This window comes from Anopheles marshallii, chromosome 3, assembly GCF_943734725.1.
Source record: "Anopheles marshallii chromosome 3, idAnoMarsDA_429_01, whole genome shotgun sequence".
NCBI lineage: Eukaryota > Metazoa > Arthropoda > Insecta > Diptera > Culicidae > Anopheles > Anopheles marshallii.
The window spans coordinates 23,625,673-23,914,030 of record NC_071327.1 but is presented as its reverse complement, the minus strand read 5'-3'; the positions used below and the strand labels follow the sequence as shown (position 1 = coordinate 23,914,030).

The 288,358-nt window shown below is 43.7% G+C and overlaps 9 protein-coding genes across 9 annotated transcripts; 7 read left to right on the top strand and 2 right to left on the bottom strand.

Annotated features, from left to right (window-relative positions):
• The first annotated feature begins 69,344 nt into the window (after nt 1–69,344).
• LOC128712213 (LIM domain transcription factor LMO4) lies at nt 69,345–96,163 on the top strand. Its single transcript, XM_053807109.1, has 3 exons — nt 69,345–69,582; nt 69,715–69,868; nt 95,779–96,163. Exons 1-3 carry the CDS (start codon nt 69,345–69,347, stop codon nt 96,161–96,163), a joined length of 777 nt encoding a protein of 258 aa, XP_053663084.1.
• A 30-nt stretch (nt 96,164–96,193) lies between these two features.
• LOC128712395 (protein roadkill-like) lies at nt 96,194–97,924 on the top strand. The gene is made up of 2 exons (XM_053807289.1): nt 96,194–96,766; nt 96,869–97,924. The coding sequence occupies exons 1-2, from the start codon at nt 96,194–96,196 to the stop codon at nt 97,922–97,924; spliced, it is 1,629 nt and encodes a 542-aa protein (XP_053663264.1).
• A 62,412-nt stretch (nt 97,925–160,336) lies between these two features.
• LOC128711299 (ATP synthase subunit delta, mitochondrial) lies at nt 160,337–160,819 on the top strand. The gene has a single exon (XM_053806165.1). The coding sequence runs from the start codon at nt 160,337–160,339 to the stop codon at nt 160,817–160,819; it is 483 nt and encodes a 160-aa protein (XP_053662140.1).
• A 4,485-nt stretch (nt 160,820–165,304) lies between these two features.
• Nucleotides 165,305–168,454, top strand: LOC128715810 (diacylglycerol O-acyltransferase 1). The gene is made up of 8 exons (XM_053810727.1): nt 165,305–165,432; nt 166,276–166,404; nt 166,471–166,562; nt 166,631–166,792; nt 167,022–167,171; nt 167,260–167,606; nt 167,689–167,855; nt 168,133–168,454. The coding sequence occupies exons 1-8, from the start codon at nt 165,305–165,307 to the stop codon at nt 168,452–168,454; spliced, it is 1,497 nt and encodes a 498-aa protein (XP_053666702.1).
• Nucleotides 168,455–168,718: 264 nt separating this feature from the next.
• On the bottom strand, nt 168,719–170,956 carry LOC128715809 (aspartate--tRNA ligase, mitochondrial). The gene is made up of 4 exons (XM_053810726.1): nt 170,825–170,956; nt 170,098–170,742; nt 169,365–170,039; nt 168,719–169,294 (listed from the first exon to the last, which is right to left on the bottom strand). Exons 1-4 carry the CDS (start codon nt 170,954–170,956, stop codon nt 168,719–168,721), a joined length of 2,028 nt encoding a protein of 675 aa, XP_053666701.1.
• Nucleotides 170,957–171,478: 522 nt separating this feature from the next.
• LOC128710770 (endonuclease G, mitochondrial) lies at nt 171,479–172,501 on the top strand. The gene is made up of 2 exons (XM_053805623.1): nt 171,479–172,045; nt 172,112–172,501. The coding sequence occupies exons 1-2, from the start codon at nt 171,479–171,481 to the stop codon at nt 172,499–172,501; spliced, it is 957 nt and encodes a 318-aa protein (XP_053661598.1).
• A 328-nt stretch (nt 172,502–172,829) lies between these two features.
• On the top strand, nt 172,830–174,311 carry LOC128714270 (rab3 GTPase-activating protein catalytic subunit-like). Its single transcript, XM_053809145.1, has one exon. The coding sequence runs from the start codon at nt 172,830–172,832 to the stop codon at nt 174,309–174,311; it is 1,482 nt and encodes a 493-aa protein (XP_053665120.1).
• Nucleotides 174,312–178,852: 4,541 nt separating this feature from the next.
• Nucleotides 178,853–187,968, bottom strand: LOC128710986 (leucine-rich repeat and fibronectin type-III domain-containing protein 3). Its single transcript, XM_053805852.1, has 8 exons — nt 187,795–187,968; nt 186,765–187,715; nt 186,114–186,694; nt 185,694–186,050; nt 185,152–185,311; nt 180,558–180,819; nt 180,299–180,491; nt 178,853–178,985 (listed from the first exon to the last, which is right to left on the bottom strand). The coding sequence occupies exons 1-8, from the start codon at nt 187,966–187,968 to the stop codon at nt 178,853–178,855; spliced, it is 2,811 nt and encodes a 936-aa protein (XP_053661827.1).
• A 1,664-nt stretch (nt 187,969–189,632) lies between these two features.
• LOC128712394 (rab3 GTPase-activating protein catalytic subunit-like) lies at nt 189,633–287,898 on the top strand. The gene is made up of 4 exons (XM_053807288.1): nt 189,633–189,664; nt 286,414–287,605; nt 287,675–287,763; nt 287,832–287,898. The coding sequence occupies exons 1-4, from the start codon at nt 189,633–189,635 to the stop codon at nt 287,896–287,898; spliced, it is 1,380 nt and encodes a 459-aa protein (XP_053663263.1).
• The last annotated feature ends 460 nt before the right edge of the window (nt 287,899–288,358 follow it).

The following is a 288,358-nucleotide window of genomic DNA, read 5'->3' as shown; positions in this document are numbered from 1 at the left end:
GCACTGGTAAGCCTACCCGGTCCGCTTGCAGCTCCCCGGTGCCTGCCAGCAAAAGTTAATGAATGAAAAATAAATATTTGAATAAAAACACACGGATCCGGTCCGGGAGGTTTTCCATCCCCCACCAACCGGCGTGTCTCATGCTGTCAATCATATTGGACGCTATATTCTTTCGCTTCGGCACAGGTACGGGGTGCAAATGCTGCTGCTGTTACTCCTACAAAACGGCTGCACACCCAATCAGCTCCATTTTGCATCGCAGACCAACCGGGGGATGCGGAATCCATCGCGGCGTAAGCCCACTCCTCGGAGGGATTTTTCATTAGCTAAAATAGTAATTAAATTTAATTAATAATTCCCTCTTGCGCAGGTGCTTGATTATGGTTTTGCCATTCGGGTTTTGCTTATAATGGGAGGCATAAAACCACCCGGCTTTGGTGGCTGGTGAAGTTGCGTGGAGATCATGAACTGTAGATGATTTTCTAGGTAGGTGTATATTTTTTTATCGATTAAAGAAAAATTATAACGAGATTAATTAGAATCACACAAAGCAAAGCAATGCGAGGAAACGCCTAGTACCAAACAATTAATCCATCTTTAATTCCTAAATATGTCCATCTTGTCCCGGGATGGTTGTATGTTAATTTAATGAAAGACCCAATGTGAAATAATATTTTTTAAAATCTAAACAATCTCGGGCTGGGGTTAAATCACAAACCGCAAACCTGTTACTAGGCCAGCCACTATCTTTGGCATCTCATTAGCGCTTGATGTCGTGGCAACCGAACGACATATAACCGTGTTTGCTCAATTATGCAGCGAAAGAATACCACAACCAGGTGCAGATTATTATCCTACCCCAACGCCCCTTACCACCCCTTCTCCGCCGTGTCCTTTGCCAAATTTGCCACCTACCAATTTCCCGTGGAAACGTTCTGCACGTTCATCACAATTAGAGACTAGTGGCTCTTAATTGATACCATGCGCTATTAATCACATACCATTCCATAATTGATTGTTATTCGGTGCAACAAATCCGCCACCCATACCACCTTTCCCCTCTCTTCCCTCCTCTGCCTTTTTGAAATGCTTCTGGGAAATCCCAATCGACGCATTTCACCATAATTTAGTCGCAAACTAGCTTCTTCCCCCCTGGTCCCCATCATCTACCTTCTCCCCCATCCAGTGCATCCATTCCAGTTCGGTTGAAATCAATTCGACGCCCAACCCCCTCCGGTTCTTCTCCGATCCACGCGCACGTAACCACATAGTTTGCATTTTCCATTTCACCATAATACCATTGATGTTCTAATTTTGTTTCATTGAATAATTACATGCATTTCCGTGCGGAGCGCGAAGAGACGCGTGCGTGCGCTTGGCAAACGGATTGTTGTGGGTGGGTTATTATCACCGGGCGGTGGTGAGCTTATTCATAGGAAACGAATTCCCTTCCCTGTGGTTCCGATTGAAATTGTGGTAGGAAAACTTTTACCTAATTACTGCGCTTTATGTACAGCAGTACATTATTCGGTACAAAATGTGGTTTCATTTTGGCCGAAAATTTGTTAAACTATGATAAAAGAATAACAAATTAAATTTGTTGAAAAGTTTTATCTTGCTCAATAGAAGTTAGAACTGTTTTAAACTTTAATTACAAATTTTAAATTAGGTTTGGATATTTTCCTTTTATTTTCTTTGTCTATATTAATTTATTTCCTAATACATAAATAACGATTCAGTGCAATTTGTTAGTTGTTTGAATCATATCCAGCTATATCTGGGAGTGCGCTAATTTTTTTTCTACTATCTCTCTTCTTGACTACAAACACATCACCCATATTTAAATGCTATGAAGTTTTAGAAGGATTCATTTTTAATGTTCTTTTGTACATCATATTTAGTATATCGCCTTTCACATTTGCGCTTTGGCTTTGATAAAATTATTCGCCATCTCGGTATTAGAAGCAATCAACGCACTTCGGAAATGTTTATCATACCAACTCAAACCACCGCAAACCGTTCACGCCCGTTATGCTTCAGGGACCGCGAAATGATGCGGTCTGGTGTAACGAAACGATTCGTGACACCTAGAAGCGCACCGTCAGTTGACTCCTGGCACGGAAAAACCACACCCCGCAGCCCAACTGTGTGCGCGGAGAAGGGGGATGAGTTTACATGCAACTCCTTGTATCCCATCAAAGCTGAAGGGAAAACGCGTTATATGTCCTTCGGTCCGTTCCACGGCTGCACACCGGTCAAATGATGTGTGGGTGTGAAACGATGTAAACGGGATTGACGCATAATTAGGCTAATCAAATGATATTGCAATGAAGGGTACGGCATGGTTCGGAATCCATCCGGTGGGATGGAAAGAACGCATGCAAATCAGAAGATTACAGTAGCTCCTGTGCAATCCACCTGAGAAGGTTTGTTGGGGTGGGTGGGAAAAAGCGGTCCATTTCTAATTGAATTGCGACAAATTGTAGCCACAGACCCACCCCCCAACCCCCAAGTGTGGACCACGACCACGATGGTGATGATGAGGAACGAAACGATGCCGCATGGTGGTTTTCTCTCTGTTCCAGGTCAACGCAAAACCGTCCCACGGCTTTGGTTTACCGCAGTGCTATCGGGCTTTGGTGCGCTTCGGTGGAGACGCATGGTACAATGTCGACCATTTCTTCGTGACACCTGGGAAATTCGCTTCCACCTAGCAACTTGCCTCGTCTCGCAAATCCTCACACACACCGAGATCGGATCTCGACCGAAGACGGTCGGGTCCGGAAAATGGGAAACTTTAATTTTCGATTCATGGCCGTCCTTGGTCCCTTCACGCAACGCACCGTGATACCGCGGCCGAACGGTGGACGGCGATGCAGAGGAGCGATGAGTGGGCAAAAGCGGCGCACTCGGAGAAAAAGAAGCGGTTGCTAAAACCTTAGTGCGGCCTGCCGCCTCGCCTTATCAACCCCAAATGCCCTGTTTCATTATTTTAATGGCGTTTACTTTCACTCAACTGAATGACTCAAACGGCGTGCATTACTGGAGTGCGCGGAGTGTGGAGGTAATGGGCGTCACCGGGTAGACGTCTTGGGTGGATGGATGGACGGGTGGTAACTCATTCGTGCATCCATTTTCCACACCCTCCGTGTTTGCCCTGCACACCCCTGGCATTCCACAGTTCCTGCCGTAGGCTTTTGTGGTGATGAATTGTTTAATTTCTTTTATCTTCCATCGCACGCGAATGCTACCGATCCTGGACGGGGGGCGACAAGGGAAATAGGTGGCCAAAAGTGATGGAAAAAGGCTGGGAAAACTTATGTTCTAGATTACGCCGGAGTACTACCGGCGCACGCGGAGGTTCGCGCTATCGTGGTGGGAGCTGTTTAACATAAATTTAATTACGTGCGAGGTGGTCGCTTCCCCCGAGTTACCGGAAGGCTGCGGATGGGCGCGACACGAAACGATGATGATGTCTGTGCAGCGTGGCATGCTCCAAAGACCAACCGTGCTATCTCGGATAGGTTTTTTGTTTGGCGTTTCTTTTAGCATCTTGATTTGAAAGAAAAAAAAAAGTTTTGCTTAAGCTTGTACGAGTTCGTGATATATTTAGCTGAAATTGTGTTGACATATTTTGCTTTCCTTTCAGTCGAAGAGTTGCTTCCGGGTGTGAATGGTGGTACGTACAATTGTTCTAATAATCTCGGTCGAAATAGTGCAGAAAGTGTTTAAGTTGCTACCCAAGATGATCTAAATGTGGCTAAGATGGTTTTACATTTTGAATTTGTTAAACTATGTCCAGAAAAGTTCAGCTTCAAAGCTTCAGCTTCGGATTTAGAAATATTCTTATTCAGAAGTGTAAGTAACGTAACTGATAAAAAAAAACCATGCCGTTCTTGTGTCTTTTTATGTAATAGTTATAGTTCTTCTGCTAAATTGTTAGTAATTACACTAAACCCTGAAACTCAATGCTAGTAAATAGGATGTTGATAAATTAACTTTACGAGCTTAACACCTATCGTTACGAGCGCTGAATATACATAATTTTCCATCGCAATGTGTAACACTTTACTATTAAAAACCTTCAGTGGCGGTAGCTTAAAAATATATTAATGCAACAGATAACAGTTAAACCCGCCCATGAAACCTGTTTCCGACATTTCGATTATGTGTTAAGACTTGAACCGTGTTTTCAAACACAGACCCACTGTGATAGGTCACTAAGCGGACGGTGATGAATTATGAATCATTCATACGCGGATTAAAAGCAAAATAAAAGCGTTATAATGCGCTACGATAGTGGCACTGGTGAGATACACCGTTCATACAGACCAACGGCCAGGCCATTTCAAAAGGCCATTTGAAGTTAGCTATTTTGGGACTGGAACGGCGGAATAAAATCATCGTGCTGCAGCAAATACACCTACGCTCAGTGGGAGATAAGCAGAGGAAGTTATCGTTCGAAAATCTAAACAAGCTTTACATCTGCATTTTCGCTTTCAAGCGTTAGTTCGAAGCTTTCAAACAGAAGCATTTCTAATAGTCTTCAAAGCAGCCGGCGTGATGAATATGGTGTGCGTGTGGAGAGGAGTTGTTATCTTATCTCGATTAAGTGGATTTGGTATTGTTTTCATGTGGAAGCGAGTAAAAGTGATTCAGTTTTATCACCCTTTTAAGGGGTTGAAATGTTTAATAATGCATTAACGGCTGTCGTTGACCATAGCATTAGTTTTTCTTTTATTAGATTTATTTGCTTGATGGGATTATTTTACTAATAAGACAGTTTTATAAAAATTTAAATTGGCATGGAACCTATTCTCAAACTTTAATTTTCAAAAAAATTGCTGCGACAAGCAATGACGTACAATGTAACAATAAAGCATTGCTTGGACATTCACGCCTAGTGCGACAATGTGAGCTCCATTAAGCTGTGCGTAAAAGCATAATAATGCTGCATCTCTGTTGGCAGCAGCCGTCATGCACCTTAGCGGAACTCAACTTTCCGGATGGTGACCGGGTTTATCATTATATTTTTCTCTTACAGCAAGAGTGATTTAACAACATGACAAGCGTCCATTAAAATAGGAAGATTAAGGTGTGGAATTTATTTGTTTGTAAATTCTAAACGCTATAGATCATTTAATTTAACTGTTTCTTTTCGTTCGTAAATTATACACCGCAGGCGCATTAGCGATTAGCGTATAAACTAAGGTGGAATTGCTTTTATTATTCATAAACGGTCGTAAAGTTTGATGTTCAAAAGCACTCAACCCGATTTAAAGTGTCAGTGTTGCCCTTAAGCAGAGTGTTTTAGATAAGCAGTAGCACCACTTTGTGCATACAGTGGGATTGTGAATTGGAATGGTTGTGCTGGTTTATTAAAACCGCATTACAATACAATAAACCGCATTAAATACAGCGTTTGGCATGGTGATGTATAATGCATCAAGCATAAAACAAGCTAGAGATTATCCGACGTACGTTGAATTTCAAAGACAATTGTGTCAAAAGTGATGACTTTGAAAGAAGAAATATTTCGATTTTTTTGATTTTGAGTTATGTTAAGCACTTTATTTTCTATTGAGAGTCTAGTACTGATTTCTGGTTTCCAAATGTTGTGTAAATCAAACGCTTTAACTGTCATTTGTGCTATGCATATTTCTCGCTCGTGAAGTTTATAATGGAGGCAGTGAGACAATCCAATAATATTCTGTAATTAAATATTGAAATAAAACAACAGTGAAGTTCAAAGGATAATCCGTTACGGGTGTATATCTATTTGTATATATATACGACATTTCTTTCATATCGTACAACTGTTTTAAACTAACAGCTACCGTCAAAAATAAAGATCTCTTAATTGAGCACTCGATTCAGTTAAGCCTTCGCTACACGAACCATTACCCTGTTTTAACAACCCTCGGCACACAGTTGGTTGTTTTCTGTTTTCCATCGTTAAAAATGGTTCACTGCACCGTTGATTGATGGTCGCGTTGTAATTAATCAGCAATTAAATTGATTTCCAGTGTAATCATTCATTTATCCACCGGTACTTGTTTTTCCTCGCGACTCTTTCTTTCGCTGCACCATATTTCGATATCCGATCGGATAAGGATACATTTTACACGAATTTCCTTTTTTTGGTCATATTTTATCGATTTCTTTCAGTGCATTGGCGAAACAAGAGCGTTTCAGTCGTAATAAGTTTGATTACTAAAAATATTAAACAATTATCAACGATTCATGATGTCTGCATGCAACTTGCTCCAGAATAAGCGATACATCTTACAACTCTCCACCGTTGTTTGTATTTCCCGGTGAGTGACATGATATGAGCAAAAAAGGAACGGAACCTTCCTTTAGGTCTTTTTGCATAACCAAGTGCAGTGCCGAAAAATTGTTGCTTATGGTTGCGTTTTTATCAATTGAAATATTACACATTTATGGTATCAATTTAAAAGCAAAACTGTACTCAAATTCGTGGTCATGAGCGACGGAAAAAAACACTCGGCAAAAATTAATGACCTTTCTCTCTTAGTCGTTCCCTTTCCTTCTCTCGCTGTCATCAGGCAGAAAAGTGCTTCCCCCGTGGCTTCTTCCCGAGCGCTCTCATTCAATTTGCGCAGAAACACACCCGGAAACCGGTTCTAGTGGCGGTAATTAACGGTGCAATCTATAATGAACGCCAATCCCCTGCAAGCATGGGTAGGATTACCCCGGGCGGTACGCCACCAAACACCACCCACCGGCCTTGTGCTATGCCATCTGCCAAATTGTCCGGCGGGTGTATCGTAGGTGACACGATGCCGACGATTGGTCGGGGAAGGACTTGGAATTGATGTTTAATTACGTCATTACAGTTAAGCTCGTCGGGATTGACCGTACCATTTTTTTTCCTCTCCTTTTTGAATAAAAAAGCACATTTTTCCATTTCATTTCCATTGTACGCTGATGATGATGCATGCGAAGGGCTTCGGAGGGTTACTTTTTTATTATTATTTCCAATGAGTATGCGTACTTATGCTCGATCGATGTTACTCACCGTATGGATGATTTCTTTTGAAGTGAGATTTGTATAGGACTGATTAAACTAGAGGTTTCCCGATCCACCGTAGCCGGATTCTATCAGTAGAGTCATCACTACCATTCGGCCCGATGGAGTTCCTTTTTTTGTTTCATCGTAAGTTGCATACGCGAAAGGTGAGGCCAGCCAGGGAGATGATAACATGAGGACAGAATACATTAAATGGCTATCAATAATGCACTTCGTTTAATTGATGGATTGAGCGATAGGGTAAGACGGTTTCGATGATAGCCACGGAACGGAAACTCTCCGGGGCGAAGCAAACATTGGGGGAAAAAAACAGGGCTCCAGAGCCCGTTCCGGGGCCCTTGTTTTTCATTTCTCGATTTGCTATTCGCTGTCCTCGTGTGAATGAAAATAGAGAGAGAGAGCACAAACAAAGTGAAACGTGTCGAGATGCAGAGATGGATGTAGAAAGAGGAACGGAGCGAAAGAGAAAGAAACGGAACGAAAGCACTTTGTAATTAACTGATTGCTGATAAGCGCGGGAAATTAGACCCTGATGGGTTGTGTATTTATTTTTATGCATTTCTTTTCCGCTCGTTCGCTCTGCCAGCTTCCCATGGCTGTGCGTTCGGTTTCGTCTGGTGTGTTGTGTATGTGTATTTTGTCGTTTTCATTACAGGAATGAGTTTCATTAAGTTCAATCTGTAGTTTAATTGATGACAATGTTTGAAAAACACGTTCACGGGCTGGGAATGATAGTAACGAAGCAGCAGCAGAAAACGGTTGCAAATGGCTAGGGCTGGCGTAGAACCGTGGCAAAAACAGTGCCTCTCAAGTGAGCATTTCTAACCAAATGTATTGCAAATGGTGGAAATTAAAATTGTCATTTTTCATTATTTATTTTTCTGCAGGAGTTTTGGGAAACTATTCAAAATTTCATTGAGCAATTCATTCATTCAATTAATTAATTCTACACATATTCTAACTTTAGGTCAATCAATAATAACAGTTCCTAAATTCAGGGTTGACGAGCTTAGTTTGTCGAGATTGTGCTATTTCTGGTATGTTTCATGTAGAACTGGACTGGACTGCCTGGATTTTTAAAGGCAGACGAAGAATCTCTCCTCCTTTTTAAACTTTTGCAAGAGCTTTCATCAAAACTTCCCAAGTACTGGGTCACAATGTCGAAAATGTAGAGCCACTATATCTAGTGTGTTTGGAAATGGTTTCTAATCATTGTAAACATTCCACTAACTATGTGTACAATTTCCTCCAAATCGGTGCATAATTAGCCAAATATCTTCAGGGTACAACGGTAGGATGTTTACGCACCAGATATAATTATCATTCTGCTTCACAGCCCTAGCTGAAGCCTATCGACTCAGTTTTCGATAATGCCAGAACCTGCTCGAACAGTACGGCACAACGGTAGCACGTAGCTATCTATTTACCTAAATTTTACGGCTCACCGTTGGTTAGCTCAATTGCCCTAAGGCGTTGCCGGTGTGTCTACCACGTGCACGTGAGACTGCTGCTCCACCGCCCAGGCTATCTTTCCGGCCAACAAAAACCCCTTTTTTGATTTGTCTGTTCATTATTTCTAAGGTTCGCTATCGTCACTATCAAACAAACCGTTCCCTTGTTTGCCCGCTAGCGCAATGTAATGCGCTCTGTAATTGGCATTTTTGCGTGCGATCGGTCGTGTAATTAGTGCCACCGGCGCCTAGGATACTCTTCACAACCCAAAGAAAGGCATAAAGATGGGGAGAGACACGTTATTTTCAAAATAATTGATGGGTTTTTTTTTTCTTTCATTCGACTAATTAGTTGCTGTGAAATAGAATTCTTCTGATGATATGACACAAATCTGGGTTAGTGAAATTTTTGGCATAAGTGTGAACCGTCCGAAAAGATGTAATTGGAAACTAAATTGTATGCCTTACTTCCAACTGCTCGGCGTTCAAAATTGCTTGAACAAAAGTTTGTATTTCTCTTTATCGTCCTGGCAAGCAGCACCGGAAAACTGCATAACGCACCTTTTGTGTCTTGAACTGTTTCCAATTAAAGCGGCAGCGTGTGTGTGTGTGTGTGTGAGTGTGTGTAATGTAGCCAATTACGAAGCCTCACTTTCCGCCACAGTTGAAACAGCTGAAAGCGGTTGCCTGCCACCGTCTAGCGCGGAGCGCCGCATTGTGTTCCCGTCCTAATAAAGGAAAACTGAGGGAAAACTTATGTCTTGTGAGTGTGAGGGCGCTCCGAAAAGTATCCTGCGGACGAGTAGAAAAAAAGGGAACCACGAAACACCCGTCACTCCGATGCACCGAAAACGCGCACGACGATTATGGCCAAACGGGTGGCTAATGCTTTGCCAAAATGTTCGTTCGTTAGCGTACGGTTCTTTTAATGGCAATCCTTTTGGTTCAGCCCCGGGAACAAGGGTGAACACACCACGATGCAAACCCCACAGAAGGCGATGAATATCGAAAATAGCGATATTCTGAGCGAATTCTACGGCCAGAAAGCGAGCGTGCGATCGCGTTCGGGACAGGGAACGAATTGTTCGCGTATCATAAACGCAAACTCACTGGCGAGCAGAATATGGTGAGTAAGGTTCATGGTGAAAACCCCCTCGATTCTCATTGCGTTGGCTGCTGGCTGGAACAACTGGCAGTGGTGGCGGTGGCGGCAGCGTCGTCGCGTTTGTCCGTGGGAGATGAGCCGCGCGAACAAAGTGCACTGGGGCAGGGTGCGGAAAGGGTGGTGGCGGTGCCGGGCTGCTTTTGGGTGGCAGCCAGCCGGCTGGCAAAAGTTTCCAGTTTAAAAGGATGTATAACGAGCTCGGCTAGCAATTTATTTTAATGATCGTCCGTTTGAAATAGAAGTTTAGTTTTGTATAATTGTACCGAATCTATATAATATAATGAGCGTGAGGCGGTGGGTGTATAAATAAACGGTACAATAATCTTCCTCACCGGCCGTCCGTTGGGCCGCCCGTTTTCATGGTCCGCCCTGTGTGTGTTTTTAATGGACCTGTATTGGTGGTGGTTTGAAGTGGTTTCAATGCTCGCGCGTACGATTACTTTCTCACACGTGTGACGCTTTACAGGGTGGAAATGAAAGCAATCAGAAATTAAACGACCGGACAAAAAGATCCGTTTATGGAACAATTCAACATCATTAGGGTTTGAGCAAAGCGGTATTCGATTAGACAAGTTATGGAATTCAATTAGTAATTGGGGTCTCATTATCTGGTCAATGATAAATATCTATTATTTGAATATCTTTCGATTGGTTTTTATGAGCTGTAAGTTATCGTCGAACCTTTAATAACCTTTGAATACTTTGTAAACCTGAGAAATATTCTATCAATGTTGAGCAAGGCGTATGTCGTTTAACAACTCCAATCCATGACCAGATGATTTTTGAAATATAAATTCTACAAATTTTTCCCATATTCTTAGTATCTCTTGCATTGTAGAGGTGTAGAACAAAGATTGTGTAACTTCTCGGTTATCAGCTCCAGAGTGTTCTTCGACGAATTCATTTCCATCTTCTTGATACACCTCGAAACCTATGTTTTTTCGCAGAGACAGGTTGGGAGTTCCAATCATTCACTCTGTATCCTGTCAGATACAAATGAGACCACTGTTCCTTCCATGCAGATGTTGAACTAATCGTTGTAACACCCATCCAGATTCGTTCAATAATTCTTAACCATATCCTTCGGCAACTCTCAAATGTTGCTCGTATTTCAAAGCAAAACATTTCTTGCTTGGCTGTACCTATCCCGGCACTCATATATCGCGACACCACTGTACTTTTATACCTTGAATGACGTTCATTACGCAGAAATCGGTAAAAAATGCACACATAAACAAGCTTAACTGTTTGCTAATGAATGTTCGATTGTTTGACTCATCTTATCCGTGTTGGCATTCGTCTTCAGTGACACCCGTCAGTCGTCCGGTCCACTGGTCCTGTTCGTCAAAACTTGTTAGTGCGAGGCCTTTTATTTTCAATCAGCATCACCACCATCATCCCGTCTTCTGCCATCCTTTTTGCTTCGATCTGAATATTTCGCTTAGTTGAAAACTTTGCATGAATACGGTCTGCTAATGAGGAAGCCATTGTGGTACATCTTAACGAGCAAAGATGATTTCCCGTATAGGTAGCAGCTGTTCCTCCATCGTTCAGTGCAGTGTACTACGCGTACATTGGATCGTTTGAAAAAAGAACGACACTGGGAACCGTTCAGGAACATGCTAGTACTACGAGTTTTAAAATTAAATGCAATTACGTGTATCATTTGAAAGGATATATTTCAACATCAATTGTCGTGCTGTGCGGGGTTTTTTTTCGCACCGTGCCATTTGTTTTGGGGATCCATGCTGTACAACCCCACAGCAAATATATATCGTGACACTCGCGAAGGACGCAACCGGACAGCTCACCCATCGCGTCATCCATCGCCGGGCCGCCCCAGATCGCCGAGCTCAACTTCCTTTGGAGCGAGTAATTATTTTGAAATTTAATTAAAAAATTAATTACAAAGAAAATAACTATATTGCAATAATGCCCCGAAACGTGGTACGGCGCACTCGCTCGCTCCGTCATATTGGCCGTCCGTGCTTTTTTCCCTCTGTGCGCGCCTGTCTGCGGCAACAAACAGCTGTGCGCTCGGCCGCTTGGCGGCACTGACGGCGAACGAAGAAAACGTGCTCTCGCGCGGAAGTTAATGAAACGTACACAAAGTGCATTAAAGTTTGCACTCCGTCCCGATGTTTCGTCCCCTTTCGTTCTACCGTGCTGCTACAGTGGTGTGCGATGTACAACGATGATGCAATAAGGGGGTTCGTCGGTCGTTCCTTTAAGCGTGCAAAAACACCCAGGCGTGCAAGGCGTTGTGTCTTGTCTGCTTGAAGGTTCGGGGGTGGCGGTTTTGCGAACCGGACGCTAAATGGCGCAACTGAGGGGGAATCCTGTCTTTGTTTACTTACCCATCTGTACCTCCTTTTACCGGGTGCTTCCGGGCATGCGAAGGAGACAACGGCCGCGGGGGAAAAGCAGCATATGTACCGAATCAACGTTTGCAGATGGAGCGGTTGAAATTAGGCGAGGGTCAAGCAGCTGATTGAGTGTTTTGCAGGACTAAAGCGTTAGGGTGGGTAAGATAAGACAAGAAGAGAGCTCTACCGAGGAGCAGACATGAAAGAAATTAGGAAACTTAGCAAATGTAAATGTTACAATTTTTTAATGTTCCAAGTACTTACCAAGTACTGTTTAAGGTGCAATATTAACGAATGGTTATAATATATGCAATTCTCGCAAGTGCATTAAGAATAGTATGAAACAACATTAGACAACAATTTGAGAAGCAAAATTCCAAGTCGATGCAAGGACGAACTTTGCTTCTAAATGATACAGTATTTCATTAAAATTTCAGGCTTTAATTACGACAATAAATCATAAAGCCTAATAAGTAGTGCAGTAGATTACTATACTTAAAAGATAGATATTAAATCAGAAACTAAAATAGTACTAGACTCACACGTCATTAAATTTCTACAAAAAAGATATACTTTTTATCTGTGTTGTCTACTTATCCGGCCGCACAGGGTATGAATGAATTACGTTCCACTGTGTTATTCCACCGTAAATTATTGAAAGATAAAACAAATGCTTTATAACATATTGCAATACTTTCTGTTTGTTGCCTTAAACTGATTTTGACTTTAAACATTTGTCAACATTGCCACCAACACTTGCGCTGTTTTTCCAGTTCGTTCGACTGACCATGGATCGTACACGTGGCAGAGTGTAAACAAAGATAGCAACAAAAAATAATGCGTACTGGTCCGGAAAAATAGAGAACGATTTTGGATTTTGTTGTGTTTTGTTCCGCTTTTCCCGAGAGGAAACTGAAGCGAAACAGATAGCGAAGGCATTTAGTAACTGGGTGTGAGAATATCACCCACTCCAGTGCCACTTCGTAACTGCCCGTGCTATGGCTGATAATTTAATTAGAAAATTAATTAAATTTCAATTTTATTTATTTCATTTTAAACTGTGTTCCGGAGTTCGGAACTTTTTGTATCCAATGTACTCAGACACATACACACACACACACACACAACGATGGTGTGCTGGCTGCTGGTGTACTGGATGGTTTTACTGCTCTGTCCACGTGCTGTATCTAAAAGTTGGTAGAATTTACCGTGCCTTTTTTCACTCTCCTTCATTTCGGATGGCCCATGGTGGAAGGGTAATGGCTAAGGGAAAGAGCTGATAGCATTTAGTTAAACAGCACAACAACAAATGCAGGAGTATTCCGTTCGATTAAAACACTGTAACAACAGCACCACCCAAGTGCTACACGAGAGAGGGGTTGTATCGGGGTGGGTGGGTGAGTAGTCGGTAGGGGAATCCTTGCCGACAGGATTCATTTAGAACTCAAGTAGTCGATACTTCATGCTGCTGATGGCATAGTGGATGCTTGTTTATCGTGATGTGATATTTCGCTTCCTATTTTAATTACTATAAGCTAAAACATTATTCCAACTGTTTGGTAGCAGTCTTTTCGAGACATTATGCAATGTATAAATGATTGCAATAAATTTGCATCATATTTGAAAGATTCAATTCTTCGGTTGATTATTGCTGGAGACGAATAAGAGTTGCCACCCCTGATGCTTACTGTCTTTCTTCGTCTTTTCGATCGAAAGAGAGGCTTAGGTATTGAGGATAACACGATAGTAAATCAAAACACCAGACCCCGGAAGGGGGCCAGTGAAAATTAAATTAAACTAAATGTGTTTCACCAGAGCATGAAGCTCTCCTACCAACCGCTCTGTAGTTGGTTTGGTGAAAAGACGTATCGATTGGAACATGAAGTAGTGCAGAGTTGTTTCATTCCTTTAAAACTTATGTTTTTTTTTACTGTTCTCCTCATCGTCTGCTTGCACCGTTTCAGACAGCTCTTCAGTCTTAGCACTAAGCACACGCAAATAATAAATAACATTTGATCAAAACCCATTCCATTGTAGCCCGTGCGCTTCAGGGTGGGGCAAAAGCGGAGCTGATAACCGAAGGCTAAGAGTCGTTTAGTAAAGTCCTCCTGCCACGACCATCATCGGTACGGTACCGTTGAAAATCACACATGGACACATGTACGTGTGTAACAGCTCGATTAAGCAAAATGCTGTTGCACACAGTTGCACCCGAAGATCGACAACGTGTTAAAAGCTTTCCTCTGCCGAGGGTACAACATAGGATAGGACAGGACAGGGGAACAGTTTGCAGGGATTGAATTGTTACAATCATGCACAAACGTGCTGCCGGAAGGAAGGTGTACCAGTACGAAGTGAAAATTGCTTTTGGGCCACTTCAAATCGAAAGCTTTTCATCGAAGTTTCCATCCGCAACGTTTGCCTGGGATATGAGATGTAGCTAAGGGGTCGGATAGACCTGCCTCATTAAGCTACTCAAGTGGGAAATCCTAGCCGTAATCCTTACGCTGTTTCCATCCTCCTCTTGCGTTCGCTATCTCTCGTGCTTCATCTTCTTATGCCGGTGTGCAGAAGGTTTTGCAGCAGAAGATTGCTTTCTTCTGGTAGTGGGAGCTTTTTCTGAGAATTCTTGGCCAGTGTCTAGTTTAATTGATTTTATCCCCCTTTCCCCATCTACAAGTACGGCCCCAAACCGGAGGGCACTATGTTGGCCGTAATCTCATCATATCCCTTCAGCAAATATTACCAATTGTAGCAAAGCCCCATCTGAGATCGGGGAAAGGAAAATGACTGGGGCTGAGCCTTGGTAAACTTACTCGATTATAAGCAATCTCAGCAACTGGTAGGCCTTCTGGATTGCAATATTAGGTCTTCGGTGCGGTGTTTGAAACCAGCAATCTTGGCGGATGTGGAGTAGGTTTCAAACAAGCATTTCTTTTTAAGCTGATTTTGACGGCTGACGAGTTAATACTGGGAGCAGACTCTGAAGAACTCATCAATTCTGAGAAGTTTTCCGGAATTCATCACTGTACGGTTAATTAAAACTGTAATGTTATAGACACAATCATCATCTTTATCCACGGTTAAGTTTTTCCATTTCATCGTTGAAATCAGTTACATCCCAAATTAATTTATTTCGAGCTGATGCTTATCTGCTGCTATTGAATAATCTTCGCTTATATTTGGCTAAGAAACAGTCTCTACTAACAACCCCACTAGTCACTACTTCTTGTGCATATAAACTTTTTTTCTGCGTTGTTTCTTGATATGCTACTGTTTTTCGGTATTATAAAAAATATCTTCTATACCTTTAAACCCGTTACGCAGAATTATTTCACAACAGGTTGCATAATATATTACTTAGCAAATTCTAAAAGATGCAATAATTAGCCATATTTCTTGCAATAAAAACTGTTCTTAAGAAGATGCTTCACGTGTCACTTGAAGCATCTTTAATTTAAGATATACTGCCGTTGCATTGAGTCATCCTATCACATACACCTCATTGTGCTCCCCTCACCCGGTCAACCCATCGCTACTCATCTGCTTTTGTTTATGCAACCGTTGATTTATGTGACCGGTTTCGTGTGATGACTGCTGAACCTTCGATTGTGTCGACATCGGATGAGGATGTGCAATCGGCCGAGACTTGATTGGCTTTAATGTTTGATTATTTGCTTGCTACGCTCGAAGGTAAACAAACAAATATAGCTATCAGATCGAGTAATTAAGCGTGTGATTGAGCCAATGTGCCCATGTTTGTCGGTTAGGGAATGACAAACGGGTTGGTCAAATTAAGGGTTTCAGTTTGTTTAAGGGATTTTTTTTTAAATATCGATATGTATTTACTGCTTTGGAGGGAGCTATTTTTCAAAATGTTCGAAAATCAATTCTATTAATCAGGATTTAAATTGTTAATACTCTATTATTGTTTCGTTTTATGTTAAAGCGTCAATTTGTGTATTCTACTGGTTTATTTAACCAAGAAGTTTTACCCACGCCAAGAGTAGAAGAGTTACTTCAACGGTTAAATCTCTTGAAATGTTTCTTCATTCTTCATAAACTTGAGCGTGCAGCAATAAGATAAGCTATTCTCAACACATTTCAGACAGTTTCAAGCAGTTTCCATATCAAAACAACATTGTGAATATGAAGAAACTAATATAAATTATTCAATCTTCGTTCTGCCCCGCACCGTCCTCCAACCTTGCCCCGTGCAGGAGAAGAATCGGAAATATGAACACATTTCAATTTCGAAACTCCATTAAAATGTCAATCAAACAAAAAAATAAAAGATGAGTAGCGAGAGACCCCATTCGGTCGGTCGTCGCTTCACGCGTACCAGCTCAACACTCTCATGGAAAAGCGTGAATTGGCTAGAGATCGAGCAGGACGGTTTTGGGGGTAGGAAGCAGGAAGATGGAATAAATGTACTTATTTATCGGATGGATTCCTGCTTGTTTCTGTTTTATTATCTTCTTTCGGTGCCGTTACCATTGCCTGCCTGGCGGAACAATTGCCGGGGATGGTTGAAAACCCTATTGAAGAATTTATGCAAAAAAAATCCCGTGTAACAGTGAGATGGTGAGCAGGCCAAATGCAAAAGAAATGCACTGAACTCTTGATGGGTTTTTTTGGGGGGCTGATGGATAGAACAGGTTTCTGGTTAATGTTTCACTGACATACACGTACGTCTCGGCCATGAAATGGCAGTTTCCAGCAAATGAGAAGGGTATGTGATAATCAGCGTTGAAGATGACGAAGGTGGAACAGGTTAAACTCACCATCACATAATAAATTGATTGCAGCTCCCTATTTGCATACTTAACAGTGGTGCTATCGGTGGTGAAAGTGGACGTACAAATATTAGAATAAATTAACCGCACCTGCTGCTGGAAACGTTTCACACCGTCTAATTGCTGCAAATGGATTGTGATGGTAAGATAAGATGCTGCTGGTAGTGCTTAGAACGGGATGAATAATGGACTAAACCGTCAAAATATTAGATCATCTCTATCAACATTCTAATGGAAAGTTTCTCATGCGTGAAGCGATAAAACACTACAGTTGACGAGTGTTGGAAATCTAAAATGTGCTTCCCGGTTTTCTTGCTTGGTTCGCACTGTTCATAACAGTATTGTTTGAAAACATAAGTAAAAAACGTTAAAACGTTTTAAACGTTAACCGTTCTCTCCCTTAATGTCCTACTAGTAAGCTTTAAGAAGAATGTTAGAAGCATTATTAGAAGAATTTTACATGATGAAATATCGTACCACAAAGCAGTGCTATTCTCAACGCCAAAAATGCATCTAATAGACTAGAACGGTCATTAAAAGCTAGACGCAGATTCCGTGCACACATGCCCAGCGTTGTTAGCGATATCAGTTCCTATCGTGCGGAATGTCAAGCATCTTAATAGACCTTAAATCGTTTCGCGACGTGCAGGCTGGGCCAGTGCCAAAAAACGTGACACTTGGCAACGGAGCAAACGGATCGTGCGTTCCGCCCCCTCTTTCGCGCCGAGATTCCGCCACACGTCTATTTACCTTCATTAATTTATTTCAATTAGAAATCGCAAAAACGGCCATGTGCCATGTCCTAGGTTTGTACCACCGACAACGACGCCACAAGCGCAACAACGGTCCGACACTCGGGTTTCCCGCATCCCGGGGCAGCCGTGCATGGTAGTGCTGAGCCCCGAGAATGTGTCCCGCCCGTCAACGTTTGACAGAACAATGGCACCAACGGGAACGGGCCAACGAAAAGGTGTGTTTGGAAAACGACAAAAATTGAAGCCCCCAAATGAGGTCAATCATTATACCTGTGTGCGAGAGTGGGTGAATTTCATTCACGCTACGACAATTTGAGATTTGATCTTGCAGCACTGGGTTAGGTTGTGAAATGTTTGCGAGTGTGATACGGTACAGGCATTCTTTTGCTAAAACATGTTTATGTATATTGGGTGTTTTACCTTGTGTGATATCTATCAATCAATTAAATATCATTGTGGTAGCAGCTTTAACTACCTCCGTAATATATTGAAGGATTTCTGAAGGAGTGAGATGAAGTATCAATGAACAATGTTACGATCAGAGGTTTACGATGTTAAAGATACGTTTCTAGGCGTTTTTCATCTCTGAGATAAATTTAGGCAGCCTTCTACTGATATTTTCGATGTTCATTAGAAGTGTTCATTAGAAATCAACGAGACCTTCTAATTCCTTCTATGCAATACATTTGTTTTAATGTTTGTTTTAATTTTGTTCAACAAAATTTCGTGCAAAATGCAAAATTCATTTTACAAAACTGAATGACTGCGAATTTATAACAACCATGCAATAATGGTACATAGCCCAGTTTCTTTATAAACGGAAACTAGTGATGAATTCACGTACCTTCGAAACTACCAGGCGTAGAAATGTATTTTATTATCGCTTCCTTTGAATAAATCGCAAACTAAAGCAAACTTACACTGGACCTCGAAATGAATTGATCGTAGGCTTTACCGAAACGAGAGCGGTAAATAACGCACCCAGTACCCATTTGCAGAATATTTCCTTAGGCGTTACCAGTTTGCTCGCTCCCCAAGCAACTCTCGCATCCTGCCTACTTCCCAACGCCATTCCACCGGTTGTCATTTCGTTGAGGTAATAATCACCTCAGGTGGATTAATCACGGGAGAATAAATAAATAAGGGGCTCAATTTATTAAGTGTCAGTAAGTGGTTCATTAGTGAATGGAATCGAACTGTCGGGGCGAGCGAGAACGAGTGCGGAGAAAGGGAAGTCATACACTTGGGAAAGCCACTCGAGGCAACCGAACGCCGGGCGGCCACCCGAAGATCCGAGACCGAATTTGGTGTTCGGAAGGGGCCTTTTCGCATTGAAGTGGATACGCAAGGTTAAGTGGCTGACGATGGCGGCACAAAACCCCAACCCCCTTTAAAAGATACGGCACGGCACAGTGTCTTTATGGTGAGGCTTGCAATGCAAATGGGCACGTTGGACACATCAGTTACGAACAGTTGCGGTGCGGCAAACCGTACGAACGAATGGCAAAGGTAAAAAAGAAATTAAAGTTTTTCTTCCTGCAGTGTGTCCCATTTGAACCTTCCGTGGTGTTTTTTTTCTGCCATTCGAAATATGATTTCGTCGAGAGGCGTTGCCGTAAATCAATTTCTGATGATCGGCACTACACTGGGTGGAGGGAATCCGAATTGCAAAGGACCGGTACTGAGCCCATTCTGTGGCCGCGCACCAATAATGATAAATTATGGGACGGTGTGCTTCCTTAATGTTAGGCTCCCAGCTTTTCTGCCGACTGCATGATCATGAGCAGCAAAGTGTGAGCATATGTCCCTGCCCTTTGGTGCCGGTTAACGAATGGTGACGATCACGATAGCGATCGCAATGAAGGTGATGACGATGATGTTGTTCTTCTAAATATTCCTTGTTGTTTTTTTAAATAGGTTAGTTTTAGCTTACGCTTTGATCAGTGTGTAGTAGAGAAGGCTACGGCAATCATATTCGATCGTGAACATCGACAACAGCTTGACGATCGCTGGAAATCTCAAGGAATACATCTCAATGTCGGTAAAAGGAGAAGAATGAAATGTAGGTTTTAGTAAGTGACAGGGTGCGGGTGCTAATTTTCCTTACGAATCACGTACGCTTAAGATGATCATCATGATTTGCCAGAGGGAAGAAAGTTTGATTACGAAGGTTATTGCCTTACAGTACATGCTTTTTAAGTAATATACTTCTTACTTGTTGTTTTAATGAGGAATTGAAGAGTATTTATATACATTTTAGGATGGCATTTTAAATAAACCTTTATTTTGTATTTGAACATTTGGATTCATCCCATTTAATTAAAAATTGTCTCGAAGTTCTGCACAAACAAGCCTGTTTCATTATATGCCAACTGACATCCATGTTCGAAGCGCTGAAGAAGAAGGTAAATGACTTGAATGGATAGTGAAACCCACCATACACCACTATTATTAAGCGTTTAGCAACGCAAGTTATGAAAAATTAATCATCGATAATGTACACGCTGTGCTGGTGCTCTTCACGTTTCGCTTTTGTGCTCCGGTGCGGACACAACCGATTGAAACGTGCACTTTCTTAAATCGGCCATTAATTAAACTAATGAACACGAGCCCCGAAACGTAATGAAAGCTATCGACCACTGTGTTTTTCCTTATGTTCCTTTTTTTGCAATTAAAAGAATTTTTCCCGCTCTGTAAAACACCTCTCCCCGCCAACCATCACATCCTCTTGCCACTATCCAATTACGTACGATCACTTAGTTCATCGATCGATACCTGGTAGCTGGTAGAAGAAATTGGATCGGAAAATCCTCAACAACAGGGCATTGTGCGGTTAAGATGCACAAACAGTCACGAAAAAAAAAGGACCGTCGACATTCACTACACAACCCGAGCAACATAAACAAACAAGCAAAGCGCATGGTTTTGCTTTCGTTCCTCCGGCGTCCCGGTTGTGTCCAACGCACTTCCGCCGTACTTCTGCTGGTTTTGAATTTTCCCTTCGCGAGCAGCGGTTCTTACACTCCACATGTGTGCACATGCGTCTGTGTGCGTGCACGCTCCCGGTGACTAATTAAGATAATTAACGATTTAATTCCCCATTAAATGCGATCCAATTAACGATGGATTTATGGCGTTTCGATCGTTATGTGTTTTGGATCGTCTTCCGATCATCTTCCATCGCCGTCGAAGTTGACCGCCCGGTAGAATGTGGTGGGGGAAGAGAGGAGAGGGGGTATTTTCGGAAGTGCAGACGGCGGGTGACGGCTGGGTGGGCCGATTTTTGGATTGGAAGCAGATCACCTATCGGCCCCCATCGTGTCGTGGGCTCATCGTTGCTACCACTGCTCATTACCGGCCAAAACTAAAATGATGCACCAATTAGTCAACGGTGGGTTTAGTTTGTTGACTGTTTCGATGTTGTTATTTCGTTTAGTTTTCTGGTGGTTCCGTTTGTGGTTGTAGCTTTGTTTGGAAAGTTGTTTTTTAGTAGTTTCTGGTGAGCAGAGTGTAGTACGAAAGTTGCCATTTTGTTCAATTAGCAAGCAGTCGTGGTACTTTTTTGTCAGTTAACAACTAATTAAGAATAGGCGGCGCAGTGCGTGTATTTAGCGATTCTAGTGCTTAATTGGAAGGCCCTCTTCCTGGATCGGTGCAAAAGATGGGGCGAGAGCATGATTCGGGTCACGTTGTTGAGCAATCTGTCTATTAGTCGATCTGTATTTTTGTTGTTCCACATCTTTTCCATGATTAAAATATTATCAATTATTACTGACTAAGTGAAAATCTATAGCTTCTTCTTACTATCTAACTTATAACTTATCTCTAACTCTAACTTATCTATCTATCTATTTTATAATCAAATACAGGGGTTGCAATGTTCCACAATGTTCAAAATTGAAAAGAATCCACAAATGTTTTTAACTTTTTCAGCTGTGCTTGGGGTCCCTGTATGGGAAAATCGTATCTACAACAAAATCTCACTGTTAACTTCCTTCCTCTATCTTTCTATACCATAATAAAGATCGAAACTTAGAGCCCGGGTGTTAATACCGAACAATTGCTTCTGGTCTACAGCTGCTTGACGTCTGGACGGATTGAGCATTGCCCTTGCTAAGCGAATGGCAAGTGACTTGGCCAAGGTGGAAGTCATGCCAAGCCCTTGCAACAAAAGTTTGGCGAAGAGTGAGAGAAAGAGAAAAGAAACACACAATTCCTTTTACCTTTTGAATCACTTTTTTTTCTTTTCCTGCCGCCGAAATCATTCAGCGATATCCATCATTCTGATTGAGTTGATTTATTACATGCATGGCTTAGAGAGTTCCTTCCAATTTCCTGCCAGCTTTGTTCGCGTTGCTCCCTCCCGATACCACATCGCTTATTTGAGACCTTTTATCGTATTGCAATCGATTGTTTTTTTTTTTTTTGCTGATTTTATTTTCTTCTCTCGGGCAACGAGATTCTTGCGATCCAGACATAAATGTATGAAAATTGCATTTCGCTGGCTTGGCTGGCACCTATTCGGTAACTTTTCGACGTTGTTCTGACCGCTGTGGTAGACTTGGTTCGACTAGTTTTTGCTTTCTCTCGAAGCCCGCTGCTGGCAGTTGTCGGGTCCAATTTCAATCGAAATCGAATCATCAGCTGCACCGTTTAGCCATTGGCTTCATTCACATCCACTTGTCCAGAACACGTGCTTAGTGTTGATGCTGTTGGAGCGAAATATGTTTTCTATCGACAGCGCAATCGGGGGAGAAAATTGGAAATATGAAAATTCTATTAACCGCTTCTTGGATTCATTTTACCTACCACTGCTGAAGATTAGTTTTGGGAGAAAGAGTTGTTGACTGGAAATAAAAATTAAATTAAATGAATACCTCATGTACAATAATATTGTGTTGGAGGGTCTTAGGGAGATAGTTTCTTTCTTATTATTTTTATTCTTCTTCGCAAATGACTTCCTCTAAACTCCTATGTCATCGTACTTACACCTCAAGGAAAGAGCTTCCGCTTACACGATGGCACTAGAGGCCAAAATGTGCATTTTTAATGTCCCGCTAATTAGGAACATTATTAATTAATTCATTGTTATTCAGCACATGCGTTTAATGAAGAAGTTTTGCTTCCATGGTAACCCATCAACCATGCCTCCAACCATCGCCTGCATCCATAAGTCCCTGGCTGTCTTTCGCTGACGAATGAGCAAACATCTCATGGCAACGCGGCATGAATTTTACCCCACCTCGTTCAAAAGGTGTCCCATGTTGGCGATTGCAAACGTTTATGAAGGGTAGCGTGTTGATGTTGTTAGAAGGGTTTTTTTTTATTGTGTTGAATGCATCTTCTCAGTGTGTGCATTGCGGTGCATTGCAGTGCATCCCACCGGAGCAATGTGCGATCGACACGAACAGCGAAATGAAAAGTGATCCGATGAAGCGCAATGATGGAAAGGAAGCTGATGGCATAAAGCAGATCCAACTATGAACGACATCGGCCTGTTAAAAAACAAAGCTCACACACGCACACACACACGCTCCCTGTTGCGAAACAAGGACCGACACGGTGTCAAGGGCATTTTGTACCGCCCATCTCTCACCCACTCCACGTGTATCGGTGGCAGCATACACGGCAGCTTGTTACGAGCAAATGAAGACGCCCCCGGGGGCCAACCTGTAAAAGGCGGCCGCGAATTATTAATGAACTTATCATTCTTGTTTTCAATTAAACGCGGATTCCACCATGCGCTTCCCGTTTGCTGTTTCTGTCATGTCCCGGGTGCACGTGAACGCGTTTGCACAAATTGCACACCGGTGCCTGCTTCGATGATGGGAACAGTTTCGATGCAACTGAGAAAGGGTGTTAAAGCATTTTTCTCTGTTACCTTTTTGCCTCGTACGATTGGATTTTGCAGATAGCTAATCAGTGTCTGAAGTCAGTCTCATTAGAGCAGATAGGTTGAATTTGGACAAGAAATCGGTACTTGAGCTTTTAGTGAAGCATAATGCAATTATTAAATATTGATTTTCATGCCAAGTTAATAATTTCTATATTTCTATTTAGCCTTTTGAGGAAGTTGTTATGATTACTGCGAATAAGATCACCAAATGCCAAATGTTATTTTAGATAAGAAAAACGTAAACTTTCGAATCATTTCTAAAATCTTTTGAAGATGAAGTTGACTAATTAGAGGTAAATGTGAAATCATTACACATATTCACAGCTCTTGCAATGTTTTAATGAGTTCTGTGTAAAGCTTTCACAAGTCACACATTTCCAAAGCTTTCTGACCTGATCTGACATCAGGAAAATTCAGACACAAGAGAAAGATTTCACGTATTCATCATCGAATTCCACTTTAACTTGATAATGCTCCATAAATGGCTCTATCTTCACTACTTGATTTCGAAAACCCCTGTAAACTGTACTGTTCGTTGGTAGTCACTTTTATTCTAGTGCCATATTTCATAGTTCGATAATGATGGTCTTAAGTTGGTCTACGGCCAACAAACAGAGACCGTACGAAGGTCGGTAGAGATAGGAAGGTAGTAATAGGATGTCCACACGCCACTAATTAGCCTCCGTTTCTGGCAAATTCTGACAACTTACCGGCGTGCTGTGGAACAGGGCAGAATTTCCGAATGCCTCGTATCAGCTTGAGGCCAAAATCAAACAATTGCTCTAATTATTTCCCATCATCGCCCTTTCCTCGGTGCTCGGTTTCATCACTTCATTTTTTCCTCCCCACTCCCCAAGGATATGTAGCGTTTACGATGCATCCATCTGCACTCCAAACCCAGCGAGAGAAGAAATTGGCCAGTTTCGGTTGTAGTGGCACGGGCGGGGACGTGCATGAAAGATCCTGTGGAAATCGTTCACTAATTGAGAGAATCCTTGCCGTACCGTGATTGTGCCCGATCCCAAACGGTACCGTGCAAATTTCATATCTTGCATCGTCCTCCGTGTGTACAATTATCCCACTTCTTCCCGAATGGTCTCCCGTAGAATGCATGAGAAAAAATCCTCATGCGTTCCAGTTTTTCTCGCCATCGACCATCACCATATCACACACCGATGGAGGCCACGTCTACAAGGAACGGGTTTTCCCTCCCACCCGGGTGCATGTGTGCCCTGTCGTTGTTCCTACCGCCGTGCATCCCTTCTCTTTCCGGTGGCGTTGACGGTGGCTCACTAATTGGCTTCATTTATTAGACTTCTTGTTCTGTGCGAGACATCGATAAGAGCGCCGACCGGGTTCGGGTAGCGAACGGGAAGCGTTTCGGTGTCGCGTTTCCATGCATGATCGCCCAACTCTTGGGCCGCTTACCCTCCCCAAACCGCAGGCCGTTTGTACGATGCGATGAATTGTGTTTTGGATTGAGCGAAAACTTACCTCGCCCGTAAACGCACGCCCCACGGGTACACATTCGCAGCAGAAATTCCGTGCAGCCTGGGGAGAATAGGGCGCACCGAGAGCAATTACATGAGCGTCCTCGCGTCCCCCCCATAGCATCCGCACGGAAAGGGGCTTAAGGCTTTAATTAATTAATTGATTGAATCGAAGCCGCAACGCTGTGCCCGGGCCCCGGCAACCAGCAACGCTAGCACACGCCCGTTGTTTGTTGCGCTTTTCCTCCGTCGCTTTGTGCAACGGCCCTGTCATGATATGCATCATCCACTTCATCACCCAATGCAGTCGGGTTGATGCCAGGGTTGTCCGCCTTTCGTCGTGCAGAATTTGACGATTGGTCGATTTACAGCTAGGGGTTGTATTTGTGTATGAGCTAGTTATAACAACTATATGAAACGTTGTATTGAGTGTTTAGTTCATGTTAACTTCCAACATTAGTTTATATCTCATATTTACTTCTACTTAACGCAAGCAATTGTATTATGAAATAAAACAAAATATATAAGAATGTTCTATTAATAACATACATAAATTTCAATGCATTAAACAGATTATCTCGGCCACTCCCATTGTAATTCCCCTCTCAAAAGCAAACCCCTTTGCTTGCTGATGATGAAGTCTAATTAACCTAAATCTACCTTCTACCACAATCGCCCACCGTCGGTGGCACACCCCGGCCCGTGGGTTACCCTCCTCCAAAAATGAGTCCGGAAATAATCAAATGACGCTGCGGGTTGATACGGGCGGTGGTGATGGTTATGTCGCCTGCAGGGTCGATTCGACTGACTCAGGCACAGGTAACCCGATGTCCTTTTGCTGCTGCTGCTGCCATCGTAAAGGCCTTTTGCCTTTACATCATTTTTTCTTGCCCGCAAAGGTAGCATTTAATAGCTTCCTCCCTCGAGGACGTCACTCTCGTCATCGAGTAATTGAGTGCGCCTTTGGTGCGGGTGGGTGAGCCTTTTGTTCGTTCTACGTTCATGGTTTTTTTTTGCGTTATCCACTTTCTCCATTTCTGCATCTCCTTCCGGGCTCCAGGACTGGCGCGTTACATTTTTCATCTTTGTCCCCATGTTTACCTCTTTCATTTCGCTCATCTATTTCTGTCTGTTTTTCCTTTGTCTCTTCCAGAGATTATGCGATATTATCAGCGTAATTAAGGATATAATTAACTTAAAAGGATAGTACACATCCACAGCCAAGGTAAGTCCTTTCTTTTGATGATTTCACTTTCTTTCTCCATCTTCGGTCGTGTAGTATGTGAGAGTGCCCTTTTTTCAACCGGGGTTTCCCCCATTAAATATGGCATTGAGCTCGATAGAGAGGGTGGATGCGCAAAGAAAATTAAACGCGAGTGCCAATTGAATTTTTTTTCTGCATTCCCACACAACGCTATTTGGTTGCTATTCTTGGAATACTGCTGTTAATTTTTTGTTGGTTTTTTTCCATTGCAAGTACAAAGATTCTGGAGCTCACCATTCTTAAACATTTGTAATAGAAGACCAGCATAATGAAGCAAAAAAGAAGGTTCAGCATGGACCAAAACAAGTCCGTCGATCAAAACTAACTTGTGGAACAGTCCTCGCTGCAATATCCTTGGGGTTCCCCACAGCATTTTCTTACCCGTGGAAGAAGTCGCCTATCTCTCCGCGCTAAGCGACAGGGTTGACTTTTTGTTTTCCTTTGCGTGCACAGTTACTTTTCGTGAGCTTGTGCTGTTCGGCACCGTTATCTGGCCCTTGTATCGTTCTTAATTTGAATAAATTAATTAGGATTATACCCTTCTAGCGTCCTTTCTGATGGACGACAGTGCTCTGGCGTTCGTGGGTCGCTCAATGGTTTGGGTTTGGGCTAGCGGAAGGATTTAAAAGGAACCTTGATAGACTGGATGGTGGAAAATTGCGGCAAAAATTCATTTCCTAATTTGACCAAGGTTTTCCCACACAGCCATCTGGAAGAAGGAGATGGCGCGAAATGGAAGGAGTTTTTAATTGTTGAATTTTCTCGAGACTCCTGATCGAGTTTTCCCGGGTTTGTGATTAAAATAGTGCCCCAGATTCGGGACATCGGAACTCGCCGTGTGCAACCTGGCAGTGCGTATCATAAGGCAGTTAAATATTTCCTCCTGGCCGAGTGGTGTGCGTGTGGTTCATTTTTTGTCATCTGCAAAGCAAAATGCCTGCAACAAACTCATAACGCTATAGCTGGATAGGGTGAAGTTTTAAGGGGCTTCCTAATTTCTTGTTCGTGCCGTAGAGAAATGATAAAAAAGAAAAAAAAAACACGCTGGCTAAAAAGATTACACTGAGATGGATCTCATTCGGCACCGAAACACCGAAAGAAAAACACCGAAATGGTGGTTCAACCCCGTGAAAGAGAGGCGCTGAGATGATTACAATTTTAATTGGATTGTGTGCCTACAACGAGAAAAAAAATATCCCAAGAAACTGCACAACGAAGAGCAAAACATTAAAAGCTTCCAGCTTCCTGCTACAAATCCCTCCACCACCTCGTTTGCAACCCGCCACTAATGGCGAGCATGTTGAACGAAGCAGGACAATAGATGACGGAAGATAGAGACGATTCTGTTTCTGGCTGTTGCGGGCTGCTACCTTATTTCACTCGCGTTACGGCCTCACGGTTAACCTTTCGGGGTCAACATCACATCAACTGCACACCACGAGATGTGCCCCGGTTGCTGGAAACCCATTGCACAGGGGGTCATCTAGGGGTGTTGTGCAAAAAACAAAAACAAAAAAAAAAACAACCCCTTTTTTCCAGTCGTTCGCTTCGAAGGAAATCTTTAGCCGATACTTTTTTCCGCCTTTTCCAAAGAATAGTTTTCCCTTTTTGGCCAAGCGATAGGAGGAGAGAGACGAATTCCAACTTTTCCCCCTCGAACTGTTGGGTGTAGTAATCTTCGGCATAGGGGAAATATTTTGACACAATAATCCGCTGATTTATGTTGCTTTGCGGTGGTCTATGCCGTGCCGTGTTATCGGAATGGCATTCTGATATCGAGCGTAAAATGATGCAATTATTCAAAGTAGGGTGAGGGTTGCTATGAGCTGGGTGTATTTTTTTTTCATTGTGCTTTTCTCTTATCGGTTTTGATAAATTGCTTTCAAATTGTTTCCAACAGCGTGATTGGTGTGCAGGATGATGGTGGTGGTTTCGGCATGCGAATGATTCTATGTTTTGGAGATATATAGTGTTGTTTATTGGTCTAGTTTTTTTTATTAGACTACACACTATGACTCTAAACAATCATTGTAACGAACAGGGTCGCAATTACATGAGGAAGCACAGTGAAAGAAGAATATATTTAAAAACTTTGTTAAAGAAAATCTACCTCCTATATTTCAGTTCAAAGTGGTTGAGAAAATATGAAATGCATGAATGAAAGTCTAAATTCGATAAATTATATTTCAGTTTTCAATACGTAATTTCCATTGTTTAAATTATTGTTTATGTTTATATTTATATTACAATATTCATTGAACAAGTAAAGTAGAAGTTTCCTCATTTCCATTTCTCATGAAAGGTGGAGAAATTGGAAAAGTGGGTTCTGTGAGGGCTTTGAATAAAAAGTATGCAACAATTTTACACAATAAAGTTTAGGAAAGAAGAGACATATTGGAACTTTGATTGTTTATCCTATATATCAATACTACATTGTAATTTAATTTTAATATTTATAAGAAAAGGTTTTCTTGTTTGTGGAACTATTTTCACATTAAACTTAACTAACACAGCAATAATATTTCTTACACTCACTAGTAACCCTTTAGCTGTTGTGCACTTTTTCTTCTTTCAATAACGAACTTCAATTACTTTCTGTAGGCTGCCATAATATCTTTCTTAACTGCGGACGAAATCGTATGCACATAGACGCATGCGTTTTGGTGTAGGTTAAATGAATCGGAGAAATTTAATTACCAACTAACCCTCCCTGGTAAACCGCACCAGTGCCTATCCCGGCTCCAAAAGGCAAAGCGGCCCGGCTGCGGCACAGATCTTCCGTCTGTGTAATCGAAAATGGGCGAAGAATCACTGCTGTTTGCTGCTACTGTCCTCCTCCATCACGCGGCACCGCTAGATACGATTCGATCTGCATCACCATCGCTTCTCAGCTGCTGTTTGTCATAAATCCTGCCATTATTATTACATTTATTGGATTACACTTGTTTCAATTATTCATCCCCCGAACCCCGTCCCAATCACCATCAGCGGTGCGAGCAAAAATGGTAGTGGCAGGAGGTGGATGACGGAACCAACGGCTCCGGGAAATGAACCAATTTAATTAGATGCAGGGTATTTTTCATAATTAAATTCCATTGATTGATGTTGCCAGTGCGGTGAGGACCATTACATTCGCATCTCTTCCGTTGTTGGGAGCAGGCGAGAAGAAAAGCAATAAGGAACATAGCAAACCCCCAGGAAACCCGGGGCACAATCTATCTTCAAATGATTGTTGAGGTACGAGAAGAATGTTTCCGTGCCTTGGGTAATAGGGTTTGCCTTTTCTAAATCAAAGCAGAATGATGGAACATTTCCAAGCAGTTGTGCAAATTGTGCATACTAGTTTTTGCACAGCATTAGTTATCAACCATATTTTCGTACTCAGTGCTTCATGCATGCATTTTATCGTGTTGTATTGTTTCGGTTTTTTGTAGAATTCCATTGTGTAATCAACACTGTCGACGTAAATGACTGATTGCATGGCTAAAATCAATTAAACCCCATTCATCACCACGATTCCCAAATCGTAATCGGTTGCCAGGACATCGATTGTCCCACGTTTTGCTAGACGCACGGTTTGCTATCTTCCTATTGTGTGCGTGTGTGTTTCGTCGGAACCGCTCGTCGACAGAGCGATCCGTGTGCACGTGCTTGAACCAATGATTTATACTACCTCATCGTCCTCCAAGAAACCTGGATGATTACGACATCATCATCTTCGCACAATCCGCGTTGTACGACGCGTATTAACAACAACGGAATCCCTTGTACCTTAGCTTAGGCTAGGGCAAGTAAACTAGACCAGCAACATTGATGAAAAGGTTGGTTGGTCATCGGGAGGTTCGTGTTGGGAAGCGATGACCAGACACGAACCACTTCCAGCGACCCGTCCCTCGTGCTTTGGAAGGAACCCTGAGACTTTCGCTGCCGCAACAATTTGGTCGGTCCATGCCTAATTAATGAGTCGTAATTTGTAGTTTGCGTTCTCCAGGCCCTAACCGATGATTTATTAATGAAGATGAAATTCTTACTCCCTCGCCCGTGCAACACAGTTCTGCCGAATGGTAAGTTTCCGAAGTTTACGAGGTGAACTACGGTGCGACAGAGACGGCCCCATGGATGTGGATCTTGGTGAAACTCGGTCCCGTTTAAACGAGCAATCAGTACGTTTGCGTTCTTATTGCGTACCATGCGTTAAGGACATCTATTGCAGTTTAGCTACGAAGTGCAATTATACAAACCCGAATGGTAGTATAAAGGAATAAAAGTGAAAACATAAAAGTGTGGGTTCCAATGCACTAACAAATATTGTTATTTTAGAACAATTTAGTGAAATGAAGTTTATATAAGTGCGAATCAAAATAAATAATGCTTTATTATAAATTTCCAAAAACCACTCTGTATTGACCCTCTGCAAAACCACCCGAATCTTTTTCCTTTCCAAACGTCCCCATCATCCGTTGACCGCGTGGGGCACTGGGATTTATAATTAATCGGAATATTAACGCGATCGTCTAATGGTATGATAATCTCTTTTTGATTATTATATTACGTGCAAAGAAATAAACGTGCCCGGGATGCCGTTTCCACCGAATGGAGCCACGCAGGAGCTGGAGAATGGAGCAGGAAAATCTATTGCATGGCAATTTGGTCCTTTTGCCTATGCTCTGTCTTCAGCAGCTTTAAGGCACTCGGCAGACATCCATCTTTTGTTGGGTGAATTTCGTCCCCTCCCACTGCTTCTCTCCCTGCTGATAAGCAACACAAACTGGTATGGGCTTTGCGTTGATTTGTTTCAACCAACTACGACCACCGCCAGCAGAAGTGGCATGGTGTTTAATGTATTTTTGTGTTAAACATAACTCTATTTCCTTTTGTGATTGCTTGTGGAGAAATTAAACACAAATGGTGGCTATACTTTTTTTCTTTTTGGTTCTCTTTTCGCACACAAACCGTCTGGAACTAGTATTATAAATCACTTAAGCGGCTATACGTGAGTAAGAACAATTTTTCGCCTTGCATGACCGAAAAAGAAAGGCAAACAGCGCCAACCTTTGCCGGAGCATTATTATTCAAATGCGGAGGGGCGATATGCTTATCAGCCATATTATTATCGCCATCATTAGTGGGCGAGGTAGATTGTTCTTTTTTTTTATTCTGCGTTAACCTATTCACCTGAGCTTCATCATCACCTTCGCTGGAGTTCATTTAAACGCATCAAACGTGTTTTCTTCCCTTATGCTTTATCTTAAAGAAGACTCGTTTTATCATGAGTTATTTTTATTTATTTTATTGTAAACTGTACTTTACTCAATACTTACCTAAAGTTGAGTTTCATTAAGAATCGTATAATGAAACAAAAACACCTTCTCCTGTACATCAGGAAAAATACTCATTTCTTCATTTGATAGTAAACTCAAATGTAAGCAGATTCATGCACCGCTTCCCACAAACCGGGTGCAAAGAAAATGCGATTCCAACCACCACAAACATCTTGAATTAAAATATCACATCAATGTCCAGGCCCGTGGCCAGCCCGGCTTAAGAACTGTACACTTCCCCTATCACTATTGTCCAACGTACACCTGTCAAAGTTCTCAGACCGACACTAGGACACCACCGCACAGTGTAGGGTGTCCAGTCCAGCTCTAGCAGCAGCGCCAAGTTGGTAGCAAACATCTTTCATCAACCATCACCGAAACCATCGCCCAAGTATTGTGGTTTGTTTGGTAAAGTAGCACGAAGACCACATTTTCCAGCAACTGGGAAGATATTTTTCCGCATATTGTATTGTGCAGCACGCGCGCGTACTGGAAAGTACACAGAAGTAGCAGCAAAAAATAGACTCTAATCCCTGTATCGAGAAATGCAATTGAAAAGAAGTATTATGCAGTGAATTAGTACTGCATCGTTGCGTTTCATTGCGAAAGGGGTTGCTTTCGATGGTTCGACGGTAAATATGTCTATTTTCCCAGCTTTGCCCATCTTGCGGGAAACTTAGCCTGTCTCGTGAATGGAATTTACATTTTCTTACACGAGTTATTACGTTTGAAATCGAATTTTGTTCCAAAAATCATAATAAAAAATTTAAATAAAGCAAAACTAGCTACACACACAAATTCCTATTTGTAATGTAGAAATATTTTCATAGGTTTTATTTATTTTTTACGAATAGTCTATTCCCGCACCTTTAAAAAATACCTTCAATTTAACAACACACCTCCATAATGGAACGTGTTTTTCAATCACTCTAATGCATTGGCTGGTTTGCGTTTCACACACAAAATCGACACGGCCAAACTATCTGCATGCAGGTTACCCTGCGAAAGGACAAAATCACCCTAAGTCGGGTTTGGGGTGTTTTTTTTCACGCCTTACCTGGCGCCTCCATTTTGGGGGAGGATGGTGACGCGATTCGGTTCTTTGCCATATCGACCCTTCGTCGACCTTTCCGCGTATTGTTTGGTTTCACCGTGTACGAAGCGTGTATGGAATGAATTCAATTTAATATATGCTAACAGGTAATCAATCATCTCGTAGGGGCGTTTCAATGCAGGGGAATGTTACTATAGTGAAATTAAATTTGGCAACATTCGTTCGTCACTAAACCGGTTGAGGCTTTCATCGATTTGTCCTTTGCCCGAAACGAATCGATTTTACTATTCGTGGTGCTTTGGTTTGATTTTCCATTTTAATTTTACTATTTATTTGTTGTATTCTGATATCTTCGCTTACATTAATTTTTATTGATACAAGTTCATATCATAATCTGTTATCCAACATTATTTTTTTCAAATTGCAAGTTTAACTACGAGTTTCTTTCGACGTGCATCGCCAGCTGCAACCTTTGTGCTGCAATCAAATACCGGTGCCTTGCCATTCATAGCTTCCCCTTTTTGGCCCCATGTCCTCCATCACCTATCTTCCGGCATCATTGCTTGCCAGCGTATGGCAGTCGAATGTTTTGAAGTACGCGCCGTACCACCTTATCGTCATCGGCGATATAATTTCCGGTAATACGAACATAATTTCATTCCTCTTCCGCCAGCTCAGCTGTGTTCGTTGCATAGCTTGCATGCACACACACACACACAAATGAATGCTACCCTTTACATAAGTTTATCGTCCTCGAACCCAATTCTTGAGAGCGCGTGCGGGTGCCATGATTCGTTTAAAAAAATAAATGTATCGTCTTTGCCGAGTGCCAGACGTTTTCCAAAGCCTTTCGGAACACTACTTGATTGAACCCTCTTGTGGGCTGTATATTTCTTCTCCCGTTCAATACGTCTCTCGCACTCTCTTTCTTTCTTTCGCTCCCACTCTCTTTATCCTTGGTTTCTGCTACACCTGTTTGGTCAGTACCGGCATAACCTTCCTTCGCAAACAAACTATGCATCCTTACCATCCAGTTGGTTTGGGTGAGTCGAAAAAAAAAACTATTCGTCTGGGGCCACCATTTTATACTGGTGTGAAAGCTGAAAAGCAACAACAACACCATCGAAAAGCAGCACAAGAACACGGCTAAAGAAAACAGCATGGAACGGAAATTGGAATGAATTCTTCGAAGTTCGAAGGCGTCGAAACATGGAAAACTTGGAAACTGTTAAAACGGTATGGTTTGGCTGGAGAACCGAAGCTGCGGAACCGGTTGGGAGGAAAATCAAAGTACGACGCGGTCGCTTTATTGTGCTGAATCTTGGGAAAGGTCGTGCACGGTGGAGTCGGAAACAGGATTAAAGAGATGACGTTTGAAAGCGATTTTTGAAGGTGATTTTTTTGTCGCAGAATACAATTACTGATGGAATCTCCGTAGGGCATGAAATGTTTGTACATTTTTTAATTGTTTTTGATATTTATACATGGATACTTTCCTACAGCTGCATTGATCTCTTACATGGAAATTCCACATTCCTTCAAACGTGTGCCAATATTAAAACATTAGTTTTTAATTATGAAACACTCGTAACGTCACAACAACCTACTCGAAGGGAAATTTTTTTTGACACACTCATATGAAGGATGCCGAGCATCCTTCCCATTAGTTGGCACTTCCTGGCTACTGCCAAAATGGCAACCACAACGAACAGGATGTCACCATCTGCAATGAGACTGTTAAACATGCGCGAAACAACTCTGAGTTCTCTCGGGAAAAAAGATTACAATGATGATGTCGTGGTGCAATAAAAAGTAGCGTGTAAAAGTAGAAATGCTCATTATTGGTTCTAAAAAGATCCCAATTAGAGTCTGACAATTTACACTAATTAAAAAGTGTCTCCGTTGCACCGCTTCCTTCTGTGGTGATGTTAAATTTTACATGTGCTTTTCTTGTATAAGCAATGTTCGTACTGATTTTTTTTTTGCCACGAAGGAACTGGGATTTTTTTTTCATATTCAGGATATTCCGGAGGCAACCAAGGCGCTTTAGTAGATTGGACTTCGTTTTTTTTTCGTTTGCTTCGCTCAGTACACGCTTCCGTACCGACGCCTTCCGCGATTCGATTAAACGGCAGTTTGCCCACGTCATGCCGAACGACGGGTAGCGTTCTCGATTTGACGCTCGGAAATTGGTTATCCTTCAAATAAACACGGTCAAACGCCGTTGGCCCAGATTGCCAACTCCCACGCCCCCGTTTTCTTGAACGTGTTTCTTTCCTCGCCGGGTTTAAAGTGAAACATCTGACATCGAAAATCGACACAGTTTTCGATTGAGCAAAAAACGACTAGAAAACATTGCGAAAAGGCAATTTGGTTTGCGAAGTTTAGCAATTATAATTGTTAATTTCTTAAAGATCTTGAAAGATTTCTAACTTACCGTAGTTATTTTATAGCATGTAAGCGGGATTCAATACAGATTGATGCATATAAATAACACTTTGGATTGTGACTGATACGCGCATAAGAAGGGAATACTGTAAAAAAAATGATAACAAAAAAGGAAACACAAACAAAACCACAACGTTTACAAATGTCGGCATTTTTTCCCGCCCAAGGACGATCCCTTACCAAAGGTTTTTTTATTTGGTACAGTGGCAATCGTTGCCACAATCAAAGTACAAATTGCTAATTTATTCAAATGTAAATTTGGTTTCTCGTCAAAATAGAATTTAAGCAAGGACACATAGGAGCACTTTACTGTGCAAAAAAGGATCTTTTGAAGGTTTTCACTTTTCTACACACAATCAGATGATTCGTCTTGCTGTCATCCCTGCGTGAGGGTCGTGGAAACCATCCGTATCCAATCGTTTTGTGGTTCATCACTGTCTGCATCACCCTTCCCGGTGGATGATGGGTAGTTTTGGAGGACTTTTTTTAACACTCATTTTATTGCTTGATTTATTTTCATCAATTGAAAGACTGATGGAGAGTTGAAATAAAATCAAATTGCACATGTACTTTAAGGGCTCTGGGAATGGAAGCGCTGCTCATTGAAAACAATGGTTTTACTTTATTGAAATACTAATCACATTATTTGATAGAGTTAAGGGCGCATTTTTAATTAAGTACTCCATAAACATTATTAGCATCAAACTTCATTTTCTACTCTTAAAAATACGGTACAGGCATGAATCAATCTTCTAATTGAGTGCGGTGAATGATGGCAACCTTTCCTGCAAAAATGGCTGCAAATTGCATATCCTTGCCGACTTTCGCTCGACCAAAAATTAAAGACGCACCAAGAAACTGCACCACATCGGAACGGGAGTGATGCTGATATGCCACTGTCAAACATCCCGAGACATCGTGTCAGCAGACCGGGCATGAATCATGTCTCCCATAGTGTCGGCAAAGGAACGGTCGCCCAAGGATTTGCACCGGACACAACCGTCGGTAGTCATTAGTTTCCGTTTTCAATTTGGCTTCATATTGACTTCCACATTCATTCGACTGCGCTCGGTCGTCGTCGTCATTTTGCCTGACGTTGGGCCGGAACGTCACCATCTACCTCGGACGGGGTCGCAAAGAATGCGACGCTAGAGTGATGAATTAGGATATTGGATTCTGGGAGCATTACGCTACGCCTGGTTTATTGAATGTGCCCCTTGACTGTAGGGCCAATCGTTGCTATCGCTTCTTCAAAAGAAAGCGCATCCAGGCGACGTTTTTGAATCCATATACCGGGAGTTGATTTTCGGGACTGTCCTTGCCCGTGCGTTGCCCCGGCAATGGCATACACGGCCAAAGTTCAGCCCGGGGATCGAGCCAGGATGATCGAGAAAATGAAATCCTATTTCCGGTGCGGATGTTGAGGTTTCCGGCTTAGGTGTCAAATGTGGCCTGGGTCGCACTGACAGTTGCATCTTCGACAGTGCAGGAGCAAACCATTCATTGCCAAGCAATCTCGAATCCAACAACTGGGCACGGAATGAGATGCATCACCGAATAGTGCCTGAGTGTTTTACCTGATCAGTTCGATTAGCAGTCTATGATATGTTTTAAATAGTGAGACTAAACTCAATAAAACACGTAAAACTTTAAATAACTATCGAAGAAAATTGAAAAAATTGTTGGAAATTGATATTTGTTAGCAATACTATTATATTTACAATAAAATAGTTTTGAAGGAACTCACTTGATTTTAATGACTGCTCATTACACCTTCGTTTGCATCAACTAATAAGATCTTTAGTATCAAGTTACACTCTTTTTCGACTTGCTCAGGGAACCATACGAACTCGTAGGACCCACCACTTCACGTTCGCCGTGTTTCTAATGTTACACGAATGGTGTTTTGTTTTTACGATACTAATTAGACAAACTTTACTCCTGCTTACTCGGTTTCTCCCCAACTCGACCACCAAACAAGAACAAACAGCCAGACGATGGTGTGTGTGTTTTCCATCGCAAGGCGCGTAATTGCTTCACGAACTTCTCCAGCGAGAGTAAGTTTCACGCTCTTTTCTCACGTTTCACCAGGCCCCGGAGTGCGTCCGCGTTTTACACCCAAATCTCAAACCGAAACGATGTCATCCCCGCTCAATACAAAACAGAATCCCGAACCGTACAACAGAGAGACGGTCTGGGTTGGAGATAAGAACAAGCGGCAAGCTGGCAGAAGCACGCAGCATAACCATAAAAACCGTTTACGGTGAACCGACCCCACCGATCCGAAGCGCTGTGGCCGCGCTCTACGCACGTAATGAGCTAATTTAGCTTAAAAATTTTCAACACTAATTGACAATTAAAAATCTAATTAAATTAACCGAGAAAACAAATTTCGGGCACCGCACCCACGGCTGCTCTTTCGTGTCTCTCTACATCCGGTCAGTACACCACCCCAATGGATCTAAAACGGTTTGAAATAGAGAGAAAGAAATGATTTTGATCGTATTTGTGATTGTTTTTTTTTGTGGTTGTGTATTTTGATACTGGAAAAGATTTTGATCTGGAGCTTATTCTGCACAAGAGGATAATTCTTGTCAATTTAAGAGCTTTTTTAAACTCCTTTAATCATAACATTAATAAATAGCAAACCAACTTTACTTAACTTTCCACTTGGCTGACGGAAAATATTTGCTCATCAATAATTAGTCTAACCTTATATTAAGCATCACAAGCCGATGCCAAACCCAAAACCGGTCGCAAATCCGACCGTTTTCAAATCGCAAAGCCGGCACCTAATTAGGTGTAGATAAGCGGATTTTCTCCTTTTATTTGTCTACCCTACCGAACGGGTCACGCTCCTTTGCGGCACTTTGTGGCGGACCGATCGTCCGTCAAGATCGTCGAAGGTCCAACCATCCCGTACGTTCGATCGGATCGTCGAGATTAGACCGGTGGTCCCGGCCCAAGGTCAAGAAATATGGAACAAACCGACCAATCCGAACCGATCGCCGATCGCCCTCTGGGAGTCGATCGATGTGAACAGAATAATGCAGGGAAGGAAGGAGAATAATAAGTCGGATGAAGTGGAATGGATTAAGCTCGTATTTTCTTTTTTTGGTTTTGTTTTGGGGAGTTGATCTAATTACGATAGCCATAGTTGGGAACAGTGCCGAAAAGGATGTTGAACGCGAACAGGGAAAGGAAGAGAAAATTAGCATTAATCTTGTCGTTGCCCTTATGCCACGCGTAATTAGGACGTAATTCATTTCTTGCGACGTTTTCTCATTTCATTTCGTTCGAAATTCGCTTCGTTTTATTTTTTAATTTGTTTTTGTAGCTGTTCCATCCATGCTTTGCTTATCTTATTTATCATTAATCTTTGCATCGGTTCACAAATGAAGGCAAGGAATGGCTATAAGATAGGTGAACCTTGTTAAAGAAATGCAAGGTGGGTTATCTTATCATACCGATAGGGTAGTGAATTAACGTTGCCGTGCATCTAGAAACTATTTTTCTTGATTATTGTGTAATTACTCTTGTGTTGTATAATTCACAGAATTGATTAAGCACATGCGTGACATATCTCCAGATGTATGGTTCACAAATACCAACCTGGAGTGATACAAAACACACCGATAACCAAGCGAACACAGCACAAGGTTGAAAAAGTTTTAATGAGTTCCAAATTCCTTACTTCACACATTTGCTCTCAACTCTGTCAATCGGCTGCGGCTACCCGACTGTGGTCGCCGCGCCAAAGAAACAATTCTTTTATCGCTTAATTGTTACAGTCTTCGCTTTTCTCGTACGTGCGCTTATCTTCGTTGTTGTTGTTTTTTTTTGGGTTTTGCTTTTTTGTCACCTTGATGAGATTAGTTCGACTAACAGAACTTTGCTTTTAGCTGAAATGGTAGAGTAAAGAATTCAGAGTCATGAATCTGACGAATCTTCGATCGGAATGAATGAATCTGAATCTTTATTCCAAAGAACCATGAATCCTTCAAGATCCGAATAAATCCCCGAGGATTCATAAGTCTCTGAGGATTCATGAATCTTTCTAAGATACATGTTCCCGAATCACTCTTTAATCTTGGTGGAATCATGAATTGCTGAGGATCTTGTATACTTTGGAGGTAGATTCCTGTTTTGAATGACTTCACAATATAGATTCATATGAATGGTTTCTATATTCATGGTTTCTATATTCATATATTCATTCATTTTGCTTCACTATCATTTGTATATGACTCATGTTTACAAAGTTATCGAGTTCAATCGAGAATGCTGGAATTAGTTCAGAAGAATTTGACGAAAAGAACATGAGATTCTATACACAATCTGCTTTACTGACAGCATCGTCATGTAAAGTAGAGATTGCACTGGCCAGAGTCGATCTAAACTTGTAAAAGCTCAAGTTAAAACTTCATGTCCCATGTTGCATGGTCCACATGTTCCTCTCCAACTTGACAAGAAACCAAAAATCTTGACTTTCTCACTTCCAGCTCAATCTAAGTAAATATCTAGAGTAGAACAATCCTCAACTGCTAAAAGCGATTTAATTTTATTGTGATGTGTTTTTAAAAAGAACAATTTTCTACTTCTACCTCACATCAATCCGAGGTGTACCTTTGCATCTTTATAAATCCCGTCAACCTGTCTGTCAGTCGGAATCGAACGAGCGCTCTTGTCCCTCCGTAGCTGGAGTGTTTGGTAGACGACGGTCCAAGCGTCGTCCAACGGGGTACGGAAATCTGGAACTGAAAATCAAAACCACTCACCTAATGAGCAGAACCACCTTCTCAATACCAATTCCAACGTTGACGTTGTCGTCACCCGCGAATGCGTCGTCCATACTCACTGCAAAGGGTGGCAAAGTAGGATTATCCCGAAGGAAGCTTAAGGTGTGCATGTGTGTGAGTGATTGTGTCGTTCGAAATTCGTAATGGCGTGCCGGTCTCGATTAGCGTATTGAAAACGGCTCAATATTGTTCTTGTTGAAAACATAGAGAATTATAGATATGTTTGGAAGGTGTTATGGAATTTTGAAGTAAAATATGAATAACTCAAAACAATACCGTCCAGTTACGGTTTGTGTTGCCTTGAATATTTTTCACACAAAATAAAATACCAAATTCTCCCGGTGGATTGGACGGTCACTGGCAGCCACTCCATACCATTTGGCGACTTTCAAATTTATCTTGATTCCTTTTCGATCTAATTAAATTTGAGCGACACCTGAGGAAAGTGGAACGGTATGGTAACAACTGCCACAGAGCCGCCACGAACGGGACGCGCACCACGTCGGCGCGTCTCTTGGAAATTTAGCCGGGGAAGTTGGAGCAGGCAGGACCTTGCGGTAGGACAGTGTTGGGCTGAGATGGAGAAGCGAAGTATACAAAAAAAAAACCCCACGTCAGTGGTCCAACACGAGAACGCACGGCCAAACGACCGATGCAAACGTGAGACAATAATCGGCGTCGGCCACCGGACTTACTTGCTTGATTGGGTCGTCGACTCACTCGGGAGGGAGCTAATGAAGTAAACGCCGCGCACTCTTTGTGGCGCAGAGCTCGCGGCCAGGGGTGGCGCACGAGCGGCGAACGGAAGGAAGGGATAAAAAATCAACAAACCATATAAAGCTAGCTAATGGGATTTTTTGTTCATTCATCGTGTCCCGTTGCATGTTCATGCTGCATGGTGGTTGCGTGCTTCGTTCGCTTTGCGATTGTGCCAAAAATTTTCAACGGTTGAACCCGCTTTTGGAAACTTCCAACATTTAAATATAATTTAGTCGTAATGAATTCCCACTACTTGCCGGAATAAAAATCGATCCGGCACAAAAATGAGGTATAAACTTACTACAATTGCACCCTTATAAGGCTTTTGCTGGGAGCAAAAGGAATGATAGGGTTTCTTTTCCTCCCTTAACGAAGAGACAAACACAATGCGTATCCTTTTTGATTGGTGGTAAGGTGCGAACCACTGCTACTGTTGAGTAGAAGATACAATATTCGGCATCTTATCGCATCGGGTTCGGAGTGCGGTGAGTGTGGGATGTGCAAGAGGAGCAGAAAACCATTTCTGATGAGGAATTTGTAAATTGGAACCAATTCCGGAACCGGTCCGGATCGAGGACCTGACCGCATTCGAAGCCAGCAGCAGCCGGCAAAATCCACTTTCATGTCTGGTGTGTATCTCTCTCCCTCTTTCCCGGTAGTTCGTTTATAGCCCGGTTGCCGGTTCATCTGGCGTTTTTTTAATTAATTTCTCGTGCTGCCCTGCGAGTGTCATCCTGAGTCAGGGGGTTGAAAGCTTATACAGAAAAGCGAGAAAAAATACACGGTCACTAAATATTTGATTAGCGCATAAATTAGCACAACCTTTGCGATCAAGCCTATCGATGTGGGATGGAGATACCCGTTACTGGTTAGATAATGTTCGCTTTGTTTGTTTGTGTAATACTTGTGGTGTATTATTAATTAAGATAATTTAGTTAATTTATCTAAAACCAACATAGTTTAAACTACTGCAAAGCATAAAATATTCTTTTTAACGCGAAACATTGCCATCGGTATAAAGAGGATCAATAATGTTTAGGTTACATGCAATTCATGAGCTTCCAATATTGGCTTCGGATCAACAAGGCTGTGCTATACACGCATTCATCTCTGTCCTTATCGAAGCAAGCATTCCGCTTCGTGGGAAACGGAGCATGAGAAATAGACGATGCTTGATTAGCGAGCGGATGCTCCAATGTGCACTAATAGATGAAAGCACTAATGAATCGAGCTCCATTAGTCACCGATCCTTCTACCTCCTTACGAAGCGAACGTCTCGCCGTCTCGATAAACACTAGTTGTACCAGTGGTAATTTATGAGTGCTCGAATCTACGTCATCCTTCAGTATTTGTTGTTCGTCAAGTATTAAGTTTCGAAATGGATTACTTCAGCTAACGGCTTTTGCAATAAATTTCCCTAGTAAAAGTATGCTTTATGTTAATTGCTAAGCTAACTAGAATTTTAGAGGCTTAATAAAGCCAAGGAAACTAAAATATATTTTAATTTACTAGGTACTCTCACAAATATTTTATGAATTTAGTAGAGAACAATTCAATTATGTCACTTGTTAAATTATAAGCCAATATGATAAGCGCTATAATAAGATAAGCCAATATCTTAAAATTACAAACAAAAATTACCGCAAATTATCAAACCAACACGGGTAGCGTTAGTGTATGTCATCGTAATCGTTCCCAATCTCTCAATGAATCTGCTGCCAGTTGCTCCCGAATGGCGCTAATGAGCATTCCCCATTTTCCCGAAAGAACTCCAAACTAACCCTGCTCACTAACCTTTTGCCCTCCGTTCCCAAAGAATTGGGATCGGATAGATCAGCCTTAGTGATAAGTTTTCGGTACCATTCGAACCGCTTTTTCTACAACTGCAGCCTCGCGAGGCCACTGAGATGATGATGGAGCTTTGGGTTCATCCGGAGTACGCAATGCCAACTCGGTAGTAATTGTCAATCGATGAAGCGCATATATTGAAATTATGATACATTAAACCATATTTCGATAGTTCACGCCGAATACGAAAGCTTCGCAAAGCCTACGCGCGTCGAAAAGGCAGCCAACAGTGGTGGTTACCCAAGGCCATTCATCCACCCACCCAATCCATCTTGATGTTCCGCCGACACCAGGCCGGTAGACAAGTGGGCGGTGGGAAAAGGGATGGGGCCATCTCCTGGGGCTTTCCCATTTCGACTCCCAAGACGCGGTGGCGTAGTTGGCACACGAAGTTTAATTAAATTTAATTAAATTTGAATTTAATATATCAAAGGGAGATTGTCAAGCGATAAGAAAGCGACGGCCGGAGGACGTCTCGGGTCCGGAGAAATATTGCCACCGAGCGCGTGTTGCTGCTGACAATGACGATGATGGTGCTGATGGTGATGGTGATGATGATGATGATGCTGACAATTAAGCTAGAGTGTGCGCCTGATACTGGAGGTGCTTTCTCATGGCTCATTGTTTCCTTCTTCAAATGCAAATTTTGCAAGTTACGTGAGATAGTGAACGATAATCGCTCTCTTTCTCGCTTCACATCTCTCTCTCTGTATTTCTCACGTCGTCTCTATCTGGCATCATTAGTGGTCTCTAAAGTCGGCATCCTCCAACATCCTGCTTCCTATGCCGCCGCTGGTGCTCTTACAAAAAGCAACTAAACGGTAATGATGGCAAGCTGCCTCCTTTTGTTCAAGGCTCGTTCATCTCCGTGCTCTCGATGTCTCGAGCACAAAACGCGCGAGACCCACAAAACGATGAGACACTGATCACGCGTCGGAGCTGATGATGACAATAATGCTAACGATGTGGTTCCATGACTCCACACCTCATCCTCCTCACACTCAGAACACCCGGCAGTATCGGGAGGGTTGTGTATGTGTCACACGGGGGTTTTGGCGAAGAGAAATGCAGTACGCTCACTAACGCCTTCACTTGGTTGGGGCTGCTGCTGAAACTGCTTCCAGCAAACGTGGCGAACATGGTGAAGAGTTGGACGCAGGTGGACGAAGGCTCTCGAAATCGAAGTAATTGGATGCGAAAGGAGCGAACTGTTGCAAAGTTCAATTGATAGCAGGAGAGAACGGGATCACGGTTGATTGAGCGAGAGCGACTATGGACGTTGTGAATAGTACGATAACGCAGAAGGGACAGCCCAGGGATAACATTCCTATTTCAAACTTTTGTGACTGTTTTTTTTTTTCGGTCGCCTAACATTAGTGAAAGTTTTATGGGGAGAAATAATGGATTTAATGGACACTATTCACACTTCAAAACTTGAATGTCCAAGATAAGGACGTCAAGGGATCTGTTGTTTGAGCTTGTTATGATATGGTATATGGTATTTTGGTAAGAGAGCTGCATTTAAGTGTTTGTCTATAAATTAATGGTAATTTTTAACCCTTAACTTCATTAATATTCCCTGCAAACCCCAACAAGATGTCAGTGTGAAATTAAATGTCACTTACTTGAGAAACAAAACTGCAGTGATTTATGATCAGTTTCGCATTCAATGAAGAACTTTTCTTTTTATTTGTGATAAGCCAATAAAGCCTTCACACCGATGAACATGATTCAATTTTAATCCCCCACCATCACACCGGGGCACAAGTGGCCTTCTGCAACTTTATTAACTCAACTTCATCAAACCACCGGTTCTGGCACCGTTCTCGAACGCATCCATGGACGCTTTTTGCATGTAGCGCAAGGCATCCCCAGCACCGAAATGAACGCGATGAATTTATGTCACTCCGGCCAACCCAAAAAGTTGGCCCCAAAATGCATTGCACCAATCGCACCGGTCTTTCGGTTGGAGCCCCCGGGTACGATATACGGGTACCCCGTATAGATAAACGCATCTCTCGCCTCGGCCATCGTTACGGCCTCGCCAAACCAGGCGGGCTGTAGGGTACTTTCTTTGTCCTTGCGCTTATGCGGCTGGCTGTGTTATGCTAGACTGCGGAGAATGTTCCGTCATCCTTCTCACGTGATGTGACGGCATTGCTATTTTTCGGACAAAAGCCTCCAACCAACCAAAGAGGAGGGAGGGGGCTGATATTCCGGGGCACGAGGATGGCCAACGTTCAACAGATAAAATTTGAGTAAAATGAATGATAGCATGACACACTGCAGCACCGGACGCGGAAGAAAACGAACCCCGTAAATGGGACACCAGCTCCCAGTGGTGGCACGGGATGGCTATCGAATCGCTTTAATTAGTGCATCCTTCTATTGAGTTCCATCATGAGTGCGAACGATGATGACCGAACGGCTGGAATCGTTATGCATTATGACTCATTATTATTATTATTGAGGCGTGCGCTTGTCGGTGTGTGTGTGTACGGGGCATATACGACGCCACTTTGGTTGAAACCGTGCAAGGACTTGTGGAACGTTGGATATTTCCGTCAACCACAATCAGTCTCGTCTGTCAGTATCATGCTATTGATCCTTGTTGGGTAGGTTCGAGATGTGCTCGTGCTGAAGTTGGCATTTGGGTGGTTGAGAAAACAATTAAATTGATGCAATACGAGCGAAAACGATACTCTGTTTTATAAATTGGTCCAGTGTGTTGACTTTGTTTCGAGAAACTTATTTCAGTTTCGCTATTGAGTTATCATATGCCATGCAGGACATTATTGAGTAAGGAATTATTTTGATGATTATGATCGTAAACAATTCTTGTCATTTTTAAACTTAATTTTTAGTCAGAGTTTATGAAAATAAGCAGTTAATAAATTTTAAACAAAAAAACTATGGAATTTTAAAGGCAAAAAAAGGAATTGCATTCAATTATCCTTACCATGTTCATAGTTACAGTGCAGTACAAAAATGAACGACCAGGGAAAATGAACAAAACAAATGTTTAAAAATGCAACTACGTGTTCCGCCTTCTGACCTGACGAATAATCACCACCATCAACCAAATTCACCATCGCTTGTGATGCTGTGTGCGCCATATTATATTATCATCCATTTCTTTTCCACCTTAAACCGCTCCGTTGCATCGACGACGCGTTGGGCATAAAGAATGCGTGTTGATCAATGCTCCATTTTACTTCTATTTAATCCATTCTATTTTCCATTCGCTTGTACCCCTGGTTCGATTTTATGGTTATTTATTTTAATTAAATTAAGTTTTAAAATATTTATTTCGGCACTTTCCGTTTCGTGATTGATTCAATGCCCTCCGACTCCACGTCACGGTGACAGAGTGCTTTGCCTATCCCGTTCGCCTGCCCGTACTGCCTCGATTCGATTTTATTAATTGACGATGAAAACGTCACTCCACCGACCGCCGGTGGGTTGTTTTTGGCGGAGCATTGGTGTACATTTCTAGGCGAATCTTCCACCGGCAAACCGGAGCAAAGTGCCGCCGCGTACCTTTTTTGCGTGAAACCAAAAAGGCCGTATTTAATTAGTCGGTTGGACGCAGAAGGACGTTGAGAAGCGGGCCCCAGCAACATGTTCTATGGTATGAGACACGGATAGAGAGAGAGAGGCTGTAAGCTCGGTGAGAATTGATTCGCCTATGTGCCGGCTTAAGTGAGCCTGCGAGAAAATCCACTTCGCTCCCGGCGGTGTCTAAACCAAATTTCCCAATGAAAAGCTTTCCTTCAAACTGCTTACAACTCTTCGAGTTAGCCGAGGGTGTAGCCGGGCGTTGCTCCTTCTATCCGTATCCCTTTCCGTTCCCTGGTTGCGTGAATGAATTCTGGTGAATTTAATGAAAAGTGAAATCAGAACCGCGCCGGTACGACGGTGAGCGATGTTGATGCTGCGAGGAAGATGAGATTTCGCCGGTTAATTGTTTCCTGTGATGATTGATGATACAACGCCATTTCTCCCGCAGCACTGGGATCCACTGTTGCCTGCATCCACGTAGATAACTGCCCACACCCGGGGCGCTAGGGTACAAGGGAAGATCCCGTGATGGAAATCGAGCGGCACGGACGGGACGTAATTAGTGAATTATTTACATTTCCAGTAATTAGCAGGATTTGCTCTACACAATAGATTGATGTTTTCCATTCGGGCAAGGAGCGATAGCACCAATCTTACACGGGACACGCGCCTCGCCACATCAGACCCGGCTGCCGCTCTCCGGCCGAGGATGGCAAAGAGTTTTAAGGGACGAATTTCAATTAATATCTAATCAGTAACGTTGAGCACGTCAGACAGTCGGTGTATCGTCGCGTATCGTGCAGATCCGTTGACGCATTTGTTAATTCCACTAGGCGTCGCATAATGGCTTCACACAATTAGTAGCTCAGTTATTGGAATATTATTAGAAAAAAGCTTCATCTCCATGTGGGAATATTACATGGTAATTCAATCATTTTTGTGAGCAATACTAAGCGTCCTGATAGTGTTCTATGGAATAAATGTGTAAACATTCATCACTGAAACAAATTCTGGGATATCCTTTCGCACAACTTCGCTAATTGATGATAGCTCGCGAACCGATGCAATGTGCTCTGAAGTAGAATTACTTACCTTCGATCGGTTTAAAATTTCAGCAATCTATAGGTGAAGGTCTCTCCAACACACAGCTAATTAGCATCAGGAGCCAAAACAAAACCCCTATTGATAAATTCCCCGAAGTTAGACACCGTTTTAACTGTTGGAATTAAACCCTTGCCAACCCATCTAGACTGTGAGGCACCGGTGGAGCGATTGTCCAAAACGTTCACAGTAAATATTACGAATCCTACGAGCTGTACCTATCCTATTGACAATAATGCACATTACATAGACTAGGGCAACGGGTTTTCATAGATAATGCTAGGCTTTGATCTACTCGCGTGAGAGAGAGATTACACTCCCCGGGTTGCATTTCGTCTAATTGATGCTTTCATCAAATCAATCAAATTTACGACGAATTTACGATCGCCACATCGTAGATGAGTGAGAGGCTGCCCGATGAAGCGGGAGGCGTTTTGAATTATTAAATATTCAACTCAGTTCGGTGTTCGGTATGAAATTCGAACGCTTGTCCAAAACTAAATTGACACGTTCGATACACGTTTGTGTGTATGTGTGTGTGTGTGGGTGGAAGGAGGCGGTGGGATGAGGGTTGGTTATTAATTATTCGTAAGACTTCTCGATCGATTTGTACGCGGGGCGGGTGCTTACGGTGGAACTTAATTAAATTTCTAAATAATACTACAGCCATCAAGGAGCTTGAAGTGTTCTAAGATGAATATTTCGCTGTTTCGCAGTTTGGGTTTTCGCTGCACACAGGCTAATGGGAACACGTAATCGTTTTTAAATGAGCGGAAACGAAAAATTAATTTGAAATTAGGACTATTGTGGACGCGCGTTTCGTGATGTAATGGGGATGAAGAGGTAAAGCTAAAACGCAACCGGTCCGGTTGAAATTGGGAGTATGGCAGACCAACGAGCGCCAATTAAAACATATTTAGCTTTCCGGACTTGTTTCTCCAGTTGATGTTAGTTTATTTGGTGTTTGTGTGTCTCCCTTTTTTGTTAGACATTGCCAGCTACTCAAGCGCATGTAGGAGTTTGAAGACCGATTATTAAAAGAACATTAGATGCATCCAAATGTAAAGCAAATAAACATGGACAAAGAAATCTTCTTCAGAGAGCAGCAAACGCATGGAATTATTATGCAGAGCACCATGGTAAGAATGTCCTGCTCTGGGTCCGATTCGTGTATGCCAACTCTAAACCGTTGTAATATTGACTGGAAAATATCAGTCCGGCATTTTAGAAACTTTTCCTTCGGCAAAACGCGCACCGTTCGCGAAAACCCGTTCTTATTGCGCTGTCCTGTTGAAGACTTTTTGGACGAGTGGCAGTAGCACCATAGACCAGCTACTGCCCCAAACCGGGGTGGGGGGTTGTGTTGTACTCCATCTTTCCGAACACTTTCGAGGATCCATTTTCCGCAGCTTTGCGTTACTTCAACAAACCGGGGCAAAACATCGCGCAATACAACGGTTTGCTATCGGAGACGGAGTGAGAGAGTCGGCTAGCCCCGTCCTTTTTTGCGATAGTGAAGCGAAACGCTCGGCGAGACATTAGGAGAGATAAAATTTTAATTAAAAGCATCACAGACAAAACTGAAACATGCTCACTCCATCGTCACCGCCGACCGTGCTGCAGCCCCGCCACAGGCTTGGCGTATCGTATGGCGGGAAAACTACACTGTCCCAATGCGTTGCGGGCGCCCTGCTCATCGAAACACTGCTCGCCTTCCGAACCGATTGGACAGACACGCGGATATTATTACCTACCCGTGTTGGCCGACTTTTCTAAACCACCCAGCCTCGCACAAAATGGCTCGCTTATTGTGAACGGCATCGGAACGTCCTGAAAGGACGGCACACAGGGAGGGTAAAGCAACCGGAACGGGTTGCCCCGAAAAACTGCTGGAAATTGCATTTGTACGAAACAATGGTGTCGGAAAGTGTACAACACTCGCCCGTCGGGGCCCTTACCCCGGAAGGAGCAGCATATCGGTGGCGCAAAGGGTGGTTTGTGGATGCTCGGTCTCATTGATTCGGAATGGGATCGCTTTTATGATTTTATTTCTCGCTTTCGGTCCGAAATTGAATATTCATTACAAGTAAACGGGTTTTGGCACCGTGTTTGGAGGTAAGGGTTGCTTTCCACAATCTAATTACATAAGTTTAATTCTATCAATTTAGTGAACCAATTAAACTCCCATCATTTTATGGTTATTTAAATGTCTTGCTCAAACACAAAACAACACGCTTTGTATATCTGCTGATACTGATCCTGTGAGAGAGCCAGAGACTGCGGAAAAGGAATCAATTTTTCCACCCTTTTTGCAGCAAAAAAGGTGTTATTATTAGACTTGGGGAAGTTTTCTGTGCGCACATTTCACCCCATAAAAATAAGCGAATAACGATCATTTTTCCTGCATTGTTTTGCCTTTCAAATGCCGCTCCATGTCACAAGGAAAGAAACTCAAGTGCAAGACGCGTCCAAACATAAAACTGATCCCAAGGGGACAGATAATTAGTTATAAAATTATGGCAAATGTACAAATTTCGTATTATTATTATCTTGCTGTTGTTTTACTTCTTCTCTCACCTCTCACATTAATTATGTGGCCACGTGAAGCTATACGCTCACTTCGCAGCGTAAAACCCCGACTGCTTGCAGGGTTTTCTCGGTGTCGCAGCATCCTCACCAGATGAGTGTGAGAAGTTTAAGTTTCCTGTACCCCGATACGATGCTGGTGGGGAAGGAAGGTGGGAAACAAAGCATATCCTAGTCAGCCCGCGGAAACCGTTTTTCGCCTTCGCTTCCTGTATCACCTCACCGGCACGAGTGTCGCGCAACTGTACCGTGCCGTGCTGTGCGAAAGTAGACAAGCAACGAGTGAGAGTGGAAGCTCTCATCTTCACCATCCCCCCAACTCCCACCTCCAACCTTCCACTTGCCTTCCTAAAACTGAGTTGGGATGGAGTACCGCAGTAAGCAATAAGAACAACAACGATAATAGTAACAGTAGTAGCGCATTTAATTACGTTCCGAACTGGAGCAAAATGGACAGCATGCAACCCCACCGTGTACCGGGCCGGCCGGCCATGAGGAAGGATGCCGAAGAAACGTCTCATCCCTTGCCTCCGCAGTAGCCCCAGCTACCTCACAACTTGGCAGTTTTCTTGGGAGGTATGAGCAAAGAGGGAAAGAAAATGGTTCGCAAACATCTCCCTAAACCGCGAGGCAATCGCTGCGATGAGGTGCGAGCTGCCGCCTGCTACTGTGTGCTGCCTCACCTTAGTGAGAAGAATGCTCTTGCTGATGTGCCGTTTCACTTGCTCATTTGCTTCCGAAACCCACGGATGCTACCGAGCAATTTACGTGAGAGCATTGGGAAAATGGACACCTTTCTCATTCTGGCGCACGTGTGACCATCATATCGGCTGGATGTAGGGTAGGAGGAGGAGGAAAAAATGGGTGGGAATCCGGGGCCTTATGTAGGGGCCGTGAAACAGATGGAGGAACAGCCACCCGTATCCAAGCGGAGCAGGGCAAACGGTTTCGGTCGGAACGTGGGTTTGACAAGTTGGCGTGAAAATAATTAACGGAAAAATAATTGGATTCATTAAAGTTGCAAAGTTGTGTATTTTCAACGAGGGGGTTGGTTGTGCTGAAGAGGGGAAAAAAAGAGTCATCCTGTGTTGGGCGTACGGGACCATACGGGAACGTGCATGGTGGGGAGAAGTTGGGAGGCAAAAAGGGGTGGATTGTCTTTCTGCAAAGTGACCGATAGCCGAAGCCTGGCGCGTTTTTTTATGATTATTAGCAAGACTATGAGCACCAACGTCGAGCGTTGACATCGTTATCACCATATTCCAGATATCTGCACTGGGTGTTCTTTTGCTGAGGAAGATCATGCATAGTAATCAGTGTTTGCATCAGATTGGATCTTAGGCTTGCAGATACGAGGAACAAACAAGGAAAATGTGCATTTAATTTGTGGTACCATGTGGATGTAACATATGGTTGTCCTTTGGACAACTTTGAGTTGAGTGAAGACAACTTGCTTTCAAAATGTTACATTTGGAAAAATAAACACGTTGCAAAGGTTACAGGGTTTTCAAACATGCGATTAGTTGTGGGATATAATCGTTAATGCTGTTTTTTTTAATATTTTTTCCAACAGAAAGAAGAAGTTATTAATTGTAGCGAAAGAGTTGATTGTGATTTCAATTTATTAATTCTTCGATGAAATGAACAGAATAACGGCCGAGTACACCCGTGATATGGTGACCTTCACTGTTAGGAGGAGAAAATGTTCTCAAACGAATGTGAATTGCACTTTAGATTAAGCCATTAGGAATAAGCAAAAAGGACTGGCCATTCTTCTGGAATAATAAAATGGCATATTGATGTATCGGCATAACAACCTCAAGAGATCTAGGCCTGCTAATTCTGGCTCTGTGTGCTTTTTGGCATTCTTTATTTACCCGTAGCTGGATAATCAGTTCTGCGTACGGGGGGATGTGATTCGGATGGGATTTTGGTCTGGTCTGGTCTGGAATTTGTAATAACAATTCACTTCAACTAATTATAATTGAGCATTATTTTAAACGGAACAGATCACAAAATTGCAAAATGAAAACCCTGTTATCAGATAATTGAAGGCACAAGTGAATTTGTGAGATTGTGATCAGAATTATTCAGTATGGTACTTCTCTTTCAGCATTTTATTTCATTTGTTTTTAAAGGTATATTATAACTTATAGTTATTTATTTATATTACTTTGTTTAATTTATATTAATTTATACTTATATCTAAACAAAAACTATCGAAAAATTTAATCAACTGATGTTTAAATCATCAAATTTATAACTCAATTGTCACTCTTGGTTGATAAAATTTACCTCGTAAGGACATCCCGTGTGAGGCAACATCTGAACATCTGACAACCTCCCGCTCAACCGTATCAGCTGAAACGACACGAGATGCTTTTCTTTCCATCTCGGTAAATCGGGAATTCGCCGTGGTGTTTCATGGGAGGGTGAGACACGTGTTGGTGATCGGGGGGTTGCGAAAAAGACAAACGCCAAGGCGCGATTGCCCCGCCGATGTAAAGCAGCAGTTAATTAGGACTTGAAAAATTAATGAACATAGCTGCTGTTGCTGATGGTGGTGGTGGTGGTGGTAGTACTTCTGGTGTTGGCGACGATAGTGGTAGTATACTGCAACGTGTCTGCTAGACTGCCTCGACTCCGCACAGTGTACGATTGGTGAGTCCTCCGTCGTGACGATTCCACCTCCCGTGCCAATGTGCAGCATAAACTGATTTGCTTGTGTGTCGTTTGTTTTTCCCCCATCTTTGCCTCCGTCGTTCCGCTGCAATCGAGAAGCCCGTGAGCACTCGTGTGCTCCACCGGAGATGTTCCTGCAGCCACTCGTCTAATGGTATGCCGTGCAGTGCATCCGATCTGGCAGCGGTTACGCTTCCAAAACCCCGTGCACCCTGGCGGAGGGAGTGGGTGGTCAAAAGTATTTGAAATTATTTTTACGGAGGGCGCAAGAAAGGAACACAATATACACACTCTCATACACGTGTGCCCAACAAAACCACATACGCCAGTGGGCCAGAGGGAAGCAAATGTACGAAAAGGAAGCTAGATGGGAAGGTTTTAATTGGAAGAGTTGGATTTTTAATTAATAAATAAATGCCATGCAATTTACATGTGTGTGCGCGGGGGCGTGAGAGATACACCAGCAGGTTGGCGCATTTGGGCGTTATGTTGTGGAGTGGGTGGAGGCTGGGGGATGGTAGGCTCGTCGACGGTGGTATGCAATGTTGCCAATGTTGTTTACTGCAGCCGTTGCATTACACATCGCTCTCGATGAGAGTGAGCTGCAATCGGTGTTTCTGGCTTCTCCCTCGTTTGTCGATCACGATCGTTACGTACCGTGCGGAAGTCGATGAGTGCATAGGTGTGTGAGAATCGTATCGACGAGCGTGCATACCACCGATGCGCTGATGAAGGTTAATGCATTGCCTTTGCTTTCCAATACCCTATGACCTTTGGGATGCAAAATTAGTCTATTCTTTTATGTTTTCTGCTTAAACACTGTGTTTCATATCAATTTCATATTATCTTTTCAGAATCTGATCAAAGGACATTTGGGCGAGTCTTTAAAGGTAAGAGGATCTGTTACAAGACATAGCAGATTGTGGTTGTTTTCATAAATCGCAAATGAGGTGCATTTTTTATACTCCTTTTCTAATTATTCTCTATACTTATCAACTTGTTCGGCAGCAATATTGGAAATCTACTACATATCTACGGAATAATACACGAATTTATAATGCACCCTTTTTAAGTTCGGTTCTACGATTTGATTGCATCAGCAGTAGTGCACATTGCAAAACTACTCTGAATGCCCTTCGTTACAAACAATTGTTGATGATCATTACAAGATATGTTGAAAGATCATAACCATTCAGTTTGTTTGTGCAAAAATATTCGATATCAAACTACGATAAAGGACTCACTGCTGAACGATACATAAGCAAAAATCTACCACAAAGACTATCATCCTTCAGTCGGAAAACTCAGACCATTTGCGGAAATAAATGGAAATAAGCAAACCCGTCCGATTAGCCTTCTCATGCTTGCATCGTTTGCTTGCATTCGATCGACTTCTTGGCAACGTCTCAAATATGGCGCGCTCCATCTATGCAAACATTTGGGCCGTGAAGGAAAATGAAAGCAGATTTAATTTCCCTTCGCAAAGGAGCGCCAATTTCAACTACGTGAACGTACGTACTCCTTGCTTCACACCAAACCCTCAGCAAACTCTTTTCCTCCTCAGTTCAAGCTTGCGTGCAAATTCAGTGCCAATTAACTCCATATGGTGGGGAAGGGTTACAAGTCCTCGAGATTCGTGGACCACGTTACCGGGGTGTATACGCACTCTTCCAGAGAAGAAAGAAATTTACTCAAATCTCGCCTTTCAACTTCTCTTCAATCCTTGCAAGCGGGAAAAACGCGACGCCGGCATGTTGAGATTAGCTGCAATCTGGCAAAAGTCTTCACGCTTTTCCGAAAGCGGTTGCCTTAATCCCTCTCCAGAAGTCCCCGTCCCATAACCAGCCCTGTTTACCCCTGCCCGCGTATGTAAGATTACGATTACGAATAATTAAAAGTGAAACAAAAGAAAGCAAACAACAGCAACAAAAAAACAACGCTCCCATCTGAAGAACTCACCAAGAATCATGGGTTGGCATGCATGTGTGTGTCTTCCTGTGGGGTTGCAAGCGTATACGTACGAGTTGGATGAAAGATTCTATATTTCAATTTAAATTAATTAAGTTTTTCAAAAAAACTCTCATGCTCGTCAGGATTGTATGCCAGGTGTGCGTGTGTGAGTGTGTTGATGGGCAGACAGGGCGATGAGTTGGACTAGGGATATGTTGGAAGTTTTAATCGTTTCGAGCGTGTGTGGAAATATTTGTTGAAGCTGGAGAGAATTTTACTACATTAAAGCAATTCTTGTCATTGCTGTTGTTGTTGCACTTCCAAAGATGGTAGATGAGTTTCTTTCTTTCGATGGAAAAATCGAGCGGCTTCAATCGAGTTTCTTTTTAGTTTAAATAAACAGACAGAAACGTTGCTGGAATAACAATTTTACAACTAGTTCCTCAAAATTGTATTAAAAAAAATAAAGCTACAGTTGAAGTACAGTTTAGTGTTACTGTACTTTTCATTATTAAAATTTAGCTGTTTTAGTGCTGTTTGTACTAAATTAAAAATTAATTACTTTTTAAGAAGTAACTTTTCTTTTAAAACAGGTTATATAAGGGGAAGAAAGAAGGTAAATTTTCACGATTAGCTGAGACATTAAGCCATATACAGACGACGGTTGAAAGGAGAAAAACAAAACAAAAACGCTTTTGATGAAAAGTTATGAACCATCCACCGAAGGAACGTACGCATTGGAGTAAAAGGGATTGACATCGTCACTGGCGTTTCCTTCTTGCGCAAAATTTTTTCCCACTCCATAGCCTCCGTTGGATAAGATGCTGGTTCCTGGTTTAATTTCCTCCCCGCATTCAATTTAACTCCTTCCCATTCGGCTGGGCTGAAGGTTTCCCCCTTATTAACCTACCCCAACGGGGTTCATTCCTTCCCGCGTACCTAGCGGAAGTTGTTCTAGCAATCAGCCCAAACACACATTCACCTACGCACGTACGCTTTTCCATTGGGTAATGTTTAGCATAAAAGACATGGCAACAACAAAAAAAGACAAAACAAAAATGAAGACTCCCAAAAGGCTTCAAAGCATTAAACGGATTAAGGAAGAAAGCTCCGCGCGTTTTTGGCTATTTTTTGCCTCCCTCACATCCACAGCGCCAGCACTGTTCCCTTAAATTGCTCACTTACCGGGAACTTGTGTCTGATGATACCACCCCTCTCCCCGTCATTTCCCGAGGGTGCGGGTGAAGTGAGCGAGTGAATAAAGAATTTTTCGAGAAGAAAACTTTGCCGGAAACGGAAGAATCCTTAGGATGGTTCCATGAAAAAATGGGTTTTTCCTGGGCGTGAAATGGAACGGACGGTGTCGGGGGATGGTTGCCGGGGGAAGGGGAGACAAGGCACTGAAGGAAGAGAAATTAAAAATGTCTCCGCTTACCCCTACACCCTTGATCCATGATATACACACATCCCAAAAACGCCGGCACCGTTGCGGCAACCTGCCGGGGTGTGGGAAAAGATGCGACACTGGTAACGATGGAAAGGTGGTGGCATTTTGCGGGGAGGTTAATAATATCAATTAACTCAGCAGATGGTTTTCGATGTGGAAACAATTTCTATTTCTTTTCAGGCTCTTTAAAATTAGTTTAATCAAGAAAGAGGGGTTAAGTTTATTACGCAAAGAGTTGAGCGTGGTAAAAGTGAAGATCCTTTTTTTGCGAGCTGTGTTGAGATTAATTAGAATGAGTATTTTTTTGTAATGTAGTGATATTAAAAATAAGCTAAGTTTGCTAAGCAAATAGTTGTGTGTTGTTTAATGATTAAATTTGATGGCTGTTTTTTGTGTTAATATATTTCTGCGTATATATGCGTGAAATTTGAATCATTCAATTTAATCAATTCAATTGAATTATTTTATTTGGTAAGAAATCATAATAAATCGATCGCATTATAGCAAACCCTTTAGAATGCTAAATCAAGAGTTGCATAATGTTTAATTTCAGTAATTTATAAATAAGTTACCACTACTACCACTACTACTACTACTACTAATACTACAACTGCTACTAGTACTACTATTACTACCATCACTACTACTACTACTGCTATTACTTTTACTACTACTACGTAACTGTACGGTCAATAATTGTATCGATAAGAATGTTCATTTCAAAATTTGATAAAAATCTTGTAATTTCAAACATACTTTAAAAGTAATGGAAATGTAAATAATGTAAAAAGTAGTGTCGTGTAATTTTATGAAATAGTTTTATAAATCTGCTCATGATTGGAATAACTTTGCATTTAAGAATCACAAAAATAATCCTTCTCAAAAGGTTCATTAGTTTTAAATATTTCGTATTCTTCGAAGGGGGAATGCTAAAACGTAAGGAATATGTTTGTTAACTCTTTTTAACATTTTAACTCTTTTATTCTTTATAATTATTTTTAACATCATTTTGATTCAGCTTTACTTGACTAAACTTCATTATTCAATAAAAAAAAATCTACTTACTATAAAATTATGTTATTACGTGCTTTTTACTCATACACTTTGGAGTAAAAGTAACTTCTGTTGTACATGAGTAGGTAATTTAATTAATCGTAACAACTTGTAAGAACATTTTTAGCTCGTTTTCGCATGTTTGTTGTACAGATGGAATTGCTTATTTTCCGCTGAGCGAAATGTCCAGTTTGATAATTAACTTTACTTCAATTCACTTTTCCACAAATCGAACGCTGGAGCATATTCTGATAATTAAAACAGAAAGAATTCAATCACGAAAAGCCCGAGAAGAGCAAAGCAAACAACCAAACAAAACCCAAAAAGTGTTCCGTGCACAGATACTTTCCAATTACGCTTTCCTTCGCCGGTACCGTGCGCGGACCTAGCGTTCAATATGATAAATGGACCTGCTCTGGCGGCTAAGGCTGTTGGGAAGAAATCATTAGGAAATGATTCGGTGCTGCTGCTGCTGCTGAAGAAGCCACCACCACCTCGTTGAAGCGATCTCACCCAAGGGGGTTGATTAGATTGTTGTGAAGGGTGGGAAATGTTTCCACCCCTTTTACCACCACCTCGCAGGGTGTTTTGTGTCGCCGGTTTTTTCTCTCCCGGTCTCTAGAATCGGAGGAAGCAATCTTACGGTATTTATCGAACTCGTTCAACCGGAACTCATTTCAATTAAGATCAATTGTTTCTTACTAATTCGGTTTTCGTACGAATGACAATGATTCCGTTCGGTAAGTTAGAGGAGTCGAATTTCGAACCGATCTGAGAAAAGAACAACACACACACACATACACACCACCACTGCCTGCACCTCCTCGATACCGGCTACCGGTTCCTTGCGAGTTCCTGCTCGTTTTATAGTAAAATTCCATCAATCATTCCCACCATCCCTTCCCAGCACACCTCACCAGAGCTGCCCAATCAATTGTGGTTCGAAACCGGAATCAAACAACTCAAGCCTTTGTTACCACTACATGCATACACGTCTGCCAAACAGGGGACTGATTGTCGCATCTCAGGGCAATCAGAAGGCCACCTCACTCAACCCACCCACCCACACACAGCATCTCCTTCGTTTTTGGGTGGGCCGGGGGGACGGGACAGAAATGGTTTCGCGTCGTTGTTTACTTATTTTCTAATTAACATCCGTCCCTCAATCAAATTTTGCGTCTTCCACGCCGTCTCGTCCCGGGCCCGGTCGGCGTTCTGTAATGTCGCTCCTTTTTGGCGCTGGCTCCGAGTGTGGGTAGGTCGAGACGGTACTGTACGCCCACATTGAAACGTGCGCCCGGCCGTTCGTTCGTTCGTTTAGTCCTAAGAATGGCCTTTTGCGAAAAAGGATGTGCGGTTGCGTTCGAGCCAACCCAGAGCAGAACCGACTGCTGCTGCCTACTCATTTGGGGAGCATTTGTGTGGATGTGTGCGTGAGTGTGTTTTTTCCTTCTTCTACGTCCTCTTCTTTCCCTGGCACAATTCAATTAGTGCTATGCAGAGCGGGAGCAAATGGAGGTGAAGATCTTCTAGAAAATTGGCTGCATTGTGGGTAGGTTTTGGACTTTTCCGACCCGTTCCTTCACCAGCAGTGGCAGTTCTGGCGCGAGCACGGTTCGGTGGTATGGTATCATCAGCATCGATAGCTTTTTCGCGTTCTCAATTACATTATGCGCTGTTCTAATCGTGCGATTAGTGGCCCTTCGAGTACCCCTAACGAGGTGATGTTTTTTTATGTATGTGCAAAAGGAAGTGGGTTTAGATTGTTTGTGCATTTAAATATTATGGCTGTACAGAGATAATGATCGACAGTATCAATTTATTGGACCGATTGGGAATTTGGTAAATAGATTTGATCATTTATTATTGATATTAAAAGCTTAAAGGCATAATTAAGAACTATAAAATTAGTGTTAAAAACTAAAATTCTCGCCTAGATGTTATTAGTTTTGCTAATTCTTACACTAACTATCACTGTAATAATGAGAAATTCAAGCTGTTATTGAAGTCAGTGAGCTGTCTATCACTAAGTAGACAATTTGTAAGAATTAGCCGTAATGAAAATTGCTTCCGTCCTTCGAAATTGCAACCATTGAAAGCATTTAATGAATTCTCTTTGGTCCACGGTGCTTTCTAATTTTGTCCTTATGTGGAACCGACCCAAGAAAACGATTAGATTTTTCCGCTTACTCCGTAGAGCGAATGACGTCCTACGAGCAGCAGTAGCAGCGCCGATTTCCCATTCCTCATTCAGTTTTCTCACTCCTTTCACCGACGCTCACTCACTACTGCTGCGAACTTTCGTTTGGTATACCGTCGTTTGGTCGCCACAGCATCCCAAGGACCGTTTTCCATTTTCTTACCCTACTCTCGCTCTCTCACCTCCCTCTTACTCTTTCACAGTCACACAAACACATACAGTCCTGCAAAAAACGTGTTTCCTTCTCACTCACTCTTTCACACACACACACACACACACACACTCATTCGCGTAACGTCACCCTACCGCACAATAATGATAATTAAATTTTAATTAAAAATTTATGTCATTTTAACAAGAAGCTTATTAAAAATTGAAGGGTTGAATTAAAATTTTCTAATTAATGGTATGCCCGTCGTTTTCCCTCTGATTCCAACTCACTTCACCCCCTTTCGCTCGCGCCCCGTCCTCCTCTAGACCCGTGCTCCTTAGCTTCGCCGCCTACTGCCAGCCATTTTTATCCTTTGCTGCAACCGAATTTCTGCCGGAGCTAATGGGATGTTGTTGATTGAAATGGGATGCTGCGAGTACTCCCACCACCCCATTTTGGAGCACTGGCGTTGGGGGTGGTGCAGAGTGTTCCTTTTCAGCGGACGGTGGGGCGGGTGTGCGGGAGAAAGGAGGTGAAAAGTTTCCTGCTCGTTTTACGCGCGTAATGAACGAGCGTGTACCGCGCGTGGGGTACGATTCTGTGAGCGCGTGTCCTTTTTTTTGTTGTTGTTTTGTCCACGGTGTCAAGTGCACTGTGTGATACAATTTTGTTTGATTTGTGTGTGTAAAATTACCCTCTAAAAGGCAAGGAAGGATTTAAAATAATAAATAATAATTTTTATTCGCAAATAATATGTAGCAAATACACTAAAATTACCAGTTTAACCATTTTGTCGCAGAATCTTCCTTGTCATCAAAATAAATTTTGAAGTGGCGCAATTTTACCATAAATGATGCTGGCTTGTTATACATGTACTCTAAATGTTCTGAATGGGAATAAATGTGAGCATTATTTCGAAAGGAATCAATGCTTACTAATTTTAAACTTACTGGTCAATATGGAAAGAATTAAGTTTTACAATAAACGATTATTCCAAATTGAATAAATTTACAACAACACACATTGCCTGAACTGGCAAAACTATTTAAAAAAAAGATCATAGAGGATGAGCACACTTTATACTAATTTTTCTGTATGTGTTTTGACGTTTTAGTCCCCATTGTGTTCACCAATGTCAAAAAAATATATTTAAATGCATAATCTAATAAAGTTCTCATAAAGTGTTAATTTCAAAAGATGTATATTTAAAATTAATAACACGTCTGTTATCAGCTAAACTCATATAGTTAAATAGCAAATTGTCCTGAGAAGTGTCATGCAGAACCAAACAAATCCTGCAGAACGATACAACTTAATATCATTTCGCCACTCGATGTGTTCTCGAGATCCCATCGTCTTAAGATTAAAGCTTCCTAGCTTATTTATGCGTGTAATTTATTAGACATATTCAAAAACATTGCAGTTTTACAATGTTTTTGTGAGTGTAGTGTCTAAAATAAATCCTTTACAATTCGCACTAAACTCCGAACTATTTAATGACTTGTTTTATGTGTACATCTAAAAGTTATAAAACGAATGAAACCGTCAAATCTAACAGATAGGTTAGAAAATCCAAAGCAATCCTCATACAGTTACAATTAAATTCACCACAAGACCTAAATTGCTCAAAACCCTGCAAACAGTCTCCTTGGTGGATTGGACACTTTTCTGCGCGATGACGTGTCTGTGCGAGCCTGTTCTTCATCTAACGGGAGGACTCGTTCCTGCATTTGGCTGTTTCAATCGGTGTTTCGATTTCGATCCTCCGTGCGTCAAAGGTCGCTACTCACACCGGACACCATCTATCCGGGCGAAAACCCCATCCTTCCCTGCCAGAGCACAGGGCTTGTAAATGACTCGAACTTGTCTGGACTGCAGCACACCAAACCAAACGAATAGGGAAGGGAAACACTGCCACGCTGTCTGCTGCTTCCAATTTTCCCTCTCGCTTTTCTCGTTTGCCGTTGAGGAGTAGCTGGGAAGGTGAAAGCAACTCTAATCGCTTTCCAGTCGCGTTTTCCCGTTGCACCGTTTTCCTTTTACGGGCCCGTGGTAGGGTGTCGGGGGGATTGGGCGGTAAGGGTGGATGGCAGGAAGCAATCGTCGGTGGGGATGAGGAATTGGTAGAAGGTGAAGGAATGTTGACCGGTGTTGGGGTGATTTTCCGGCCAGCCATACTGGCATGGGCTGGGTTTTTGGGAGAAGTTCAGCAGGAAAGGATGAGGAACGTCCTTTTCGGCTCAGGATCGTTCGAAGTTCGTTCATTACTGGTGCCGATGGAGAATTAGGATTAGGAGAGAGAGAGAGAGAGCTGAAAGGATCAGGATTCAGTATGAGACGGGAATGGGATGGGAGCAAAGGTTCGGTTCGGAGTCGAAGAATGTTTTATTAATTTGAAGTAAGCGCGGTCTGTGTATGCGAGCGTTGCTGTGCATGTGTGTATACCGACGGGGTGGGAAGTTGGTAGCAAGCTTCTTCGACCGGTGCAAAAAAGGGTAGTTGAATCATGCCACACAACCAGGCGATTGGTGGTAATTGGGTGTTTGAAGATATTTCGGTTACCCTGCATCTTGCGCCCGTCCTCTTGGACGAATTTCTGCCAAGAATGCCGTTTCTTGGGCAGCGAACTTTGTGTGCACGTGCAAGGCCATCTGAACTAGCGCAAAGTGCTGACTTCTTGGGTGAATTGTTTATTTTTTATCATTTCTATGGCAACACGGTTCAGCATAAAGGCCGGCATTGTTTATGTAAATCAAGATCAACTTTGGAGAGCATAATTTTCTCCGTTAGATACGTCCATCGGTGATCGAACCAGAATGGCAAAGAAATAAAGCGGGGACGAATTAAACTTCCACGCGGTTTTTATTTATTTTCGCCTTTTTTTAATGACAGCATTAGCGCGACAGAAAGAGAGCGAACATCCCATTAGAGAATTTTGATTCACAGAAGAGAGAAAGGGTAGGAGAGAGTGTGTGTGGATTTCTCGCATCGCACTCGAAACGCGCTCCCGTTGTCGTTGGCAACCGGTGTACAAACCGTGAGAGCGCGACTCGCACTGAGTAAATGTTGCCGTTCGGCACGCATTTTCTTCTCACTCGATGCTCAGTTCACTCGCAGCAACGGTCGTGGTAAGACGTGTGTGCGTACTCTGCGCTTGTCCTGTCCCGTGACACTACGAGTAGCATCATTTGGCGTATTCGGCGGTTGATTGTTCAACATCATTAGCCCCGGTTTCGTGCGGTAGGTGTCTGGTCTCTGTGTGCGTGTATTATTGTGTGTTTCCGTTTTCACGCATTTTGAAGCAAAATCCAACTAAAAGTTGCGGCGAAAGGGAGCACGCGTGTGTGTTCTCATGATTGTCACGAGAAAGTTCCGCATTTGTGTTTCGCTCTGTTGGAGGTTTAATGTGACGGTGACCACGCTGCATTTCAAACAGCTTCCTCAAGAGTGTGCCCTGTACGTAAGTGAGTGTGCTAAGCGTCCAGCTCAACAACAAAACAAGAGTCCTTCTGGATTAGCGTAAAGGTGTGTGCTTTAATAGTGTTTCTGGGCACTAAATTCGCAATTGCCGATATTCAAGGCAATTGCTAGCAGTGTGCGTGTGTGTTTTATAAAGAAGAAAACATCAACGTTTTGATGGAAGATTTGCTGAAGAAATTCTTGATTGAATAGTCCCTTAAACAGCAGACGGCATACAAGAAGTAGTTTTTGGTCATACAAAAGTATTCCAGCATTGGAAGTCTATCTTGTTCTGGTGCGCTATTCCTTCTCCTTTCGCACCCATTTTGCTCACATTTATACAATAAAAAAAAACCCAAGCAACCACGCAGAGTGATTAACGGTTGGAGCGAACGATGATGATGATGATGAGTTGGTGCGAACAAATCGACCGAAAACGGCTATTTCGAAGAGTATGCGTGTGCGAGCGCGCGTTGGTGTGTGAGTGCAAAAGAGATAGAAAGAATCCTCGCGTCCCCTGTTGTCCAAGTCCCCTTTATCCGTGCGATTCAACAAGAGTCCTTCGTCCCTGTTCCATGCTGACTACAGATGTTGCCCAAAAGTGTATGTGTGTGTTTGTGTGCGTGCGATACGTATCCGTACACAAATGGTAGTCCCGTTTGGTTGTGAGTTCGCGCGCTCAGTTTTTCTCCGCGGAATGTCTCGATCAAAGACGGCCGGGAGAAGCAAATGCCAAAAAGAAAGAAAAGCAACAGCAGCAAGCTGACAGAAGCAACGAGTAAAAAAAATGGCAAACGTGCTGCTGCACAATTTGTTATGCTGAGAAAAAGAGGGAAAGAAAGAGAGCAGTGTGCCGGGGGTTTGGATGAAACGGAAAATGGCTGCGGAGTGGAGCGAGAGGAACGCGCGCATCAAGAAAACGTCGCGCCGCGGATGGGAAGGAAGGAGTGAAAAAACCAAAATGCTTTAATTAATTTAATTAAAATCCTCACTCATTACTGCTGCTGCTGATGCTGATGCTGTTGATGCTGCTGTTGGTTTGCCGGCTGTGTTTTTGTGATATGGGATGCGCTCTGTGATCCTGTGTTGTGTTGGTGGATGGTTGGTGTGTTCGTTTTCGCGTGTGTCTGCTATCTGTCTGGTGGTGCTGTGTGTTTTGCCGGTGGGACCAGTTGGGGACATCGAATTCGTTCGTATCTTCTCCTTTTCGATTGAAACCATTTGCGTAATGATGGTGGTGATGATGATATTGATGATGATGAATGTCTCTAGTTTCGCGTCCACGTTATGTTCTGCCGACGGTCGTTGCATATGTGTGTTTGTTTTTTCTTCTCCTCGATGGCTAGATCGGCAGCAACTAAGAACAACACAGATCTATCTTAATGTTAATAACACCATCGAAAAGATCGCTTTTATTGGCCGTGTTTTACACAGTTTTGGTTTTCTCGAGAATGAGTGCACTCTATCCGGCGGTTAAATTGCCGAATCGAGATATGATAATTAAAACTTCATTTTTTTGGCATCGAATTAAAGCGTGTAACTTACTTTTTTCGGGTTTTGTTTTGCCTGCTGGGTTGTGTTCCCTTGGCGACAACGCTGTGTGTTTGTGCCCGGTGTTTGTGATTTTTGTGCGGTGTGTGGCGATTAAAGTAGGCCATTTACAAAATTAATATTTTCACCATTTTCATCGGGACTTTTCTTCCTTTTTTAATGTTTTCTTCTCTCCTCGTTCATTAAAGAGAGTGATTCGCGTGTGTCAGTGGTTGAATGATTTATTCTGTTCTTGGGCGAGTTTTTCTTCATCCCATTAATTGCTTGCCGATAACGATCTTCACTGATATTTCGCGTGTGTGTTTGTGTGCCTGTTCGTGTGAGTAAATCTTTTACTGATGAGTTTTTGCTTTTTCGCCGTGTGTGTCTGTGCGGTTGTGTCTTCTGTGCCTTATGATCATCCGAGACGCTTCCAATTCCCTTTAATTGGGAAAGGAAAAACGAATGATGCTGCGGAAGATAGGAAAAAAAACGGAAAACTCCGGATGGTGTTGGCAAACCAAACAAAAACAAAACCAAAAAAAAGGAAAACAACAAAAAAACGCCTTTTTCGAAAACCAATCTCTGGGTGTTGGATTGAAGTGCCGCCCTAAGTCGTGTGCCGCCCCGGCAGTGTGTGTGTGTGTGTTTTGTTCCGTCGGTCTGGCTTCGGACGTGGTGGTTGGGATGGTTAGGGGTTGGTGGAAAATCCATTCGCTAATTGGCCATTTCTCTCCTTTAGCTAACAACATTGCTCATACACACTAACGAGCCCCGTTGTTGCGGGAAGAAAAGGTTCGCGAGGTGCGGTGGTTACTTGGATGGATTGTGTGTGCGGCGATTGGGTATTGAACGGGTTTTGTGGAAGTAGACAAAAGGGCCGTGGGAAGTGGAAGGGAAGGGACAGGGAAGGAAGAAAAGTCTGCCGAAAGGGATAGAAAGGGAATGATAGTGCCGGTTTGTTTGTGTGGAAAGATGCATTTTTATTACAGTTAAAAGGGTTGCGCGTAATCGATAAAAAGCGCAACTCACACACAACGTTTAGTAATACGTGATATTAAAAGAGAACTGCAGTTTGTACTGCTGCACTTATAAAAATATCGTAGTTTTTGGAATGTTGCGTGTGAAAACTTTAGAATTACTTATAGCAGAACTTTCGCAGTGAAAACTTTAATATTTTTATTCAAACTAAATAACTTTCATTCAATCGAGGAAACTCTTTGTATGTTACCTTTAAAGGGGCCACTAGTACTGTTTGTAAAATATTGTAAGTTCCAAGCACTTTAGACATGTCACTAACCATAGTTATTCTCGAAATAACTTCATCTTCTACAACTATTATCATAAAATGGATGAGGTGTTCTGGTCAACTTCCATAAACAGATGCCAAATAACAGCACCCCTGCAATTTGATTCACAAATAAGAAGTTTTCATTGCAATGCATCGTTTTCCAATTATTTCTATCACCATCAACGCAACCCCCTAATTCCCATTTCCCGACGGTTTCTGTTGATTTGTTGTGCTTGCTTGTGACTCTGTAACTACGGCGTATCCCGCACGTACACAACAGCAGCAGCAACAGTACTCCGTCTCTATCGCTGTGTATTTGTCTCTCGCTCTCTCCCGTTCACCATTGATAGAGGGAATCCTTTATTCGATCACACCTGGTATGCGTTGTTCACATACACAATCGCACACAAACACGTATACCAACTCTCACACACCAAGATGGCTCATGCTTAAAACAAGGATAACATGAGCGTTTTGCTTACGACATTCCAGCAGCATTGAGAAACAACAAATGCGCGCGCTATCGAGAACGATTTGACTCATCTCATCAGCGGTGAGAAGTGACCAACTCATTGTGCGTGAGAAAAAGAGTGCTCGCCAGAGCGGTAAATGTGCTCTGCCCCCGTCTCTCTCGCTCTCTCTCAGGAAACGAACGTGAAAGAGAGAAACATTACTGCTGAGTTACCAACGGTTTTCGGTGAGCGATGCTGTTGGGTGAGCAATGAGATGAGCTGAATTCTCATTGCGTGAAAATACCTGAACATAATTTCTCACCACGGGAGTCGAGCATTTTCTGTTTCGGGTTTTCCCGTTCTGTCTCATGCGGAACTGCTTCCGCGGGCGCTGATCCACCCGCAGCCACCCAACCGGTTTTCCATCCCACAACCCACTCGTCAGTGCGTGTGTGGGGCCACGCGGTTTTTTGGGAAAATTCGTCAGCACGAACGATGTTGACGTTTCAGTTGCCGCACGACAACGAACGCAAACGCATCGCAAACGCAGTCAAGCCAGTGTTTGGGAACCTTTTTCAGATCACCACACGTAAAAATCGTAAGAACATTTACTCAATTGTGGAATTTTCTTTCTTTCGGAGATCCTTTTGTTTCATCTTGCTTTGCTCATAATTGTTTACCTGAGGTTGTTTGGGATTTATTATTTCTCAACAATTATTTTATTGCTCGTTTGTCCCAACAAACTAAGAAACACCATAAATTGGTACCTCATCATCAGGGGTAGCAGTTTTGTTTGATAAGTTGTACGGGCGTGCTTTGCATGGTTGGAAGCAATAAAAACGGGAACCGAAAGTAGATATGAATAATATACTGAAAGGCGTCGAATAAAGAGATATGTGGGAAGAGTTTTAGAAACCATTCTAACGCTTATCAGCAAAACAAAGTGAAAATTTGATAACGTCCAACAGCAGTGTTTTTCAAACGTTCCATTCAAAAACCTGTTTATTTTCATCGCGCATCACGATCTTATCGTGCGACGATTCGACTTCTTTTATTCGTTTTTTGTTTCTGGTTTTGTCTCTACCTTCTCAAAGCCTCCGCTACCTTTGCCTTCACTAATTGTGTTTATTTTATTGTCTGCCTTTTGTTCTATCCCATCTTCCCGTTCCAGGAAGTGAAGGTTTTTCAACCAAAGAGGGTATAATATCTGTTGCTTCTGCTTTGGCATCGTTTGGTCATCGAAAATTCGCCCCGACACCATTGCCCGGACTGCATCTCCCCTGTGCAATGCAAGTGTGCAGTGAAGCTATTCGGTGAAGCAATCAAAACAGTGTTGTGCGAAAGAAAGCAAGCACCAGATAAGGCAAAGTGTTAGTATAAATTGTGGCAAGAATATTGTGTATCAAAAGTTCACCGAATATTCCAATGTGTGTTCACTGCGGTGTATGTGAAATGGTGAAGAAGCGTTTTTTTGCCAGAGAATGCACTGGTGTAGAATATCGTAAAATGGTTAAAAAGCTTTAGACGAACTAGTGGGTAATTATTGGGATTCCAGTTCGAAAAGCTTAGTAATATAGGTTGGAGTTATTGGCCATCTAGTCCATTATTGAAGCAAACATTCCCAATGAAAGTTTTCCGATTTTTGTGTAAGTACTGCTGTTGTTTAATTAACAACGATCGTTAACAATAAAAACCGAGGGACTAAAACAAGGAACCTTCAAACAAGTGCCCCTTAATCAACCCGTGCCAGTACCGGTAGAACAGTGTCGTGTGAGACTCCAGTCTTGGGCAAAATATTTATATGATTTTAATGAGAATCAAGATAACACACCGACCATTTCGGTAGTAGCGGCACAGACGACGAAAGAATGGGAATACAATAAAATAATAGGCACCCCGCGACAAGCGACGGTGCTTAAATTGAAACTAGGAAATCATCATCCAACTCGCGCTCTCTAAAGCCCCACACCGATGGACGGCAACCGGGAACGAAACGAAACACGGATTGAAATCAAATAGTAAAATAAATAGTCAGGAAAACAATGCGCCAATTAGACAAACAGTCCGTGCAGTGGGGAAATAATAAATTTTATCTTATCAGAACAACAGGAACAGGAGTGGTAAGAGTAGTAGTAGCAGCAGTTTAGTTCGTGCTGGGATAAGGTTGAATTAAAACGAGCAGTCCGCTAAGCAGTCGATAGTCAGGTTGAAGAGGTTGAAGCTTTTTTTATTATTTTATATTTTAAAAGAACCTCGTCCAGTGACGGAAAGATGACACCCGGCAAAGTGCACATTAAACATTGATAAGCGAACTTCTACGCGCGAAAGGTCCTTTCCCTCTGGTCAGCGAAAGGTTCGTCGTCTGCTTGCAATCTTTCAACAGATGGTTGGCCTACTACGATAAAAAAGCAACGTTTTCTTAGCCGTTTGCTTCGTTCACTCTTACTCGTTCGCCCTCAATTTATTCCTATATCTCTATCTCCCTCTTCAGTTTTGTGCATCTGTCTCTTTCGTACCACATCGTTCATTTCTTCGATAAGAAATGGAACGGAAATGAGCTTTAGTTTTGCGAATGCAGCGCCGAGCCGAGGGCAAAAAGTGCATTTCAAGCAGCTGTTGTTTGCAAGCAATGGCAAAGCCGTCGAGGTTGCATTTATCTGTTGTTTGCCTTTTTTTATATTTATGATTGCCCGTTGTTGTGGCCGCCAGTGACGATATATTCGATGAACGATGGGTGCGGCGTCAATGTGATTTGATAATGAATGGTTCTGTGCGGTCGGACTCGGGTGGGCTTTTGAAGTGTAAACAGTGAATGTTTGTTAAGCAGTTTTCTCTCCGGTTTTTTTTCTGAAAGGCTATCCACACTCCAGTACGCAATGTTTTTTCTTCCGTTTGAGTTAAATGGTTGTATTACAAATTGCTGTTGAATGAAGTCAGTGATTCATGTATAAAATTGCTACAACATTTCTTCTTTCTTTCGTTTTTTTCCAGATTTACGTATCAAAGAACGAGTGTCTCTGTGTAGAGTTTAAAATACTGACGAATCTAGAGTGATGTGTAGTGATAATGTACGGAAAAGATTAACGTCCGTTGAATGATATCAAGTAAACGGATCCCGCTCTCTAGTCTCAAGTGATCGTGTAATTGTAGTATCGATAAACGTGAAACAATCCTTCCCGTGCGATTAACCACCAATACAAAGGAAGTGAAAAATCTTATCGCTTTTCGTGAGTTTGTCCCCTCTTGAGGGAACCCGTGTGTGTGTGTACGTGAGTGAGTTTTTGTGCGGCGCTTCTGTTCCAATTTCTTTTAATTTTTCACCCACCCGTGTGCGTGTGCGTTGTCGCGGTCGTTCAACACGCCGTTACGACAAACGCGTCAAACAAAATCCGTCAAACTGGCCGCCTCAATAGCAATGAATCCCCACTACCATCCGTATTCGGATCTGTCCTCACCACACTCGCCCAGTCCGGACAATGCCGGCAGCTACCCGCAGCTAACCCCACACCACAATGGGCATGGTGGGGGCGGCGGTGGTGGTGGCGGTGGCGGTCCAAACACGATGGTCAGTCAGATGGACGGTCAGCAAGGATTCCACCAGATGAACAGTGGTAACGGTGGTGGACCGGTAAAACATTGCGCTGGTTGTGGAGGTAAGTGTCGTCGGAATGGTGGAAGTATTTGGGAGCAGATATTCACATCAAATATCAGACAAAACCATCAATTTATTCACATAAGATACTCTCAAATTAATAGTTTGATCGTTCTCCTTTTTTCGACAACAGGAAAAATCACGGAACGCTTCTTTCTGCACGCGCTGGACCGATATTGGCACAACTCCTGTTTGAAATGTTCCTGCTGCGGAGCGATGCTGGCCGATATCGGTTCCAGCTGCTACACCCGCAGTGGCATGATCCTCTGCAAAGCCGATTATTCAAGGTTAGTATTGGCATTTCCCACTCATTAGGGTACTGCAATAGTCAAACTACTCAAACTGAGCTTAAAATTTAACATACTTTATTTGACGAGATGAGATGTGATCATCTGCAGTCAATGTCCTCGTCATGAACAGGGATAATTTGAAAGAGGTTTTCGCGTAAAGAGCAATTCTATTACCTGTGCAGTAGCATTTATTACAATACCGTCTAAAAAGACCAAAATGTCACATAATAAATTTAGTCTCTTAAAACATCTTGTATTTTTTCTGCTTGGTTCTGCTTTTCGAAACATTGAAGAATGTTTGGTTTGCTATGGAATTTCCAGAAGTTACTCTAATCAATACTACCACAGTGCTAATTGCTGATGAACTCAGGACGTTGGCCAACAGCTTAGGATTGGGAATTGAAAAGAATAACAATCAAGAGACAATTTTTAATCTTAAAAGTCCTCAATCAACCTAAGTCATTCTGGACGTGTTTCTAGCATTTCGAACATCCGACGATCTAATGACTCTAAGAGTGGATGTTGTTTCACATTTTCGGTCAATATTCAAAAAACGTCGAAATTATAAATCACTTTAAAATATACGTACCACACGCAAAATAATGCCACCCAGCTACCACACTATTGAATTTATCGATCTATTGACGATCGCTGGCTTAATATTGGTGTACATCGAAGAATCAAAATTCGAACTCAAGCCCAAGGACAGTATTCCAGTACACTTACGAACGATTTAAGGTTCGAAATTTGAAACCTTAAAAGTGTAAGATTATTTTCCAACTAACATTGCCTTGCTCTGGTTTGTATCGACCAACCACAACAGTGTGTGGTTGGTAGATTTGTTTCTTACCTGAAGTAGGTGTTTTCTTTCGTGCTATGAGTGTGGAAATTGGATATCTTGTTTTGATTGCAGGGGGTTCCAAGGGATCTCTTCCACCGAATTTCGAACTGGTGGTAAAATTTTATTCGTTGCACACAAACCTCAAATAGCAGGGGGTTCACACAGAATGAATTTGCATTGCACATTTGTGTATGTGTTTTGTATTATAAATATATAATTAAAGCTAAGTGCAACAAAACCGACCAATTCGGGCATGGAAACAGTGGAAATATAAAAAATTTACATCGTCCATTATTTCTTCCACTGAAAGTACTTTTATGAGCCATTTCACAAACGAGAGTTCCCGTTCCAGCAGGGAAGGAATCAACCCCCTGGAACGATACTCGTACGTTCTCGTACTGTGCGATCTGTCACTCTTCATGTGGTGGGCCAGTCCACCAAGTTCGTTAGTTTATTACTGCATCAAGCTAATTGCAGAACTGTGCCAAAAACCAGTCCACTCTTGGGGGAATTTATTTCCCCGTGTCCGCTTTCTTTCCCTTGGTCGCGTGCGTACTGAAAGATAGGCAATGATTTGATTACGGCCCAACAAGAGTCACTCTGTACGGCGGAGACAACTACTGCTGCAGCATTTCATCCATCCGGCACGTGACACTTTAAGGAATTGTTTGAGCCACTCGTGCGTCAGAAACTGTGCACAGGGGGGGGTAAAAATAAGAGTTTCTACCGGAGACATCTCCAATGATCATGAACTAAGAAGATTGATTTTTGTTCGTCTTTAAAACGGGTTTTTGCTGCAGCTTTTCCCATTCAACCAAACTGTCGCCTATATATATGTGTGTGTGTGTATTCGAATGCAATGCATCACGCCCCTTGCGTACGTGTTTGCGTGCTTTCGCACTAATCCCGATTCGCTTTCGGGTTGCCTTTTCGTTTTCTAATTTGCTAAAGCCAAAAGCTCACCTTCACCGTCGCACACGCAAGACGGGAGCAATGGTGGTTATACGGCAGAAGCAGGAAACCTCCCACAGCCCTACCGACTCGGCCTGCGTTCTTTGCCTTTCAACGCTGGATCGGTTCTCAATCTTCCCGGCCTGAGAAACAACCCACTGCCGGTGCTCTGAGTAATTGAATCATAATACTGCTAATTTAATTAAGAAAATGTCAATTAGAAACTCACTCACTTCGGGTATACCCGGGCCCTGTGGTACCTCTTCCCTCGTTGCCGGAATGGTGATGGTAATGGAAGCAAAGGGAAACCAACTCACCCGCAGCACATGCACACCCACAACAGCATGAGAGCATGATACATGAAACGAGTTTGGTGCTGCGGCACTGACTGCTGCCTAGTGACGACTGCTTTAAGCCCACTGGTGCCTGTTCGTCCTTGTCTGGTGGGAGGGTTGAGAAAAGCTAGAACGAATTGAAAAGTTTGGCGAAATTAACTTCTAATGTTGCCGAAGGCTTTTCGAGTGCCTGAAGGGATTGTAGAACGATATAAAATGGATGATATTAATTATTTACAAGCGTGGTCTGATTCAATTTTGTGAATAATTTTCCAATGCTACAGAATATACATTTTCGTTGTTTCCTAAACTTTTTGACAAATTATTTAACAATTTGCTTATGGTAAAATCTTGCAAAGATATATGGTTTATTAACCTTTGAAAGATGCTTACACGTTTGGAGATCCTCCGAAATAGACGAAAAAATGACTCTAATCATGTGAATTTTATGAACTGGATGTCTATGAAGGTACATGAAGAATTGTATTATTATTGGATTTGAAGAATGAGACATATATGTTGTAATGGATAAATACAAAACATTCTTCCACAAACTTATCGTTGCTTCTCAACATGCCGGTTTCTTGGTACGTTCTTAGATCGTCCGTTTGAACCCAGTGTCGGTGAGTTCGTGTTTAAGGTGCGTGTGGCTTGTTCCACCTACAAAACAGCACAAGCACTGGCAGACGGTATGCGAACGAAACTATGGCACGTTATTGCGTGCGTGCAGCAGCGCCCTAACGCACATACACACCCGGGCATATACAGCGCGCACTCATATTCGGTGCTTTGGACTGCTGCCTTCAGGGGTGAAGTGTCAATCGTCGTGTGAGGGCGCTTCCAGGGCTTCGTTCCTTGTAGCCCGTTTCCCTATCCTGCGTCATTTACGCTCGTTTGGGTCCATCGTCAGCTCGATTAGCACTCTAACGCTACGGTGCTTGCCCCAGTGGCCTCCCAGTGGTGTCGGTGGTTGACCATCCCTCGGCCGAGGCTTCGGTGTTGAACTTGCGGAAACCGATGGCGAAATGATTCATCAGCCGCCGTCATCGTACGTGCAGGTGAGTGTCACACCGTTCAACACAGTAAGAACCCCGCACCAGGGCTGGGTTGTAGCTGAACTCATTTGTCTTTTCCTTTTTTTGTTTGGATTATTGCTTGGTGGTGGTCTCGCGAATACAAGTTCAATCAAGCATTTACATTCGGGTAGGTTGCGGCATTCTTCAACGAATTTGAGGGTTTTTTTTCTGCCGATCTTACAGGTTCGTTCTTTTGCGGACAGTTTCGCTGGGTTAAGAATGAATATTCTCATCCTACCCGAAATTGCAATCTGTTCTGATGTGGGATTTTAGTTCACCAAAGAAAATACAGTTACGATTCGTTCCTTAGCTGCGTATCAAAGAAAAATGACTTTTCGAATAGCTATTGTTATCAAAATGATGGTACTGATTCCTTCGCAGATTTTAATTTTGATCATTGTCCCATATGTTGTATTAAGTGTTGAATGCATGCGTTTAACTATTATTAAAATCTTAAATGAAAGCAATTCAATCTCATTACTTACTTGATAAAGCAAGACCGAATTATTGCTACGGTGAGAGGCTCTCAAGTAAGGCCCCATACTTCCTTTTTAAGGAGATAACGATAGCATGTGAGCTAGACTTCTTCACTTGCCTCTATCGTGTACGAATTACTTAACATTCAGTTTGGTGGTTTAAATAGGTTGAATCGGCTTTTTCTCCCAAAAACAAAAGGAGAAGTCAATCAATCCAAATAATGCTTACATTTGCTGCGATATGCCATATTTATGAAAACACCCAAAATGTCTGCAGTTCTCATCGCAGTTTCCGTACCCTTGAACAGTTGAATGTTAATGAGCTTCGCAACGATCCCGTCATTAATGATGTCGGAAAGGATGTTCGCGTGACACACCAAAAAAAAAAAAACTCCCGTATCCAATCGAGGACAGGATGTGGAACGAACAAGGAATATCAAGACTTGTGCCTAATTTGAATCCTGTCCCGAGTACCAAAGTTCTCAAATCAAGATGTTTATTGTGTCACCTTCCTCCCTATTCGTGACCCTACTAGGTCCCGTATATTTTCCGTGCTTTGTTCTTAAGCTTCTTGGTGCAGCACGACGGTTCATTAGCGACCGAGATATTGGGGTCTTCGCGACGCGACCAAACCTACAAACGGCGTTCATCAACCGTCAGGCAACAATGCAATCCCTAATTGCACATTGCTTTTATTGATTCGTGGTGCGCACTCTTCCGCTCTCTCACGTGCCCAGCCGTCTTTCATTACCGGTCTCTGCAACGTGGTGCGTGTATCTTTTTTTTTCGTGCTGTAGAATGTATTTTGTTACTACCCTGCTTGTGGACTGCATTGCAGCACGCCTCATTCGCCTTCAATCTCTAAACGCAACACTCTTTCTCATCTACCAATTACGAACGTTCGCACATGAACAATGTTTCGTAATCAGTAGCGATTAGGTTTGTGGGACGCGAGGAGAACGCTACAGAAGGTAACGGAGTGGTGCGGGAAAATTGCATACCACACTCACGAAGCAATTCGAAATCAATATATTTATGCGCGCTTCTGTGCCGCGAGGCCACCTGTGTGTCCTTTCCGTTCATTAGCTGAAAGCTGCTGTTTGAAGGCAGTGTTTGCGAATTTGTTGCATCTCCGCTCTTGAGACGGGGTTGTAGCATCGGGGTAACGAATACGAATGAATCGAACCCGGCAGGCACCTTCGCTAATGATGGTTTAAACTGCTCGGTCTGTTCGTCCTTTCTTTCCCTGTTGGCTTCCATATCAATCAATGTTTGGTGCTCCTTATAGCACACGCACGTAACTGCATGATTGGCATCATATTTCACCTTCCTTCGCTTCCAGTCGCATCAATTGGATCGCCGGCCGGTTCGGTCTCCCGATCGCGATCGATCAACCCCGGAACGAACGAACGATGCCTCTGCAGGCATGCATTTTCCCTTCCGCTAATGATGCTACAATGTTGTGCCCACTCCCAATTCCCAAGGGTTTTTCGGTAGCGCGCGAGACCTTGTATTTCAATTCTTGCTCCTTTGCTTTTTTTCGTCTTCTCATCCGCGAGGGGTATTTTTTTTTTCGTTTGTTTGATGCCCACTCTGTTGCGATAGCGATAGTTCCCGTCTCACACGTGATGCAAGAACGAAACACGTCGAAGCGTATTGCGCAAATTAAAACAGCTCTAATCAGTGCACGCTTAATGAACGGGACTGTGTTTGTTGACTCGCATCTTGACCCTTTCTTGAGCCGAGGCCGGTCCGTGTGTGTCTTGAAGCTGTTGGAAGCGTGTATGCGTGTATGTGGGTGCGGATACGATGAACAAGTTGTGAAAATGCAAACCCGATTCCGTGGACCTGCGGCACGAGGCCGAGGTTCGTTCCAGCAGACGGGACCGGTTTCTGGAGTTCGATGCAGTTGTGCACGGTGGAACCGTGAGAGATAAAGTGACGTGTATGGGGCCGGTTGACGGTTGTGGTAAAGTGGAGGCAGTGGTTCTTAAATTCCCCTTGCAAGCCGAAGTTGAGCTAAAGACCGGGGTAGATCTGGCAGTAATGAAGTAAAGTAAAAGGACGTTTTCCGTTCCAAATCTTTAGTTTTTGCTTTATTTAACGAAGGAAAAAGAGAAGGTTTACGTTTGCACGTTACAGACGTAAAACCTTATCGTATTTAAGGGTTTTGAAAAGCAATTAATCAGAATTCTTAATTTTGTGTACTTTATCAAATTCAATTTTAAAATTACCACCAAATGGTGTAACAGACGTTGTAATGTAAAAGACCACAGGTTATTTGGATGTCTATCAGGCTTTAATATTATTGTTGACAGGGTTGTTGTAGAGACAATGAAGAAAATAATAATCCAAAGTTTTTGAATATTTCTCTTGACATCTTTTAAAACCGCTTGCTTCTCTTTTGTATGTTGTGGATTTTTTGCTGGCAGTGATTAATCGCTAATAAAATGTATTTCATTTTAGCTAATTATCTCTACTTTACCATGTTATTCAAACCAATCGGCATCCTTGAGCTACGATCAGCATTGCGATAAAATCGGAACTATGTTTCCGATAAGCGATCGAGCCCATGATCCTCGCACTAAAGAGCATCGTACTACGCAAAGGGAACCCTTTTCGATGTGCCTGCTGCTATTGTTGCATCTTTGCAGAGCGATTGCACACAACCGTTAAACCGGGTTTTCGCGTAATGAGCATCGAATTCTCTTTCTGCCGCTCATCCGTCATGTGTTTTTCCAGCCGGGGTTGTTCGCAATGGTTCTCTTTTTTTTCTTCCGCTCGCCAGCAGCCACGCATTTGTTCCCCCGGCAACGGGCCTGTGAATCCGAAACGTGCTCAAATTAGCAAATATACCCCCAATTTGAGCGACCGGCGGCTGCAAATTGAAACATTGTAGCCACAAATTGTGGGTTTGCGTCTCAATTCAGCCAAACCCATCCATCTCATCCGTTCGGACGATCGATTTGACGAGGGGGGGGACACTTTGCAGAGCCCCGTAAGGTCGAATGACTTCTCGCGTGGGATGATCGTTCCGCGCGAACCTGAGTTGAAGCGAGGGGGGGAGAGCGAGAGAGACACAGCACGTACGGCAAGATGAGTGTATAATTACGGATGTTTGTGGTTACATTAATTAAATTACTTCAGGGAGAGCCCAATCAGGTCGGTATCGTGCCAGTGCCAAGGGCGGACAAATGTTGTAACAAATCATTTCTATTGGTTCACGACGGTATATCGGTGGTGATCACGATGATGATGATGATGGTGATGAGGATGAAGTGTGCTCACGTTCGATCTCCATGCCCAGAAGGGCTTATCGATGGTAAGGCAAATAATGATATTTATCTTTACGGTACGGTTGTAGGCTAAAGAATAAAAAGGGCATTTTAAGTAACATTTAAACTATGCGATGGGAACTATGGATGTAAGCTACACTCAATTTTCATTCAAAATCTTCTGTAGTTTGTTCATTGTAAATATTGTTTGATCCACTTTACTCAATGAATTCATAAGAGTGTATCGCGAAGGACAGATGTTATTGTTCTCTCGCTCCGTAGCAATCGTTTCACAACCGGGACTAAACGTTCCAAGATCTTGAGTGCCGTGCGATAAGATATCCTAACGCCTTTAGGTGCACTTAGTTATTTTTTAAAAAGGGGGGAACTATCAAGGATAATGATTGTTCTTGTTAGCTGCATCTTTGCTAAGCCTGGGGCATACTCGATGAGAAACGTTTGATACGATATGAGCGGGGAAAAACAGCCAGGAAGCATAATCATCATCAGCCGGATGTGCGCACGGGTGAGAAAGAAGTTCCTTTTTTCCTTTTATGTTGTTATTTATTACTTTTGCAGCACGAATGGAATTTCTCAAACGATGCAGCTGGGTTTCTTTAATGCATGATTCTATCAGTCCCTTCCCGACACAATCGAAGTGCTCGTACTAATGAACGCAATCGAAAGCCGTCTGTACGTCAGGATGGCGGAAATCCCTACCGCCTACCTACCGGAAGAAGGCAGTGATTTTTGAAAAGCTTTTCCACCCTTCCAGACGAACTGGTGAACATGCGTTTATTCATTCATTAAAAACAAATGATGAGTGTTGTGAAAATAATACAAATACATTGCAAGCCAGGATAAGGGGTGTTGCAGAATAAGTTTAAAGTGTTGGGTAACGAACGCGCCGTATTAAGAATGAATATTAGACGTATGGGACATTGTATAGTGTTCAGTTTATCCTAGAAAATACTTACTATTTGTTAGTATATTGATTTGAATTTCATTTATCAGACATTGCTGAAACCACAACATAATTTTAATGTTTTAGAATTAAATCCCATATCAAATACAAAAATGCGGGATTTTCATTTCTTAGCAATTGTCAATACCCGTCAGACAAAATTTCTAATCCTGAAAAAATGGCTCACCCAAACATGGGGGACCCAAACATATACATAAAAAAACATATGTATGTTCGATATCAGCTAGAATATTCAATTATTCCACCAATTCGTTACTTCTAATCAAAGTATCGTCCTGTTTTTGTGTGTGTTTTGCTATGTCGTTAAACGTAGACAAGCCATCGTTATGACACTCCCGTCCTTCGGCATACCTTTGTCACGGGCCTACCGCGACGAGAAGGATAAGAGGTCCAATCTGGTTTACCCCAATTGTTTGGGGCAGTCATAATCAATCACTGACGCAGTTGGTGCTTTGTTTTGTTTTTACGGCATTATTTGTGTGAAACCATATGCCTGCCTACGAGGGTATGCAGAAGAGTTCAGTTGTTCTCAGTTCGTGCGTCTGTACAATCCGAGATTGCCTTAAATTTTGTTCCAGAAATTGCCTCCCGAAACGATACACCGCAGCCGCAGCAGGGTGAGAAGCGAAACACAATTTGTTCTAGTTTTATATAGTTGTGCCTGTTATCGTTGTTGCGGATTTTCGCGCGCGCGCTCGTTCTTTTCCCGCTGCTCGTTCGTTTGAATGGAGCGCCATTTTTTTTCCGTGTTCTGCCCGGAGCCTCATCCGGTTGTTATCCGAAACGATGCGAAGCCAAGCCTATTTGGGTACAACACTCCGGTACACTTCGACGCGATGCACAGCAGACAGTGCAGCGGCGCAATGAAGTCGGAGAAATTCAATCAATCTTTTGTTTTAATCCTCGTCCTTTTGAACGCCATCAGCCCACAGCTAGGCGTGTGGGTGGTTTTTTTCCCCTTCATTTCAAATCGACAACCTCAACCCGGAGAGATAGAGCCGGGAGAGTGTTTATATGCGTGTGTTGTAGAAGGTACAGACTGCCTAGGTGAACTCCACGCCATCAATGCAGAGGTTTTTGTCACTGTTCATGCTCATTTTTTGGAACTCGGAAACTTTTGTATGTGTGTGTGTGTGGACGCCCGCATGACTATTCCAATTAGTGTGTATCGACAAAAGGACCTCTAAACATTTTTGGGTTTGTTAGGCAAAAGAGTACCGGCTCGTGACCCGTCATTGTCCCAGGCTCTAGGGTCCCGGCGTGACACGGCCCAAAAGTCGATCCGGTTTGAATGACTGACGACGAATGTTCTGACACAAAACGTGCCGCTATACGTGGCTAAGGACACTCGAACACGCGAAAACGATAGGGCGCGTAGAGTCACCAAGCGGCGCCTATTTCGGCGGATGCTGGGTGTTTTGTTTTTATCGACCGGATTTTTCTGTCCCACGCAGCGCGAATAGTGGGTCGAATGCAATTTATGAATTTTTTAATTTGATTCCTCTTCACAACGAACTTGCACTCTTTACGCACTCTGCACGCTTCGGCGCATGGACAAGTTCGGAGCGTTGCGTTCGCACAAAATTAGTTTAAAAGATATCGTCATATTTTGGTGAAGTGTATCTTCGAGAGGTTCACATTGTTCAGATTGTGCAATTTAGACACGGTACCAGAAGTGTGATTATTAAACACAATTGATTGTGCTTTTTTAATGAAATCTATCATGATACACCGTGGAACTCTTTACAGAGATGGAAAAAGTGTACTGGATATCAATTGGAAAAACAGGTGCACTGCAAGACACCAGCAAAATGCGGTTGATATTATGTTATTAGTTTTAATCTCTTCGAATTTTGGTCTTCATTTCGCTACAAAAGAATAACTACATAATATGTGAGCATCATGTGAATCTAAACGTAAAACAATAAGTAATCTATTTTCCGTGCATTCTGGAAGTGGATTTGATCGACGGGAAGCAAACTATTTGATTTTGGTTTAATTGGAAAACAACTAAGCACTATTCCATCGTATCGTTTCTTTCATGCTTTTTTATGATCGAGAACTGTTATATTAGATTCATCCTGCGCTGTGGAGAGATCTAGCCGAACCAAAAGCACTTTCTATTCCATGTACGGCATCAGACGCGATTGTATTGTCTAGTAATGGAGAATGGATTCTTCGAAAGTTTATTGGAGTAGCTTTTATGTTAATATACTCGATATCTTAAAAAAAAAAACTATTAGAACTCTTAATTGGCCATAGTTCGGATAAAATTGTTTATTGTATTTGTTAAAAGAATGACTTTTGGAAATGTTTTCCAAAATATGTAACGAATATCGTAATGCAATCAAGGCACGAAACTTTCTAGCCTTTCCCCTTCATACAAATATAACCAATCAATCGATCATCTGAACGGGATACTCGCATTCGCCTCATCCCGAACGGTTCAGTTAATTGACATGCTCATGCGTTGCATTTCAATTACTTTTAGCCAGCGGAAAACGGGGAACAGCACAAAAACAGCAAAAAAGAAAAACCTTTCAGGACACGTCCTTGACAAGGGGATATCACCCTCACACCTTCTAATCAGTTTGAGGGCACTCTCGGGATCGAACAAATTTAATTATTCATTCCCCAAGGATGGGAACGATCGCCATCGGCGGTGTCGTCTGGGTTTTTGGAGGGGCGTAGCACAGAACGTTAAAAAAGCATAAAAGGTGGTTAAAATTTAATTTTCTCTCCCAAAAAAAAAACCGAAAAAAGTATATTTGATCCTTTATTTAATTTTTTTCTGTCAATTTTGCGTTCTCACTTATTCTGATCATGTGCAATTTTTTTTATTGTTTTTCGAACCGTTCTCTCGCCCCGTTCCCGGTGTTGCCGAACGGGAATTGAGTCAATTTCTTTTCCACCATCCGGATCAGCCACAGCCTGGCGCGGATAGCAAGGGAAGAAGATGTAACGAAACATTCGGGCAACAGCACATTGGTGTGCGCTGGACATGGACGGTACCACGTATACCACCGGCACGTCATCTTGCAGATGGGAGCGGCCTTAACCTTAGCGCAGCCATCGAACCAGGAAGCGGAGGAAAATTTCGATGGCGTGGTGAATTTTGACGTCTCGCCCGGTTCGGGTTCTAATTGACGAGGGTTGACGGAGGTACTATCGGTAGCTGTCACTTACGATTCGGTTTTCGTTTTTTTTCCCCTTTAGTCTCTCTCTCTTTCTCTCGGTCTCTCGTTCTCTTTTTGCTTCTGTATTTTCCGTCTTCGTAATGCTTTTAATTCCTAGACGAGGGATAATTCCTTAATTTTGTGCCTTCCTTCTCCCATTCGCACCCTTCCCGGTGGTGTCCGGGTTGTGCAGCATCGGAAATGTTACGTTGTGTGTTGTGCACGGACGCGACGAATGTGGTGGACGAAATGTAATTGGTTTTCTCCCATTCCGTTCCCACATCGATTCCACCCCTGGCGGGGGTAGGTGGTGGTTTTGCCCTCGTGTGGTGTTGTAACCGGAGTTGGCCTTTTGCTCTTTCTCTATCTATCTCTCGCCCTTTACCATGGTTCGATCCCTCATGCATTGGTGGTGGTCCAGTGCGGTGTCCGGTGCCGGTTCAATCCCACGGGGAACTCTAATTTCGATATTTCGTTCCTTCCAGCTGCTTCCTCTCGGGGGTGTAGTTTGCCAGCCAACACACGCGGACGAGGCTAAGCTGTGTGTGTGTGTGTTTGTGTTTGTGCACGAGAGCGTTTAAAAGAGGAATTAAAAACTTGTTCTTGATGGGTATTTCTACTTGTTATTTACGCGAGTAGCAACATCGTGGAGGACGGGTATCGAATCTGGAAGCTTTTTTCCCTCTTCCATATGTCGCTCACGCTAAACGTCAGTAAGAGAAAGGTTAAACAACACAATTAAATAGCGACAAAAAAGGGGAAAATTCTTTCAAAAAGCACAGAAAGTCTTACGATCCGGAATAAAATGTCCCGAAAGAGGTCAATTTTGTACCACGTTAGTGTTATAAGCTGTACTGCTCTTAGAAAAATGGAAGAACTGATGTTCTTAATAGTGAATATTAGAACAAAGTACATCCAACATCTCAAAATAAAAAATTTTGATCAAAAATCAAAATTTTGAGTGTGAGATAGCGACGCAAGATGGATTTACATTAACGAAATTATCTTAAAATCAAACGCAAATATCCTTTAAGTGCCATGTACCAACCACATTCAAAGAGCTAAAAAATACGATTGAAAGTCCGTCAGTTGTATGCTCGAAAGCCCCCCAAAACTTGTTGGGACCCAATTAACAAGTACATCGATATTAGCCATCTCGGCTACCGACATGCGTCCGCAAACGCATAACAACAAAAGCAGTAGAAAGCGATACCCTGGCACTGTTACGAAAGTAGGTACGAAAGAAAATAAGCGGAAAATTAAGCAACAATTCATTTCCCTTCGCGATTCGCTCGCGTTTCGCTAACGCCGACGAAATCTTACCAACTTTTCAAGGTTTGGTTGTGGAAGAAGAGAGTGAGAGAAAATATTTAGTTCGCCATGATCCACACTAATTGCATGGTTGCACATTCCGATTGGCAAGTTCAGGATTATGTGTTCGGCAGAGTTTGTTCTTACCGTACGATGGGCTATATTTGTGCAGCATATTGCTGTGTTTTTTTTTTTCGTAACCCATTTCGTTGGTGGATCTTTTGATTAAATAAAAATCTTTCTTGGCGCTTGTTAGTGGAAGCTCACGCAGCACCCTCTTGGGTGGAAAGTGAGAGAGGGATCATAAACACACAAAAAAAACCCGTAAGTTATGGCGTTCGCCCAGTAACGGTCTGATAATCATTGCTTTCTCGCCCGCTTTTGAACTCCGACAGCGGCATCCTTCAAATGTGTAAGCCTCGCTAATAAATCGTACCACAAGAAGGAATCAAACGAATGCATCCTTCCTTGAGCACCGTTATTATCGGCCGGAGCCCCGACTTTTCTGGCGGAGTGCACACTGGATCGTCAATAGCATACACAGCCGAGAATTCCAATCGGACACGATCGTTGCCCGTAGTGTGGTGCGTTTTTTGAAGGGGTACATTGTTGCACAATGTGTTACCGGTGTAACCATTGCGTGCCAATTTGCACAGGGTTTAAGTGTAGGCTTATCCCTCGCGCAAAGGTATGTAATAAGAAGGCCAATCGTCTCATTATTTCTTTCGCTCTTTGAGGGTTTTTTTTTGGGGAGCAATCAACAACGCGCTCATTATTGTACTGCATTCGGAGTCACTGTCCTCGTTTTGATTTGTTTTAATTTGGACTTCAACACTTTAATGGAATGATTCTGGCTTGGGCAGGCACTTTGACAGCTGCAGTTGCTTTTCTTCTTGTCGATTGACGTCGAATTCGAGAGAAAGCGCACGAGCACCACGCAAGAATGCAAAACAATTCCACGAACGACGATCGAACGGCGGGCGTACTCCGCGAAATATGATGTATGTGTATCGCTTTCCCTTTAACCTGCCATTGCGTTCCTGCGGGATTCGAGGTGCCTTGAAGGACGATTCCTGTTTCCGGGACACGCAAATTGTGTGTGTGTGTGCGGTTGTGTGCTGAATGATTGGTTCGTTAGCGACTAATGAGGAAAGCAGGAAGGATGCACCCATACTTTGTGCCCACTTTAAAAGATGGGAAGTAACTAAGAACCCACTGTTTCCTTCGGAGAGTGCACGTCGTAGCTGGTTTTGTTTTTGCTGTGCAACTTTGACAAGAATTCGATTAGTTTGGTTAACCATCTGTCAACAACCAGGTTGTGAAAGCATATTTTTTAAGAAGCTTACGTTTCACATTCATTGCGGGTAAGTAATGCTTGATTTGAAGCACAAACTTTGAGCCAAAGCAAGAGTGAATGGTTTATAAATAATGACAGGCAAAAGTTTCACATATATTATTACGACGAACGTTCATTAATTTTCCCATCATTTAGACTTTTGGTGTCCCTAAAATGTTGTGCTTTTTGTTGGTGGTGAACATTAAAATACGAGGAAAGGAATCACAATGGATGGAATCTTCTTTTTGCAAACGTAATCTAGCAGAAAATGTGTTTTTAAACACAAACGATACCCAACCATGCAGGCGCTCGTCTCTTGGCTGTGGTGTGAAATTAATTTAACTCTGTTTACCTTCCTTTATCGTCGTCCTGCCTGTGCTTCATCGTCATCATTTCGGACGGCGCGCTGCCAGGCATCAGAAAGCAAAGTCCTACCTACTCTGTGCCTAGTTGTATCGTGAGATAGGTGTTCTTGCGTTTTTTTAACGAGCCACATGGATGAGTACCCGTACCGGGTACTCATCGCAATCCAATCAACTCGGGAGCCCAACAGGTGAATCCCTTGTTGCTAGAGCTCTTCCTCTCTGTCTCTCTTTCCTTCTTTCTCGCTCACTCTTTCGCTCCCATGCGCCCTCCAACGTAGCGCGTACCACCTTCCTTGAGCGATAATTTGATCAAAGACGAAGCAAACAGGACAAGAGCTACCAGTACCACCGCTACCATCAATTCAATCCCGCAAAATCCCTTCAGCAAATGAACCTAAATTCAATCAGCAAAATTAGCTCAACATGGAACCATCATCACACAATCATGGAAGTGGGAAGCAGAAGCGGTGTGTAGCGGTTTTACTCCGAGTGTGATCATCATTACAGTTAGTCATTGCCGCATCCTGGTGGGTTTTGTTCTCGTGTGCCGAGTCTGGAGTCTTCTTTCGGAATCAAAAAATGGTCGAAGAAATTGAAAGCTCGGGCGGGGTGCTATTCGCCCCCCCCGAAGGAAGTGTGGAGGAAAACCACGATGGAAGAAAATTGCTCCCGGGTTCCGATCGTACGGTTGGGGAGGAACGACCACGGATGATGGGGTAGATACGTTACCATGCTGTGCCAATCTTGGATCAGCTCGGAGTGTCTTACCACCTCCCCCACAAACCGTCCGGGGACCGGAGAGAGACTGTTGCGCTTGCATCCACGGGACTGCTGCAATCATTTTCCATTTCTATAATCTCTAATGAATTTTCACCAGCACCAGCCCCCCTCTTTGTTCGGTTATGTGCGTGTATGTGTGCGTGTATTTGTGCAAATCTTTCCCATTCGTCCCGAGTTCCAGTGTCATATTCGCACAGACACTAAGTAACAGTTGCCGGGACGACCGCTTCCCAACCATTTCAATTCTCTTCGATCATTCCAATTTATATTGTCCGTGTCGTTCGCCCGGCAAAGGATAACCTATGTAAAGTTGGGGACGGTAGTAGCGACGTGGATGGCTCCTTGAGTTTCTTTGCCTGTCGCTGCCATCATGATATTTATCTCAGTAAATTTGCCATGGCGGAGGTGGAGGGCCTACACTATACGATGATTACTGAATTCTGTGCGAGAGACTCTCACCATCGGGTAACTATTTCGGGCAGTAGTGCAGTGTACTAGGGAACTTACGGTGTAGGTTTTAGTGTGCCGTTCCATGATGCTGCCAGGAATGTCCTATTCGAAGGTAAGGAGCGCTTCCTCAGTTCCACCCCGTCAGCGTTAACTGGCAGCACCACCGAAACAACCGATGAAATTAATTTAAGTGATGATAAATGGGTGTACGTACCCGGGGTACGGTTTGGTTGGAAAAATATCATTTCCAGTGATTGCACGCAATTTCACTATCACAGCGCGATGGTACGAGCGGGGTGGTGATGGCGTACAACGGCAGAACGATGGAGCCATGCTCGAAGTTGTTTGTGTAGTTGTAGACGAGCTCGTCCATGTAATGCATTCCCTGCCGGTACCGGTGAACCATTCAACTGGCGAAAGGTACAGGCAGCAGTACTTCACACAGTGCTTACTGAAGCACATCGAAACGTACGACCGGCTCGATCTGTGTGCAGCGACGACGATGTGCGTGAAGCACCATGCGCCTCCATGAAACGCATGGAGGATCCTTTGACGCGCTACCGGCCTATTAGAATGATAACGACTGTGCCGAGCTGAAGCCAACCATTTCATTCGGCACTAATGATCGCAATGAAAATTCCCTCCCAAACCTAACAACCAAAAACCAATTCATCCCTTTCGGCGTGGATCCGCATCGATCTCCAGCGCTTATTTACTGTGATTGAGTGAACGCACAGCCCGCCGTTAGACTGGCGTGCGTAAACGCAACGCACAAACAGGTTTGCTTGAAAAAGGAATGTTTTAGGGCAGGTTAGGTCGGATTTCTCTCATCTCCTATTTGTGTGTGTGACTCCCAAAGTAAAGATAGTAATTATAATGCAACATTCAACAAAACCGTTCCGTGCAAATTATATGGTACGGTTTCGCGGTTTCCTAATTAACTCAAATCGAAACAGATCGTGCGGAATAGTTTCCAAGACGATTCATCGCGTTTAGGATGTTTAGACCACCCTTGCCATGACGTGTAGAGGTGTAAAAAATTTCTCAGTTTTTTCCCTGCCTTTATTAGAACCTCGAGCGGTCTTGGTTTGCCCTATCATTACCCGCACTAACGGAACGTCCTGGAAGACGTACCATTGCTTATCATTCATTTTATGAACCAATTATAACGTTTTGCTAATCATTTTTACGGAATTTTTAACTTTAATAAATACCGGTTAATTACTTTCAGTAGCAAATATGTAATTTTTTGGCGCTTCTTGGCAAACAAAATCTTTTAAGTTGTGACCTGTAAAGGGTGTTTCACGATGAACAAGCTGTGTGTGGGTTTTGGTTTGTAGGTCCTATCAATGCCACGGTAGACCTGTGTTATGAGGCGTATTTCAACACCACCAATCATTTTTATATCTGTCAATTGTTGGTTAGAGGTCGAATTTTCATGCGCGGCTCGAAGTTATCCACTCGAGTCTTGTCTGGAGTCATCCTTCAGACTTTAAAATAAAGCAGCGATATAATCGTTTGATCCCAGAAATCCCACATCCACAAGTTGCACATCAAACTTAATCTCGCGATTGTGCCTTGCGAGTACGGCTCTCCAGATTCTTGTTGCAAGAGGCGCAATGCTTGTAACATTAACCACAGAGAAATGAAATCTTCATTAAACTATTGTTTCGTTTCCGTATATTGGACGTTATAATTCTTCATGGCAATTAACCAAGGTTCAGTATAAAATGACAATTAATTTCCCAGACTATGCTTGGAATTTCAATAATATTCACCCAATCAACTGGCAAAGTTTGAAAATTCCCGTTGGAAAACCCTTTAGTTATGCGAATTGAATTATGTTGAGTGATTTATCCGGGAAGTAACTGATTCCTCTTATTCAAGACGTAGTCTAACTGCAGTCGCTGCCAGACGGTTGGTGGATGAGATACGGTTAGGACTGCTCGTGGTAGTGTTCCAACACAATGCGTAGAATCGTGGCAAATGTCAGCTGGCCAACTGGCACGGTGAGCGTGAACATGGAATATAGACATACGGATCACCAAATGTATTATTTAATAAAAAGAACAGAACAATCACTTCTTTACTTTTCTTCATAAAGGAATGTTTAAAAGATGAAAATATCATCCAGTTTTGATAACTTATGATCTTTAAGATTATTCAGCAATTTCACTCCACTTCAAACTCCATAAGAAGTCGCATTTTTTTACTTCAGATACTGCGATATTCGCTCACATTCCAGGCGAGATAAATCATCATTCCGTTTCTGACTGCCAAATGTGTTTCACCCACGCAATCTCACCCCTTGCAGTCCGCCCCGCAACAAGATCGCTCTCCGTCAATATCTCGGTTGTGTCTGCACGTCGTCTGTTTCATGATTTTGCCTTTCTCCGTACTGCTGCCGCTTCCACCGCTGTTTCCCATTCATGCTTTCCCCGTTCTTCGTTACTTGTTTCTGATTTGAGTTCCAATTCGTCCTGATTGCTGCGTCCGTAACAGTAGCCACCGGCCACATCCTCTGTACCGCGGCCTGCTCCATCCGAAGTTGGCGACGAAAATTTCGCCCTATTCATGTCACTCGTTTGAAAGTGTGTGTTTGTGTGTGTGTGTGTCTGTGTGTGTGGGTGAGTGTCATGATTTTCAATCACAATTGTATTTGATTTTCTATTCCTGCAACTTTTCTATGGTACATTAATTTGTGTGACGTACTGGGAGGAATCGAGTCACCACCCTGTGCTTAGTGTGGCGTATGATGGTGAGGTTTTTCGTACTTCAGCTTGTTTTCGGGGTGAGGTGTGAGCTGGGAGTTGGGGGTGGGGACTCCACCTATATGTGTGTCGTGCATGTGTTCTACACGACACCAAACCATCGGTTGCGTCGTCGCCGTCGTCTAGTCGCATATTTGGCATTTCTTCCTTCACCCGTCCTCTCGAGCCAAAAGAGTAACCGGTAACAACCTTGACGAAAGTGTTCAAGCTGCTGGTGTGCGGTAGGACGTGTGTGGATGCTTGTTTGATTCATTGGTTTCGAGACATCCCGGTACTAGTTTTCTTCCATCTTCTATCACAAGCGAACAGCAAATATCATTCACCAAAGGCACCAGGCCGTGCAGAGTGTGAAGAGTAAAACGGACAGGGGGAATGATTTTTTTTCCACATCCTCCAACCGATTCATTCATACGTCTTTTGGCAGCCGGGCAGAAGAAAACCCCCGGCACGAGCTTGTGTACGTATTTACGTGCGGGGCGGGTAGAATGGGTTTCACTTCCGGTTTTGCCTTGGCTTGCCATGGCACGGGGTGCCAAACATTTGCTCATCTTCCGGTCTACTGTGCATCCGAAGCCAGCTCGTTTAGCGGAGTGGAAAGGTAAAGCTGAAGACTCTGTTCACAATTAAGTTGTGATTGTGTATTTACGATTTGACTTACGAACGATGAAAGTGAACTAAATTTGTCGCATTTAAAGAGCACGAAAGGATACGCTCCGTCTAAGGTGTGTGAAGATGCCGAACACTTGTGGCAGTGTGTTTTTTGTCCCATTGGAAACTATTTCCCAACGCTTTCCACTGCATTAGAAACACATTCAACTATTGAAATAGATTGTGGCGATTTATCTAAAAATAAGGTCTGTATCTCTTTGAATTGAAGAGACAAAAAAAACAAAAACCGCTCAAACCGATGCTCGTCAACGGTCCACCGTAATGATAACAGTTGGTGCCGTTGATGATGATGGTGTGATGGCTGACGATGATGGTGATAATGAAAATAATAATGATAATAATCGGCATCGTTAGTCGGTTGCCGTTGGTATCCACACCGTGCGCACGCCGTATCTTCCGAGTTGCCGTCGATGATTTGATATCGTGGCCACGTCGCGCGAGAAAGATCAAGGTTTAAAGCGGTCTCATACCCAACCGACGGAGACGCGGATTTGTACGCCCGCTCTTCTGTGTGTGTGTGTGTGTGGTGGGATGTGTGCGGTACACTGCACCCGTTATGATTATTATTATTACTGTGTTCCTCACCTTCCTATTCCGAGGGGATGATGATTATTGCTAACGATCGCGCGCTTTGTGATTGCGCCGGGACGATTGCTCACTTTTCATGATTTTTTTTTTTGGTTTAGGTATCATTCCGTCCTTTTTTTTCTCTCTTTTTGCACTTCAGCACTGGGAGTAGAAAGGAAAATGTGAAGGGGCAACTTCACTCATAAAAAAAAAATAGCGAACAGCCGGTACCGATTTCATTCACGTGGGAACGAGGGTTGTAAATTGGTCAAATTTTCTATTCACCCTTGGTTCCGATCCCTCTTGGCAGTGCATGAATAGCACGAGGAAAGAGAAGCACAAAGAGAAGAGTGTGCAGGTTGCTTCATGCTTAATCGTTTGTCAATGGATTCTTGCCCGGAGCAGATGAATTACGACTATATTCATACCTGCGCTACTACTGCTCAGTCACAATTATATTGGTGTATTATGTAAAGGAAAAAAGAATAGTTTGATCTACGAGGAAATCAAACCTCAATTCGTTCTCAAATATTGAATCCTTCTTCCCAACCCAACATCAAAGCATGAACGTTAAATGCACCGTTGCGCTCTCGGCTGCTTGTTGTTTTCGTTTTTGCTTTTTTTTTGCTATTGCTTTTCATCATTTCCCTCGGTGGCTTCTCGAGAAGAATCATTCAAGAAGTACGCACCATTTACCACGACTGATATATGCTTCAGTGTGCTGTCTTGTTGTGCGACTTGTGAAACTTTCTCGTTCCAACCTTGGTACAATCAGTGCTCGGTCGGTACATTGGCGAGAGCAACCGTGGTATGCAATGCACGGGAGAATCCTTTCTTTTGACCACTATCCGCTATATGTTTCTCCCAACTCGTTAGTGTTCTTTGCAAACGATCATTGTCATCAGCCGTGTGTTTGTTTCGTTTAGTTCGCACTTGATTCCTGCATTATTATTGTTTGATTTTTCCTAGTTTTGTTTATTAGGTTTGTTATACCATTTGTTTCGATTTTATGTATACTTTTTTTATTTTCTAGAAGCAAGAATTTATGCTGACAACATTTATGCAAAAAATAATTTCTCTCGAGATTAATTCAGTTCTTACAGTCAGTTACAGTGATTTTCTTCTTTTGCTTTGTTTGTTTAAATTCAGCTTTTTTAAAGTGTCTGTTAAATTATGATCAATATATAACATTTAAACAAAAATTCCTCGAAATGGAGACGCATGGTGGCGAGTAGATTTAAGTAGGAAGTTCTAAGAACACGACGCGGTGCAGTGGTCGCTATGATAGTACTAATGCGTAAAATACTAACGAATTCCAGTCTCTCCACCCTAATGAATGTATGTGCGTGTTTATGGGCGTAAAGGCGCGGTTACATTCATTAAGAAGGAAATATAAAACGTGATCGGAACAGGCCGGAACATGCAAATGAAACAAAATTTCCTATAATTTCCTAACCCATCCCTCATAGGAAAATCTCAAACCGGATCATCGTGATTGTACAGCACCCGAAGCAAAGCGTCCTTCCCTCGCTCTAGACTACTCCGGTGTCCTCTTCAGCGGCATCACCCCCACCGTTCGCTGTTATCTCCAGCGCATTGTGCTTGTGACGCCGGATATTCGACGAACGATGAGCGTTTGCCGAGGACTATCATGTTCTTTAATTAACTTATCTTATTAATTAATTAATTAACAAATTAATTACCCGCCAAGCCAACAAGCAGTGGCAGACACACAGCGAGACCGGGTTGTGCCGCGGGGTAACATGAAGCTTTACTGACGGCCCGCTACACCGGGACGCACAACTCCCTCCCGAAAACGTACAGGTGGTTCGGTTTAGACGTTACCCATGGGTACGGCAGCCGCAACGAGCAAGAGAAAGCGAGATCGAGAGAGTAAAGTCTCATTTCTCGAAGCGTGGTGTCTGCTCATCAAATTGTATGTTCGACAGCATCATCCTTCCATCCGATCCACGTACAACTCTATCGGGGAATAGCGGGAAGCCATCCAGACATGGACACATTTACCCCGAGGACTGACATTTGATAGTGTAGTGCGAGATCTGCCTCACTTTTCTGCTGAAGAGAGCGCGGAGCTACCTGCCTTCCCCGTTCCGTGCGAATGCTCGAGTGTGTGACACTTGAGCGAAGAGCCATTGGGGAGGAAAATTCGCGCGCAAGGGTATTCAATTTGTAGGCGGCCAAACATGCTTTTCCTGTTCTCTCCTACGGTGGGGGTTTTCGGTGTGATCTACATGATGGAAAATTATCCTACAATCAACCTTAAAAATAAACCTCCGTTCGATGTTGTTAAGAACTGAAGATTGGTTTGGATTTGGTTGGTTGCCTTGTGGAGTCGGTAAATGATAATGTCGTGATAGAAGATGATAACAAGCAGGGATGAACAAGAAGAAACCGAACAGTAATTCTATAATAATGCTGTCGATGATCATGAATTCGAGAAATGTTTTTTAACAGTTTGTTTTCAACTTAGTGAAGAAATAGGCAATACTTACTTATGAACACTACCTAATCGCACTTTATTTTTTGGTATTTTGTATCTGTTTTTTTCGTTTGTTTGCTAATTTTATTCTTTTGCTAATATTACCGTCGGATGAGTATAAAATCTACTATACTTGTTGTTTTCTACACACAGCAACAGCCGCATGAGGTTTAATAAACTGAAACTTACACTAATTGGCAACACCGTCCCGGGACAGTGGTTCGTTCGTTCTTCCCGTCTTGTCCTCGCGGGTCATTGTGGTTTGTGAATAGTCGCCAACTAGCTGGTTTGCACTCTTTTTCTCTGTTTCTCTCTTTGGATCATAACTTACCTTATCCGAGAGAATGGCTGAGTATTATAATGCTTCAGTTTCGCTTGCCCTTAGCGCACGGTAAACACGCTAACCGAAGGCAAACGAGGTGTCTGAGAGGATTAAAAGATTTGACGTGACCCGAAGTCGAAGAACCGCGAAGTAGCAGAGATGAGGTTGGCGGGAAGGGGGAGAAGAAGTGAAAACGACGTAAAGACTTCAATGTACCTTCGTTCAATACTACAAACCCTATTCCGCCGAAGAAGAGATGCATTTTGCGCTGTTGTTACGTGCCGTGGAACTCGATTTCGTGTGCCAGTGTGTGTGTCTGGCTTAAGGACTACAACTTCCACCTTCTGCTCTGCCGGACGGGAGCGACTTCTCCGATGACCTGAAATGAAGCGTTGGCTGCTGTTAATTTAAACTCGAAACTACCGAACGGAATATTGCTAATGAGGGCTTAGAACGTGCCCTTTCCGTTCGCCCGGGGAGTCGGCATCTTGTCTGTATGTGTGAGTGTGTGTGCATGCTAACACTACGTCTCGTTTTAACCTTCCGGCGATTGGACTATTGGGTGGGAGAGTGGCAGCGTGTGTTCCTCCTTTGTCTTTCTCAAGCTGCCCGAACGCAGGTGGCACCACCACAATCACTCTCCTCCGACGGTGGGACGTGGGTTTTGTTGACGATGGCCAGGGTGGAATTAAATTTAACTTTCGCACCTTTACTGCCGACAATGGGTCCCAGGGATATACGATGCGCGCAGCAAAGGGGGGGTATTGTGAGTGGCCAAGAGGCAACAAGGAGCACGAAAGTTTCGCCTAATGAAAAGGAGCGCCAAATGGGGATGTTTGCATAGGGCCATGCATAATTAGAGACCAAACAATGACTCAATTATGGTGCCTTTGCTGGTGAACAAGCAACACGGCACGATTGGAGCGGGTGGGACGGTATGCACCGGATGAGTGTGCGGGACGAGAATAATGCTTCTAATTGCGATAGATTATTCGTCCTTAGACATTATGAACGACCCGTTCGGACCCGCACAGCCCCGGGTTGCCGTTCCCATTTCGCTACCAACGGACACCGATAATAACCATTTTGCCTTTCATCCGGAGTTCCTTAATTAATGACACGCTCAGCAAGATGTTGTTCACTTTAAATTTCTTCTTTTATGTGATTGGTTGATGATGAAATTATGATCAGCAAATTTTAAATTTATTGTTTTGCCTCATTATTTTAGACACTATTCGGTCGATCTGAAGGCTTCAATTTCGTTAATTACAACCAGAGAATTGGCAAAACGATGTGTGTTATCTGCAATTGCACCTACCAAAGGAACGCCACACGCACTCCGTTGACAACACACAACAAAACTCAAACGAAAAGGAAGAAAAAAAAGGCAAACAGGAACACTTTCCTTCACCCTATGAACTGAACTCTGCCACTGTTTGTCGAAGTAATTTTCGCTCAACTTTAACACCACACCCTCTCGACACACTTCTCCGCCTTCTTGCCAAGTCGTCCCCGATGCCTTATGCAAAAATGGGAAGCAAAGATGTTTCTTTTCGATCCGGTTCTCTTTTTTTGTTGTTGTATTTCCACTGCTGTTCGACTGCATGCCACTGTTTGTGTGTTTGGGTATGCTTGTTGACAGAGTTGATCAAACAAATTTCCCGTAATTTCCCGTCAACCCGGTTTTTGCCGGGAGTTGTGATGTGCATGTAGGTGGTGGTGGGTTTCTTGTGCGCTTGTTAGTATGCTGGGTGAGGTGTTTGATTTGCTGGAAGAAGGAAACAGTGTACCGTGAGGACCTGACTCGATTTACATAAGTGATTTGGAGTTGCTTCTTTCATTCCTTTCCTCGCTACGGTCCCGGACGAATGGCATTGAAGCAATGCTTTGGTCTATTGAAGCCAATCGACCAGATCGCATTGATTCGTGAAGATCGCTTTTGATGAACTGTTTGATTGCATCAATGCACTTTTTTCCGTGCAAAACAAGAGGAAGTAGAACAGTCTGATAATAACTGTGTGGAGTACTTTATCTTTTACATTAGACGATGCTTGTTCATTTAAAAACAAACATCTCTGTTACAACTCATTTCATTCAAGTTTGCAAACGAACATACACGCTTCAAAAGAAGAGACACACACAAAAAAAGGGAAACCTGTCGAAGAAACCGATGTCAAGCAGCGCCGATTACACGAATCGTTTGCTCGAGCACCTTTTACAAACGAAGCAACAACAAACAGTGGAGTGGAGAGTAGAAGAAATAAAAAAAAAACCACCCAGCCCAACATCACCTTCCCAGCCGGAAGTGGAAAGAAAAACCATAAGGTCGGTGGCCGTGTCTACTCACTTGTACCAAATCTAGAGGGAAAACATGATTAAAAAGGAAAAACGCGGGAAATCCTTGCCGGTGGTGGGCAGTGGAAGGGAAACAACAAACACACAGCCAGCCGAGTGGTGTGGTGCCATGTCCGTCTTCGAGCGATAAAGGAGAGAGAAGAAAAAAAAACACGGTGCGAGAGGAAACACTTCGAACGAAAACGGAAACGACACGACGACAATGCAAACTTCCCTTCAAGATCATGGTGGCGCACTTAGAGTGGGTTCCTACCGTTTGATTTTTTTTAACACACCGCCCCTTCCCCCCCTTACATGCTTTTCGGGGGCTCTACTACTACCTTCAAATATGTCGGCGGTCGCTGTCTCCCGCTTGCCGGCGTGTCGCTCAAGGACGTGATTTTCTGTTTTAGTGCCTCTGGTTTTTTTTTCTCTGGTTCCTCGCTCGTTCTCCCTTTCGTTGCTCAGTTTTGAACTGTGCCCGAAGAATATTTGTGGTAAGTAGCTGTGGTGGGTTTTTTTTGTGCCACCTTTTTTCTGCAGGTTCCGGTGTTTACTGGCTGCTGGCGCGCGCACTGTAGGTGTTGGAGAGTGTCGTCGTGCCTTTTGCGTCCGTACATTGGTCGCGCGTTTTGGATTGAAAAATACGTCTGGTTGGTCGGGTGCTTTGGGTTTTCTTGTTTTGCTATTGACGGAATTATGTTTATTTCTGCTTTAGGACAGCGATAGCTTAATTTAAGGTGTCGAAATAATGCCATAAGAGCAGAGTTTTATTATCTCCTTTCAAGCTGGATTACGCTTTTATCTTTGTAATACTATTCAATAGCGTGTATTGTTGTGTATTATCTATCCACTACACCATCTTTGAGTTAAATAATCTCAACGAAGTACTGAAGTGGATGCAAAGTAGGATATCTTGAAGATCGTCTAATCATCAATTACAATTGTGACATTGAAGAATTCCATATATTTTTACAGATCAATGAGTCTTTGGGTGTTCAAGAATCGTTTTGAAATTCAACTCATGTTTCAAAAGTCTCTTCATGGACGATCCGAAATACACAGCTCTTCTCTACAGGATAATGCTTTACGCTTTTGGGTTTTCAAATTCAAGTTATAAAATTGGGCTTATTCCTGGATTCTTTTAAAATTGAACTGATGTTGAGAATGAAATGAAATAATCGTAGTCAAAAATGTATAATTATCCCACATGATTTACCATAATATGCGTGTAGGAGTTTTGAATTAAAAATACGAAATCCTGAAAGACACATCTTTTGTCTATTTTACTTTCGTGAACATCTTTAATTTTACTGATAACTACTAATTAATCCCTATGATTTGCATTATTATAATGTTATATTTTCCTTTATTTCTTCTTCCGCAGATTATTCGGTTCCGGTGCTTGTTCCGCCTGCCATCAAACGATACCCGCCAACGAGTTTGTGATGCGAACGACGTCCCACACGACGATAAACAACAACCTGAACAACGCCGCAAACAACAACAATCAAAACGGTACCGTCAACAACAATAACAACAATAACAACAACAACGGCCAATCCGTACCCCAGCACCACGTGTTTCACCTGAAGTGCTTCCAGTGCTCGAAGTGCGGGAGCCATCTGGTGCAGGGCGACCGGTACTATATGCTCGGTGGCAGTCTCGTCTGTGAGCCGGACTGGCACAAGCTAGTGAAGACAACCAATAGCCAAACGAACCCGCCGCTGCGCAAGGGCAAAGTCGGAAGGCCACGGCGCTCCCGCGACTGAGATGGTCCCCGGCTGGGTCGTCCGCCGAAAATGAAACGTCCGCCCGTGCCCGTCCAGCAGCAACCGCCGCCCGCCTCGCAGCCACCCCAACCGTCGGCGTCGTCCGTGCACCCGTCCGGGTTGGGCGTGGATGACGCACTGTCGGTCATCATGGCCGGCCGTACGGGGGCCGTGGTGGGCGGGTCACCGACGACCACGGCACCGGGTAGTGCGGCAGCGGCGGCCGCTGCTGCGGCTGCTGCTGCCGCCGCTGCCGCGGCTGCCGGTGTCATGCTGGACGATCTCGACCTGGCCACCCAGCGCAATCTTGCCCTAGCGCGGCTCAACGCGTCTCCACTTTCGTCGGCCGCCGGCGGCATTAATCCAACCCCTTCCAATGGCAGTTCGGCGGCGGCAGTCGCCGTGGCGGCTGCTGCTGCGGCAGCGGCTGCAGCAGCGGCCGCCAATGGTCCCGACGGTCCGGCCCTGTACGGCCATCTGTACGGCAAGGAGATGGGTCTGATGCGTAAACTTTCCTCCCTGGATGACTTTCCATCAGCGACAGCGACCAACCCTTCGTCAGCCGCCATGCGCACCTACCAGCAGCTGCTGCAGTCGGATGGTGTATTATCTTCGATGCAGCATCATCACCAACAGCAGCAACAGCAGCAGCAGCAGCAGCACCATCAACATCATCATCTTCATCATCAGCATCATAATCACCAGCATCATCCATCTGCGGCCGGTGGAGCAGGCGGTACCAACTACAACCAAACGCAATCCCAACAGCAGCAACAACACGCGCAAGGCAAATTTAACGGGGGACAGTTTGGTTACCCACAGGCAAGCGGTTTGCTGAAACCCTGCTACGACTATGGGACATCCCAGCAACATCAACAGCAAGCGGCTGCAGCAGCCGCCGCGCTAGCCGCCCAACACCATCAGATGCAGCCGCCCAATCAACCGCCGGGGAGCAATGGCTCGAACAACGGGGTAGGAACGCCGATCAAGAAAGAGCTCGGATATACAGGAGGTGCTGATCTGTACACACCACCCTTGACACCTTCCTCGATCGGAAGCGGTGGATCTAACTCCGGTCAAGGTCCACCGGCCGTTACCGCTCCCTCGACGGCTCCTTCCTCTACTGCGTCCTCCTGTTCGGGGCCAACTTCGGCACTGTCCTTCATGAGCAATCTTTACGGCGATGCCGGGCACGGTGAATCCTTCACCAATGGCCCAACAGGTGGCGGTGGTAACAGCTGCATGCGACCGAACGGTGGACTAAAAGTGGATCAGCAGGCCACAATGTTGGCTGCGATGGGTGGCCGAGGCAGCGGCTCAATTATAAATAGTTTAGCAAATAGTAGCACCAAGCACGAACCAAATACAGCGAACGATGCTGGTGGTGGCGATCATCTGCATCATCAGCAACATCACCATCAACAACCGCACGGTCTGGGCGGTGGTGTTGGTGGCCACCACCATCAGATGCAGCTCCATTGCCAGCAGCATTCGATGGGCGGTGGGCCAATGCATCTGCAACATCATCTCGGTGCAAACCAAGGTTCCAGTGGGAATGCGACCACAGCCACCGGTACGTCCCTTGCCGGGGGGAATAACGGGGTGGGTAGTAGCAACGTGACTCCGACACCGCTCAATGGGCCAGGTAGTGAGGAAGACCACGATAAGCTGTCATCGCCGCTGACCGGTACCTCGACGCTAACTTCCGACCTGCACGATCCGGACAACGATAGCAACCCGGACGGTTATACGATCCTGTAAATTCCGGTTCGCCATCAATCTTCCAAACTTATCGGTGCCATTTTACCTACGACATTGTGCTCCGAATGTGGGATGTGCAGTGTCCGTGCGACATCCTGCCCCGGGTGGGGCTAGTGCAGCAAGTGCGGAATGTGAAAGGAATCGCGTCTTTTGTGCATATTCGCGTAGGTCGAAAACCTTTTAATATCTAAAAATACTGATGGGACGCTGGGTGCGGCAAAGCGATGCGAACAAAAGCTAAAGGAGCAAATCGTTATTCCTTTCTGCGAAAAAACGGGCGCCACTGTTTGATCTGTTTCGTGTGGGAAACAAGCGGCGGCAACGACTCAATCGACAAAAACCACGACGAATCGTATTGTGATGTTAAATAGAAGAAAACAAAAAATACATTAATTTTAATGGTAAGAAATTGTAGGCGCTAGATATTAACGACTGGTCGGTACGGCTAAAATACGGGCCAAATACGGAAGGAAGAAGCTTTGGTTTAATGAATAAGCAGAGGCTCGGCAAGGTTACGAAAGCTCGAGATTGATTTCATTGCCAACTGTGTAAAAAAAAAACTATGCATGGACAATTGGATGGACGTTTTAATTTCTCCCGACAGTGTATGCGCGCGCATGAAAAGCGAATGCGAAAGCTGGAAGCTGTATGCAGCATAGATGAGAAATCATTCACACATAAATAGAATATTATTAAATGGACGGTATAAATTAACGAAATTGATCAACAAGGGTTCAACAACACCGACAGATACACACGATAAAGCAAAGGAAGCTTGTAAGGGTACAGCAGAGATTAGTAATTAGTGTTAAGATAGTTGTAAAAAAAAACAATCCTTTAACTTTAATTCAAGCGGCAACCCTGTTTGATTCCTGACAGAGCAGTAAAAAAGGGCAGAAAGATCGGCAAAACAAAAAAAAAAACGGGAAAACAAAACAGGCATCAGGAGACTCTTGGTAGGACGGAGGGTACGCATTACAGCCATTTAAGGCCTCCTGTGAAGGAAATGCTGCAGGATAACTACTATCACGTAAAACCTTCCTGCTGCACACTCAATCTAACTCTCTCGCAACCCTCTCTTAGTATCCTCTTGGCGTTTTTTTTTCTACCAAATCTGGTGAAAAAGTAGCTAAGATGGAAAGGTTGCCGTTATTAAGTGCGATACTTGCTGCTGACATACTTTTTGTTATTTAATTTATAAAACAAAAAACCCATCCCGTTTTGCTTTTAAAGTTATACAAACTTAGTGGGCTTAGTTCCCAGAACAATTGAGCAGAAGCAGAAATGGGCGAAACCTTTCCCTCAAAGCGTGTTGCGACGCGAATCAAAAGGCGCATCTAGTCGATGGTTGGATTCGGATCGGCAAGAAACAGCGGCAGCAGTAGCAACTGTGGCTTTGAGGGGAAAGGTAAATTGTAAATTATTGGTACATGTAATTAAGCAAACTATCGGTAGTGCGAGAAAATGTGGAAAATCCCGTCGGGAAAGCACCGAAAAGCAGGTAAAAGACGAAGGTTGATGGTACACAATAATGCGACTAGCAAAAATGCACTACAAACACACACGAACAAACCCCGTTTAATATGTACAGCAACAGGAGGAACAGCCAAAACACACAACATGACAAAAGTAATATTCATTAGTATGAATTTAATGTAACAGAAAATCGATTCCGCTCGTAAGCAAAACAAGATACGAACCAACCAAAACGCTGCTCAACAAAGTCATATAGCAAAGAACAGGATTTTTCACCATAACGAATGATACTAGCGCACTACAATTACATTTGAATGATGATTAAAGCGACTATTGATGTTTTGATTGCCGTTTGCTAAACAAATGGATGGATGTAATTCGCGTTCAAAGCTCATACTTTCACTTTCACTACTTTCAAACCGCCAAACAGACGATACGATCCGCTGCGTTCGTAAGCCGCGTAATCGCGACCATACATGTTGACAAAAAAGCTGTCAATTTTCTACTTCTCGTTTTTGGTATCATCGTATCCACCATACTGATAAGATCGATCCGATCATTACATGGAACAGAAACCACATCGAACTCATCCACACACACACACACGTCACCACCATTGTCTGTGAATATTCGTTTTGATGTTACAGTGGATTTATCATTAAACTCGTGAAAGTGATGCATATTGCAGCGAAAGATGCGCGCAAAACAGCAAATATTAAAGAGAGTTAAAAACACATGACATTGTGGCAGAGCAAATCATCATTCAGAAACCTCCCCGTTCCCGAACGAACCGTGTGTGCTATATTACCGAACAGAATTACTTTGCATAATACTGTATCATTGTACCGTGCGAGAGTTAAAACGAAAAGATAAACAAAACAAATCTTATCCCAACAAAAAAAGAAAAACAAAAACAAGGAAAAAAATACACTGAAGAATGAAAAAAAAGCAACCATTCTATGAAGCAAGAAAATACAGAAAATTTGAAAACATTAACATATTGTTTGTTTTTTGTGTGAGTTTTGTTCTTCTGATACGGTCAAGTGTGTTTTGAAAGAATTACATAAAATGTACTGCAGTTAATCATTAGTTGTGTTGCTGGATGTGCAGAGTTTTCATTTGTCGTTTTACAGTTATCGTTATATTGTTGTCATTTTATAGATAGTTTATGACTAACTATTTTAGTTTGTAGTTGTTTAATTTTTAACCTTTTCATAACTACTATTTACTAGTATTACCATTTAATTTTTGGAGCACAAGTAAATTTCAATCGTTTTTCCAATAATTTTAGGATTTTTCGTGAATAATTTATGAATTACTTTTATAGTAATGATTGTCCATCAAAAAGTTCAACTTTTTCCCATCATTCTGGCAATTTAATAATTTAAGAGCTGTTTAAAATTTCATGTTTTTTAATTGAGGAACGAATTGGGCCAATTTGTGATTTCCTTAACTGACAGGAAAAGAATTCTTCTTAGAGCGTTCTGTCACAACTGCAACAAGTGGTAACCTGAAGTAAGGGCTAAAATGCGTTGGAATTTGAATTTCTCATCCATTTTTCCTCCACTATACGCTTTAAACGAATTAGCTGTATGCGATACCATGCCTCACTGTTGGTTTGTTCTCTGGGAGGCGACTCATAATATACGATCCCCGACTGATCCCACCATTTGCAACGCATGACGCTGTATTGGTAATTATTTCCCTTAAATTTAAATTGTGCTTGTTCACTAATTTTTGGCATACGGTTGTTGTTATCCTATAGAAGGCCAACTAGCTTTCCTGGATTAAACACATCAGATGGGATTTTCATCACGATACAGATTATTTGGATTGTTTGGTAGATGACTTGCCATGATTGCCCCAAAGAAATATTTAATGTTAAATAACAAATAGCCAAATATAATGATACAATGTTGTTAATGTTGGTGATGAATGAAGCTGAGAAGCTGAACTGTACGGTGAACTTACTGTCGTATAGCGGATTAGACTCGCCAAGCTCCGGTGGGCTGGCCACGTGTTGTGAATGACACCGGACGACCCAGCCATTAAAGTCCTTTTTAAGCGTCCACATCGACAGTGGTAGGTCTTCGATCGAAGTTCGGTCTTCGATCGATCGGTCATCGAAGCTTGGTAGGCCCAAATTAAGATTGACTGATGGCATTGATGCTTCGGCCAGAAAGTTCGAGATAATTATTGGACAGACAAAGGTGCTCGACCGTGAGAGGTTTAGAGAATTCGTGCTGCTGGCCAAGACCACGAAGCGGTTGTAGCGCTGGATAAGCGTGTAACTAATGTTATTAACAAATGCCCTATAAATAAATGTGACGCATGACATCTAATATTGCTGCCCGTAATATACTACAGGCATAAAATTTTGCATTACAAAACAAAATTGTACGAACATCACTTTCAATCATCCGCTTCCAAGTAATAAGCAAAAGGTATTTTAACTTTCTGAACTCATAAACCCCGACCCAAATGCAAACGCCGTTCAAGGGAAAAGTTTTTGCACGAGAAAGCGATTAAAAGAATTATCATGCCACGGTGCAATGGGTTTTTGGCACAGCTGAATGAATCCGGCCATTCGTTCCCATCTCTACTTCCCCATGACAATCACAGCGAGGAAAATGAAAGCACTCCAGAGAGGAGAAAAACAAACCCGATTGCGAATGTGCCGCTCGACAATAATGGGCGAGCATTTAATCATGAAAATATGTGCACTCTAATGCCGATACACACACTGCTTAGGCCGTGACGGCGCCATTATGGGCGGCAAGGGGAAGGAAAAACATTCTTTCTAAACGCTCGTTTGCTTGTGTGTGTGTATATGTATTCTTTTTCAAAGAAGTGTCGGGTTTGGTGAAAGATGATTTTCACGAAGGAAATGTACCGGCGTCCTGTAACACATACGGCATGGTTACATTAGCACATAAACAAACACAAGAGCACAAGAAGAGGAAAAAAACAACCCCCAAAAGACGAAACTGTGCGGGGCTGCCGATGGTGGAACGGGGCAGTACGCCATATTCGTGATTAATTTCAGTGAGCTTTGAAATTAGCAATCAGCTAAATGGCCTGCCTATCAGTTCTAAGGCATGATTTTCTCTCCCATAATGGGGGGCCCAACCAGCGCACAGTAACAAAACGGTGGCAACACGCAAAAGGAGTGAGGCTGGGCGCCGTCTTCGTGTACAGTTTTATTTTCACCGGCGTTCGGCAAAATGGGACTTGAGGCATGGTATTGGCTTTTGGGAATTGATCGACTATGTCGAGGTGTCGGAAAAAAGGCCTCCCTCCCTTCCTGCCCCCCTTTTTACAAGCGATTCCATTTGCTCGGGTCGCGAAATGAAAAGTCACTCTCATTAATGCTATGAACCATTATCGTTTATTGCACACGGATGGATGCGGTGAAACATTCGGTGGCCATTTATATTGGTACACTCCGTGATGAGCGTTGTCTTTGGGGAAATTTGTAATATTCGCATAAAGCATTATTGGGTAGTTTTATGATTCGGTATTGAAGTGGGGTGAAAATATTTTCCACATGGCTCACAGATGCTACGATAGAACGATTTTATCCACTTTCCGTGCATAATCTAGACGATCGTGTACAAAGAACTAACAAATTGTTTTGCTTTGACTAATGAGGCTCCTATAGTTGTGTAATATGTATGGCTTAACAATATTATAAAAGGCTGTTCGAAGACTGTTTGCAGGAATCGAATATTACAAATTGCGGTCTGAACTAAAAACTCCGCTTCGACGCCATGAAATTTGGCATCGTGCGATACTTTGTGTCCTCAGATATAACCGATTTGCTGCTTATGCTATAATCGCACTTTTAGAACGAATCTAGAACATTAAACAGAAGCCTAGCTCCGGCCATTCGACAATGAGCTTATGAACCAACAGAAGGTAAAGATGAAGATACGTTAGACAAGATAAGGTGAGATAGAAATGGTTAGTGATTTCCACCCAGAAAGGATGCTTGAAGTTGCGGTAGGTTGCTGGAATTGAGAACCGCGGTCTTTGTTGATAACAAATAAACAATGACAGTATGTTACACCAGCAAACGATCGCACCTGGGAATCTACACCCTTCACCAAGGAATTCTTGAGGAAAATTCTGTGACGTTAGACGATCATCGAGTAGGAACTGTTGTTCCTTGCAGGACTTATGTGAGATGTGGTCATATGAATACCCAAGGATATATAGTCATTATGACAATGTGTTCTTTTGATCTGAACTGACCTCCGCCTATGTCCAAAGATCATTTCCCTTAAGACATCCTTCACCAAGGAATTCTTGAGGAAAATTCTGTAATGTTTGACGATCAACGAGTAGAAACTGTTGTTTTTTGCAGGACTTATGTGAGATGCGGTCATATCAATACCCAAGGATTATGAGGATGTATTCTTTAAGTCTGTGCTAGCCTCGGCCCAAAGAGGTGTCCTCTCTGAAGACTCTGAGCCATCCTAATGTGTTAATTATCCTACTGACCTTTTTTGGCCAAACCCCCTACAGCGGATCCTCCACAAAGAGTATTCTAAACACAACGAAAGGCAGTTGATCAGTAGCCCATGAAAAGGCTGAATCACAAAAAAAGAGACTACTAGACTATGTAGTAATAACATTTCTTAGGCAACATTAAATTTACGGATTGTATTCAATGTGTACTGTGGCAAATGTGTTCATTATAAAAAAAAATGTTTAAATTAGTAACTCGACATCACGAACGGAAATATTTAAAGTATGCTAGAAGAAAAATGAAGAGTTTTCCACTATCTCCAATAACTGAACCCATGCTGCACGTCTACCATGAAGACATTACAAAGCGTCGCGTGGTCTCGTCCATTGTCGGTTGAAATTAGCTTCCACTCACAGCACCCCGATATCGAAGCCGAAACATGACGCTACAGTAGCATCATCGTCATCATCACAATCATCATCAACAGCAATAGTAACAATAATAAGCAGCGTAAGCAGGAACGCATCCGCAATAGCAACGGAAAGCAATTCAAATGAGAAACGGCAGCCCGTCACTAGCCTGACGTCCATTTTCCCGGGAGGATGTGCTTCTTGGTTGTGTTTCGTCCCTCACTCCCGGTTCCTATAAGGTTACTCTGGGAAACGCAATAGCGCCGGTAACAATGAGAACAACGACGACGACGACGACGACGGCAACAACATCGAGCAAGTTGGCTAAATTGCTGTATAATTAAATATTAATTTGTTCTTGTCTTGTGCCCGAGACGACGAAATGTCCTTCTGTCGTAGGCACGGCCGACATGAACCATCCCAACTCTCGCCAGCCTCTGCTCGCCTTGTCGTGCGCCGACGTTTGGAAGAGAGTGCATTTTGGCAGCGAACAATCGCTTCAGCGATACCACGGCAGCTTCCGGTTACTGCCTCCTCTGCTCTGCGGCAGTAAGAGTAGCAGCTTTCGGAAACGGCACGAATTTCACCGCAGCTAAAAAAAAAGTCGTTGGGATACACCGCAGACGCAGGCGAAGTGTAAAGTGAGACGAGTGTTGCTCCAAACAAAAACACACCACACACAAAATGAAACGAAATTAAGTTAAATTAAATTAAATGCGAAAATGAATAGAAACATAGAACCGGTTGGCCGGACGGGGGTGCTGGTAGCAGGTGGCGCCGTGGGACGAACCGGACAGGTACTCTTGGTTTCGAGATAGCTCGGTCGGTTTAGCGTTTAATTGTGGGCGCAAAATGGTGAGACGAGCTACATTGATGCCTCCCCCCAGCCACAGAGAGGGAGAGAGGGCCAAAGGAGAACTTGATACTTGGGCAAAAGTAGGGACTGCGTCACGAACAGTACCACCACCACTCTAACCAACCCAGGCCGCGAATGCGTGTGGGTTGCAGGGAAGGTTTTTCCGGCACAGCCAAATAGTGGGTTGATTTTCTCCGAGTGGAAAAACGCATTCGCAGCATTGGTTGTATTTGTGGGGTGAGTGAGAGGTATTGGTTTGACTCGAACCAGACACGATTGTAATGGAACATTTTGTATTAAACTAATCAACGAGTGTCGGGGAATTCTACAACAAAAGTAGAATTTGTTGAAATATTTTACTAGAAACATTGACTTTTTCTAAATTCGAATGTACCGGACATGATACAAACATGAACACAAATTACATCTCACACTAAAAGTTGTTAAGCTAATTTTATAACGATAATTTAACTTCAAATATTATATTGAGAGCATTTTCATAGCACAAGACAAATATTTAAATGTTAATTTATTATAATAGTTTAAATTAATACAAACATTTTAAACAAATTAAATGAAGTTTCTTTTAAAACTAATCAGGTTTTTTACAAAGTTCTGCTAATTGACATATGCATCAAATCGGAAAGCTTTTCAAGTAAACGAATTGAAGAAGCTTTACGCAGAATCGATTGGAGCGTGGAAAAGCTCGAGAACGATTGAAAGACTCTATTTCTACTTTCACATATACCAGTTCAACTTGAAAATAATTAACAATTGATAATTGGCTCCAATTGTATCACTTTATCCCAGAATGTTGACAAGACAAATAGATAATCCGTTACTTATATCAATCTGATAAAATACAACTGAATGATCCAAATGATACTTCAGATGAAAATGTCAAGACTATAGCTTCAGGTTTTCAAGCAATTGTTAAAATATGTAAGAATATGTAAAAACTTGATCTTAAGAAAAAGTTCTTCAAATTACAATTAAGTAAATGCATAAAGAAGGATTCTTTCTGCAATAACTTCGTGTATTTGTCGATATTCTAATTTAATATTTTACCAAATGTCTGTGGAAACTTCAAGCTTAAATTAAATTCTCTTTTTTTGTGGGTGTGTGCTTCGTACCTCCCCCCCTAAATAAACTTAATTTAATTTTAACGATCTCAATTAATTAAAATCAAACAGCATTAGTAAATGTGTGCGTGTGTGTGTGTGCAGATAAAACTCCCACTTCACACTTACACCGGTGCAATCGGGCATGTCCATCGATCGCGTTCAGGAGTTCATTATTTCAACCATTGACCTCGGGTCGAGCCGCACCTACGACCGATGCAACTTGGCCGATCCTTCCACGCTTACTAAGCGCAACGGATTCGGACATAAAACACCCGTCAGGAGGAGCACCATTGCGCCATCCATTTCCCAACCTCCCCACCCCAAAAACCGGGTACGATCCTTTCCCATTTAACAGCTTATCTCTCCGGCTTCGTGCAATCGTTTTCATTCGTAATTTTAATGAAGTCATGTACCGCTTCCGGTTTTTTCATCCCCTCCTCGTCAACTCCACACCGTGACGCTTTGGCACCCAGCCCTTCCCGAACTGGGACGGAAAGGAGTGAACGAAGCCGAACCGCGACCCAACACACCGGGGCCACTTTTCGTGCATAGGAAAAGTTTTTCCTCTATTTTAATTGGTTGTTTGTTGGAGCTGCTGCTCGGTCGAGGGCCTCATCAGTTCCCTATCCCTGCAGATACACACACACACACACAAACACTGGGAGCGGATGAGAGAGTACGAAAAAAAAACATACACACACCGAGACCCGAGAACACGCAAACCTTCCCGCCTGGAGGTCACTTCGCTTCATGTTGCCACCCACTAGCACACCCCAGCTTGCGCTACGAGCGCCATTGTTGTGTAAGCTTATTGTGAAAATAGAATTATAGAAACACAAAAACCTTTAATAAAGTTAATTAACGCCGCTTGTAAATGTTTCAAGATTTTTTGTCCGGGTTTTTGCTGCGAGCAGGCGGCTCAGGTAACGGCCACGGTCGCCAGGGCATTGAGATCGTTTGGCGTGGCGTGTGACCGAGACCGGCAACTAGACTGTTCCGTCTCGGGTTTTCCAGCGAAGGTTGGGTATGGGATCGTGTTGTGCAGAACAAGCGAACCCCTCTAGTTGCTTGTTCCCTATGCCTTAGCAGAACCTTACTTGTCTCGCCGAGGTACGGTCCCGTGGGACTGGGGAGCAACTGGGAGGGATAGCTCATCCAGGAATGATTCGGGACGTTACGAATGCGCCACTAATTAGCTTCACTTTAAAGCTTTTCATCTGGTCTGGTGTGGAAAATGGAAGGATCCCGTTTTGATGGACTGTCGCGTGCAATCGGTGGTTGGCGTTCTTATTTTTTGATAATTTCAAATTAACGGATTGCTTTACGGCAATGCGGATTGCATACACGCAGGCTTGAAAATCTAAGTAGGCTAAAATGAAGGGATTTAAAAACAAAGCAGACTATTTTCACACCAAACGATGTTTAAAGTTTGCTTCACAATTCGCACTCCTTCAACGGTCCGAAGGAAGCCAAAAGTAAAAGATTTTTCTCCATTCTCCCAAGCGTCACACAAACTGGAACATTCCATTTTTTCCCCCATCCGATGGTCTTTCCGACTGAATGTCTTCTTGAAGGGACATCACTTTTCAGCGCCCGCTGCCGAATGCGATCATTTCACGAAAACCAGGAAAAGGCGTGCCAGTGTCATTTTCTTTCAGAAGGGGGTGATTTTCTTTACATTACCTCAAATGCATTGGCGCTGTGCTTCCTGTGGCAGTGTACTTTCGGGGAGACGCACAGACGATCGCACAGCCGTCTTTCGAAATCACGACGAGCGTAATTTATTCCTTTCCATGCCATCGAAAGAAGGATTAACTCCGAACCGTGAACGGATTCCGCATTGTGCAGCACCATTTTTCAGTTCCCGGTTGAGTCGATTCACGACTCGATTCGAGGGCTGGCAGAATAAAACGGATTTATTGCCAGCGACAGTAAGCATACTGCTGACCTGCGAGAGAAGCGAAACGCATCCGATGCGTCTCCGAATCGGGGTGGATCCCTCAAAACGCCCTTCCGGAAATGGGGCCTTTTGTTGTGAGATTTTTGAACCCTGCGTAAATTTGCTTGAGGAACCATAAATTTACCACACGAGTCAGCACACGCACGACTGCTGATTAGCATAATGTGGTGTTTATGCGTTCGATATCAAAAAAAGCAGACTGTGTTTGCTGAACTTGCATTCGTGGTATTTTCAAATGTTGGCAACGAAATTATTTGAATGGGAAAGTACTGCGAAATGCAAACATTTTCAATTTTCGTGGCTTTTCTAAACAAGAATTCCATGCAACTGTTTTGATATTTGCACCAAAAGCAGATGAATAGATAAAACGCTTGCAGCTTAAATGAAATTGTAGGTAGATAAATTATTGGACAATGGATACCATTCCCTTTCGTGTACATAAACGATGTATTTGAAACGTGGGAAAAATTCCCTGAAATGCCAGCGAGCCGATAGCCTCGGTATACACACGGCATGGTTTCAGGAAAGCACACCTTACATGCACCGAAATTCCGGAACAGCCAATTACCTTAAATACTTCCTAGTTCTCCCCATGGGAATCTGCCGCTTTCTCTCTCTCTTTTTCTCTGCAACTGTAAACCTTTCCTTAGCCCCCCCCGGACACACGTCACACACCCAGGATGAAAGGGCCGAATCGCAACCCGTCCATCTATGATCAGCCACATTGAATAGCAGCCATCAACGAGATGACATCGAATTAATGCCATTTTGATAATTAAACCATTTACTTAATTAAAATTTCTTCTCCACCCTTGCGGCCTTGCTACAAAAGAAACGTCATGAGCACCTGTAATGCCGCACGCTGTTGGTGTGAGCAGGTTCATAGCGTGTGCAGACAGTTTTTTGGGGAGAATCTTCCATTAAGTGCTTGACAGAAGGATTTCTGCATACGATTGCAGTCAGCAACGGGCCAGCACTACCGGTCCTTGGCAACAGAGCTGGTTCCTCACGGGCGGGCACTCACTCACACACGCCTATTGCCGGGATGCATCTTCCATTCCATTACCTCAGGCTAGGGACGTTCGCCAGTTAGGTCGCGCCACTAGCGCAATTCTTTGCCCATGCACGACGCGGCTGATACGGCCTACATTTTGGCCTTCCGAAAACCGGACCAAAAACAAAGACGCATCGATGATAACGATGATGACGTTCACTGCGACAAAGACCACCGCCGGACAAGCAGTGAATGGGATGAAGGGGATGAAGATTTGTTTAGATTGAAGTGTTATTATCGTTTGCGAGCAGAGACGTAATGGCAGTAGCTCTAATGAAAAACTGGAACCCTTGGTTGTTTTTTAAAGAGTGAGTTTCGGGAATAGAGAAAGAGAGTTTAGATGATGTACTACCAAGGACGCGGCTCAGGCCCTTGCGTGTTGTGTGTGGCATTCAATGAGATAACGATGGTCCTCTGTCAGACCAGGGCAATAGCGCTTGGACAATAGCCCCAACATCGTTCATTACGGGAAGGAATGAATGGGTCGATTGATGGAGAGACTTGTCTCTAAACAGGCTGCAATTGTAAGCATGATCACTATTTACACTAATGTCGTCGAAGTAGTCCGTCCGCGTTGTGACATTACAGTGTGTGCAGAAAGTATACATCTAGCAGTATGTTTTACACAAATAATGGTGATTTATTATCGTGATAGTATAATTAAAGATTACGAGACTTTAGACGTTCATACGTGAGCTGCAAATTAGTACGGTGATAGACAGATCTTTGTATTTTGATTATTTGTACCTGGGCCTCGGCATGTGGTGAAACACTACGGAACACAAATGGCAAAACAATGTACCATAATGAGAGAAATATTATCTTTTATCAAAAAAGATGAGCGGTTTCCATTCCAACATCCCAGCCTTTCTAACATCCTCGCCTTTCAGGTGGATGCATTAACATCATAACTTCATCATAATTTGAGCCTAACACGCTTTTGTCCATAAACTAAAGATCTTCACTTTCTGACCTAAAGATCTTCACTTTCTGGGTCATCCAATGGCATTCTCATTACATTATCAGCCCAATCGAAACCTAATGAATCAAATTCACTGCATTAAGGCTTACAAGAATGGAAGAATTGAGAATGGTAAAGAAGATTGGAGAGCAGTTCTTCAGAGGACAAGATCGGTACCATGATCGTTAAAGTCAATGACAAATAGGTCCAGAAATGTCAACTGGAATTAGTGATAACACAATTGAAGAAATTTGAAAGCTGCCTGACGCGGAAGAAAACTTATAGAATTAAGTCACGCTACCGACTTAGCCAGACAAAGTCTGTCTGCCGGTGATTTGATTTTGATCAAACTATCAACGCTAGTGTCCTAGTGTCTAACCGGATTGTGAAATTTACTGCCTTTTGCTTAGCTTATTCATAATTCATAATCGTTGTTTATATCATATTGATTAGATGGATATTTTTTATACTTTTTTATAGATAAGATTAGATGAAAACTTTTTGCAGTCACTGTAGACGACAAATGTTTTTTTTATTGCTGTAATTTTACTAATCTTGATTCATATATGAGCATAAATTAAAGGCTTAGATAAAAGTAATACAATCTTTTTCAACTAAGCTTATTTACACTTATTTAACAAATCTAAAACACTATTTTTCGATAGAATTGTAATGAAGTTCTACTCATAATTCATGCACTGTTCGTCATTTTTCACTACATAATTTTCTCTTCCATACTCGTCGATGGCCGTTGCTGGTGAATCTGGTGCAGGAAAAATTTGCTTTGGCCCTCAAAAATCAAACCTAATGTTTGGCTTGTTTCGTGGCAAAACGCATTACCGTACCGGACAGTGACCGAACGTACCTGCAGCCACATCCGATTGGTCCCCATCCACGGCATCGGCTCCGGCTTAGGAGTCGAAATGGCCGGTTTTCCATCGTTTCACATTTCCCGGTGCACTTTCGTTTCAGTTTTCAGGATAAAACTGCTCGCCTCCCAAAACACATTGATGTGCATCGCATTATTCCCATCCATTACGCCCTTTCGCGTGCGTTACTGAGGAACCAACGGGACAACTTTTTGACGTGATGAGCACGGAGTGCGCGTTGTAAAGTAATTGAATGGCGACGATCCAGCGACGGCCAGCCCGACGTCAGCTTGAGTGGTGAAGAGTCTTCATCGGAACAATGCCCAGGGTTGTTCATGGCTGCGATTGGCTTTTATTGATCGCGGAATCGTCGCGGTGGGCGTTTGGAGGTTTTTGTAGGAAAAGGATGCCGCCGATGGTGATGTAGAATGAGAGATAATGCGCTCGGAAACGGTGCTGGATCGGTCATCGGTCTGCACAATCGCCGACCGAAGTGGTTCGTTTTGATTAAGACTCAAAAACTAGTCGCCGGGCCAATCATTGTCCGGGCCCGGGACGTATTGACAAGTTACTACGAGTATTATTCATGACATTTGCAACGCTTTGCCCGAGTGTGAGTGTGCGATTGGGAACGAATCGGTACGCCTGTCAGCTGTCGCTACCGAAGTGTTTGATAATTTAGTACAAGTCCGTAAGATCAGCAGACAGTTGCTAACTAATGTTGAAGTGCACGGAGCGCACTCGGACACAATTTTGGCTCGGTAAATTATAATTCATTTGATGGCAATGTTACCACACAACACAACCCGGAGGCGATTTTTATCAATATCCCTACATTGCTAGCACATTCGGGTGGTTTGTGGGCTTTCCGCTTTATCGAATGCAATGTTTCGAATGTCTGTCTTGGAAACATCTGTCTGCATATTTCAGTACATTTAAACACCGCACCCTCTACCGGCTCCGGGCCGGTGGTCACGTTACAAGACGATCGGTCCGGATTCCCAATTCCGGTACAATGGGTTCCGGTTGCAGTTGTTTCTCGTCCCACCTTTTGCACCCAGTGCGCCCAAGCTGATGGCAAAATTGCAAATTGCATCAAGGCGCATCATGGAACACGGACGATGGTTGTGTATGGCTGTGCCTTGTGAAGCGTCTTGTAGCGGTACGAAGACGGAACGGATCTTTCTCCAACGGAAGCACCCTCTTTTCTCTGCAGAAGGAAAGATTCAAATCATCTTCCGGCAACTGCCCTGTAACCAGAAAGGCGATAAATATTTGATGATTTGACGGACATGAAATTTTGTTCCTCGATCGGGGGGTTCCGGCGTGTCGGAGCCGGCCCGCTGCACCGGTGCAGCTGTTGCAAGTGATTAGAACTCGAGCACGGACCGTGTTCGATGCACATCCAATGAATATTTCCCAACAAAATCGTTTGGCGTTCGTGATGCCGTTAGGAAACACTCCCCAACACTGGAAAGACTTTTGTGTTGTGTCTCGGGCAGGATCATCGAAAACGGAACAAGTGCCACGAATAATCGAATCGAGATTCGACCACCGATCGGCTGTACAGTTTCGTTTCTTGTGATTCAATTTAGTGTTCGGGTGTTTTGCCGTTGGGTGGGGTGGGTGGTGAATTTTTTTTATGACGATGTAACGTTACCACGTGCTTCATCACCGTGAGCGACCGGGCGTCTCCATGTGGCGTTGGAAAGTTCGCGCATTCTGCTCACGTTCCGGCGCTCAAAACTGGCCCGAAACAGCACGAAGGTGGAGTTTGGTTAGTTGCGACCGTAAACGGTATTAACATAAATTGACTTGAAACAATCAACGCACGCATGCACCGACCATGTCCGATGTCCGAAAGCTGGTACCAACCCACCCCCCAAAAAGGTCCTGAGTGTCCTGAAACTCCTTCGCTCATCCCAAACATCGGTGTATGTGTGTGTGTGTGTGCTGTAGCTTGACAGCGTGTCGTGAACGGTCCAACCACAGCCGGAGCAGTGGAGTGCCGCCATAGGATGATTGCACGTAATAAGGCATGAACGCTGCTAATGATCTCATCCCACACATCGGCCCATGTCCCGGTAGAGCGGCCAGACTTTCCCAGCATTGTCTCGTGGCTGCTGATGATCATGCCATGGTGTTGTTGGTGGTGGTGGTAGTGGTGATAATGAGATGAGACTCAGCTCGTACTTTGCTTCCGCGCGTCTGCTCAAGATGACAGTGTTGAACCCCGTCCGTGTACGCTGAGTGAGAACGAGTTGCGAGTGAGTCGGGTTCCAGCTTGCTGTACGCTACCGTACCGTCAATCGTAGCTGACGGGTTTTTACGTTTGTCTTCGCCTTACTACTGATGACGAGCGAAGGAAAAGCTCGCCTCATACGAATGTCCTTCAAATGTCGGAACGAAGCACGGGGGCGGGTGAGCAGAAAGAAGGGGCAGGTGGGAGGGGAGGGGGGACGATTTTCCCCGGACTGCCACTGGCTTCATCTGCTTTCTTCCTCCGGCCACACGGCAAACCGGCTGCTTGAGCCTAATGATGTACATCATCCATGTATGCAGCGGGCGTACATCCACCCAGGGAGCCCTAGCCTCTATTAATGTAGAACATGGCGTACATTAGTATAATTGGACATTAGTGGAAATGAAAATTTTTGCCCTATTAGCAAAAGTGGTATTAATTATAGTGCCGTTCTTGGAGTGGCTCTGTTTTTCTGACATGTGTAAGGGGCGGGAGTTTCGGGCAGGGAGTACAGGAAAAACGGTGGGAAAAAACTTGCTGTACCCGTTTCGTGGGACGCATCGGGCAGAATCGGAACGTGGTTGAGGGAGAGGTGGGGGGAGGGGGGAGGAAAGTGGGTGGCATTTTCATCGCCCAAGCCGAATGCCGAAGCGATTGCGGAAGATGATTACGACGAGTGATAATTTGCACTCGGTGTGCAACAAAAAAGTGAACGGGAATGGTTGTTTTTGTGTGTTTCGAACGTTTTTTTTCTTCTTATATTTCTGTGTGTTGAGTGTGTATGGGTGATGGGTTCTGGTTCTGGGGTTGTGATTACCTTCTGATGAGTGTCGTCATTCAGGTTCCCTTCGGGGAGGTCGAAAGAAAATGTTGCCCATCCCGGCCGACGAGTGCACAAGGCCGGGCCCTGCCAACCATCCCACATCACCCATTTCTGTCTGGTGTGATCTGCACAAAACTAGCTATTTGCTAATTAAATGCTAAACCACCGTACCGTACGTAACCTAACCGAAAGGCTTTGTTTCGACGTGAAATTGCACATTTCTTTCACATAAAAGCTGAGAAAGTGTAAAATTTTACTTTTACTCCAGCAAAGAACATTGGAGAAAATTCCATTGGAAGTACCGTTGGAAGTTTTGTCATGGTTCTAATGATGTCATTACTACCATGTCATTAAGATTAATTAAGACCTGAAGAACTTGTGAAACGATCATAACACTCTGGTGAGTGTGAGAGAGCTTATTCTAAAGAAGATTGTTAGAATCAACTCTTCAATTCAACTTCTAATCGTCTGAATTTTATTTCATTGCAAATATATTTGTTTGGTTATTTATTTATTTTAATTATGTTATTGATATCTACTCTGTTGCCAGCTGTGTCTAGGGGTAAAATGTTTATCACGACATTCGTTAAATTCCATCAAAAGGTCTCCGAGTGTTATTATCAGAGCATATTATCCATATTATAGAGAGCATTCCCTCAATCAGAATTACTTCAATTTTGTTTTAACACTAGGTCTAGGTCTAACACTAGGTTTTAGATCACTAGGTCCATAGAAATGGATTCCAATGAACTAATTACTGAATCTCTTCCTAGATGACTTCCTCATTTGGTTGGAGCCTTGGAGCAAAGGCTGATGTGGTTTATTAAATAATAATAATATACACCTCGCCTAAGCTTTGTTTTGCTTGAATCTTGAAATGATCCTTACACAGCTTAGTGTAACTGGAACTGATCGGTAGTGTATTTGGTAGCGGTGCTGATCCCAAACGACAGGACCAAGTCCCATTCTTGCCCATCCACCGTGGACTGACTATCAACCTATGGGATAAAATATGTCTAGAATGCCATAGCTGTCATGATCTTGTAGACTTCTACCATTGGTAAAAACGAAATGGTTGATCTTAAGATGATCTTTCACAGTACATTTTGCCAGAAGTGCGCTTAAAACTCTATTATTCCATTTTTTTTAACTTATGTAATTGTAAAGCAATGTAAAAAGTAATCATAACCTAAATATGATATGGTAAACCTATGATAAAAACTTCATAAGAGACTAGCAGATCTATGATATGTTTGTTGGGTTTCCACATGTTGGTCTACATGAAGAATGCGTTGGATTTCTTCAACTTGCTGCAATACGAACCAATAAAAATCCGTTCAATTAAATTGTAGCGAAATACGAAAATCCAACCAATTCGACGCTAATTTCCCACATTGACTATTAAAACCATTTTCGGGCCATCGTCTTTGCCATTTGTTCCTTTGTCTTGTTGGTGCTGCTGGCAGCATCTCTCACCCGTTGTACTGCACATGTGTCTGGTTGTGGTTAGAGCCCAGGTGAAACTTACCGCCGAGCTTCTCTACGTGATCTCATACAATTTGAATGAACCTCGACAGTTTCCGGTGCTTGAGCAGAACCCCGAAAAACCGGTCGATTGAATTTCTGTTCTGCCGAAGCTTACCGGTGTCGGGTTTGCTGTTGAGGTTTGAGGCGGATGACTTTAGCACAGTGCTTCAGATGCTACACCTTCTCGTACCGCAATCGCATATACAAAACACACCCACCACATACATTGTAAGAAATCTCGTATGTGCTTCTCCTCGCTTAGTTTCGCTCCCAGCCTTCTGCTGGTGCAGGTTAAATTTCTCCGAAGGTTAGCTTTTATGGCGATTATAGCGTGTCTGGACGGGAACGTGGGCTATCTGCCATGTCCGGTCATGTCCGTGGATGGTTATAACCGAAATAATAGAATTGTATTTTTGGATGTTCTCCTAACCCGCATCGCCTTACCCATCACCACCACTGCAAAGCACCAAACAGGATGTGAAAAACTTACCACTCTAAATGATACTTGAACAAAACCGAAAAACTGTTCGCTCGTATGAGAAAGAAACTAATTTAATTTAGGGAAAAGAACGAATTTTGTTTTTAGAAAGGCAACGTGAACCAATGCCGTCTCGTCCAATGCGTATCGCACTGTAATCGTTTTATAACAAAGCAATTGGGTGTAACTACTAAGAGACGCGCTATAATCCTCCGATCCACGCCATTTCTCCCTACCAAAGCCTTCCGTTATCCACCACCGTGGGTGGGAAATTTGAAATTCAATGTAGTGTATGCTTAATTAAATTTTAACTATCGGACTATTTAAAGTGGAATAATTGGTTTCGTTATTTTCCTCCCGACTTCTTCGGTTTGCAAGGGTTTAGGCATCCACATGGTTGGTTGAATGTTTCTATCGCTACATCAGCGCACGGCAGAAATCACACGGATGGTGTTTACAAATAGAGAGAGAGAGAGAGAGAGAGAACGAACGAGCCTACTGATACTTGTAGCACATTCACACAGCCTGATACCGGATCAGTGGATTGCGATGATGCTGGAGGACTGGGAGAGAAGCGTCCATTCAAACCGTGCTCAACAAACGGCAAGCAGCGTGTAATGTTGTCGATTGTCACGGCATATATAAATGATAAGGTTTTGGGAGTGAAAACAACGTGTGTGGGTTTGAATATTCAAGCGAGGAAAGTAATCAAAATCACCTTCAAATTACACCCTTGAATTTCTCTCTCATTGATCTCATTGATCCTTCCGGTTATTTCCCATTTTATAAATCTTGAAGCTTTGATTCAAGATCTAAAGAAACTGAATCATTTAAGAATCCAGCTGCTAGATAGATATTTAACTACATTGACATAGTTGTCGAATAATATTCGATCAAGTGTAACGAAATTACATTTATTATCTTTGTTATCATTAAATTATTTTTGTGTTGCTAGTATTACGTCCATTGCATAGATTTCATTGAGACGGGAATTCTTCTGTTGAAAACCTGGATTCGACTCTAAGAGATCAAATTTAACTAAATTTAAGCTTCGCTCTAAATATGGTGCTTTATTTTGAAACATAAAGTGTTTATAATAAATGTCGTTTAATTAACAAAGAGCATCATAGTAAGCATCGGTCCTAACACCTTTGTCATTTTTTTATATTTATCCATGGATGTGTTACCCCAGAATTCAAAACCTATTCTGGATAGATTCTGCGATCCATTGGACTTAGTTTCAGTGCTTGGTGACCCTCAAATATGGAACGAACAGGCGAAGCACATTCATAGAAATTTGAATTCTTCCTTCGCTCAAAGTTAGGCTTTCTAATTTAATATAATATTTTAACACGAAAGTTTCCTTTCCGAAACATTGAATCAATTCAATACATACAATACACAATACAGAAATTGATGTTTATGGCATTGATTCATACTTTACATTTGGTCGATTTGATACATTTGCCAGCCCTACGGAGACAAACAACAATAAAGACCCGGCACGGCAACAAATACACCCGAACAGAAACAATAAAAGCGGCTGCAAAAAAAAAATGTAAACCCCACAGCAAAAACAAACCCACATCACCCGACCGTTGCCAAATACAGATCGTTCTGTGTGTAACGCTTCACTTCCATTCAGATGCGTGACGTAACTCATTTATGCGACTTTAGAGGGGGGTTTTGCGGCGTTGTGTTTTGGTTTTGTGTGTTAGTTCCATGCTTTTACACGGCCAAACATTTACGATTATGACACGGATAGGCTTTCTTGTGGCGTTGCGATTTTGGCGTTGTTTAATGCGTTTCCGTTTTTCCCAAAGGATGCTCTAGAAAAAAAAACAACGACGAAAACGAGCGGAAAATGGGTCAGAATTAATTTTACTTCATAAGTGTGTGTGCTAAATCGAACCAACGAATCGCTTTGAATACAAATTGAAAAAAAAAAGCATACAGAAGTCAAAAACAAACTCTGCGAGAACAACATAAAATAATAACATGATAGAACAGGGATAAAATTTGCATTCCGCACAGAACTGCTGCGCGTTTGCAGAAAGGATTTCCATTTTCCGAGCAACATCTCTAAGGGTTCCATTGCCTCCTCCATGAATTCCTCGTTGACACTGTTTTATGATGTTTTTCGTCATACCATTAATGACCCGTGCATTCCGCGACAGATAGCTACTCGTTTAATTTCCCTCCCAGATGGAACTGCAAAACAGAGCGACCGGGAGTGATAAAATGCGCCCTTCGAAAGGGTTGAACAAAAAAAAACCCAAAAAGCCCCACAAAATCAAACCGAGCACGAAAGTCACGAAAGCCGATAATAAATTAAATGCATGTTTCCTGTTGGTGTGCTCCCCGTGGTGTGTCTTGTTCGACATTTTGAACTTTTGGGTGTCGCTTTTAGTTTTTTGTTTTGTCCATTTTGTTTCCTTTTCCCCGTTCGGTATGCGTTTCATAAACCACTGCAAAAAACTGTATGTTTTACAATTGCACTTTAGTGTTATTAATTCCTGAACATTTTTTGTTTTTCGTCTCATTTCATTTCCGATTCGTTAGTCATAGTAAAACATGATAAGCGCATTGAATGACAGTGCTTGACATTTTTGACACATGGAAATGCTCATACGACAGGGGCTGCATCTGTCACATGTTAGTAGGCGTGACCTGCGTGACACGATTGGCGATTGGTCGCAAATGAAATTAAATTTCATTTAGCATATTGACCAAAGCAATCTGGTTAATTAAAAAGTTAAATGTGTTCAATAAAATAGTACTGCCGTTAGTGCTTATAGATAATCATGAGATTGATGACGTTTTAAACCATAATCTTAATAAAGCCCTTCTTTAAGGAAATGTTATTCGTTGTCTAAAATCTTCGTTAACAAGCATTAACTTAAAGGTAAGTCTATTTCTTGCTGACCTCAGCAACTGTGATTAATAAATCTACTTCTGTCAGCTATTCATAGCATTCAATCCATTTTTCGATGTTCAAAAATGCTGAATGTGTTCAACTAACTATCAACTATGATTATATTTGAATAGAAATTATGTTCATTTAGCAGGAAATTAGACAAGTCTCTCAGAAATAGGAGTATATCTACAATAAAAGTAGTAAAACTTTCAAAAATAGTTAAAAGGTAAATTCTGAAAGAGATTTCAACTTCTCATATAGATGATAGTAAAAAAAAGGAAAATTTATTGCAGAAATGCTAATAAAATGTTATTTTAAATTTGGAAATAGTGCTTAAAGTATTGAATTTACAGTTTGTGACGGAAATGTTTTCTTTCTCAAGATCTTTCAACTAAAAACTATGTTAAGGTATTGCAGTTGTTATGCCTGCATCATTTGGTGAATGCAGCTCAATTTTCATCAAACAGTAAATGGAGCTTACCTTCAAATTTATTCGCATACAACACCGGGGTTTGTAATGATGCTACTGTATGCTACCGTTAGAAAGATGCCAATGATAAGCAAACTGAAGACAACAACAAGCGCCCAAATAGAGAAAGGGATCCCCAATTTTGGGGAGTTTATTTGTGCGTTTGAATGCACTTTGCCGAGCAAAGTGGAAGGCATCCCCAACGTCCGATGGACGACAAATTCATATGGCCCTATTTTCGGTCCCTTGCAGCCTGATGCCTTTTCTGCGTGTGCGCTTATGTAATTGTGACTCGTTCACGACGCATCGTTTCGATCCGATCGAACCCGTGGTTAATTCTGTCACCAAGCTCATTCCCTCAACCTTACACAGGCCAGTTAGTCTTATCAAGTGGACCATGCGAATGGCCGATGTTTCGATTTAATTTCATCCCATCGAGCTCGGATGTGAGTGTGTGGACGGTTGCAAGCACGGTACCATTTACAGCAGCCCGTCGGAACGAACCAATCGACTCAAGGATATCCGGACCGACGGTCCGCCGGACAGGGGCGAATTGATTAAGAATTACAGCTGTTGATGTTATATTGGCTTCGTGGCGTTTTAGGTTTAAAATTCCGTACGGAAACGTCCAGTCGTCGAGGCGTTGCCTCGATCGCCGGTAAACAAATTTCCGCGTGGATTGGATTTAATCTGATCAGCCACCCTGCAGCACGGGACCCGAACGGTACGACCGGACCGTGTGCGAGACCGACACCACCAATCAACGACGACGGTGACGAGATGACCACGACCACGCATCCTTCGCATCCGGGCAGGTCTTTGGCACCCGACCGAGCCAGGCAAACAACAGACTCCCGGCGGCACGGTTGCACCAATTGTGCACCCGACAACGGGATGCGAAATCATTACGTCATACAGACCCGGACTCGGCTTCATTGAGCTATTTTGCTGGATGGCGAGTTCAATGGCAACCCTTCCCCGACTGCCACCCGGTTGGTTCCTTGCTGCCATGCTTTGATTAATCATTCCGGAAGTTTAATTAACGAAATAGCACAGCCAATCGCGGGAAGTGCCTCCCCGGCGCAAAGCGTACGAATCGCCGATGGTTTGCCAGGAGTTAGCGCTAGCTTACAAGAAGCGGCCGCATTTTGTTGTATTTCATGCTCTGGAATGCTCCACAAACACCCGGCTGGTAGCATTACGCTCGTGCAGGCGAGCTCTCGCTACGGGTCGAATTAGTTAATTAGCACTTTTCCAGATGAAAATTGGTCCGTGCGAGCTGGGAGCTCCAAACGCCCGAAAGCGAAGGAGCCGGATCATTGTCGGGCGCGATAGGGATCGTCGGCTGGTCGGCCACCGGTGGCTGCCACGATAGGGTTTTTGCTATTTCACGGTAAGGAAACGTACAGAACCGCGCCACGGCAACTCATTACATTACGTGAGGGGAGATGGAGGTGGTGCGGATGGGTTTTTGCAAGGGAGCGACGGGTTTGATGTTCCTGGTTGGACATCCGCGAGACGAAATGACGATGATTAGCGGACTATCAGTGATGCGCAAAACGAAACGTTTCGATCCGCACCGAACCGGTGTGGTCGGTTGGTCTTGCAAAATCGTACCAAGTAGCAGGGAGTACGGTGGCACGTAGGGGTGTATTTAAAGTGTGTTTTAAACTTTGAACGTTGCAAACAGCGATTTATAATCCTGAGTGAAGTATGTTTAATAAAATCTTGTTCCAAATAAAAGTTGTTTAAGGGAATTTTTGTTGAAGCTAATGTTGGCATAAATAATCGGATTAAAAATCCAATCTTCTTCTTCTGCTTTAACGGCAGAACAACCTCAAGAGGTCTAGGCCTGTCATTTATGGTTTTCTTTAACTTTGTTTACCCGTAACTGGATAATCAGTGCTGCATACGTGTCATTGGTCCGGATGGGATTTTAGACCGGTCCTGTCGTGTGAAGACCGGCGCCACTATCAATACACCACCGACCCGAAAAATTCCAATCAATACCCCAATAAAAACAAATTTACACCCCAAAGAGAACGAAACATTTGTGTATAGAACATTTTATCTCAAATTATTAAAAAATTTCTTAAAATTTCGAGTAATTCTGGACACCATTTGCCATGAAACTTTCATTATATTATTTAGTTGAACTATTTACCTGAATTACCTTTAATACCTTCACTCTGTTTTACAAGAATTCGGAATTCAATGGATATAATTGGAACATTTCATGATTTTTTTTTGCAAATTGAAGTTAAATTCGTTTAAATATGCCAGAATTTATCGAAATCCACAAATTCTGCAATATATGAGAAGATATGAGTCGATCCTTTGAACCATTCCTTAGCTTGAGAATAATAAATACTAACACAACACAACTCTGTTTTTATATTAATTTTATTAATAAAAAGATTAAGAAACTGGGAATGAATCTTCATCTTTCTAAGCATCTTCAAGCTCAACTTGAAATAAACCTTCGCCAACACTACCCAATTCAACACGAAATCCCTGCCCCTGTCCAACATAAAAATGTAAAATCAATTAAAATCGCTTTTTCAACCTTAAATGTCCACTTTATTGCCCTAATTGGACGATTAGTATCTAATTTCTTAGTAAATATTTGCATAATAAACGTGTTTGCTTTTGCTTCAAAACGCTTCCCAATTCAATTTTTAACATATTTTCTATCGAAAATTAAAAAATTGTGTTTTTTCGGTCCACGAAATGTACTTTTCTTCTTAAAACTCTCAGTCGTTTTAACACGTCTCAGTCGTATTAGTGCAGTGCGCAGTGCTAATGATATTACAAACCATCGTACGGAAAATTGGCGCACCGGCAATGCACACACAAAAGCAGAAGGATTTGTATGTTGAAAGAATATGATGCCTTTCTGTTCCACACAAAAAAAAGGCAATACCTTCGTTTGCACGTTATTTGCTTTCGGGAATCGTGCATATAAGCTGCAAAGAAAGCGTCTCCCGTAGTTCCGTACCATCGACAACATGGCAGCGCAGCTCTTGCCCAAAATCCGAAACCGACGACAGCGGAAACAAACCGTAGGGAAATTTTGACAAAACCGCAGCCAGTGCCATTGTCCGCCATTGTGTGCAGCCATTGTTGATGCAGCCGGATCCCGCGTGTGAGTTTTCTTTGATGCCGTCCGTCGTCTAATCGTATTTTTCCAACGAAATCAAATCGGTTCTCGGAGTTTGTGCGAGATTAATTAAAACGCCGGACACCGAAATGTTCCTTGGTGATGATTCGTGCGTCCAGTTCACACTTTCCTACCTGAAAGCGAGAACCGGAACGAAAACAAAAACGACCGTGTTGGAGCCTTTGAAGGAATTCTTGCCTAAGCACGGCTCACGGCTCACAGAACGCCACGGTTTGCTGGACATGATTCAATCGGTTTTGAAGCAGCCGGATGTCTGGAACAACTTCGTTATCGATCGATTGCGGAAAGGGGACACAATGGGACGAGTGGCTCCACCGTCAACCAGAAGACAACACCAGGAAAGGAACGGACCACGTCGTCGACTCGCCATTGACGAATTTGTCACCGACCCATCCATCCGTCAGTTGCTTGGTATGAAAAGACGATTGTCGACTGACTGTCGCAGTATCGGCACACAATCTCCGCGTTGCCGAAGCATGTGTCAGATTAGAAGATTAGCTGCAACAGAAAAGCATGCATTGGTATGGGGAACCATTTTTAAAGGAAAGCGGACACGACCGTAAGCGAATTCTTCCCGCATGCACAAAACCGGCACGGACAGTCGGATCGAATGCAAACATTTTTATTCCACTTCCGCCCCGTCGCACTGGCGCATTGTTGCGCAATTTTTGGGTTGAAAGATGTGCCCACGGTACGGAATCGTAGCCCCCGGAAAAAGGGGATCATTTGCAACCAGACACAGCCATACGACGGCCGCTTTTAGTGTCGCAATTTGTCTGAATGTCAGCGCGCGTACATACTGCGACGCTAGGACTGTCAACTAATTTGCCGTCGAAGTTCGCACGATACGAACGACTTTGATGAAAATGGTACTTCGGGGTAAGAGGTCCCAAGTTATGGGCACTGGACGTGTGGCCTACTCTGGCACTGTTCTTGGCACGACACAACGACGACGCAAGATACGACTCGTACATAACGACATCTCTCCAAGGACGCGCGACCGGGATTGGACATTGGACCATTAACGAATTTATCCGTCAATCAGGAGAAAAGATTCGTCGAATCCAAAATTGCATCAAAGGAACGCGCTTCGAATGACTTTGGGTGTGGAAACGCGTCACGATCATCGCGGTGAAACCGGCAAAGAGTATCTTACCAGGAGGAGAATTCTGTTCCTACTAACGGCGGTGTGTGCTTTCATAGACAAAACTCCATTGAAATGCTATTCAACGGCAACGGTTTTTTTTAACAGAACTGCACTGTATTTTAATTCTTTAGTTTATATTTATTTGGTTTTGTCTATGACTTGCCTTGGTATTAGACTATTCGTATTTCGTCTTCAGTTCTTCGACAACGCATTTTACATTGAGTTTATAATTGAATGTTTTGATTGATTGTAGCTCCAGAAATATCCAGTTTTATTGCTGTTTAATAATGGTATAATTGTTCATATCATTACTTCCTTTGACTTGCTCCGACTAGTAATTGTTGATATGATTATGTTTAGTCCATCTTTGCTTAACTCGAGATGGTGTTAATAAACACTATATAAACTCCTATTGGATTTATTCAAGGATTTCTTCAAGGAAAAGTATCTTCAAATTTTCGAGTAAGCTTCCCAGTTTAGTTTTCTCAAAGAATATACTTACTTTCCATTAACTAACGCTTTATATTTTGATATAATTACAGAAATCAGTTTCTATTAAATAGTGTTCTATTTTATGAGAAAGACGCACTCTAAAGTTCTGTTAAACACAGTGAGAATCTTGGGACAGTAAAACATACATTGAGCGAGATACACAAGTAATACAAATCGGTGTAATCATTTCGATTGTAATTGATGTGAACTTCCACAGAATTACCAATATTTTTGTAAAATTATAATAAAACCTGCTTGAAATGATACACAAAGTATAATGAATAGAACAGAACAAACTGATTTGTGAGTAAGGTGCCAAGTTTCGTGACAATTTTCTGTAATGTTCGGTCTAAAACGCTTGGTAAAATTAAGTCTAATTGGCTATTACATACACCGGCATGGCCTAGTATGTTATTAAAACAAAAAAGGGGAAGTTTAAAACACGACTACAAATTCGACAGTTTCGTAACGATCAACACATTAGGCCTGGATTTCAAAGACCAAAGAATGATGCAACTTCGAATAGAATCAAACTGACAAATTGGTAACGATGATCGGCAGAATCGAATGATTGTATTCAACACACACACACAGAATGGATGCTTCTTTAAATCGGTAACCAAACCATGGCTAATGCAAAACGTTTGACGTAAGCATTAGTTGGTCTTTTTCAGGCAATGTTGGAGCGATCTGTTGAACGACACGGGTCGGAACGACCTGCCAACTCCAACTGCCCCGGTAGACAAAATACGCCTCGTCGTTCGTTCGGTCGCATTTGTCACTATGGAACGAATCTTCCCAGACGGAACGCATGGTAATCGTGCATATTGGTTTACCGGTCGTACCATGCATCCTATGAGATTTTCAACCGGTACATAGCACGACAGCTGCGACCCCCAAACCCACCAGCACGTGGAACCGTGGCGTAGGCAGTGCGCGCCGGTACATTATTTATTTATCGTTCGAAGTTAAATTGAGTTTAGAATTTCAATTCGCGACTAATCAAATTCACATTTTCACCAGATATTATACACAAAATCGACTCCTCGTACTACGGACCTGTGAGCGAGGCCGCTAGTACCTTTCGGGGATAAAAAGTGACTGGCCGGAAGGTGCAGTGGGCGAACGAGTGTATCCGTGTGCGTCGGGTGTGAGACTCCGGACGCTCGGACAAATGCACTTTGCCAATTGACTGCAGTTTCACGTGCAGCAAGGTCATGTCGGTCGACTTCCGGACCGTGCCGACGAGCGTTGATGAACACCGTACACCGGGCGCCCGGGACGAAAGAATTGTGCAGTGAAGTGTTGCGCTGAACTCCTACACAACTCGGTGCACAAACGGTGCAGTACAATTTGCACAGTGCAACGTGTCGAGAACGAGCGTCGGAAGCCTCGCGGGTCCTCCTAAACTGCCTAGCGCAGAAGTTTTGCACTCGAATGGACAACCGGCCCGGCGGTATACGAGGGCGCGATGCATTAGGCTAACAAAGCGCACGAACGCGGCCTGCCAAATCACGGTACCGGTTCCGTTCGAGTTTAGGGGTTTGGACTGTACAGTTGGCGTTAGCGAGAACTTGCTGTTCCAAGCCCGGGAAGACGGTAGGGGGAAGTGGTGCGTAGAAGAAAAAACAGCCAGCTCTCAACTAGCGCCTGAGACTGCAATATCATGTGTGTGTGTGTGTGTGTTTTTTTTGTTTACGATGCAACACACAAGGTTCACTCGTTGTTTAGACAGGAAACAGAACAAACCAACAACGAACGCCCTGTGGTATGTTCGTTAAGGTTGGTCGAACTGTCGATATACGCTGCGATTTTTTTTTTGGTTTTGCTTTTGCTTACTTGTATGTTTCTTCTACACCGAAGAGAGTCTCCATTCCGATAAATGATCCCCGGGAAGTAAGCAAAAACCGCGCCGTGTATGCAATTTTTCGGCCGATCGAATGTAAACTGTGCAATTAGTTATTTGGTTGAGCACGGTAAACAACGTTCCGGGAGCAGCTTGATGCATTCTGCAAACCTTCCCGTAGGAGCGTCTCACATTGACATTTCGTGGACATGTGGAATTTGGGCACTGGAAACGATTTGTCAAAATGAGGAAGAATAGTTTAGTTTGAGCTATATTTCAATAAACAATTTCATAAAGCGTTATTACAGTGTAAAACTAAGGAATCATTCAAAGAATTCCGCGACACCTCCAAAGCTGTCTAATGCGATGGATGTCCTCAAATGTACATCCAAAAGCTTCCGTCTTCAATATCACAACCGCCAATACGAATCTGCATCATAAATCACAAGTTTGTCAGAATCTATGCCGGAACATCCACTTCCGGGCCGCAATTTGACAACCATTTGTCAGTGCTGCTGAGCAATAATTTAATAAAATAAAATACCTCCCCAAGAACGGAGCTTTATTCACGCGGAACGCACCTCCCGGCGGTTGGAAAATGGCGTTCCGATGTCGACGAATGCTAACGAATTTCAATCGGTTGTCAGGTTGGGTTACAACACACCGTCGATAGATGGGAAGGGTGCAATTTTATCTGCCTGTTGGGGAACCATCATCAACGTCATCCGACAGCAGGAGGTTTCTATTCAGTATAGGGTTTTAGATGCTTTGAGTTGTCTAATGGAAGCTTCGCATGACCCTTCGTAGACCGTTGGATTGTAAAATATGTCTATATTATATAATAAAATAGTCACAAGCTGTATTAATGATTCATGATTATAATTCATGTTAACGTCAATTCAACTTTATATTCAATGATGAGTTCTTGCTCCAACGTATGTACCTAATCGAGCCTAAAAAACAGTAATTTAACTCATAATACCAACCAACAGCTCAGAGAAACACCTGAACGATACATCCAGTCGATTGAAAAATACCGGCCGGTACAAAAAAAAAACGAAACTCTCACATGACACATCAGGATTGGAGGACAATTCTCGATTCGGATGAGGCGCCAAAATAGAATATTGGCAGCTCAATCCGTTGAGCACTGTCAACTGCGCGTATAGAAGTGGACCTGCTGCTGCGAAGTGTCCTTTTAGACGTGTCCATTTACGCATCGGACACACCCGGTACCGGTGCGGCACTGTATTTCCGGTCGTATTTATCCTTATGAATAATTTCTGCGGCTCAACTATGGTTTGATTCGTTCTCCCAGATTGAATGATGGAATGTGCCGTTGCAGGAAATCCAAGCAATCCAATTCGGAAGTGGTGCCAAGCGACGGCAGTTCTTCCTTTGGTGGTAAATTTAAAGTGACGAGACACCGTCAATTTCTAACATTTCATAAAGCTATTCCCCAGAAACTGGGCATGTTTTTAACTCACTTGTCCATCAAACCGGTTTTAGTGAGACGTTTGGTGCAAGTGCCCCACGGCCATAGCATCCTTGCACTCACTGTCGCACCGTTAAATGTGCATGAAAAAGTGTCTACCTTTCGTTTCCTGGTTCGTTTTTTTTTCCTCCCCGTTGTTGGCATCTTTCAGCCTCACGGGACCTTCGAGGGAATTGTTCGGGGAATTGTTTCAACACTATGCGCGTGAAAGTTTGTCAACAGTTTTGACCGGAAATTGGCCATTGGGCACCGGAACTTTGACTACGGTGCGTCTGCATGCACCGTCGATCGTAGCCTCACCGCGAAAGACCAAACGCTTTGGCTGCTAACTGTTGCGACCCGTGTTTGTGTGGCCATCCCGGGCAAGGACAACAAAAAACTGGCTCCAATCATTTTGACACCATTTTTTGTGTTGCCGCCTGACAAAAAGAATGCACCATTTTTTAATCAAACTAGCGTTCGATCCATTCGTTGTTTCGCTGCACCGTAGTGCTGTTGAGTCTCGTCGGCGATGGGTCTTGTTGTTGGCAAGTTTTTATTTTTTTGTGGCCGAAAAGCCTCAGCTCAACTAGTTATGACATGACCGCTAAGTGGGGGCAAACGAGCAATCAGTCTAACGTGACCGGTACAGTTCACGTGGTTTTGCATCTTGAAGGATGGATTAGACACCGCATAGAAGGCTTAAATGATTCTAACCATTCAACATGAGACTGTTATTAAGAACGAATGCACAGAGTTCGTTAAACTTAAAGCTGGAAGCAATGCGGCCTGGGTTTTTTTATTGAATAATAAAAAAAACCTTTCGCTAGACATCTGACACTTTCAATTATTTTTTACATTCTTAGCAGAATATTAAGTGCCTATCAACCTTTAACCACTAACCCACGTTCACCCAGGCGTACCCACGTAACTATAAACCCAAGGAACCCACGCGAATATAATTGTAATGTATTGGCAGAAAAATCTTTTAGTTATTGCGGTGCCAATCCTGCAAGTTTAATTTATAAAAAAAATAATCTTGCAGTCGGAATCCTTTTGGAATCTGAAACCATGGAAATGACGTCCAAAGTGACGAGCTTTTGAAGTATCTGGGTGGATGATGTTATATGAGCAATTTCCAGTAATATTGTTTTTTTCAAAAATTAACGGAGTTTCTCGACGAATATCGAATAATCCCTAAGTACTATTCTTCGACAAAGAGGTTGCCAACAGTAAAATTTCAACGAGTTCGTAAGGAAAATAAAAGATAAAAAGTGAAAATGTCAAGAGATCGCATTTGGCATGGGACGTTGCACAGGAAAATATTTGCAAGACCAAAGAGATATGCAAATGGATTATAAATAGATCACACTCATCTCACATTACGCTAGATAATGCCTTAACCAACCCCTGATCATCATTTTACAATTAGCAAAGTTAAAATAAAAAAGCCGATCATCGAACATGCATTTAAAAAAATATATAATCCCGAAAGCAGTAAAATACGTTCCAGTTTGTAGGATCTCTCCCTTGTTCCTTAAACAGAAAAGTGTCTCGTTAAAATAACGATTTCCGTCGCTCCAATCCCAAACTCGCCTCTCAAAAGCGAAGCAAGAGAAGAAAAAAAACCCAACCGACGAACCTCCTCTCCATGCAAACAGACAAAAACACCCTTGAGCTTACCACAGTCGCATCATCCCACGAGCACAAGTCAAACCGTCAAACGGGCATCGATTTCACGTAAACGCCCGATCGACGGCCGAGATCATCATCATTCTTGAATCGGCTGTACGAGATCCCTCCAAACGGGATCACATACACACACACACACACAGACACACATTCTGTGCCTGTTTCAGCGCGGCAGTGATTAAAACCGGATCCCGAATGGACAAGCCCTTCTTCCCTTCCCAACTTTCACGCCCTCCTTCGGTCCCACGTTCGGATTCGCTGCGCCATTATGTCCGAATCAAAGTAATTGGCTACCAACGAGTCAGTTTAATTGGAGCCATATTTTTTCCTCACACTTTCCGGCGACGAATCCATCCGTTCCGGCCGGTTCGGACGGTTCTGCTTGCGTTTGCTTTTTCGCGGGCACAAATATCTCCACCGAATGCAAGTACGGTGCACACAGGCCCGTGGGGTCAACAGGCTTGCTGTTGCTTGGTGCTGGTGATGCTGCGTATCCTTCATGTCCGTCGCGAATACTTTTTTACTGGTGCGGCAATGCCCGGTTATGCATTCGTCTGCCGTCTTGCCGCGAATTGCATTTCTGCATCCAAACTTTGGTGCCGGCCAGTTCGGGACGGGCAGTTTTTTTCTCTCTCCCCTCCCTTCTGGACGGTGTGTTGTGGTTTGTGTCTGTGCTAGGTCTGCCCGGTATCGCGGTCAGCTTCGTGGTCGGCCGTGTGGCTCGCGGCGATAAACTTTATTTACTTTAGTGGCTTGTTTATTTGCTGTCGTAGGCGTCGTTTGTAGCCATCGATGACGTTTGTTTGAGCAGTGTGTGCATTTACCAAATAAATTAGACATCCGCACCGTGTCGCATTCGGCATGGGGATGTGGACAGCCACTGGCATTTTACAATTGTGGTCACTTTTTCTATGCATTTGTCGCAATCAATCAATAATTCGAACAGCATTCTTCCACTGTATTACACCACAAATGCATCTCATTGTTCGTCCTTGTTCTTCACGAGTATGTTTGAAGACTCTCAAGCACACACAGCGTACGTTACATCCTTCCGACTTGCTTCACATATTATTCATATCATTCAAGCCCGAGGTGCAGTCTCGGTTTTTATCCCAGCGTACACTTGCATCAGTGCACGAGACTGCACAATGCATTCGTTTATCACAGTGGGCTGTTTCGAACGAGCATAGGGATAAAACGTTTTGCTGAGTAAAATAACAAATTAACGCTTGTTTAGAGCCTCAGCGCTGTATAAGTGCTGCATTAGTAGTACACCACGGCTTATGGGGACGCCTAGTACTTAGTATATTCGCGTTCACAGAGGGAAAGTGAATTTTTACTTAATTTCGATTTCTATAATTGAAAAAGATTTTTTATTGTGAAAAAGTAAAAAAAAAAAGATTTTCTAATCCAAGCGAAGATGGATTTTGGACTTTTATTGCGTCAAATGCCCAATGTGCGTTGGTTTGCAGAATACATTTGCCTCTATTTGCCTACAGGCTCGCTCTCCTTTCTTCTCCGGCATGCAACGAGAATTCTAACGAGAATTCCAACAGGTTGACCAACAGCGTCGGAATCGGATGATATGTACACCTTCCGCAACGAAGCGAGCATTCTGTAGACGCAGAACATTGGGAACGTTTTACTGCTTTGTAAATTCACTCCCTTCCTACCGTGGCCAGCCGCGGGCCGGGAGAAGAATCCCGGTTCCAAATAATCAGTTAATTAATTTCACATCTGATTAAAACATAAGCCTCCAAATTGCAATGCCTCCCTATCTCGGTCGATGAAATGTTCAATTAAAATTAATTCTCCTATCTGCGCCATCTTCCACGGTGCGGTTTCTGATTTTCCGATCCCACGTCCACATTCGATACGTCGCACCGGTTTTCGTCATTTACGTAAGCACGCCTTTTTTTCGGCTTGTTTCCCATTCCCTGAACGATCCCGATTCAGTCGATTCGATTGCAGGCGACACTCGATCTCGAACTTGGTTGATCGTGCCGCACTGCACTGCCGGGACTGTGTCTCCCGCAACAACGGTGTGCCACTGTAAAGCGAAAAACTTTTGCCAAACGGGCCCCCAAAAACGTTCAATGCTGATTGACCTTCGGTTGCTGTTGATTATGCTTCTTTCGGCAAATTCTACCTTTCCGCGGTAGCCCCTTAGCGCTTGTTAGTTCCGATCTGCGCTCCGATCCCGGTAATATTATCAAATTCTCGCGTCTCTGGTGGTAACGAGACGGTTTAGGAAGCGTATCGTCAGAAAAATAATTGGACCAAGCTACAATGGCGGTGAGGAATGAGCAAAAACTTCGGGTGGAAAATAAAGAAACAAACGTCCAAAACTGATCGAATGGTTTGATGAATCGCATTAACTCGCGGCTAATGATGTGAAGACTATACCGTTCCAGGCCACTTCACTGGATAGACACAGCCCCCGCCAAGGACGGCAGCAAAGTTCGGCCCAAAACCTCGTCAACCGAAACCGACGCATCGTGCAGGTATTTTAACTAACCCGTTCGTTACTGGTTTCGTTTTTTTTGTCCCCTTTCGATGGAGAGGGAAGGGAGGTTCCTTTGGTTTTGTCCGACTGGAATTGGGATTGGTTTGGAAAGGACATGCTTTCTAGTGCTGACGAGAAGCATTTTAATGAGTTGTGTTGGTTTGTCACATTTCTTAGAATCGAAAGAATTTTTGTTTAATTTGGACACATGAGTGACAATCTTGCAAAGGCGAATGTAAATCGTAAGCATTGTACTGCGGCTGGTGTCCTGCGCCGACAGAAACTCTATTTATAGTTTAATGTTTAACGTTGCCAAGAATTAAAATGCATAAGCTACCGATAGTGCCTGAAATGAAATAAAATACATTCTTTATAATACATTTAATTTATAATAGAATGAAATGATCTCTGATCTTTTACGGAGTCTCTAAAAATAACACGATCGTAGTTCTAGGTACATAAATAAGGTATCTTTTTAAACCAGCTACCACATTACGATTGGATTTCTACGATGGTAATTTCACATGAGTTTGAGTCATGTGATAATTTAAAATTAGTTGATATCGGATTACATGACTTTTGATAAAAGACACACATAAAATGCATGCAAATTGTAAAATTATCAATGAATTATTTCGAATAGAAAAGAAGAAAATATATGAAATAAGGTAATAAAAAAGCAATGAAAAAAAATCTATCTAAAAATCTATAAATAGTTAAATTAGTAAACAAATAAATGCATGAAAACTCGCAATGTACCATCTCAATGTGAAATGTAACAAAACCAATAATTCAAAGGCAATCTCGAAATATTGCTTATTTGTTTACTGCTTTATTATATGTTAAAAATAGTTGTTCTTTAAGAAGCTTATGAGTTTTCCTTTATAATTTGCTGTTATCTTCCATATTTTTTTCTGATTACCAATTGCACCACTATTGAAAAATTTACCGCACCGCATTTACTGCAACTGTAAATATTACCATTGTAATAACTTTTCTTCCGTGATCAGTAAACTCTTCCGCATTCGTATTTGCACAACTCTGTAGAACCCCGATAATCTCATCCAACAACCCGAATGCCCCGAAAGAATAGGACGCCTGATTGAAATCATGTTGCTCATCCTTTTTATCAAGCACACGCTGATTAGCACACCCTTCGCCACCCGAATCCGGTACGCCGGTTCAGCGCTAACTAACTAACTACAACGTTGTTCAGTTCATAATTTTATATTTGGTCATGCATGCGTCTCAAGCTTCCTCCGTCCTTTCGGTTTCCCACCCCAACTGAACCCCTCGGATGGCCGTGAAAAATCTTCACGCCAAAGACGAACCACGGCGAACACGCGATGGTGTGTAAAGTGCACCAGTTTTGCGGTCGGCGCACCAAAGTTGACAACTAATTTGGGTGCTGATTTTGTAGCGCTAAACCAACAACCGACCCACCGACATACCTGCCGTAATCAACGGAACACAAACACGATTGATTATGTGCAATTCAAATGAGCGTGAGCGGCGCAAAGCGCAAAGAGCAAAGGGAGGAGGAAAAAAAATGGAAAATAAAATAACCGCAAAAATCAAACATCTCTCATAGAGGCTGATTTTGTAGAGGATGAATCATTTTATTCGCATTCGCAGGAATCAACGGTTTGGGGGGAACCGGAAAACCCCGGCCGGTGTGGGGAGTGGAAAATGTTCAGTAATAAATTGGGTAAATCAATGTCATCATCAAATCTCTACCGTTCGGTACGACCTGTGCGAGGAGGAGGTCGCACCGAGCAGGGTGACAAAATGCGCATCGAATTGAAAAATACCTACTCGCCAAGCTAACACATCCTTCCTGTTCCGGCGCGACCCCGTAGATGCGACAGGTCGGTTTCGGGTTGGTGCGGCCGGCTGTGTGGAAAGTTTAACGTTAAATAAATTTCAAAGACACCGAAATAATGTATTAGCTTCGGCTTTTATTGAGTTTGCATGCAAGGCAGTTGATTTTTGCCATTTCCATCTTGTCGTACCACACAGGCGACACGAGCGGTTGCTCGCACTGCTTACAAGCGAAATGGAGTGCGAAGACGGTGTCTTGCGCGAAGTCTTGTGGTTTTTTTTTTTCTTTCCTATTCTTCCCTGGGAACCCAAGGAACGAAACTGGAGTACTAACCTCTTGACGAGGAGTGGTTTTTGGTGGGCGTTCGGTCGTGGTCGGTCTATCACTCTTGATTCGCTTATCCTGTTATAGAAGGCCAAGGGAGTTTTCCGCTTCCCGGGTCCTTCTATTCTCTACTTCGCCCGCAAACCCCCTGCAAGAAATGATGGAGATGCGTTCAAGAAGCTCAAACAAACTGTTCGCTGGCAGTGGGAGAGAAAGAGAGTGAACGAGACACAGGGAAAAAAGAACAGAAACTGCTCCAGGAGCGCATAAAGCGACCGACCCGTAGGCATGGCTTGGCAGCGTTGCGGAGAGCAAAATAAATGTTTCCCGATTCCGAACACGTCGTCTCCTAATCCGTCGTTAACGAGGCACGATTATGGGATGATGTGTCTTCCTTTTAGGCTTGGGTTGGGGTTTGTATCTTGAAGGAGCAGCAGCAACAGCACTTGCTTTCTGCACGTTTAGAGTACACTGTGTACGTGAACCGGTTGGTTGGTCGTGTGCAGTTTGTCGCGAATTTTGGACCGAAGGCAGTCCGTTTGCCGCGTAGTGCATGCGGCACTGCAGCTTGGTGTTGTCAGCTGTCAAATTTAGCAAAAGTCGGATAAGGCCGATTCATTCCCAACGGAGTGTTGCTGGTTGGGTGTGATATATACCTACGGACTTTTGAATAAGTTGGTCTTTGAAATCATTTTGTACTTTAAATTAGTTCTCTTCTGACTGTAGCTTTTTATGCGGTGGTATCCCAAAAGTTGAAAGAATAATATGAGCTTTTTTTCTAATCAGTAACGGGTTCTGGAGTTGAAGTAGGCGTCGAAAAAAAAAACAGCAAGCCAATTTTCAACAACGAAGTAATTGATTGATTTTATGAAAGATTTAGTAAAATTTCCAACTATCAAAGCCACTCAGGCCTAGCTTTTCAAGGACGTAATAAGAGTGAAGGTAGTAATCAAAATGAAATATTTGCTACTTTAGTTTAGAATACTTAAGGATTCCACATCTTATAACAATCGTAATGGATGGTCAGTAATGAACGCCTAAAAAATCTTGAGGATTTTTGGAACAATTCTAGCATCCTGCAGCAAAGCTTACGCCTAGCAACGTCTTTTCTAAAAAATAAACACTATCTTAACGGACAGTTTTTTTTCCATTATGCGATTGAACAGTTTGCATAACCTTTTTGATTTACTAAATTAAATCATTAGTCGTATATCCTAGCGTTGAGCATATCTAATCGTTGCTTACATTGGGTTACGTTTGATGACGTTAGGATGACACTGTATCATCCGCGATAATTGTTAGAAAAGGCTCCCTTTTCCCTGCGAGATCGCTTTTAAAACTTCGCTCCATACTTGGGTTTCACTCACTCCGTGAGTCGAATATATCGCACGATCTCTTAGTAGTAGTGAGCGCCACCTGGCGTAAACATACCGTATCACTTGCTGCAAACAGAAATCTCCATCTCTCTCGCTTGAGCTCAAATGAGATTTAGCACTGTTTTTTGTATTTTATTGGCAGCAATGTTAAAACTTCAAAATAAGACTAACCGTAACACCCAAATTTATATTAATTAATTAATAACTCATTTATCAACATAAGGGCCTCACTTTGAGACCCTAGAGGGACCTCCGCATACCCCTTATTCTCACCACCACCATTTCGAGCAAGCACAACCATCCTAATTGTAACAAACTGTAACATTTTCTGCCCTGCAGAAGCAAACGGCCACATAATTGATCTCGTACAATACCGGCGCAAAGTGATGGCGCATTAGTTCGCATTAAGCATCCGGCAAAAAATGGCCCCCTGTCACCGGCGTAAGGAAGCGTAAATTGACGAATCCCCGGCGACAAAATGGACCCGACCCCGGGGGAACCCGAAATACCCATACCCGCTGATCGTGATGGTGCTATTTTTCAGCCCAACCATCATTTATTTCCACCCGTGGTCCCCTTTTTTCGCCGGGACCGTTCTATTAATTGCTGCAAATTAATTTACACGTGCTAAGCTCCTTAATCTTACTTTCTTCCCTTTTTTTTGGGAAGGGGGGGGGGTGTACGAGGGAAAGGCCAATGTTCCATGATCCATCGGCTTTTGGGTTGTTTTTGTTATCGTGCATGGTTGAGGCTGTCGAAGCTTCTTTCTGGATGGCTCACACCCGAAAAAAAAGAAACCAGAAGGTAAGTAAGGAAACAACAAACACGTACACGGAGGATTACAGACGAGAAGTGATGGAGATAAAAATACGTCACCGTTGCTTCGTTTCGTGGCGGGTACGTGTTGCCCCGGTGTACGCTAATCGTTTGCCTTCCGGCACCATTGTTCTTCAAAGCAACGTCAAAGTGGGGATAATTAATTTTAATTCCAAAACCCCCTTCACTGGCTGGGTCGGTTTGCATGGCAACGTAAGCTGAGCTGGCTCTCGCACCATATCAAACAGGGAAAATCCTCTCAGTGCACTCACTTGGATAGAGGCGGCAAAGGTAAATTGGTCTCACACCAGCCACCCGGCCAAAACCTTTGCCAAGGGCCCATGGACTGCTTTCATCTTTGCAGCCCTTCGGTTTTGCTTTCCGGCGTTTAGTCGAACCGAGTCCGGCATCCGGCGCGTGTAGGTGCGGCGGGCAGGTCAGTTAGGATAAAAATGGATCAGCCAGCACACAACATCCTGGGGATCCGCCCGGAAGACGGCACCAAATCCTGCTTAATTATATTCAAACAATAATTAACACATTTAATTGTATTTACTGATGAATTGATAAGTGACCTGTTAATCCTCCGGAATAAAGGGAAGCTCACAATGCTCCTCACTGTCCCGAGGCCTGTTGTTGCACGCTGTCAGTACGGGACCTTCATTAGGGTTGTTTATTCTACGGGGTTTTTCCTTGCGAAATAGGCAAGCCAACGCCGAGAGAGATAGAAATGAAGCTGACACCCAAACTACTTCCTTTTTTTACGTCACCTGATCGTGAGTGTGCCTCTCATGTGTGGAACTTTTCTTTCAAGCTTCAAGCACACCGACACGGATGGACGGATGGATGGATGGGTGGTTCGATACGGAGACAACAACACATGCTCATGTACAATTGCCACCTGCCGCGGTGTAAGGACCGAGGCAACGGAACGCTCCAGCGAAAATGCTTCCAACCGTTCCGTCCCCGTTCCGACGCAAACCGATTCCACGGTGGTGGAAATGACAGCTTCAAAGGAATCGTTTAACGCATACTCCTACATACTACACCTTGATTCTTCAAGGAAAGGGCAAAAGAACGCAAACGCACGTTGTCCCCATATGTGTGTGAATGAGTTTTTGCCCAGTGCGATGGATACATTTCGTTTAATGGTGCTAAAGTCTCGCTCCGCGATGCCCTCCCTAGCCTCCGTACCGAACCGGGGGGATCTCGCTTCGCAGAAGGGATTGCAAAACCCGTTCCTTTTGCCAGCGCTGCCAGGGAAAGGGACGCTCTCGGTCATTAAACGAGAGAGCGCTACTAATTAAATACAATGTGAAACATAAATAAGACATAACTTCATTAGTTCGGCATTGTTATGGCAAACGGGGAAAGGTGGTAGCGCACCGGTGAGTTAATTGGCGCACACGAAAATGACCACCCTGGTCCACTGGGTTTCCGTGCCCGACTTCCGTTCCGTCCATCTCCAACAGCGCTCACCAGACAGACACGGCTAATGTCGGGTAACAATGTGGAAAGATCGTTTGAAGTCGATTTTTTGGCGATTGCAGGAAAGGAAATTTGAGCAACACGGCGAAGGTCGTTTTGGTGTGTAAAGGTAGAAAAAAGGGATAAATATGCGCTAACAAGGCACGACGCTCGTACGACGGCTTGTCTCCAGGGATCCTTGAGCCATTCTTCAGTATTTGATGAAGCGGGTTTAGTGAAGCTAAGAGATCATCCATTCATTACGAAACGCGAATCGTTCGGCAAATAAAACTCAAGCTTCTTGCAATATCGAGCACAACAATCTTGTTTGGAAAATTGAGTGAACGACCACTGTTTTAAAATAAATATAAAAATCCTTAGGCCGGCACTCTATCAAGTTGAGCCTTCAGAATCTTCTATAACCAAGAAGATTCAAACAAGACTCGAAATGTGGCATATAAACCAGGAGTATTGGACGGTACGGGCTGTGAACGCACTCGTCATTTTCTAGCAGCAGATGCAACGAACAAATCATTGGCGGTATTTATGAGCATAGTATATGCTGAGCGGTTTGACGAGGCAGACATCCTAGCAGTGGCCTAGGTCGAAAAAATGACATGGCTGGTGCACGTTATTAGGATGTTGGAATAATGTCTTATTAAGCAGGTGCTCGTCAGTTCGAGACAAATCATAAAAGAGCACAGCAATCTTGTTGGCGGGATCAAGTGAATTTTGACTTGTTGGAGATCAGATCCAGCCATGGATGATGGAGTAAAGAAACGGATTGCTGACCTGGCTGACCGTGTAAGCACGACGTACTCGACTAAGCGTATCGAGATTAACTCGCTGTATATTAAAACCTAGAAGATGTCTCAAAAAATCAACAGTATATTCAACTGTTTAGAAACAGACACATCGCCTTTCAGTATTTTACCAGTTACCGAAAGTCCCACCGAACGATGAGATTGAGCTTTGCTCTTGGTCTTTATCCTTCATCTCTGCTACAATTTTACACACGTTGTTGTTGACTACCGTCTTTATTTTTACTATCTGTTTTTGTTTATGTTTATGTTCTGTTTATTTATGTTTTGTTTATGTTTTGATCTTTTTATAAGACAGTATATCGGCTAATTTCAGATGGACTTCTTCACTTCGGTAACCAACCTTCTTTCTAAGAGCGTTACGTAATAAATGGATGTCACCTTAATGCTTTGTTTTTCTTAACAATATTACTTTCAGATTTACATTCCCTGTAACATTCCATGTATTATGTCAACGAGTTATTTAAAAAACAAATGCCATTAAACACGTTTAAAAAGTAAACACTTACCGTGGCTAATTATGCATGATTGAAAGTGCCAAACCTGTCTACATTTCAACACAACAGCTCAGCATCGGCTTTCTTGGCAGCGATGCAAAACTGTCACAGTTAAAAAAAAGACCGATTTTTCGTTTGCATAAAACCTTGCGGGGTTTGTTGGCAATTGGCCAACAACTCACACTTTTCTAGTTTTGGCCGATAGCGTTGTTATTTGCACTGGTACTGGCAACCAACAATCAGCTTCCCCACCCACTTGGATGAGAGTTTCTCCTCCGGAATCAAATGGTTGGAAAATTAATTCGCTTGATCTCTACCAAACCTCCAAGCTTCAATAAATAAACATCACCACCAGACAGCACGGACATTAAATCATTTTCCAAATCAAATCCCTTTTATTCGTGTGGATGCTGTGAATACAAAAAAAACGCAAAAAGGTTCATGTCAAGCGACAAGCTTTATGTATTTTTTTCTCTCTCTCTCTCTCTCTCTCTCAACTTTTGACAAGACGAGCGAAAAAAAAATCCTTTGCAAGCTGTCAAAAATCGTTTGCTTTTAAATACAAACTCGCGAAAAGAAAGCACCATGATCGTACCGGGGGAGGGGGCTAACAAAAGCAACCACCATGCGTTAGTCAAAAAATCAACTACGGTTTCGCTGGAATGGGAGCCACAAAATGCCCACACAAACATCGTGCCTGCGGTTATGGACGCTACCAACGGTTAGTGCCCGGTGCCCGGTTCGAAACATAATTCATAATACCAATCAGAAAGCAAAACAACCCGTCGGGCAGAATACCAAAAAAATAATCCCCAAGCCCACCAATGGTGGCCCATATCGTTTCGTTTGTGTTTTAAGCTCAAAATTCAAACAGGATTAAATGATCGGCTGTTTTTTTTTTTTTGCGGGCGGTTTGTGTTTGTTATGTAAATAAACAACTACCTATTCAAATCGCCAAGCTTCGATAATGACCGGTAAAGAACGAAGGTTCATAATGTGGGTGCGTAACACGTAGCTCCCGGTGTTTAAAAAACTGTTGTGAAAAGTATGATTAATAGCAGCAACAAAACTTCCACTAATTTTCCAACCAAACGGATCGCATTAATTACAATTCAATAAACATCAACCGTGCTCCGGAGGATTGATAATGTGCTACCCCGCCTCCTCGGATGGATGAGAAGGTTTTGTTTGGGTTCTGGCTTTGACGGGCCGGGATCCTGCTTCAGCGGGTGCAAAGTGTGCGTTCATGTGCTAACCTAACGTGGATTATTTCCCATGCAAATAGATTGTTTGGAGAACATAAACGTTTGTAGGAGAGAGAAAAAAAAACATTATACCGCACGTCACCTTCGTAAAGCGAGTGGGGAATAATTGACCGGCAGTGTTTAAATTGCGTACTTTAGATTAACTTTATTTTTGCAGCGAGCAGATGCAGAAGCGTAGAAGTATCGCATGTGTGATGGAACGAAAAATCGCTGGTGCTTCAACTGAAGGAAAGTTTTAAAATGGACGCTGGTTTGTCTTAAAACAATTTCAACTTCGTCGATTTCACAGTAAATTTGCTGGCCAGTATTTTGTTTCACAATTCCAACTGGTTGCTACATGATCGAAATGCTCCTACTTCACCTAGCAATCGCGATAAATCCATCCGTTTTAGAACGCTAATTACGACCCCACAATAAACGTTTGCCTTATTTTGCCCCCATTCGTGCGGTACACGTACTGCTCCGCATCATACGCTTCTGCACTTTCCATTGCATTGGTTCTTTTCCGAACCATTTTCACCAGCCACCAGCATTGACATGACGTGAAAAACTCCACACCAACACCAGGGGGGGTGAGGGGGGTTTGGGTGAGATGGGGTTTAATTAATTAATTCTATCAGCCCAACCGAACCCGGGCTCGTCAGGTTCGATGGCTTCGGATATCTTTGTATTTTACACACCTCGTTTTCTGCCCTTTTTCACCACGGCGTGGCGTGGCTCTCCTTTCTTGGTGCCTGGTAAAATTGATCGAATGCTCGGCTGATAATTGTAACGTACATAATTAATTTCCACTGCAGACCCACCCAACCACTCGAGCCATCGCGCCCCGTTTTGGTCCTGTGTGGCTGCAAAGCGGCAATGAAACTGTTGTTAGCCATCCTGTCAGTGCCATGCTAATCATCGTTATATTAAAATATTGATACTCATCACTCATGCCGTCGTAATTTCGTTCTAATTTAACTTTCCATTTCCAAGGAATTAATGCATGGGTACTTTGAGCGAGGTATAAAATTATAATAAACCTTTTTGGGTGGAGCATTATTAAATGGAAAGTGATTTTTATCCCCAACTTCAATAGCACATCAAATTGAATGTTTTTTTTAAATTTAAATAACTATTTTGAAGTTATTAATTTGAGGTAATATCATATGTAAATATTAAATAATATTAATATAACTTGATGCATGTGTAAAGCGCAGACCATTTATGTAAGCAAGCGTTATAAGCGCGCAGGAACTACCGAAGAGCCTACTCGAGAGCTAGGACTCTGTTATATTTTTTTTTTCTATATTTGAATCATATCAATGATAATAAAAAGCCTTTAATTAAAACTTCATTAGCAAAAAGCCTTGAGTAACGTACACTGGCGTGGATTGATTTTACATGAATGGAATTGCGGGTCTCAGAATTCAAAATCATGAACAATTGCTTAATGCATGTCGAGTAGTCGAAAGTGTATGTGTGATATCTTTTGTTCAGAATATACTTAAAAATACTAAATACTAGCAGATTTCTAGTAGAACCTATTGCAACAACGCGCAATAGGAACAGTTAAAGGACATAAAGGGGTTCGATGAAATGCAAAAACATTCTGCATTCGTATCTCAGGGCAGTTGTATCTTGAGGTATCACTGTACATCCTATCATAGTGTAATCTCCCTCCGTGGAAGAATAAGAATAATTTAATATAAATTATTAATCTTCTTTTTAGTAAGAAGTGTTGAAAGTCGTTCTAGCGAGACATACATAAAACAGCGAAAATTAATCGGATTGGATTCGTAATACAGTTCCATGTTTAAGTGGGGTACTTGATAGCGGAACCGTTTCCTCACGAAAGGACCGATCCAAAATCCCATTCGGACCAATCGCAGAATTGACTATTCACTCAAAGAAAATCAGAAATGTCCGGCCTATGCCTCTTGAAATGAGTCTTGAGTCTTGATTAATTTTTGGGACGGTCCGGTGGCATGATGGTAGCGGCGCCGGTCTTCACACGAAAGGACCGGACCAAAATCCCATCCGGACCAATCCCTCGTACGCAGGACTGACTATTCAGCTACGGGTAAATAAAGTCACAGAAAGCCAGAAATGGAAGGCCTACACCTATTGAGGTCATTGTGCCGATAAAGAAGAAGACGACCTCTTGAGGATTTTATGTCACTAAAAAAGGAGAAAAAGAAGATAATTAAGTAAATATACACTATGTCGTTGTAGGTACTAAGATTTTAATCATTTTCATTTTTATCCCACAATATGTGAGCTGGAGACGCTAAAAACGTGCACTTAGCTCACCCAGGTACCTTGTTTTTTCAGAATCCTATCGAGGAGTAGGATAAAAAATGGAATTGTAAGCAGTTCATGGAAACAATATAATTCTAATATCGAACTCGTTCCATCATTGAACCTGCCCCGTTTTCTACGAAGCACTTGCACGAACCCGATCGACACTAAACCGATTGATTTCACAGGAAGTGAATTGCATTCCCGCTGCCACTGCCGCTCCCACTGCCGCTCCCACTAGAACGTTACCATCCCTTTCCCTTTTAATACAGCGGTAAACTGCAACAGCAAAAAAATTACTGCGGGAAAACTTACTCTTCTTCTCACAACCAGACCGGGTGGGGATGGGTGGAGGTGACGGTGACGATGGAGCGAATAAAAAATAGCTTCAGATGGGGAAAAACGGTCCCCCCTTTCATTCGGTGAACGTGTCATTCGGTGTCGGTTCTCTGTAGCCATCGCTCTTTACCACGCCGGTAAGGGTGAGAGCTTCAGAACGCTTGATGCGAGAGGCACAAAGGCAGCGGGCAAGTAGCGCCAGTTCGTATCTGGTAAAACTAATTAATTAAAATTTCCAACAGTTTGTTTAGAAATCTGTGTGCCGTTAGGTGTGTGTGTGCGAGAAAAGGTGCGAATGCTACTACCTGTCTCAGTGCTGGCTCGTGTACTAGCAGCAGCACTGTCAGCTCTACACCTCTACCCTAAATACAACCGACGGGGAGACATACCTCCCGATATGCCAACCAAGCACACCCACACACACACACAAACACCACGGGCCCTCGTGCTGCACGTGCTTTTCATCTAATAAAATTCATTACAAAGCTCGGTTTCAACTCGATTGAGTTTCACATAGCGTTTGTTAATTAAATTTCTCCATTGAAAATATTTTATTCCATTTCACCAACAACCGAGATATGGGAACATGCATGTGTTCCCTGGGTACGGGTGCGGGGGTTGTGGAATAGGTGGGCGAGAGTTTCATTATCAGTTTTCATTATGTAAATTTAGAATTTGATCTAATTGAGCATGCCGATATGAAACAAATTCGTGCTACGGTGGGGAAGAACGTGGTGTGGGTGAGTATGTGACGAAGAAGGCAGGAATCTAGGACGATGATCGTTCCCTGCTAAACATCCTCACATCCCAGATTCGGCTCATCAGAATAGCAACACGGGAAGCCGGGGGGTGAGAGGTATTTCCCCGTTAATTGTCCACATCCGGGAGGAAACTACCCAACCGAATCCAATCCGTCTTGTCGGGCTTGATGACGTGCCCGGTGATGGTGCTTTGCTGACAATGGCGAGAACCCGGTCGTTACCATCGTCGTCGACGTCGTCGCCATCGTACAATTAAACGACCGTTTCGAGTATCGAAGCACGGTACTCGGACGCACCTACATTTGCATCCGAGAAGGGATCCAGTGCGAGGTCCAGTTCCACCTTCTTTCGTAATGATGATGCAACCGTCGGCCGTCGGAGAGGTGCTTCCAGCGAGCTTTGGAACCGTTTTTTGGGGTCCTGGCAAAACGTGAATCGCACACACACACACACCAATCGCCAACGGGTACACGATGTCGTTGTTGCAGAATAATCGCCTCCTCATTATCACTCACAGCTACGATTCGAATCCTTTTGTGCGGGGTGGATGAGTTTCAGCTCGCTGGACTACGTCGGGATGCTCCCATTGTGTCTAGGAAGAAGATCCAATGCCTCAAAGGCAATAAGCACTCTTTTCGCTTTCATACCTCTCGCTTAACGTCGCCTTGCCGGCCATTTCGGGTGGGGATCCCTCATTTCCATGTCCTGGATAACGTCCAAACCGTCGAAACCGAAACCCGGAACGCGTGATGATGTGTCCCTTTCGCCAAGTTCCTGGACGGCAATGGTGGACGAAACTTTAAAACAGGCTTCCCGTACCTCCATCGTCCCGGGTCGCCTCCGAATGGGGACAAACTGGACAACTGCTCATTGATGAGACAATCAGGCATACACGGGCAGTGAGGGCGGGTGCGAAAGACTGACAGGCGGGCAGGTAATGTCATCCCGTGTGGTTTTGCCATGTGGTCTTCAGTTTCGAATCGACTGGACACCGTGTCTACCGTGCCACCTCCCGTGCATCTTGTTCGTGTCCGTCGAGCACCGAGCGGCCGGGCCATCAAGCTACTCGTCACTCACACCACAGCCCAGGGTTCCTCCGGTAGAACCAAGGGACCAAGCATCATTATCATCACCATCAGCTCCCTATTCAGCGGAGAACTATTTCTCACTAATGAAGGTGCATTTCGCCGCTCGTTTATTGGTCTCGTCTTGTGTGATGGGAGGAAGAAGCTTTTTGCTCCTCGCCACACACACACACTCGCCTGTATGGAAAAGAGCAGGCGAACCGTAACCGTTGCCTGCCATCGTCCTGGCCCGGGGGTTCGTCTTGCAGCTTTGCGCCGAAAAACGGCCGACGACGAATTGGAGATTAGAGTCTGATTGTATACTTACCGAACGGGGTGCTGACCGGTTGTTCGGGTGTTTCGGCGCAGTACGCATTGATTTGTGCTTGTGTTTAGATAAACTACTGTCAACTCGCTTTACGTTCGGTTCGTGTTGCAATTACGCCATGACCATCGCACGTTGTTGGCCTTTCAGATGAAGTTCCACTCGATTGTGTATTTTTTATCAGTTAAAGTTGTTAAAATGTTAAGACGAAAAGAAATCGTACACAAAAAAAAAACTTTTGTTGAGTTAAACATAGACACAGATATTGATCATTTTAATGTTCAATATCACAGTTTCAAGACGCAATAAAATACTAAGATCTCCTTAAGTATTCATGGGCTTAATAAGTCTTTAGAATAATTTCATACGAACAAATATGTTTATTTTCATGAATGAAATATAATATTCTCTCTGTAATTTTTTTAATTTCAAGTTGTCACAATTGTAGAAGAACACTTTTGGAAACTATCAGAGAGTCTTCCAAAAAGGGAACTCACATGCAACACCTTTTAGTCACGATCGAGAAGAAGATGTTCAGATAGAGTTCTGCGATTGAATGTATTAAAGAACAACAGTGGAGCCGCGCCAATGAACTTACTCTTGGGCAACAATTTTGACACTCAGGGTTTTGAGGAATAATTGCTAACAAATTTAAATTAAGTAATAATGTCCTCATTAACAGATAAGTCATGATAAGTACAGCTTGTTAAGGAATAAGGCCTACAAACACCCACATAATATTAAAGATTCGAACGAACGCTCCTTGGAAATGGTTAAGACCAGTGGTCAGCAACTTCTCCAAATGCATAGACAAATTCCAGACTGCAAGATAGATGCCCTTGCACATTCTGAAGTGTTCGTAGATCAATGCTATCTACGAGTAGTACTTTGAAAGTCCTTCTAGTTTCCTTTCAAACTCCCGATCGCGCTCGATTCTCACATAAAATGGGTATGAAATTATTTAGAGGGCAGCGTTCAAGGGCTGATAAGAAAATGTAGCTAACTGATAATGTTATCTGCATCCGATGTTACACAGTTAACAATATCAATAGGTCTTTAATCCGCCAGCATCGCGACGAATCATCCAATCAAATGCTTAATCCTGCGCAAATCAAATAAACGCACCGCTAATCTCCAAACATCCGCATCGATGAACTCTACCAGCGAATAAGCTAAGCGCACATACCCTTTAAAAGCCTATTTCAGGTGATGATAATCCTCTGCTGTGCGTGATTTTTCATCACTAATGCTGTTGATGATGGAGATCAATAATTCCACCGGCACTGTGCAGTTCATCTAAGCACTGTGTGTGAGCTGCATCGGGCGTAATGAAAATAAAACACAACATCCACCCGGTTTAGCTGTTCGACCACCGGCACCTCCCCGGGAAAATAATCTGACACACAAATCCGATGGTCCGTCGACAACGCTAAGCACTGCACGAGGGAAACCGCCCGCCCGTTCAAAAAGGCACCCCCGATTCACAAAACCAACACTTTTTACTCCCGTTTCCGATCGATTTGATCGATCGTACAATGCAGTCAGCCGGAACGAATGCGACGCAACCCCGCAAACAAAAAAAAAAACAACAAGCGAAACACGCCTCGAATCGGTATAATCTGGCTGTTAATTAAGAAACTTAGAGCGGCGTGGGTGGCAAACGCCAGCATCAAACGAAATTAATAATAATTCGGTGGTTTCATTAATTAAAACAATTGAAAATATTGTCTGTGTCCACAGCTCCCGGTCCGGCACCTAACCCCTCCCGTCAGCTGGGCGCTTTTTGGGGATCCAAATGGAAAACCGCTCCTGGGGCAACTTCGCACTGCAGTCAGTTTGAGGTTAAGCTTAATTTAATCCAAAATCAAATGAAAAACGAATGGAGCGCCACACCAGCGCGGTTACCATTTACCACCGAGTTACCACCGAGTTCCCGTTTTTGGGGAAAGTGTGTACCGCCGTTGAAAATTAACCATGAGTGAGTTCATAAAAAAACACACTCACAGAACATTCCCTCACATGGGCACTCGTACCTCGCAGATTCTCGCCCTCCTTACTCGCCCGAAAACAGATGGTTTTATACGGTTTTTTTTGTACATTAAATTCAATTGCACAATTTGTGAAAGGTTTCGACTTGCGGGTTCCATTTCCTTTGCTGCCCATCAAACTGTTGCACGGTTGCGCACACCCTCCGCTCGCTCAATACATCATCACCTCAGCACCGGCGTGTGCGTTCCGACAGCGAGCGGTTGGAAGGCACATACTGTTGATGTTGCACATTTATTATATCATAAAATTACAATTGTGCACGTCAGCCACATTTCAGCCACAGGTTCCTGATCCTCCCGTCCACCATCGAAATGGGTGTGCAGGAACGAGCGCAATAAAATCCTTTCTGGCATCCGGCAGACTAGTCCGGAATTCGCTGGCACCACCACTCCGGTGGTCAGTGGGCAAAAAGGCAGAGCAGAACGAATAAGCAAAGCAACAACAACAACAAAAAAATGGCTCCCCGACATCACCTCCACAAATACGCGAACTGGGTGGGGTGGAAAATTTATCGTTATTATTATCATTATTGTTATCATCGTTGTTATTATCCTCATTATGATACAACTGATTTACCTCGCACCGGTTCGCTCATCCTGGCTAGGCCGTGGGAAGGAGCTGGTCGGTTGGTTGAACCAACGGCGTAGGGCTGTTTGCCACGCATTTTTTTCCATCTCGTCTCACTACGCGCACATACACTTTCTGCCGATTTCCCTTTAGGTTCTATTTTCATCCCGAATAGCAACTTCAAACCGGACGTGTATTTTTACAAACAATAAAACGATAAACAAAAGATCGGCACAAAAGCAAAGGTGGAAAACATTTGCGTATTGTTGGACATTCTGGGTCAAGGAAAGTAGATGTCACACTTTCTAACAATAGCTATAGTCTTGTTAGATTGTGACTGTATAATAGGCATTTATGGACATGATTTTACGCGGGACTTCCCGTTTTTTCTAGTGCTTATTTAACCAAATAACTGCATTATTAATCTAAAACCATCTAAATTATTTTATTAAACTAAGTTGTGCCTTTAGGAAATTACGCATCCGAATCCATCAAAATCACTTCACGTAGAGAATTTTTACAACAATCGTAACCATAACTTACACACAGATTTACACAGATTTTGCGCTAGAGATCTTCTTCTTTATCGGCACTACAACCTTTAGAGATTTCCGGCAGTCTGTGATTTTATTTACCCGTATAGTCAGTCCTGCGTACGGGGGATTGGTCCAGATACGATTTTGGACCGGTCCTGTCTTATGAAAACCGGCGCCGCTATCACCGGGCCGCCCCAAACATTTTCATCCACGATTTATGAGATCAATTTTCCGCAATTTATTTGATTTGGAATCTTATCAATTGCAACAATAATTAATGGTCGAACAAATGGAAAATAAAATAATTTCATTTGAATAATGGTGTTAACATTAGCAATAGCATCGCGTACTGGACTGGAGACTGGAGACTTTGCCGCACTGAGGGCTCTAGAAGACCGCTTGCGGCTCGCCGGACTTAGTTTAACAACTGATAAATAAAAGAACACCTTCATATGTAAAATAATCCAGTTTTTAAACACATTATCCAAATGAATGACAATTCCTATCGTGTTCACAGTATGGTCACAATAGGTACGCTGCAAAGCCAATTATTAATTTAGAATTACTTCAATTATTACTTAATTATTCGAATTGCAGGCTTCCATAGGATTTAAAACATCCTACAATCTACGAAGAACTGAAGATTATGCTTCAAAGCAGTATCTCAAGTATGAATTGAGTCATCTACAGAATGATATGTTGTATTTCCTAACAGTGTGTCGGTTTGATTTGTTGCAGTTTTTCCTTTCGCCCAACAAATCCCCACATGTTCGATGTTATCAGAAACACTATTCTTCCCTGCTAAGCAGGATTGTTCTCACTCTCTTCATGGTAATCAAATCCTACTGTCTTATTAGCAGAAAAATACAAACTTTATCCTTGCTACAAAAAAAAAACGAAAGAATACGACGAAAATCATTCTTGCTGATGAGTTTCAACGCCGGAGAAATGGGCATCAAATTACATAAAGCAATTTGATTTGTGGCTAGCGCAGCGCGATCAGATCAGCTCACTGCCGATCACTGCCGATGCTGCACATTTCCAAGTGCAAATGGGCACATTAGTCGAAAGGACCGATCCGATAGCGCCAACGACAACGACGACCGAAGCTTAACGTAAACGAGCAGTGTCCGAACGCGTCGATGAGCCTGCAGCGATAAGAGAACGATCGGTGGTACATTCGTTTTTCTCGGCATCTAAAGCGTCACGTCGCTGGCACGGGTGGACAGTTCATCCGTCCAGTTTGAAGGCAATCGGACTGAGCACATTACAGTAATCTCGCTCTAATTTACTATTATTATACTCCCTTCCCCGGCCCAGTGTGCGAAAGCCAGCTCTTGGTCCACCTCGGCCCATCACTCGAAATGGGCTCGCATATCGCGGGAAATGATCGACAACGGGGAAAGTTTTCCCATGAAAAACCACTGGCAGGAGTTTCCCTCACCATGGCAAAGCGCCATCATTGTTGGCGCCGTTGTATTATCCACCCGCACGAGTTGTGTGTGTGTCTAGTGTCTAGTGTCGGACTTGGACCACCGATGTCGTATTTTATTTTCCAACCGTTTTCCGTTCTGTTTCTGTTCTTCACTTCTCAACACTACTCAAAATTTGCTTTCCGATAAGCATCAACAATTATCGTCAAGAGTCAGTATCCCGAGAGTGTCTAAGCGCTAAGCACTTCCCAGGGCTTACCGAGTGGACACTAGCGAGGATTTAGGGCACATCAGCACTCACCACTCGCACGGACTTAGGAACGGTTGCAGCGCAAGAAAGGGGCGGCAAAAAAAAAACACACGCACACAAACCAAACCTCGAGGATGCGAATGTAAGAAAATGGTTCACCTTCTTACTGCTCTCGGGCGGTAAGAAACAAAAGCAATAAAATTTGATGATGTCTATTTGTTCGGTCAGTGGCGGGACCCCGGCACCGGACTGCAGTGTCGGAAGATGTTATCGATGAAATGAGTTTTCAAAGCACTAACCGGTGGCAGCCCGGTCCGGTTTGCTGGGATTGCGCTGCACGCGCACACACATTGGGTGGAAATGGTTTTTTAAAAGTCGGGGAGGAATGGAAATTCCTCCAACATCTTGCAGGATTTCATACGGAAAAGAATAGGTAGTATTTCTGTGTGTGTTTTTGATAAGGCAAAGGGGAGTTAGTTGGATTCTGGTGCCCAATCAAATGAATCTTGCCCGAAATGAGTTTAGTTTTGCGAAAGAGTTTTCTTGCTCAATTTACACCTAGCAGTGGCACGGGTTTTCCGCGATTTTATTGGCGATTGCTTAATAAACAATTTTGAGCCTTGCAATTGGAAATTTTAATGTGTTTTTGGAGTTTGTATTTTATAGCTTTTTATCAAATTGAGGTCATTTTGACCGGTCCGGTCGTTCTAGTGTTAGGAAACAAATTCAATATTCTTAAGCTCCTATTAACAGATTTACCGTAAAAGGGAAGGCTAGTTTCCAATGGGGGATTTACTACTTTTAAACTACTTTCCATGATGTTTGAGAGATATATCGAACCCAACCAAACCACCGCAGCATGTTCAATCTAGTGTCGGAAGCAAGCAAAAAAAAAAAACAAACCTAAATCACCCGATAATAGATAGAGCGATAGAATTGTTCACCGAGACCAGCGCTTGTTAAAGCGCTGAGCCATCGTTGCGCCATTCTCCTGTAGTTCACTTCACCTCGTCAACTCATCGACACAGTTCTGGCGTCTCGAACGTTATTTGCGACACCTAGCGGCACTGCCGAGGACGTCGACAACGATCCCCGTTCCACGATGCCAGTAATCGAGAAGATACACTCGACTCCTTCGCGTACAATCGCACCAGCAAGCAAGCAGCAAGAGTGCGAAAAAGGAAGCCGAGAGATATGTCCATAAACTGGGCGAAAAACCCCCTGTCGATCACCTTCCACCCGGCCATTCGGAACCTCGGGGGCTCCGACATCCCGGCAGTGCGATTCGCGATTTTTTGCTGATTTTATGGATATTCAACAAGAACGAAGCGCAGAATACAAAACCGAACCATTCCCGGGGAGTGGAGCAAACCCGGTGACGGTGCCCCGTACACTGGCTTGTTCCCCCCTGTTCTAACGCAGACGTTCGTTTTGTGCCTTCGGATTTCAAAATCTCGACGGTTTTTTTTTTCTGTTGCTCCCGTCACCGTCCCGCCAATCTTTGCCTTCTCTGCAACGTTGTTGTGTTGATACTCCGCTGCTTTTATGGGGAGACGATTAGGGGGATCAATTGTCAATTACGTTTATCGCTCTTTTATTGGTATCGACATCCTTTTACCCGGTGTGCGGTGTGCCGTGGCGTTCTCTTACCCCCTATTGACTGGGGGTTTGGGGTGGAAAAACTTCCGTGGGGTGGGGAGCGGACCGCTTTGGGATTCATTTTTCGTCCAGAGCAAACGCCTTGTTTGCGCGATAGACTCCCGAGCGCGGAAAGTTATTGTTTGTGTAGGCATAAATAATAAAACCTTCAAGATGGAGAACGATGGCCATAATTTTTGGGCATATCTTTGTGTGTATGTGTGTGTGTGTTGTGCATTTCCCGATGCACGGCGTGAAGGTTAATTTTGGACCCCGTCACGATAAAGGATAATGGTTCGATTACGCACTATCGCTGGTGATGCTCCACGTTTCGGGGCTAACATGCGGCCCACCAAAAACGGCACACCAATAGCCAACCATATTATGCAGCAGTGCATAAATCAAGTCGCGGGCAAGGAATGGCACTTCACGTAACGCGTCTCGCTGTGCACACATGCTCAAAATGATTCCCCCCAACCTGGCGCGGTTGGGAAATGGATGCTTTTGGTCGATAAAATAATAGCATCCTTTATTCGGAGGAAAACCCAACCCGGAATACGCTAAACAGCGAGAATACAAATTTGTCACCATGCGCATTCTTGCCCGACCGTTGGCGAGGCCCCACGAGCCGGGCCGACCCGATCGGTACCGATTTTTCTTCCATCCTTTGATAAATACAATAAATCATGAGCGCATATGTATTTTTTTGTGTTTCTCCTCTGTGTGTGTGTGGATATTGAGCACTGCCGGTTATCGAATTGTTGGAGCTTGATGCTGTTGGAACTATTTTTGAAAAAAAACACACACACTCAAACCAAACTGAAAACGAAACCGGCCCATCCAAAAAAAAAGGAACGTATTAATGGGTGGTTGCCGGAAAAAGGAGTACAAAATTGATACTGAACAGTCGCAGCACGCGAAAAGAAAAATATATTTCAGCGTGATATGGGCTTTTGGAAAATAGAAAGAGAGAAAAAAGGGCCTGAAAATGTGGCGATTGTTGAGGAATGAAACATAAAACAAGCAGGGATTGGCAACTAGTTAGGATTGCTGCTATTTATTTGTTAAAATAATCTACAATTGTGTTCAAAATTTTCGCCTGAGCGTTCTCATTGAAACGGGAATTTTTAGCTATTTATCAAATTTTAGTAACTTTCTGTTATTTATTATAGAAGTAGAAGAAATGAAAATTTTTTCTTTAAAAACTGTATTATCTACACTGTTATGATCCATCCGCAATGTTGATCATTCCATCGATATATCTATTCTGTTGATCAATCTATTCGTTTTTATTACTTTACTTGATGCGGATTATGTGTTCAAGAATTAGGAGCTCTAAAGAAAGTTGATAAGAACTGAAAATTTTGCATCAATAAAGATGATATTTGAATAGGTTATTAACAATTGAGTAAAAAATTAAATTTAACAATTGGACGAGGTAATAAGAAATGTACTGGTGATGATTGGGTTTGGAACAATCTATGCATAATACAATGTAATCGATCGCTATTAATAATTAAAATTGCGCTAACATAATCTATTAAATCGAAAGAACCTTTATGAAATACTGTCCCAAATGATGACCAATGCAATCGATAATGTTTCACAATGGTTACGCAATGGCAAAATTGCTTCGTCAAAGCCCTTGCTAATGGCTAACGGAAGGCCAAATTTCTAATCAGTTCTGAGTAAAATCTGTATGGTAGCAATACGGCCTAGCCGTCCTTATTGAATTAAAAAAAAAACTGAATGGTAAAATGGTCGTAGCGAAGACTGATGATCCCTAAATTGTGCTGTTTTGACACAAAAGGATGTCGGAAATACGTCAGAAGTTCATACCAACTAAAAGCGAACCCTCGAATCACTCGAAATCAAATATAAAAGAAGTAATTTTTTTCATATCTATCGCCACTTAATGTAGACAGTCCAAAGTAAAAATAGAACGTCAGCCTACAAGCACAAAACCTCCATAACATAATTTTCTGAAAATAATAGTCCAAAGTAGCTCGACAATAAACTAAAATAATTTGTATTTCTTATAATTACAGTCCAAGCACAGATCAAAGATAATGATATAATAATATGCATAAAACAGAATTTTCTTGCAAATTTTATAAAATATATAGAAAGTGCTAATGCTATTTGTATTTTAAAGGCCCATTTTTTTTTAAATATAAACATCAAATTCACGAAAAAAATGTCCGAAAGTTGCTCTTCCCTGAAGGAAAATGAAATCCAAATCCCACTGGCCGCCACATCCAGGGCCTGGTATCAATTTTTATACGTATAGGAAAATAATTCTTCCCCATTCTATCATATCTCTTCTGGCGTACAAAGTCGGGGTAGTTTTTCTTTCCTTCTTTTTTCGCTCGCCATCTCCTACAAGATATACTGTCCCGGTCGTGCCAATTGGCGTGTGTAAACATGCATAAATACGCCATGAGCCAATTTATTAAATCAATTTCGGACGACCCACATCCCCGTGCTGGGTGCCCACCTGCCCTGCACCCCCGCAAATGTAGCGGCCATTTTGTGTGGCCCGCTTTTCTTATTATCAATTACGTGTTGGCGGTTCGAGCACATACCGCAGCAGCAGCAGCAGCAGCAGCCACGGAATAGCACATGTGTTTTATCTTCGCCAATCAACCGGCGGCCGGTTCTTTTTTTTTTGTTGTTGTTGTTTGGGGTGGATTCATGTTCTATCCAACTTGCCACCCCCAACTAGCTCCAGTCTCAGAGGGAGGGTCGGTATGGAAAGAAGCCGCATCTATGCGAGCGTAAACGTTCATAAATTTTCCTCCGATTCCAAAGCATGTAAACCTTTGCGCTAGCAGGCTATGGGTTCGATGAGTGACAGGCGGCCTGGTAGAACCGCGTGATGGAGTAGGTGGGCAAACCGTACCACATGAATCATGTGCCGCGTGTGCGTGTGTGTTCCGTTATCGTTAAATTTGCTCGTAATTTGGGTTTTTATTTTGCTCGAATGTGCTTCAATTGATCTACCCCTCGCGATGCAGGAAATATGGAGATTTTGATGTTTTTTTAGGGGCCCTTTTTTGTCACTGTCACCTTTGTTTGAATGACAAATTGGGTGATTCGTTTTTTTTTCTTTGCTAGAAGGTGAACTTTACAGACCGGGACACATTTTGCAAAGAGAACGACAAAAAAAAATACACCCCCACCATGAAGAGGTGTCAGTATTTGTGAAATTAGGAAGACGATTTTCGGCAACGATAAGGTAATTGAATTGCTCTGCCTCTGCGGGGAAGGAACGGTAGCCACGTTGAATGGCCCGTAAACTGTTGAAGAACATCGACACACACACACAAAAAACACATTATGGGTGGATCGGTTTGAAAGGAAAGGAACGTTAAAGAATAATGAAACGTGAACATAGATTTAATTTCACACATTTTCTACGTGGCTAGCAGTGCCAACGGTCGGGGGTTTTTTTTGCCATATGCTTCCATCAGCAGCACAAGAGTAGAACATTCGCTGATTGGGTTGATTATGATTGATTGTAATCAGTTTATTACCATCCGAACAACTGGGACCCAAATCGAAACGTATGAGTGTGTGTGTGTTTTTTTTTGCCAAGAAAGTAAAGAAGAAAATTCATCTTAGGCATGGTAAGTGGAACAAGATTAAACTCCTGGAAAAAAAGCTCTTCCTCTCATTGTGTATGCTTTATATTTGTGTTATATCGGAATAAGGCAATGGAAGATGGTCTATTTATGGAAGCGGACCATTTCTAGACATAAGCGCATAGTTACAAAATTTTCATTTTTGTGACGCTAAACTCACAAAGCACGGATTTTTTTTCACGATTTTTAATAGCTGAGTAGCTCATCGCCACTATACTGCTATACTTGGTTACTTATCAAGTTGAAAAATTGATATTCCCAGCGAATGATCCATACACGTTAAACTTATCGAAAAAACTAATAAAAAATAAAAAAGGTGAGCTTCAATATAATTAACTGCAAAATTAGACTTTCACAGTAAAAAATGTGAAAAATACCATTAAGAGCTTTTAGAAAAATATGAGATACGGAAAATTAAATAACATGTTTTCAGATATTCAGACAGGATATCAAATATTCTGTTTTTGTCAGAAGGGTCCTTTGTTCTTCCCAGTACACTAAGTACTAGGCGCCCCCATAGGTAATAGTATTTGTTGTAGAAATTATTGGTCTGTCAGTTTTGATCATTTTTTTTTCTGATAATTCCTGACGTGAGGCAATATGCATACTAAATAGTTAAGGCAATGGACTTCAAGCTCTAGGATGTTCAAATGTGAAGATCACCTTTCGTTTTCTACATGAATTGTTTTGAATTTTGTTAAATTTGTCTTTTGTTGGAACTCAGTTTGCTCTTGAAATCAGATCAAACCTTAACATGAATCTTGACGTAGCTTTCGTATATTTCCATGCCTCAATCAAACTCTGGAGTTGGGATTTTTCGCCTGTTAATCTAATGACGGCCCGGTGGTTTATTCGGTAGCGGAGCTGGTCTTCACACGGCAGGACCGGGACAAAATCCCATCCGGACCAATACGCCGTAGACAGGACTGACTATCCAGCAACGAGTACATTAAGGCAAAGAAAGCCAAAGGTAAGGAATGAAGTATATAATGGTGGGTTTACATACAGCTTGGAGTCTTTGGCTTCGTGCAATCTCACAGTATGGACTAAATTATCTTTGAGGCTTTGAGGCGCACGGGACATCTTCGTCCAGGTGATTTCAAAATCATTTATATTGGCCTAGTAAAGAATAAATTCATTTTCATACTTTTGTTACATTTTAATTTGTAGTCCTAGAAACGATTAGAAGATTTTAGACACAGAAATCGTCTCATGTCCTTAAGGATCCAAAAGAACTCTATAGCCCAATGCCGTGAACTCTATTATAATGGATCCAGACGAAAGCAATTTAGTTTGTTTCGACCGTCGACGACGTGTGCACACTATTCGAATCGGTCCACTCTTTTCAATCTCCCGAACGAAATCTAAATTCTCGCTGTATCGCTTTCTTTTACAAATGAATGACAATTTTGGACCAAGTTCAAACGACTAGCATAGAGAGACTAGACAAGAAAAGAGAAGCTTTCTTAACAAAATCACTATCTAATGACAGAACGTGTGAGTGGTGGAGAGTGTAGTTAATGTTTCGCTGGAAATTCATATAATTTAATTGCCTGAAAACAATTTGCACTATAAAGGCCATGAGCTTCAAAGAACCTAATGTATATTGGAAAAAAGGACAAATATGTTGTGATTTTGTAGACAACTCAGAATTGTTAGTGGAGTCTACATTCTGTAAGTGCTCAGTTTTAGTACCGTTGAATGGAAACGTTCCTAGAGACGGCTGTGCCCAGAAGACCAGCTAATCGACCAAAAATCCACAACTAATTGTAGAACATCGCGTTTTTAGCGCAGCGTACACATCGGGTGCATTTCCGCAACGCTAACCCGATGGGGCCCCAGCAGCGATAGATAATGCAAATAAAGTGACACGGTGATTTGATCGCTTTCACGCGCCCGTACCGGACCGGACATAAATCGTTTCGAGTTCCCGGGGTAGTTTAACGCCTGGTTCCGCCCGTCCACCGTGATCGCTAATCGTCAACCCAAATCAGTTGATGAGCCGACAAAATCGGTCGGTGATGTTTATGCTTTTTTATAACTTTCTCAAACAGAAGCGTGAGTCCGGTAAGGCATCGTTCGAGTCCGGTGCGACCATTTTTAGGATCAGTCCCGGGGCCGGATGCCGGATGGCGTATGTTTGGATTGATTATATTTTAATAATAATTGCACTTATCAGATCACAATCAACGGACCGACGGTCGGTACCGGGATGTGCGCTTTAAGCGCGTGTATGGCAACGTTTGATTTTGCAATAAAACGACATGATTGGCCGCAAAACAAAAGGTGGCGACGACTCCTGGCGTAGGGAGTCATCGCATCATCGTCACGGCGTGCGAAATCGTTTCCAAGTGCATAATTCTATGATCGGAACGGAAGGACACTAATTTGCTAATGTTTCGGCCAGATTATTTCCTGCGCCTCGCTGCCTAGAGCCGGAACAGTAAACGCGGAAAACGCGTGCTTTTAAGGAAATTAGCGGCACACCATGCGCAACTGGATTGATCATATTAATTGATTGATAGCGGAAATGGAGAAGACCACCGAGGTTTTACGCGAATGGTGGTTCAAGTTTATCCAGCCCTGCTGCTGTACTGTTTCGTACGTAACAAACCGTTTACGAGGCGGGACATATGAAACTGTCACACCATCAACAACTTCATCGTTCGCAACATGGCGCACTCCATTCGAGATGGTGAAAAACCCCAAATAATTCGTCCGAATCATTCGAAGCGCATGAAAACGAAAGCTGTTAACGTTAATATGGGGGCAATAATGAAGATGATGATGGAGACCGTTTACCACCGGAATAGTTACACACACGCCCGCCCATACCACCAGTGCTGCCAGTGTCTCCGAGAAGGGAAAAGGATCTCCCATCATCCCATCCTTCCATTTTCCAGCCGTATTGCCGCCATTTGCTGCTTTTACCACATCAATCTGTCGGCTCGGTAATCTGCAAACATTTATCTCAACCCTGGAAGATGTCCTTCCGCCAGTCGGTCGAGCCGTTGGTTGGATCCTTTTCGTTGGAAGTGTGAAGAATAGTAGCCTCATTAGTAACGTAGCCCCGCTTCCCACGCTCCCCGGTAACTTAATCGTGAAAATGATCATCCATATTTCACAACAAAACTCACCCACCGGCACCCCAGCCGGGACGGACCCTACCAGCAGCGAGTCAATTATTTCATTCGACCACTTAAAATGTGGTCTCCACCAACCGTTTTTGTGTGCGTTTGCCGCCCTAATTAATTGCACACTGCCCCAATGTGCAACCGTGCGGTTGCGGATTCTATTGTGTGATGGCGTATGATGCCCCCCCCCCCCCATCCCCTCCCCCCAGGCCGTTGCCACGTGCCAGCGACTTTTACTCGAGTTGCGGGTGGGACGGGATGTTTTGAAAAGAAAATTTTGCTACCCAATTTACATTTACAGCAGTGGGAGCTCATGTGCTCCACACTGCCTCATCATCATCATCATCATTTATAATAGAGTGACCACGAATGGGAAGCGCTAATTGGCAGCGGTGGTTTACCGGGTTCATGGAAAGGCCACCGGAGCCAAAATGGTACAGTGGAAATTAACGATGTAATAAAATATATATGATATCGTATCCCTTCTCGGCCTTGCCGGTCTCCATTGCCTGTTTCTCCCGACAACTCATTTTCCAGATTTGTGTCCTCGCGGAGAACGGTGTGCGGGAGATGCAAACCTCCGTGCTGCATTATTGCCTAGTCCATCCTAGTCGTGGGTTTTTGTGCAATCAATGCAACCAGTTACATTGCCACACCCCGCCACCGCCACCCGTGCCATCCACGGCACGGCAAAGGGCGCAAAACTTCCGCAGGCTACCCGGGGAATTGCAGTTTGCTGATTTGCCGCTACCGAAAGCGAAATCATAATTAGTTTAATTATTTCACATTAATAACAACAGTCGGTCGGGCGTTGTTACGGCGCAATCCCTGGCAGCCGGGAAGGTGGAAATGCATACGCGTGAAACATCAGCGAAAGCATCGGCCAGCTTATTTTTGGTAGCCGTGGCCCGTTTGTTTGACGAAACCGCAACCGGTGGAGGTGATCCTGTTTGATTTTCGGCGTGTGAAATACGCGTCTGATTGCGTATGCTTTGGGGCGGTTGTGTATCGGGAGAGGACGGGTTGGTGTGGTTTTGGGGGGAAAAGCGAGGTAACTACGCGCTTAAAACTGACCCCATGAATATCGGCGCTTTTCTTTCTAATTAAATGTAAACTTTGGGTAAATACTTTCCTACAGCGCGCATATTATTAGAATTCCTGGACACGCTTAATTTAGAACCGACAGCCTGTAGTGTAATAAAACATGTGCAGTTGTTGGGCTGATGGAATACGTTGTTTATGCTCATTTAATTCATATTTGTGTAAAGCCCACGATACATCGAGTGGTTTATATCGCTTTTGTTATTCATAACAAACATCAAAACATTCCTAAATATCGCGCAGGGATGGAACTGAACCAGGACCTTCGGTTGAACTATTTTTGTGCACCTATGCATTTGAGTTTGAACTGGATTATTATGGTGTTATAAAAAGCTTTATAGCTACCTGCTGTGCTTTTTGAGGGTTTGTTTCTGTGGAATCGTGTAGACTGAAGCTTTCATTTCCAGTAAAGAGGCAAGATCAATTTCATTTACTACAGTGCTGAATAAATCATTATAATTCGCAGAGTTTCGCACAAAAGAAGGGATTCAGAATATAAATTCAACTGTTCTGTAGGACACTTTTCCCTTTGTAGCACAGTTTTGGATGCTGTGACAGCTACAGAAAAACACTTCGGGATATTGCGATTCAATCCGACTTATTTTTAATTATTATGTCCTATTAATATCCAAACACCATTTGTAGGGCTGCTTTTCCTGTAAAAAACATTTCAGATAAATTATAGAGTTGAAAAAACTTGAAATTTCCAAAAGAAAATGAATGAAAGAATAATAATTATTAATATATTTTGACCAGCAAATTCACGATTCTAACCCACAGTTTGACAGCCGCCGTACTGTCAAAAATCGTTATGAAACAGTTGTTGACGTTAAGAGCACCTTGTTCGCGTAACAATTTTCACCTCGGGACCGTAGTGTTTTTCTGCGAGCGTAAAAGTTAATTTCCCGGCCAATTTACCCACAGCAAAATGTCGTTCGCCCTGCGTAGCGCTCGTTTGGCCGCCCTGGCACGTCCCTCGATCCGTATGGTTCAGTCCCGCGGCTATGCCGACGAGATGGCCTTCACGCTGGCTGCGGCGAACAAGGTATTCTACGACAGCGCCAACATCCGGCAGGTCGATGTGCCGTCGTTTAGCGGTGCGTTCGGTATCCTGCCGAAGCACGTCCCCACGCTGGCCGTCCTGAAGCCGGGTGTCGTCACCGTGTACGAGAACGATGGTGCGGTGAAGAAAATTTTCGTCTCCAGCGGTACCGTCACCGTAAACGAGGATGCTTCGGTGCAGGTGCTAGCGGAGGAAGCACACTCGGTGGAAGATCTTGATTCGTCCGCCTGCCGGGAACTGCTTTCCAACGCCCAGACCCAGCTGTCCTCCGCCTCGGGTGATAAGGATCGTGCCGAGGCTGCCATTGCCGTAGAAGTCGCGGAATCGCTTGTAAAGGCTTCCGAATAAACTGCCTGATAAAAACATCCCTCTGCTCTGGTCCTGATGACAGGACGTGTACAACAAATGGTAAGTGCCAACTCGTTCTCGATCTGTATTAAGGCGCATTGAACACATACATTAAAATACTCCATTTCATTTGATACAGTAAAATCCGTGGAACATGGAGCCGAAACGAACGAGAATAGATGGACGCCGGGAATATCGGATGCACTACAATATGCGTTCTAGCGTTTGTGGTTAACGACATCAAATTGGCGAATAAAATAGAATTGTTCCTTTAAACAATATCATTTACTTAGGGTAAACACGCATGTTCGCCATTGCCAAAGGAATACTTTGGAAATAATACTACGAAAACGTATTACGAAAGAAAATTATCTCACACCGGAGGAGCTCTAGCGCCCGGTAAATGAACCGGTTGCACGCAAGTCGATCGTATAGCACGCAATGTTTGTGTGCAATTGAAGTCGGTTGTACACAAATTTCAGAATTTACAAGTGATCTTTACAAATTACTACGGTTTGTGTTATATTTTTAAAAGTAATTTGTGGTAAGGTGCGGTAAACCATGAGAACACTTCAATTTACTCTGAACATAGATAACACAATTCTTCAACAATAGGCGAAGAATTCGATGTACGCCTCTCGAATGAATCCGTGTATCTCCAGCAAGGAAAAAGTTCCTGAATACATCGAGTGCGCCTTTCTAATTGTCGTTTGTAGAATGAAGGGTGCAATGTAATATCCCGAACATGAGCAAGACCAACCATCCTGAAATTCGACTAATTTCCCATTCATGTAAGTTTACAATCATACAAATCTTTTTTCTAAATCATGTGTTTCTCATTATTGGCATCTTCTATTTCCAAAGGCACGTGTATGTCCTCCCCAATAACGGCCTATTTAAAAACACCTAATCTACGTGCTATTTCCATCCCACCAGGCACATGGAGTTCTGAACGAACAACTGAAACCCCATCGTATCTCCCGGGCTGTGTCGTAATCATGGTGGCAAACGGTAAGTAGTTGTGAAGGCGCCAAGTGGCCGTAGCGCAGCGATTGTGTTGGTGGAGCTAGGGTATATCCGATTAACAACAAAAACCCTCCACTCTGCTCCTTGTGGCACCTGCTTGCTATGGGAGTGTACCCGCCGTCGAAAGCATTACGCACTAAATGGGAGGCCAGTTTACAGTGAGGCGCAAGATTATGAGATGAGGAACTTACTGTTCATAGGTTTTAGAAGTATATTAGCAAATGCATATGCATTATAGAACATGAACATGAAGAAGGGAATTCGAATTTATTCGATTCCAGAAGCGACTATTGAAAGCGTATTCCAACAGCACGCACTGTTCGGTATATTACACCAACGATAACAATGATCCACATCCGTTCAGTTGCAACAAAAAATGGTCAATAAATTGCTTAATTTGGATGAATTATTTAACATACTGGTAATAGTAAAGTATCTAACAATGTGTTATAATTAGTAAGTTTAGAATATCTCATGAAGTTAGCGGAATTTTGGACTTTGGTCCACATTCAGTAGCGCCATATGCACCCGATCAGCTAGTCGCCGTGCCGGCCCCATAGTGTGTTCGACCCACCATCACGAACATCGAACAGGCGTTCGAATGACACGCGCTCTCAAGGGGGCACACAGTTCGGTTCTACAAGGCGCGTCGCACGGAACGCCTGCATGTGATAATAATGTGCACTGTTCGGTTTCAATTTAATCAGTAAAAGAAGCTCGTCCATACACCGCGAGTCCCTTAACCGCTGTCCCGGGGATTGTTACGGTGTGCGTGTGTTACTGCGAAGGTACACAATCACACGCGGGAGGGTTTCTCCAGGCCAATGTGCGTGCACGAGTGCCGGCATCGGAGCGTTTATTTTGGTTTGCGGAGTTCTCGTTATTGTTTGTGTGTGTGTGTGTGTGTATTTTGACTTCAACCTTACGTCCATCCCTTTCCGGGGTGCCTTCGTTCGTTTGCTGATAAGATTTGTTGCGCGAGACAAGCAGCGTCTCGTTGCTTAGCGTTCTGTTCGGCATTAGCGTGTGTTGCCCGTGCATGTGCCTTGATCGCGACCAGCTGATAAAGCGAGGGTTGTCGAGTGGAATGCCGGAATAACGAGATCGATTCATTGGTGTCGAACTCAGTGTTGCACTGGATGCAGAACGGTGCAGCAGTTTCGGGGTCGCACGGCGTGAACGACTTAAACGTAGCAACAAACAAAAAAAAACAGTATTTGGTGGGAAATTGGTTTAGAGTTTTTGGAACCATCTTCGTCGGGTCGTGAAGGTACTGCATCGAATACTTCCGGTGTACAGTCTAGAATAGCGATTAAACAGAAATGTGTGCCTTCTCGTAAACTACCAAACGGTGGCCCTTATATAATGCGCCACGGAAACATTTGTGCGCAATTTTCTTCGCTTTCCGAGGGTGATTCCTATCCTATCCTGTTTCCAATTAAAGTAGTGCAAAAACAAAGGGTCAATAACATTCCCGCGTCCCATGATGGCGTGTGTTGCTTCTGTGTCTTGTGCATCTCACGATATGTCCGTATGAAACCGGACATGCCGGAAAAAAGCGGCATAATTCCGCGCATATCCCTCATCAGTTTTGAGTGCAAGTGTGCCGGTGGCTTCCCCATTACTGTTTTGTTTGTACACAGAGATCGTAAATATGACCTAAACGGATGAGAAAACCTGTTTTTGGCCAGTCTGTGAAGGAGCGTGTGTTTGTGTGTGCCTTAGCCTTGGACCACGTGTGTGCGTTTAACCGGTGTACGATGGGTCCAGGTGTGTGGTACGGCCATACGATAATTAACAAGTGCAACCGGTACGCATGAGACCGGAGGGAGGCTAAAGGTGTACACTGTCATAAGTGCGCCAAGGTTGAACGTCTGCGGAAGCGAAAATGGAAGGCAATGGAACTGTCGGGGAGGAGAAAAAAAAGGCCGTTCCTAGTTGTGCTTCACATTTTTCGTGATGAAATTGTGTCTTGTGAAACTTTTCCACACTATCCTCCAAGAATATCAGGCCACCGGCGTCTCGGGCCAGTCAGGTTGCATCACACCAGATGTATATTCTGGCTGTTCCATTCTTCCATTGCTGATACGAACGGGAAACAATTGAATTATGAGATTAAGATAATGGAGACCGCGCACTGGATGGCAATTGTCGGTTAAATAACGCGTACGATCCGTTGCATCATAGCGCGTTGCACATAGACGTGCTTTCCCCCCCAAAACGGGGGGGTGTCACTGTGGCGTGGGTCAAGTTCACAGTCGTCGCCACACGTGAATGGCGTGCCTGCACACAGTGTTAGAATCAATCCGTCCACAAACAAACCGTTTGCACATAGGCTATCGGTCGCCCTGCTAGTAGAATAAATTAACATCGACAGCAATTGGCCAAGTGGTGACAATACAGCAGACCCTTTTTTCTAAGGTCAATACCCTTTGCTCTAGTTCTTGAGAGGTGGGTTCACTTGGAGATAGGAAATGAAGAAGGAACGATCTGCCGCACGGTCCATATTTGCAATGCATTTTAGCAATCTCGATGACCCCATTTAATCGTCATCAACATCGGCTGCATTCGCTGCAGACTTGTTTGGTTTGCTTATCAGCGCGAGACAGTTGTTTGAGAAGACAATGATATGTGGAGGATAGGTCGTGGAATAGCATTTGAAAATATTTACCATATACTGGTTTACTACAGTGTTGTGTCTAAGGAATTATGTGAGAAGAGAGAAGATGCGTACAAAGCCAATGAGTCTTTGAAGACTTAATGAATCTTCAAGGATTTGTGAATTTATAGAATTTAGGAGACGTAAGCAATTCATGAGACTTTAAAGACTGATTGATCCCTTGTTTGAGATCTTTAAAATCGAGAAAAGAGTCTGGACAATTAATGAATCTTCAAGGATTCGTGAATCTATATAATTTAGGAGACGTAATGAGGTTCATGAGATTTTGAAGACTCATTGATCTCTTGCTTGAGATCTTTAAAATTGCTCAGATGATTTACTATAAAACACCGTCTTAGAATTTACACTCTGACAACCGATTTTGTCTCGGGACACTACGAGAACACTTTAAAAAAAAACGGCAATTGGAGTTCTGAAGAGAACCGATCAACTCTAGCTAAACGTTCGATCCGATAAACGGATAACTTTAAAGTCAGCATGATAAGAGCAAAACGCCTTCGTCCATCATTACTAATCCTTCGATATCGATGTACGACCACACGGCGCACTGCTGCAAAGTTTTACGAGTGCTCTGCGATAAGAAATGCCTCAAATATCCGTCTTATCAACCAGCCAGCCAGCCAGCCAGCCAGTTACCAACGAGTTCTGTTATTTCTTTTCCAGCGTTTCCAACTGCACGAGGCGCAAGTGCGTCGTAAATCCATCGTACCCTGTAAAACGACCCTTGCGACCCACCGCACCAAAGACGCACCCAGCCTCACACACGATAGCCAAAAACCATGTCGGGCGAAACACATGCAGCCGGGGAGGAAAACAAGGTCCGGTACCGGCGAACGCAAAGTGTTACCCGGGCAGAGGAGATTACCAAAAAGGAGTCGGAACAGCGCAAATCACAACCGGACAAACCGTGAGTAAACTGGGCGAGCACGAGGCAGAACGAGAAGCAACCCGATTCGTGTTCCGGGAGATCAGATGTGACTCAGGCTCTAATGGTGTCGTGTGCTGTGCGACAAATTCACAGCATCTTCGAGCATGCGGCTTGGTTGTAGTTTGAACTTTGGAAGCCAGCGAGAATTCGCTGTCTCATGCCGTTCTGCTGACCTTTCCGGTTTTGCAGTCTCGCGGTACCGGGGCAGATCAATCCGCCCAGCATAGGATTTGTTCACTGGGTCAAGGGAGTTCACCCCGTTATCACCAGGCAGATGTGGTTGTTTGCCTAATTTGTGCGGTTTACGTGATCATGCACGGTAATGAAGGAACAGCCAAGACTTTGACAATGATACGTAAGATCCGATCGATAGCCATGTCGATCGGATGCAGGTCATGCTTTATGAGTGACCCAGAAATATCGGTGAATATTTGCAAAAGTGCAAACGCAAAGTGCAGTTTGATTAAACAACCCGTTAATTAATTACACCATGTAAGATGGTTGTTATAATTTAAAGATTTTTGCTTCTATTTTTGAGGCACTTTTGGAGGTACGGTGTAGGAATTATGGGCCTTCCATTATTATTCCCCTGCATAGGACTTAAGCTCCCTTAGACCTTAAGGTTTTTGAGGCCAGCAACTTGGTACATATGTTTCTTTAAAATTAAAACTCTTTTACTTTGTCCTTCCAAGAAAGCATAACTGAGCACGTTTCCCTCCGGACACAGGCACTAAATGGAACATGCCCTCAAACAATAGCCTTAATGGCCGTTTGTCACCGTGTTAAGTTTACTTCGAATTCTAACCTGTTTTTGTTTTCCAGATGCCACCGACCACGGGATTCGCTGTTCTCCTGGAGCTCCGGTTTCGACAACTTCACCGGTCTAGTCAATTGGGGTTTTCTGTTGCTCACGATGGGAGGCATTCGGTTGGTGCTAGAAAACTTTATCAAGTACGTACTGGCACTGATGCCACCCGATTATGTTCATTTCTTAACGGTTGTGTTCGATCTCGTCAGATACGGTATACGCGTTGATCCGGTACAGTGGTTTACGGTACTCACCGGGAAGGGTGAAGGTGAAGGTTATCCCTCGCTGCTGCTAGTAAGCTGTAAGTATCGAGACGGAATAGTTCTACTGCGTGGTTTAATTCTTCTAACCATCCTGTAATCCTTTCAGACGCGCTAGTTCCAGTGATGATCTGCCTCATGATGGAGCGATCGCTAGCGAGCGACATCATACCCGAAAGTGCCGGAATGGCTGTACACATCATCAACATCATCGTGCTGGTGCTGATCCCGATGGTTGTGATACACGTGAAGGGACATATATTTAGCTTAGGTAAGCGTCACGCCAACCACGCCACTACTAAGTGAGCGGGCTTGCGATGTGAGTGGAACGATTTTAATTGCCGCTTGTGTAACAACTTAATTCCCGACCGAGTAGTGTAGGCTGTAACAATGCGATACGACCCCACCAAGGTGTTGACCTTGAACTTTCAGAACTAGTGCTAGTCAGGTTGCAATTAGCGGTTGTAATCAGCTCATGTTCATGTTCCTCATTCCAACAGTGGGAGCTATGACGGTATGTTTCATCTATTGCATACTGTTCCTGAAGCTTTGGAGCTACGTCCAAGTGAATTTGTGGTGTCGCACGGAGAAGAAACTGCACCGGCACAGTCGTTCCGGTCGGCGACAAAGCATTACGATAGCTCAGTTGCGTAAGTAACTCTTCTTGAGGCACGCTGCTTTCTTATTTCATCTTCAATACGCAGAACACGGTCATACATTGCACGAATTTCTCAACAGAAAATGGGCGCGATCAGGAAGCGGAACGCACCGCGAACGGTAGCGCGACCGGTTACTGCAACGATAAGGACAAGGTACCGTCGTTGGTACACTACCCGGACAATCTGCATCCGGTCGATTTGTTCTATTTCCTGCTCGCACCCACGCTCTGCTACGAGCTCAACTTCCCCAAGACGAACCGGATCCGGAAGCGGTTCCTCATCAAGCGCATGCTGGAGGTGGTGATCGGTATCCACATCGTGATGGGATTGTTCCAGCAGTGGATGATCCCGTCGGTGCGCAACTCGCTCGTACCGTTTTCCAACATGGATCTCACCAAAACGGCCGAACGACTGCTGAAGCTTGCAGTAAGCGAGAAACCCTTTGTTTTACGAACGACGACCGTCTTAGTTTCAAGGTTAATTGACACCTTTTATTGTTTGCGTGCAGATTCCGAACCATCTGATGTGGTTGTGCTTCTTCTACCTGACGTTCCATTCCTTCCTGAACCTGATGGGTGAGCTGCTACACTTTGCGGATCGTAATTTCTACAGCGACTGGTGGAACGCGAACAATATTGACACGTTCTGGCGCACCTGGAACATGCCCGTGCACAAGTCAGTATAATAGGCACTGTATTGATTGAGATTAATGAATCTTTAAATCGAATGAAGGACTCTGATTGTGAAGAGCCGTGGATTATTCAAATGTAGTAGTTTAATTCTGCTGATTCCTTCGAAGATTCATAAATCTTTGGAGATTCATAGATGTTTTTAGAGTCAACTCATTATTCAAATGACTCTCCAATAAAGATTCATTATGAATGTCTCTTCCCAAAAGATTTTTTCAATAATTACCCTTATCTATGACCTTTATCTCGTCTCTCTCTTGCAGATGGTGCGTTCGTCATTTGTACATACCGGTGGTGGAGTTAGGCTACTCCAAGGTAGCCGCTTCGGTGATCGTGTTCTTCTTCAGTGCCTTCTTTCACGAGTATCTCGTCAGCGTGCCACTGAAAACGTTTAAGGTGTGGGCCTTCACCGGCATGATGGCGCAGATACCGCTATCTTTCATCGCCAAGTATATGGAAACGAACTACGGACCACGGTGGGGTAATATGCTCGTGTGGGCTTCAATTATCCTTGGCCAACCGTTGGCCATCATGATGTACTATCACGACTACGTCATCACCAACTACAATGATGTGCTGGTGTAGAACCGTTGTGCCAAAAAAAAAACGAGAAGGATCACATTCCAAACACATCACATCACCTCCATTTACAGACTGGTCATTTGTAGACATTCAGGAATGTATCTTGTTACACTTTTCTTTTGTTTTCTTTTGTCTTTTTTTTATAATAAAATTGTGTTTTGTTCTTTCTGTCCTGTGTGCGAACAAAACTGAGAACCGAATAACGCCTGAGTCTGGCTTTTATTGCAATTGATTTCCTTCGACTATTGCACTCGGAACCAACCGTTCTCATTCAACAACCTGGATGTGATAGATACGCTTCTCCTCGTCACTGATAGGGACGGGTGCTTTCGAAAGTGGATCTTTACCGTCGAGGCTCTTTGGGAATGCAATTACCTCACGAATAGACGCAGCATTGCACAGCAATGCGACGTAACGATCGAGCCCGATCGCAAAGCCACCGTGGGGCGGCGCACCACTTTCGAGCGCATCGAGCAAATGATGCAGATGAGCGTGTTCAATCTTCAGCACATCTTTTAGCACCATTCGCTGCAGTTGACTGTTGTGTATGCGGATCGATCCTCCGCCGATCTCAACACCGTTCCATACGAGATCGTACGCCAGCGACCGAATGTTGTAGATGTTTTCCTTCAAGTCCGTGTTAAACGCAGCAGCATCGTCCGGGTGTGGTGCTGTAAATGGATGGTGTGTGCTTTCAATCTGGCCTGTTTCTTCATTCTCACTGAACATGGGGAAGTCTACGACCCATAGAAAGTTATGCGCGTGTGATTGGCGTGTTGGGACAAGGTTTCCCTTTTCCAGTGCCTCATAGGCAGCCAACCGTATCCTTCCCATCATGTTTTGCTAGAGTGATGAAATGGAAATATTATTAAATGGTGAAGAAATAAGGAGGAAATACTTCATAGTAACTTACAACATAGGTTTGTTTTCCCCAGCCAAGAAGTAACAGATCGCCCGATTGCAAAGACAATTGCTCGCACAGCGCTTCGGCAGATTCCTTTCCAAGCAATCGTGAAATTGGTCCAGCACTCCAATCTGGTGTAATTTTACTTTGAGTAAATTTACAGAAATTGCTCTTCTTAGCTATTTCTTCGAGTGTTTTCTTCAATGCCGCAGGTAACTTTTCCGCCTCCTCCGCACGAATAAGCATTCCGTACACTCGAAAGTCTTTCGGTCGCACTCCGGCCGGTGTTGTCAATTGAGTCCCCAGTAGCTTGGATAAATTTTTCAATTCGTAACCGAACCTTGTGTCTGGTTTGTCGCTGCCAAAGCGTTCCATCGCTTCAGCTAATGCCATTCGCGGAAAAGGACCCCGAATGGGATTGTCACTGTAAGGCCATGATTTCATCAGCACTTGTTCGATCAACTCTATCACCTTTTCACGATCGGTGAACGATAGCTCGATATCGAGCTGAGTGAATTCAGGCTGCCGATCCGGTCGGGTCGATTCGTCACGGTAGCAACGTGCTATCTGAAAGTAACGATCGATCGCTCCAACCATCAGCATCTGTTTGAACTGTTGCGGGCTTTGTACGAGCGAATAAAAATGACCCGGTTTCCGTGATGGTACGACAAATTCTTGGGCTCCCTGTAAGAAATATGTTTTATTCGGATTATGCTTATCCAATATTTAAGCCGTAACTCACCCCGGGCGTTCTACGAAATAGTGTCGGTGTTTCGACCTCTACAAACCCGTACTCGTTGATCATACATTCGCGCATCTTCATGATCACCTGCGATCGGACGCGTAGATTATGTTGCAGGTCTCGACTTCGCAAATCGATGTACCGGTGCTCTAGTCGAAGGTTTTCTTTCGCACGGTTATGATCCTTTACATGAATTGGGAGTCGTTTTTTCGCTTCATTCAATACCTCTAATCCGCTCACATGTATTTCAATACCTCCCGTCGGCATTGATCTGTTTGTTTGGCCATTCGGGCGAGATTGAACAGTTCCTGTTACACGTAGAATTGATTCGAACGTTAACGTATCCAAGTTGAATTTGTGGCACATATCTTCAGGTATAAGAGCTTGTACGGTTCCGTAACCATCGCGTAGAGTGAAGAATTTATTCATTCGGGAAAACTCGAGCCAACCACACAGGGTGACTTCTTGTCCCACGTGCGTGAGCCGTAATTCTCCACAGTTATGAGAACGCGTCGTGAATTGATTAATACTTGGGGCAGAATGCGAAGGATAATGTTGGGACGAATGTGTTTTCAGTTCATTTAGTTGGTTTGGTGTTGTTGATGTATTAAAATCACATCTTTGCTGACAATTTGAGAGGCAGCGCTAAAAAAGATAAAGCATTGAAAGCATATTGAATGCAACTAGCGTATCTACGTAAGATAACGTTGAATGATGAAATACTTACCGCACTCCCAGCACAATACTGTTGCACCGATAACTTATCAATAGGATTAACTTTGTGAAAGAAAGTTTTCCCATAACCGAGTGGGGAAGTCACTGCAGCATTTACGAAAGCATAAACTTTGTTTCTTAACATTGTAAGGAGATGGTTTACACTTAATTACCTAAATTAAAACACTTCGCGTAACTGTTTCCTACGCGTAATAACAAAACATACACCGGCAATGAGTGTTTTGTTGATGCTGTGAGCTACAGCTGTCAAGATTTCACAGACAGCATTTTGACAGCATGTTCGCAATTGGCGACATTCTTGCCCCCCGATACTGTGGGTTTGTTACCGTGCATCTACACCTAGCGGTCTACAAAGGTACGTTAGCCAACGTACTATATCGTTTACCAAGTGGATAGGTACGCTAAAAAAAGTGACAAAAAAAAATTTGGTCTCCCACAAATCGTGGGAAGCTCCCAACGTACCTGGTAGCGTACCCAGCCCCATGGTAAATGACAGATATGTTTTCTAACGCACCTGTGAAGACAGCTAGGTGTAGATGCACGGTTATGTTTTCTTCATGTTGACAAGCGAGCATTGCGTGTATTTCTTCCAGTTCAATAGTTTAGTGTCGTGTTTAGTTTAATGAATACAGTGTAGGTTAAGAATATGGGTTCCAGGAACGTAATGTCCCGGTTGTTGGTGTTGTCGTCCGTCGGTTTCGGTGGATATCTTACTGGAACGTATCTTGAACGACGAAGGCCGATTAGAACAGCTGATTATGTAAACACCGGCAAGCTGGAAGAGCTATTTTGCTCGAAACCTGGGCTGCCCATCTTTGGCACCGTGTCTGCTGCAACTCCCATTCCTGCAGAAGACAAACCATCGGCTCTGGTAAACGTGAGCCGTGTTAGTCAAATAATGAAATATGGATTTCCCGGCTTGGATAACGTCCGTTCGTATGACGATTATGTGCTTTCGTACGATAGGAGAACACGTGTTGCGCACTGGGTCTTTGAGCATCTAACACCGGAAAGGGTGAAACACAATGATGGAGTCGATCGAGCGAAAAGTGACTTTAAAGCGGACGATAGTATTCATCCATTCTTTCGTTCTTTAAACACAGACTACAAGGGATCCGGATTTGACCGGGGCCATCTGGCTGCGGCAGGAAATCATCGGATGGAGCAAAAGCATTGCGATCAAACGTTCTACTTGACGAATATGGCACCGCAGGTTAGCAAAGAGTCGATTTTAATACCTACCTGTACACAGCTTAATCAAATTTCTTTTGTTTTTCAGGTCGGTGTAGGATTCAATCGTGATAAATGGAATCATCTGGAGAGTTATGTGAGAAAGCTGACAAAACAGTACCCCAACGTGTACTGCTGTACGGGACCGTTGTATTTACCACAACGAGAAAATGATGGAAAACTGTACGTGAAGTATCAGGTGATCGGATCAAACAACGTTGCTGTACCGACACATTTCTATAAGGTCGTAGTCATGGAAACAACCGATGGTCGGTTGGAGATGGAATCTTACGTGCTGCCAAATCAGAAAATAGACGATGGAACACCACTGACCATGTACCAGGTACCCCCGGAGACGGTTGAACGTGCGGCCGGGTTGCTGTTCTTCGACCAGATCGCGCGAAACAAGCTGGCGAAGATAAATGGCAAGAAAGTGTGAAAAAGAGGAGCAAAGAGTGTGACGATTTCGAATGAAAAAAACGAATAAAACAGATGATTGTAAAGTATCTCAACCAGTGCAGGTATTTTTTAACTTCAAATAACAGATAAACAAAGGAACAGCTGATTTTTACGTTCCAAATAGGTACATTTCACGCACACCATTGCAATCCAACTTTGACAGCTGACGGGTAGTTTGTTTACGTTTTCAGTTTCGACTGGTTTCGCTGCGTGTTTTCCGTGACTTGCGATAAGTGAAAGTGTTTTACCTATTTCCGCGTCTTTCTTCGCGAGTTTGTCTAACTTCGTTACAATAAATCTGCCCAGAAATGTTGAACGAAGAAGTCGATGATACGGAGTTCTTCCAGCAAGACTTCACGACAGCCTCCGACTGGGAGCTGTTCAATGCACGGCTGGAAGAAATATTTCACGAGTGGAAACTTTCGTTCGGTCAAAGCACCTTCCGGAAGCTGAGCCACCATGAACTGGCTTGTTGCAGTTGGAGTGTGGCGCGTGAAACGATCAAGTTTGCGGATGTTGAACTGCAGGTTGTACATTACCGGGCAGTGCTTGATCCAGAACCGGAAGGCGCGGAGTCAACGGAACCCGTTACTGGATGTCAAACGTTCGTGGATTTAATGTCGATCGAGAATGATTACTGTGTTGCATACGGGCAACGATCAGATGTTGAAGATGATCAGAAGCTGCATCCACTTGCGCAATGGTACGGATTGCGTGAGTTCGTGATCGTAACGCCGGTGAAAAAATCGATCTCGAACGAAAGTCAAATCCGTATCCTGATGAGCTCGGTGCATATTGCGGTCGCTGAAAGTAGTTGCGATGTGCCGGTGTTTGTGCAGGCCATGGACAAGGTACAGCACGTGTATCTGGGCGTGTGTGAATCCGGTCCCGTGCGGATGTCATTCGATATCGTGCATTTGCACCTGACGCCACCGACCTGCAAATATCTGTCCGGGTTGCTGGAGGTGTTTAAAGGAAAGATTGGTGTGGCTTACGTTGATCCCGTTGTCGTGTCGGTTCGGTTCTCCTATCAGTTGGCGCGTTTTTTGTCCGGTGCGTATACTAGTGATAGGAGCATTCCTTTCACGGAGCACTGGCCAAACAGTGTCGTGTCACTACCGTTCGGTGTATCCATCGATCCAGTATCTGAGTTGACTGTGCACTGCACCTGGCCACAGGTAGCGGACAACGTGGTCGTCGATTCGCAAACTTACTCCGACTTTGATCCATTGACGGCACCTCTGTGGAGCCTTCGTGCACAGTTCGAGGACACGCCCGTCTGCTATCTGGCCGACTGTCTGCAGGAATATCTGCAAATCTCGGACTCGCGCCGTGCCCTAACCGAATACTTCGGCAAACTTGCCTTCGGTGGCAATCCGATCGATTTGCTTACGGCCGAGGGTGACAATCCACTCGATTTGCTTACTGAATCGAAAATTCCACGACTTTCTGCCGTTTTGCCGGGGCGAATTGGGGCCCCGAAGAATGCACCGGCCAAGCTTGAGGGTCCGCTGAACGATGAACAGTTGAAGGATATGCTGTACTATCTGTTCCCGGACGCTCAGAAGGAACCACGCTGGCCGTACGCACCGTCCGTAACCGGACCGGCCGAGTTCGATCCGATGCGCATTAAATCGGCAAATCCAGATTCGTTGGTGCATCGGTTGGCGACACTGCTTGCACTGTGCAATGTTTGCTTCGGAGGAAAACGAGCGGTAGCACAGCTGTGGGCCGAATTTGCACAGGAAATGCGGTATCGTGTGGAGCGCTGTATTCAAATTCCAGGGTAAGTACGGAGGAGGAATATTAAAGGAAATTGGGCATAAGGGACGGGATATTCCAACGTTGAAGCATTACTCAGTTAGCTTGTTTCTCGTTTGAAGCCTATCTGACATGAGAACTTAACTGGTAATAAGATCTTGGATAATAGATCTTCCTTTGTTCACTGAAGTCCTCCTATACCTCAGCTATTTTGGGCCAAAAGTTACGATCAAATACAAGATTGCTCTTGAGCTGATGTTAGTTATTTATTTGGCAATTCAACAGCTTGAGGAAACTTGTGTAGAACTACTGCTCATATATGCCTCCGAGACATGAACTCTGTCTGTCTATTCACTCCATCGGCACAATAACCTCCAGAGGTCTAGGCCAGCCATTTCTGGCTTTCTTTGACATTATTTACCCTTAGTGTGATGGTCAGTTCTGCGTGCGTTGAATGGGATTTTGGACCGGTACTGTCGTGTGAAGACCAACGCCACTTCCAATAAAACTCCGAGCCGTCCCAAACTTACAGCTTAGACTATCCATATAAGATAAATCAATGATAAATCAAAGAAGTTGAATCAGTAAACAAGGACTTTCATCAATAAGGTTCAAGAAACAGAGAAAGCGTATGCGGGTGCATGTTTGTGTGAGTTATTATTTTTTTTAAACGGATCTTTATTCATTTGATTATTGTTATATACAGCTGTGTTTAATGCGTTCCCAGTGGTTTGGGAATTGTGTTTTGCGGTTTAATTTGCGTTTTGGGGAAATTCATAGCGTTGTCGCATTGTTTTAGATATATGGTTCTAGGTGTATATTGTATAAATATTATTCGCAATTAACTCTTCTCGTCGCCGCGACATACGCGCGAGCCGGTCCCGTAGACCCCTTATCATTGCACTTGGTTTATTCCGCCGTGACGTAGTTCGGGGATGTAGGGAAGATGTTTAACAGTTAAATCGTTCGATTACTACACAAAAACCTGGAGGAGGCTATTTTTACTATTAACGATGCCGTCCGACATTACCACTTACCTTAGCGATGGATGCACTTATTAGCTGTACACGTACCGCGTGTACGACGCAACGCTCACTTTACAACATCTTCGTTTGTCTCTTCGTTCATGTTAACTTTCAACTGTGTTCTGATTTTTCCGTCTTCATGCAATGTCAAGTTTTCGTATCGGATGATGAGGGATGAGATGGGATGGAAGTGAAGTGTAACAACGGGTGGGTTCATACGAAAGGGGAAAGGCTATGCGGGACGTTCCGACAACGGAAAACCTGACATCAGTTTCCAACGGACAAATGGGAGAAAAAAGATCGACTCAAACTAGTAACGAGTGCTACAATACATGCTTACTACTTAGGACAGTATCATAGTCACACCGCGCACGATCGCGCACGGTTCCACTTACAGTACGGAATTGTTTTTTTAATACATCACGCAAAAAGCAATCAATTGACCTGACCTGCACCAAGGCAAGGCATAATATGTATATAATGTGTGTTATCCTTATCGTAATTTGATGTTACGCTTACGTCTAACTATGCAAGTGCGCGAATTGAATGAAATAAGGCTACCATTTGCTTGCGTAGCACCACCGCTAATTGCAACGGGTGGCGCCGCCGCTTTGTTTATCTACGCGGATGCTGAGTATTTTTTCCAGTGGTTTTCTGTTGTGTTTACGTACAAAAATAGATACCAATCTGCCGTGTGTGCCCCCGCGCTTTACCTCAAGGATTGCACTTCGATGCGTTCTACGTTGGCATGGGGTTTTTTAAAAAATATGTTACCGGGTCAATTTCTTCATAGCTGAACCTTCGCCTATAGGTGTGCGCCTTCCATTACTGCCCCTTCCCTATCATATTTGGTGTACGGATGTGATTTTTTCGTTACCCTAATTGATGTGTTCGAGGAGAATGCTTCCCTTTTTTTTTGCACCAAACTTGTTTTGAAACCGAATTATGTTATCGTTCTTTTGGTTTTTGGCTAAATCGATGCAATACCGTTTTTTTTTCACATAGACGACGACAAAACAACATTGAGTAGGCATTGACACTGCGGTTAACTATTTCGTTCCACGTTTCATGTGTATCGGGTTTATGTACACCTTATGATTAAACCATTAATTCCTTTCAGCCCTATTACCCATATCCAATCCCACATTCTTAATCCCATTTTTAGACCTTTGTTTTGATGTTACTGGTTACATTATTATATCAATCTGTTGTTTTGTTTTGCTTTGCTTTGCTACCGCTACTAATCGACAAGTGATCAATTGCATTGCTCTAGAATGAATTGCATCTCTAACCGCATACATATTGCATAAGTTTGGACAAACACAAACGAACAAACGGACAAACAGAACATCATACGTTTTGGTCGTACCTTACATGTTACAGTGCCTTAACTCTACGCTAGATCGGTGTTATCTGTATCGTTACGCTTTGTTAACTATCGAATGTTAAACTTAGGTGTTTGCCCATTAGCATTAGACGACGTCAGCTACCACTAGTGCCGTAATGTATGAACATGGGTTACGAGTTTACCGACAAACTTAACAACTGCATACACCTGTTCTATAGATAGATGTATATCGATCGGATGCATATCGAAGAAAGGTTTTGCTTTGCTAGAATAGACTCGCGAATAGAACTATTAATGAACTATAATTAAAATATCCCAACGATGGTTTACAAAGTTTGGGGGGTACGATCGAAGTTGGCAGTGAACACAACATTTCTATTCCGGTTTCTCTTTCTCCTTGTCTCTGTGTTTGATTTTTCTTCTGTGTTTGACAAGTTCTAAACGCATTGATAAATAAGTTCAGGAAGTTTGTTTACTATTTTTCCAATGTTTGTCGAAAGCTGTTTACACCCGCTTGATCACCCACTCGGTTCCATTCGTTGGGTTATTTCAATCGATGAAGAATTGTTAAATAAACATTACTGCCCTATACCACGTTGTTATGCTCGGGGCTGTTACGGATATACACGTTGGTTTTTGGTCCTTCTTTGTGAAATGTGTTAGAAACTACGGTGAAAATGTTCTGAATGTTAAATGCGACAGAAATGTTTAGAAATCTACATCAGGATGTAGCAACAAACAGAACAATTCAAAATAAATAGAAAGAAACACGCAAAACAAAACGCAAATAGGTCGATTGCAAACAATGCGATATGCGTGAGGGAAACAAACATTCCCACAAAAGTGATGGTGGAGATGATTATTTACAGGATGCGGTTACATCTCACCTTCACTTTCGCGGGCGCGGGCTGTGGTTGGACCCGTCGCCAAGCAAGCGTCACAGAACACCCGCAAGGGGGAAAAAAGTAGCGAAGGTGAGTAACATGTTTTTTTTGTGAAAGCCCGCTTTGCTCCGAATGTTTGTATGCACCAAAAACACAGGTTATTGCATCATCCTAGATATCCTTCGTATCCTACACCGTTCCGTTGGTTTTTGGGATGAATCGTAATCGCTGTATGCTTTCTATTAACACTGCCCGCCCGTTTTGCAGGGTCTGTCCGAGTGTATACGCTAGGTCGTCTATCCCCCCCTCCCCCCCCATAAACTTCCCTCGAAACTGGGTGATATGTGAGTAAGGGTGTGTATGTTCTTGTGCGGGATTGAAATCTTAACTACGCGGTTCCCCGGGCGTGAGAACCACCATTTCCGTACATTTGATTCTGCGTTGGTGACATCAGTCATGCTTATTGATTCGTTTAGAAATGGTTTCATTTTAGGCTACTTCACCCCTCACAAAACAAGGCTCACACATTCTGTTGTGTTCTGCGCGCTTTAGCTTCTTAATGACTAATTGTCTACATCACTACCGTTTTCCGTTTTGCGACTCCGAACCCATACTTATACTCATAACTGGTCATTGAAATGTCTACTATTAATGCTGTTTAATAGTGTTTCATCCACTGCCCGTTTGCCCATTGCGCAAACGGATTCGGCTTGTTTTACAAGTGTATTATTATTGCCTAACGTTGCCTAACCGACCCTAATCCCTTGGGGATTTCCCAGTGCCATGCTGCTGCTGGCAAATAATTCTGGCCACCATTCTTCAAAACGGTTGGGTTTGGTGGAGAAAGAATGATAAATTAACGCACATGGAACCGTGGATGGCTCCCTGTCCCCTTTCAATCTGGTAGCTCAGTACTGTAGGTTCTCCTTCAGCCGATTGCAGTAATTTTCCAACTCGACGTAACCGGGACCACTCGGTGACACTAGCAGGCTCTCGAGCGGTGGTGTATTTGGCCGACAGTCACGCGTCTTCAGATGCGGCTGCTGTAATGCTGGTGGCATGCGACGGTGCACCGATCCACCGTAGTCGCTGCAGCGGATCGTTGCGAGTGGGATCGTCTCGTGTTCGTTGATTTCGCTGTACTCGGGCGGTGCCTCCGCGCTAGACGGATCGCACGGTACCATTATCGCTGTGGTCGGCCGACGGTTGTCCGTTGTGGAAGATACAACCGGACCGTCGGCGGGTAGTCGCTGTCAGAAAACTTCGCCGTAATCGTGTGCGGGATCGCCGTATCAGGAAACGAGCAGCCGGTCTCATAAGGGCACCATACCGCCGTTGCGTGCCGTGGGGTTGCGCGCCATATAGATGTCCATGTCATGATCGGTCCAGTTGTCGGACGTGTCGCAATAGTTGTTCAGGGTGTGCGTTGACCCGGCAGTGGAGTAGCTGAGGAAGATGCGATGCGAAACAGCATTAGCGTCAAGAACGGTTTAAAGGAAGTCGTCAATTGACGGAGGCTTTGATGTGAAGATCACTAGATATTGGCAAAGAAGGGTGGCTGACATGCATTCTTGGCTTGAGAAATGGTAAATTAAATTTACAAAACAAAACCTGACTTGATGAGTGGAGTCAATACTAAAAATATCGTTGAACTTAACAAATTTTCCCAAAGTTTTACTATTATAAATCCTCCAAGAATAGTGCATTGCTGACCTGCCTTGACGTGTTTTGGCAGTTGACAAAAAACCTCTACAAAAGCAAATGAAAAAGATAATCCTAGCATTTTTGTCAACACTTTGGTGGCCTTGATGATCACGGGCACCTTCGTTCTGACCTCAAGGTATTGGAGAATACTTTTGTCTAAATTCTGTCTATCACCTCTCAGGAACCTTGCGAGGGTTGCCGTTTTGTGGTCAGACTTTAATCTCTAGCAGCTTATTATTCCCATCTTCAGCATTCGTTTGGTACGGTTAACTGAGCTCAGGTCAGACAAATATAGATATCTTTTAATCATATCCTAAATAATTGTGTGTTCTGAATGTTTTGAAGGCAAAGGACATGTTCATTTCGATGATTCTTCAAGATCATCAGTGGCGGATCAATCCCTTTTGAGGCCCTGGGCGGAATGGTAGTTGGGGCCTCGAATTTGAAAATCAAGTTTTGGGAGGTGGGTGTTTCTGAACATATTTGATAACTGTTGACCGAAGGGGTGGGGTCTCCAGGAAGATTTCTCCAGAGGTCCCTAGGGTCACACTTCGGGTCCCACTCTAGCATACGAAGAAGGTTACAGCGGCGCTTGTTGTGCCCATTTCTGGCAGAATTCATACACTTTTTGTTTCTAAACTGATTTTCCAGGGGTTCCCTATAAGGCGAGGCTCAAGGTGGCCGCCTACTCCGCCTACCGTTAGATCCGCCACTGAAGATCATGGTGACATTTGTCAACGGTTATCTTCTTGACGAGTGATGTAAAATACCTGATTCCATAGACTGTAACTTTCATTCAATGTCAAGTGCTCAGCGCCCATTTTAACCCTGCATACCAATTCTAACAACCATCAGGAACTTCAATCCGTTATTGGTCGACTGTTCCTATATTGTTTCACTTAACAACTGAATTCTATCAGCAAATAATTGATACAACTATTGCAGACTAATGTCCATTTTCCATAAGGGATACAAGAGGTAATGACTGGTAGACACAATCGGAACTCTTTCTTTCAAGATCCTTCCCGGAGATGATGTCCTATCGCTTCACTTACCGACTACCAGGGCGATGTTGATGGGTGTGGATGTGCGCTCCACTCAGCTGATCACGCGATCGGGACCTGGGCCTTGTGCGTCTCGTGCTAGATGCGATGCTATGGGCCGGTCCGTGTACGATCGAACCCGCATACGACGCTCGTGACATACGCTCGGACGCGGCAGCCAGTGACTGTCTCGACTGTCTTAGTTCTGCAAAAAAGCAAAAAGATTTGCATTCATATTCTGATGCGCTCGAATTTTATTATTCACGCTTACCTGGTCGCGAATTCACCAGATTGCTCGGGAATGCCGAACCGAGGTATCCTCGCTGCGAGTGATTGGAGAAGCTGTGGTGCGACTGTCCATCCGCGATCGAGCGTGCCTTGCCTACCTTTGGGCCAACACCACCGCCTCCGACAGCCGAAAAGTGTGACACGTGGCTGCGCAGATCGTCCGGGATGGCTTGGTTCTCCATCGGGTAGATGCGTGGTCGCGGTATCGAGCGGCCACTATATGCCGACACCTGGTCCCAGTCCTGCTGCACGCCACAAGGGAACAGCCATGGGGAAAGAAGCAGCAGAAGAGCATTATCAGCATGAGCAAAAGAAGGCGCAGTTTTGGGGGGAGCCGGTTCCATCAATTTACATTCTATTTCTTTAATGTTAACCCCACCACCAATGTTGTTAGCATCATCGTCACGTTCATAAAGATCGTTGTTTGTCGGCGTGTCATTACAATCCTTTTTCTTGTTGCATCCCCATTACGGTTCTGTTCCTTCGCCAGCGCCGTTGGAAATCATTATAGCTATTACCCATCACCACCTACACCAACGCCATCAACTATGGTCACTTTGTTCCGTACGAGCTGCCAATTGCAATCAGCGTTTATTGTGTCCAAAGCAAGAAGGAAACAATCATCTCTTCACCGTCACACGCTTGCAGGTTGCATCCAGTGCATCCTCATCCGGACAGATAGCGTTCGCGCTCCTCTACCGTTTCCTACTGCAAAACCTCCACGCGTTCCAGTGTAGAATTATGGGGCAAAAAATGAAAATAAAAAAAAACCACACAGAAATGCAAGTAAAGTACAAAAAAAAGGGAAAACGAAAATGGGCATCGGTGTGAGGACGCTTCATGCTACCCGGTGGCCCGGTGTCGTGTGGCCCAGTTTTTCCGGATTATTAAATGCGATAAACATGATAAGCACTGCTAGTGTGCGGTTGGTAGTTTGGGGTTTCTTTCTCTGGCACCTTGATGGGGCCATACATGCCATGCCGTAGCTTGTTATGCATTCGGGCGTTCCGATGTGTTACCGGGGCGAAAGGGAAGAAATTAAACATTGCATTGAAATTAATGGAACATTGCAGCTCGGACCGATGCAATCGCGCCACTGCTTTACCCGGGCGATAGGTGTACCATTGAATTAGAATAATAATTAGAGTGTAAAAAAATGCTTCACCTTCGTCGTAAACAACCGAACAGGAGAAGTAAAATCGCGGAAAATCGCTTTCGTCCATCGCAGCTAGTGGATCTTTCCTGCGATGGTACATATCGTCCATTTTTTTGTTATTCTCCCAATGCACGAGAAAGTGGAACACGGGCGTGTTGTTGTTGCCGGTAATATCGGTGGAATCTGCGCTTTTTCCCCCTCAAGTGGGTGATTGTGGAAATATAAATTTTGCCCACTAATTTGGCGATAAAATCATTCAACCGATTGACAATTTGTGGGTTATTCTTGTAATGACGTCATGCGCAGAGTTTGGAGTTTAAAAGATCCGGGGTTTTATAAGTAAGTTTAAAATGTCAACAGCATTTGTCGTCCTTGAAGTAGCCTCGTTTTCCAATAATTGGATGAACAGCTTCAAATTTCAAGTTATCTTGAATTTTAATAAACAATCCTTTAAGTATTTCGAATAATATATGATTCAATACGTTTGATAGACCTATATAATACTTAGAAAAACATTACCCTAAAATCATGTTTCTTTAAAGATCTTTCTGGTCATGTTTTGACATTTGTTGTAGTACAAAAGAGTAGAAAAATATGTTGTTAGATCTCCGGATGTTTGAATATAAGTCACGGAGCTTGATAAATGTGGTTTTCATTTTAATTGGCCTTACAATTCCCTAAAATTCGTGCTATGTAAAAGCTCATACCTCACAAATTATTTAATTATTTTTTATCAAAATTTCCTACTTTTATTATATGTTTATTGGAAAAAATAAACTGGAAAGTTATCAAAACTCATAAAATAGTTTTCAATTCAAATTCCCACCATTAAAAACATATTCCAGCGTTGGATGACTTTTTTTAAATTTCAACACTAATTATAAAACAAAGTTGCTCTTCCGCTGTTCTCTACTGTGACTGTGAGTTTCTGTGTTTTTTTTTCATCCATTGGCTGATAATCCTTTAATTGTCATCCGAACATTCTCGGGTTTGTTTAGCGTCGTTTACGAGCGGCAAAGTTGCCCTTAAACTCATATAATGGAGTCGTAATGCGAGAAGTGTGATTGATGTTTGTTGCACACTCGGTTGGCTCGGTTTTGGATTTGGAATGGTGAGGGGAAAGGGAAAGGACGAATGCAACGGGTTTTAAAATTTCATTACCCCTAGCGCTGGGCTAGGAATGCACAATTGCACTCACTGCAACCAGTGTTGGAGGTCGGAAAGTAAGAAAAGTTTGCTCATAAACATGATTCTGGGGTTCCGTGTGCTTACACCTGGCTCTGGGATGCCGGAGTATCGTCGGAACATCCCAAGGAGTCACGTTCGCGAACTGAAAACGGATCCTTTCTGTAGCCGAGCTAATACACGACCCGAAGTCGAAGTTGGTTGCGGGGTTGAAAGTTGTGTCCTGCGTCCTAGGACGGTGCTGGACTCAAAACCGCCCGCCAGTGTATGTGTCAGTTTTAATCACATTTATTATCGTTTTAAAGTTACAGCCGGACCGGAGAAGATGCAACGTGCAGTTTATATTCATTTGCTTTGAAATGCATACCGGTTCGCTTGTTACAAAACTTTGACGCTGTGACATTTTTTGTTGTTGCCTCCAAACCGAGGGCGGCTCTCGTCGGCTGTGGTGCGTTGCTTTTTCCAACCTGCCGTGTCAGGAAGGAACCGTCACATACACGCCCACACTAATTTCATTGCACAATCACACTAACTTTAAACGCTTGGACAAGCGTGGTTTTGGAGTACAGGTAGGAACGTAAAGGGGCAGAAAATTAAAATTCAGCCAAAAAAAAAAGGGACAGAAACTGTCCAGCAGAAGCGTCGAGTTCGTTTGTCGGTGACCACATTTTTGAACATTCCGAAAGGATTCGCTTCCGGTTGGGGTTTCGGAACTGTGCGCAAACAGTTGCAAGTTTTCCGTGTGGAAAATTCTCTTTTTTTTTTGGCATGATCCGTCATTTCGTTTGGCATGCTAATCCAATGCACTGAGAAAACTGCTTTTTTGTGTGTGCATAAAGTGGAATTTTTCCGTTTTTTTTATCCTTTTAAAGCGGCACCAAACCGGACTGTTCAGTAATTCCTCGCAATGCCAATGTAGAATTAATTGTTGTCAGTTAAAAATTGCTTGAAAGGTGAACTATTCGAACCATCCATGCTTATGGTTGCATGCTTGAGCAGGCCTTGTGCAGAATGAGTGAGAAAATAGGGTGGAAAAAAAAGGGGAGGAGGGATTCATTTTTCCGGAATCCCATCGCATCACTTGTTTCGACAACAGCTGGCACGTATATCGCTGCGCAACACTGCGCAATGCAATTTAATGATTTTCCTTACTGTTTACTGCTGTGCTGTACATTGTGTACAAAGAGGACGATTTTGAGCACTGGGGTGTTTCAGTTTCTGATGCAAGCTTTCTCTTGATGCGTTTGGAAGCATGACAGCAATCACGCTCGCTTGCCACGTGAAGTACACGAGGTGCAGGTATAGGTATTGATTTGAAACGGGTTCTTGTTTTATTTATTTTTGGTTTGTTTTGCTATTTTATTTTCCAGCTTCATTTCTTCTATTTGATTTGTTTGTTTTTACTCTGTTTTCTTTCTACTCCCAAATGCAAACCTATAGCAACATCGTGGGTGTCTTCTTGACGTGATGTCTAAATCCGGTTCCGCTTTAGACATTGTGCGTGAGTAGGTGTTGCTAAACTTTCGTTGTTCAGTGATTTGAGACCAGAAGCAATTCAAGGTTTGCGATTGTAAGTGACAAAATTGGAACTATTTTTAGATTCTTTTCATGTTGGTGTGGAATATATATGGGTAGATGTAGTATCTTTTCCACTTTTTTGAGCTTGAACTGCATGATAAAATCGATTCTGTACACAGCATTCACAGCTGACACATTTGGAGGAAGTGTGAATTGGGAAAGCCCTCGTCAGAATCGATGTTACTGTGCAAAAGCTCGGATTACTTGGATCATCTATCTCTAAATATTCCACTACAACTTGAAAGGATTTCAGAAATGCCTCCAGCTTTACCATCTCAGCCCAAAAATCATGTAGTGATAATCAATATGCTGAACGCACGCTAGCTTCGGTATGGAACGGAACGGTCTGTCGGGAGTGTGTGTTCGGTGGGATGAATTTTCCGACTTGGGAAAATGCCTTCTTCGAGTATTATGGCGAGTACATTATCGTATACTTGACGTTTGCGACCCAACCGGTGTCGATCGAGCGTTGTTTATGATTAATCGTTGCATTAGTACTAAAGCACTACTAGTTTACTAGCTACCATTTCTACATCTACTGCGTCTAAACTACTGCTAAAAAAAAGGGTCCGGTACACGCGCAGGACCAGTCCCGTTTGTCTCCTTACAGCTTGGTGATCGTTAGTTTGTTACGGTTGCCAAATATGCTTTTCTTTACCTTGTGCGAGTTGAACGCGGATAGCGTAGCCAGCGAACCGAGCGGTCCGTTCGGGCTGGGCGTCGGACCGCAGCAGTTGACCGGCAGGCCAGCGATGGGCAGTGCGCTCTTTTGTTGCGACAACGACTGCAGCTTCTTCGAGCGTCTTCTGAAAAGAATCCTGGCGTTGTAGACAAACGGTCGATGCCACACGATCGTGAAGGGTGGGTGGGTTGTGCATTTGGTGGGTAGGTGGGTGGGTGTATTGGTTGAACCGATTGTGCAGAGTGAGAAAAAAGAAAGAAAGAAAGAAAAAAACCGATGGTGCAGATGCAGAGAAAAGCGGATGTGCATGAGTGCGTGAAGTTTTTTTTGGTTTCGTATGAGTATTAGAGTGGAGTGCTGGATCTATGCAGGGGGGTGGAATTATAGATTGTAATAGACGGGCTGGAGGCTTTTATACTAAACTTTAGAGTTTATCATTCACTAGTTTTAGGAGGGTATTTTGAAGACTTCTAAAGTTTAGTCACAGTCCTTCCTGCCCAGTGTCCTCGCATTCCTACCTGCTGGCGGCAATAAAGACTATCACCGCAACGATGATCGTGCCACAGATGGCAGCACTGGCAGCAATCGTAATTTTGTCCATGTTTGATGCTGGTGAGGCCACCGTGCGCACCTCCCGGCACTGAGTGTAAGGCACGGTGTCGGGCGTTACATTGATCTCCTCGAGCGACACCACGCACACGATGATGCACTCGGCCGACGGTACGTTCTTGATCTTAAACTCGCGCTCGCTTGCTTCTAACGGAGGGCCCTGCTTGAAGCTCTTATCACCAAACAGACGGTAGACTACGCGGAAGCCCAGAATGTTGGCTGTGTCAGAGTCCCACTGGATGATGACCGAGTTATCCTGGCGAGAACTGAAGGAGGTGGACATGTGAAACAATGCTGATATGGTCCAGTATCTCACTGTGTGACCTTACCTGAAAGCGTTCTTCACCTGCACTTCCTTGGAGTCATCTATCTGGGTACCTCGCTGTGGTGGAAAACCAAGTACGAGTGGAGGCCTCTGCTTGTGAGGAGGCGAGTTGTTGCTGCTTCCGTTTGTTCGCCAGTTCTTTGTGGCCGGTGTCTTGGAGGTCGTGGTAGTAGTTGCAGCAGCCGCTGGAGCAGTGGTCAGGGGTTTCGTTGTCGCCGGTGTCGTTGTAGTCGGTGTGGTACTGCTTTGTGCCGTAGTGCTGTTGGAAGACTGTGTTTCTGCCGCCGCATTCGTCGAAGAACCTTGCGGCGTAGTTGTGGAGGGCGAGGTGGCAACAATCGTGACGTTGGTTGTCGCACCGAGTGTAGTCGACGGCGTGAGGAGTGTGGTCATTGTGGAAGATGCCGTCGTGGTACGCACCGTGGTCGTTTTGGGTAACAGTGACTCAACCAAACCGACTGGGCCTTCCAGGGCTACCTCCGACTCTGGACAGGTTAGCTCTTCCGGTTGGATGGAGTAAAAACCACGCTCTCGGAAGCGATTAGGAGATCCACAGAACTGTGGATTACGTTCGCGTGATGTTACCTGTAACGATGCAAGACGGGTTGGGATTTTAGAGATGAATTCATCATGAAGTTGAGCTAATGCCACTCACCTGTAAATCACCATTTCGGATCCATTCGGCTACCCAGCGTAATTTGCAGTCGCAATGCAGGAAGCGTCCTCCGAGCGATAGACCTCTGAGCGTTCGATTCAGATGGGCTAATGCTTTCTCCGGCACTGTCGGTAGCGGATTTCCATCGAGGGCTAGCAGCGTTACGGCCGGGTTACCGCGGAACGCCGTCTCGGGCAATGCGGTGAGCAGGTTGAAACCGATGTCTAGCACGCGCAGCTCGCGCAACGAATGGATCGCACCAACCGGGAACTCAGCGAGCAAGTTATTCAGCAAACTCAGCGAGCTGAGCGTCTTTCGCACACCCGAAAATGCCGTCTCGCCCAGGCTTTGGATGAGATTGCGTTCGAGATTGAGGGCGGTTAGCGCGTCCAACCCGTCGAAGGACTTCACGCCCGCGCCACCCGGCAGCTCCCGGATGCCATTCTGCGAGAGATCGAGAAAGGCGAGCGTTCGCAAACCACGAACCGCCTCGGGAACTCGCTTCTGCTTGGTGCCCTTCAGGTTAAGGTTTTTCAGGCTTGCCTCCAGTCCACGGAAGGCGAATGGTGCGAGTGTGACGTTGTTATCGGACAGCTTCAGCGTGGAAAGTTTGCGCAATCCAACGAACGCATCGTTTGGCACGCTGTGCAGACGGTTCTTCGATAGGTCGAGCAGGTTCAGGATGGTCAGCGGTTTCAGAGCGCGGATAGGTACCTCATCCAGCAGGTTATCCTGCAGATTCAGGTTCTTCAGCACGGCCTCCTGCCCAAGGAATGCTTTTTCATCAATTCGCCGCATCTTGCAGCTGCTCAGCTGCACATTGTGCAACTTGAGATTGACGAACAAGCTGCCTTCGAGTTGCTCGATCGTCGAATTGTTCACGTACAGCAGATCTAGAGGTGTTGCACGCGCATACTTGTCTAAGGCTTCCACTAGCACAGGAAAATCAACCTATAATGGGAGAGCAAAACCAGTGGAACGATGTTTTATGTAGGTGTAATTATATTGCAGCCGAGCACTAGCAACTCACTTGATCACATTGAACGGACAGTTCCTGTCCGAGGTTGTAGGCACATAAGCACGAGTTCTGTAGATCGGGTACCTCTCGCTGCCAGGGGCACTGGGCCACCACGGTAGTCCGGCCGGTAAGCACCATCAGCAGGGCTACCGACATCCACCAACCACTAGCACCGCGTCGTACCATGACGTGACCGGGTACGGTAATATAACGAACAAAACAACACTAAACACAAAACGTAAACGATCGGTACGCCTTTACCGCGGCATACGGATTCGTATGGGGTGCTTCCTGCACGGGGCTTCTTCACCTTCTTCAGCACCTTCACACCACTGTTTCACCTACCGGACATCGGGGGGGTGGGTGCGATAGGGTTTTCCCGTACGTGACCTTTTGGACACTACACACGCCGGAGTTTCCTCCGCGGAACCGGACGCGGCTGGGTACTATCCTTACTACACTCTGCGCTCGCAGTGAGCCTCTGTCCTGTTGCAGGTTCGGCACCGGATTAGCGCGCGCGAGCTCACAACGTACGGGTGTGCCAACGACGCGCCCACCTTCGGCAACTTCTTCGTTCGACGCAACGACGTGCACGGTCGGTATTTCGCGCACCAGTTCTTGCACCGTTCGCGATCTATTTCGTTTCCGCCGGACGATCGTTTAGGCAGCGCTACTTGTGCGAATTCGCTTTCGTTTCGATGCACCGTGAAACTGCAAACCCACTTGGTGTAGGAGCTGGGCTTGTTTTTCTTTCTATCGTCGCGCTGGTTGTTCCTACTGTCAGTTCCGACGCCACCGTTTTTCAATCTGTAATTGGAGTAACATAAAAATTTGTTAGCAAACATGAACGCAGAAGAAGGCCAGACGGAGAGCGATGCACTCAATGCACCCAATGCACACACACACACACACTCACGCGGTGTTGGTGGTTGGTGAAATGAAACGGTATGTCTGAAACGTGTGGATTGCAGTTGTTTTTTTTTTGTGGTCTGCTATTGCAAACCAGCACGCTTCCTTTGATGATCGCATGATCGATCGATGTCAAAACGACGATCCAACCGAGGGAAAGGTGATGTTTCTTAATTTTTTTGTCGACTATTTAGCGTTGCAGCAAAGGAGAAAATCGTTATTTTTCTCGTCAAGGTGTTGTATTCAAATGTTAATAATTGCAAGGCTTTATCTTTTTTCCAATAAAAAGAATTTGAAATATGGAGTAATAAATAAATTTTAGTTGGTTTGTTAACCATACAAAGAAATTGCTTCAATCGAGCTCGTTTGATGCTTGTATGTATCGATTAATTATTACTAGTTTTGGTCAGTGTAAAGATTCTTCATCTCCTTTTTCTGTTTGACATTATGATTGCATGACTGTTGTTGTCCATTTTTCGTCTTAACAACATGTACTCACTAGGGAACCAGGCAGCAACGAAGAATAGAATCCAATGTCTTCATCAATTTCATTGGCAAGTTTGCAAAGCACTTACACTAATGGGTATAATCCTTGAAAATGACCGACTAACTGCTCTTCTTAGCAGTGGCAACTCACACTGACAGTATTGCGAGGGTGGTTCATCCTACCTCTCGATCTCGTTGCTCTCTAGTTTTGCCACGGAAACTTTAGAACTTCATGGCCACCCAGCGAGATCTGTGCAAGTCATGCTTGACTTGTTGTTGTCCTGTCGGCGCCTATCGTGTCAGAATTAGTAGTTGAAAATAGAACTCGCATTTTTAATGAATCAAAATACCAACCAACTTAAATCGATCACTGATAAAAATTGTATACTTTCGCTTGGGGAATTGTACATTTCGCACTGATAAAAGTAATGGAATGAAAAATGGTTATGAACACAATGAACTTCGACAGTGTGCAGTACACTCCAGGGTATGTAATTTTGTGGACCAGTTTTGTTGAGAGCTGTGGGAGGTTGTTTTGGGGGGCAAAAAAATGTTCCATTATCACTGTTCTCCAAGAAGCTACCCGCCCATCGTCTTGTGTCTTCGTTTAGCAGAAGGGAGATGCAGTTTTATCGTTGTTCGGTACGTCATAAAGCTAGATGATAAATAAAGACGAATTGTTCTGCAGAGGACAAGTAGACTGAATGATGCAGCCAGAAAGATGAATAGGACAAATGGAGCATCATCAGAAAACATGGCGGGGTTCCGTCCGTTTTACTATGTCCAAGGAACTGACCCAGTCATCGTCCCGGGAATGGCGGGCACTGTTTGATTTTTTTGTTGTTGTGGAAGATAGAGTGAGAAACTCGTTAAATTTTAGACTTTAGGATGGTTTTGGCGAGGGAGAGTTTGCAGGAGATGTTTGAGAATGCTGAAAAAAAGATGCTATTTGATGGTTGATTTCGATACTGACGACACACGACACGATGTGCAAAGCGATAAAGTGGCAGCACAATGCAACGCGATCTGCCTGACCGACCGAACACCACTGGGCTGACCATCATGTGTTTTTTTTGTTTAACGGAGGGATGTTCCATCTGAAGCAGAAGATTGATTACGGTTTTGGCCAGTGCTTCCACTGCGCGTTGTGTTGTTTGCCCAGTTCGCTGTGGCGAGTACTCGAGCGTTAAACCGACTAATGATAAGGAGGCTATCAGGCGGAGCAGTAGAGAGGAATCGGAAATGAAATAGATTGGAAAAGCTCCGTTTTTTTGCCACTGCTTTCAGATGGGCTGAGAAATGTATCTAAAGTAAACATTCCAGTTGGCACCGTTTCAAAAATTCATTATTCGCATTAAAGAAATGGGAGAAGCCCGCAAAAGACAGACGCCCAAGATGTCAGTGTTAAGAGTTGCACTTAGACATATTTGTCGTTATTTGCACAACCTACGCTTGATAAACATATTCAAATATTTTGTGAGATCTGTACAACATTTACAACATGAGCATTATGTTTTGAAAAATATCTTTAAAAAATCTGTCTTCTTTGAAAAGCAAATATTCTATTTTAGTGTTTTTTTAATTTTACTGGAATATTTAATGAGAAACATGTTGTAAAGCGGATATTCAATATTTTGTCCCCAACTTCAACATCATTAATGAGAACAATAGGCGCGTTAATCGCATTTATGATTTCGAATTGCGCGATCATTTCTGTAGAACGATCCGTCCTGATTGATGGCCGCTCATCTACTGCAACTTCAAAGAACCTGCCGCATCGCATGGTGCCATCTCTCATTTGTCTTGCCCTGCGGCATCTGTTAACGCGCTACTCAATTAAGTTTGCCCACGAGAGGGTGCGCGGATGATGGGCACAAGTACCTTCCGCCTTTCGCATCAAACTGGGCCAGTGAATTGCTGGTAACGCAGTTGTGCTCCAGCAATTACGCAAATTTAAACATGTGTGTTTTTTAGTACCCAGCACCCGCCCAGCAATGCTGGTGGGGGGAGTTGGTGGTGGATATTTGCACACGCATGGTACACTTGATATGCTCTCGTAACTCTTGTAAATGGTTTTATTTTCACGTTCAAGTTCACACCGGCAGAGCTCTGCCCGCCACGCTATCCGTCGCATCGCCCCGCGTTTCCAATTCATTCATCATCAAAGCCAATTGTTGCTATCGAAGCGCGAATCCCTTACGCTACACACCGTGCAGCTACTCCACGGTTCCTTTTTAGGGCCAATCCAATGGATGCCAGACACACTGGGAAACAGTGGCGGTGTAAACAGTCGGCTGAAAGCCCGCAAAGTAGCGGCATTTGTTTGCCTGACTGACGTGGCTTTAGCATAAAAAAAAACAAGTGCTCACACCTCCAGTTCAACCACACTAAGTCAAACAGGTTTCAGCACACGCAACCTCCGTCCACGTCTACTACCAACGCCAAGGGTCTACTTTTACGTGACCGCATAAATATTCAATCCAATTTTCATGATTAAGAACATGCATGCGACCTTTCGGGGCGTGGTGCGGAAGGGACACAGCACCGATCGTACGGTGTGGCAGGTAAATTTGACGTAATTTTTTATGTGCCAAGGATGATTTATGGAATGTAAAAGCGCACCCGTGCTCGCGGTTGCCGGGGACCGTGCGGATTCGCTTATGCAATTACGCGAATTTCAAGCTACCGGATGAATAACCGTGGGAGTGATCGGAGATTAGTCTTCTTAGGGTAAACCGGACCGGTTTACGGTCACGTATGAATGGAGCTCCAAGCAGGATGGAGTGTGATAAAACATTTCATTGGCAGGCTATTTTTACACTGTCGCGTTCAAGGACGAAAGGGAACAAAAAAACCCACCATCCTTTCGTGTCTTTCCTTTAGCAAGCACCATAAATGAATGATGTGTTGTTTGTTTGTAGAATTCTTTTCCCGTTTCGCAATATAAACGTTTCGTTGGAGTAAAAAGTTTTTTCTCATTAAATACCAACAGAGATTAGCTGTGTTTTGCAGTAGAAAATCAATACTGAAACTAGCCGTTTTCCAATATTTCTGTTCTTTCTCAATCTTCGATTGATTCTAACTTTAACGAGAAGAAACGGTTTACGAGTTAGGAGAGAGTTTTGCAGAATTGAATCATTTCCGTACGTGAGCCGATTTTCAGAGTATGAATTGTGCTTCAGAACACCGTACTGGTTCCAGGGCACCATCCGTTTTGGTGTAGGTGCGCCCTTAAACAATCATTAAAAATAAACATGAACGCGATAAATAGTGGTCTAGCGTTCGAATTGGCAAAGATTGCTGATGGGAATTGAGTTATACGTTTCGTTGGTTGGTTTACGTTTACGAAGTTAAAGACAGTTCTGGATATTATCAAGTTGAGCTGAAATTGGTTGAGGTACATGTGGCATTATTACCACTTTCAGGTTCATGTTCAACTAAAATTGATTCAGTACAATGTTTTCTCTGAGGTGTACTTCATGTCGGAAAATACTTTGCCTCCATTTTCCCTATCAAAAGCACGCGAAAATAGAAAACATCTACGTTCACATATTCTACTTTAATTTGAAGACTCCAGAAGTATCTCCAACTTGCTCACTAGAACTCAAAAACCCTGTAACAATGCTGGCTAGAAGGTTGAAACAAATGGTAAAATATGAAGCAATTTTGTCCGCCTCATATGGCAAAATGTGGGTGAGGTTATTTAGTTGTCCATGCCTGTAACCGCAGGCATAAGTTTCCGGTTGTCAATACACGAAAGCATGCCAAAGACAACTGGTTTTTGTTTTTAAAATGTGCAATATTTTTGTGTGTGTTCTATTGCTCTTTCACCACCAACCACCGCCAGCATTAGGGTGGGGCTGTAGCTAGATTATGCCGGCCGCGAATGCATTGCTCTGATCGGTTGTGGTTCAATCTGTTACGGTTCTATATTTATCACTCGTGCAGTTTTATGTGGTTCTCCAGTCCGTATTGCCACACTGTAGCGTTGTGGTGGTTCTGACATTTTTTTTCAATCTATTCCCGTTTTGCCTTTCACTTTGAGTTCCGAAGGGAAATGTTATAAACGGTCGGTTAGTAATGGAATTTGTGCTGGAATTAAATTAATAGTGGCACCGGTTTTAGTAACAATATTATCGATTATCGTTATCGAGAGAAGGGTCGCCAAACTCGTGAAACGACGCAATAAGAGCAGTGAGATAGAACAAACGAACAACGGAAAGTTACTGAAAAGCTTTCATCTGTATTGATTTCATTCGCTACCTATCATCATAGGGAAGACAGATGCATCCCTGAACGTCCATCTTCGTTAAAAGCATTGATAACAAGTTTTTAAAAGAACAAACACACACAAAAAAAAAAACACAGAGCGTGAATGTCATCCATGTACGTAATAACGATTTCATTACCCATCCTGATGTGTTTGACAAGTCAATTTTTACCGATCACTCAGAAGCTCACATTACGTGTGCGAAGTGGAATGGAATAGGTGTTCTGCTACATTTCTCTTCGCCCAGCTACTTGCAACACACTTCATAAAGCGTTACCAAATCCAGTCGTCCTATCTTTGGGACGATAAATCATTTTGACACTCACTGCAGCTGCGAAACGGTGCCGAAGAAGCATTTCTAAACTAAGAAACGCAGAGATATGGGCAATATGTCTTCTAGAAGTTGATGTTGCCCGGTGGTACAAGGATACGTGGTAGGTGTGCGGCACGTTCTTATACTCCCCACCGTCCCGAGAAGCACACCAAGGTTGTTTGCTTTGCCTGTGGAAGCGCATCGGAATCGGTGAAAGAAACATGCCAAAGTGACAATCGTTCACGAGACGAATGAACCATTTTTGTAATAACTTTAGCAAAAGAAGGAGTTACCAATGGGTTCAAGCACGGCTAGAAGGGAAACAAAATAAAACGAGAATTGAGGGGGATCCACCACCCTTCGGGGGTGACGGTGCTATTCTGTGCATCCAGCTCGGGTTCTTGACTTGCAGCAATCGATCTTCACTCGTTTGAATTCTGCATATCTTCGTATGGGCCATGGGGGCATACCGTCGCCCTGCCTTCCAAGATCCGGAGCATTTTCTCGGGAGTTTGTCTTCGTCATTGGCAAAACCATTGGCAAAACATCAGGAAACCAATTACAGAAATCGTAGCTCGCGGAGAAACCCGTTTAAGCAGCACGAAGGTACCTTTACACCCTACTCAAGCGCACGCCGTCAACGAAAGAAGGATATTAAACGCTAACCGAATAAATCATTCCGGTAACATCTTTCTTTCCGATGAGCGTTTTTTATGTGCTGCTTCGTCCGTGTTGGTGTGTCTGCGGGGTGCCTATGCAAAGCAACATCAGCAGAGAGTTGCCGGTGAAGAAAATCGGGTTCGAGAGCATTCTTAAGACGTCGCGAATTTTGCCAACCGATCGATCTTTCCAATCGTTCGTCCAGAAACGCTACAGCCTCATTTGCGTGCGGGAATCGCATCCGGTCCGGAATAGGAAACGGGGAACTCTTTGCGAAAGATGACAGGTTGCGTCGGAAAGCGTCCGCTTGTCCGGAGGAGCGATTTAAACAAGCTGTAATTGGAATTTGATTACAACATTGCGACCGAGAATCGTAAATGCACCGCTGATTGTAAACAAGTCCTTTATCGGATTGGCAGCGAGCAATAGTGAATTACTTATCTTGGAATTGTTGGCAACAGCCGCATAATTGCTGTGAAGCGATGTGGTATATCAGCAAAAAAAAAAGCCTCACCACGCTCAGGTTGCTTAAGAATTGTAGTTTTATTTCGTAATTTGGAAAACCAGTCGATAATAGACAAGAAAATAAGGACTTTGCAAGATTGTCGAGTGATTGATAAAAGTCAGCGATGCATTAGTAAAGGGACTTTAAATTATTTGGTGTATTTTAAATGATGGAGATAATTCTTTTCGAAGACTGCAGCAGCATTATTCCGCTTGTCTGAGCTTCCGAAAACATAAAGCCCCTTAAGTATTTACAATTACCATACTACTCCCTCGATACTGATTATGCAACGGCAATGTGCATTTGCGACCTGCAGCCGGCCAAAGCAAAACAAAAGCCCACCTAACGGACTCGGACTCGGTACTTTACACTCGGCGGTATCATAAACTACCCCTTCCGTAAGCACTTGGTGGCATTCGGAGTGGGATAAAAGAATGAAAGACACGTTACTCCCCGAACGGTTAGCAATTTTCCACCTGAGTAGTCCTGAATGTCTGCAGGTGGAAAGATTTAGGAACAGTGTCCGACCCGAAAGTTCTACCCAAACTTCCACCGGAACGAAATGGAAGGTGTTCATGCTTTGCAGCGCCCATCTTTCTATGGGTGGGAAGAAAAGCGATTCCGTGGCTGTTAAGAGAAGAACGATGCATCGAAGAACCCTGACCCGGGTTAATGTTTCATGCTTTATGCACCGTCCCGGCACCGGTGGAACCAATACTGGTGGGTTGCATTCCGTTGCATCGTGTGCGCACACTTCCATTGTCTGTTTGTGGCGCTCGTGTTTTAGCGTTGTTCGAAGGGGAGTGTATTCGTACCCGTATCTTGGGCCGCGCGAGATGACTTATTTTTATATGCTGCTAGGGCTATTAACCATCGAGTTTCCGGGCATGAGGAAGGTGGTTGTTGGTTGTTTTTCTGTTTGTTTGCCTGTTTGGCCGATGTCGTTGGTTTTGGTGCTTGGGACTTTTTGTGATTTCAGCGGGAGACTACACTGGATGTGATTATTGGACTTCATTGAACTTTAGTTTTGCCTTCTTTAGGGTCCATAATGCTGTGCAACGAACACTATCAATAGGTCTCCAAAGGTCTTGTTGTAACGGCAAGCATTAGTTCTCTCGTATGATAGGGATTATGAAGCACTTGCTGGGTGGTCCGATTCAGCTTGCAAAAAAACCTCAATACGATATGCACATTCCGTTTGATGTTGGTTGGCTACACATGCCTTTTTGGAGAGCACAAAATTTGGTGCCCAAACCAAGGCTTTTGATTGCAATTTTCTTCCACCAGAGTTACCATCGCTAGCAGTCCATTTGCCTCGCTCGATGGTATACACAAGACTCGAAAACCGAAATAGAGACATAGAAAGTAAAACAAAAATTCCCTACAAGGCAACCAGGAATGGTATGGTGGTTCCAATAATGTGGGTGATTAGATTTCCGCCTGCATATGGCCGAGCAATTCAGAACGATGTGCTTTTTTTTTCTTCTTGCTCTCGGCCAGAAAGTTCAAAGCGCTATACAGAATCGCGCGATCATTCTGGTCTTGGGTGTGTGTCTACTGCACACGGAGCAATAAAGAAAAACCAAAGCGCTACCGAATTGCACCGCCGGGGACCAGCTCACACAGGTGATGAAGACGACGATAACGTGTGGAAACGTGGCTTAACGAAGAGCCATTGGAAAAGGGTACTTCCTTTCCCGTGGAAAATTTGTGGCATTGACCAAAAGCTTTCAGGCCGCTTCTGTTAAATATCTCGCCACTCCAGGTAGTTGTCTACATTCCAGCTCAGTATATCCTTTTGCTGCTGATGTACTTTGCTAGTACCATTACCAACTGGTCAAAAGTTTAGCTGTTCTGGTGCTATATTTCTTGCATAGGTCCACGCTCCACTCTGGGTAGCGCCTTTGGGAGAACTTTTAGTAGCAACAGTAGTAGTATCGCTACACCACATTTATTACTGTCCATTTGGTGGGAGATTTGTGGAAATTGTGTGCCACGACCGGGAGTCGGTATAAAGTAGTTTATTAAATGCCGTGTCGGTACGGCAAAGCATCTTTTTCCATCACTTTCAGCAAAAAAATAAAACAACAACAGCAACAACCAAGAACAAATATAATTCTCGAATGTCGTTATTTCGTAATAGCCATAAATATATCGGTTCCCGATGGCAAACGAATTGGTGTTCCACGGGCGTTACGGTCGATATAGGATTGGCAAAAGTTTCTTCCCATCCAGTTTACTTTTACTTCGTTTAGGTTGTACAGTCTTCCTCTCCCAGTTTTTTTTTCTATTGCAAGTAGCTCGGGAGTAAGGTTATGCGTCCTAGGTGAGATACAGACCATAAAGCGTCGACCCTGCCGTTGATTCCCATGCGGGGACCGGTGGGCCAAAGGTGGCCATTTCGTTTTGCGTCCGGTTATACGATTGATCAGACCCGGACACCTTCTTTCCCGAAGTGGAAGGTTATTCAAACCCATTGCGAAAGAAAGTTGCTAGCGAAGTTTGTCCAAAGTGGATGTAAATTATTGTAAGCTTTATAATTGCAAAAGTCGGATCAGTGCGAAGTGTCGTTCCGATCGAAGGGTGCAATTTGTTCGCGTTGTAAGTGTGACATGAAATGGGACGTAATGATGAGCTCTATTGCTCGTCCATTCATGTGCAACAAGCTCATAATGGTATGTTACTGTATCGTTTGGTGATGTAACTGCTATGCTAAAGGACGAGGTACCGCTTTCCTCTGTCTTCTCATTTGTAGCCTTTAAAGTGAATTTTTGCAGTGAAATTCCCATCCTTTGTTTAAAACATTAGTTCAATGGTGATCATATATCTTATATTGCCAGGCATTTATGACCGTGTATGAGTAGCCCGGAGAGCACGAACGTCTGAAAAAGCTGGCTACATTTAATAATTAATCATAACCACCCCTCAGAGTCCCTCAGTTTCCATTAAACTCCTTTACGGTTCCAGTGTTTGTCAATGCCCCAAAGAGACTAAAAACACTAGAATAGAATGCGTTTTACAAACACCCAAAAAAAAATCTTCCATCAAATTATGATAAAGCTCGCCCGATTCGGCTCGGTATAATATAAGCGGAAGTTCCTATGGGTACAGGTTCGGATGTTTTATGACTCTCGAATGCGCAATTACTTCGCCCAAAAGCGAACTATCTGGCCCCGGCGCTCGTGACACACTATTGTTTCACCGAAAAGCTGCAGGTTAGCAGCATACAGAATAGAGCCGTGGCGGTGCAGCTACATCGATGCAGAATTAATATCCCGTTTAGCATAATGCTCAGCAATGTATTGAAATTCTAGCCACAAACTCCATTCTCGACGGTTGGGCACAAAAGGCACCACCCGGAAGCTAGCTGAATTTTTATTTTCCCACCCTACTGCTGGTAGAGCACTTCGTACAACAAGTGACTAAATTTGGTATTCTTTTTTTTCCCCCTCGCCGCCATATCTTGAGGTAAGTGCAGTTTTTCCGTACCTGAAGCTGCTCGAAACGGCAGACAGGCGGGTTGGGGTTCCATTTTTCGATGCATTGCTTATGAGGTTCCACTTTTCCCTTGCGGAAGCAGTCGTCACGTTGAAAACGGAAAGAATGAATACACCGCACCGGTGGATGATATTTCGGCACCGGGTTCACCGTGCCTAACCCAGGGTGTCGTCAAGTAGGCTGCCTGTCCCAAACGACTGGAAACTTAGTTGCATTATTTATTCATTGCACAAACGATGGAAGTACGGGCAAGTTGAAACCGTGCAAAAGGGATTGCCCGTAGGGTTGTCAAAAAAGAATAAGGATCGAAACAATGCTAGAACAAAACAAAAGCCACGGATAAAATCATTGGATCGGTTCGGTGGCAGCAAGCTTAAAGTACGGTCACCTTAAATGTGCATTAAGATGTTAAGACCGAAAATACCCGTTTGACGTGTACCGCCAATGGATGATTTGTTCCGTCCGGGCACGATCCATCAATCATGACCACAGCACCTCAATCACAGATACCCGAAAACCAATTATTAATCACCTTCGCCAACAATCGGTTGACAAGTGTGCATTGCAATGTCAACCTTTGTCGGAGGATGTTAATCAACGGTGTGCCTGGATGGATTGATGGCAAGGCCGGTGCACCTGCACCAACGGGAGTGTGTGTGTGTGTGTGCATCGACTGAAAACCGCTGCATGGCGACACGTACCGGGTGCAGGGTGCACACCGGCTGTCACTGAGATGTGCCGTTTGATGCCCAGCCTCGAGAGGCTTATGGCGTTGAGGTTTTTGATCTCGTTCGTGTGTTTTCAGGCCGTCACGTTGGCCGACTGCATGGTGTATTTTTTTGTTGCGTTTGTTACGTGGCTTGTCATCTGTTGTATTCTTGCTACTGCCAGCATGTCCTTGTCAAGGTGAACGACGGTGCAAGTAAGGGATGTTGGAGACTTATTTGAAGCTGAGCATTTTTGTTGTTGTTCTGCGTACTAGACGTGCTTTAGAAAGGGAGCCACGTATTGCGGAACAAGTAGCTCGGCAAAACTTTCCCTCCATTATGATGAAGGTGATGACATCTGGTGGCGAAGGTGAAATGAAGAAAGTGAATAAAACTGTCGGTCCCAGATGATGCCCTTCCGATGGTAACCCCTCACAAAGGATATGCATTTGGTGGTGGATGTTCATGCAGGGAAAATATGTGCAACCTGTTTCATATTCAAAACTGCACACGAATCGAAATGCTGATCGCGCTGTTAAAGGCGAACAATGGTTTGCTAGAGTCTAGGATTGCATTTAGGACATTTCGTATGTCGAACTGCACCCTAATAGCTTTGGTTGTGCTTTTAGCTAACTGTTCCAATCAATATAGTTCTGGCATATCAAACCGACGCGTCGAAGGATGCGACTGGAATAATGTAATGGTACATGGCACGATTAGTCCTTTACGCTTCACTTGCAACACATCATCACAGGCGTATCGGAAATGCATGAACGGTGCATAAAAGGAGGATGCTGTTGTTTAACGTTCAGTGCGGTCTCGCATTCTGCCATTAATATTTTGCTCGTGTAAAGCAAGCGTAACTTCGCGTAATGGTGACGGTTTCGACATCGATATGCCACTCCAGGCACGTTACGCAACACGATAAGAATGATTCAGGCTCAGCGAATTGGGTCTTGTTGCTCGTAAAGAACCAAACCTCAATAGTGGTTGTATTTGATTCGGAAAGACAGCATGTTGTCCCCAAGGAGCACACCAGTATCCCCAGTAGTGTGGAAGAATGGCAAAAACGGCGAAAATGCGGAAGTAGCGGCATTCGCTATTCCGGATCAGGAAATTGCTTCCAGCAATACCGGAGCATGATTCTAGCATTTGCACGGTGCAACACCATCATCATGAGTTCGATGGCTTTTCGTCAGAGAAGCGATACAAAAGAGGAAAAAAAAGTGATCGAAAAAACTTTAAAATGCTTCTCCATGTCTCCACACGGCGTCATAGTTTTATGGCAATCCCACATGGGAGGACAAACCGTTATGACGTTAAAGCTGATGATGAGCTCCGTCAGGCAACTGTTCCCGCTATCATTGACCTTTTTGTGTGGTTGCAAATGATTGCAGAAGGAAGTCATTTATCACACGCTGATCCTGCTGCGCCTCCCTCAAAACTCATCACTTCCAGTGAGAATTGGAGATGAAATGTCGTGTCGTCTAATACACTCGGAATGCGGATGTTCTGGAAGTGATCCCGTGTTTAGAGATCCACTTTGACAAAAAATGACCCCGTCTACTTAAAGATGTAAGGAGTGTGACGTGTAAGGAAAGGAACGTTGATTGACGGTTTGTGTTCCGTGTGTCGTGAAGTGCTCGCAAACCTTCCCACTGGATGCTTCTACGGATGCGGATGAAAAGAGTTTTGAATTTATTCGACCTCGTTCGATAGGAAGCATGGGCATACTGACCATGGACGTGCTACGACAGGACATTTTTCATCTTGCATATAACGACCATCGCACAGTATAACGTAATTGAGCACATCAATTGAGTTATATATGAAAGCAGCAGGCAGCGGCACAGTCAGCGGCGCATTAGAAAACGGTGCAACAAAATAAGATTATTTTCCCTACATATGCTCATTTTTCCGAACCGAATGTGAGCACACGCTGGAATGGAATGTGCTTGCATTATTCCTTTTTATACCCAGTGCCACTTTTACATACCGTACCATTCATACACGGAGACACTGATTAGATGCTTGCGTCCGCGCTCAGACACGAGATTCATGAATTTCATGATGGTCATCACGGTCCGGGTGGACATATGGTTGTGCCAGTGCTTTCTGCAACGGTTCGTGCGGTTTACGAGTGCTGCACCGGGTTGCCCATTTTTCTTGCCTTTCCTTCGGGACAATCGTACGGTGTGCTTTCGTCGTAAGCATTAAGATGGTGGGATGTTTGCCTCTCTCAGCCCGGTGGTATGCACTTGAAAACTGCAGCCCTCATGCTTTCAGCGATGCAAAACCACCAAGACTGAGTGGCCCTGTCTTATTCACCGGTCTTGCTGAATACGTGGACAAATGCATGAAAATCCACTACGAAACGGTGGATGGTGGAACGGTACGGATGATATCGGTGTTTGCGGACGGGAGGAAAAGCTATCTAAATCGGAAAATATGTTTATCGTTATGGACCGCTATTAGCGTATGTTTTTTTTGTGTCGTTCGCCCATTGTCATCCTCTTGGTTTCAGTACCATCGCGTCCGACGAGAACTGCTTGCTTAGGGTATTCGTTTCGTTTCGCTTGAAGCAGAATCACTAACCATTCGACCCGGTGGGTGTTCTGAGAGGCTAGTGGAATAGATAGAATGGTGACACAATACAAAATAAGTCTTGCCCGAGTCCTTCCATCGTACCGGTCGCCGTTAGTGGTAAATGGGAAGAAATTGCCCCACGGAGCTTCAACATCCACCGCACAGCAGCGATGGACAGCGCATCGTTTGGTGTGTGTGGTGGGTGTAGCAGAAAAAGACATCGCGACAGAATTGAAATTGAAGAACACTTCCTCCAGCTGTTTTCGAACGGCGCGCTCTTTTAATTAGACCAACGGAGCAGGTCATGCAATCACGAAAGAATGGCATAAATGGCGGCCACCACTACCACTCCCACTGCTCAATCGCGTGGCGGACAGGTTATTGCGAGTTAGTTATTATTTACGACATTATCATTACGGTTATTATCTTGGGCGCGATCGTGCCGTAATCGGTACGGTTCTTAATTCGCTGTCAGTTCATATTTCCTGGCACTTTGTTTTTGTGCCCCGTGTCTGCAGAATACCATGGACGAAGGTTCTCTGTCGCCATATGAAAACGAAACACCGAGGAGTGTTTCCCGTAGCTTTACGCTGCGCGTTTGAGCACGTTATAAGTTGAAGTTCCTACTTTTTTGAAGAACAACGCAGAAGAATGATGCAGAAAGTGCAGCAAAGAGAAGAGTAACTTTCCTGTTATATTACTGTTAAGAGAAATGGTGCATTAGTGCTCTTCTTTTGGCCTTTCGGGGTCTGAGTGGTTTCTTTTCGCATTGTTCGAAATGATTAATCTTCTGATCCGATGCTGATCTAAGTTGTATTTCGGAATTCAAGTTGAATTTTAGAGTTTTTCTTCATTTATTCTCGCTTGTTTTAGTCGAGATGACGCTTAAATAGTGAGAAATTTGATGAATTATTTGATGATTATTTAATGAAGGATGCGTATAAAGGAGTGCACTCGGAAAAAGAGGCTTAAAATATCGCATCAACTGTAAAACTATGCAAATATTCTCTATTTGCCCGATAGAAACCACAAACGTTGCTTTAGTATGTCAGCGATACACTTTCCAAGACGACACTAGGAGTACAATTGAAAAACTGCGGCTCCCATAAATTGCGCGCTCCTCGACAGCGACAATTTTGCACGATTGTTGCTCCTTTGCATAGAGTTGGGTTGTTTGTGGTAAACTTTTCACTCAAACCGCAAGGGTCACTTGTGGGTATGAGGCTATGGTAGCGTTGATTTGGAATAAATAAAGCAAAGCATGGGAGGAACTTCGAATACTCGCAATGGTTTTGCGTTACATGCTTTCCGTTTCGTACGGTGGTTAGACCCGTACTCAGCAACAAGTCAAATGGGTCTTCTCTTCATCCACGAATTGACGTCGGTGAAAGCGGAACGACGCAAACCTTGGGGTGTAATGTGGAAAACGGTTGATGAAAATGCTGCACGAGCGTGTGAGGAGGAGCTTAAATGGAAAATAGTACACACATCAAAATGTGTGTGGGATGGTGCACGCGAAGAACGGACCGTTTCGTTAATTTATAGGTCAAGTCTATCATGGTTTCCCAGCGTCTACCAGCGTACCCGTAGTTCCCGTGCCCGGTGGTACATCCCCTCGGAAGATAGCTCCGGAGAAGAAAAATAGCTCCAGGAGCTCCCCGTGTGTGTATGTGTGGGTATTGTTTGGTATTATAAATTCCCACCTTCCCATTCATCAGCAAACCCATCCAGAAATCGACGCGTTCGTGAACGTTAGCTCTTAATTAGAGCTCACTTCCTCGGAAGTCATTACGGGGTGTGGGGGTAACATCTGGGCCGACCCGGGACATCAAGTCATAGACATAAATTAAGCTTCAAAAATAGTTTTCGCGTGGCAGAGCGCGTGCCGGGCCGTGGATCACCGTACCGTTCGCGTGGTAATTAGATTGAACTCCCGGATCTATAAGGCGCCAAGTTCTCGAAGCTAGTGTGCGCCGGGAAATGCGAAATTCCACCGGCGCTACTTGCCTCACGCTTGATGGCGGGCGTGCAGATACGGAAGCAGCACAATAGAAGTCTTGCGTTATCTGGCACACGACCATTGGCGTTTTCTTTTTCTCCTTTTCACTCTGCAACACGCAAAGCCCATAGTCCCGTTTCGGGGTGGATAACGTTGTGGGTAGCGCAATCAATTAAGAAGCCTAGGTGCTAAAGGTACGGAACCCCAGTTGTTCCCGATTCGAGACGCAAGGCACAATTTATCGTACCCCGGGCGGTTAAACGCTTCATCAGGTGGAATGAGCCGGGATGGTTCATTATTATTATGTCGTACGAACGTGGCGGTTCCTGTAGCAATTGCCGCGGCTGTTAGTACAACCAAATGAGGCGATAATATGATTTTTATTACACCGAACGACGAGAGCATACTCGAGTGTTCGTACCGATGTGCATGCGCTTGAAAGCGGCGTCGTTACTGTCGATTTTGGTTTTTAATTTGGACGAACGAACCCGGCATTACGCTGTAATGGCACAGGCTTCTAGCCGAGGATCCTGGGTGTGCGGGATTTATTACGCCATGTCATTAATAATCGGGATAACGTGAAGCAATTTTGACATTGTTTTGGTCATTTTGTTTGGTGAGTTTTCTTCACAGCCGAACGTGGCAATCTATCGTTTCGTTTACTTCATTGTGGATGTTTTTTGGTTGTTTTGTCGATGTAAAAACATGTTTTTCATTCTCGCATTACGGGAATAGCACCGGAAAGTGGACCATGAAATATGGGTGACAGTGTTTTATCTGTTTGCCCACTGCGAACCACTGTGTTGTACCGTTTGGGAGTTCATCTTGGCGAGTGATCCGAAACCGAAAGACGTAATAAAAGGAATGAAACATAATTTAACATTCGCTTCCCATACGCTTCTCTGCCGGTGCCGGTCGTTGGGGGTTAGCGATTTGAAGCAACAGCAATGTGTTTACTACGGAGTTCCCAAACATATCGTTTGTCATGCAGTTGGCGATCGGCCATCAAAATGCTGCTTTACTAAAAAACGCATCACGAAAAGTGGCTCACCAGGTGAAGGAAACCGCGGAGGATTAGTATTGTATCTTTTGGATGGAAATGCTTGGATACCTTGCTATAAGGTGACTGTACAGAGATAACTTACTGATGCGCAAAGTCATAATAAAAAAAAAACATAGGTCTGCAAATGCAAAACACGAGAACTCGCGCCAGGTTCATACTTGTTTATTCTGCTAGCACATCGACCAGTTTTCCACACGCTATTCTTTTGTTAAATAGCCTCGTCTGATGTGTAAAATATGTTCCGAGCCATAATTAAATTTTGTCCACTATGCAGCGTTCCTGCAAATGGTCCAGCAGCGTTTCGTTAGCCACATCGCCGGCACACACCATTGCACGTCGTTCTAACGACAGGACATGACTTTGTTAGTACCGGGCGGAAATGAATTTTCCTAAACGTTTGCGAGCAGCCAAAGGCAGCATCGTAGCGTCGTTTATGAACTGTCGTTACTATTTGTCATCGGACTGCATTACCGTTGGAGGTGGAGATTCCGCATACACCTGGCTGCACTTCCGGCTCTGTATGTGCGCCGTTCGGTTGTCGTTTTTATGAAGCATAAGAATAAACTAACACATACTGGAAATGAAGGGTACCGGGAACAGTAAAAAAAAATATATCAGTATGGAATGAGAATATGCGCTAGAATGTGGGGGGAAAAAACGTCACACACTAGCCCTGCTGGCGTGAAACATTGACGTTCATGGCGGTAGAAGTATACGAAGAGAATGTTACGTAGTGACCCATGCAAATCTAGATCGATCAGTAGAAAGGCACTCGTTTTCATTGTACTGTTTGCGTTCTTTAGGTGTGACCCTGACTGAAATAAACAAGTTTTATAGTACATCGTAATTTTTTTATGGACCTGTTTGTCAAGGGTTTTTTTTGGGTTATGCAAACAGTGAAGTATTGGCCCAATTTGATTTATGTGCAAAAGAGTTCGCTGTTCCAAAAGAACTTCTTCTGGACACGTTGAAATTATTGCAATATTGATAGTGACACAGCCGCAACTTTTACTAAACATTGTGCTTTGTGTGGACTTAAGTATCTCCTCAAAAATATGAAGCTACATCACACTTTAAGCTCAGCTTTAAGTCCCCGACAAAAAGTTACAAATGTCCCAGATGATTCCTACTGAATATCGCAAGAACGCGTGCCCTTCAATTGGCGGTACAGACAGCCCACAATCAGAATCAGGTTTCTTAACATGAAGCAATCAAGTTTCTATACTAGAGCATATGTTCTGAGGCTCGCAGGAGGTTTTTTTTTGCTTTGAACTATTCCGACCATCCACCCACACACAGACACCACGCGTGGCACGCGTGCCAACGAAGTTGGTTAATTCATCTTCATCGCTGCTACATGATTTGCATAACATATACGAAACATCCACACCAAATACGGGACAAGCATTAATCCATCATCGTTGGTTCGCGGCAGCGTTTCCTTGCGTGCGCCTACTACGCGCAAACCCAAGTTTGCCAGTGGAAAATGCGAAAATGTAGGTGTAGTACGGTGTGGCCCCCAAAATCAACCCGCCATATCATGATGGGTGATCTTGTCGTTGATGTGGTTATGGACCAATCTCCGCCATCCTTTTTTGCCCGGTGTGTCCCGATGATGTGGAAATGTTAATTTATGACCCAATCCACCACCATGCTGTTGTTGTCACACGTTCCTCGAGTCTCATTTCCGGCCATCCCGTCGCCCGTTGGAATACAATTTCGATAGTGATGAATAGTGTAGCGTAACTTGGGTGTAATGTTGGGTGCGTTTCAGTGCTGTGTGCGCTATGTAACAAAGTGATGATGTTGTCATCAAGCGCGTCTGGTCGCTGATGGATGCTGATGGTGATGTGCATCGGATGCGATTTTTCTCACCTAAAAGAGCGTCTCCCACGGGATTGGTAATTGCAAGGTAATGACCTCCGGAACGCCATTCTTCAAAATAAAGGGCCAGGGTTGGATGTAAATCAGGGCTAGAGTAGCTTCCCTCCATCGTCTCACCAAATCAAACACCTCCAAAATCCCACACGATAAAGGTGAGGTTTGTCATTAGTGAGCGGTTTTGTCATCGATCGATTGCGCGAGAGCACATCCACATTGTGCATGCTTTTATGTAGATGACAACCACTCCATTAACCTACTAGCTACTAAAACTACTGGAAAGCAGTGGCAAATTATGCAAATCGGGAGGATTTACCTCATCACAGTAGAGCCCTCTATTTGGCGCATGGTCGTATCGATGTCTTTGGCAGATTTGTGAACATTTGCGTTCGTAGCATGGGTATTTAGCATAGACGTACACACACACAAACACACCCGGACAGAAAGTGGATAATTAATGAGTAGTTAAAGATATTACCCGTAGCAGTTGCAGTTCCGTTGGCACGTTTGGTTCATTATAGAATCTAACTTAAAGCGCAGCACCTACATACGGTCACAGCTGTAGGAGGTCTCTTCTTCCGGCGCTTGAGCTGAAGCACTGGCAAAGAGCGCAGCACGTTCATAAATACTGTGGTCACATTCCATAAGCTCGTTCGAGCACATGAAGCTGTGTGGTCCTGTTTTATGCACTCACGTGTCTGTACGGTTGAATGTACGTTTTTACACTTGTTTCGAACCCGAACAAAATGGCACAGGAAGGCCGGGGAAGCAACACAGCAATAAACATCGAACACTTGCCAGCCATTTTAAAACAGCAGGGTCCGCTCAAAGTAAGCACCGCTTCCTTGCGGAGTGCTTTGGAAGTTTCAGTTGTTATTGTATACTTTTTCGTTGCTGCATATTTTTTAAACAGAAACACTCACTATACGCTACAATTCTTTAGTGGATGCTAGTGAACCGAAGCCCAAACCGGGAGCAAAAGTGAAGGAAAAAGATAGAAGCAGTCGAGTTCCACCGGGGCAGGTCTTAATCGTCCGTTGCACATAGTGTGAGGTTCGCTTACTCGTTTGGCTGTTGAAGAGCACGGCATCGCTCGAGGAAGGAAAGCTTGAAGAAGGAGCCTTAAAATCGTTCCTGCAGTAACCTCTCGGGAGCAATCGTTCCGTTTCGAGGTCGAAATGAAGCATTTTCGCTTTATTTATTACTGTGCAGTGTGCACTGTATCGCACAAGTCTTTTATTTTTCCACCGTACTGTTGCTCTTTGCATCCTATCAGAGCATGCCGGTTTGTTTGGCTTAATGTCAACGGGTTTTGCGCCATTGCGCAAAGGATGTGTGTTGTTGCTTTTTTGTGATCCTCCTTTTTTTTTCGAGGAAGAAAACGGTAAATAATTTGACTCGACATGAGATCGGTAAAGCGGGGTGTGCTCCAAGGATATGGCTCAATAATCGCGCCTTACCCTATTACCGACTGATCCGATTCGGGGAGAAGCAAACTTTACGATAGGGGTGTTGATACAAATCAACGGTCCGATTAAAAATAGGAAAGCTAGGAACCAGCGTCATAGATAAACGACATGTAGATGGCGTTGGCGTCGTCGCCCAGTACGAAGTGGAGTCGATCGGGCCGAAATGACGTTTCGATTAGGGGTCATTGGCTGGCCAGGACGAGAAAAAGGCATAAAGGGGACCGACGAAGGGAAAAAAGCGCTCATTTGTTAATTGCGAAACGATAGTGAATTTTTTAGCCCTCTCTTGAGGCAAATAAAGCTATTAAAAACTACACCGCGTTTTATGAGCCGTTCTATTACGATAACGTTCGTAACAAGGGGATTTTATTAACCGCATTTGATTTATGCTTGTGATCGGATATTTAGAAACTTTATGACAACCGTTACCCGGTGCATGTTATGAGTGCAGCATACGAGTTCACACATACGAGCGGTTTGGACAAGGACGTCAGGACCCATTTCTTGGAACCACACACATCCTTATGGCGCTACGAGCCACTGCTTTTCGTTTATGGGTTTTCGGTTCTTTCCTTTCGTAGCTCAGCACCTCAGCGCGGATTATATTAAGATTTGCTCGGAAAGCTTTAAGTGGTAACCACTTAGCAGAGTGTAAATCGCTTGGCGAAATATGATTTTCCTATACTTACGGTGCTGTGCGCCCGTCCCGTTCGACAATCTCGGCTGATCGTTCCGGGTCACTTGCTGCAAAGATAATAATAACGATAAAAGATGATACAGACACGATATTATGACACAGAAGTTGGGAACAGTAAAGGGGATACTACGGATGCGTTGTAGATTGGAGGCAATTGAATTGACTGTTTGATTTGATTTCAATTTCGTGCTAGATGCGTCACAGATTTCTTAATGGTGAGGAAAATTAGACACGTTTTCTGTGTAAGTGATCGAGGTTTATAGATTGGAATAATTTAATAATGATGCTTTTAAGATGTCCCGAAAGCTTTTCCAGTTCTATCATTATTCTTCGTTCTGTTTTGGCCATTTCGCCAATGTACAGGACTTTACAGTTTCAGACAAAGGAAATTATGTCTCTAAAAGTATTATTTTATAATTTCCCAATAAAGATAAGGAACATAAGTTTGAATTTATGTTAGCAATTTGTTAGAATTTGTAAGAGATTTGTAAATCACAACAATCCACCCCAAAAACCAGCTGTCAGCTAACGCCGAGATTAGCAAACCCTTTTCCGAGAGAACTTCGCTATTATGCATTAAATTGAATAATTTCAGTTGCAGATAGCTTTGAAACCGGTCTCTGGTTTTGATTTTTCACCAACATGTACGCTGGGCCGCGCTATGTTACCGAATTGGCAAATTTCAACTGCGCTGGTACGCTGGCTGTGCGAGCCGAGTTGTACGGCACAGGGAAGGAAGTATTTTATTGAAATATGGTCGGTTCTGCGGTCACCCGGTCATTATGCGTGATTATGCGTTTCCGCATCGGGTGGTGCGTTCCGAAACCTATTACCATTAGTGTTGGCGCTGCGGTTGTTTAATTTGTGATTGTCAAAAATGGGGCCGGGGGTTCCCAATTTTTCACTTCGACCCCTGATATTCCTTCACTGGTGCACGATTGTTATGCGTGAGTCGGGAGCCACAGCATCGGGGTGTCATGTGTCGTTTACGATAATCGTGTAGTGTTGTGCACCGTGTCGGGAAATTAGTTCATGATAAAACCGTTTAAACAGCCGTAAATATTAATGAAACATCAGAACGCACCGCAGCTGCTGAGCAGCACCAGTTCAATAATGCGAAACGCTCGTGCTTGAGAAGAAAGGAATAGGTATCAGCTGTTTTATTTTTACTGTCTGCAGAATAGTGCATGAGGCTGTTTCTATTCAATGAAGTACTTAAATGCTTTAGTTTAGAACATTATTCCTTATCCTAAAATACAAACAGTGTAAACGAACGATATCCGTGACCCAGATTTGTATTTCATTCGGTTAACATCGTTCCATTTTTTTAACATATCGTGACGTTTAATTAAAACTAAAATGAATAGTTCTTGTGACTACAGTTTTTTGGTATACCACAAACCAATAAGCGTCAATTCAACCAGTCGCTGGCATGAATATTATGTTAATATTATGGGGCTTTTCAGTGATCCTGCAAGCTTTTTTGTTTGTTATTGCTCTGGACTCGAGCTCGTCCGATGACGTTCATTTAATGAAAGAGAACTAAAGAATCGGCGATGTGAGCGATGCCGGTGCGGAGCCACGCAAGAGAAGCAAAGGATAAACGATGCCAATTTGAATGGGTTTTAATAAAAAAGGGTAATGGGGTTTTTGCTTATCCCAAATTAATCCGGAATCGTAACTATCCGATAAAGAAGGACAGTTTTATGTTAAACGGATGCAATTTCACCGTATAAGTGATGTGTTCGAAGTTTTCCTGCAGGATCGACCAAGCTGCGTGTGTGCGTAGGGTAGGGCTCGGACTTCCAGGACGTTGTTGTGATGAGAAAAACAAATTAAATTTGCTACCAAAATCACCTGAATGCTAGCCGTGTGCAGAATGTGCGTATATGTCCCAGTTTCCAATTGTTCTCAAAGCTTGAGTCCGAGGATATTTTTGACCAGCTCGCTTCGGTGTACCTTTTTTTATTTGTCTTCCCCAAACATTGTACGCCCCACAAAATTTCCTTCCCCCAAACATTGTACGCAGTGTTTGTTGGGTGTTGAGGAAGAAACAAAGTAGGAAGCAACAAATAAAAGAAAATCGTTTCGGGTAAGCTGTGAAAAGCTCCCTTCATCATTATTGCCAACTTTCCGGCGCCATTTATATTCGATCTGATCGGTAACCACCCCCGAGTGGGGTGGAAAGTGCTTGGACGACCGTCTGCGGTAATCGATTACGGACAGTATAATGGGATTATGTTTCGAAAAGGGAGGAGGTGTGGGGTGCGGCGGAAGACGGTCCATTGTGTCCCGATTGATCCCGTGGGGCGTCAGATGCTAACATAAAAGGCGAACCACACGCGAATGATACAAGGGCGTTTCGCGTTCGAGCGTGAAGCGTTTGATCGAAATCGAACGTAAATATACCTCAAGCAATTGGCACTGTGCTTGCTGCTTCCCTGTTTGGGTGTGTGTGTGTGTATGCATCTGGCTGGAAAGTGCTACCGGCGCTGGGTGGTGGTAATGGGCGCTGTGTGATGTCTGTTTTTCTTCACGGCCGTAAAGGACAATGACGAAGCGCATCAGTACGTGTAAATAAATATTTATTTAATGGCCAAATATACTCGTTTTCGATGGGTGTGGCACAGCTCTTCCACCACACGCCGAAAAAATCCCGAACAGCTCCGTTCCCTATCCCACACGTGGAACATTACTGTTTGGGGGCATTATGCGCAATCGATCATGTTGAAAATTTCAAGAATCGAAACGCATCTGGTGGAGACGAGAAGCGCGCGAGAGATATGAATGATGGTGAGAATGTTGTAGCAAGCGACAGCAAATCCTTTCATGGCATTTTGTGTTGAGGCAAAAAGAAAAAAAAAACGTGTAAATAATTTTTCCACACCGGCAGACGCTTTTTTTGTGCCGCTTATATTCGTTCGCGCAGGAACGAAAAACAGAACGAATGAATCAGGATCATGTCTGCTAGGTGCATTTTATTGCACAAACAATGGGCGAACGGTGAATGGAAAATATTAAGCCTTCACTGATCCGCATGTTAGGCCGCATTTTAACGCCTTCTGCCCCCGTGCTCATAATACCTCAAAGTTTTTGCGCTCCATCTCTGGTCTGGTTTGCTGATACTAAAGCTCCCATGCGAAAGCATCAACATTTGACGGATGAATAGGTTTTAATTTCGTTAAAGCGCATAAAATGGACAACAAAACACGATAGGCACGGGAGAGGTACCTTAACCTAGCCGTCCGTGAAATGGAGACGTTGTGATGATGCGGGTTTTTTTTATGACCGGAAGTGGTTTTAAGGACTAATTTTTAATGACGATAGAAATGGTCTGCCGTTTTTTTGTCGTACGAGCAGTACTAGGTGTCATAGTATCGTGACAGTGGATCATCACAAGCTGCATTCAAGCTCTTTTACTGTACGGAGCTGATCATTAAAATAGCTTTGGATCACATCCCAGAACATAAGGTGTGTTCTGGGAATGGACACACAGGCACTGGTGACATATGTTTTGTTCAGTGAATAAATATTTAAACCGCTTTAGAACGAGCGTTATCTTAACATTGTCATACGCCGCGATTTATGTAGTTATTTTAAGTAGAAGTGTAATATGTAGCTGTTGAGGGAGAGTTCTTCCCAGTTGCTCTTTTCCAAAATGACATCTTTTATATCGGAAAGTTTGACAAGTGTGTAAGTTGCGAGAACTTTGAACTTTCCAGATTTATATTCCACATCTCCCTGAGGCCTATTTAGCTTTTTCATATTTTAAAATACAGTAAGAAACATAAGTAATGTTGACATCATAAGATTAGTATTGGTTCTATCGCAAGAAGATCGACGCCACTTCAGTCTCCATCATCGGGTCGCTTTATTTGAATAAACCAAATATTCTTGTTGCTGTATTGCATAAAAATGATATTAAATCATTAATATATACACTGCAGTGATTTTGATTGCAACATCTGTATGCGCCAAAATAGCCTTTTACTGTGCTGCACTAAAACACCCAAACCAACCATGCAGCAGCATCAAATCACGGACATTCCATATTTATCGTAGTTACGCGAAAATTTTCGCATGGCACGATCTCGGCCCCCAACCAATGCCAGACATTCCAGACAAGAGGGGGGAGGCTTTTAGGCAAACTTTGAGACATTTCTTTCCGCCCATTGGAAGGCATGCGTTGTGTCGCCGACCAAAATTCCTGCTTCCGGCAATGCCTATCCGGTTGGCATAGCACACATACACAGGATACACAGGACACACTCACAAAAGATGAAATTCCTGGCAGCATTCAGGCTGTTCCTTCCTGCCGGTAGCGCAAGAAAGCGTATTGTGTTGAAAGTGAGTACTTCCCCAAGATGGACGGAAAGCGAGGATGAGTGGTTCGATTGCTCTGGCAAGATCACATCTCACTCTGCTGTTCGGTGAATCGAGTGGCTGAACGAGGTCAACTGGGGCATAACGCTTACTGGTGTGTATAATGTGCCGGGGGGAGGGTGTATTTCCCATGCAGTGAGGAAGAACCACGGAAGGAGTCACAGTAATTGGGTAACTGAAGACGACCGGAACTTCTTGTGCGCAGGTGTATGCGTGTGTATGTGTGTGCTGTCGAAGCAACATATTCTCAAGTGAGATTGCCACTCTAAGGGTGTTCCTTCGTTGGAAAGAATCAAAGTCCGAAATCGAGAGCGGCTTAGCTCATATCCGTTCCTAAGTGGCTATAAATAAGTAAAGCCACGCCATCATCATGCTGATGTTGTCGTCGTTCCTACAGTGAACGATCCTTTTGTACCCGCTTGCTGGCGTAAGCCTGAGGAATCGAAGGAAGTTTGCCACACTCACAGGGAGCAGCGACGGTGAGAAGGTTAAAAAGTACCGCCTGCATGTACAACTGTAGAGGATTTTTCGTTTTTTTTTTCTTCTTTGTCTTGGGGAAGGCATGTTCTTTCGGCTATGGAAACTGCCGGGCGCATATGTATAGAATCGATTTGAATGCATGGTCTGTAGAATTAAAGGTAATGTGGTGTGGAAAAATATGTTCCACCCCCCAACCATTCTGCATTAGCGGCAAAGAGCTGCTGATGTGGCACTGAAAGAATCCTTTCGAAACTGGTTGGAGTGAGCTTTTGTGTACTCAGGAACGCTTTATTTTGTCTCTTTGTGTTGAATGAAATTTTAGCAAATTGCTTACTATATTCTGGGGATTAAATATATTTTTTTTATGATTTATACTGCTGTGATGTCCATTTATTCAATTCAACTGAGTTAAGCAAAATGTTATATATTTTCATAGTTTAATTACTACGCCTATGTTCCTAGTGTAAACGTGTCTAAAATTAAACTCTTTATTTTCATTCCAGGTATGTTTCGAAGTCAAGACTTGAAATGGTTCTGCTATAAAATCGTAAGTTATCAAAAGTACTTCCTCCAATGAAAAAAAAAAATCATTGTATTTTAGTTGCTAACAGATTAAACATAGCTAGAAACCGGCCAAACCCGTCTAGTGGCACCTTACGAAACACACAGAATCGATTTAGAGCACTCTTTTCAACATGCTACTTTTCATCTCGCATGCCACGAAAGTCACGAAGGTGCAACTGTTTGATTAAGAACCGTTGCATGGCACTGCGGCGGCATTCGCTAGTTGATGCAATTCTGCTTTATCCTTCCGTTTGATTCTGTTTCTATCTCATCCCGTGTATCAATGTTTTTGAATTGATGGTTTTTCTGCTGAACACCCCTACACGGAAGGTATAGGTTGCACATGGACAGCCTAGAACAAGGTGTGCATCCAATCGAAATCAATCAATTTATTTAGCTAGCTCGCGTTGTTCCTGTTCCACCGTTTCGCATCTTGCAGTGCCGAAAGTGTGCACGAACGAATCAACTCAATCTTCGTGAGATGTGACGAGCAACCGCACCAAAGTCCGCTACAAAACAAAACAAAAACCCTAATGCGGAAAAGTCTTGAGTCATTCTTCCTTTTCCGCTTTTGTTTTTTTTTGTCTGCCACCCATCCAGTGTAATATAATTTTAATCACCGGGAAATTTCACATTTCCAAAAACGAGTTTTTATATCTCTCCACCCGAAACTGCCGGCTCCCGGTTCCGATGGTGTGTCCACAAATGTGCGCCCGATATCGGTTCTGCTCAGTTGGATGCCTTTAGTCATCCATCGTTCCGCGGATTCCTTCGCTCAGCTGTGCTTTCACTGTTTCGGTTGTGATATCGGATTATCGTGACGCTCTCATCCGCGGTATAGAGCGTAAAAAAACGGTCCCTTCCGACGGCTGCCATTAGACGAGTGGATGCATCGGATGATGGATAAATGGCAGCCAGCAAAACCGCACCTTTAGGCGAGGAGAGTCAAATGGTATGCCGGCGCAGGTGGAAAATGGGAAATTTATTTTTACAACTCACGAAATACGCTAAAAGGCACCCATCGAAGGCAAGCCGGAGAAAGCGCAATGAATCAATTGCATCGTCCGGTGTGCCAATGTTTTTTTTTTTCGGGGATGCTTTTCATATCGAAGCTGACAGCAAAGATGAACCAGTTGTGCTCCACAAAAGTACACGCATGAATGCGCCTTGTGCAAGGGATGGTTAGTCTACCGGAGCACCGGCACTTGATCGTTCACATACGATCGATTCGAGTGGGCATGGGCCGTGTGGAGGAAAATTTGCCTCTTTAGGTATGCTTTTCATTTTCGTCTATTTTCCCTTAAATCATGCAACGGTTTCGATATGAGCGCATTTTATAATTTACATAGGAGAAGGAAAAACAACCGCAAGCGAATCGATGGCATATGAATGGGTTGTGAAAAAGGTATGCTTCTCAGCTTATTTATGAATGTATTCATGTTTATCTATAGCTGTCACGCTATGGCGCTTAAGCAAGCGTTAGATTTTCCTCCTTAAACATGCAACCGACGGTAATGTTTGCTTTGGAATTGTAGCAAGAATTTTCTTAAAGTGAGCTTTAAATATTTTAAAATAACACTCGTATGCAGCGAGAACAGAAACAAGTGGATCGAACCGAGCTGGGCGAAAGAAAGTGAAATATACGGTGGTGATCCTTGAAATTCTTTCAACTTGCTTTTACTTCCAGCAAAGAATTTCAAGCACAGAAGAAGCAACCAAAAATAGACATTAAAATCAACTCTCGTTTCGTGGAACAATCGGAAGTTAATTGAATTCTTTCAGTAATTTGAATTTTCTTCTCCGTATTTTTTTTCCTATTCAAATAACCAAGCGCGCCCGAAACAATAGACTATTTATTGAAGCTTGAGGATTTTTCCCGATTTTTGCTAGACGATTGTCTTTCGTTCGATTTGCTTCAGCAAATTGTTTTTTTTTGCTTTCTAAAAGATGGTTAATTAAGCTATAATTACATGATCGATCGGGTTGGGGCTGTACTTGCAGAAAAGCTGTCAGTTGCAGAGTGTAAAAATTCATTCAAAATCGTTGAGATATGTTGTCTGAAGAATGAAAGTTCTATTTCTCCTCCATAAAGTCCACTTTCAACATGAATTCTTCATTTAAACAAACAATCTCAACCGTTTGTGTTTGTTAAAAGACTTGTATAACTTGTAAAGCGCTCGCTTGGGTGCCATTCGTTCTCAGCATTAAGCATAAACCGTGTGCAGGTCCTGATACTTGCTTTATGCAGATTAAATCATAAATATCGCTGCATCTCGACGATCCGTCCGTTCCAGCAGTGAAACTGATTTAGTGGCACCGTTTTTGGGGGGAGCCAGTGTTGTTGGTACACAGCTTGAAACGTGTTCACTATTTGCACCGCTACAGATGGATCCAGTTCAAGTGTTTTCGAATCCGGCGGAATGGGAACGGAATTTTAAAAGCAGCCAGCTCTGCTGGAATACACCCCTTCGGACATGGTTGGTGTGCCCGAGCGTATGCCACGTCCAAACTGGCCCTACGGGAGCGGTGCTGTGTGTGCATATTAATATTGAATTACAAAAGTGTCATGAATCAATTATGGCAGCTTTTCCAGTTTCTGTGGCTCTTTGCACATTCGTGGGACGCACTTGGTCCAGTGTGTGTGTGTGTGTTTGTGTGTGTTGAGATGTGTTGGTAGGAAACGAGGGAAAAACACAAGCCCCTGATGCGAAGTGAAAAGGGAGGGAAAATGTGAGGTTGCACAACCAAAAAAATTCAAAACTATCGAAACCCGGAAACTGCTAGTGACAAAGCTCTCGGCAGGGTCTGAAACATGCAGACAAGGAATGGAACAAAGGACCTTACCGGGGTACCATCGGTGGGAAATAAGGATATGTGAAATATAAACAGAGGGACACAACATTTGCCCGACATTCATGTGATTCCATAAATATGCTAATTCGCTGCACATTCGTTTTACGCCATTTTGTTGCCAGGACGAAAGGAAAAACGGGACGCGGACGCGGTCGATAGTGGATATCACGCAAGGGTGGTGTGTGGCATTTTTTTGGTGTATCCGACTGGGGTTATCAGTTAGCAAAACGAGATATGCTTGCTACTTTGCGAGGCGAGGGTTAAGGGTTTGGTGCGGTGGGCAGATGGAGCGCTATTGAATTGTTCACTTTTATGCTTGTGCGCCTCTCGAGCGGTGGTATCGGTTTAGTGAAGCCGGTGGAAAATTGACAAATTTGTTAAACATGTTCCCTTGTATGAATATTCAACCGTAAATAGGATCTGTACTGTACTACTCTCGTCGAGCCCTCCATAGTGAAGGTAGCGTTTAGTATCGGCATTGCGTGTTTTAATTATTGGAGCGCTATTAATTACAGTTAGCTTTGAGCAGGATTATGCAGTGCAGTGATAAGCTGTAATTTAATAAGTCGCTATGTATGGCTCGTGTCCATTGTTTGGAGAATTAGGTTCGGAATAATGGAGCAAATTAAAATAAGGACACAAAAGATATGCACATAAATAAAGCCAAGTGCATATGTTGGCGATAGTTTATAAGAAATTACTCATGGTAGATATCGAAAATTTGCTATCTACACCTAACCTTGACCATAATTATCTCCATCTGCTGCCATGTCATCAAGCACACACCCGCCATTAGCGGGGCAGAATGTCCGATGACATGCTGACACTAAATGACTGACCTTGAAACCGATCTTGGACCCAAGCCATCGAGGTTTATCATTAGTTTATATCGAGCCGAGCTTCTGCTCATATGTTGGCCCTTTGGCCGGTGTTTGTTCGCATCGTTTGGCTAAAATTGCAACGCAATCACACCAACATTTCAAGACAGCTATTTCGAATTTCTGCTGGCACACATGCTTGGAATTCGTGTAGCTCGTTAGAGTTTATTTTAATTTTTTGTCACCGGAACAGAATGTGGTTTTCCCAGTGGCAGGGAGCGAAGTTCATTTCCGGCGAATTTTGGGGAGAATTCGGTGGCATGTCAAATTGGTGGGTTTTGGTGATTTTTAGATTTTGGCAAGCAGCAAATTGATTCAAATATCATGGAATCGGCACATCCGGCGCATCTCAACTGTGATCATTTATTTTGGAAATGCGAGTAGTGTGTGGAGATATGCCGCTGAAGAGGTATGTTTTGGCCGCTACCTTTGTCATAACTTTGGGTGTCGATGTTTTTCTTGTAGATTATCCAGCAGCGCTCACACTTTTGGGTGGTTTGTTTGTGTTGTAGCGAACACATTGGGAGTTCTTTTCCGCTAGTTCTATGCCCGTAGAATCGCTTCGTTGAGAAGGGACACAAGAGGGAATGCTCTATTGAATTGTTCAACCACCTTATCAGACCCGTTGTCCGGATATAACAATCACATCGCATATGCAGTGTCGTATTGTGCCGACGATTGATTGTGTTTCACTGGATCGTTTCAAAACGGCTGGGCCACCAGCAGCATAGACGTGAACTCGCTTCTGCACAATCCGAATGCTCCGTACGATCATAAATTGAACGACACGGGTTTTGTGATTGGTTTTAACTGAGCTCAAAAATTTTGCACCGGAACATGTGTTAGCATGCTTTGTTTTAACTTCCGTTCTGAATGCTCCAACACCGGAAGCGGCTAAATTCGAAATCCGATTTATCGTTCATCAATTATTGTTAATGCAAAACCGGGTGCATACGCAATACCACCGGGTAACCAATATTGTCCTCAAGCGCTCTCTTCGCTCTGCCGTTTGCCATTGTTTATGTATTGATGCACATTTTTCCACCCAATTCCAGCTGCAACACAGTCGCCCAGGCTTAGAATGGTGTTCAGAGATGCGTTTCAATCCGATTTGCATTTGAGATCTGCCTATTTGAATGGATGATTTCGAGTTTGAGGGTTTTTTTTTTTCAATATTATGTACTTCTTGACTCTAGTCTGTCCCATTTATTACCTTTTTTCTTGACTGTTGTGTTATAAGAGTTTAAAATTATAGGACGTGTTAATACAATTTGATGATTTCAAGCATATCTCCTAATCGTTTGCTCGCTTGAATGTTAACTTCTTTATCGATTCACCGACACTTACGTACCCTCAGAGAGCTCCTTTCCCGTTTAGTAAAATACTGGCACGATTTTGCAAATTAGCGCCATCCGCCTCCGGTTTATCATGTGGAACGGTAGGCATTCCACCCCCCTTCCTGCAGCCTTTCTAGTCATACTTTGTACTATCTTATGGTGGAATTATCGCGCATTATTTGCACCACAGTGTCACACACTCGATTCAACGCCCTATGCCCGGGACGCAAACATACACACACACACTGGAAGCTTCCTGCCAATGCCAAAGACCCGGAAACCCGTGTCCTAAATTTGGAATTCTTGACTGGCTGGCTACGAACACGGCGCACTGGTGGCAAGTACGGGTTTATCAAGCGCAAAACATCCGGCCGATGAACATCAGTGGCGGTAGTTCTGAGAAGGAATACAAAAAAAACACAGACCGCGCTTACCGACGTTCTACGAGATGGCATACCAAGCACACCTGCATACCGTCGTTTTTTTTTGCCCTCGTCCCAAAAACACCACGCTGCTCAGATGGTTTCGGATGTAATTTTAGAATTTTACATCCCATGTTTCCTTTTTGGCTGTGGGGTACGCTCCGAAAAGTCGACTGCCTGCAGAATGTCGGCAAGCTTGCTGGCAGTGGAGCGCCATTGGCGCCATTTCTCGGGGATAGAACGCGTGGAATCCGTGCGGAAATCCAGTTACACACGGTCGGTTGGCTTTTGGCGTCTTTGGCGACGTTCGGTATGCCGCACATTGTTTGCCGGGCTTGGAGCGGAGAAGCGATGACGACGGTAAAGCTTACAAATCCGAAAGATCGGAACGTGTGTGTACGTGTTGTTGCCGTTGAGTGAATAGGTAACGCACAGCAAGTGGGAAAGCGAAGATTTTAAAGCGCACAACGCCTCTAAGGTACGGATGATGACGGTGATGATTGCACGGAAAATGATGATTCAGTGCAAGGATGCTGCGCTGGGTCGGTAAGTGGTGTTGATCCTGACGGAGATTGTGCATCGTACGTGATGCGATCAGCCAGCTTAGCATCTGTAACGTCGTAAATTGGATGGCCTCCCCCCAGTTGGTTAGCTCGGTGGGAAATAATTTGGAATTCGGGTTCACTTTACAATCTTATCGAAATTTCCTGGACTTTTGGTGGTTTTTGACCGGCAGCGATATATTGTGGCTCTGTTCGTCGATAAGAAAAATCTTAACCGTCGATGAATTCCCGAAGGTATTGGCATCATTGTCGATGCGTTGCAAAAAGAATTGCAGTGGACGAGCTTTTCAGTGTGTGCTTACTGAGATGCGGACAGGAATGGTAACTTTCAGCGAACGAGATGTTTATCGGATGAAAGGAAAACGATTTCATCTCCAAGTTACCGAGCAAGGCACTCGCTTAGTCACCACTATTGGACGCAACTTTACGACGTTCGTTCTTGTCGCGGTTCTTGTACGAATGCTATCGGATCGGACGATGTTGCGATGTGCAAACAAAGCAAAAAGGTGCAGCACGTCGGGTGCGTTCCATGCTGTGCTAGCTTCCGTTTATGTTCTGGCTGCTCAAGAAGAGAGGACCCATGCGGCACATAAAGATAACGTTTTGTTTTTGTTTTTATTATATTTTACACTCGGAGCGGTGCCTAAAACGATACTTCCACCAAAAAAAAACAGCGAGTCCCAATGGTCAGTGGACTAAAAACAACAAACTTTCACATAACCTAAACACTTTCCGTGAGTGTGTGTGTGTGTCTGTTTTGTGCGGTTATTCTGCTTCATTTTCCAACCTCGAGCTATATACAGCAAGACGTACCATGAAAAGGAGCTTTGATAAATAAAAGCAAAAAACGGCAAATAAACATCGTCATCGGTTATTTGTGTTTCAGCTTTCCCGCACCTATTTTTGCTCTCTTGCTCACCATGGGCAGATTTTCCAATTGGGTACCGCATGTGCAAGATGCAGGTCTACGATATGTTTGCTTTCCGTGGTGTTTTCCCTCGTGGTGCTTTACATGGCATTTTCCGTTTAGAGACGCATGGACCATCTCACGGGGGTTTTTGTTTTTGGCCGGAGACGAGTTTGTTATCGTGAAGCATTTTCATCTTTCCTTCCCATTCGGTGCGGGGCTTAACTACCATTTAGTGGAGTGAGCGGTATTTTCCACTCCACTGGGGAGGCGTAAAGCGACTGGACGAATGAATTTATTTCAATTCATCGGTGCTATTAAGCTGTCCGTGCACTTTCCTCACATTCTAGCCATCGTCAGCCTCTGTGGGCAAACGAGTTGTTATATCTGTAAACAAACCAACATTGCTAAGTGATTTATGTTTTGCATACTAATAACCGGATGGTAAAATTATTAAAATAAAAACCAAACGAACAATATCTCAGAAATGCACGGGATGAATATTGGAAAACGATATCGAATATATTTATGTTGCTGTTCGACGAGTTTGTGGAGATAGTTTGGACTTTGAATTAATTGGCTATAACTTCTCCGGGCAAATTTGCCGATTCAGTAGTTCTTGAGATAAATTGACTTGATCTCTTGCTATGCACAGTTTGGGTAGAAGTTTGGTTTGGAATGATAACCAAGAAGCCGGAAATGGATTACTATAAATGGGAGTATATAAAAAAAACCAGCACATCCATTACCTGCACAACTGCTCGATCAGTTGAACAGTTGAATAGATGAATGCCGTGCATTGAATTAATTGGCCCTTGACTATGCATGTCTTGAAGAAGCGGAAGTACTCGCACGAAGTGTTCTACATCCGCTTTCAGGAGTGCTCTTTCATTCTTGCGACTGATTCGCTTCTTGATAGCATATTTTAATTTGCAGTTCTTTAGCCTTTGACCGATCCTTTTGCACCTCTTTTCGGTGCACTATTCAGGATCGATTATAAGGAGAAAATATCTTCACGATGCACAACGATTTCCTTATTTTCCGGTAGGTTGAGCTTTTTGCTTTTAACTGATTCTTTGAAAAGCGCAAAAAAAACAACTACTTCTTGCATTCAAAAAAAGTAGTACAATCTCGAAAGGAGGTTAAATCGCCGCTGAATCGGAAACACTTTGGAAGAAATATTTGATGCACCCGAAAGGATCGTTTATCTTTAACCCCCCGTTCTACTCATTCGCCCGTATTCGTTGATTCTACGGTGCACAAAAATTAGTTCCTTTTTTTTTTGTTTCCTACCAGGCGTGGATAGCCAAGAGAAGAGTTAAGCTTAACATTTGCTCGGAATCATTTGTTGGGTTTTTGCATTATTTTTCCAGCAAATGGCAAACATTTTTCGTAATCGCCGAATGCAGTCGCTGCCTGCAAAATGGACGCAAACGGCAGACGCCGGCCTGTGCTGGCTCTTGAATCCGAAATTGCAATACACCGCTCAAGGATGTCCTTCTGCTGCTGAATACCATCGCTATCCAAGGGAACGTGCCTTCAATGGGGTATTTTTTTATTTTTATTTGGTATGGATGGAAAGTGTGGTGAAAAAAGCACATCTTTGGAGTTGTTTCATGCATTCCTGGACCAAAAGGGAAGAACTGCAAATGCTTAGACAAATATTCTCTTCCGGCAACTGCAGCAATCAATGTCTGGGAACATATGCGTTATATTTATTTATTTTTTAGGAGGATGGAGGATTGCTTCATTCAGCATGAATGTTCTGAAAGTGATGTTTATTATTTTAATGAGTTAAAACATCTCCTCTTTTGTGGGCTCAAAGTTCCTTTCACCAGTGATCTACTCCGTAGTTAAATAAGTGCACGAATAAATTGAATTACGAATGTTGAACGTAGCATAACATTCCGATTTTGCAACACAACATAAACGGTGGGAAGGCTAAATTTGAATAATTGTAACATCACCACCAGCAATGATGTGGGTTTGCGATGCTGGTGGCTGTGGGCTGATTATTTTTTTACTGCCGACTATTATTTTACACCCTGTTCCCATCTTTTGTCGCACGTTCGGCTGCTAGCCACTAGTGGCATAAAGTTCGCTTGCTCTCCATGGTGTCATTGTAGTATCGTGGGAGATGCGATAAGTTACCACAGAGGACGATCTGCAAAACACTCTCAAACCACCTGCAACCGCATCCATAGTGACACGAACTATTGGACCGTTTGTGCCTTCCCGCTTGGGACGTTTGCGTAAACCATTCTATCACTGGACGCTCGGTTTGGGCGTTATTTATCATATTTTACGAGACCAACAACCAAGGCAAGGAAAAGCAAATCTGCAGCAGCCGAAAATCTTTACTCACTTTGCGTAACCGTAAGATTATGTTAGACAATGGCGCTGCCATGCAACGCTGGTGACCAGCTCTGGTTGCGAATGGTGCGAAGTATTTATGGATCGCCGCATGGTCGCAAATCGCAAACCACACAAAAACAGACCAGTCGAACCTGGACGGTGTCACTCGGCAACACCGGTTTGGCCATTTTTTTCTTCTTGCTGTTAGCTGTCACTTTGGCTGATAGGCGATCCATAAAAAAATCTGTGTGTAATAAAAAGAATGTAAACAAAGCATTCAAGATCGTTTCCTCTTTGCGTTGAGTTTTATTTTTCCTTCGCCTCGGTGTGGGAAATTGGTTCACCGTGCGTTGTTCAAGACATTAACGAAACCAGCCGATGGTTTGAAAAGGGAAAATGCGTCCGAGGTGACTCAACAGAAGCGGCGAATGAGCTGTATAATAAAGCGGAGACAGACAATCGGGTCACCGGGGAAGCGCGATCTAATTAAGGCACGACGAAAAATCGTGACAAACCACTCGCTTTTTTCTTGCGCCTGTTGTTCCACAAGTTACAGGGTGACGACTGGCGTGAACTGCTGAATGTTGGAGGAAATGGCATATGATTGCTTGATTCACTTTCAGCCCACCTGAGTTACGGATTGGTGCGAATTGGAAGAAGTGGGATGAAAACTAGGATCTTCAAGTTTAGGAGCTTCATTAGAATGAATTTTGTCATTCGCAATCGAATTATTCTAGATTATGCTCATCTGTAACGTCAGTATAGACTGTTTAACCATCGTTAACATGTCAGCAAGATTTGGTCAATAAAATGTAAATGTTTTTATAACACTGTGGAATCAATATGTGATTGCAATAATCATAAAAGAAAGTAATCAGAAACACACATTGCGTGGGATTTCTTATCTTTAACTAGTGCACAAAAATTACCGTCAAAATAAATGCCCTAACCTTGATTTGTTGCACCACTTTGCGCTTTCGCGTTTCTCTTTGTAAGGTAAAATTGCTTCGAAGCAGGAGTAACTTGCGTCACTAAAGCGCCACTTCAGTGGCAATTCCAAAACAACCAATACGGGTACATACCGAAAGTAATAATAAAATGTCTCGTGATAACATGGAGCGTGATGCACCTGGTGGAAGTGTATCTTTTTTCCACTAGCTATCATTAGCCCCCATCATCACCATCATCATGCATCAGTATCATAATTCAACTAAACCACGAATACACCGAAGACGCCAGCATAGAAACAACAAGAAATCATGAGCGTAATTGAACGCTAGTTGGCCAAACGGAGCTAATCCGATAAACCAGTTAAATATGAACCACAATTCTCATACACACACACACACACAGACATTCACGCAAAGACTCCCGGCTTGAATATGTTACACGGTAGCGCAATTCACTTGCCGATTACAACTGTTACAGTCTATAAAGTACAAAACCACATGCGATGCTCCAATTCCCGAGCAGGCGCGCGCACGCTCCCATCCACTTGCTGCGCCCATAAAACACGTACGCGTACGTGGATTTTCCTTGAATGGAGGATAGGACGCGGTGCGTTCCAATAAAACAATGGCTGGTGTATGGTTCCAAGGAAACAAATCTACTCTAAATTGCTCACCCATCCGTCGGAATATCGCCATCGTCTTCGGTTCTCGTTTCACCCAGCTCTCTGGGTGTGGACCAGTCCAGTCAGGCATATGCACAATGATTGGGTAGTAGTTGTTTAATTTAATTAAGCTCTAATTCAATCGTATTTTCGTGTTCCTCCTCTTCCGAGTTTGAAAGTGCCCTCGTCGGTATCATCGTGAAGATCAAGGGTAGCTTGGGAGTAAGCACCCCCGAGGCACTTCCATTGATGATCCCCGAGCGTAGTATCCCCTGGAGGGCCTGGCACAATCTAGCACCGGTGATCCGGGATAGTCCGCTGGAAGGAAGGGGCCGATTGTTGTCTTAGGACACGTCTACAGAAACGTTGTTAAGGTGGAAAAAATATACCGCTGAAAGAACGTTCCCCGAGCAGGAAGCGGGCGAGAGAAAGGCTTAAACCTAACAAAATCTGCAACTGTTTGCACAACCGACACATGCAGCAGACCTTTCTCAATGAATAGCTTGACTAGCGATAGAAAATGGACCTTCTTTTCAAGCCAAGTATTATAGCATGCGAACGCGTCCCGGTTCCGGACCATGCCGTGATGTACGGTCATTTTATCTACACACCCTGGCAACCTCTCCAACCACACCACACTGCGCCTGGGTTCCCGTTAATGCGGCAGATGATGCTTTAAGTACGTCCACCTTTGAGGGCGAAGGCGAGTTTGGTTTTCATTCTTCATCTATGTCAACGGACCAAATGTAAACAATTTAAGACATCATTAAGTTGTTACAGCGGGTTTTGCTTCATCAAGTTATGTGGCGTATCCCTGGAAGCGGTAGAGGAAGGTCATGAAAGAATGCACACATTGTACGGCATGTGAGGGTTGGTGGTGCGCCATTTGAATGAGTACTTCTTTCTCATATCACTGGGGGTATTCCCACGGGCATGCTTTGCTTTAAAATCTTCCCCGTAGACGATCGACATTGTGTACTTTTTCCTCCGTTCGTGTGTGTGCGATGCGTTGCTGTTTATATTTCATTTGGAAGGCATCATGCCGTGCTGCGAAAATGAAATAATTTTCACCTTTGCTTATCTCGTTGCATTTCCGGCCAGACATGGAACGGTGGTGGTGCTCTACAGAAGGGTGTCTGTAGCTGTACTTCATCATTAAGCAGCCCGAGACCGAGTCAGTTGGTGAAAACATCCGGGCCAGCTTTTCCAGCAGTTTTCGCGTGAAGAATAAATATCATCTTATTCACTGGCCCATTTATGCGCGGTAAATTCTAACGAATGACACTGACAGGTGGGGGAGGTTGTTGGAAATGCTCATTGGCCTGTAGAGTTCTATGATCTGTAGTTTGCAACCCTAGTTACACTGAAAGGCACGCTTTCTTTTTTTTCTAAAGAGAGTGTTTCGCTGAGGCAACCCCTGGGTGAAAAGAGGATCTAAAAGCCCGTGATCCCCCAATCCCCCCTCCATATCCCTTATTCGTTCTCTTTCCATATCAGCTACCAAGGCTTTCGGTAGTAAATGAAGATAAGTGGCCAGCGCGAACTCCCCACCCTCTCCGGGAGACTTATGAGAATTATGATTTATGCGGTGGGAATTTTAGAAACGCAGGAACAAGAAAACTTCCAACATACCCGGCCCAGCAGTATGATTGCCTGTGCAGTCCGGTCTGGGTAGCGTTCTGTTCTCATCATGCTTCTGTCTACTTGGCCGCTGCCCGATTTGGGATGCCCCCTGCTAACGAATGAACGGACGGTGGTGGTGGTAGTGGTGGTGGTGGTTAAGCAAAGTTATGGCAGTTGTCCAACCTAATCCGATTAGCGAGGACCGATTTGTGGCGTGCCTTCACTCGATACAGAGAAAAGTGTGAATTATCCTCCCACCGTAAATGTGCACAGCTCTCGCCGAGATGCCTCGTAAAGTCAGTGTATTGGAACGTTTAGCTTTGAAAATAATTAATGAAAGGTAAATGAAATGACCCCCCGGTGGGGGAGGTCAACAAATGGGTGAATGTTTTGGGCAAGTGGTTCAACATGTTTTGAATAACTTTAAGAGAGGCCAGCGTTTTTTTCTTTTTCTTTCTGCTTAGTTTGTCTTAAATACTTAACAAGGATTAGAGGGCTCTGGGGTAATTGTGTGCGATAAACATGATTCTTCTTTGATTCGTAATGTTTTAGCACTCGATAAGTTCATGGTAAGTTTTCATCCAGCTAAAGAACACGTTAGTTCGCTTATGTTTTGAAAAGCGGCATGAAGAAAGGAGCATGCACGCCCTCGGAAACGTCGTTGCACATTGTTGGGCATGATAAATTAGTGTCATTTTCCGGCGTGATCCCTCTCCAGCCAATGGAAATGAGTGTCCTTGGGCGAAAGATAAACTGGCACAAAAGAATGGTCCGCTTAGGACAATGTACTCAAACCCGCGGCAAAATTGCGCTCGGAATAAATCTCAGCCAGGGCAGAACGGGTGCCAATTGCAGCTAAAATCCTAAGTGCAAGGAACTTCCGGAATTTAAATGCTGTTCGGAGGGAAAGTGTACTCGAAGATGGCCAAGCTTCTTCCGCAGTCAGAAAAGATGAAACTTTGTCTCTCGCTTTCCATTTCCATTTCCCCCTATCCGTCGAGGCTGGGTTTTTCATCAAACGATCAAACCATCCACTAAGACGGGAGGATGAACTACCAGTGTTTGCTTTGTTGAAAGATTTTTCCCATCGCCGATAAAGTGCATCTATTCCCTGCGGGACGGTTAGTGGAGTGGATTAGCGTGTTGAGGATCCAGACAGTTGCGTGAGTTCCGTCTGGCGTCATAGAGCGTCCTAGAGCTCCGCTTCGTGCGCTACCCAATGGCATAAGAAATGGTGTACAGGACTAGGATCTTTCCGTGCACGAACCTTTCCAAGATCTCTCCGTTCCGGTCGGAATAAATGTTGGAGCAAAAAGTTTGTGTTCTACACAGTTTAGGCACGCACACATACATACAAGTTCACTGTGTGTACGGTGTGAAGGGCGAAGGAGGTTTTGTGCCGGAACTTTTCCGGAACGTTGGTACACACGTGCATTCCCAGTGTCCGTATCGGATTCCTACGTACGTGAACGTGATTTTACTTGAAGGAGGAACTTTCGCTTCCTCGGTATTGCTAACGCTTTGGGCCATCGTGTTTGGAGCAGCAACACCCAACGGTATTGCTATGGATTTCTTCCTTTTGCGCTGAGTGAATTATTGTTATTATTGTCACCGTTTGTAAAAGTGCTTACGTGAATGCATACGTAAATGTAGTTTCCACTTAGCATGTCCGGAAAAAGGGTAAGGAATTGCAACCTCATAAAATTCATCTTCCCAAACACTCGAGCAACCCGTAGCACGCTCGTTTAGAACCTCTTTCGGGTGGCTATTTATTGAATAAATGTGGATTTTTCATATGAGCATATGAATAAATTGCGTGCATGTCTATACTTGCTTCACGTGGACTCAATATATTTGCTTATATATGCCAAGGAGTGCCAATGATATCTTCCAGCGTTTTTTGAGGACTTTTTTCGTTCCTTTATCCTGGAATCTTTGTTCTAGGTGCAGTCATTTTTTAGTTTTTTCTTAGTTTTTTAGCCAAAACCGCACCCTTTCCAACAAGATGGCAGATGTGTGAATGTGTTCTAGGGGCATATGTTGAAGTGTGAAGTGAAAATAATAACAAAAACATTTATTTTCGATCCCGACAGCATCGAGAATCAACATCGCAACGGGGAAAGATTTTGCTATTCATGAAGTTTATTTTGGGGCGATAAGAACACTCGCTTTTGGGTTTTTTTTTGTGCTCGGTATGAGTGATGCTTTCAGCGCGGTAGGTTTTCGATATGGTGTCACCCATACCGGTGCCGGCGCTATTGGAATTATCGATCACGTTATATTTATTTTCGATGTTATTTCTACGTTTCGCCTCCGTCGCAATGATCACAGAAGAAAGTGATGAAATATGTCACTACACTTTGCTGTGCAGAACCTACAAACGCTGGTCTGTTGTATTCTCGATAGAAATTCGAACCATTAGGTGACGTCATAACATGAGATAAATGAAAATCAAACACGCTTAGATATGGCGTCGTAGTTAGTAAATTTATTACCGTCAAGCATTTCGAAACATTCAACAAAGCGTTTCTCGATCTCTGTGAAAAGATTCCATATGGCTGTCATTTTTTAATGTTCTGGACAATCTTTCACCAGTCTTCAGGTTTTATATTTTAAGCCGCACTACACCGGCATGAGACCGTAGAGAATTGGTAGGCTGATTGATTTTTCAACCTGCAGCTGGCAGGATTTATGCACGAACCGGATTTTACATCGTGCGTTTCGTAAGATCGGCTGGTGTCGTGGTGCACCTCCCTTGTCTTTAAGCGTCACGCGCACGCAGCCACACATGCCGCTGCGTCGTGATCAATGAGAAAAAGGAGAGTGAAGAATTTATATTGTGCGGGTTCCAAATTTCGTGGCTTGATTTGGGACATACGATTGAAATGCGTATTTGGCGATCGTGTGTGACCGTGACAGTCGGTCCAAAAAACATTCACCTTGCAACTGGGCCAGTCAATCAGCAAGAAGAGTGAAAGGAACCCGAATGCTTCGAGCAAAGCGATAGCATAATGAGATTATTTAGCTGAAAATCTAAAGTAAAATCTTTTTTGAGCGAGATTGTACTGGATTATCTTACATTTAGAAGTTGGTTACATACGGCTGGGATCATGTGGAGCATTTGTGTTTTACAAATTCCCACTCAATGCTCAACACTTGGCTAATATTGACATGAAGTAAAAATATGCTTCATAAGAGAAATATTAATGAAAAAAGTGCTTGGACCTTTTTGGTCCATTGAGCATGTTCACAACCAAACAAAAAAATACATATGGCTGAAACTGAAAAGATAAACATGCCGTGCGGGGAATTTATTCGAAGGATAGTTTTTACACGTGCCTACATCTCAATCGTACTTCCGAGGCTACTTTTCGATCGAACCATCCTTACCATAAATCATTCGATTATTTGTCGTAAAAATCCAATATTCATGGTCCCCCGAGGGAACCACCCAGTTTTGGTGTGCGCCATCGTTTGTGTTGCTGGTTATGTTTTGTGCAATTCCCTCCCGGTAGGGTCTTGCGTTTGCTTACTCCTCGTATATCGCCCATGAAATAGGCATAACTATCGCTCATCCATGTTTCTCCCTTATTGCCCTGTAACAGTCCGTTCCTCATACCGGGCGGGCGAAAGATGCTCCAAAAAAGCGAAGTTCGCACCCGAAAGTAACATGATTGACAGCTTTTCTGGCAGCTGTTACTGCTGGCACTCGATTACGGTAGTACAAGAAAAGGGATGGAACCAACCAAGATTCCTCTGGACCAGCGCCAAAACCGTGCTGGCGGTGGTGTGGATAGACGCTTTGGACACGGATCCATCCGAACTAGGAGTCAATATTAGAATTCATGAGACACCCATATCTGCTCATCCCATTTCAACCGAGAAGAGATTAGAGAAATGCATTTAACATGAGATCGGTGCCTAGGATTGAATTTATCACGGTTCGATTACACTCCCCGAATCAATCGAAAACCCAGCGAAAAAGGGGATCTGACGTGCATGTGATGGAGTGATTACATTCATGTGTGACTGGCCTCGTGTGCATCTCGACTTCACAGTTGGTCATTACGCTTCGTTGGTCGATAATGGTCTGTGTGTTTTCCTGACAGCTGCGTTAGAGGCAGATGCGTTTATTAATAGAACGCACGTGTCTCTACAGCTGAAATTATGCACCTTAAAGCAAAGCGTTCAAACGCAGCATCTTAAACTGTTTCCAACCGATGTTGAGGATATGGTGCTTGGAGAAGAAATGTTCAAACGCAAGCTCCAACGCAGCTTTCATTGCCAGTGCTACAAACTGTCGTAAATCATGTTGGTTATATTGTGCGGAAGGACAGAGAGGCTAAAGAGCAATACTGCTGGCAATCTCCAATAGCTATTGCAATTGCCATTGTTTTGCCCTGGATGCCAAAGTCATGCCAGAGCCCACAAATGTCAGTAGTTGTTTAATGTCAGCAGCTGCAGCCATGTGCTTGTGTCAAATGTCATCGCAACTCGTGGAGTACGGGGTCACATGTTATTAGGATCTTGGTTTAACGGATTAATTAATTTCATCCTCGATCTTGCAGGACCACCGCCGACTAGTGCAACCAAAGTGCACAGAATTTCCCACTTCTATCGATGAAAATCCGCAATTTGATTTCTATTCGTCTTCATACTCTCGCAGTGATGGAGTTTATGAAAAATCAATTGCAAGTGCTTGACACTGTCAACTATTCTCGCTGAGCCGTGAAGTCCACGTGGAGATGATGCGAAACACAAATTGAATCACAACCACTAACGCTGCCCGATTGCACGTCCGAATGGATGACGCATCGATGAAGATCCGATCATCTCTTCGAACCACGGCCATCCGCGGCTTCGGATGATGATGACAGCGATATAAATAAATCTGGTCAGAATTGATAAATCCGCGACGCAATGCCGCATAGGGCTACCGAAACAAAACAAAACCGAGCCCCGCGAGCCACAGCAACGGCGGACTCCTTGCACGGCAATGAGCCACTGCTGGTGGGTAGTAGGGAAATGCAAACTTTATTGATTGATTACATCAAGTTTATCAATAAAAGTTTCCACCGAACCGGCTCGTTGGCGTTGTGAAGGCACCCTTTTTGCGATCGGGGTTGACCGATTTGCTTGTTTTGTCATCCGCAAGCGTATTTTCGGTTTCCGATTTCTATGTGGAGTGAGTATGGTCTGATCAAGAAATGGACGCGACCATCCGGAACAGTTGTCGAGTGGTGTTGACTTGGCGCTGACTGATTGGGTTTGCTGCCGTACAACACAGCGTGGCGGCGATTGTCGCCAGTTAAGTAAATTTCGTACGATTCTGGATGAACGAAAGGCAAGCTAAAAGGCACTTACCGGCGATGTTTTCGTTGTTATGGTGAACAACTTGTCGTTCGAAGTAGGCGCCACCGTCTGTAAGAAGTGCGAGAAGATGAGATGACTTTATTAAATAGTTTGAAACAACTGTTACTTCCACTGAACGCTTGAATCATTTTTCCATCATGTCTAGCAAAGCAATAAAAGAATAATAGAACAGCAGAAAACAAGTTCTTGCAGAAGAAAGTGTCCTTATTCATATAAAATTTTTGGTTTTACTAATGTTTGTTATCTTTGCTGTTCTTAAACCGATTTATTGTTGATATTATCAATTGACTTTTTGAGAAGATTGCCTAAGGATTTTTTTTACAGAGAATTCAATGACTAAAGCCAGTTGACTCACAGTAAATATTGTATTTTAAATGATTTTGTTACTACAATTTCTGCATTGAGATCTTAAACGAATACTTCGAACTTCGCGATGAAAATCTTTTGTTAGCTCTTTATGTTAGCTGAGCTCATTTCAGAACATGGTGGCTAATTTCAGCACAATTATTTACCAATCATTAGCATCGTTAATTGTCCAGGTATTTCGGTCGAAAATGAAGACAAAACGTCATAACCAAGAATCTGGAATTTGATTCAATTCTGCTTGGAAATAATCCTACTTCCAACCTAGAATAGTCCTTAAACGAGGCTTGGCTATGGAGCAGATTATAATGCTGTGCAAACTGTCGCTACGCGCTGCAGCACAACGGTGCAAGTATTTGGCCAGCTATTCAATTATCATGCTCAAAGATAAACCGAGAACGCGAGAGCATAGACTGAGCGCACTTGGGTAATGAGCTTGTTGTCCGTTCAATGGACCGCGGGCTACTAAACTGATCACGGCCACTTTTCGATTAACGACCATAATCAATTTCCAGCCCTAATCGACCGAACATCGACCACAACAATAGTCCGTTACGCTTGACTGTGGCGTTGCGGGCAGCACAACGGCGCGCGGCAGTTTAACTCCACTCGAATATGCTGGACCGGGGTGGTTTCGGGAGTGATAATACCGCAACACGAATAGCGGCTTATTATCGAGTATCGGTTGACTCTTCTTCTAGGGTGAGTGAGTAGCGTTTGGATCGCTTGATGATAATTACATGCACCATACATGTGCATGTGGTGCAGCATACTGTACTCCCCTTGTGGAAATCTTCTCCAACACGGTCGATCAATCTGATTGACTGCAGCCCTGTTGCTCGGCTTCTCGGAAGTACCCGGTCACCCAATGAAGTTGACCTAAAAATGAAAACACTTTACGTCCAGCGTGTCAAATCCAAACATGCGCTTAAATAGGCTCCATAAAAATATTAACTTTGGTTGCATGACAGTGTGGCGAGCGCGAAGCACGCCGGCCTCTCGGTAGCTAATTTGATTGAACCTTTGGTTGGACCGTTGATCACGTTGGTCAATTTCGAAACGTACCGCGTGTGGTTGTGTATCTGTCTGTATCCTTCCATTCCCTCCTCAACCAATCTAACCGCAATTCTCGTTGGATGTGAAGTGTTTCTACACGCTGGAATTTATGCAGGCAAACGGCTAGTAATGGAGTTCTTTAGACGACGTGGTGAGACCACAAGACCGGTGTCAAGATTCGTGTGAACCTAGTAATTCTTTTCGCGTGTTTACCGTGTGGAATGCCGTCCGATCGGTTGTGTACCACTTGCGCAAAATTGCACAGGTAGCAAGGCTCCTCGGAGTGCCAACGGATATGCCCGCACTCGCACCTTGGGTGCAGGTGCATCATTAAAACCAGTCCTTTTCACGTGTATTATTTGATGAACTGCATCGAATGTACTCCATTTGGATGTTCTTTTTTTTTTGTTGGGTTCGCTCGTTGCCCTCTCGATCACCCGCTCGGGAAGCCATTTTCTCACGGTCAATTCCAGTTGCAAGTAAGTTGCATGGCGTTACAAACGAGCTACTTACTAGGCGGGCATAAACATAAAACACTACACTGCACACCAAATCGATAGTTGGTAAGGTGCTGGAAGGGATTTGAACCCGAAGTGGTATGTTTGATGGTTCAAAACGAGTAAGTTTGTAGGTCGTTTGGAAGCTGTAAGCCATTATCATCGTGTGCGATCGTATGAACTGTTACGCAACGTTAGGGATTTGAGGTAGCAGCTGAAGCGTACGTAAAAGTTTTTTATGGATATTCTCACTGGTAAGTGTTGTCATAATTTTCCCATGTTTCTGGACTGTTTAGGAAGATTCGGAACACGTCGGCGAGTTGAACCATAAGACGTTATATAAACCGGAAATGATATCATATCTCATATCTCACCGAGATACGTCGATGTAACGAAATATCTCCAATTCATTTAACGCATTACCGAAAGATCTCGTCATCAGTGAAATCAACATAATTTCATTTGGGTGCGTTAGATTGTGTCACGCGGACGTAACTCTCTTCCAAAAACACACAAAAACTTGGACAAAAACCGACATCTAATTGAGATAAACGAAAAATATTTATTCCAACAATAAAAAAAAAACAAATCCAGCTCCAGAAAAGTCCACCACCAACTCCGTTCGGACTTAACAATCTCGGACTCACACAATCTCAACGCTGCAGATAATGGTACGTGTGGAGTAAGGCAAGAAGCGTTACTGTCCGGTTTTGATGCCGGATGCATGAATTAATGCAAATGATTCGTCGAGCATTCGCCGCCACCACTGGTCGTAAAAACCAAACCGCACCAGTACCGTTGGGTTCCGGCCCCCGTGGCCCCGTGTGCATAGGGAAACTTTGAGTGCTCAGTTTTCGGTCGGCAGTCTGATGACAAAATGAAGGCTATAAATGGCTAAGAAACAGTGTTTCCCATTGACTACAACACCTGGGGCGGTCTGGGTGAAGGTATGGCAGGCGGTTTGTGAATGAAAATGGAAAAGACGGAAATGCTTTCAACAAAAATCATTGCTACCGTTGAAGCGGTGATAAATGATTATTTTGTATATTTTTTGTATATTCGAAAAATGCAACATTTTGACCCATGGGTTATGATTCATTTGTTCTTTGGATGGTGTTGAATGCTCTTGGACAACATTTGGTTGTCAGCTTTTTTGGTCAAAAGAAGTCCCATAGTTTAACATTAATTAATAGGATATGGTCTTATACTTTTCAATACTCAATATTCATTTGTGAGTAAATCACACAAATATTGTTAAAAACCAGACAAGTTGCATTTTTGAACGAATCGTTTGTATTAAAATTCAATTAAAGTCCTAAAAAATCAACTTCGTCTGCAGTTTTTTCTCTTCAAATATTGTTGTTAACTAACACCAACGGTCTTCAGACATGCCATGGTGGTATTAAAAAGCTTTTACTGCAACGCAAACACTAGCACTACCGGTGGATAGTTGGTGGAAGCGCTGTGTAACTTTAGCACGTAACTCAAATCAAATCAATCCTTCTGCAAAGTGCAATTTTCCATTTCAAACCCTCAGCACGGAACATTCTTGAGTGTGATTTTGTTCCTCCGTTTACTTCATTTTTAATTTCAATCATGCACCCTTTTTTTTGTTTGTCGAAAGGGTACCGATAACAAGGAAGCGTCCGGTTGGGTTTCGGGTTTCGATTAAAAAATTCCATCGGAATCCTTGCTCTCTGCACTCGGTTTCGGTGTTGCGTTGATGGACGTGCCAGTTTTGCGTGTTTCGAGCTGCTGGTTGAATGGAAGGAGCAGAACGGGAAGAACGCATCCTTCTGAAGTTTTTACAAGCATTATTTTTCTTCCCGTGTTGGTTTTGAGTTTGCTGCCGAACGATGTAGGAAAAGGTCCATTTTCAATCGGACGCCGCGAGGAACTAGTCAGCTTTAGTGCGTCAGCTTGGTGCTGAATGCACCGCTAGTTCACTTTTACCCATATTTATGTGAGCTCAATGTGCAATGCGCTGCAGATGCAGTGGATAGTGCATACAAAATTGGCACTGCTCGATCATTGTCCCTGTTTGGGTCTTGCGCTATTGAATTGCGAATAAACAGGGCCAGAACGGCAGTGGCAGTTCTTAGTCTGTTTCCTGCAAATATTACATTTCATTTCTATGCATCTCCATCCCGGGCCGAATGTTGTCTATTCGTCACATTTCCACACACATTTGTGATGCACTTTTCGTACTCGCGGGGTGCGTTTTTTTGTTGTTGTCTTTGTTTGTGAAAACACAAACTGAATCCCGAATCCGATGACCAAATCCTCTCGTGAACCAAACGAGAAAAAACTTCGAACAACAGTTATCCCAAAAAAAATTGAGCTTTCAAACAAAAAAAGCTAAGAGTCTCGATATGGAGGGCGCAACCTTGTGCCTTTTTCCCGAATAGCTGCTTTGCATCACAATTTGTTCCATACAATCCGGAACAAAGGCCCGATGATGTTGTCCATTCCGACGGATGATGGTTGTCTAAGAAGCACTGTCACGTTGCGAAATTGTGCGGGCTCGTGTGCAATGGTTGGAAACTGAGCAAGGCCCGTTCTGGACTTACCCTCATTTTCATCAATCTGCGGTAGTTCAAAACGACGGACAAACGGTTCTCGATTCCATTTCCGGTCTGGCTATCGTGGCGAGTGAGAGTGACATGCGGTGGAAACGTACCGGTTCCATTTTCGAACGTTAAGTTAACGCTTTTAAGCTTCCTTTTTTTTGCTCCCCCGGTACGGATCCACTTGCAGAAGCTGCGGTGTGGCTCAAAACGTTCACACGAGAAATAGCCCCCGGCGCCTCGGGAGGCTTTTTGTGACATTCGAATGGTCACCAGAATTCTCAAAACCGGGGTATGCGTATGTTGGCTTGGGAGCAGAAACCGTATGGTCGGGGTGTCGTAGGCCATGTCCCAACCACTTGTGTTGGGGATGTTGGTGTCTTTGGGATTGGAACATGAGGGATCCCGTTGTTCACACTTTGATAAGCACAAAAGTTATTTGCTGGTCATTTAGGGAAGTATGGAAGTGTGTTGGTTTTTGGCTTTTGAATGAAGGCAAACATATATTTAGTTTGTTTCCAAAATGCAAATCTCACCACCAGGGGGCATTAACATGCTCAAATGTCATCCTCACTGTTGTAGCTTCTTTCTGGTGATCAAGAGTTTCGTTAAAAGACCGTACATGAATGCTGTGAATTTCAAAAGCATTATATCGTTGCGGTTGAGATTCTGATTTTTTTTTTGTTACGGTGCATAACTTTGTGATGCGCTTTCATGCTCTCACATACTTCTGCAGGGGCGCTTAGTGTTGTGCTGTATAATGTCATTTCAATGCACTATAAACCACAGTGGAGAGATTTGCTACAGAAAATGAAGAAAAACCGTACCCACAAAAGGGGATGGCCCTCTATTCAAATTCGCTCACCGTTTCTTGATGCTGACATTTCTAATGTGCATGAATCCGTCATGGCGATGCTAAATGCAATTCCATTTTTCAGTAACTGTGTGTGAAAAAAAATCGCTCTTCGTCATTGCGAACAAGAAGGATATTGGATCCTTCATGCTCATACTCATACGGAGAGCATTTCAACCATCGTCATTGTTTCGTCCACTTTCATCTCGATTTTGCTCCGGTAGACATCAATTTTTCATGCACAATACTTTAACCAAAGATACAGTACATCACGCACGCGTTAGTGTGTTTTTTTTATACTGCCGTCACAATTAATTCACGTGGTTGTACCACACGACTGCTCCGTATGTTTAGCAAAAAAACGTGTGATGTCCTTCCGGTGGGTGGCTGTCACCACTGGGTTTAAGCGTTCAGTAACTCAATCGCTTTTTTTTTTGCACAAGGAAATACGAAAGTAACAGAAAAATAAATACCACAATAAACCAACAGAAGCCGACTCGATACGTCTGATGGATGCGATATGACATGACCCTACGTCTGGTGGAAGGTGCTTTCAGGACAAGGGTCCGAAGTTAAGGGTGAAGAAGGGTATAAAGTGACAGAAACTTTTACGAAACGTTGAAGCCCGTCGGTTTGGACGTGTGGTTGAAATCATGCTACCTTCCCAGTCTTGCCAACATCGTCCTCTCTCGGAAGACAATAAAGGAAAGTTTTATTTTAAATTAGCTTTGGTCGTCCCTGCCTTTCGTTTTTTTTTTATTTTGGGTTTTTTTTTCCACCGGACTACTTGTGATGTCTAGTCCTGTAGTGGAACCGAAACGCCAACGAAAGAGTGTTTTATTTTCTAGTTTTTTTCCCTTCCCCTAGTTTGTCGTTAATATGAAGACTAGTTTGTGTGACTTGGGGTGTTTTGGAACCCACTAGCCATCAACCAAAATACAAAAAATAATGGAAATAGAAAAAGGTTTGAGAACTTTTTTCTCTGTGTGTGTGTTTGTTTTTTTGCGCCACTTGACATAGTCACTTCTTTCCTAAACTTCACCACTTGTTCCAGTAAGTTAACCACTTCTCAAACTGAAGCTGCTTAGCGGCTGGATTTTTTTGCATTCAATTTCGTGTAGAAAAGCAGGAAAATTTGGAGCGTTGTGTTTTCCTCTCCTTCGACCGTTTTTTTGTTTGTGTTCGTCTTCTGCCGTGTTACGTGCTGTAATTGAACAAACCACGGTCTGACGGGTGAGAGTTAATGAAGTTCGAAAGAGTCTTTTAAAAAGTGAGTTTGGGTTTCGCCATTCGGTCAACTGTCACTGAGACCAAATGGAAGCGGTTGTTCGGTGAAGGAATTGGAATAAGCAGTAGCGAATTTCGTCCCGGGTCGTTGCATTTGTATTTTGTCTTTCCTTGCAAAACAGATGCACCTCGGTTTTGTCCGCATTGACTACCGTAATGCAGAAGCGTATCTCTAATGAAATGGAAGGTTTTTCTGCACCAATAGAATGTGTCGTTTTACACGTGCTTCAACCCCGCCTGGATGAGGACGATGCACGTGTTCGTTGATTCGCTTTGTTGCAACGTTCACAAACATAAGTGTATTGTAATGGTTTTAATTGAATTTCAAACAGCATCGCTTCGTGAGTTTGTTGTACGTCCTCCTTGTATTGTGACTAATGAGGAAATAGTATCATGGAAGATATTTAGATCTGGATGTTCCCGTTGGTTAAATGACATTTAAATGATACGACATTTTGAATAGAGTGTCTGGAATTGACTCAAACGTTCTTGATGCTATCCATTTCGCTGCTTGAATAATAAGGGAGTAATAAGGGAGTCTTTGGAAATGAATCCATCTAAGAGTCTATTTGATTTTTTTCGAATAATAATAGAAACGTCTGAATCATATGTAAAATAAACTGTTTGCTTATTTTAATCTTAAAAGCTTAGCATGTTATTGCATTTTATCTGAGGTTTTATGTACTTCATCTACCCATTTTCTTGCTCTTCAAATAATCTTCCCCTATAACACTTATAACACACTCAGTTTTTCCTGACCTCCCAACGCATCCCGCATTGATGGAATAGTGTGTAATTGTCTTGTTTCCGTTTAGGTCATCTAGGGTTTTAAAAGACAAACAACCAGCAGAAGCCATTCTCACGCGAAACATTCCGACATAAATGAACGGCATACCATCAGCATAAAAGCTGTTGATTAGCACACACACGGATGGACACCGTGGATGTCAGACGGCACCCGACGCTGGGCAAGATTTCTGCGGGTCCCCGTACACCTGTGCCAAAAGGTGGGGGTGGTGGGGGGGGAAGGGAACAATTACCCGAAACCCAGCGTCCAAGCATACCGGGCAAGCTCTCGGCAATTGCATACCAACAAAAAAAAATCCCCACTTGATTATGTCATCGAAGGAATGAATGACCGACGACAAGGAATGGTGCAAATATTTGCTGACTGTTTCGTAATTGTCGAGTCGATTGCTTTGGTCTACGGGTGGATTCTTGGCGAGCTTTTCGTATCTTCGCTACCTTTGCCGGTATTTTCGCATTTACGTGTGAAGTGTTGGGCTTAAAAGTGTAGGCTAATGGTAATAACTTCCTCGCATAACAGAGGAAACAAGAGAAGACCGTTCATTGACCTTTGGGAATAGTACGCAGTTTTTAACAAATACGAATCTGGGTTCTTGCTGATCGCAATAGCCGAACATATCACGTGTAGCATAGAACAACTTCAATGAATAAATCTTCCCAAACATATTATGTTTTCCAATTTCGACATCCACCAGAAGAGTTCTTACTGATCTCTCATCCACATGTTAAGTTTGAGGAATGCGGATGTCACATCGCAGACGAATGACACCTGTACGTTCCAGACTCGCTCCGGAGTTGGTGGCGTATGTCACGCATCATTTAAAAGTATCATACCTACAGTGTCGAGAGATGCTGTTGGCGTGTTGATAACCGTTTTGCGTTAATTCTTCTCGCACGTATCGTGCGACATCGTGCCCAAAAAAATCCTCTTTGGCTGATGATTTCATCAGTACAAATCATTTGGTTCATTCATTTGGTGAAAAATTGATATGAACCTCGCACACTCACCCAGCAGGAAATGGCCTATGCATCAGCTCGATCGTATTGAAGTTTGTTTTCAATCAAGCTTTTCTCCACTTTCACAGTCAGAGCCTCCCGCCGCACAACTGAGATTCAGCATGATACGCACGTTCGGGTCAATATGGGGGAGCATTTTGTCCGGTCGAAGGGTTTCGGTTTCGGTTTTTGGGACGAAAATCAAGCGAATAAATTAAGCCCAATGAAGCCTGAACGTGCGAACAACGATACGGATCGTCGGTTCGATTAAAATCGGTAAACCCACTATGACATCGGCTGTCAAAAGGAGCAATCGATGGCATAGCCGATATCGGGCGTTGAAAGATTCACCACAGAGGGGAGAAAAAAAAGGTTATGGAAAACAAGAAAAATCAAAGCAAGCATAACACATGCCAATATTTTATGCTGGTTTTATGTTGAACAATGCTTCGTAAACGAATATCTGAGGGAAATAAAATTGCATATCTACTGAAATGGGCAGAAAGGCCCTTTTGGTTGGTGTCGTGCTTTTGTTTACTAGAAAGGAGAACAAACGAGGCGAAGGGATTTATCAAATAAAACCGCTGAGGTTTTAAATTAAATTACCATCTGACTGGGTAAATGTTTCAAGTTTGCTTCTCTGAATGTTGGCATTTGAAATGCTAATGAATATTCGATTTTAGTTTTACTCCATTTTTGCTACAATTTCCAAAAACCAAATGATGCCTTCAAATTGCTTGGGAGATTTATAGAACATCACTAACTTTACTAGATTCGTTCCCACTTGAATGGATCGGCCTGGGAATTGTTCTGCTGTTTCCCCGTAACTAATCGAGTACAACTAACTGGCGCTTCTCCATTGACTGGGAAATTAAATGAAGATAAATGGTGCTTTTCGAGCGGTTCCATAGAGATGCCAAATGTGGATCCAATGAGTGCATTACCGTGTCCTATTCTTAGAACAATTGTTGCAATTCCAGTTAACGAGTGGCCACGTTTATCATCCTAACCCTTTTCTCGGCCGTTTCATTTTGTAATTCTCGTCTATTTAACAGGTTTCTGTGTTCTTACTGAATTGCACCATCGCATCCCAAACGACGACGATGTGCTTTATCATTCGAATCTCTCCACGGACGTTACTGGGGGGGGAGCTAACTATAAAAACCCCGTTGATTCAACATTACATCTCTTTTACATTGTGCTATGTAAACTCCCCTCAATTTTTCCCTCTCCTAGCATGGTTTGTGCTTTAGCAGAAATAAGACACACTGCACATAATTTGCAAACTGATGGAATTTGAAATTCCTCGCATTGGCCTCACATAAATTAGTAAATCACGCAGACGGGAGCATACACAAGAAACCCAGCGGGAAGAAGATGCCTTTTGTTGTTTTTTTTGTGTCACTTGTTCCCTCCCTTTTATCCCCCAAGGGTGATAAATGTGTACCCATTTTGTTTATCTCCTGCTAAGGCTCTCAAGCGCCCACTCTGGTTGGATGGCTTTGGAATTCCGGATCCTACCGGCAAGTGTCGTGTAACGTCTCAGGAGAGAACGCGAGATTGTGTTTTCTCGGTTTGGCCGAGATGTGAATGGAATAAATTTCTCTGTGTCTACGGCGAGCGGGTTGAGGTGTTCTGTGAATCCATGTTGCGGTAATCGTCTACACTTGAAGTGAATTGTACAGGAAAACAACAAAAAAAAAGCCAAGAACAAATAGCAAAACCAGACACACGGGGAATACAAACCATGACAAAATACCTACGTAATGACTCTGCTGATGCTAAACGACTCAAACCCACGTCGGGTGTGTTCGATGTCAATGAATTCTTGAAGATAGGAACGATAAGATTGTAAAAGGATAAAGCCCAGCCGCAAAAACACTGTTATTATTTTTCAGCAAGACCCAGTAACAGATTTCTGCAACAAATTGCCTCAATACGGTACCATAACGTTACAAATTGTTCGTGCCATTAAGTCTACATATGCACAAGTTCAAGCACAAGAAACTTTTTTCTCATGAAAAGCATATTTTGTAAAAATTCAAAGCATGTACTCGACAAACTTTTTAAAGGTTTTTAAAGGACTCCGTCAGAATCGCACAATTTTCGTCTTCGCTATACTGGTATGTAAGCAGAAGTCAGCTCTGTGAGCCTTCGTACACATAAACCGTTCCATAAAATGCTTAACGATTATGGAACTCACTTTAAAGCAAGAAGTCGTTGAAATTGTATTTAAGATCTGTACAATTATCTTAATCACTTTTCATGTACACAAAGCACATTGATTACCCAGTCGGAAACGGAGTTGTTTGTAAATTCGGGCCATAGTTTGTCAGAAAATTTCTTACAATTCTTACAAATACAAATATTATTAGACAATCATAATGATTGTTATAGTAATAGTATTGCGTTTGCTGTACTTTAATTTTATACGTAGTCTGGTTGTTTAGTAATATATCCGCCAGTAGTGTCTTTATAAGGTCAGCTTTAATCGTAGCTGTCTGTCGTAGCAGTCTGTCGTAGCATTTAAGTATTCCGTTTCCCCTTTTTTAACTATCAAACGCTGTACCACAGACTATCGGTTTTATCATTAATTCAAACAAAAGCTTCATATTTCCGTGCGTTTTCCAACGAGGGTCCGAAAACGAGGGTTTGGAAAACTGCAACATGGAGGGATACATAATAATCAACGCGCCAAATGGCGGATGTTTGCCATGACAAATTTCTGCACGGTTCATATTTTATGCTTCCGCCCATGCCCGTTTACTGGCCCTCTCTGTGGCACGGAAACAAAGCTAGAGTACGGTGGCATCAACGAATTCATCCCATGTCAGCCTACACCAGCGCCTTTGCGATGTGATGCTGTAGTGTTTTGTCGCATAAAGCTCAATAGTTCAACACTCGCCGAAAATAATAACCGTGAACGGATCTTTCGTAATGCACATTTTCATCGTTGTGCAGTGTTTTCGCTTACGCTCTACGGAGGACGTGTTTTTTTTGTGGCTCTCGTTTTGTCAGTGAAACCGGTCGATCGTGAAGAAGCACTACAGGCCACAGTCGTCGGTGTGCGACTTGCGTGGAGGTCCTTTTTGTTGTGGGTTTTTGTTTGTAGTCCACGGCTTAGTTTTTTGTTGTTGTTGTTGTTTTTGCATCGGCCAGGATCATATAAACCCAGCACACCAGTCACATGTACACCAGCTCACAGCGGATAAACCTGCCTGTGCGGCAGCCTAAGTGGCAAGAGTCGCTACAAGGCAGATAGGCAGAGGAGGTGTAGATTCTAATTAAATTTTGTGCGCCATGGGAGGCAGAGAAAAAAGCGAAGCGATTCTTGGCATTAATTAATTTTTAAGATCATAATAAATTTCCCGTTCGTGGAAATGATGGAGCAGAAGTAGCTGGTAGCAAGCGTACGAGGTGGTTTGGAGCACTGGATGGTTGGAAATGAATCCTACCATGGCTGGGGCCCTTACTCAGGAAGCAAAATGATGAGGCTGATGATGTAGTTCAGGATGGTGGCGATGATGATGATGATGAGGCGTTGGGCGGAGGCGTCACAGTAGTAGGCAATGAAGTTGAAAGAAGATGCACACTTACAGACGCACGCACATACCCATACCTATCTTACACGCGTATTCACACGTACGCACAGAAAGTCGGTTCGTACGTCCGTCTGTAGTGATATATCCCACGGCAGGGCGGTCGTCGGTAAGCGTAAGTTTCTGGTGGCGGTGAAGACTTTCGCCGTCTTTGGAAAAGGACGACGAGCACCGGGAAATTATACCATTAGACTAAGCCGCATGGATGGAGTAGATAATGGTATTATTAACGCGATGCCGCGTACCTCCTAATGTTTGCATAACTATGCGGCGTACGGTAGGAAACCCCCCCCAAAACGGTCCCTTCCTCGGGCCGGACGACGTACATAAACATTTGTAAATGTGCACCTGACATGGGTACTTTACCAACACGGAACGTATCATGGGACCACTTTTCGTGTTCATCTCTAGTGGGCTTTTTTCTGCTTTTTTGGCGAGACGCTCGTGTTGTTTTTTTTCGCTTCCCATCACTAGACGATGTTGCAACATTATTTCCCTTCTAGCTCATACCTAACTCCAACGCTAGGTCATGTAATGATGGCGCCGTCTCGACGTCATCCGCGGACTGTACAGTGGGGTGCCCCAACATTGATGCCACCTCCTGCGCGAAGTACCAAGCATAAAGCTGCCCAGAAATGTATTCTTCCGAATGGATGCAATGTAACGCACACTTGTGGGAAACGCGCCGACAGGACATTCCGGGATGGCGTGCTAGGTTGTTTTTTGCAGACAAATAGTCATACAAACCAAAAAAAAATAGGAAAACAAATGCCAATTCAACCAAGCATAGCATAACGACAATAAAAAAGCTATAATCGTTGGGTTCCCAAAAAAAAATTTGCATTCAGCGATGAGGAATGTTGTGTTGCGCGTGACGGAAGCTGTGGAGATGAAAAGGAAAAAATCCCCTCCGCAGATCGCTGCATTTAGTATTGTTTCAAATCGCGGTGTGCTTTATGACAGGACCAAACGACTAACTTTACTATTCAAAGTGTTCTAGGGTCATTAAACTTTTTTTTGCATCAGCGAAACGGAAGAATGAGCTTTAAATTGTTGGCGAAGTGAAATAATTTTGCAAAACTAACAATACGCAACTGCGGTTATTGAAATTCCTTTTCGACGTAAATGTACCATCACTAACGATGAATTTCAGTTCTCTTTTGGTACAGTGAAATAAAAATACTGCGTGTGTGGCAAATCTTCACTATGGACAAATATCTATTTAAAACCCATTAAACTGACTTCAAAGTTTGTAAACCCCAATAGAAAATTTTGAATCAGTTACTTAAAGTAAGATGTAATCAAAATAGCATCTAGTTGTTAGAGTTCAGTACCCAACAAAGATTAAATTTGCGAAACTACTTTCTTAGTTATCAGACGCGTCACCGTGCGCTTCGGTAGTCCTATAAACCACTCACGGTCGAGTGCCGTCTATTGCCAACCCATTATACCTTTCTGGCGGACGCATCAACGCCTTCACTCTATCTCAATTTGTGTCTACTACTCCTCCTCTGTCCAGGTGTGACCCAGTCGTGTGTAAGTTCTAAAACTATAAAAGTTCTGCAGTGTGATGTCTTTTATTGTCCCTTAGTACATATTGAAGTTTTAAAATCCTAAAACCCCATCAAAAGGTTACTAAAAGAAGTTACCAAAGGTAAATCCAACGTGATCGAAGCAAAGGAAGTAAAGTTAAAAAATAGTAAAAAGAATGAACAATTTTTCTTACAAGTTATTATAAAAAATCATCCACCCTATATTGTAATTGTATGTCCTAATTGAAGTTAATCTACGTTTTCTCTAGGTACTTTTCCTCAGTATTGCTGTCAAACCACTAAGTATGATAAACAACGAACGAAAAGAAGCCCCCTTTCGCATTTCCTAAAAAAATTCCTTTGTAGGTTATGTTATGGCCGCAACGATTGTGTCTTACTAAAAAACAATGCAAAGGATCTATGAAACATCTTTACTTATACCTATCTTTATATGAAGGACCATTGCCCACTGTGCGTTTGGTGTAATAGAATGTAAATCAAATAAAATATGGCACCACGCACTAGACCGGACGACACGGAACGAAACCGCCCAGATGTCGCTGGTTCGGTTCGGTAAATGACATCCACGAGTGACCATTAACGTGCGTACAGCGCACCCTTGACCAGCGTGATAAATGGATGCTATACATCGGCACGACACAGGACTCCATCCGATGCTGATGTCCTAACGCCTCCACCGTGTCGACGGGGTGCTAATGGTGCCGGTTTTTAGCACTATCAATGGCAGGTTCCCCGCCAATGGATGCAAATGACAGCAGCAGATGAAGCTGACGCTTTTTCATACCACCAGATCATCCTGCAGAAAGTTGCATTCGCGGAAGCTTACTGGGAACACTCGAATGGGTAAGAAAAAAAAGAACTATCTTGCAAATAGGGGAAGATGTCAATGCAAAATTAGTTCAGTGGCACAAAACCTTCACGGACGCATTACTACACACCAGAATTAGAAGCAGCTCTCTGGTATGTGATCCACCCACTCATTGGGCAGCACGATCATCATCATTACCATTAATATGATTCGGCTTGTTCGGCGTGGCGTATGAGAAAAGAAGTAATTTTTGCCTTGTGAAAATTTCCATTTTTCTTCTTTGCTGTAGCAGCTGTAGGTCGGGTTTTGATTTGCGTCCCGGATGGCGGTCCCATCCTTCGCAACGGTATGGAAACGCACAAAGCGCAGATTAAATGTCGTCGTCAAACAGCCAGCTGCCAGCGTCTTTACACATCGTTACGATCCCCGTTGGACGGGGACATTGATATGCCTCGACTGGATCCTTCGTCATTTATATCCCGAATAAGTCTCAGGGTTTATTTTCCCTTTTTGTCGGACGAACGCCCCAACAAAAAAAAATCTTCTCTCTGGAGAAAATAGGCGATATGGAGGATGGGGAACTGAGCCGTAGCATAGGCGTGGGAGGAGCAAACGCTACTTAACATAAGAATAATGATAATGGCTCGCTGGCCAGATGTGAGGCAGCTGCGCCCTGGTGGCATATTTTCGAGTGACTTTAGAGAAATAAACCACGACATTGCGGGGACCAATGCACGACGGTTGTAGTGGACCGAATGTGTGCGCGTCGGTTTTCGAGCTTTATAAAATTTCTTCCTTTTTATGTGGTTCCCTTTAAGTAGTTGGCGTGGGCCGAGAAAGCTGGGTGGGTGTGTTCGTAGTGCACATACATTAATTTGTCGTTCTCAATTTAGTCGACATTGTGCCTTGCAAAAAAAGGGATCGTGATGGCGGTGCATTAGCGTTCGATCACAGGCAGCAAAAAAAAAAGGAAATGCGAAGAAAAGGGAAAGAAGCTTAAAGCACTCTCCGGTGCAAAGGACGGAGAATTTGTCGCAAAGATCTTATAATCCAGGATGTGTGCGTCATGTGCGACATCCCTTTAGAGGAAGGAAAGTTTCGTTCCACGGTTTTTAATCTTGTCGCGGAGAAATTGATTCATTTTACGGTGCGTCAAGCACCGGGGAAGCTGGGAAGGTGGCGCGTTCGGGGTAAGGCCGATGGGAAGCTAGATGCATCGGAACCATTCACTGCCACTTTGCATTTTGTTCTCCGCGTGGTGTGACCCTTTTAAGCGCTTTTCCTCGAGGGAATCACGCAAGAAACCGGGAAATCCATCCACCTAAATTTATAGAAGATAGTGAACGTTCTTCAGAGCTCCCTCTTGACATGCTTTCCGGCATAGCAGGAGCAGGACAAAGTGGAACGTGTGATGGGTTATTGCCGTTCGCTAAACCTAGTAGATTTTCCCTCGTTTCGTTGTCATTTCGATTCCATTAAACTGTCTAAGGATGGGTGTTTCTCCTCGGTTTTTGGACTGTGCTTTGTCCACACTCACAAGAAAGCTAAAAACAAGACGGCTTCAGGTTGATACTTTCTAGCGTTCAACCTCGTGCAAACATTTTTGGGCAAGCATATGCTTTTTTAAATTTGTTCTGCTGTACTTTGTACTCCATTCTGCCGTTTTCTACCTCACACAGGGTGTCCGGAGCAACTGTGAACATTCCTGCAGGACACCTCGGAACTGTCGGAAGATTGCTAGCGACATTTCCTGGAATTCCTGCCCGAATGCAACCCAAAATTGCCAGCCGTCGTCGGATGTCATTCTTAATATTTTGTGGGATTCTGTTTTTTTTTTTTGTTTGTGTGATGGAACCGAGAAGAGAAGATAAAGGACATTCGTATCTCGGTCGGTTTTCTTGAGAGCGTAGTCTTGGTAACGGAGGCCACCACTCCGAGGTCCGGTGGAACGAATGTACTGTAAAATTTTAATGATGTTTGTGTTGATAAATATTTTCTATAAATCCTGAACTGCCACGGTCCATGTCTTTGCTTTTGCGATGGTTAGTTACCCCTTTTTCCTGGAGCGACAGTCGTCTATGCGTTGGCGGTGGAAAAAATGCGGACAACCCCACGCTCATCTGGAGGATGTGTGCTAACCGGGTCCCATCCGTTGCCATTTATTTTCTACGTTCTCATGCACTCGGCTGGCAGTTTATTCTTGTCGTATTGTCTCCAGCAACGGTGAGGATGAGTTGTAGGACAAGAAATAATGTGTGTGTATGTGTAGACTCCCTTAAAGGGTTCCTAGTTTTTGACCACTAGAAGGTCACGAAGATGGATACGGAGAACTGTTTTTTCTTTTCTTTTGTGAGGCAATAATTTATCTTATTTACACTTTTCTTTTCATCAGACCTACGTATCACACCCCAGACTCCACAACAAACATAACAGGATTTTACATAAATCCTGAGAATAGTGTTTTAAAGCTTTAAATATTTAACTGTTTTGCTGTCGTTGTTTGGAGGACGTTGATTTTGCGTACAGTTATGTTTGCTGTTACGTACAGTTCGTGGTTGTCTGCATTAAAAAGCATATCTTATCGATTGACAGCAACATGCCAGGGAAGATCAGCTAATTAATTGTAAAACAAACTTTTCGCTCCGTGAAGTAAAAAAAAAACTTTGGAAAAAACATAAAAATCCCCTCTCCATCGTGCGGATTAGTTGTAACTAATGCTACGGTGGTAATGCTATGTTTTGTTTCCCGTCTTACATCTTTACTGCGCGATTCGTCTGGCAATTAGTTTCCGGTTTTACCACTTTTCTACACCTTCAAGCGAAGAAAGAACGGTGCACAAACCGCTCTTATCGAGCAGAGAACACCGTTAGATTCCGTCGATCCAAGCAAAGGGGGGGCTGTGCGATCCTCGTTTGGGTCGTCGATGAAGCAGAAACACGCGCCCCAACACGCCATCGTTGCGTTTGCTCCGTTTGCTGATTGCTGGTGTTGTGCGGTGGTGTGCCTTGCTGACGTTACCGTTGTTTGCCGTTGCTGTACGGTTGAATTTTCTACGTCTGGTAAGCAGACAAGTCACCACCGGCCCCGTTTGTGGGTGCGTGGAAACATGGAAATGTTTGGTTCTAAAATATCTACGCCTGAACGCTTCGGAGGGTGAGGTTTTGGGGGGAGGATGGGGCGAGCCCAATGTGGGATGTTTTCCCGACCCTGATAAAATACCCGCCGCGTGTTGGGAGGAAATTCGTCAGACATGTGGCTTCGGTACGGTGTGAAAATGTTGGTTGTTTCCCGCATCGCCAACCAGCGGGTACTAATAAATATGATTATTGAACAAATGAATGAATTACTCCCGTTAGCCTTTCGGGTGGGCTACCGGCTGGGGTGAAACGCCCCGAATGTGCTACCCAACACAGCGAGAGGTGCAAAACTGCAGGTAACTGCAGGTGTTGCTGTTTGATGAGCACTGCCGATGGGGCAGCTACAACGTTGACTCCCTTGCTTATCAATTTCCACTGGGCTAGGGGAGATACTAGTGAAACGGTGAGACACACATGCGTTACTAGCGAAACATTTCTCGTGGAAATGATGGCATAGGAAAATGGAAAATTTCCGCCTTTTCGGTGTGATATACCGTAAGCGAACAGGGGCGGAATGTCGCTAAATGCATGATTTACGGGCAAAGTGTGTGCCAGACGGTTGCCCTTGTAACATGTTGCAGTTTGGATGCTGCATTTCAGTTTGGCAACACTGTTTGTGCTGACGTTGTACGCCTTTGGTTGCCGGTTAGCAGACGGCAAAGTAATAGTGTATGAGTTATGGGACCCGGTTAGTTCATTTGACGTCGAGTTGATCAAAGTGATGGATGGGAATATGTCGCTGATAATAAAGAACATGGCAAATGGTAAAGCTATACGGTTTGCTGTAGTTATTTTGTTTGCTTTGCCTATCGTGTTCATTCATCCTTCTGATTAATGGATTGCTAGTTTTTACTAATTTCATAGTCACATTCCCTAATAGCAAATGTTGGGTATAATATTGGAGGATTTTATGGTACTTTCCTATTCTTATTTGTTCCACGTTCCTAATGTGGAGGTACAAATATTTGTAAAATATGAAAACCATAGAAATTTCAATGTATCACTGCTTTCACCCAATATTTTGAATATTAATTTGAACAGCTGTTTTGTTAAAGTTTTTATTTTTATATAAATGTTTAGAATTTTCAATAGTAATTAATCACTTTTGTGCGTTGAGAAGATATTAATCTTTCGACAGTTACTCCCTTGGTTTGAGTTATACTGATTTGTTTGTTATTGATTTTCTTGATATTCGTTCTACTGATTCTATTTCAACATTCTATTTTCAAAATCCTAACTACATACTATCGTTTTGTCAAGAGAACATGTAATAAATTAGTTTAAATGATTAATTAATTATTAGACAACATGTACAACTACATTCACTTTTTTAAACTAGTTTTTTTTTAACAAAGTGGGAAGAATGCCATGACGAAGAAATGTGCATCATTAAAATGACTCCTATCCTCGTTTTCGTAGGCACTGACGATGACCGAACCGCCTAAAAACTATCATGTACGTAGCAGTCGTTTCACAAACAGGGCCAATCATTAGCTAACTATCAAAGGCTCATCTTCAATCATTCTCACCTGGCTAACGGATTTTTCATGTGCAGTCAGGCCTGTACGTATGTGTTCCAAATCGCTGACATTAATCACTCGTTAGCAGCCCATAAAGAACGGCAGCAAACGAGCACCGTAGTTGGGTATTTCCACTTGCTGTAGTAGAACGACGCTTCATTCACCGAACTGGACCAAGTTCAAAATGGAGAGCCTTTTTTTCGCGTTTGTTTTGTTACGTTTAATTTAAAAGCCCCGCTCTTTTCATTTCCTATTCATGCGTGTAGCTGCAATGGGTGCGCGTTTGTGTCAAGAAAACCCGACCGGCCGGGTTGATTGCTGTAATCGGTGTATTTTGCCCTGAAACAGCAAGCGCACAGTGATAAACATCCGATTCCTACGAAGTTGGTAGAGTTGGGAAACGAGACTGGGAGAGAAAGAGTTGAAGATGCGCTTGCCAGGTTTGTGGTTTCTAAAACTGTGTTATATCATCAACGGTTGACCGCATCCACAGTCAGCCCGCTTACATTCCCGGGACCGGTTGGCGTTGGTTCGTCGCATGTTATGTTTATGCGGCTGGCGCATCATGTTGCGCGACTTTTGCGGCACAGCTGAAGGCACTGAAAGGAAAGCGTAACGGAGAGTGCGCTCCAGATGGGAACAGGTTTTGATCATCACTTCCGCGCTTCCGCACCGTGGTTCGCATCCCGGACCCCTGCCCTGCAACACCGTGTATCGAAACACCGACTGCATAACTCGACCATAATCGACCCGAGCTGGCTGGACGTGTCGGTTTGTGCTGTTACTGTTTAGGATAATGCTGCCCGCACACGGTAGTACGGAAGAGTGATGGAGATTAGCGTTTGAGGGCCTAAATCCGGCAGAGCCTTCAACGATTAGGCCCAACGCGCCCGCCTGTTTCGTGCTACCTTCATGTTTGAACTTTGATGCGAAAACCTTCGCCCAGTATCGACACAACCAGCAAATTGTCTGCCGTGGGTATTGTCGGGTGGATTACGCGTTACGGTGATTTCCGTCGGTGGTCATAAATTTTCTCTCCCAGATTGGATCGTGACCGAGAGCCAGGGCCGGGCACCCGGCGTGGTTGTATGATCGTATGTGGGTCAGTGTGTGAAGCCTTTCGATACCGCGTGCCAGAGCGTATCGAGTTTCTGCCGTACCAGACATTGTACCATCCAAGTTCCCAGAACGGGTTTATCCGGAATCTAACACTTTTGAGCACAGTCGGGACAGAAACGGGACATAACGTCATCGATTTTAATGCAACTGCTAGAATTGCAGTTGCAACTCTGCGAAGCTCCTGGGGACCCTGTGACGGTGACAGTAAACTATTTCGTTTTCCTATCTCTCTTTCTCACTTTTTTCTCTATCTCTCTCTCTCTCTCTCTCTCTCTCTAACTTGGACAGGTGGGTGATTCTGCATACTTCTTGTACTCATATATTTAACTGGTGTAATCCAGGGATTTTTCGAACCCACAGCTTTATGAACCCGTTCTGCAGACGGTTTTGCCGATTTGTCGACAAAGTAGGTGGAAAGTGGAATAGATTCAAACCGAAACCGAATTGCATTGGTCGGTCGGTGCAATTGGAACATGCAATTGCAAATCGATTGCAGTTTCTGTGTTTTTCTCGGCTAGAAACAAATGGACGGATCGTGAACGTAGGCACATTCATTGGTGGATCATTTTCAGACCATTTGCGCCAAATAGCTAAATTGTGTACGGCCCAATCCGATTGTGTCACGTTTATTGTCTACGCGTGCGTGTGTGCGAGGACTTCGATCATGGTTAAAATGGGAAATTATATTTGTGGCTTAATTGACTGTATTGAGTTTCTCTTTATTGCAGAGTTTTTGTGTTGATATTATTGTTTGTTAGACATTTGTTGAGGCATTTATTTGTGCTTATTTGTTTGCCTATAGCTATATTTTTTCAACTAGACTTCTCAATTTCTCACAGTGAAAGTAGTGAATAAATCGGAGTAACATCAACAAATTCAAAATGAGAAAACAATGTTGAGCTTAAAGAGATAATCAACTCGGGTATTAAATAAACAAACGGTGAGCTTCCTTCTTTAAACTCAACCACTGTGTAGAAATCACAACAAAACGTGACGCAATGTACGACCCAGAAATAACGGTTAGCTTGGAATTACCGCTTTAGCGTAACCCTTTGGCCGCCTTCGAACCCAATTACAGCATCTAATCGCGCATCATACGAAGAAACGCAACGTGATAAACCACACGCAGCTCTTATTGGAGTACCGGCATTCCTTCGGAACTCCATGAAAAGCAAGGTTAATGCCGGTCAAAACAGGCGTCAAAAGCACCTGTGGCTAGTGGGGTTAAAGGGTGCCTAAAGTCTTAAGAAGCAAAAAAACGGTACATTAACTGACCCTTGAACTAAATACATCTGCGGTAACCTTTTGTTCTGTTTCGCACCGAAAAGTCGACGAAGGCAAGTGTGCAACCTTCAGTATTCCCTGGCAGCGATCGAAAGGGGTTTTTTTGTTATAATCGAATGAATAGGTCTACCAAATACGTCCATCTCGCAGCACATGAAACAGGGAACGGGCAGTAAAAATAATGTAAAGATTGAGAAGGCAAAATAAAAAAAAAACGCAACCGGTATCGAACAGAGAAACGCGGTCTTCACCAGACGCCGGTGAAGGTAATGTAGGTTAACAGGTACGGATGGCCTGCGGGCCATCGAGGGTTACAGGAGAGGATAAGAAAGTAAAGCTCATGTTGTGGTTATGTGGTATTTTCTTTCTGTACCACTCCCGCGTGGAGTCGAGCGTAGAAAAGGGTTTTATAATTCTGCTTTTTTTATTTTTTTGGGAGAAATTTTCCTGTGCGATTTGCTAAGCCTTTACCCTACAGCATCATTAGCCACGAGAAGCGGTCTGTTTTTGAGTTTTTGGGCCTGGTTTGATCATATGGTTATGGGATAAGTCACAGTTATGAAGTTCGGTTCTAGTACCCACTGGTACAAATGGAAAGTAAATACACCGCTTCGAGTAAATCGACCTTTTAATTAAGGGTTAAGATTGTGCACAATATGACGCAGATAAGATGGTATGTTGACGGTTGCTGCTGGAGAACATTGCTGATAAAGTTCCTTTTTTTTGTGCACGCATTAATTTTCTCTTGCGGTTAAAACGATATCACTTACATGGGGCGGTCGATCCGTGGGTGGAAAGGCCCACGGGCAATTAGTTGATATGGCCCGGTCAACCATTTCACTCAAAAAAGATCGGAAACTCAATTTCAGCATTCCATCACATGCAAAACCATCATGTGCCATGCATCATCCGGCCACGGCCTCGGTGGTGACCTTTCGCGTAAAGTGCCCCGGAAGGGCGAAAAATAAAAACACTCGCACACACGCACACACAGCCATCATCACCTCGAAGGACAACAAGTTCTGGGGCGTGTGTTGTGGTGGAGCGAAAAATAATTTATCATTAAATATGTATGCGAGCCGTTCATTCATTCATCATTTGTTCCCCTGGTGGGTAATGTATAGGTGTGTGTGTATGTGTCGTCGTCCCAGTGCTGACGGCCAATTATCCTGTCCCGGTATCCATTTCACGTTCCTTCGCTGGATCACGTGAATGAGGCTTCTCACGTATTCGTAGTATATTTATAGGCTTGAGGCCAACGACTATGACTACGATGACGGTTACGCTGTGTGGCAAGGATGCCCCCGTGTCGCCGGTAAATATCTCTGTTTTCTCTTTCACATGCTATCTCGTTCGGGAGGATCACTCCTCGAGACTCCAGCTTCAATTTCGACTATCGAGATTAGATACTAAGCGCTTGCTAGCTTTTGTTTTCGGTTGTTCCGAAAGAGCAATTTCCGCGATGTCTTGCTGGCTTGCCACACTTGTGTCCATGGAACGGACCCAACAATACAAAAAAAAGTAAGGGAATGAAAACCTGCCCACCTCTCCGTCTCGGTGTACCATTGCTCTTTAATAATTCATGCGCATTTTATTGTCCGTGCTGGTAAGAGATGATGCGCTCCGGTCACACTGGATTATGTCTCGTGCGTGCCTACCAAGCATACGGTACAGTTTTTCCTACTGTTATGAAAGGGTGTACCGGATTTGTGTGTGTGCGTTTGCTTTACTGAGGTGCAGAAGGTACCTACTTACACCGTCCCAATATGCGTTCTATTCAAAGGTTGGAAAAGTGGAATTAAACAATAAGGTATCGTTCACGGTAAGCCTACGAATGGCCGAGGTTGATTCAGCTTCAAGTGCATTAAGAGGCTTAACAAGCATTAGTTTGCATTAGAAACACTGCTGATGGTACTCTGTTCGGATAAAGGGTGATCTAGTTAAGCGCATTAATACGTTTTAGATAATAATGAGGATTTATGACACATTAATCTCTTTTAAAGTGTTTCGTTCTGGATCTATAAATACAATCTAAAAACATTTCATATCATGCATTCAGGAATGGTTATCAAGAACTTTTCCAATACTTGCAAATCGAACATAAAACGAGTCATTGTGGGACTCATCACAACATTTCGCTTGTTGTGCCAAATTCTGCAAATATTCTCGTTGTGGTGCATCGGGTCGATGCTGATTATGGTTAATGTTCTCGCAAGGTTCCAATATAAATAAAACGTTAATTTTAACCATTCTGCATTCTCCCGCTGTTGCACAATAGTCGCAGATTAGGATAAAAATGTGTTTTAAACATTTATGTATTCCAGTAAATGCATATGCATTAGAATAGTAAATGTTTTTGGGAAAAATCATTGAGAAATATTACATCCTAAAAGCTTTGAAGGTTTTGACACTGTGTTTCTGAGAAAAGAAGAAGTAATTCAATCTCATCAGCAAACTTTTTTTGTAAAGGTTGTTGACATTATGGAGTCGTATTTAAAATAATAATAATCATTAAATTAACACGATGTTTTCAAACACTTATGGATATGGACACATACTAATGGCATGAAACCATGAGGATATAATGATATTTAATGCCGGTTTTCACATTGACTACGTCAACTGTGCACGTTTTTGACTGCATTTCAATCGGCAAAATCTTCGTCATCATCCTGCGAGATCAAAGTCGTGCAATATTACGCGAACCGTCACATTCGGGGCATGGATTTGAGCGATATTGCCCGTTCCCCACGACCGTGGGTCGGTCGGGAAAGCCAGCTGCCTCCCGTCAAACGTCACAACACGATGGGTGGGCAGGGGCTTGGAAAGGCAGGACCGATATTTGGGTTATAGAAAATTATAATTGCAGATCATTTCGGTCTCCTACTTTCTTCGATTTGCTCGTTGGGTTGTTTTCAGGCAATAACTCCCCCTATTCTCCATCTCACTCTGTCGCTCACTCACGATTTTCTTTTTTTTATCTATACCTTTCAATCACTTCACTTGGGGTCTCGTTTCTAGGGGTGTAATTACTACTAATTGAGGAGCGACGCGTTCCAGCCTTTTTCGCGAGGTGGAACGCTATGGGAAGTTAGTGAACGAAAGGTGGCCCCAAAAAAAAAACACAACCATTCGAAGTACCGTGCAAAAGCCAAACACGGACAAGAAGCAATGGGTGAGTTAATGACCATGCAGCCGAACAGTGCAGTGGGTCGTACGGGTGATAGGGAAAGCTCGGAAAACTCTGCACCACGCTGTGGCGCCCGGTACACTTGTTTCTGAGTTTCCTTTGCACTTCTTTGGTTTGGCACTACTCAATGCAACCTTCAAAGGTGTTGGTATGTCAGGGGAAGCGTTTTTTGTTGTTGTTGTTTCGTGCAGGCACACGGTCAAGTTCAAACGTTTGAAGTGTGCTGAAAGCTTCAAGCCCGCAACCATTACCGCAAACTTGCACCACCTATTTTGTCTATTGTTGTGCTGAGCTTAAAAAAACAGACCGTTAACAATGTGGTGCACGAGGGAAGTTGAAACACTTGCAAAAGCAATTGTTGTGGGAAGCAAAATTACACCAAATTTCGTAATGTGCGCAGAGGAGAGGCCCATCCCATCATCACACGCCTGCCAGCCAGTTTCTGGTAAGCATTGTTTCTTGCTTGTCGGAATGTCGGAATTGTCATTAGCTGTGGATGACGTGTAGGCGCGGGGTTTGAGCATCGTACTACCTGTCAATAGGTGGCTTTTACCACCAAGCAACCACGTGCCCCAGTTACGTGCGGTTGTGATTTTTGCGATCTTGATGAACTGAACGTGTTGTTCTCTGCAACGCAAACGTATACATCTGTAAAGGAAAGAATGGAAGAGAAGCGGGTAAAGTAATTGGATTAATAATTGTGATATACTTTTGTTTTGATGCGCTGATCGCAAAGGATACGCTGGGTTTTGTCTTACTGAATGGAAGAAAATGAAAAGCAATTCAATTACGATAATTTTTGGCCAATGACAAAGTTCCGTTGATTGCTTTTGTGTTGGGTGAAGTGAAAAATGGAACATGTTCCAGGAGACGGGATTCTGTGTACGCTTTTGGGTTGTAAAATTCGGGTTGATTTTATTTTAATAATCCTTTTGAAAAGTCGGGAAATTCATGACTATCTTTCAATTATTAACCAGTTCTTTATAGCCCTAACAAAAAGCTTTATCAAAGACAGTTACATTCCACCAGCATCCCAGTAAGGTTACAGGCAAACATGGCGAACAACTCTCCTGTGACTTTTGTATGCGCGATTTGAATAAACTTTAATTTGTATACATTAAACATACCCAACCGTTGGTGCCCCGTACCCATTTACCGACAAACTTTCATAATGAATAAATATAACTATTTAGCTGTGCGATGTGATGTGGCACAACCCACATTGGGTTATTCAAAAGCATAGCAAAAGGACACGGCATTGATTCGCGTGTGTTGTGTGTACATATTTGTGTGGTGGAGCAGCTCTATTGTTGCTGGAGCGTTTTCCATCCTTCTGCATACAGGCAAGCGCCATGTTAAAGCATCGCAAGCTTATGCCAATTGTGCGAAACACACCGTCGACTCGCAGTGCCACACAAGTAGAGCAAATATTTACAAATCGAAATTGATAGTGGTTACATTGCGTCGGTTGTCGGTGGTTCAAGAGTGTAAAGGATTTTTCCTTCGAAACGCCACTAACTGTTGAAGCTTTAGACCTTTGCTACAGTCAGACTTGCACGAATGGAAACGATTTAGAAAAAAAGGCAGAAGAAAGAAACATAAACAATGAATCCAACACACACCGTTCATTGTTGTTGTGGTTCTGTTCGGTAAAGCCAAGAAACCACAGTTAAGGGAATCCTTTAACCGGATCTAATCTTCCCGTGCGGCATGTTTTGTTTCGGTAAGTGTGTTAGGTGCGAAATCGATCCACCATGAGAGAGGTGAACCATAAGGAAAACAAAACACACACACTCGAAAAAAGCAGCAGAAGCTTCACTAGTGCTGGCTAGCGGGTGGAAACGGTTGTTGTTTATATGCTAAATATTTGAAATTGTCACCGACGACTTGGTGAGTCGCACAAGTCACGAATTCGCTCCGTAACCGTACAAACGGATGCTATCGCACTAAAGGACGAGAAAGTATTCTTCTAGAATCACCATCGAATTAAGGCAAAAAAGGACTTTTTTCTCCCCTCCCCCGTGTGACCCGTTTGCGAAGTGGTGTCTTGGTCGAGTGCGAGACGTCGAGAAGCAAGATAGACCGCGAATGCTGGTAGCAGCCCGTACCGCGAAACGCGAACGAAATGAAGGTAAACATTAGCGAGCCAGATATTGTGCCGGGTGGTTGTACGCCTTTTCGCCTGATTATGTTTGTATGGAAGGAGGTTCCTCAGCGGTTGAGAAGGATCTGGCGGGCGGTGGAAAAGCTAAGATGAACAACGGTTTCGCTTGAGGTTTTGCGTCTACGTCTAACCCCACCCCAATGCAACGTTGGCGATGACAGCCGGTTTTTTTTAGTGAAGAAAAAAGCATACAGACCCTCGTCCTAGCGCCCAGAATTCATGTATGCTAATGTTATTTATGGCACTTCGGTTGGTTTCGTGTACGCACGAACTAAGCGAGCAAATTAGTCCAGCATATATCATTTTAGATTTTTAGTACACACGGTTTTTAGTACAGTGATAGTGGATTTGCCTATGCGTTTCGTAAAACCTTGAACTATAGTTTCAAAAAATGTATAATATGTCTTACTATTTATGGAGACAGAATCACGATTAAAAATTCCTCTTGTGTACATTAATTAAAAAGTGTCACTTTGGCTGATGGCCCAAGACAGGGAAGCCTCTTGTCTGATCGGAATGCATTTTTATGTTCTCATTTTCAACTTTTGCAGTCGAAAAAGACTACTTTGCAAAACAATAATTTATGTCGCAAGTATTGCAATCTTAAATCAGTCTTCACTAGAGTTGCACTTCCTTAAGCGGTAAAAGCTTCACCGCGAGTCCATTCCGGGTTTGGAAGTGGTGAAAACTTCAGCAACATATCTGAGCGGTTTTATTTTTTTACCATCATCACTCAACATGCAATGGGACAGTATTTTTTTGCTGTTGTTGGGCGGATGAGGGCTGCACGGAACGAACCGGACCACTGAAGTTGTGTCGCTTGGCCGCGTCGAGATTCATCTTCATTCATTTTAATTATCCACCCTTTAGTGTGGTGTCCTTCGTCCGTGCGAACGTGGAAGGTGCTATATAATGCTATTTTTGTTGCGCCGTTTTTGTGTGGCATTGTTTCAGCGTGGCTTTTTTTTGCCACTTGCTACTACCTGCACCTTTCAAACCGACGTACTGCGGAATGGTACCGCTCCGGTGGACTATAATACAGGACTAATCTAATCAACTTATCCATTATGGGGCTCGTGTTACATCCCTGCAACGAGGCGAGATGGCGGTCGGTTGGATCAAACTCGTGGACACATGATGAGTGATATGTCGCATCTATGTTCTGTTCGCGGTTCAGCTAAATTTGGTCAACACTACGACTAGTTCAGGATGCGTCATCCAGCGTGCGTACGATTTTGCCGTGTCCTTTCGAGGAGTAGTTCCGTTTCTTCCATTCAGTAGGGATTGTTTACTTTTACAGCTTGTCATCCTAACTTCGAGCAGGGCTTAAAGAGATACAGGGAACTGGGATGTTAGCTAAAACTAAACCAATTAATTAGATATGGTCGCTCTCTCGTTCCTTCGCTGGAGGGATTTTCGAGCAACGGCACTTCTATCAACCGGAAGAAATGGGATATATCTTCCACGGAGAGACGTACAGTTCGATGCCGTCGAATGGATGTGCGCAGTAACACGGGCAAGATTTAATTACCATACAATTACATTCCCATTAGACTAATGAAGAGAAATTAGATGCCTGTGCTGGTGGTGGAGTTGGGAGTGCGTGCCGAAATTAGCAGGATGGGAGAATCTGGCAGTGGCTGAATGAGTGACGCTTCCGTTTGACGTTCGGGAAGATGTCATTCATCGAAATGGCTGGAATGCGAATTCAGGTCTATTATTAAGCCATAAATAACAGGGTCGTAGGTCTTCCTCCTAGCACCAGAAGTCAGATACCGTAAGCCGCAGGGTCACAAAATGTATGGTAATGGAATTCCTTTGGGTCAAGAATTCCATCTCGTGACTTAAGGGGAACACACAACCCGCGACACTCAAACCGACGTTGGATATTTTTATGTCTGTTAGATGATTTGCACTTTCTCGAATTGGTGAGGCGTTGGAAAAATGTGTTCGTCTGTGGTATGGCAGTGCTCTGGAGGCTGAGCGAGTGGCTCTGATCGTACATCTTCACGCTAAACGGTTTTTCCCGCCAGCGCACTGGCGTACCTTCTTTACCGGGCTTTACTAAAAGCCGTATCTAATCCTAGGTGGCCAAAGAAGCCGTGAGATATTTCGCGCCATTGCCACTTCTCATTCTGTTCTTTTCGTGCATCGTCTGTTTGTTTCCCCGTTGTTGGTGTTTTCAGCTGCTACTTTAACGCCTGCTAAGAAGCGGCTCAACCTCTAAAGTGTAAAACACGCGGGGCGTAATTAATTTCTAAAATTAATTCTCCACTGTGATTCTCCCGCTCCAGGTATGGCTATGGGTTGGGCCGAGTAGAAGCCAAGAAGTGCTTCTTTTGTTCTGTGAGTGCTGCTTGGTGGTGGGTTTTGCGCACCGGAAGTACGTAAGCCACACGGTTTGGTACGGTTCTTACGAAACTGGTGGCTGGTGGCGTAGAAATTAGTTTCATTGGCGTGTAACTGTGCCGCCAGGAACGTTGCGTATTCGCGAAGTTGTAAAACACCTGCAGCAGTGAGTGTCTTTGGCAGGATGAAAATCCAATGTAGTAGGTTGAAAAGCCACCTAGGGAAGGTATCACATCATTTGAGCTGTATTACATTTAGCCAGTGTTGCAATGTTCTTTGCTCCGCTTGTACCAACGGCAGTGAACATTTTTCATTGTGTGTTAAGAATGTTCTTTCTTTCAATGAATAGAGACATAAAAACCAGCTGCATGCGAGCTAAATAGAAAACCCCTCGACGAAAAGCACATTCTTAATTCTACGAATGTCTCCTACCCTGCTTCGGAACCGAAAATTAAATGCGTTGATCGTAGACCCCGAATAACATATGCCGGAATGGGAAGCGGGTACTAAACTCTAATTAAAGTTCTTACCAACTTCTTCCGGGTAACTCCCGAAAGCAGGATGTGGTAGCGATCGTTAAAAAGATAGAACGCTCTCTATCTGCTCCCCTGTCCCATTTACACTTTCAACCGTACCGATGCTTCGTTACTTAATGGCACGAGGTGCACTTCCGTTGCATTTTGGGTCGTCGAAAGAACAATCAGTAGAGCGCCGGTACCACCATGTATGTATCGCACCATTTGCAGAGTTACAATGTAGGGGGAATCTCCGCTGCACAGGGAAAGAGCAACCCTGGACAACAATGAAGATGGCGATAGTAAGCGATGATAATTTTAACTTCCGCTTCGGTATACGGAAATGAATGGTTTTAATTGTCATTCTTTTCGGCTTGGAGATGCATGAGCGTTCGTTTGAAGTAACGTTTGTAGTAAACGTAATCACTTTTCTTGATTCAAACTACAGAATTTGTACAAGAAATTGCAAGCTACTCTACTAAGTAGTAGATATTGTGATGCATCTTCCTTCAAAAACTTTAATTTCTTCTGGTGTTCTGTAAAACTGTAAATCAACACACCCGTATAACCAGCGTTCTGCCATTGCAATGTTGTCATTGTGATGAATCCCACCAAAACCCAATTGTCAAACATTGATTGATTTGCCCTACGGGCGTATGTGGAATTCCAAGCCACAGCGGAACCTCTCCACCTCTCAGCACTCGTGTATTAATCGAGAGTACTCTAATTCGCAATAACTTCCTTCATCCAACGCCGATTGTCAAGCATAACCTCCTCGTCCACTTGTAATGGTGTGTCGTGCTGTATGGAAAACACATTCGTTGAATTTCGTTCCTGCTGCCCATATTTGCCAAATGTACACAATTCCCGATCGTTCGGCATCATCGTATCACCCGGTATGGCAACAAAAGGGACACGATTCGCTGCAGGTGCACGGAAAGAAACGACCAGTGTTTAACCATCGTACACAATCAACAGAACTCGAAATGGGACCGCAAGAGGAATTAATATCGCACACAAACCATTAGCAGAGGCGAGTGCGTTGAACGGACTGGTGCAACCGTACCGGCCAGAGTTGAGTTCTGGTTTTCCAACGATCTGACCATTCGGGAACGAAAATTGCATTCCATTTGCCCGGGTCGGGACCTGTGAACAGTGAAGCCGAAGTATAGCCTGGTTCCAGCCGTAATAATGTCAATATTTCATCATTCCACACCGGGTTGCATCCGGGCCAGGCGATCTAGTTCGTTTGCCCTATTGCTGATGTTGTGTGATGAGGACAATCACTTCTTAGGCACGGTGACAATCGTCCTCATCACCGGGTCCGGGTGTTTGATCGGTGCCTTGGTGGTGTGGTTTTTGCAGTACGATGCACGATAAAACTACGCTAGTGTCCTTAGTTGGCAGCACAATGCAATGCCACACACTGCACCCGGCCCTCTTAACGGTGGCGTTAACATGCAACGCATTCCTCTCATCAACAAAATCCACGAACAGGAATGATCTTCATGTGGCCTGTTAGGGTGTAGTAACTAGACTGCAAGTTAACGGCACAAAGCTTTTCCAGCAGTCGTTTGTGCAGCTTTACAGGAAGGGTTCACCACCATCGTTGTATTATTTATTACATCCCAAAGCTGTACAAGCCACACAGCGAAACGATAGCTCCCATGTAACTGGGATGTAGAACAAGCCATTGTGTAAGTTTCGATTTTGGGGTATGGAGTTTCCTTAGTATGTTCCAAAAGAAGCTCAGCTTTAAATTCTTCAAACCTCACCGAAACTTTATCATGAGAAGTCGATGCTTTCTTCTATGCGAGCAATATAAAAGGGATTACATGATTTGCTTTAATTATTAATTGCAAGCAGTTGATGCAATCTTTACAGCACTAGACTTTCCTACCCCTAAACCCCGCTGGCAACCGACTCACTTTAAGTGCTTGTGTCTTGTTGTTGCGGTTCGAATTCCTTTTACGCGTGTTGATGAAGGACGAGGCTGCAATATTTTCTCACCCATCCCCACTCACTTTATGTTTATGCTTGCGGGTGGGAGAACAAAAACCCATGTATCATCCGGATCCTTCCCCAAGCTCGTTGCTTTTAATGGAGCTAAAATGGTTGAAGGATTCAGTTTTTGTCCTTTCTTATCAGATTGATATATGCGTAGCACCCGCCAACCACACATGAGTGCTGAATGTGACGGAAAAAAAACCGGGTGCTGAAACAGACCATTGTGTGTTGCTAGGTGCGGGAAGAGCAAATTGTGATTGTGATCGTGAGGTTACGGCCTTCCGGCGCAACCAGGACGTCCCCAAACCGTTGTAACTGAATCCTGTTCGTAGGGGTATGTGTTGCTCAGAGTGGTGAAACTGTGTGGGCAACAGAAGGCAACAAAAAATGGCTTGAAAATATGCGAATGCCCCTTACCGGCTAGTGTGAACGCGTGTGTTTGTGTTCTTGCTCTCGACGAATGGTTCTAATATGGTTTTCCTTCCTGCGTCCTGCCGCAGTACCCTTAAGTAAGCACGCACTTTCAGAGGTCGCTCGGTAAACAGAAGGAATCTCATGCTAAAGGCAGATCACATGAAAGGATACAGTATTTGTCATCCGAATTTTCCTTCGGAGCTTCAAGAGAATCCGGGTTGTCCGGACAGGGCTTAAAGGATAGTGTCCGGAAGGCCTTACAACCGCATCGAGCGGCGTTTGTGTTTAGGCCGACCATTTTTGCCTTCTCTGCCCTTGTAATCACTCTAGCAACCTCCCCGAAACCACAACCGTATGGAAGCGGAACTTTGAGAGCGTTATTTGCGGTTTTGCAAGCATCAGCCAACACTTGACATATATAATTTTGCGCTTGTTGCCACCATTCTTGCGGGTGCCGTCTGTGGCTTCTGGTCGTAGTCGTCGTCCAAGACCATCCCTAGCAGATGTCGTGCCAGAGAAAAAGGAAAGAGGAATCCAGCCTTTATCGAGAGATACTGCACTACTTCGTACCGATGATCGGATGGTTTTACAGTGAGTGGACGCTAGCGTTGTCCTCCTGTGCGGCTGCTGGTCGGATGGAAATGAGCGGAAAAACCTCAACAAGCGATTGAGTGGCCGATTGTCATGTGGTCGTTTTTCTTTCCATTGTTGATGGAGGGCTTCTTTCCTCCATCGACCACAGAAGATTCTTTGTGGAGCGAATGCACCATCAATCCTTCACGTGGTGCCTCTCCATCGACATGGAGCACCCCGGAAAAGCGCTTCGACCACATTTAAGGTCGTGAACCAGATGGTGAAAATGTTGTTTTTTTTTCATCTATTCTCTTTTCTTCTGCTGTTTCTTGCTCCGCATTTTCGGAGATCCTACTCGTTCGTTCGTTTTTTTTTTGTTTTTACCTTTTTTTGGGGTCGATCGTTTGAACTCGTTGAAGATCTACACCGGTTAGGGGCAGTAGATTGTTGCTGTGGTAAGCATCGTTTCGTGCGTACATTCGCTTCGTTTCTGCGTGTACATGCAACTGGCACTCCTTCATGCCACAACCCCCTGTACCTCCTCTGCATTGCTAAATAACCAACTAACCCACTCGCGTGCCCAGCACGATGAATTCATGAGATTAAAATCAGTTCGCCTCATCATCTTCAGCACCATCATCTGCGGCCCCACCACCATCATCATCATCATTTGTCTCGTGCTTTTCATGCATCCCCGTGGTTGTGTTTGTGGGATATCCGACAAACTCCGACCACGATGTTACACTCTATCATTACAACACCTCCCAGTTCGCCAGTGGAGCCGAAATTTGTGGGCCCCAAATTCTTTCTTGTTCTGTATGGTTATGTAGTTAAGAGGTTTTTTTCCATTTGGACACTAAAGTAGCGAGTGGTTTGTTGAGGAAAAAAGGATTTTACTGCAAAATGGACGAAGATGTTCCATGATAATGGAATAGAAAGAAGAAAGAAGAATAACAATTTAAGAGTATGCCTAAAACATTCGAGTGCATGGAGGAGCTTGTGTGGAACACTGTTGTAATATAAGCTTTAGCCTTTTTCTTGAAGTTGATGGTCTGAGGAATATCTGATAACAACATGTCCACAAATAAATTAGTGACAGTTTATAGAGCGAACTCATACCGTTGCGAATTGTTGCAAATGTTCGTTGTTCTATGTAACATGTATTCTCAAGAACAACAATTTACAAAAAGATCTACAAAATTTCTCGAAACCCATAGAAAACGATTGAAATGAATTGAATATTTTAAAAGAGATGACAAATTTCATAATAGCAGTCAAAATCAAATTTAGTTTTCATTAAAATACTTTTCAAGCTGTATTTGAAAAATGACTTGCTTTTAAGGATTCTAAATTCAAGCTATCTTCCTTTAAATAAATAACAAGCTTACTCTCCATCGCAAGTGCTAACCAAACTGCTCAAATTGATTATAACCAAACCGGTCATGAAACAGTTACAGTGGATACTCAAGTTAGCAGGTTCATTGGCTGGATAATGGCACTTTGAGACACGATATGCATGCGTTATGTATTGTTTTGCATGTTTTCACCATTCTTCACAATCACTCCCCATCGTTTCGGCGTACAAGCACCGTACGAAGCAATCGAAAAATAGCGTCGCCTCACAGCTCGCTTTTTTTCCCACCAAACCACCACCGGTGGAAGTTAATGAAGCAAAGACATCTGTGCCCTTTTACTAACATAACCGTAACGAATTGCCAATGGAGGGCGAAACCGCTTTGCCAAAAATTATGATCCCACAAGCAGTCGGGTTGCTTGGGAATGCTTTCAAACCATCATTTACAGTTCTCGGTTAACGTTCTAATAAGGTGTCGTTTACCAGTTTGTACCTCACTTCCTTTCTAGTCGCACCGAAATGGAACATTTCGCTTTGCATATACGGACGCGTCGGCTGCTTATCGAAGTCGATGTGCCATTTGCGTGAACATCCGGTCGATTAATGGCTTTAACCTCCTGGTAAGATGTGGCAGCGGCTATTGTTTTGCTTTACAGCCCACGTCACCATCTTCGGCCAACTACCCTTCATCCTTTTCTTTTTTACGGTGACCGCAAGCCACAGTTTTAGCAAAACGGTTACAAAACCATTTGCGGATTTACCGCTAGCTTTTCACCCATTAGTCACAACCAATCGATCGGTCAATCGGCGCTCCGCTTTACTACCCGTCTAGTGGGGATGCAGGAAACACAGCACCGTTCGTGGTTGGGTGATTCTTCTTTTCTCGCACCTTCTAAGGGGTTGCAAAAGTTCGCGTACCGCGATACAGTAAGTTTGCTGAAAGTGTCGAGAACAAGGGTTTGTTTTTTTTTACCGCCACATCCAAACTCGTCATTGGGGAAATTGGTTTGATTGATAAGGGTTTTTGGTGGATTTGATTAATTGAAGAATTTCCTTCGCCATGGATTACTTCTGCCGTGAACGTGTGAGGTCAATCAAATGAGGCTCGTCAAGTGCAACAAATCATTTCACTTGTTTACTAGAACCTGAAAAGTGAATGGTTTCTCGTTTTTCGGGAAATAGGAACGGCCGTTCTTCCTGGAAATGGGAAGGCAAACAACCGTCGCGAAGGTGGCAAACAGTGACCAGGGAGAAGTTTTTTGCGTGAGTAAGAAAGATTTTTTTTTTGTACGCATACTTTTGTGTTTAATCGGGATGGAAAAATTGAAATCATTCACACGTATAAGGCAAAAAGTAAGCAAAGTTCCATGAAAGCACTCCGAGCGAAGGTTTCTAGTGTAGCTTCGCGCGTTTATGAGGCCCTGAGGCATAGTATGGGCTACAAGAAGGTCTGAAAGACATCTAAAATCCTACTTCCTCCAGGAAGTAAAGGCAGGATCTTAATAGGGGTGAACATTAAAATCCCCCCCTCAAACCTTGTCTCCTCGGGAAGACCAATTCTACTTTCAAAGCAACTTGACTTCGGTATACAACAGAGAGAAAAAAACCGTAACATAGTCGCGCCCTCGTCATCTAAAGTCGACGGGACTTCCTTCAGGTTCGGTATGGTGGCAAGTAAAAGTGGTCTGACACAAGGGGGTTGAAAATGGAAAAAAACATCAAGCATGTTTTTCTATCCATACCATCATCCGGTTCTGGATGTTCACCATTGCGATTCTATTAGAGGCTGCAAAAGACGACGAATTGCTCCTTACTGATGAAGTGATTCGTCGGATGATTTCGGTACCATTAAAATCCTACGGTCGACAGCTTCCTTACGGTGTTCCTTGTCACTATGATATCTTTGTCACCCGCGTGAGCTTAAGCTCTCGACCCTGAATTCTGGGCGGTTATTTCCTGGATACCAACAAATGTTACATTAATTCTGACACGAGTTCCTGGAAAGTGTGAAATGCGATGAATTTGGAGACGTTTTTCTTTTCGGTTTGACGAATGTGCTCTGTTTGTTGGTTTGTTTTAAACTAAAATTCTAAAATCTTAATACTTTCCCGCCAGATTTCGTTTCAAAGATAGAAAGTAAAACTGAATTGTGTTAATTTCTGCTTAAACATGCAATCCACTGCTGCAGCCACTGTGGTGTGGACTCGTAGATTAAAGAATTCCAGAACGGAAAATGGCCAAACGAGAGTTCGCTCAGCTACCTTGCTCCCATCTCGGACGCTTTGCGAAAGGTTCAAAAGTAAACTTTCTTTTCCACGACGCAAAACGGTTCCCGTAACGGACATCCTCTTCGGGCCAGAAACCCAACGTACGTGGCGCTGGGGCGGATGATGGTGGTAGCACGAGTGAAACTTTCGTAAACATTTTCTTATGTTTATTCAAAAATGTCTCGGTAGAAGTCGCACGAGTCGGTGGATTTTATCGGGAGATTTGTTGTGCTGCCGAGTTTCGAACCGTCAAGTGTAGGGCTGTGTGTTCGTCATCTTGCTGGGCGACAACTTAACAGCAGGCACGTTTAAATGCACCGGGAAGTCGTCCGTTGTTGTCACCGTCACAATCACGCGCCCGGGTCGCGTCGGAGGTAATGGTATTATGTTAAACTTCGAATCCCATAAAACGGACGGACAGCACAGAGTGTCGCCGCCTTAGACACCCGGTCGATGTTTGTTGATTTGTGCAAACTTCGTTTTGTTTTCGATTCAGTGCGATTTTTCCGCCGTGCTCTTTTTCCATTCCCGGCTACAGAGTTCCGGTTGAGCCGCAGGAAAAACGCCCGATGCCCTCGTTCTCGCTTTGTATTTCTGTTTTCTTATCGTTTTACTTTCCTGGCAAGAATTTACTAGCAGCACTCAATCAAAGCAAGAACTTCGTCTTCGTCCGCTCGGTGTCGGTGTGAAAGTGCTATAGGGTTTGGCAATCGCAGCATGAAGCAATCTCCCATAGCATTTCTGCATCCGGAATCTGGGATTTTCCATCCAACGCAGACAGTGCGGCAAGTTTTGCGCTCACGCTGGCAAAACTTTTGCACCACGGTAGGAAAACCGTCCAATTCGTCTCGGTGGGACCGTTGTGAGGTCAAAAGACGGATTGAAGTAGTTAAACTGCCCCGTTTGCGACGGAAAACGTCCGACCCGCATGACTGATTGTGAGATGACAGGAAATTATTGAATCAATTTCCGACAATTGAGAAATATTTTTTAGGAAGAGTAGAATGGTGTTAAGGTTAAAAGTAGCTCATTCCCGGACATGCATATTATTTTCTTGTTTTAAGCAAAATTATTCAACATATTTTTTAATTATTCGATCAAGTAGCGATCTCGAATGGAACTTGTTCGAACCTAATTATAACATAAGCAGGTGCACTACGTATGTTGCTGTCTTCGTTTCGTGCGATAGGTTTTAATTATCGTAACCCAATTCCGGCTAACAATTGCCTAAAATGTAGTAACCTATTTTGGACCGAAACCAAACAAAAACAACATCCCGCAAGGAAATGTTCTTGGCCCTACTGAACCAAATTCGCAGCCGGCCTCATGCAGCGGTGTTGTTTTGCTTCCTTCCCATACCCATTTCCAGCGAATGTTTGGGCCGGCTTGGGAATCGGGATCTGCATGTATGCACGATCGTATTTAGAGCAAACTTCGGGATGTATGTTTTTTGTTTTTTTTTTTGGCTAAAAACCGTAAGCCCATATCACAACAACGATATAACAAAAAAAAAACAACATCTCAACACTAACCTATTGAGATGGATAAAACAAGCTTTCAATGAGCTATAGATCGCAGTTACTTAACACTGGCAAAGGGTTTTAACGGCAGGGATGATGATTTACACTTTTTTTAAGCGCCATTGTAATTAAATCGATCTTTCGTGTGTGGTTTTTGCTCATTTGGTTTTATTTTCAATCTCGCTTCACACAACATTTCATGTCTTATGCCCCTTCTCGTTAAGGTACGTTAGACGAACCAGCAAAAAAAAAAACCTAGATGGACGGATGTATGTTTTTCTAACCGAATGCCGTGGTTTGCTTAATTTGCCCTTAACAATACATCCCTCTTTTACGTGCTTTCTTTTTGGTTCGTTCGAACAAAAAAACGTTGCACTCAAGCTCTCGGTTTACTTATGATAAGCAAGCAACTATCGTAAATGTGCTTTTTCACACCTGCGGTACGATTGATTACTTCACGTGAGCCTAATATAATTGCCACGCAAGCTTATTTTCAATCAGCAGCGTAAAAGGAAGATACAAACGGAATAAATCCTTTATACGCGCTCAATCCCAACAAATGAAATGCTAGCCAAAACTTAACTCCTCAGCTTCATTCTCTGCTATTGCTGTGACCGATGCAACAGACCCACAGCACAAGCCGCCACTGATAAAACGCCCGTGTGCTAACGGAAGAAAGGTGTGAAGTGTCGGTTGAAGATGGTGCGGCAATGGCGCCGAGAGACTTTACGATGCGATAAGCGACGAACGTCTGAGCATATCGTGTGTAACGTTACGCTCGAAGCACGGTTGTGAGATCGAGCGAGAGCGAATGCCATTTCGCTAGAGAAAGCTTGCACGGAAAAGCCGTTTTCCATGGCAGCTATTTAAATGCTCGAAAGCTGAACGGTACATTTTCCAAGCGTTGCCCGTTGCCTCACAGCGCAAGAAAATTATGTGGCGCAATAGCACAACGGCCCGCACAGAGTACACACACAGAGAACACACTGGTATCCGACCGAACGATCGATCCGACTGCCAAGGGGGTTTTTCTATTTATTCCGATTGTGTGTGTGTGTGTGTTGTGATTTTGTTTTCTGACAGGTTCCCGTACTGCTTCAAACGCGGGACCCATATTGTTTGGTTGTATTGTTCATGCTTATATACGGGAATCAGACGAGATGCGCCCAGCAAAACATTTTGTTTCTCTCCTGATCGGAAAATCGGCCAACGTATCCAGCCACACGTACGTCAGTAAGTGCGTACCGGTACCGTTGCTTTTCTTTCTCAGATCAGATTAGACGGAAAATTGAACGTTATTCATTGGATGATTCTGGCGCTGCGTTGTGTTTAGGGACAGAAGAGTTCGAAACCTCATTAGCGGAACGATAGACGATCGACGATTAATGATCGTCATCTTGCGGTTTATTGTGCCGCGCCCTTACGCACCTAATCGAGTTGTAATGAGCGTTGAATTGTGTAAAAAACTCTGTCAAACCGGAGCTTCTTTACAACGTTAGTCAATGAAAAGAAACTTTGGAAAAGCAGCATCTCGTGCCTGACCCTGATCGCTAGCTGATTAGAGTTCTCATCGATATTTTTCTCGGTTTGGTGATGTCTGTCCTCATTTTTAAGAATCACCCAAGAATGTCAGCCATTGAGGTTCCCTTTAAAACGTGTGGATGGAGTGGACAGGCCTGCATGCGCTAATAGGTTTACACGTTTTCTTCTTTCCCATCGGTGTAGCGTGATGTCTCACGAAGAAATGCGTTCGATGTGCGCTGAGTGCTTTGTATTTGCACACCATTTGCACCGATTAGCGGAATGCGATTCCAGCGAAAGTTGATCGAAATTGTAAATTAAGCTCAACTATTAACGAGCATGCATTGGAGCAATTTAGCGTAATCATATTTTCACCACTTACCATTTAAAGTGTTGGAAGGAATCGATGGCGGAATATTGTACTATTTGTGAATCTTCATCTTAAGGAGAGATTTGGACACAGAACTCGAGGAAAAAGTGAGATTTGAGATGTTTTAAAAATAGGCTATCACAATTATTGAATTGGTCGAATTGGCTCGGGAATTTTCAAAAGTTGTCTTGGTTTTCTAGGCTTTTCTGTAGAACTCTCCAGAAGAAATTTATCCTAGTATAAATTAAAAATTCATTTTATATTAATGTAATGCTGAAAATTAATGAATTTAGTAGGGATCTTTGAGAATCCCTTAATCTCTGATATAAGTAAGAAATAACCCAAGTACTACTAGCATTCGATTGCGTAGGTCGTTTCAGATATTTTTTTTTGCTGTTTGTGGCTATTCTTGTTTATAATTCGAAAAAGATTTTTTAAGAATTCTTCAGAGATTCGTCAACCGTCAAACTATCAAAAATATTTGAAATTGGACACATTGTTCGAATGATTCTTCCTAAAAGATTCATTACACATGTCAAACACAAGTTTCTAAGCAACTTCATTAGGAACTGTATATTTTTGAGTCGATTTCCGTCGCAACATCTCTAATTTCTTACTACATCCAAACCATTCGACCAGGCAGCGTTCCCGTTATCGCACGGCGTATTTCATAATTTTTGCGCAAATAAATACTTTTCTTCCCATCTCCAGCGTACGTGAAACATCGTACCGCGGACACCGTGCACGAAGTATACAAATGTCCGTTAATTTTGCTGTGTTTTTTTTTCCTCGCTGCGCCGTGCTTCGGTTACGCTGTGTCACCACGTTGCTCCTATTAACATTATCCCCGTAACTGTTGCCCGTATGTGTCACTCACAGGCACGCTAAAGACTGGAAAAACGGTACCCCTGCGGACAGCATTCCAATGGTGAGTGAAGCGATAAAAAAGCTCATGAATGTCCAGCACTTCCCCTTGGCGAAGGTTAGGATTGTGCAGATTGACCTAGAAAGTGTGCACTTTTCTAGCTCGTATGGGTGTTGGTGGTGGTTAGTGGCCAGTTCGTGAGGAACCGCTAGCGAGGGACCGAGGCAGGAGGCAGAGCGTCTGTGCTTGGATCGGGTTCGGTTTTCACAGCGATTACAATCTCCTGCGACCGGTTCCACTCGATGCATACCAAATCCGATCGAGAAGTAGGAGTTACACCTTGGGGACACCCGACAACGTTCTCTCGGTTTGTGTCAGAATGGGTTACATGGGTTCGGGCAAAAGGGTTTTGAATCTATAGTAGTGCTACCAAACCGGTGGGCTCGATGGTAGTTAATTTATGAGGTTTCTCAATTATAAAATGATCAACCCCCGTTTAGATGGGCAGAAAACGAGAGCACCCCGTTGCAAGAGCTTAGACAAACAATTACTTCCGCCGGTATAAAAGGGATGATGCTAAAATGATTATTTACCGTACGAATTGAGATATGAAGATAAACAAAACTTTGCATTCAAAATTTTGTAGATAACAATTCTGCTACTTCAGGAAATTCAACGCAATCCCCGCGAGGAATGCAACGGAAGTGTAGGAAGTTAATATAACAAATGGTCAGCACTTAACATCTCCATTGCATGTTGAGTGCAAACGGAGAGCAACAAAAATGCGCTATTTCAATCCTGCTGGGTAGACTGCTCATGACGTCCCATCGGGGCTGGCCATCGTTGGAAAATTGTTTACCAAACGTCACATACAAGGAAACCGTGCCGGAATCGGTGCCGTTGAGGGATTCGCGGCATACGTTTCCCTGGATAGCGAATGTTCGATAGCGACGTTCGAAATGCCCGTGGATAACTGCATCACATCCAGGGGAAACGTATTGATCTCAGCGGACCTTCACCACAATTATGGCCGCGTACGGCTCTGTGGATGTGGCGGTTAACGGAGAGGGAATTTAATTTCACTCGCTACACCAATAAACGTCGACTGGACATGGGCCGTGACGATCCGCGAAGCAGTCGGAAACGGCGAGTTGGGCGTTATGGGTGGACATCGGAATTGAATTTGCAGTGCTTCGTAGATCGTAGAGATGTTTATCATTGTTTCAATACGGTCTATTGTTTCAGAAATTTAATAACTGTTGTTTGATTTGATCTTCAACATAGGAACAAATTGAAATATGGATTGGTAATATTCCTGTGTTCTCTTCTTTAAAGGATTTCTAATTATTTTCCATATTTTTATCAAACAAATTACACCCAAAATGATGCAAACAAAGAAAAAACATAATACATTTTTCTTACTTCCCGTCATCAATCACAACGTTTCTTAATATCCGAGCAGAAATCATCTGTTCCGGCATGACGACACGGGTGTTCCAAATAATGAATGCGAATTCGTTTCGTCCAGCGCGTTATAATCGTCAGCCCGAAAATACGCTAATTACCCCCAAACTCAACGCCCCAGAGATTCCGTTCTTTACTCTTTTCCTCCTCGTCGGGCTGGAGTGTACTGTCCGATCCAGCCTGGACGAGTCTTAAAAAATGTTACGACCGACACGGCGACGGCACGGTCGCTAATCAATATTTATGTTTATCTATCGTACGAAACGACCTGGATCCCGATCGGCCGGCGGTGGCACAACGTTTGAGGTCATGAAGAGGTGCAACGTATCCAGGGCGGAATTTCTTTATTAACCAACATCGAACGGCAACCACAAACGTGGTCGGAATGTGTGCAGGTTAGTTTAAGAGCTATTTTATATATCTACGGTTCGCATCTAGAGACCACTTTGACCACAACACATCAAACAGCGTAAGGGAAGCGAACACACATCGGGGGACCGGAAAGTGGACGCAGCCGTTGGTCCTTTCTCGATGATTGATGTGTTAGTGACAATAATAACAATAAAAAAAACGAGACAAAATTCGTTATTCGATTCAGGGGATGCACATGGGGACCTGGGTGATATTTTATACGTGCCGCAAAGGATATATGTGCAATTGGCCAGGATGATGCTCGCAAACATTTTATTTTGCTATGGCACGTGCGCCTACTTCCTCGTGTGTTTTGTGCAACTGGCTGCCAGTTCGAATGCAAAAAAGAGCTGTACGCTCGGAACGCTCTCCACAATATTGGAGTTTGGTGAGGCAGAACGTGTACCGATCTGTCAATCCCGTGCTGTCGTCGTCTCACGCATAATCGAACGCAATTCTATTTAATAGCCGTTTCGCCCGTGAAAGCGTTAGCCTTCCTGCGAATGGCCTATTGCTGAGGTATCGTTCCACATACTTTCAGGAACTATCGCTCTACTCGAGAGATGGCCTACGTTAAATTCTTGTTTTGGTCCACCAGCCCGGTTAATCTAGTAAATTCTCGTACCGAATGGAAAGGATTAGATCCGGAGTGATGTGGTTGCTTTAGCCACCCTCTTCCATCGCATCTGCCCCAAACACACGCGAAACCCGGAAAGGAAGCGCGAAATAAATTGATTATTACGGTGCTGTCATGTTATCTAGGTGATGGAAGCAACCAGCAGAAGAAAAACTAGCTAGCAATCGAGGCCTAACCCTACAGCTGCAGCATCACGATCGGGCCCCATTCTAGCAGATGGCAGCAAACACACGGGGCAAAATGGTTCTTGCACACGCTGCGTGTGTTTTACCAAAGGCGCGCGATACACCATGCCGTTAATTCCATTGCTCCGAGACCCGAGAAATCTCGTCAAACCGGAATCAGCAATGGCTGCACCAGGTCGTGGTAATGTTTTCTTCCAACACGATACGCACCTTGCACCCGGGGGAGCCCCTAGGGAACACGGTCAGGAATGTTTCTTTTTCCGGTGGTTTTTTCTCCCGTTTTTGTACTTTATTTCTTCAAAGATAAGTTGTACAGCGACAGCTTAACACGATGCATTGGATGGTGGTACGTAAGATTAACCACGATCAAGAGTTGTGCTGCATGATCTAGCTCTCGTGGTTCTAGTAGATCTTGCCGGGTGTCAGACAACTAGGCAGCTAATTTGAGGAGTTGTTTCTAGGGAGAAAACAGTTAAGGTGCTACTAATAAGCCGAGAAACCTGTTACACCGAAGAACTAGCGTCCTAATTAGCAAAAATGTTTTATCAAAGGACCTATCAGCTATATTTTTTGCATGCGATCATCTTCTTTTCGTACACGCGTATTCCAGTTTCATTATGGCTCTTTTAACCGTATTATCCATGACATTTTGTGATTTTTTTTATAATTAGACCGTATAAGACTGTCGTGAAAAAGGGCTTTTGAAATCAGAAGATCCAAAACGAGTTCCACAATCTTCATCAAGAGGACACGTCTGGCAGAAATCTTTGAGCAGACTGTTGGAGTACGAAGGTTTCCAAAAATTTTGGACCCCCGTTTTGCGAAACTAGCCGTCGCTCGTGAGTGCCGTGCTCAAAACCTTAGTAGACGCCCAACGATCTACTTTCGGGGTCCTCAAACTTGCCCGTGAGAAGCACTCTCAACCGTTCTCTGGTGACTCTCTAAACTGCTGTCTACTACTAAGTCAACCCTGCGTTCACAGGCAAACTTCGTAAACAAAACCTCTTCGAAGCCGAACTTCCGTTCGAAAACGGAGGACTTTCTCTGCGAGATTTTATAGCGCTAGGAGATTGTACAAGACCGCATGACGTGTGCTGTAAAGCCATAAAGTAAGACAAAAATCGAACGATAACCACAATAAATGATCCTCGCGAAAGCGACCTAATGGTACAGACCAGCATTGTGCACGATAAGACGCGATCGGGTAGTTAGTAAAAATAAAACAGCGTATCCGTAAATGATTGATCATGAATGGGTCTAAGAAAACAAAACAAAAAAAAACACGTACACTTAGCTCGGTTGTTTTACCGGACGCCGGGGGCCCGTTGCCGTTGGTTGAAACCGTAAATCACTGACCGTTGCACTATGCCCGTACGCAAGGCTTTCAGGATGCTGATGCTTTCCAATTTACGAACGCGCCCCACTTAACCTTAATCACTTGTTTTTTTTTTTTATGTTATTGTAATCGAGCACGATGGCACGATCAGCTGTGCCAAGATTTCCGAAGACCTGTTTTGCTATCGGGAAGAGACAAACACGATAACGTCGCAAAAAAAAGAGAAAAATAAATAAAACTCTGCTTCACTTCTTACTTCACTAGCCAACGAAAATAAAGCCCTTCCCAGTTTCACTTCTTCCCGCACTGCGGCTGGCCCACATCGGCATGTGGACGCACCGAGACCCACCGAGTCACACACTTTACGCAGCCTGCCGACGAATTGAATCAAATCACCGCGCTTGCTGTTGGACACTTTGCAATTGAAAACGCAACGGTAATGGTTGGATTATGATCACGCTGATTAACTTCACTTAGAAACAATTCCACTCTTTCCCGCTGTATGTCGCATCTCGGTGTGTAAATACGCGCTCCGACCGCGTGCGTGCGTGTATTTTTGGGGAGGCTTTATTTTACATATTTTTTTTTTGCTGCTGGTGATCGCCTGAATGGGGATTGTTTCGTTGGTGTTCTATACAGACATTCCGACACGTTCTGTACCGCGCTGACGCAATCTGCACGCACCGAGAAAGAAATTCAATCACTAACGGTATATTCGTCGCTTTTGCTTCGGTGCTTCTTGAATTCTTGTCTGTTTTGTTGTACTTTTGTCAGGGGGGGACGGGAAAATATTGGGGACACCTGTGTCGCGTGTGGTGTCACCATCAACCGATCGATCGACTCATCCGCGAACCGCTTTACAAGAGAGTAATTCCACAAACACCAAACCAAAAAATCGCTTTGCTGCTTGGGTCGTTTGAAAGTTTTCGTAGCAATCGAACTACGATGGCATTTCTTAGTTAATTCCTAGCAAAACATTTCAACACTCCACTCCCAATTTACCACACGCACGCGAGAAAATCCACGCTGGAAAACGCACGAATAAACGCATCCACCTAAATACTAATTTCCGATTGATCGAACGACGGTTTTCGATGGAATAACTTCAACTAGCCGCAAGCAACGAACGCCGCCGTTTTCACCCTAACTTCCCGGATAGAGGCTGGCAGTTGGATCGCGGGATCGCGCGCGCCCGCTCACACACGATTGCGCCGGCGAAGAATGGGTAGTTCACCTTCGGGTAGATCCCGTTGCTTCTTCGCTCTTGCAGACCCGAAGAAGGCCAACGTTCCCGTTTTTGTGTCTTGTTTTTTTGCTGTCCGCCCCTATTCTTTGCCGCGGTTCGTTTCGTGCTGCTAGCCTTTTTTTTTTGCTTTTGCTCGGTTGGTGTTATCTTCTCACACGTTTGATCGTGCGTATGTACGTGTGGGGGTTGTATTTTCCTTTTGCTACACTCACGTCACACATACCACGTAGAACACTACACTGTCGAAACCGATCGCACGATCTCGCGCCCGCTCGGTAGGAATGTGCGTAAAGTGCCGGCAGCGTATGTTGCTCCGGCTGGCTCGAACGTTCACAGGTGACTAACTGGTGGCGCACTGTGCTCGGTTTGGTGTACACTCCTTCGATGGGTGGCGCTGCTGGTTGGCCATCGGGTAGCCACTCGCGCGCTTGCCGACACGATCGTCTCGCACATCCATCCCGGGCGCCACAGCATCTCCGTGACTCACGATCGCGATCCGCATCCGAGTCTTCGGAGCTGATTAAGGGTCACTCTTAAGGGCCGGCAGTGGTGCACAATGGGTCGTTTTTCCTATTTTCTTTAACGAGCTACACCACTGTTACGAACAATTTTCCCATTTTTTCTTATTTCTCATCACCACAAACCGCGATAGAAAGTAAAAGAAAATGTTTCCAATTTTTCGCCCCACGGTTACGACCAACGGTTTCGAATGGGTTTTCCGGTACGACTTTTCCGTTGTGAATGCGCTCGCTTCGAGAGCAGCAGCACAGATAAAGCCACCGTCAGGATAACGTTTTCCAGCCTCGTCGACCGGTGCTCTGCATCCTTCGGGCGTGTGTTTTCTCGCGCTTGCTCACCGGGTGAGAAAATGCCAGTCGAACAGGCATCGTCAGTTTTCTCTCGACTCGCGGAAACGGCTGTCGTGTGGCAGCACACTCACAGCATCCGAACGCGCGTGCTGTGTGGAAAAGTTATGTTGACATTCGCTCTCGGACCGATGCCAACAGCCCGAGCCACTCACAAGTACCGCGTCACGCGCTCGGGCCCAGCACTCCTGAGCTGAGTTCCACGAAGTTGTCGTCGTCGTCGCCATCATCATCATCGCCGTCAGCGGAAAAGTAACTGTTCTTTGGACAACATCTCGACCCGCGCGGGGCGGGCGATGTTGGTGGGCAGCGAAAGCTTTGTCTAGCTTTTTTTTTTCTTTCATCTTTTGTTATGTGGTTAGCATCTTGGCTTAGGGGTTTGAAAGAAGGGGTAAGTATGCGCTACTACCCCCGTGACCCGTCATCGTTGGAGCGCGCGCTTGAATGTGTACGTGTGTCCAATGGGTAAATATTGTTTAGCGAGCGCAAAACTGTCCGTCCGCAAGAGCCAAGAGTTGTGTGGTGTTGCACCCGTTTTTTTTTTAGTTTGTTTGTTTGCCTACAGCTGCACAGTACAAAAATGCATAATCATTGATGTGATTGCATTTAAATGTTCTTGCTTTTTTTATTTTTTTTTGGTCGAGAAATAATATTAGCCATTGGTTCGAAATTAGCTATTTCTTTCGGTTCTTTTTCAAGGAATACTAAGAAATAGTTGTTTAACCTAGAAGTTTCGTCTGTGAAATTTAACCATAAATTAAGCCAAGACACTCTTTAACAAGGACTAGAATTCTCAATGCCAATACCTCAAAGTCACGTGAAAGTGATTTGGACGTTTAAAAAAAGCAAACCTCAAGTTCCAAATTCCGATTGATGAAAGTTCTTCCGGAAATACCTTCACTAAAGTGTGACTCTCTCTGTGCACTTGTTTACCAACTCCATTCGTCACTCTCGCGCACTTGTTCTCTCGCGTTGGAATGAACGTTTGGCATGAACTTTCCCCTTTCGTATGCGTGAATTTCGCGCCAAAATGAACCGTTTTTTCACCGACGACACGTGCGTTCGAAAGGAATTGAACTCCAGTTCGGGTGGATTGCGTTTTATCAGTTCATATCCCGTTTATTCCTCTCCCGTCCCGTCAACGTTCCTCCCAACACCCAATCGCCGTTCGAAATGACTTCCGCTGGGCAAAAAGCAGGAAGCGAAAGCCTTCTTTACCATCACGCCACCCGTTATACGTTCGCTCATATCCCGGTTGATTAGCACACGATGGCCGTAAACGGTGGTGGGGGAGGAATGAAGATTTCCGAAAAGCGCAATAAATTTTTCATTAGAACATTAAATCACAAATTAATGAGGTCCTGGCCCCGGCCATTCTCCTTCCGCTCTTCGTCGCGGGTGAAGAGTTGGCGGAACTTGCCATAATTTAAATTGTGCCACCGCTTGCACGTTTTTCCGAGCCCTTGAAATTCATTTGCATCCGGACAGGGCAGTGTAGGGACACAATAGCGAAAGGAGCAGAAACTTTACATTCGCACGCATAGCATGTTGGGGGTTGCAGTCAAAAATTTCTCGATGAGTGCGCACTAAAATTACCATCGAATCGGTCTCATCTCGCGAAAGCGACGGTGGCCAATCAACCACGGCAAAGCTGGATGTGTTCGTGGGGTGGAGGGGGGAGCAAAAAAGAGGCCGGCTTAGATCGAAAAGTCACGAATCATTAATTATGTCAAAAGGCAAAAACTGGTCCACCGGCTCGTCTGCCATTCGGCTTGAAGTGGCAAGCAAAGGATATAAAAGCCAGGTCGTCCTTCGTCGGCCGCTTTGGAAGATAAACCGCGGATTGACACATATGTCAGCTGCCATCGTAAATCGTTCACCTCTGGGTATGAAACCACCCTGCGGGTGTCTATTTGTGTGTGTGTGTGAGTGCGTAGGTCGCTGATTAATGGGTTCTGTTCGCGTTTAGTTCACCCGTGCTTTGCATCATTTTCTTATCGTCATGGTTATCCCCGTGCCAGTCGGGGGTGCCAATGGGAACTGCCAAATACAATCTCCAAATTTACATGAAGGTGAGAAAAACACGTCAAAAACAAAAGGACACTATTTTCGTACGTTCCGAATATGTCCTTTACGCGATAAATATAGAGTGATATTGGTAACGCTCGTAGAAAAATTTCAGCTCATACAGGAAACCACAATGCGGCTAAAGAGCGAAATAGAATAAAATGCGTGTTTCTTAGCACACAGCATGGCCACGTGACAGTTCGTCTGGAAAAGTGGCGAATACAAAACTGGAGCAAGAGAGCACTCGGGGAGCCTATTTTGGCTTGCAAGGACGAAGGCTGGAGTGTAAGGATTGGAGGTGGTTAATAAAATTCTTCATCCCTTCTTCGTGCGCGTTGGTAACAGCCACCACACACCATCCAGTGGTCGGCGTCTTCGCAAAAGGTCAATAAATCATTCACGTTCCATTAGGCAAGTAGTCTATGCCGGGAGTGTGGCCAGAAGAGCTGTAGCGGGTGGGTGTGTCGCTGATGACGTCAGGGAACCCACACCCACACGGTAGTCTCCTTTTGCCGGCTGCTTGTGGTACGTGATCGGTGGCGACGTCACACGGCCGTTAAAGCCGGAAGCAGAAGCTGAACGCAATGCCCTGCCCGAGATCATCGGGCATTAGGCATCCCGCTTTGACGTTGCGTTGTTCGCTACGTTCGCGTTTGAAGGATTTGGTCCTTTTCCTACGGACTTTTAAAGCCTGGAAAAGCTGTACAAAAATTTACAAACAAAATTAGCGTTCCGGGAGCGGGCGAAAAAAAAAACATTTCCATTTCTGCTCACGTACACGCTGCCAAATGTTCCCCGTATCCGGTTTCTGCTCAAGCAACAGTTTCCGCCGCTGTCCCAGAGAACGTGGAAAATGCAACAGAAAACGAAAAATGTCCCGGAATTTATGGTAATGAAGAAATGAAGATAAAGTAAGAGCAGCACAACGGGCAGCAGAAGGTAAATGAAACCGGACCAAACGGCGCGACACAAAGCAGTTAGATCCATTTTGGGCTTTGACGAGGGTTTAAAGGTGGAAAGCTGAATTTTAAAAGAACGCGTCTATTGGCCACAGGGACCGAGACTAGACATGACAATCAAGTGGCAGGGCTACTCCTACAAGTGATGGCTCTCCTTGGAGAATATTTTACAATACGTTTTATGAATTTAAACATTTAATTTCCGCATTACAATTAGCGTTAGGTTTTTTTTTTCTTTGGTTAATTTATCAGCTCACTCTAACAAGCTAATTTTACAAAAGCCTTTTTCAAAGCGATTTTTAACCTTTTTCTTATAAATGCTGAGCTGTTTAGCTTCCCCCGGATGTTTTCCACAAATTAATTACCTTTCTACGTGTTTCTTTGATGGGTTGATTCTAGTTCCGGTGTAATATCTAAGTGCAGTTGGAACTGTCCTGCCTGCCCGATGACGATACACACGCGCAATTGCTTGTACGCAAATGAAACCAGCAAGCTTTCTTTGTGTAAAACTTTCATTCCTTGATTCCGTGGTGTGGGGCGTATTTTACACAAGCGCCAAAATTTAATTTCTTCTCATAACTCTACCCTGTTTTTCCACATCGTGCTGACTTCTTTAGCAGTCCGTTGCGTTCTTTATTGGATTTTAATTGACTAGTTGGTGGGGGTTAGGGGTAGTATGAGTGTGTGTATGTGTGTGTGGGTTTGTGCCTAGAGATGGTGTCGAAGCACAAAGGAAGGAAGTCATTTTGCGAAATGGTAATGTCGTACCAGCTGTTACAGCTGAACGGCACGCCAACCGTGGTTGTGCATTGACGATCGATGGAAAGTGGAGCGCGTGGAGCGAGGCTGGAAAAATGTTGTCATCTCCCGTAAAACCTCAAACAGACGTTGCTCGTGTAGTGTGCAGCATACCGTACCCCGGTGGATGGACGGTACAGGAGAGCCCAACCGTGCGGAATGGCCAGTTGGTTGGATGCCTAAGCATAACCACAACACACCCGGAGGTTGGGTGATGCTGGTGTTGTTAATTGTAGATATTATGCTAATGGTAGATAGATTTACTGCCACTGCTTTGGTGGCAGGCTGATGTGCTGTCCACCGTGCTGTTTCAATGTCAGCAATGTACGTTTTATTCGTTTACAGCATACCACGGGGATGGTATTAGGGTTTCGGTTTTTAAAAGAGATGGTAGGAATTGAAATTTGATGAGCAATGTTTTTACTTCTGCTTCGAGGAATTTGTCTGGTTAGGCCTACATACTATAGCTTTTTTAAACCTTTTTCCAATTTAATATTAACAGAGACTGAATAAAGAGACATGATTAAAGCCCCAACCTTGCAAGGAAATCAATAAATAAGAAAATAATTGACTCATGAGTTGAGGATCACTTGACGATCTTTATGTTGATCACATCTAAAAGTTTAACATTCTGAAAGAGACAATCATTAACTGTCAATAAGCGTAATGAAATTCCAGTCCAAATGAAAGACACCAGATACAATGCAGGGGTTTCTAGTTCGAATGGTACATTCAAGCCCTTTCTAGATTCTTTTCAAGTTGAACTGGATTATGTAACGCTAGATGACGAATCCTTCACAGTTTCTAGATCTTGTTGTACATGAAATTAGTTCTGTAAATGGTTTGCTTCATTGACACAACCTTAATAGTGGAAAGCGGAAAATGGCATATTCCAGTTCAATTTGAAAAGTTTCCAGGAATGGCGCTTACTTTGCCTCTCTCCCGCGCATCCACTAGTACAGGAGCTGGGAGTTCACCTGCATCGAATGAGTATGTGATGCACACCCACACACACACCGTAACGGAGGTGAAAATTAATTTACACATATTTACCATAATTATTACAATCAATTGTATCCGTTCTTTTTAATCATCATGCCAACGTTTACCATTCGTGTATGCAAATAATCGAAACCTAATTTGCCTCGCAAACACGTGCACATTACCGGGAGCGCCGTGGCAATTTTCCCGCCATCCTACTTAGCGGGTCAGTGAACCGCAGCGCGGACATGCAATGTTGGTTGATTTACCGACTCGAATCGGCGAGCATTGGCGAACTTGAAAATCTTGTGCCAGTGCATGTGTTTTTTTTTTTTTGTTGCTTCTATCCATTGTTTTGAAGTGGAAAGGAATCACGCTCCTTGCAGTTCTTCTCCCTCGGGTCAGGCACAAAACCGCAATAACCACCAGATGAAACTAACCGGATGAAGTTTTCCACCATATTACCATCATTTTCCAATTGTTTGCATCTTTCCCTCACTCACTCTCTCTCTCTCTCCTTCCGGTGGTGGTGGGTGCCATAACTTTGTTCAAAAACTTCCACCCAAAGACGCACGGAACGGAAGCAGATGATAACCTTCGAAAGTTTTGCATTGGGCTCGATGCTGCTTGTAGTATGTGTGCATTCCTTTCTTCCCTCGGGAGGAAGTTACCGCGGGGTTGCAAACACAAACCAACACCCGGTGAATAATGACGCAATGATTGGTGATCGCTCCGCATCCGCGGTCCGTACAGCCAGCTTTCAGTGTGGATCTAGATTAAGCTGAAATGCATTCTGAAGTTTTGCTAGATCGTGGAGTGACACACTTGCCAAAAAGAAAATAGAGCCGAATGACCCGAAAGGGGAAATTCTTCCCATCCGCGCTTCTTCATTAGGTCCCGGTTTCGTTCACAATTGAATGTATTCTTTCGTATCATGTGCGTTTTCATCGTGTCGCACAGATTGTTCACACCGATAGTAAAAACCGGAGTTGCATTGCGTTGCCCGGGACGCTGCAATTACACCCGACCAGGTAGCCTTAATTAACTTGTGAAGGGGCAAACTTCAATTGCACTAAATCGGGCTCATGTATCGAGATATTTATCTATTCGGGCCGGAAAAGAAAGAAAGACCTCGAACAAGATTGGTTAAGGAGGGATGAGTTTGTGCTGATTTTGGTGTGATGTTTGCGGAAAGTCTTTACAAGCCAATCTTTACAAGTTAATGGCCAAAGGACAGGACAGGCTTAAGATAAATAGCAACAAGCTTCCAAATTGAGCTTGGAACGGACATCTCAGCCTTCTCAAACGTAAGCATTCGGTACAATATATTACAGGGTCTTCGGGTACATGTGAGAAAATTGGATTTTCTTCTAGTTAAATTTGAATAAACAGATTTATAAATAGAATCTTTTCTTCTTTCCCGATTTTAAGCACGATGCGAGATAAATTAGCGGTTGTAAATAAACTGAAAAAGAACTCAAAAATTGCCTCAGCTTTATTATTTTAATTAGAAAACCATGGTTTAAAAAAAATTCTTCATCCGACTCTGCATTCCTGGAATAATATTAATGATAAGAGGCTTCCATGTTTTTTTCTGTGTCGTGGGATTCTTATATGACCAAGGACAGGCGATCATATCCTACCTTAGACGAAGACATCCTACTGCTTCTTATTATATGGTTGTTCTGTCGCAGAATTTTGTTGAATTAACTGGAGATCTTAAGCCCTGAGATGTTCAAGATCATACCAAACAGAAATGGTTGGAATGTTCTCAGAAATACAGCAGATACAGTCGAGGTCTTAGACGAGCTTACATATCCCGTAGGTTTTGTTTTATCAGCATTGCGTGTTCTAATCCCCCACGGCACTAGACCGAATTGCGGTTCGTTTGTTTTACCGAACGAAACATACCACCTTGAAGTAGCCTGAAGGAATTTGTATCCACAACAAACAAACACCAGCAATGGTTCGTTTCGGCTTCAATGCTTCCCACCAGTTACAGTTTTGTACCGGTCTGGACCACGGCTAAACGATCATCAACATCATCATCCGTTCAGCAGAGAGCGGTCAAAAGATACGTTTTCCCCATTTGTTCCTGCTCGTTGGGTAGAGCTTCCCGCGCGCGATCGCCGATGTGTTGGAACCACTGGTTTATGATCCTTCCCAAAACACAGCAGTGTGAGCTCGTGAGACAGCGCTAAAGCGTGTGGCATTCCCTAACAAGCTTCCAACCATTTGTTTCTCCACACTCGACCGATCGCACTCGATCGGTTTGCTGTGCATTCCCATGTAAAAAAAAAAACTCTCCCGTACGATTCGCGGTAATGGTAGCTTTTAAAGTGCATAATCACGTAATATGATTGTTTCCAAGCGTCTAGAAACCTGCGTCGGGCTCTCGAATATCGCCCAATATCGGGAGGGATTCGTGTCGAGTGAGCGGCAAAGCACCTAGGAACCCAGGATCGACCGCATCACCGGTATTTCGAACGTGTTTCGTACGAACGCGAAGCAGGCATGTAAATGTGGCGCTTGGCTGGTGTTTTGTTTTACCGAACACCATTCCCGGCCACGGCTCACGGTGTGCGCCAGTGTTTGTTGTTCTAACGCGTTCTTGCTCCATCACGCTTGCCAGCTGTCGATCACGAGAGCACAATTAGGCCCCATCATCATCATCATCACCATCATCATCACCGCATTCTCACCGTGCTCTCCGTTTTATGCTTTTCTTTGCAGCGTGGCCAGCGGCTTCCCGGACTCGAGAACCTGCCTGCTACACCAGAAGCTGCAGATGCTGAACGTGTGCATGGAACGGCGCACGCTACGTGACGGTGGACTCCCGTTTGCAATGCGACCAAGCACAACAGGAACCACGGGATCCGGACCGGGAGCGGGAACCGGTGGTGGTGACCAGTCGGATGAAGAGTTCTTTGACTGTTCGGACGATGAGCAAGAGTCCGGTGCAACAGGACGGTTGTCTCGGCTCGGCAACATGCTGCTGGTAAACTCGGACGAACCGTTGTACATTCCGGTCACGCAAGAACCCGTCCCGAAGACGGAGGATCAGCTCGAAGACGATGCGGAGGTAATGCTAAAGCTCGGTCCCGGCAGTGAGCTCTGCACGCAGATGATGAGCGCATCGCTGCTGTCCGACATGGAAAGCTTTAAGGCGGCCAACCCGACCGGACAGCTGGAAGACTTTATCCGGTGGTACAGTCCGCGCGATTGGATCGAGGACGAACCGGTGGATGAGCAGGACCCGTTCGGTCGGAAAGGGCACCTAAGCGCACGGATGCTGATTCCGGGCAATACCTGGCAGACGGTATGGGAAGGTGCCAGGCCCATCCCGGCACGACGTCAAAAGCGGCTGTTCGATGATACACGCGAAGCGGAGAAGGTTCTGCACTTCCTAGAGTCGCGTACGATCGGCCAGATTGCTCAACTTACGATGGCCACACTGTTTCACGTTGGCGTACTAACGCTGACGCAACATGCCACCCCGGATCGGGCCGTTGTTCCGCAGTTCGAAGAAACGATTGACCACATGACAGCGGCCTGTTGTCGATTGTCGCGAGAAAACTGGAGCAACGGCACAACCGGAACCGGTCCCGCACGGGCCAACTCTCAAACCAAGTACGAACAGCAGTTACTCGCTGAAATGATGCAGCTCGAATGTACCGTCACACAGGCACGCAGCTTACAGCGAAAGCTGTTCCCGGTTGGATCGAGCGAAAGCTCTCCGTTGTCCGACGAAAAGCTCGCGCAAGAAAGGCAGCTTGTACAGGGTTTGTTGCAAGCGCGTGAAACAAATCTACTAGAGGGCGCTAACAGTCCCACGGCCGGTCAGTTGATGGGGTTGTTTGCTGAAGCTAAAAGAGCGGCAAACGAACAAGGAAACAACGAGCAGCAGCAGCAGTCGAGTGGCAATGTAGATGTCTGTTTGTGTTATAAATTCACTGTCAAAATATTAATTTATATTCTCCTTTTCCATGATTAGACCCTGCCGGATCCAATCGAAAAACAGTTTACTCTGCGGCTTAGTGGCAACACCGTCAGCAAGGGTGCAGGGTCACCACAATTTTTAAGGTTAATTTAAAAAAGCTTTATAGTTTCAGAGGAAATTTTGTCTAATATGTTTTTTTTGTCTCTTGCAGAGCAATACTGATGCCACAAGAATTTCGTCTATGTGGAGCGTTCAGCCGCAATACTACATTTTACTAGCTGGTCACATTATTGCTGAGAAAGTGACGACTATGATACTGCATACAAACTGTAAGCTGGTACAATTACAAACTGTAATGGTGTTGGGATAAAGTACCATAATCCTTTCCTTATAATCCAAGCGTATGTTAAGCTCAAATACAATTCAAGATATTAGCGTTAAAGAAAACGTACTCGAACATGTTTCCTAAAGCGGTCGGAAATATTGAGAAACTTGCAACTTTGCTGAGAGCACGTATTCGACCTCTATAAATGAGGTGGGTCGCGTTGTATAAATTTTCTGTTATATTCTTGATTTTGCTCGCTTTTATTCTAGATTACTTAAATTACACTCTGTTTAGAAAGCTTTCGCAACTAAGACATCCGTCATGTGTTTATGTAGCTGTACAAAAATTTCACAATTACCTTTACGTATTCTGGTAAAAACTCCTATTAGCCGTTCATTATTGTAATAATTTAT

Coding starts and splice junctions, on each gene's coding strand:
- LOC128712394 (XM_053807288.1), top strand. CDS start 189,633: ATGAACTTCGACAGTGTGCAGTACACTCCAGG. Junction 287,606..287,674: donor AGCAGCAGTCGAGTGGCAAT/GTAGATGTCTGT, acceptor TTCCATGATTAG/ACCCTGCCGGATCCAATCGA. Junction 287,764..287,831: donor GGGTCACCACAATTTTTAAG/GTTAATTTAAAA, acceptor TGTCTCTTGCAG/AGCAATACTGATGCCACAAG.
- LOC128712395 (XM_053807289.1), top strand. CDS start 96,194: ATGAAACGTCCGCCCGTGCCCGTCCAGCAGCAACCGCCGCCCGCCTCG. Junction 96,767..96,868: donor AGCTGCTGCAGTCGGATGGT/GTATTATCTTCG, acceptor CATAATCACCAG/CATCATCCATCTGCGGCCGG.
- LOC128711299 (XM_053806165.1), top strand. CDS start 160,337: ATGTCGTTCGCCCTGCGTAGCGCTCGTTTGGCCGCCCTGGCACGTCCC.
- LOC128712213 (XM_053807109.1), top strand. CDS start 69,345: ATGAATCCCCACTACCATCCGTATTCGGATCTGTCCTCACCACACTCG. Junction 69,583..69,714: donor ACATTGCGCTGGTTGTGGAG/GTAAGTGTCGTC, acceptor TTTCGACAACAG/GAAAAATCACGGAACGCTTC. Junction 69,869..95,778: donor TGCAAAGCCGATTATTCAAG/GTTAGTATTGGC, acceptor CTTCTTCCGCAG/ATTATTCGGTTCCGGTGCTT.
- LOC128715809 (XM_053810726.1), bottom strand. CDS start 170,956: ATGTTAAGAAACAAAGTTTATGCTTTCGTAAATGCTGCAGTGACTTCC. Junction 170,743..170,824: donor AGTATTGTGCTGGGAGTGCG/GTAAGTATTTCA, acceptor TATCTTTTTTAG/CGCTGCCTCTCAAATTGTCA. Junction 169,295..169,364: donor GGGGAAAACAAACCTATGTT/GTAAGTTACTAT, acceptor TCATCACTCTAG/CAAAACATGATGGGAAGGAT.
- LOC128715810 (XM_053810727.1), top strand. CDS start 165,305: ATGTCGGGCGAAACACATGCAGCCGGGGAGGAAAACAAGGTCCGGTAC. Junction 166,405..166,470: donor GTGCTAGAAAACTTTATCAA/GTACGTACTGGC, acceptor CGATCTCGTCAG/ATACGGTATACGCGTTGATC. Junction 167,172..167,259: donor CATTACGATAGCTCAGTTGC/GTAAGTAACTCT, acceptor ATTTCTCAACAG/AAAATGGGCGCGATCAGGAA.
- LOC128710770 (XM_053805623.1), top strand. CDS start 171,479: ATGGGTTCCAGGAACGTAATGTCCCGGTTGTTGGTGTTGTCGTCCGTC. Junction 172,046..172,111: donor TGACGAATATGGCACCGCAG/GTTAGCAAAGAG, acceptor TTTGTTTTTCAG/GTCGGTGTAGGATTCAATCG.
- LOC128710986 (XM_053805852.1), bottom strand. CDS start 187,968: ATGGTACGACGCGGTGCTAGTGGTTGGTGGATGTCGGTAGCCCTGCTG. Junction 186,695..186,764: donor TCCGAAATGGTGATTTACAG/GTGAGTGGCATT, acceptor GCATCGTTACAG/GTAACATCACGCGAACGTAA. Junction 180,820..185,151: donor CCGCGTTCAACTCGCACAAG/GTAAAGAAAAGC, acceptor TGTGGCGTGCAG/CAGGACTGGGACCAGGTGTC.
- LOC128714270 (XM_053809145.1), top strand. CDS start 172,830: ATGTTGAACGAAGAAGTCGATGATACGGAGTTCTTCCAGCAAGACTTC.